Consider the following 288358-nt stretch of genomic DNA (forward strand, 5'->3'; position numbering starts at 1 on the left):
AATAATCCAGATAATAGATGTTTCATGCAAATGTATATTTAATTTAAACAAACTAAAAATATCAAAAGGCTTAAATGATTAACTTTCCTTCGGCTTAGTCACTTATTTATCAGGGATCTCCAAAGTGTAATGAACCGCCAACTATTCTGGCATATGTTTATATGCCCTTCCAGCCGCAACCCATTAATGGGAAACACCCATACACTCTCATCCACACAAACCCATACACTACGGCCAATTTAGTTAATCCAAATCACCTTTACTGTATGTCTTTGGACTGTGGGGGAAATTGGAGAGGAAACCCATGTGAACACGGGGAGAACATGCAAACTCCACACAGAAATGCCAACTGGCCCAGACGGGACTTGAAAAAGCAACCATCTTGCTGTGAGGCAACAGTGCTAACCACTGAACCACCATGCCACCAAAAAGACTTAATTATTTCATGATAATTGAATGTGGAGACAATGAAAATCTTATTTTTTAGAGAAAACTTGATATAATTTTTGTTACTTTTTGAAAAATTTTCATTAACTTTTGCATTGTTTTGTTTTTCATCTTGGAAATGCAAAGTATAACTGCAGTTTTAGAAATCCCCCATTTGTAAGTTATATTAATAATGACACATACATGATTATTATATTTCACCTTATTGGTAATATTTTGCCAATAGTTATCTTGATATATTCCATTTATTTTAAACAACTACATATGTGGCAAAAAAAAAAATCTTTGCAAAAATATTGTTTGATCTATAATAATGATGGATATTCACACCTGAGCCAGTGTACTTCTACATTCTTCTTTCTTTACTTTTTAAAGGTTATTGAAACATTGCAGATTCTAATATAAAGCACGTATCCTAGTAAGGCTAAAAAACCAGCAATGGTTTTTATTTTAGATGATTAAAACTGCACACCTGAAATTGAACTATTAAAAAAATCCCAACAGGATCTCAGTGATACTGAAATACCACCGCCTTATAGGCCTGCTTTGGCTCTGTGCTTAACCAGTAATGGTCAGCAGTCTTATAACTCAGTTTATAGCATATTTCAGCTTGAATACTAGTACTGAGTGATGCTAACCAGAGCTGAGCACTACAGCAGTATGATGCCTTAAGCAAGCTATCATACTTAATATGATGTGCCAGTAAGCTGTGAGAGCCCTCTTTTTGAATAATAGCATCAGGCAGGGTTATCAGCTTTCACCAGTAGACCTACCATTACATGCACTGACATTGCTCTACAACACTTGAGTCTGATATGTCTCTTTCAGCTGGGTTTAGTGGCTTTCTTAAGATGAAATGCTGGATTTGTGCACGCTCAGTCAAATCACTCGTTCAGAGGATGACAGCCAGACAGGACAAGATCAGTGTTACTTATACAATTTGAAAAGAAAAATCACCTTTTTTTTTACTGAAGTGTTGTTTTTCCTTTCAGAAAGGCTAGTATGATTGGTTTATTTTTCATATGTGGATATCTGTAGTCACTATGTGCAGTCTTAAAAAATTCAAGGACATTAAAACATAATAACAATGATTAAAACATGATGCAAGAGAAGAATTGAAATATTAAAAGCTACTGTAGACAATACCATCAGTTGAGGGAAAAACTGTTTGCACAAAGTGAGTATTTTTGGGTCACTTCAAGTCTTGGATGGTTGAAACATGACTGCTTTAGTGGAATATGCTTTTTTAATATCACTGGTTGGAGCTATTAAATAAATGTGGGAATGAAAATTAATTAACCGGAATATCTTGTTCATGAAAAAAATTAATAAGTAAACAGACCAGTTATGATGACATAAGAAAGTCATTTGTCATTTTTGGAGTTTCATTTGACTGAATGTTGTTTTTATAAACCAAAAATATAAAAAAAGATTACAAAAAACATTTAAAGACTGAAATAAGAATCGGAAAAACTGAGTTCATTACTTTTGAATTAAAGTTATTTAATATTTAATGAATAAAATCTATTATCATTTATTTTAAATAAATTAACAATTTTTTTACTGAAATTATTTAAATGAAAATCTACTGAACTAATGACAACATGCAAAAATTATTCGTTCATTTTCTTTTCGAATTAGTCCCTTTATTAATCTGGGAATGAACCGCCAACTTATCCAGCATATCTTTTACGCAGCGGATGCCCTTCAAGCTGCAACTCATACACACTCATTCACAAACATACACTAGAGACAATTTTTAGCTAACCCAATTTACCTATAAAACATGATTTTGGTAACCCATGTGAACATGGAGAGAACATGCAAACTCCACAAAGAAATGCCGACTGACTTAGCCGGGGCTCGAACCGGCAACCTTCTTGCTGTGAGGCGATCGTGCTACCCACTACGCCACCGTGCTGTCCCAAAAATAATCAACATTATGAACATTACATAAATAATTGACATAAAGGCTTGTTCACTGTGTCAGTTGTGCCATTTAAAGTGCCCCTATTATGTAATAAAAAGGTCATATCTTGGTTTTGGGGGTCTCCCAAAACATAATACAAGTGCATATCACTTGTATTATCCTATAATGTGCATTCATTTTTACCTAATTATCCCAACGACTCCCATATGATTCATTTAGAGATTAATTTGTTCCCAAACCCCTCCTTAGAACGATGCTAATCTGTGCTGATTGGTCCAATGACCCAGTCTGTTGTTATTAGTCGACTGCATCAGAGAGAAATGCCCAGCACGGCTTATCAACAAGTAGTCAGAGGGCAGAGTGTATGTGTGAGCCCAGTGCAGGAGTGCATTAAAGCAATGCAGTTAAACACCATGCTGGTGCTCTATTGATCATAAGTAAAAAACAGTGACACATATTCAGTATTAATCCACACAGTGGCAAAAGCTGAATTATTTTAAAACTTGACTGCCGCACACAAGGCCGGAGTGGGACTACTTTTCAGCCCTGGAGTTTCAAGCCTTAGACCGGCCCACCTCAGTTCACGACTGACTTTATTAAAATAACGTAATTTCCAATTCAGTTTCTAATGACACTATCACGTCTTTTTCAAGAAAACAGCTGCTTTAGAACTTCAAATGTTCAACAACCCTAACAGTATTATATGTCTTAACAATAAAAAACATGCTGACCACTGGACCACAACGGCGCTATTTCATATTTCTTTCTTAATTTTTTTTCCCCTTTTAGATTTCTGATCAAGTTTATTAACCTAGTGAATCATCTGATTTTTATTGAGCAGGTGTAATATTGATTAGTATTAATTATTCAAATTCTTATTTTTTTTCCTAAGGTGCCGCTATTTGAGGTTGAATGATAGTTACATAATCAATAACCTGCAGGCTGCATTTTGCTCACGGGGCTGCGAGAAAATTAATAAAAAGAACAGAGTTGCAGCAAAATAATGAATAAAAAGTGTGAGGCTATGGTCAAATAAATAAATAAATGTAAAAAAGTGTGACGCAGTGGCGCAGTAGGTAGTGCAGTCGCCTCACAGCAAGAAGGTTGCTGGATCGCTGGTTCGAGCCTCGGCTCAGTTGCTGTTTCTGTGTGGAGTTTGCATGCTCTCCCTGTGTTGCGTTTCATCCAGGTGAGGAAATTAGGCTAAATTGTCTGTAATGTATGAGTGTGTATGTGAATGATAGTGTGTGGTTGTTTCCCAGAGATGGGTTATGGCTGGCAGGGCATCCGCCTCGTAAAAATGTGCTGGATAAGTTGGCGGTTCATTCTGCTGTGGCGACCCAGGATTATTAAAGAGAGTAAGCCGACAAGAAAATACTGCTAGACAGTGCAAGCACCAAAGAACGTGGCCAAAAAACTCTTTCAGGTCCTCCCTGTCCTCCCGATTAGCCAATCTGTGCATGGCCACACATGTGTAGGAACAGCTGATGGTGGCCATAGCAACGACAAACGGCAGTGGATCGTGAGCTCACAAAAGCATTTAAATCTGTAAGCAAAGCAGCACGCATCACATTTTTAACATGGCTTTAAACACGGTATGAGAAATATGAAGAGTTAACCAGATACAGTACAAGCGGTTACAAGTAACAAAACACAATTAAATACATAATTTGCAAGCTAGAGAAAACAAGGAGGCAACCATTTCAATCACACTTACTTACACTTGTGAAATGGAGGAAGAAACTTGTCCATGAACTGTGGTAAAGTTCCTGTCAAGCTCTGACAAAGTCCCATACATTTATTGTCTTTTCTGATACTTACTTCTGAACAACATGGACAGCATGCAGCAAGCAGGAATTAAAGCTCACAATACACTAGCCGTTTTCATCAAACAATTTTTAAAATATATTATATTATTAAAATATAGCATCAAGAAATGCTTAAAGTAAACCCCAAGATGCACATCAACTTTAAAAATGCACACTAAAACACAAGCTGAGTAAGATAAACAATTTATCTGATAAGAAAAAATGTGCATAAACTACAGTGGAAACACATTTACTAAATAAATTCCAGCATGCATATCAAAAAAGCAGATTTGTTTTAACAGATCATGTGATATTGTTAAAAATAGGCACAATGGGATGGCATTAATGGAAAAACCAGTGGGCCGACCACATTGTAAAACATCTGAAATGCAATTTTGGTCGCTCTAAAATAGCTATCATTAAGTGTCCATCATCAAGTTTCAGTATTTTTATTTTCAGAAATGTTTTGAGCGGCAGAACTCCCGAAGATCTCATATTTTTCAGACTTATTTCTTTATATATTTGTTTTTGTACATTAAATTACTTCAAAACTACCAAAATGTCAATAAAGGTCCCTTTGCTAAACTGTAGAGTTTAATTTTTAACATCAAAGTTCAACAGAGCAGAGATAAAGAAGCAATAATACAATTCACAACCATAAATAAATTGAAAACAATTGTGAATCTCAAAATACAGAAACTGTTAATATTTTACAGTGTGGATGGAAACTGTTTTATAATGTGATATTCCAGTTTTTCACATAAATCTAATTCACATCTTTGGATGGAAACATGGCTAATAGCATTGGCTATGTGCAGGGGATGCGCTAAGGGGGAAAAAATGTGATTTTGTTAGAATCACACCAGTTTGTTCATCAAATAAAATATATTAAGACCTTAAAATATGCAAGATCTAAAAGTTAAATCAGTTGAGTAATTGATTCAATGACACAATAAAAAAAAGTGACCTGAAAAAATGGTTACTGAATGAATCTGTGAACAAATCTTTTTGCTGAATGAATTCAAAAAAAAAAATCACTGAGATGAATCAAAATCCACCAAAGCACCAAAACAGAACATTCTCAATCTAGATTTATCTGATATCCATTACTGATGATTTCTTTTACCCCCACGGCCCTCATTTGCTGGGATGTTGGGTTGGTATAGTTGAATCGTTTTAGTGATTAGTCCGTCAGCTTAATCACAGTTCATCATTACTGAAGCTCTGGGGAGCAGGCTTATGCCAATGCCGTGGTTTTAGTACAATGACCTGTTGCCAGAGTTCAGCTCTTCTACTACATTACCCACGGACTAGTGCATCGCATCGCCATCTAGAAAAGACTCCCTGCACTGGCATGGCAAATGGCCAGAGGATAACAGATGGTGAGAGCGTGTGCTCGGTGGCAGTGAAAGAGGGAGTGCTGATAGTAAAGGGTAGAAAGTGGGTCAGGATCAGCCACAGCAGGACCAGACAACAACGCTTAACACTAGACAGGCCCCACACACACACACACACACACACACACACACACACACACACACACACACACACACACACACACACACACACACACACACACACACACACATACACACACTCAAATATAATGCTCTTTAATAATTCTGCCTAATTAGAACTGCAAATGGAGGGCTGCATTCATATTTTACCTGAGTTTAAAATATGCAACTTCTTTTTTCTCTATAGAAATTTTCTACTCAGCATATATATTTCATTATGCTACATGTTTATAGCATGGAATAAAAAAGTAAAAAGCTAAAGTAATTGCAGATTCTCTGATCTCACAAACAATCTAAACTGTACAAAAGGGTTTAAAAAGTAAGAAGTAAATATTAAGTAGACCTGCCCTTTAAGGTTCAAGACACCCTGGATTACTTTTTCTGGGGCGGGATCAAAATCAGTGACATATCCTTAATCTGCTAGTGAAGTATAGACGCGTCAGTTTTTTATTACTATTCATAGCTGAGTTTTCATATCTTATGAGAAGACACTGCTTCTTAATTATTCATGAGAGTATGCGCTTTCCCAAGGCAAGGCAGACCTGCCAAACTGTGAGACAGAGTCTGCGCATGGCAAACGGTATTTAGCCATTCATGAAGGATCATAACGTTATGTGTTTGTTTCCATGATTCACAGGGTTTGTTGCATGTTTATCCCCACAATGCTTGCTGTCAGGGTCAAAACAGCAAAGCTGTTGGTTTGCAGCAAGCATTTTTGTTGGGAGAGCTGTATGAGAATTGGAGGATGGTGGTTGTCTTTTATCAGTAGAGTTTGTTACTATTCAGACACATCGCCTATATCTGTGCTGCTGTGTTTGCCAATTTTTAAAATGCTCCAGATTACCGGCAGGGATCATTTTTCAAATAGACAGGACAAGAGACCTGGGGCCTCATGTATCAACGCTGCGTACGCACAAAAACTTTGCGTACGCCAGGTTTCACGCTCAGAATCGCTCACGTTTGGATTTACTAACAATGAACTGAACGTGGGAATGTGCGCAGCTTCACGGCAGCTTTCTAGCAGGCGTACGCACATTTTTTGTGCGTGTCTATTTTATTTCCATTGGCGACTCCTAGAGGCAGTTGTGTTAAATTCCTCTCTACAAAGTGTCTGAGCCTTGCAATGGCAGCTGTATGAGATGGGTTCAGCAGGTATATAAGATTTCCATACCATACATTTGACCAGCTAAACATTAAAGCACAATTTGCAGCAGTCGCCTGTTTTCAATGTAATCTGAGCTATCTACTGCACGCACATTGCTATAAAGACACTATCTGAAGATGAATTTGCATGCGTGAATCAGAAACATTTCCATTCAATAAATGTGCAAATAAAATATGATGCTTATTGATATGAACTTATTGATGATTCCTACTTGTCTTTCTCGTGATAAATAGTTGGCAAAATCTGATATCTAGCGGGGGTAAAAACAAGAAAGAATTCATCAGACGCTGGATTCGAGCCGAGTTCAGGCTCGAACGTGTCAATTCATGATCACCTGCGTCTTACGAGTAGCGCCACTGAGACTGAAAAGCGTCCTGCAACATTTTACAGATATAAACCACACTATTTCTTTTTTTTAATTCACTCAGTGCGATGTTCAGACCCAACTGTGTTAACCGCATCAGCTAAACTCTCCCACTCTATTTTTTTCCTTTGTTGTTAATTCCGGAGAACAAACTTGCAAATAACACCGCTTTTCTCCGGTCTACCTCCGAAAGCAGCACCTCCATTTCACATTCTGTTCAAAGTTTCTCTTTTTGCTTGCTTTTGACATTGCTTTTTCGTTGGGTTTTGCCATTAGCATAGTCATTAGCATATTCATACGGGGGAGGAGGCAGGGAGGAGTTTTGTGCTCGTGCATGTTGCGCTCAGTTTCACGTTCATTCAGATGTACAAAAGAATATGCGTGAGATTCGGCGTACGCAGTGTTTCATACATCTGAATTTTTTTCTGCGTACGCACGTTTACAGCTTTGTGCGTACGCAATGTTTTAGTAAGATTTCCACGCAAGTCTTCGTACATGAGGCCCCTGCACTGCTATTCACTGTGTCTGCATTCAGACCCTGGGCTTTAGGAGGAGAGAAGTCATGATTATCTAATGATATAACAAAGTGTGGTTATGTGTATATGAAAGTATGAATAACAAATGTAGCAGGACATTAAATAATTTACTGTTTATTTCTTTGCATTCTAACTTTAAACTATAAAATCTTGGGTCTCCTCACAGTTTGTGTCTCATTTTGTGAGCCAACTGACAGCAGTTGCTCGCTCCCCTCTTTCTCCGCCTGCTCTGCTGGCCATGCCCACTCTTCCCTCTGCTCACAGCGCTCTACGCTCACCATGTAGCATTTTTTTAAATAAGTCTGAGGTACACTTAAACCAAAAAATGGGGGGTTTCAAGCCCATTTAAACATAACCATCACTGAGATATTCATTCATTATTTTTTTTCAGCTTAGTCCCTTTATTAATCTGGGGTTGCCACAGTGGAATGAACCGCAAACTTATCCAGCATATGTTTTACACAGCGGACGTCCTTCCGGCTGCAACTTATTTCTGGGAAACATCCATACACACTCTTTCACACTCATACACTACGGACAATTTTACCATATAGCTCAGAATTGCATGATGTAAAGTAAATAAATAAAGTTGCTTTTATCAGACTATTCTCCATTTATGACTTCCTATTCTGACTTTATATTTCTCAATTTTTAGGGGTAAAAATCTAAATTGTAAGGCATTAACTTAAAAACAATTTAAAAGATTTGTTTTCCATTTTCCATCACCAGCTCCATTACTTCCTGCTGTTTCCTTGGCTGTGCATCTTTCAAGATCAAGTTGACATGAAATTTTACAAAATTTCTGTGGGAGTTACTGTCAACAGCTCCGCAATTATGCTCAACTTTCACCTCGAGTGACGTTAAAGTTTGAGATAACCACAAGAAGAAAAAAAATAAGAAAAAGACTAAATAAGACAGCTTGATCCAAAACAATTTGTGTAAAAAAAAACTAACTAAAAAAACACAGACAACATCAATCTAACAACATCTGCACAACCAATATTTAGTTGTGAAACTTAATATAATGTATAGTAAAATAATAATATGTTCAATTATGCACAAAATGTCTAAAAAAAAATAAGCAAAACTACACTACCTGACAAAAGTTTTGTCGCCGATCCAAGTTATAGGATAACAAATAATAACTTGACTTCTAGTTGATCATTTGGTCTCAGAAGTGGCTTTTATAAAAAAGCAAAAGCCTCTAGATTACGCTTATTTTACCAAAATAAAATATGATTATGCCTTGATTTTTAATTATTTAATCAGGACAGTAAGGTCTGACTTTGCTTAGACAAAAAGTCTTGTCATTTAACAGAAATAATGTACAATATAGAATATAAAGTCATGACGTAGTGGGAAAAAAATAATATTGTGTATGACTCCCATGAGCTTGGAGGACTCCATCCATACATCTCTGCAATGACTCAAATAACTTATTAATAAAGTCATCTGGAATGGCAAAGAAAGCATTCTTGCAGGACTCCCAGAGCTCATCAAGATTCTTTGGACTCATCTTCATGTTACCCCAGACATACTCAATAATGATGTCTGGTGATTAGGATGGCCAATCCTGGAGCACCTTGACCTTCTTTACTTTCAGGAACTTTGATGTGGAGGCTGAAGTATGAGGAGCACTATCCTGCTGAAGAATCTGCCCTCTCCTGTAATTTGTAATGTAATCGGCAGCACAAAAGTCTTGATACCTCAGGCTGTTGATGTTGCCATCCACAGATCTCCTGCACATACTGAATGTAAGCCCAAACCATGATTTTTCCTTCACTAAACTTGACTGAATACTTTGACAATCTTCGGTCCATGTGGGTTCCAATAGGCCTTTTGCAGTATTTGTGATGATTGGGATGCAGTTCAACAGATGATTCATCTGAAAAATCTACCTTCTGCCACTTTTCCAAATGATCAACTAGAAGTCAAGTTATTATTTGCTCGTACAACTAGAATCGACGACAAGACTTTTGTCAGGTAGTGTAGTGTATTTGGTCACATTTAAACAATAATATAATATAATATAATATAATATAATATAATATAATATAATATAATATAATATAATATAATATAATATAACCGCTAGGTCTAAGGTAAAGATACTTGTAATATTTCACTATAGTGCTGATATATACATCAACAGTGGAGTACAAACAGAACATGGAAAATAATGCTGCAAATCCCACAATACAGACAAATCCAGTACGCTGCACATGTGACTGCTTGAGCTGTTGATTTATTCCCCAACACAATCGGATTGCTTTCTTCGCGAAAAAAACAATCACAATTGACCAGATGTTTCTTAAGAGTGGCGCTTAAGAAATCGCAGAAAGGCCATGAGTTAAAAAGGCAGACTCCTGCAGCCCTTCACTCTTACATCACCAGCTGACATTCAGATACTACATGCATTGGTGACTCTAGCTCAGTATAACAGCACGTTTAGCGGCAGAACGGATGCAATTATGGCGATTCATGCTCAACCAGACTCTTGTCTCGCATGAATTAGGATTATATTTCAATTCTGAAAGCTAAAAGCTGTAAAGATAAAGAGAATTATACAGTTTGAAATACTTTTGAACTTTTAAGAGCAACCCTTTGACATATTTGACGCTTCATTGTGCTCTTTTCTGAAGGATTACTGTAAAGCCACACTGATATTTTACTGATATGGAACTTGTCATCGGTGTATGATGTCATCTGGAATATTCTACAGCATATAACAGTGTGTGTGTGATTTTTAATTAATATAGTGTTGAAAGCAGAGATGAAAATGGATTCTGAATTAAGAGTATTATAGCACAAATAACTGGTAATCATCAGAAAAACAACAATACTGATCAATATAAAGACTAAACTAGAGGTGCCCAATCTAGAGTTGGCCCATGGTAACCTTTGATTTGGCCCGCCATCCCATCAGAGAAGAAAGGAAGAATGATATGGATGGATTAGAGACTGTCACTTCTAATTTAATGTAACATTTTGTTTGTTTGTTTTATTGATAAGCTACAAAAAGTGAACTAAAATGAAATGTTTCAATTAAATGTTGTAAAGGAATCAGATTTTTTTAAAATACATATTGTCAGTCAGCAGACAGGACAATGCAATGCAAATGTGATGTTTATGTACTTATCATAATATATTATAATTTAAAAATTATACTGCATTAGTTATCAAAAAGTATTTTACTATTATATTTTAATATTATGAAGTAACTTTAATGTAATAATAATAATAATAATAATGTAATATAATTTACCTTCAGCCCATGGCTCTCAAAGATATTTGGTACTTGGCCCTTCATACGAAAAAGTCTGGGCACCCATGATCTAAACAAATAGTTATATCAGGGTTTCCATCTTTTAGATGCAACAGAGAGCCAAATATGGCACCTATCTAAAAATGCTAAAAGCAACTGCATATTTTCTTTAAAACATATATTTTTTTCTTTGTAAACAAATCATGTAATACATGAGAAATATTTAAAATTTGGAAAATAATATCTTTCTGTTCAGTTACAGATTTACTCATTAGTACTGTATCCTATTTATTGATTTACTTTTATTAATAATTTTTGTGAGTTTATTTTTTTGTAAATTTGCAATTACTGGCTTAATTTAAATTTTAAGCATTCATTTTCATCAATTTTAGATAATTGGTTTATTTAAACAATCATATTCTAAACATACATATTACATAATCATTTTTTATTGTTTATTTTAATGCTAATGTGTGTTTGTTTATTAATCCTAAGAACATTTTGCAAATTTAAATAAAGTATATGTATACATTTGAACATTTTTAATTATTTTTTGTATTGTGTAATTTTTACTATGATTATTTTAATGCTTTTCTCCAAATATTATCATAGCCCACATAGTACTTCCTTGCGGGGTCCGGGGAATCAGGTACAAATAAAGGAGTAATAGAGGCTCTACTCATAATTTTGAAGAAAAAAAATAATATTTTATATTAAAAAAACGATCTTTAAGTTTTTTTTTTAGCAACTCTAAGATTGATTTATTAATCATTACTATCATATTAACAACACTTGAACATATTATTATTGTTATTTAAATAGTTATTATTACCATGACTACTCTACTACTAACAATAAACAATAATATTTCATGCTTTAAATCTTTTTTTTTTTTTTTTTTTTTTTTTTTTTTACAAATATAGGCTTATTTCTAAAGTGAATTTTGGACTTTCAGAAGCAATTTTGGGCAATACCACGATGGACAATGTAATGAGAAATAAAACAGCCAACCATTAAGAAGAAAGAGTCACGCATGTGATAAGGCAGATACTCTCTTACCTATCAAAAAGACGCACATCAGCCGTAGAAGCAAATTTATAAACATCATGGTCCTGTTCAAGATGCAGTGAATTCAACAGAAGTGATGCGATGTGAGATTAACAGAGAACGCAATCCATAAGAGAACAATAGCCCAGTATTCCCATTCGCAGAGCTGTGACAGGAAAGAGGAAGGTGATCGGATGTTCACTAGTTAATCTGAAGTTTGGACGGACACCGCGCTCTGGACCGAACCCTTCCACACTCAGGGTCCGCGAAGCAGTTACGCGCATTGAGGCGCGCTTTGAAGTGCGCGCGTGGGCAGCGGATCGAACCGAAATCAGCTTAAAGCCCTGAGATTAAAGAAGAATGAACAACATAAACCTAAGGTCTCTGTCCACTTGCTCTCCAGACTAGAGAGGGCGAACGGATTTTGTGCGCTCAGTTGTTGCTCTGAGGTCCTGGGGCGATTTTCCTCATCCGTGCGCCTTTGATTAAAGTCTCTGAAAGCATCGTCTGTCAGCGAAAACTCGTCGTATAACTTTACCAAACAGAAAAGTCTAGTCCTGGCTAAAGAGTATCTAGAAAACGTCTGTTGATCAGCAAGTGATTCAAAGTTGCGCTCGACTCGTCTGATTCGTCCGGTGATTAAGGACAATACGATTAATGGATCACAGCTCCTGGCGGAGTTCGACTGCACACAGGAGAACAAAGTAAACACAAGTGCGGGCTTGGCAATAGTTCTTTGCGTTTCATCAGTGCTGTCTATTACTGATCAGCTTTTATGCCTGATTACTTATCAAAGTCTGACTAGTTAAGTGTTTAGGAATATACATTTAAAGGACTCCGATCGAGCGCGTGCCAAACGTAAACAGTCCAACATCTCCCTCTGGTGTTTATTAATGGACATGCAGTTCAGATTTGCACTGCACACTCAGAAATAAAGGTACGAGAGCTGTCACTGGGGTGGTACCTTTTTTAAAGCTACACATTTGTACCTAAAGGGTCCAACAAATGTGTATCTTCTGGAAAAGTACCACCCCAGTGACAGCTCACGTACCTTTATTTCTGAGAGTGCAGTGTACAATGTTTAAACGATAATATGTCTGTGCTTTTATAATGAATATGGAATATATCGACCCGGGATAAACCAAACTAAGATAAGTGGGGAAAAACATAAAGATGTAAAAACTAAGTAAAGTCATTTAAAATGCTTTAAAGTAATTTAACAGAAACTAAATGTAAAGTTCAGATGCAAAAACCTCCAAATGCCATCTAAAATTTTCTTATAAAACGTGATTTTTATCAGACTCCTATGTGTAGGTTCAGTAATTTCACTTTTATGGCAAAAAACAAGTTATTTTCATGCCTTCAAAGTAAAAAAACTCAACATAAACAAAGAAGGCTGAGAAAAATTTAAATTTTTGACTGAAATTTCAGAAGACACTGAGAGGTTTTAGCATCTGAACTCAAATCAGATGCAAATCTATTACATTAACTTACTTGTTTTCAGAAATGTATGTTGATTGAACATAAAACAATTAAGTTGTCCCAAAAAGATCTTAAGAATTGTGGTGTATTAGCTCATTTTAAATAAGTAGTTTGAACAAAAGCAGCAAAAATCTTTTTTAAATGTAATTCATTTATTCATTTTCTTTTCGGCTTAATCCCTTTAATAATCAGGGGTCACCACAGCAGAATGAACCGCCAACTTATCCAGCATCTGTTTTAAGCAGGGGATGCCCTTCCAGCAGCAACCTAACACTGGGAAACACCCCCACACACTTATTCACACATAAACACTATGGATAATTTAGCCTATACCCAATTCACCTGTAGTTCATGTCTTTGAACTTGTGGGGGAAACCGGAGCACCCAACTTTTTAAAATGTATATTATTATATTGTAAATGCAATTATAACTATGAAGAAAGCAGCTGACAGTAGAGTCAGATTCCTATTTTTTCTAAAATTCATATTGTGATACTTTATGTAAAATTATTGTGAAACAGCTCTGTTGTATTGTCCGTTTCTGTGTGTCATTTTAGTAATTATATGGGATTTTCATCTTAATTTGTAGGCAGTCCCAAGCAATAAATTAATGAGCAACGTTTGTATGGTTACCGCTGAATTAATGTCTTCATTTGATGTGAAGGGCAGGTTTTCATGGCTTATTTTGAAATCCTTTCAAATGTAAAACATCCTCCTCATACTCCACAAGCATTGTTATCAACCGAGGCGGATTAACAATTCAAAATGAAGCAGTGGAATTAATTCTCAACTTCAGCAATGAGCTGTCACAGCTTTTCAAAAAGCACACCTTGTCACCTGAGGAAACACTGGAGATGTCACTCTCTGAAAGTAATCATTCATCCCCATGGAAGGAAGAGCAACAATAAACACTGTCATGTGTGATATTCGCCTGTCTAGAAACAGCATTTGAGATGCGTCAGTCTTCTTCTGATTGACTGAAATCTTTGCAGTCCCGAATGTGTCTGCATATATCTTACGAATTGACAATAAAGGCCTTTTACATGCTAATTTGTCCTCCAATTAAAATGCGTAAAGTAACAAAGTAAAAGTTCACTACAGCACACAATGTTTACTTAAAAATGTAACGCAAGGGGGCCAAGTGACTGAAAGCTGTCAGGGACCAACAAATCTGAATGTGGCATTTAAACGATGCTCAGCTGGTTCTAAAAGATCCTCCACACCAATGCACCACTAGGCAGGATGAGCCATTGAATAAAAAAGCAGGATGGATTCAGGCTTTCATGTTGTTTATGACAAATTTTGCCATCTAAATGTAGCTGCAGAAACTGAGATACAGTCTTGGTATGCCTGTATGAACCGTAGCCTCAGTTTTCTGTTCATATCTGACAGGAGTGGCAGCAGCGTGCTCATCTGCTTTGAGCTTTGACGTGTTGAGCATTCAGAGATGCTATTCTGCAGATCTGGGTTGTAGCAAGTGATAATTTGAGTCACTGTCTATCTGAGCCAGTCTTGTCATTCTCCTCTGACCTCTGGCATTAAAAAGGCATTTCCACACACAGGACTGGATATTTTTTCATTTCAGCCCACTGTCTGAAAACCCTAGAGATGGCTGTGTGAAAATCCCAGTAGATCAGCAGTTTCTGAAATACTTAGGCCAGCCTGTCTGGCACCAACAACTATGCCACATTCAAAGTCTCTTAAAACAACTCTCTTCTGCATTCTGATGCTCAGTTTGCACTTCAGCGGATAGTTTTGACCAGGTTTACATGGATAAATGCACTGATGTCATGTGATTGGCTGACTATTAAAAAGCAGTTAAAGAACATACCTAACCAGCAATGCTTTGCAGATATATAATAGACATCTAAACATAGTCGTCTTGGCTAAAACAAGGCTAAACTTGGGCTGTCAGTGAAAATCTAATAGACATCTGAACAGGCCAAAACTAGACTAGTCATTAAATAAACAGAAATGAATGACTACACATATAAAGTCTGTCTAATGTGTCTACTTGACGACGAGTCTAGTTTGGGGCTATTCTTAGACGTCTATTAGATTTTCACTGACAGACCAAGTTTAGCCTTGTTTTAAGCTGTCTATGTTTAGATGTCTATTAGACGTCTATTAAACACAAAATTGTTTGCCGAGTAATAAAGTTTGTATGATGTATATACAAATGGTAACACTTAACAATGAGCTTTTACAGCTTAACAGTACACTGTGTTTACAGGGTTGACTTCACTTTAAAAAAGCAAGTAAACCCATTGCCTTAACATTATTAAGAAAATAACCTATGTACGTAAATGGACCAATATGAGACTCTGACGGTATGGTAACCTTGGTTAAAAATATCACAGTTTCACGGTATAGTAATTACTGCTCTATAATATAATCTTTTTTAATTGTCTGGGTTAAAAAAACAACAATTTTCCCTTCAAAATTTCAAAACATAAAGAATATTTTGGAACAGTAAACATGTCATAGACAGTAAATTTGTGCCATTAACATACAGTATTTTTAATTAGCTGTAAATCAAGATACAGTAAAAAGAAAAAAGCGCGAAACATGACCAATCACAGAAAGAGAACTTTTTTCTGCCTGTGCTTTTAAAAGGCTAAAAATCTAAATGAAGTGGTTGTTAAAAAATGTAAAAAAAAAAAAAAAAAAAAAAAAACTTAAATATACAGTATAGGAACGGTATGACAAAAAATGTTGCCGGTTTTAAAACCTTGATTTTTCTGAATCGTGGTACACCTTGAAAGCGGTTATTGTCCCATGCCTAGTACGTAATTCTAAACAATTAAGGTAAGTGAACTTAACAGTTGTAAGATACAACATAATTACTTACAGTACACTTTTTAAAGTAAAATTAACTTGTCACTTTTAAGGCAATGGATTTAAGTAGTCACTTTTTACAGAGTAGTTTATACCTTTATTTTAGAGCTTGGCAATATGGCAAAATGCAATCTGGACTAATTTTTTTCCATATTAAACAATAACTATATACACTAAGGTGATAAGTTTGGGGTCAGTTTTTTTCATGTGGTTTTTATTATTCTGTTCATCAAAGCGACATTTATTAAATGTATAAACAATTTTTTTTATTGTGAAATACTTATATATTAAATATTTATTTATTACTTATTGTACGTAGTTTCAAATGTAATTATCACTCCAGTCATGCTTTTATTACTATTACCATTATTATTATTATTATTATTATTATTATTATTGATATTAGAGGGATTTCTGCAGATCATGTGACTCTGAAGACTGAAGTAATGAAGCTGAACATTCATCATTAAAATCACTGGAATAAATGATTTAATTAAATTATGAACTACTTTTGAACAATTATTTTATTGTGCAAAAACATTTCACTATTTTACAATTTGTACTGTATTTTTGATTAAATAAATGCAGCCTTGGTGAGCAGGATAAGCTTATTTGAAAACATTTTTAAAATACTGACCCCAAACTTTTGACCGCTAGTGTATATTGTGATATCAATTGTTAATGCATCCAGATTTAAAAGACTATCCCAACAATGACTGAAGCCACAAATTAGAGTGTCCAATAAATAGCATAACCTATTTTTGGTAGCTGAAAATTCGGTGCATGTTTAATATCCACACTTCTAGATTCTCATTGTTTTATGTTTCTGTTGTGTGACTGGCTCTATAAATATAAAGTAAAAAAGTCCAGTGCTTATTATTGTTACTGACAAAGTTTATCACGATTCAATATAACATCGTTTATCAGCCCAGCCCTAATTTATTCATAAACTAACCAGGAGCAATCATTAATTATTTTGACTTTTTTTTTTTAAATACAATTGATGGTTCATAATTAATGCTGTAAAGCAGGGATGTCAAACTTAATTCCTGGAGGGCTGCAGTCCTGTACAGTTTAGTTCCAGCCCTAATTAAACACACCTGATCAAACTAATTGAGTCCTTCAGGCTTGTTTGAAACTTTCAGGTAAGTGTGTTGAAGGAGGGTTGGAACTAAACTGTGCAGGACTGCGGCCCTCCAAGAATTGAGTTTGACATCCCTGCTGTAAAGTGATGTTTGTTGAATTATGTGATAAACACTGTGCAAATTACTGAAGAAAACTACTGTACAATGAAAGGTTGTGCATGTGATCTTTAAATAAATGAATGATATAATTTATTTAAAAATACATTAAAGTGTAATAAAGAAATTTGTAATGTTACAAAATCTGACTTATTTAAGCAAATGCTGATCTTTTGAACTTTCAAATGCTCTACATTTCTAAGTATATAGGAACTCTATGGTGAATGTTGGCAAAATAGCATTTTCTAGTACTTTCAAAAGGGGGAGACAAACCGTTTTCCGTCTCTCCTACCAGACATCCTCTCTCCCCTCCACTCTTCACACGGCTAAAGCTTTATACATCACCGGAAAGGGTCTTCATGCCAAAGGAAAAGCATCACAGCCTGGGATTAAAACAGCACAACCATAAAGGTAAACATCTGATGTCAAAAGATGATGTCATGCTTGCTCGGGCAACAAAAGAATACTATCACAGGATTTCATAATACGATTTGGCCTGTTACTGAGGATTACACAGAGATCAGCTTTTATAATATGAAAAATAAGGTACATCCTGTCAGAGTACTGCATGCCAAATGTTGCATGCTGTCGATTTAGCCTTAAAGAAAGACTTTGGGTTCATGAAGGCCATAGAAGGTCTTTGTGATTCTCATTGGGGTATTTTATTTTTTTGTGGGTAGGTGAATGGACAATTATTAGACAAACATGGGTATATCTGGTGTGCTTCTATGTTTTGGTCTGAAACACTGCATGAGCGCAGCACAGATGGGAGGGGTTGCTGCATTTCACTGCAGTGGTGAAGTGCTGTGTGGGACAGTTAGGTGGAGCTACAGCACTGTTGCTATCTGCAGAACACAGTCTGATGGATGGTCAACATGGAGAAGTCTAAACATTTTAAAATACAGGTCTGTTTAACAGTCGGTTTACTTCTCAGTCATTTTATTCTGTATCTGAATTTAGATTTTGTAGATTAGATATTTATTGCAAAGCTGACAGTTTAAGGAGCACTGCTTTAAACAGGAAGGTTATATAGACCTTCACATGATCTGGCATCCTCTTAATTATTTTGGTTATTTTAACACAACAGTGCTATAATGTAGTGAAATAATACAATTGAAATGTAATAAAAATACATGTGCTTATATGTTTTGACCATGTTCTTTCTTTTTCTACTTAGAGTTTTGTGATGAACACATCTTACTCTATGTTTATGTGGATTCTTGTCCTGGGAGGTAAGATGATGATTAATATGTTTTATATATATTGCTTATAAGAAACCATCTTAACATTTAACAATTCATGAATTTTTTTTCTCTATACTGCCATATGTGATGGTTTTATTTTAAACTCTAATGTAAATTATCAGATAATAGCATAAAATATAGAATTAACATAACTCAGATTAGATTCTACTTTATTTTCATTACACATGTAAAAGTACAAGGCAGCAATTAATATGTACAGTGAGAAAATAAGTATTGAACATGTCATGTTTTTTCCTGGGAATGATATTTCTAAAGGAGCTGTTGACATGGAATTGAACCAGATTTTGGTAAAAATCCAAACAATACAATCATAAAAATAAAACAAAACTGAAAAAATGTGGAAAAATAGTTATGTGCAATAACAATGAAATGACACAAAGAGAATGTATTGAACTACTGAAATGCATTTAATACTTTACATAAAAGTTTTTTTTTGGTGCTGGCAGCTTAAAGACGCCTCATATAGAGAATGAAGTCACATGAATTGCTCAGCTGTGAGTTTTTCACAGACTTCAACAGAATGTAAATTCTTGAGGTCTCGTCTATCAAATCTGATCTATATTTTGTAATTTCTATTGGATTCAAGTCAGGTGATCATCCTGATAACGTAGATGTTAGACTGAAGCAGCTAATATTAATTTACAATAAGGAAGGGCAGAGGGTTGCTGAAGAACTACTGAGAAATTTCAGCGGCTTTCTGGGCTTTCACTGACTTTCTACACCTTCCTTTCTTCATGTTTTCAATACTTTTTCCCTGCCTCATTTCGTCTTATTACACATAACTTAATTTGTAAACTAATATTTGTTTTCTTTGCATATATGGATTTCTATGGTTGTAACCAACATCTGGGGAAAATTTCAAATCAACGGCACCTTCAGAAATATGTTTTCTGAGAAAAGTTTTTCTGTGTTCAATACTTATTTTCCTCCCCTGTATTTATGTATTCTATAAATAAAACTGTATATTTTTTAAATAATTGTTTCTAGTTCTATGAATAAAAACACAATAAATATATAGGTTTAAGATGAGATGTCCCATTTAATTTGCTACATTAATTTCTTTAAATAATTTTATATGAGAAGAGAGCATATTCTTTTTAAAAATAAAATGTCAAAATATGTGGGAAATAACAAATAAGGTAATGCTGTCATTCAGTGTTACAGATACATATTCATGTAAAAATGAAAAGACATATTAGTCTGAACTGTATTAAAATATATAAATAAAATGAGAATATTATTTTTTGCACTATATTTTGAATGCTTAAAAATGTCTCTAAAAGGGTCTACTGCATTACTGACACTTGGTCAATCCTGCTGATTGTAAGTATAAAGATTTGGAATAAAAATTATTCGCATTTTCGGCTGATGATGCCTAGATAGTCTTTTAATATGTCATCAATTTATTTATTAAGATTTTTAGGAATAAAAAGTTTATCGTTTGTAAAATCTATATACTATAAGAATACTTTGATTTTAAAAGCTATATGCTATTGTTTTGTTGTGTGCAAACTCATCTTTTTTATCTTTGAACCTATTTTCCATTTAACATGTTTTTTTTATTATTTTTTATAAATCTTTTGGTTATATCGAATACAAGTCATTAGTCAATAACTCACCCTTTTTTATCACAAAAATAGTCACACTGTTAACTTACTGTTTTTGTAAATTAAAAAAGTATTTAACTGTAAGGTGAACTGTTTTGTTGTATGACAATTTTATGTATTTTAATGTTGAATTGTTTAAATTGCTGTATATTCTACAGTAAAGATACATACTATTCTGTAAAAACTGTGTTGAGCAAGATAAACAATACTGTAAATGTAAATACAGTATTGTAGCTGTAATGGATTTACAGTAAGTTGCTGGGAACTTCTGCCAGGAATTTGTTAACAGGGCAGGTTTGTTATGGCACAGGACTTAGTAAATGATGACACAATAGCATTTTTGGGAAACTTTTCTTTTGAAGAACCTTTTTAAAAGTATCAGCCAGACACATCAACTATCTAAATAACAGACTCCTTTATATCTCATCTTCAGTTCTGATGACCCCAGCGCTGTGTCAGGATGACGAGAGCATCATGACAGTCTGTCAAGAGGAGGATAATGACCTCAGAGTGGACTGCCCTCTGGAGCCCAAACACAGCTTCCACACGGACTTTGAGTTCTCCATGTCCAAAGGCCAAAAGGAGATCATCATAAATACCAACATTTCTGGAATCATGCCTGAACCCAGATTTCGGCACAACACCTTTGTGACAGAACTTGAACCATACGGCTTCAGGCTCACCATTATGAGCTTCACCATCGCTGAGAATACAACGTTCATTTGCAAAGTAACTAAGGTCCAGAGGACGCTATTTGTCGAATTAGGTACAGCAGCTGAGATCAATCCTTACAGCATCACTATATAAATCTTGAATTAAAATATTCTCTGTCTAACCCTGAATTTGTTTTTGATTTCCAGGCAGTATCGAGCCCTGCTCTGCCATCAGCGTGTTTCTGCTGGGTTATCCTTGGCTCAGTCTTCTGCTCCCTGTGTGCATCATACAACTATGGGAAGCTTTTTAATACACAATCTGTTGCAGTATATACAGCAGAGTGTTACTTTAGATTTCTCAGCATATTTGAGTACTTTTAGAACTGCTTTTCGATCTACGTGCTCTGCCTTTACTATAAAGTAAGTACCAGTTGCTGCCTCTATGATGGTATTGATTACTTTACACCTTTTTCGTGTCTAGCCAAGCACATGTCGAGTGTGCATTAAGTTAAAGAGTTTTTTAGGTTCTTGACTGATACAAACAGTGTTGAAAAAGGCTAAAGTTGTCAAACATATGTATTGCTACTTAGAAAAATTACCAAACAGCCTTTTTTGACAATAATGTTAATAATGTGACTGTGCCATCAGTGCATTCAGTGAAACGCATAATACAATTTTTTTTGTCATTACTCTGTATAAGCATTTGTATGTAAAGTAATCAAGTAAATCAATTCCATAATGTATTTGCACAGTTATATTTTTTCCAGCACACACAAAATGCTTATAAATGTTTTAGTCTGTTTACCTAGTACATTATTTAATGCGTGTGTGAAAACAAAAATACATTAGCTTGCGAAATAGTTCCATTTTGATCAGTTGTTTTGAAAAGGTATCGATGCCATCTTCTGAATGCCATCAGAAAATGTATCTTTAATCATGTCTGTCACTGTTGTTTCTGCCCTTGTTTCATTCATGGAATAAAATAAACCAACATATTAAACAACAGAATTTGTTGTTTTTGGTCAGTAATCAGATAATGACAAAAACAGCTAGCGATAAGTTAACAAGACTACAATGTAGTTTGAGAAAGATCATTTTACTTTAAACTAATGTTGACATCTGTTATAGTTGAAATAAATGAACTGTGGTTGAATATTTTACGCCAATCAGATGGCTATTTCCTCAGCAACAAAAAAGCGAGCCACCTTATGTTTAAATAAAAATGCAAAAAAGTCTAGACTAGAGCAGTGTCCAAAATCACAAATGTTCCTAATATATAGAGGGCAAAAACATAAATATGGGAAAAATTAAGAACAATTGACATTTCACCACAAGATCATGGCGAAGCAGTAGTCACTTATTGACAACATGCTGACTTTTATACACGGAGATTATTACATTAATACTAAAGGGGCAATGTGGCCTAATGGTTAGAATTAGACTTGAATTTGTTTACAGTTTAAGGAAAGTTACTAACGTTACAATAATTTTAGCTGAGCATCTTGTGTGGATTTAAAGTGGTTGCAAACTAAAGTAACGTTAGGAGGCCTTCATAGTCAATGAATCTGATTTCAGACGCAGGTGAGGCAACTTAGTGGCTAGTTTACAGATAAAGAAGGACTAAACTTGATTGACTAATTAATTAATTCTTCGTACCAACATTACCTGTGAAGCAGGTACTCAACGTCTATTTTCAAGCAGAGGTTTTCCTGTTCTGTTTCAGTTGCTCCCATGTTCAGCCCAGAGACTGTAAAATGTTCAACCTCGTCTTTTTTTTCCCCCGCAGCTGTTGCATTTTGGTCTCTGCATCTTTATGGTTCGCGCTTAAGGCTTCCGGCTGCCCATTTTTGGACTTACTTAGGCGGGTGGATAAATGATTGACAGGCAGAAAGCTTCTCAAAAGCCCTCCGATTGGCCAGCCAAAGCACCTGATCGCGATTCACGCCCACTTTTACACGACTGACTGACGTCCCAGTGTGTTTACAATTATCTCAATGTTCGGGGACTTGTAGGACAATATAGGTAACATTTATTCATCGCTTAAAGCACCTTTAGAATGTCGAAAAATTACAACTTTATACAAGAAGCCTGTTTGGTATAATATGATATGCATATATCCACAATGTGATTAAAATGAAAGCGAAAGTGTTTTGTGTTACGTCATCAAGGAAGTAAAAGTGGCGTTCTCTGTTTAAGTTTAGGTACAGTGACAACACAAAGGTTGGTGGATTTTTTTTATCTTAATTTAATATAAATATGCTGCAGCTAAAACATGGTATAAATGGTAATGCTGGTTTTGTAAAACTACAATTTTAAACGGAAGTGTAGATTCGTGTTATATCAGCTCGGCGTCTTCCGAGATACTGAGCATTATTGTTTTTGCTGCCAATAAAACTGATGATCTTAATAAACTGACATGGCAGAAATATTTATTTTCAGTAATAAAAGACTGAGAACATAATCGTGGTTGAGCAGTGTGGGAATTATCTCTTCTCGTCTAACTGAAGCTTTTAAGGTTATTTTGAGGTTTTATACTCGACAGTTAGATTTTTATTCAACACTTATTTTATAAAACACTTTAGAACAAATAATTCCCAACTATTTTGGGAATGTTCCTTCAAGTTTTTCTGGTCTGATGTGAATACTCTAATTGTCTAAGATGTTTGTGGTGATTTTTCTTTCAGCTGTAGACATATTATTTTGAAGTTTTACATTAAAGAAAAACAATTCCTTAATTAAAGTAACCTCATTTTATTTATTGGAAGTTTTTTTTTTATACATAAGTATAAATATACTCCACGTAAACCAAATGTATTTTTTAAACGAGAATTGGAACTATACTTGAAAACCATTACAGAGTCTGATAACAAGAACGCAGTTAAAATGTATAAAACATTTGCTTCGTTTAATATTCTGCATTAATTTGTAATATTTTTCATATGCTCTCTCTTACTTTTTTAAATTGTCATATTTCTCTTGTTGCAAAAATGTAGTATCTGTATTGTTTGTGCTGTCCTTCCATCTGTTTGTATTTCTATCTGTTGTACTTGCCTGTTGTTATTGCTCTAAAATAATCCCAACTTTATCATAAAGCAACTTCATTATAACTCATGGACAACAGCTCAATGCATTTTTACTTTTAATTTGACTGTAAATCCAGTAATGTTTTGTGTTGTGTAGGAACCGCAGTCTCTAAACGGAGCATCCAAAGGTTACTGGTTTCATAAATTGTCGGACAATTGCAAAAATGCCGGTGGAATTCAGTGGATGGGAGGCATATTGTGATAAATCAAAGCACCTTAAGCCAGGTCAAGAACCCAAAAAGAATCATGGCTACATTATGTACCACGGGACTCTCAAAAGCAATGCCCCAGCTATCATTACAACAGGGTTTCGTCCCTCTTCTGGTGGAACTCTGGGCCCCGGAGTCTACTGTAGTAGAGACATCAACAAAGCAATGGGTTACCCAGCATGTGCTCCCAATGACCAAGTCGTGTTAAAGCTGCGAGTGAGAGTTGGTAAAGTGAAGAGGATTGACAGCCAAAGTCTTAACATGAGGACATCATGGCATCAGAACGGATATGATACGGCCTGGTTACCTGCCACTGGCTCTTTTGTGGCACTTGAGGAAGATTGTGTTTGGGACCCAAACAGAATTACTGTGACTGGTATAGCCCATTGCACAGACCCCAGTACTAAGGCTTCCCTGGAGAGTCTCATAAAGCAGAAAAGCCAATCGCAGGACCCGAATGAGAAAGATGTGAAGCTGTGTAAGGGCTGTGGGATGCAAACACCGGATAAGCACAAGATGGAGAAATGCTGGTCCTGTAGGGCATCCGTTTGCCCCTTCATGAAAAAACATGGTTGCCAAAGAAATAGGAAGTAACAGGTGCTCATATTTCCAAACTACTTAATTGATTATATCTGTGAGGTGATGCTGAGAAATTATTTTAGGATATATATATTTTTTTAAACTCGGCAGTGCAGAAATGTATGTCAATTAGATTGTTGTCATTAAATTTGCACATGATCTTTCAAAACTACTTTCTTTTCTTTCTTTTTTTTACTGTTTTTTTTTATTTGAGGGTGGGGGGTGGGCTAATGTTGATTTAATTTTTTTAAAATTGTTTTTATTGGAAGGAAAAACAAGGTGAATTATTACATATAAAGATTTGACAAGACTTTTTCTTTTTTTGTTACATTTTTCCCCTCATGAACAACCTCCATCCCCTTGAAAGAGAAAAATAAAATAAATAAACAAAAATAAAAATATTAAAAAATAAAAAATAATAACAAAAAATATTTATAAATTAAAAAAATAATTAATTAAAATAATACTAAATTAAATTAAATATTTACATAGCCACAGAGATTTATTTTTACAATTAGGAGATATTTAACAGTAATGTTTGCCCATTGAGTTTAATTGCATTATCCTTATAAGCATATACATTTTAAATTACCTTTTAGTTTGGGGGAAGTGTTTGGCCTTTTTCAGAGTATGAGTTCATTGGATTCCATACTGTATAAAAACGTTTAGTAGATCCTCTTAGAGAGTATTTAATTTTCTCCAATCTTAAAAACCGCATCATATAACTAAACCAGAGTGAAAATAAAGGTGGATTACTTGATTTCCAATCAGGCAATATTCTTATCCGAGCCATAAGACACGTGAAGGCATAAGCGTCTTGATAATTATTGGACATGACTGTATCTTGTTCAAGTACTCCAAAAATAGCCATTTCAAAGCTAGGCCTAATGTCTTTATTATATGCTTTGGACAGAATTTTAAAAATAGTTGTCCAATAATCGAACAGTCTAGAGCAGGGGTGGCCAACCCTGTTCCTGGAGAGCCACGTTCCTGCAGATTTTAGTTGCTACCCATATCAAACACACCTGAACCAATTAATTAGGACCTGAACATCACGTGATAATTACAGGCAGGTGTGTTTGATATGGGTTGCAACTGAAATCAGCTGGAACGTGGCTCTCCAGGAACAGGGTTGGCCACCCCTGGTCTAGAGCATGCCCAAAACATATGAGCCAAATCTGCTTTAGCAGAATGGCATCGCTCGCATGTGTCACTTACATTTCTGTATATCTTGGAAAGTCTTGCCTTAAAATTACTTTTTCCTTGGTGTTTATATACCTTAAATATTTTTTGTGATGAACCTGTCTGTCAGAGGTTAATGCTTGGACGTCAAAGAACTTTTTTTTTTTAACTAAATGAGAAGAAGACTGAGGCAATTGTCTTTGAACCATCAGCTGGCTCAAATGTATTACAATGGTTTGTTCTGTAGACTATTGGGAAAAAAAATTGCTTAAAGGGGCTGATAATATTGACCTTAAAATGGTGTTAAAAAATTACGAACTGCTTTTATTCTAGTCGAAATAAAACAAATAAGACTTTCTCCAGAAGAAGAAATATTATCAGAGATACTGTGAAAATGTCATTGCTCTGTTAAACATCATTTGGGAAATATAAAAAAAAGAAAACAAAATTCAGAGGGGGCTAAAAATTCTGACTTCAACTGTATATCTGTTTCAGCCTGTGTCCATTCTGTCAAAGTAGGTTGGCAGGTCTTCATCCAGTTCACTGTAATTATCTTCCTCGCTGTTATTAATAATATATGTAGTGCAAAAAGGTGTGACTTACTGAATTGATCAGGGGGAAAGCCATCAAGCAAAAAGAATATTGGGTGCATTGGTATGTCGTATCCTAAAACTTTACTAATCTCCCTGTTAACCTCCTGCCAATACACTTGTATTTTGGGAAATTCCCAAATATGTGAACATAGTCTCCCACTTCTCCACAATCTCTCCAGCATTGTTCTATTTGTATAGAACTATTGAATTTGGCGACCACTAATGGAACTCTGAAAAACCTAATTTTCATCTTCCAGTCAAACTCCTTCCATATTTTACAGCTAAAATTCCTATGACATTTTGTACATATTTGTTTCATCTACTGTAACTCAATTTATATAGGTTATATAATTGCCTACAAGTGGTAGAAAATGCAGCCGTTAAGCTTCTTACTGGCTCCCGTAAATTTGAACACATTACCCCCATCCTGTGCTCCCTAAAATGGTTGCCAATATGTTTTAGTATGAAATTAGCATAGAATTTTCATTCATTAATTTTCTTTTCGGCTTAGTCCCTTTGTTAATCAGGGGTCTCCACAGCAGAATAAACTGCCAACTTATTTAGCATATGTTTTACGCAGCGGAAACCCTTCCAGCTGCAACCCATCTCTGGGAAACATCCATATACACTAATTCACACTCACACACTACGGACAATTTAGCCTACCCAATTCACCTTTACCGCATGTCTTTGGACTGTGGGGGAAACCGGAGCACCTGGAGGAGAACGTGCAAACTCCACACAGAAATGGCAATTGACCCAGCCGAGGCTTGAACCAGTGACCTTTTTGCCTTGAGGTGACAGCGCTACCTACTGCACCACTGCGTCGCCCTCAATAGAACATTTTACTTTGTTTTTAAGGAATTGAATGGTCAGTCACCGCCTTATCTTTCTAATCTTATTACTGTTAAAATATCTGGCAGATGTTTAAGGTCGTCGAACCAGAAAATGTTAAAAGTCCCCAGATCCAAGTTAAGAAAAAAGAAGATCAGGCCTTTTCCTGTAGGTCCTAAAAAGTGGAATAGGCCCCTATATGTATTAGAGCATTCTCTAATGAGTCCTTGTTCAAAGAGGAACTCAAGCAACATCTCTGAGAAAAAGCTTTTAAATTGAAATGACACTGATCTGATTCTGCCTATCTTTGTTTCTGCTGTATGCATTCAATGTTTTTTGTGTTATGTTGGTTGTACTGTATGCTGTTTTATATCTTGTCTATTTTTTTGGTAATTTTTTAACCTAAGGTACAGTTGAAGTCAGAATTACTAGGCCCCCTTTGAGTTTTTTTTCTTTTTTAAATATTTTCCAGATGATGTTTAACAGAGCAAGGACATTTTCACAGTATGTCTGATAATATTTTTTTCTTTTGAAGAAAGTCCTATTTGTTTTACTTCAGCTAGAGTAAAAGCAGTTTTTCTTTTTTTTTTTTGCACCATTTTAAGGTCATTATTATTAACCCCTTTGATCTATATTTTTTTCGATAGTCTACAGAACAAACCACTGTTATACAATAACTTGCCTAATTACCCTAATTAACCTAGTTAAGCCTTTAAATGTCACTTCAAGCTGTATAGAATTGTCTTGAAAAATATCTAGTCAAATATTATTTACTGTCATCATGGCAAAGATAAAATAAATCAGTTATTAGAGATGAGTTATTAAAACTGTTATATTTAGAAATGTGTTAAAAATGTGCTCTCTGTTTAACAGAAAACGGGAAAAAATTAAACTGGGTTAATAATTCAGGGGGGCTTATAATTCTAACTTCAACTGTATGTACAGCATATTGGTCTACACCTGTTGTTTTATTGCGCTTTATAAATAAAGTAAAAGTGAAAAGTAAAGAATCTGCAATTTACAAATGTAGTGAAACTCTGCTAACTGCATCACTAAAATAAAAGACATTACAGTGAATGTAATCTTTTGTTTTAATTTGTTCTCATTAACAGTGTTAAATTAATAATAACTGCTCTTTAATTGAATAAGATTGTAAGTTGTTTTAACGTTGGTGCAATTAAGAAAAAGTATAATCTTATAAATACATGAGAAACAATAAATAAATAAAGGCACTTCATACCTATTAAACTGCACGTATTTTTCTTTTCTAATCTGTTCATTGTCAAATTATTGTCATTTATTTTTCTTGTAATTCTTGTAATTTAAGGTCAGAAACATTAATTTATTAATTGATTTAGTCTCTATTAATATTTTGCCATAGCGGAATGAACCGCCAACTTATCCAGCATACTGTTTGTTTTACGCGGTGAATGCCCTTCCAGCCCTAACACTGTGAAACACCCATACACACTTTTTCTCACTCACACACACACACAAACTATGGACAATTTAGCTTGCCCAATTTACCTGTACCTTGTCTTTGAACTGTTGGGGAAACCGAAGCACCCAGAGGAAACCCACTCGAACATGCAAACTCCACACAGAAATGGCAACTGACCCAGCCAGGACTCGAACCAGCGATCTTCTTGCTGTGAGGAGATTGTGCCACCTACTGCGCCACTGTGACGCCCAGGACAAAAACATACTATAGAATATATTTTAAACTATTATGTTGTTATTTTCCTGCAATTTACATTTCATTTTATTAACTTTTTGTGTGAATTTTTATTAACACTTCTGTGAATAATACAGTTCCTTAATTCCTATACAAAATATGTTTATATTTTTTTTTTCTATTGTACAATCCCTAGATTCTGTCAATAATAATGAACAGGGTGAATTTTAGGGAATTTGAACATATTGTTGGTCTTTTAGGAGATTTTCAGGCTATAATTGGTGTAACAGGAAAAACATTTTTGTGTTTTTTTATATATTTTCAATATCTTCCTGCACATATGTTAAAAGTAATGATCCAAGAACTGATCTTATTAGTACTCTGGTATGAATCTGTGATCGATATGATACTCCTTCACTCACTTCTACAAACTGATCAGTCAGATAGGTGTGATTTGGACCATGACAATGCAACGTCCTAGTAATGCCAAACCAATTGTCAAGCCTATCCTGGAGAATGTTGTAACTATCAAATGCAGCACTGAGATTCAATAATACTAGTAGAGAAGGTCATTTGTACGCCTGATGAGGGCCATTTTTGTGCTTTGAAAGTTAGTGCTTATATAGAACCATTCTTGTTAAAAACAAAACAAAACAAAAATGGCCCTATAACACAATATATATTCATTAACTTAACAATATGGACTACTCCATAAACATCATCTCTTATAATAGATTAAAAGGAAAAATGTATATGATGTAGCATATGATATGCTGTTGATTTGTAAGTCTTAACCTATTGATTTAAACAGTTCTTCCTCCCCTAAAAAAGGGCTGAAGTGTTTTCTTTAGATACTACAGTACACTAATTACCACAATGATGTTGCAGATGGTTGGTACTGATTTTGTCTCTAATATTATCAGTCTTGCAAGCAAAGAAATTTATAATGTCATTACCTTTGTGTTGCTGAGAAATCCATACCAAATAAAAACGTAAGATGGTGTCCGTTTTGATCTAAAAACATTTAAAGTAAGCAGATATTGCACAATTTATAATTAATTTTTTTCATGCTAGATGTAATACCTTTTGTCTTCTTCCAACTGTGCAACTGGAGTAAATTATTCTTCATTCTTTTATTACAATGATTAAAATTTAAAATCACATGACAATTTAACATGCAACATTTTCAAAAAAAAAATGTAATGAAAACAATTCAATTAAAGACTTTGTCAAAATCTTTTAGGTGAATCAACATTAAATGCTCTAGTGATCTTGGGCGTATTTCATAAATGACTGTGATTCGTTTTGGATCCCAAACACAATCTTCTTCAAGACCACTTGGCACCATGCCACAGTTTGGAGGGCACCAGGCAGTGTCATACCCATGATCATGCCAGGTTTTCTGCAGTGGATGACGTTGGCGGTCAATCCTCTTCACTCTCCCAACATTGACTTTAACCATCAGAATAACTCGGTCTTTCTCAGGTACGTTCAGAGGGTATCTGGAGGCCTTCTCTAGATCTCGGCTGAGGTAGACACCAGGTCCAAGCATGCCATCAGAGGATGGACGAAAACCCTCTGTTTTTATTTTTTCAGCAGCTTCTTTGGTAGTGCCGTGATACATTCTGTAGATACTGTCGTTAGTTGGTTGTCTGTGACTCTCAAGACATGGTGGAGCAGCAGGACCCATGTCATATTCAGCCCACATGTTTGCACCTGAACAAATCAAATTTTTAAATAACAGAAACTCAAAACTTGACTAGCAGACTGACTTTCAAAGGGCATAATGACACTTAAAATGGCATTAACTTTTTAGGCTTTATCAACCTTAAGACAAAAGTACCAAACAAGCTGAAGTCACAACTTACCTTTCTGATGTCTCCTTTAATCTAAATCTGATTTCTTCCTCCTGAGAGCAGATATAAATGCACATCTGGGTGTGTCCATGACGTAAACTGCTCAAATGAATTTCGGTTTCTTTTCATTTTTTGTTACCTGGTATTTCTGCAATAAACTTTCACATACAACATTTCTGGAATGTGATCATAAAGAAATCTTTTTAGACTGATTAAAAGACTTTTTGGCAGAACCCTGGTATTCTGGTTTTCTCCAGCATCTAAAAGTAACAACCTTTATACTTTAAATTTCCACTCACATCCAATATTGATAAGTTGTAGGTGAACATTATTGTGTAATCTTTGTCAAACTATTATAAAGAAAGCTGGTGCTGCACTGCTCTCTGTTTTATTAAATAAAAAATATTATTGATAATTGATAGGTTCTGCCTAATTAAACATTCTCTACCAACCATTTTCATTTTAAACTAATTTCCAGTGTAAGTTTCATTTGAGCTGTAGAAGACAGTTGCTGGTTTCCTGTAAATGCCTCTCCTTTTAGTAAAGTATCTGCATGCTTAAGATGCCTGAATAAACCAATGAACAATTAGTAAAACACAATGGATTTGATGTGCTCAGAGAGATCAGATCAGTTCATTATAAAACATTTGCTTTAATGTGAATTAAAATAAGAAAGACTTACTGCGAACATCCTAGTTACTAAGTTAAAAAATCTTTTTAGAGCCGTAAATAAAGTTTATTTGACCATTTTATGATCATTTTGTGATAACTGAAAAATTGCATGAATGTTTGTAATTCTATAGTTAACCAAGATATAAGATGTGATGTGTCTTCTGTTATGATCTTGATCGGTCATATTCAGGCAGTCATATGATTTTAAGTATTGAGTCGTTCGTATCTTTCTAAGTTTGTTTCTTTCTTCATTACCAACAACATATATTGAATTCATATGATTGTTTAAAAAAACACTGAAAGAAGGGATTATCCACACACACACACACACACACACACAAAGTTTTATGACCAGCTGAACAATAATACGTTGTTCTTCTTTTGAATATGAGTGTAAAGTTTATTTTTACAAGTGTTCAGATAGTTTAGGTGTGAGCTGTTTTTTATTTATTTGTACTGTCTTTTGCACAAAACATGCACCTGCCCAACATCACCCTATAATGTACACAAGGAGTTCCTGGAATATCTGGCATAGGGCAGGCATTTATCAACAATAGTTTCATTATTAATAAAAATGAACGAAATGTGCTATATGTATAAGTTTCTTATCAAATGAATTCATTCATTTTTTTCAAGACTGGCAGAGTATAGTTGGGATAAAAAAGAATTTGCATCATATATTTATATACATATACCCCTTTAGTCTTTCTATATCAGATTTAATTCAATTGGACTTGATGAGTTTTTACACCAATCTATATCAGACTTGAAAACTGATAATGAATAGAAGATCTATAGGAAAAGGGGAAGAAAAGAGGATCGATACAGAACCTGTTTTACTTCAGTTTTCCATTCATTTTATTTTACAGTATAGGTTTCATCACCTTAGAATTATAAGGTTCTATCTGACATTTTTGTCAAAATTGAGTTATTGACATACAGTTAAAGTCAGAATTATTAGCCCCCCTAAATTATTTCCCCCGTTTATTTTTTTCCCCAATTTCTGTTTAATGGAGAGATCATGAGAAATGTTTTTTCAACACATTTCTAAACATAATAGTTTTAATAACTCATCTCTAATAACTGATTTATTTTAGCTTTGCCATGATGACATAAAGCATTATTTTACTAGATCTTTGTCAAGACACTTCTATACAGCTTAAAGTGACATTTAAAGGCTTAACTAGGTCAATGAGGTTAACTAGGCAGGTTAGGGTAATTATGCAACTTATTGTAAAATGATGTTTGTTCTGTAGACTATTGAAAAAAAAACTAATAATTTTGTCCTTAAAATAGATTTTTTTTAAAATAAAAACTTTTATTATAGCCAAAATAAAACAAATAAGACTTTCTTCTGAAGGAAAAATATTATTAGACATACTGTGAAAATGTATTTGCTCTGTTAAACATCATTAGGGAAATATTGAAAAAAGAAAAAAAAAATCTAAGGGGTGCTAATAATTTTGACTTCAACCATATTTGATTAAATGACAACTTATTTACATTATGTGATGTTTTTTATAAGCTGTTAACATTTTAATACTTTTTATTGTAAAAACAAATGTTATACACGTACTGTTTGCTATATGGAATGCAAAAACTTTGAAGCTCAATATCTCAAAATCATTCTGAACGCTGCTAGAACCTTATAATTTCAAGGTGATGGATTGTGTATTGTGATTAATGTGTTTCTATTCATTTTATTTCATGAAAATACATTTTTTTTAAATAATTAACTCAAAGATATTTGCGTGAAGATATGTTTAATACATTCATTGTTTATATTTGTATTACAATCAGGATTATTTTATTTATATTCATCTTCAACAGCTGGTAAAATGTTTTCAAACAACATTGTAGAACATTTTATTAAGGTTCACTTATAAGGGTCACCAGAGCCACAATACGTCTTTTGTGGGCGGATTTCATCAATGAACTGGATACGTTTTGGATCCCAAACACAATCTTCTTCAAGACCGCTTCGCACCATGCCACAGTTTGGAGGGCACCAGGCAGTGTCATACACCAACCCATACTTTTGATCATGCCAGTTTTTCTGCCGTGGATGATGTTGATGGTTAATCACTATCACTTTGCCAACATTCACCCTCACTCTCAACACCACTCTCTGCTCCTCAGGCAGATTCAGAGGGTATTTGGAGGCCTTCTGTAGATCTCGGCTGAGGTAGACGCCGCGTCCAAGCATACCATCCTTAGACTGGCAAAACCCCTGTTTTTTTATTTGGTCTGCAGCCGCCCTGGTAGTGCCGTGATACATGATGTAGACATTGCCATCTGCTGGTTGGCTGTGACTCTCAAGACATGGTGGAGCACCAGCACCCAAGTCATCTTCAGCCCACCTGAACATGTTTGCACCTGAACAATTCCCAGAAATTACTAATTTAATCAAACAGCCTAATCAGAAACAAAGACATGCAAAGGAGAATAGAAAATACATAATGACAAATACAAATACACTTCTATTGGCATTAAAAATCAGTAGGCCTACTTTACAAAATTTGTGGGGATGTTTTATAAAAGACCAAACACATTTTCAACAGGTAAAAGTTGTGCCTTACCTCTGATGTCTTTTCTAAAACTGATTTCTTCTTCCTGAATGCAGGTATAAATACATGTCCGTCAGGGTGTGTCCATGACTTAAGGACGAGTTTCAGTTTCTTTTCACTTTTAAACGTTGCATGAAACTTTACATGCAATTGGTTTGTTGTTTTTAATATAAAACTAAAACGGCAATATCTCAAAAACTTCAGTACATTGAAAAGTCTGAAATAAACAGCTTATGAAATGACCTAATACAAACAGTTATAAAATATTTTGGTGCAATACAAATTTCTATCCCAACTTCTAAAACGTGAACTTTTAAGTGTTAGAATCTGCCCTATAAACATGCTTCATCGATGTAAAAAATATTATAATAATGTAATACTTAAATAAGTTCCCGTGTAAGTTTTGTTTTTGCCGTAGAGGACTGTTTTCCTGTAAATGCCACACCTATTCAAAAACAGTTTGCATAAATCTTTGAAAAGCACACTAACATAATAGATCTGATGTATTCAGACAGATGAGGTAAACACTTTGAATTATTGCTTTCATGTGACATCAAACTAACAAAAACAAACCTTAAAAAGGTGTGGCAGTCCTGGATACAAATAAAATGGGTAAGTGCGACAATTAGAGGAAGTCAACGCTTTCTTTTGCAATCCACAAAGTACCGCGTAAGTACAGTGAAATAACAGTGTACGTTTCTGTCAAGTGTGCCGCAAGCCTACGTTTGAGTGAAGGTTTCGGCTGTTAGATCGCCCCCTGGGGGCTGGCTGCAGTACAAGTCATAAAGCCCGCCTCCTCCGTGTTAATGAAGGAGACTTGAGCCCAAAGAAAAAAAATTATTACACTTGCAATAAAATGTCCCGAAAGATAGTTCTGGTCGATTAAGGCACTGGTTATTGTGCTGAAATAGGTGCAGATCTTCATTTTTGTAAACAGTTTGTTTTTAGCAGTAATTTAATGCTGGGCGTGTCATCGTGATTGACAGCTGTGATTGACAGTTTCTCAAAGCGCGGCGTTTGAGCTTCGGCAGGAGACTGAAGTAGACTGAAATGTTATTATTCGATTTCTGTGTTATTTTACCATGACAAAATGAGTTCAGCAGTAAACTATAGTTTCTGACATACATGATCCTGGTGGAACACTGTTTATTCGCTAAGTTCAGGGCTTTTTTCGGGCTTTATTAGTTTGCTGATACACGCCTAGCCACCCAGATAGCAAAGACTTATCTCTTATCTCTTAGAGCTCAGACTGACTAATGTTACCTCTGCTGGACCTACTCCGGATGCCTGGACTCACTACCCAATTCCAGCCCAAGTCAATCGAGCCAGATGCGGCGGCCGAGTGAGCAGGCGCTGCCGCATGCGAGCCGGAATCAGCCCGCGACGCCGCGAGTAAGTTATGCGCTGCGGCCTGGAGCTGGCGCGATTGAATATATAAAACCCTCATATTTGTTAACGTTATTACATCCATTTGTGTTGATATGACAGCAAACGCATGCTGAGAAGTTCGGGGGGCGTAGTTGATTTTACATAAAGCGTTTGATTGGAAGCTCGACTCTGCTCATTTTCGCGGCTCCTCCTCTGGCTCCATCAGACAATCCTTCTGCGCATGTCTGGCTCCAATTTCAGCAGTCTTCTGCGACAGTTTGTGCCCGTCAAGCAGGCGTTTTGCCCTCAAGGCGTTCAATGGGAAAAAGGGCTGTCGCGTCGTCCATATTTTTTACAGTCATTGGTTTCTGTACGTATAATGTAAGTAGGCCTATAATGAACGTATGTGTGGGTATAAGGAAACAAACCGTAATGCTTGGGTAATAAGGGGGTAACAACCAGACATTCAGAAATTTCAAGTACATGGTTATTTCACTGTACTTATGCGGTAATTTTCGTGTTGAATATGGGTGTTACCCCCTTATTACCCAGTTTGTTCCCTAATACCTACACGTTCAATATATACAATACGTACAGAAAAGTACACCGTTATTTCACTGTACTTACGCGGTACTTTGCGGATTGTAACACAAAGGCGCAGGTTTGCTCTTGACACTGGTGGGGACCTGTGATCTTCCATGCTCACTTGCGTGTCACCCACCTCACACACCTTATCTTTGCTTAAGAAAATTCCCCTGCGCAGTTTTGGCGCTGAACGCAGCTACAGCCTCTCACATGACAGCAGGGAAAGGGTCAGCCAATCACAATGATCATGTGTTTTGGGGATGGTATATGACTAGAGTATCGAATGGGATTTAACCCCTTCTGCATGTATAGGTTAATGTTGACAGCAGGATTTTTTTAAGTGAATTAAATTATTGGTGGGGACATTGCAGTAGTTGGTGGATATTGGTGAAGAAACGTCACCTTCATCCATGCTAAATCTGAGCCCCTGTAATAACAGAATTTATAATGCAACCAACCCTCCCCACCTCCTGCATCACCCCAAGTGTGGTAACAGATCACACCTGTTAAATCTCTTAACTGAAGTCACTATTTTAGGAATATAATAGAAACACATTTTCACCACACATTTGAGGATTGTTTGAATTCTGAGTGATTATTACTTTATTAATAATTTTAAAATATTAGTAGGAACTAGAAAGCTCAAATTCAATGATTTAATACAATAATATTCCACTGATATGACCTTCATACTCAATTATGTTCTTTTTTGAGTTTTTGTACTTTAAATTATTTTTCTGATCATTGATCTGTAAAATAACATTTTTTAAAATAATTTTATGTTTTTTAAAGAGCTGTTTTATAAAACTGTAGCCTAATGGATTTATTGTTTAAGCATATTAAAAAAGAACTTTTTTAAGAAGTTTATTGATTGCACAGTTTTATTATTTTATATTTTATTGTATTTAAAATAGCCTGCATTCTAAATGTAATGTTTTCAATTGCAATATAATTTCTATTTATTAACACAATTGATTTGTTTTACATGTGGCAGAGTAATTGCCAATTAATTTCACTGAGGCAAGGCTTGGTAAGAAGGTAGCAAGCTGAGTGAGTGAGTAAGCGAGGGAATATATATATATATATATAATACTATAAATCATATTTTTGTTTTTGTGTTGTATTTAAATCTTATTATTAATATAAAGTGATTAGGTTGCAGCATACTAGTTTTGATCTGACTTTATAGCCTAATTAGTGTAATATTAACTCAAGTGTTTTAGTTTATTGAACATTAACAGGTAGACATTTCAAAATATATGAAGATTAAGGTGCTCAGTCTGCAAACAGGCCAAAACACCTACTTCACTGCAGTTTTGCCGCAAAGTCATCGGCTACCACAAGGTACAAGAGCTGTCACTGGGGCACTACTTTTTTTAAAAGGTACATATTTGTACCTGAAGAGTCCATATTGGTACCTCAAAGGTACATTTTAGGTGCATTTGGGTACTGATATATACCTTTTTAGGTACCACTAATATACAAATATGTACCTTTTGAAAAGGTACTGCCCCAGTGACAGCTTTTGTACCTTTATTACTGAGAGTGTATATATCTTTCCTGACTGATTTAAACCCAGAGTATGGCAAACCAGCTTGAGGGGAAGAATCTAGCCATGAAGCACCCAAATGTCACGGTTGAGGTGGGGAAAAGGAGCGAGGACTCAAGTGCAAAGAAACAATGGGTATTTATTAATAATAAAATAAAAATAAAAAGCAAAACAAAAACTACCCCGAGGGGGAAAACATTAACAAAACACACAAACTTGGCTCAACAAGAACAAGGCAAGACTGGAGCAGGACCACGGGGAGTGTAGACAACGAACTGGCAAAGGACTGAAAACATGAGGGGGATATAAAGCAAAAAAGTAAATTGACACACAGGTGAACACAATTAACTAATAATGGGTTGACAAGGAGGGTGGGACTAGACAATAGACGGGAGAGCGCATGACACAGAGAGACAATACAAGCCATGCGCTCGCATAACACAACACTGAAGCACACGACAAAAGCACGTGACCACAATGTAAACACCGAGCCACGTGCTTTGACAAAAGACGCAAGACACGAGCACACGATAGATAAACACCTTACCGTGTGCTCACACATAAGCAATGCGCATGCTTCATCTCAGCGCCAACCAAAACTGAAACCAACTAGACGGAGGCGCCGAGAATAAAGCAGCGCGCTGCTGACAGAACAAACACAAACACTAGTACAAGAGCGTGCGCGTCTGAGGGACGCAGAGCGTGCGCGGCCACATCATGTGGCAGCGCGCACACTCTGCGTACACCCACGACGGCGCGCGCGCACACAGAGACAGAAACAGGACCAGACATTGAGTAGTGTTAGAGCTCTGCCACCAAAACAAGAATTTACAAGACCAAAGTGGCAGAACCCTGACACTAGCCCCCCCCAAAAGGGACGCCACCTGGCGTCCCTAAAGGGAACATCCAACAAGGTACGAGACAGACAAGAAACACTAGAAGACAACAAAACAGGCAACATCAACAGACACAAGACAGGGGGGTGAACAGGCAAGACAACATGAAGGGAGGGAGGGAGGGAAGCCAAGCCAGACCCAACAAGACAAACAAGGGAGGGATGGGAGGGCAAGACCAGGGAGGATCAGGAGGGACAGTCCAGGGTGGATTCAGTGGGTCGGGGGCCCCGGCAGGGAGCCAGGGTGGAGCCGGAGGGTCCGTCCAGGGTGCAGAGAGGGAACACCAGGGAGGAGCAGGAGGGACGACCCAGGGAGAGTCTATCAGGGGAGACAAGGCAGGAGGTCGGTGGGGAGCTGGCTGGGCTGGAGGCCTGTGGGAAGCCGGCAGGGCTGGAGACCAGAGGGGAGCCGGCAGGGCTGGAGACCAGAGGGGAGCCGGCAGGGCTGGAGACCAGAGGGGAGCCGGCAGGGCAGGAGACCAGAGGGGAGCCGGCAGGGCAGGAGACCAGAGGGGAGCCGGCAGGGCAGGAGACCAGAGGGGAGCCGGCAGGGCAGGAGACCAGAGGGGAGCCGGCAGGGCAGGAGACCAGAGGGGAGCCGGCAGGGCAGGAGACCAGAGGGGGGCCGGCAGGGCAGGAGACCAGAGGGGGGCCGGCAGGGCAAGGCGCCGGGCTGGGACCGGCAGGACGAGACGTCTGGGTGGGGCCGGCAGGGCAGGGCGCCGAGCTGGGGCCGGCTGGGCGAGACGTCTGGGTGGCGCCGGCTGGGCGAGACGTCTGGGTGGCGCCGGCAGGGCGAGACGTCTGGGTGGCGCCGGCAGGGCGAGACGTCTGGGTGGCGCCGGCAGGGCGAGACGTCTGGGTGGCGCCGGCAGGGCGAGACGTCTGGGTGGCGCCGGCAGGGCGAGACGTCTGGGTGGCGCCGGCAGGGCGAGACGTCTGGGTGGCGCCGGCAGGGCGAGACGTCTGGGTGGCGCCGGCAGGGCAAGGAGCCGGGCTGGGGCCGGCTGGGCAAGACGTCTGGGTGGCGCCGGCAGGGCAAGACGTCTGGGTGGCGCCGGCAGGGCAAGACGTCTGGGTGGCGCCGGCAGGGCAAGACGTCTGGGTGGCGCCGGCAGGGCAAGGAGCCGGGCTGGAGCCGGCTGGGCAAGACGTCTGGGTGGCGCCGGCAGGGCAAGGCGTCTGGGAGGCGCCGGCTGGGCAAGGCGTCTGGAAGGCGCCGGCTGGGCAAGGCGTCTGGGTGGTGCCGGCAGGGCAAGGAGCCGGGTTGATGCCGGCAGGGCAAGACGTCTGGGTGGTGCCGGCAGGGCAAGGAGCCGGGTTGATGCCGGCAGGGCAAGACGTCTGGTTGGGGCCGGCAGGGCAAGACGTCTGGTTGGGGCCGGCTGGGCAAGACGTCTGGGTGGCGCCGGCAGGGCAAGGAGCCGGGCTGGGGCCGGCAGGGCAAGGAGCCGGGCTGGGGCCGGCAGGGCAAGGAGCCGGGCTGGGGCCGGCAGGGCAAGGAGCCGGGCTGGGGCCGGCAGGGCAAGGAGCCGGGCTGGGGCCGGCAGGGCAAGGAGCCGGGCTGGGGCCGGCACTGAGCTGCGCTCTGGGGCTGGAGCCGACACTGGAGGGCGCTCAGGGGCTGGAGCCGACACTGGAGGGCGCTCAGGGGCTGGAGCCGACACTGGAGGGCGCTCAGGGGCTGGAGCCGACACTGGAGGGCGCTCAGGGGCTGGAGCCGACACTGGAGGGCGCTCAGGGGCTGGAGCCGACACTGGAGGGCGCTCAGGGGCTGGAGCCGACACTGGAGGGCGCTCAGGGGCTGGAGCCGACACTGGAGGGCGCTCAGGGGCTGGAGCCGACACTGGAGGGCGCTCAGGGGCTGGAGCCGACACTGGAGGGCGCTCAGGGGCTGGAGCCGACACTGGAGGGCGCTCAGGGGCTGGAGCCGACACTGGAGGGCGCTCAGGGGCTGGAGCCGACACTGGAGGGCGCTCAGGGGCTGGAGCCGACACTGGAGGGCGCTCAGGGGCTGGAGCCGACACTGGAGGGCGCTCAGGGGCTGGAGCCGACACTGGAGGGCGCTCAGGGGCTGGAGCCGACACTGGAGGGCGCTCAGGGGCTGGAGCCGTTGTGGTGGAGGAGCCCTTTCTCCTCCGACGCTTCCTTGGTCTGGTTGGCGGGAAGCTGGCCACCTCTTTAGACACTGCAGTATACTCCACTGCCTGCAGGACTGGTGCAGTGTCTGTTGCGGGTGCCTCAGTAAGAGATGCTGCAGCCAGGATGGTAACTGAAAGGGCTGCAGCAGGTTCGGTCACCTCTGGGTGGGCGAAAGGTAAGGCAGACCCGGTCTTCCTCCTCCTTCGCCGTTTCTGGGTCATTGGAGGACTGGGGCCCCCACTGACTGCAGATGGATATGTCAAGCAGTCAGTGGGCTGGCGCTTTGTGCGGAGTTGGTGGAGCTTAAACACAAAGCGCCAAAATGGCAGGTACTCCAGCCTCTCCATCTCCACAGGGCTGAGGGGCTCCGTTAGGCAGATGTTAAATGCCTCCTTGAGGTCCAGGTTATCCTCATACTCAAGGCCATCCACTACAGCAAGGAAGTCGTGGGCGAAATTTCTGATGTCCACCTCTCCCTGCTGCAGGGAGATTTCCTGCATGGACAACCTGAAGCAGCTGGTGTTTGACAGAGCCCCCAAGAAAAGGAGATGGAAAGAGGAAGCTACCCATTTTTCTGCGGAGTCCTCTTTATGGCCAGTTCGTACTGTCACGGTTGTGGTGGGGAAAAGGAGCGAGGACTCAAGTGCAAAGAAACAATGGGTATTTATTAATAATAAAATAAAAATAAAAAGCAAAACAAAACTAACCCGAGGGGGAAAACATTAACAAAACACACAAACTTGGCTCAACAAGAACAAGGCAAGACTGGAGCAGGACCACGGGGAGTGTAGACAACGAACTGGCAAAGGACTGAAAACATGAGGGGGATATAAAGCAAAAAAGTAAATTGACACACAGGTGAACACAATTAACTAATAATGGGTTGACAAGGAGGGTGGGACTAGACAATAGACGGGAGAGCGCATGACACAGAGAGACAATACAAGCCATGCGCTCACATAACACAACACTGAAGCACACGACAAAAGCACGTGACCACAATGTAAACACCGAGCCACGTGCTTTGACAAAAGACGCAAGACACGAGCACACGATAGATAAACACCTTACCGTGTGCTCACACATAAGCAACGCGCATGCTTCATCTCAGCGCCAACCAAAACTGAAACCAACTAGACGGAGGCGCCGAGAATAAAGCAGCGCGCTGCTGACAGAACAAACACAAACACTAGTACAAGAGCGCGCGCGTCTGAGGGACGCAGAGCGTGCGCGGCCACATCATGTGGCAGCGCGCACACTCTGCGTACACCCACGACGGCGCGCGCGCACACAGAGACAGAAACAGGACCAGACATTGAGTAGTGTTAGAGCTCTGCCACCAAAACAAGAATTTACAAGACCAAAGTGGCAGAACCCTGACACCAAATGTATTTTGGTAACTCCCAGGCTGTAGCTGTAAAAGGATGTTTGACGTTTTTCCTGAGGAAATTGCTTCATTTTGATTACAATGGAAATGACCAGAGCCTTACCTATAATACATTACTAACCTAGCTAGTCATACCACTTAGAATTTTAACAAACAACATTGTAAAAAATTCAAAATGTGTAGTATTTTGAGATTCATGTGAGTTTTTGGTTACCATTCTCAGAACAAAGGTCTATATGGATCCCAAAAAATAACCAAATTGGAAACCACGTGGGAACATTTTGTGTTTTGCTGGGCAGATATCCCCCAAACTACTAGTTTTACTTATTTGTTTAAAACAGGTCAGTATCATCTATATATGTCAATAATAAACCTTTTCAGGTAACCAAGTAAGTTTAATTTACCAAGTCATTTTTGTTCACAGATTTACCTATACTGTCATTGTAGATGTTTGATCCTGAGTGTTTTGATATTACCAAAAAAATCATTAAATAAATAAAAAAGAATTCCCAAAATCACACCAACTTTTGTTTGTTCTCGAGGCTTTTTTTTTCTTCACTTTCGTCAATTGGTGAAGTTTGTTCCTCACTACTGTCGCTACTCTGTTGCATGGTTCGGGACTTGTAGAGCTGCACACCGATGGATTTGCTCTTCAGTGTTTGGACTTTCAGCTGAGAAAATTAAACCACACGGAACTGAATTAAACTCAACTTAAACTTTAAAACTGGACTGAATTTATTGTCATTTTCAATGTTAAGCTGCTTTGACACAATCTACATTGTAAAAGTGCTATAGAAGTAAATATAAATTGAATTGAATTTGATTGAACATTTATTTACATGCCCATCCATCTTTAGCATCAGAACAAATAGTACATGTGATTTCACAGCACACCCGATGTAAAACAGACTGCAATCAAAGAGAGTAGCAGAATAATTATGATTTAATCTGGTCAAAAGATTCTGCAATCCTCCTTTGGTTCTGGATAAATTAAATCAATGACAGTGATTTGTCTCGGATCCCGAACACAGTCTTCTTCAAGACCACTTTCTACCATCCCGCATTCAGGAGGGCACCAGGCAGTGTCATAACGTCGCTGCCAGGTTTTCTGCATTGGATGGCCTTGGTGGTCGATCCTCTTCACTCTCCCAACATTGACCTTCACTCTGATAATCACTCTCTGGTTTTCAGGCAGATTCAGAGGGTATCTGGAGGCCTTCTCTAAATCTCGGCTGAGGTAGACGCCACGTCCAAGCATGCCTCTAGTAGATGGACGAAAACCCTCTCTAAGAATTCTTTCTGCAGCCGCCCTGGATGTGCCGTGATACATAATGTATTCCTTGCCATTCGCTGGTTGTCTGATTTATACTTCTGCGTCAGGTGACCGGCGTAACCCACGGCGCAGGCAACGCGCGTGGCTGTGCATTTATACTTCTGCGCGCTGTCTCTGCCGGTCTGCATTAACACTTCCGAAACGCTAGTTGGCAGTGAGGTGTAAATGTTCCTCTGTGTCAAGTTTCTTCGCTACTTTTTTGCATTTCCTGAACACTTCCGGGATGTACAAGTGGCTCAAACTCGCTCATTTTGAGGCAGGAACCGGCGGACGTGCAACAACTTTAACTATGAGGTAAACACAAAACAAAACTTTCCATCCGGAGCTCCTTCACGGGACTCCACACTAGTAAACAATCGCTCGCGCGGCGTCGCGCCATTCGCGCGCCTCTCGGTCCCGCCCAGACTCGTCAGCGCTACCAAGCCGACCAATCACAGAGCTTATGCTACGCGTCGTTGCGACGTGTAGTTACATTTTTTGAGAGGTGCACGTCAGTGACGGCGATGGCCACGGCGAAGGGCTATGCGTCAGCGCCGTAGCATACGCCGGTGTTTGACGCAGAAGTATAAATCAGGCTTAACTCTCAAGACATGGTGGAGCAGCAGGACCCAAGTCATCTTCAGCCCACATGTTTGCAGTTGGAACGCAAATAATCTTAGCTGTATCTACATTGAAAATAAAAACAATATCGAGGCGTTAATGAGTTGTGAAGAATGTTAATAAAAATGTGACCATCCAAGTAAAGTCATGACATAATGGCATATTAACAGGTCATGAGTTCATGTTGGTCAAGTTGGACTTTTAATTAATATTCTTTCACATAGAGCGAGATACATTTAGCTTAAGCCCTTAACTGTCACCATCCTGCCACCCGGACACTTCAGTAAAAGTGAGGTGAAAGTTTTGACATGGCCAAGAACCTGAAATTTGTGCTCTGCATTTAACCCATCATTTTAAAACTTAAAATTTCTAGTTTCCATATCTGGTGACTAATTTTTGATCGATTTTACTGAGCAACAGTTATTTCTTATTTTGCTACAAGGATGCTCATCAGAATTGTAAAGCAGTACTTTGCAACAACAATCCACATGTTTACATTTTTAATGGTTAAATCAAATGCCACCAAACTGCCCATTCTGACATTTGTCTTCTATAAAATGAGACCAAGCTTAAATCTAAGCACCAAAGCATTGAAGATCTCTTTTAGGACAATCATTTAAGTTGAACACGTTATTTTCACATCTATGTTCAAAATGTGGGAATGTTAACAGGTAAAACAAAAGTGTTAATTAATACAATTATTAACAAACATGTACTAACAAGTAATCAAGGTAGCCAATGTGACTCATAATTAAATAATTATTATACATAATTATTGATTAGCTCATGTTTTAACTCAGCATTAATTCATACTAAAATGATGTTTAGTATGCATAATAGTACAGTGTTACTTATGACTGTAATAGTAAAGTGTTATCAAATTTATCTACTCAGGTTAAGTCAATTTTAATGTATGAAAGTAATTTAAAGTTTACTTCACGATACTCTAGTCCAAGTACATTTTACAGTGTAGCCCTAAATTAAGCCATGCTTTCATGTTTGAAAACATTTAAGTGATCAATGCAGTCAATTTCATGTTACTGTTAATAACACATCTAATATATAAACAGAGACCTTAATACTTAGTCCATAATACATGATGACATTATAAATCCAAGTATAATAATTATATATATCATAAATTATATTTAATTATAAGTCCAAGTAAAATATTCTACGAAGTTCTTAGAAGTCTATTTCTATAAGCTATAATTTAATACAGAATTTACATTTTAATTTGTATTCTTGCTTGAGCTAAATTGATTTATATAAATAAATATCAGGGATCACCACAGCTATAAAAACACTATATATATTTTAATATAAATAAAGTGTGACTTACAGTATCACTGCCGTTGCTTCTATCACTGATTCCAGACCTTCTGGAAATGGTTCTATGAACACATCCTTATAGGGTGTGTCCAAAAAGGAAATAGGAAATATTACATGGGGCAGCGTGGTGGCGTGGTGGGTCGTGCTGTCGCAAACAGAAAGAATGATGCTGGTTTTAGCCTCAACTGGGTCAGTTGGCATTTCTGTGTGGAGTTTGCATGTTCTCTCCGTGTTCACATGGGTTTCCTCTCGGTGCTCCGTTTTCCCCTACAGTCCAAACACATGTAAATTGGGTAAACTAAATTGTTCGAAGTCTATGTGTGTGAATAAGAGTGTATGGGATATGCAAAAAAGGGCTGTGTGGTCCTCAGAGTACAGTTTATTGATACGTCTAAAATAAACAGGAATAAATTGCTTCTATGTTAGTTATACGGCTTATAGACTGCACTGTTAATTTTGAATTGACATGGATTTGTGCATTTCAATGCATATGAGACACAAACATATTCAATAGTCAAAAGACTAAAAAATATTTAGATATGGACTTTAAGTGGTAATAAATAAAATAACTAAAACATTTGTTGAATGATTTGCACAGTTAATAAAAAAGACATAGTATCAAAACACTGAAATATTCAGTAAAAAGTTATATTATTCCATTTTTCTTAAAGTGAAATAATAACCCACATAGCAAAATTTCTCTGGCCCAGATCTGGCCTACACAGTCAGCTTTTGCTTGGCCACATGCTGCAGTGACTTACAGTACATGATTGGACCATGTCTTGCTTTCAGGCAAGGGCCAAACATGGACCATATATATGGGACAACTCTCAGCCAAGTTAACAATCCATGACTGGGCCTGAACTGGGCCATATATGTTGGTGTGTCACGTCTGCAATGAATTTGATAAACCTATGAAGCATTTCACTTTATAGCCATGCTTTTTTCTTGAAGCAACCTAATTGGTAAATTTATTTCTTTACTTAAAAATAATTTAAATGTATTTTAAATGTGGGTCAAGATAGGCCAAACTTCTGTGGCCCACATATACATTTTTAACATTTGGGCCAAACACTACATTTGACATCTGGCCCAATGTGCCACCTCTGTGAAACCTGGGCCATGTTTGGCCCACATGCTGTATGTCAGTGCCGGATGAATGCCTGCTGTGCCAGCTTTATGCCAGAATATGCACGTGTTTAAAACAATAATGATTTGAATACATTAAAAAAACTTTTGATCTTTACGGATCACAGTGCACCCTAAAATAAACTGGTATCTTATATCTGTACACTTTAATAAGATGTAGGATCCTCAGTTATTCTTAAATAGGCTATTTAGTTCAGATGTTATTTTATCCACTACACTGTATCTACTTAATTCATTTCTAGAAAGTGTGTTTGAACAACACACAGATTTGTTTTTCATGCTGACATTGTAAATGTATGCTTTCATCCATATTATAACTTAAAGACAACTGAAATAAGTGTACAAAAAAACATAATCACCTTAATATTGATATTTATTAACATGTCCATTCTTAGAATCAGAAATACAAATAACTATATTGGTATAATCTGTTCAGCCTCTTCAGAAAAGTCTGCAACCATTTTCCTCTTCTTCGTTTTGTTCTGGATGAATTAAATCAATGACTGTGATTCGTTCTGGATCCCAAACACAATCTTCTTCAAGACCGCTTGGCACCATTCCACAGTCTGGAGGGCACCAAGCAGTGTCGTACCCATGATCATGCCAGGTTTTCTGCATTGGATGGCCTTGGTAATCAATCTTCTTCACTTTCCCAACATCAACCATCACTCTAACAATCACTCTCTGGTCTTCAGGCAGATTCAGAGGGTATCTGGAGGCCTTTTCTAGATCTCGGCTCAGGTAGACGCCACGTCCGAGCATGCCTTTAGAGGACTGAATAAAACCCTCTTCAGCAATTTGTTCAGCAGCCACCTCGGATGTGCCGTGATACATGATGTAGACTTTGCCTTCTACTGGGGCTGAATAGCTCTCAAGACACGGTGGAGCACCAGGGCCCAAGTCATCTTCAGCCCACATGTTTGCACCAGGCTGGAACACAAAAAATATACATAAAACGAAAGAGGGCTATTGATCTAGAGAGCATGCATAATGAAGCTGAAAGCACGAGGTAAACATGACAAAACCCATGTCATGAGATGTCACTTTTTACTTCGGTAAAAGTAGGCTACACTTAATGCCGAATTTGAAAGTGAAAGAAAAATGTTATGTCATGCTATACATCATTGTTGCAATGCATGCTCAACATTTAATGATGATTATTATCTTAAAATCACAGCAGTGCTGCACTTCAATAAATATTTTAGGTCAGGTTAAAACAAAAACTGTTTAATTTAAACAGTGTGGCTTACCTCTGCTGTTGCTGCTACAACTGAATGTAAAACCTCTGAGAGCAGTTTTTCAGCAGTTCATTCAGGGTGTGCCCACAACGGATACAGGAAGTATTACTTTAGCAAAAGCTTTCAGTTTCTGTTTTTATGTAAATGTTTAAAATGATTACACAGAAAATATTTTTGTCTATTTACAGTATGTCATTCTAAAAGTACAGTATATCTGTGGGTGAAATAAATGATTTGTGTTTACCATGTTAACATTTTTTGAACAAAACAAGCAAATACAGCTTTGCAAAAACAGACAAAAAATTGAAAAAGGCAGTTTTCCTGGAAAAACATAACCAGAAAATACTAGTGGTGATTGAGGATGTTCATTCATTTTCTTGTCGGCTTAGTCCCTTTATTAATCTGGGGCTGCCACAGCGGAATGAACCGCTAACTTATCCAGCAAGTTTTTACGCAGCAGATGCCCTGCCAGGCGCAACCCATCTCTGGGAAACATCCACACATACACTCATACACTACGGACAATTTAGCCTACCCAATTTACCTGTACCACGTCTTTGGACTGTGGGGGAAAACCGGAGCACCCGGAGGAAACCCACGCAAACGCAGGGAGAACATGCAAACCCCACACAGAAACGCCAACTGAGCAGAGGATCGACAGCGACCCAGCTACCTTCTTGCTGTGAGGCGAACGTGCTACCCACTGTGCCACTGTGTCGCCTGAGGATGTTCTTTCATGTAAAAATAATACTGAAAATATACACCTACTTGTGGATGCAAATAACACTAAAATAACACAATAACACTTTTTACACAGATTATTATTCCCCCTGAGAATTAAAAGATCTCTTCTGATCCATATTTAATTAAAAGTCCAATTTTTGTGATATGTTAAGCTTGCTGTATAATTTTGTATATCAGAATTTAAAAAAGAAAAAAAGATAGAGGCAGCTTCATGCTTATGGATATTTGAACATGCCTGATATTTTTCATTAACAGAAAGTTAAACAAGAAAAATATCTTACCAGTATCAAAGTTTCCATATTGGAAACTCGTTCAGTAATTATAATATTTTTATTGATTATTATCTTTGTGTATTATGCGATGTGTGTGTGTTGAGCTTTTTCTTTCACATTACTATTTGGTCAATGGGTGCACAATAACACAATGCTGCCAAGGATGCTTTTGCCTTTTTTTAAGTTTATGATGCTTTAAAGTGACGAAGAGACACTAGAACTAAGAAGCTTTTTTTGTTTGAAACTCATTTAAAAGTTTATTTGGATATTATAATTTGCTAAAATAATGAATATAGTATGAGTCACTTGCTGAGCCATTTCGTACACTACTGTTGAGTACATTTAAATTGGGTTTTATTAAATTTTTCAGTACAATAGAAAAGTTTAAGTATCTATATTTAAAACAGAACAAAAGTTCAGAAGTTCACAGTCCAGAAGATAAAGGTTTATGCTGGCTCCTGTTATTGGTTAACTTATCCTGATAAGTATGGGTGGATTTGTATTTAAACACATGTTCATGTTGTAACTGTAGTGTTTTTTTTTATTAAGAGTGAATGACATTTTAAAATCTGAGTAACTTTCAAATACAGAAAGGGTCAAATAAACATGTTCAAACTACATTAATCATATTCATTTATGTGTCTAGGGATCAGAACATACATTTTAATTTCATAGCACTATCTTGTTTTATTTTCAACAGGATTTAACAGCTTAGAGGATGACACAAGTCTGATCCAACTCCTTTGAAAGAATCATATCGACGACTGTGATTTGTTTCGGATCCCAAACACAGTCTTCTTCAAGACCGCTGGACACCATGCCACAGTTTGGAGGGCACCAGGCAGTGTCGTACCCATGATCATGCCAGGTTTTCTTCAGGGTATGATCTTGGTGATCAACAATCTTCACTCTCCCAACATTAACCTTCACTTTCAGAACCACTCTCTCTTTCTCAGGCAGATCCAGAGGGTATCTGGAAGCCTTCTGCAGGTCCCGGCTGAGGTAGACGCCACATCCAAGCATGCCATCTTCAGACTGAAGGAAACCCTCTGAAAAAATGTTCATGGCAGCTTTAATGGAAGTGCCATGGTACATGATGTAGTCTTTTCCTTCTTCTGGTGCCGTACAGCTCTCAAGACATGGTGGAACAGCCGGACCCGAGTCTGTTTCAGTTGTCATGTTTGCACCTGAATCACAATTAATCTTAGCATATTAATGAATATTAATGAGGGTTATATAATGATAAACAAATCAAGTTATGAAGATGTATTTTAAAAACGTATAATGGACAAAAATTTGCTTTAAAAAAAATAGGTGATTTGCCTCAGATGTTGCTTTTATTGCTGTTGAAAGACGTCTAAAAAAATTTTTACTTAATCAGAAAGTGCTCAATAAACTTTCAGTATTTTACACAAAAAGCATCTACAGGTATATTTTGTAAACTTCTTTTACTTCTTGAAATACTTTAAGTTTTACTTAAATATACTTGAGAAAAGTTTAGGTATATTATATTTGTTTTTTAGTATTTTGATTACTTCAAATATTCATTTTTTAGGTCAGGTTAAAACAAAAACTGTTTAATATAAACAGTGTGGCTTACCTCTGCTGTTGCTGCTACAACTGAATGTAAAACCTCTGAGAGCAGTTTTTCAGCAGTTCATTCAGGGTGTGCCCACAACGGATACAGGAAGTATTACTTTAGCAAAAGCTTTCAGTTTCTGTTTTTATGTAAATGTTTAAAATGATTACACAGAAAATATGTTTGTCTATTTACAGTATGTCATTCTAAAAGTACAGTATATCTGTGGGTGAAATAAATGATTTGTGTTTACCATGTTAACATTTTTTGAACAAAACAAGCAAATACAGCTTTGCAAAAACAGACAAAAAATTTAAAAAGGCAGTTTTCCTGGAAAAACATAACCAGAAAATACCAGTGGTGATTGAGGATGTTCATTCATTTTCTTGTCGGCTTAGTCCCTTTATTAATCTGGGGCTGCCACAGCGGAATGAACCGCTAACTTATCCAGCAAGTTTTTACGCAGCAGATGCCCTGCCAGGCGCAACCCATCTCTGGGAAACATCCACACATACACTACGGACGATTTAGCCTACCCAATTCACCTGTACCACGTCTTTGGACTGTGGGGGGAAACCGGAGCACCCGGAGGAAACCCATGTAAACGCAGGGAGAACATGCAAACCCCACACAGAAATGCCAACTGAGCCGAGGATCGACAGCGACAAGGCTACCTTCTTGCTGTGAGGCGAACGTGCTACCCACTGTGCCACTGTGTCGCCTGAGTATGTTCTTTCATGTAAAAATAATACTGAAAATATACACCTACTTGTGGATGCAAATAACACTAAAATAACACAATAACACTTTTTACACAGATTATTATTCCCCCTGAAACTCATTTGAAAGTTTATTTGGATATTATAATTTGCTAAAATAATGAATATTGTATGAGTCACTTGCTGAGCCATTTCACACACTACTGTTGAGTACACTCTAAAATCTGAGTAACTTTCAAATACAGAAAGGGTCAAATAAACATGTTCAAACTACATTAATCATATCAATTTATGTGTCTAAGGATCAGAACATACATTTTAATTTCATTGCATCTTGTTTTATTTTCAACAGGATTTAACAGCTTAGAGGATGACACAAGTCTGATCCAACTCCTTTGAAAGAATCATATCGACGACTGTGATTTGTTTCGGATCCCAAACACAGTCTTCTTCAAGACCGCTGGACACCATGCCACAGTTTGGAGGGCACCAGGCAGTGTCGTACCCATGATCATGCCAGGTTTTCTTCAGGGTATGATCTTGGTGATCAACAATCTTCACTCTCCCAACATTAACCTTCACTTTCAGAACCACTCTCTCTTTCTCAGGCAGATCCAGAGGGTATCTGGAAGCCTTCTGCAGGTCCCGGCTGAGGTAGACGCCACGTCCAAGCATGCCATCTTCAGACTGAAGGAAACCCTCTGAAAAAATGTTCATGGCAGCTTTAATGGAAGTGCCATGGTACATGATGTAGTCTTTTCCTTCTTCTGGTGCCGTACAGCTCTCAAGACATGGTGGAACAGCCGGACCCGAGTCTGTTTCAGTTGTCATGTTTGCACCTGAATCACAATTAATCTTAGCATATTAATGAATATTAATGAGGGTTATATAATGATAAACAAATCAAGTTATGAAGATGTATTTTAAAAACGTATAATGGACAAAAATTTGCTTTAAAAAAAATAGGTGATTTGCCTCAGATGTTGCTTTTATTGCTGTTGAAAGACGTCTAAAAAATTTTTTAACTTAATCAGAAAGTGCTCAATAAACTTTCAGTATTTTACACAAAAAGCATCTACAGGTATATTTTGTAAACTTCTTTTACTTCTTGAAATACTTTAAGTTTTACTTAAATATACTTGAGAAAAGTTTAGGTATATGTTGTATATTGAGTTAGTAACAAATTGATTGTTCAGTTACAACGCACTCTAGTGGTGTGTGTGTGTATGTGGTTGTTGCAATAGTGAAGTAAAGACGTGTTCAGAGCAGCTCCGGTGTGATTGTCTTAATTACTGTTATGTAAGTGTACAAACATAACAGTATATTATATTTGTTTTTCAGTATTTTGATTACTTCAAATATTCATTATTATTTTCATTTAACAATTGCTGCAGGCATTTTGCTAATAAACCATCTGACTTAAATACCTATAGACTGCAAAAAGCTGTGTTACGCTTTAATACCTTTAGAAATATGTTACTCTTATGTTGCACTGGTATAGTTTTTGGCAATAACCCAAAATACATTGTATTGGTCAAAATGATGAGTGTCTTGTTCCATGCAGACATTTTGTAACTTTCATACTGTACATATATTTTGTAATAAATTGCAATACTTCATTGAACTAAATTTAGACAACTTAAAAGACAGTTTTCTTAATGTTTAGATTTTTTAGTAATTCCAGATTTGAGATTTTCAATAGTTGTATCATGATCAAATGTTGCCCTATAATGAACCATACATAATTGGAAAGTTTGATTCATTATGACTGAGTTTGTGGTCCAGGGTGACATATTGGCTGAACTGAAAAGTGGTCCAGTCAGTTCAAACCAATAGTTTGAAACAATAGTTAGCCCTATTCACGTTATTGGCTCTTTGATATAAAATTGTTTTGAGCTAAAAATGTTTGTTAAATGAATAAATGCAAATTGTCTGGTAAAACGTGTTTGTTTCTCGACAAGCCAAAAGTGTGCCAACAGGCGTAAAAGTTTATTAGAGTGCATAAACAATATTAATTCAATAATAGTTTTTCCAAGTAAAAAAAATTACATATTTTGTCTTGTAAGCAAGAGTATAGCATTAACAAAATGGTGACTTACCTCTAATGAGCTTTCCACTGAATGCAGTTTGAAGACAAAGCATGTTATTCATCCAAGTGATGCTCACTGCAGAGCCATTAGGGCAGAGCTGAGCTCCAGCAAGGGGGAGCTTGAGCTCCAGCTCCTCCTTCCTTGCACTTCTTCTACAAGTGATGTCACTGGGGGTTGAGGTTAGGGGTGGGGGTGGGGTGAATGTACGCATTAAATCAGCTTATAGGAGGAGGAGTTGGAGCTCAAGCTCCCCCTTTATTGAAGCCCAAGTGGCTCTGCAGCGAGCAGTGTCTTCAGGAAGCGCCCTCATGTTGAACTGTCTGTTTCTCTTTATTAACCGTTATCATGTGTTTATGGGTGTGTTGTAAAGGATATTGTAAAAGCGGGGGTTTCCTTACTGTAACTGTAAGCTTTATTGTTCTCTTTTGGGGCGATTTGTACTGCCACGTAATAGATTTACGATATATATATATATATACAACATATAAGACAAACAATAAACAACATTGATAGTAGTAAAAACAGCAACTAGCCTTCTCTCATTAAAATTAAAATGTAAATCTGTTGGTCCTTGCTAAAGGGACCCTATACTGATATCCTGAGGGAAGGGGTAGCAATGAATAAAAAGAGGATGGTTTTCACTTTTAACATACTATGACTACAAGCCAGTCTGAAGCAAAAGAAGCCTATGATTTGTGAACGTGATGAAACTGATGGTGCACTATTCAAATTTCTTTCACTTTAGACCTATGTTCAAATATAAAGATTATTTACTAAATGGGGCTCTTATTTTATTTTACATTTCATTCAGATAAAAAAAAAGTAAAATGTTGTTTCTTTTTTACAATATTATCTTTGCAAACAATGCACCACACTATATCAGAAACGCATCTGTGACTGCTGGAGTCTAAAATGGTGACGGTGACCTGAACACACAAGCATGAGCAATTGGTTGACTGTCTGCTTAATATCTGTTGATATGCTCATTCAACTGACATTTAACTGATTATAAGAAACTTTGAAAGGACATGTCAACATATCTAGCCCTAACCCCAACCTAACAGTTTATAATCTAATAGGAATTAGTTGGCATGTACAGTTTAAGTCAGAAGTATGAGACCCCGGAATTATTAGCCCTGTTTATTTTCCCCCAACTTCTGTTTGAGAAATAAGATTTTTTAAATACATTTTAATCATAGTAGTTTTATTAACTCATTTCTAATAACTGATTTATCTTTGCCATGATGACAGTAAATAATATTTGACTAGATATTTTCAAGACACTTTTTTACAGCTTAAAGTGATTTAATAATAAAATAATTTAAAGGCTTAGCTACTATAATTAGGTTAACTAGGCAGGTTAGGGTAATTAGGCAGGTTATTGTATAACGATGGTTTGTTCTGTAGACTATTGAAAAAATATATAGCTTGAAGGGGCTAATAATTTTGACCTTAAAATGGTGTTTAGAAAATTAAAAACTGCTTTTTTTTTGTATCCAAAATAAAACAAATAAGACTTTCTCCAGAAGAAAAAAACTATTATTAGACATACTATGAAAATTTTCTTGATCTGTTCAACATCATTTAGGAAATATTTAAAAAGGGAAAAAAATAAATCAAAGGGGGGCTTATAATTCTGATTTCAACTGTAGATGCAATGTAATTAAATTCAACAAACAGACCATCAAAATAAAGTGTGACTGAGCAATTTGAAATTTTTATATTGTTACTTTTATATATTCTAAAATTGTATATTTTCAATTTCCACAGCAAAGATTGATAAAATGAGTTGTGCATTAATCATGGTTGAGTTTAATATTATTTTTAATTTAAATATAGTCCTATTTAACATATTAAACATTAGTACAAATCAACAAATAAAGTCCATGTGTGGAAAAAAATATATATATACTAAAAAATACAAACAAAATAAGTTAAATGTTTTCATCAAATTGACAGCAGATATTTAAGTTAGTTAAAACACCCCAAAGCTCAAGGAAAGAGGATACTTTCTCTTTACAAATTTAATACACAAAACAACACTGATCATGAGCAATATTTTTTTCTGAACAAAACAATTTGGTTACATCATCCAGTAACCTTTATAATGTGGTTTTTATGTCAGTATTTCGATTAGGAATAGTAACAAAATGAAAAGCAACGGTAAAACAAACTCTAAAAATGGGTAGATAATTTCAATGACCTGGATACGTTTTGGATCCCAAACACAATCTTCTTCAAGGCCGCTTGGCACCATGCCACAGTTTGGAGGGCACCAGGCAGTGTCGTACCCTTGATCATGCCAGGGTGTCTGCAAAGGATGACCTTGGAGGTTAATCCTCTTTACTTTCCCAACATTGACCTTCACTTTCAGAACCACTTTCTGGAATGCTTGCAGATTCAGTGGGTATCTGGAGGCCTTCTCTAGATCTCGGCTAAGTTAGACGCCACGTCCAAGCATGCCTTGAGAAGACTGCTGAAAACCGTTTACTTTGATTTTCTTTGCAGCCTCCATGGATGTGCCATGGTACATTGTGTAGACCTCACCTGATTTTAGATCTGTGTTGATTTGGAGGAAAGTTGACCCATCTCCACCAGACATGTTTTCAGCTGCACATCACAAATAAAATCAGAACATTTTTAAAATAAACACAGAAACAGGTACCAAGATAAGAAAATGCCCAGCATAACTGTATACAATGTATTTATTTTTCAGTGAATATACACTATATATGTATATTTAATATACATTTGTGTGTGTGTGTGTGTGTGTGTGTGTGTGTGTGTGTGTGTGTGTGTGTTTAACAGTTTTATTAAATGTTTATAGTTATTAGTGTAATAATTTGTGCACTAAACATCATTAGGATAAGAAAAATTACATTTTACTTCAAGTTAAAAAATAAAAATTAAAATAATAACAATAACATTAATGTTATGTGCGAACAATTGTAATGGGCAATGTATAATCTAATCATTGTAAGTAAAATTAAAAATCACTTACCAGACCTCAAATATAAGCTAAATTGACACGCTGTTGGTGACTTTTTCAAGGGAAATGACTAGTCCAGCTGTTTTTAATTACAAAAACCTTAAAACACTGTAACTGTGAGCATTCACAAAAACACGTCGAGCTGGTATTTGACTAATGTTCTCTTCAAAACAATACTTTTGGAAAAATCTCAAAAAACCTCAAGGTATTGCAGTGTATAACCGGGAGATTAAACCCAACCAAAACGTTCGTTTTATCGGAGCATATCAAATTCCAGCCAATCACATCTTCTGTTTTTAGCTCGGCCGTAATCAAACAATCGACGTGCGGAAGAAGCTAGACTTATAACGTTTAAAACATTCTTCTCTGCGTGAACTAAAGGTATTTGTTGATTGAAACACAACATAAGCTATCGCACATTGTGAAATAGCTTGACTGTTCCATTGTGAATGTGCCTTTCACTTTCTTGGATTAATTGCCATTGGTCGTCCAAAATGTCAATCAGGCGACATCACTTTTCGGTTTAATTTAGAGGAAGGGTAAAATAGGGTCTACATCTATGGTCTACATCTGCACTGGATTATTTTATGTTGCTATTTAATTTATGTATTGGACTTTTGAAATAGAGCACATTTCTCTTGCACCGTTTGTTTTTTCAACACCATCTATAAAAGTCAACTATTGAATAGTTTCCATGTGAGGAAACATATGGAATAGACTTCATTCATCCATCCATACACACTCTTTAACATACAAATACACCATGGCTATATTAATTCAATTCACCTATAGCACATGTCTTTGGGCTCTGGGGGAAACCCACACAAACACGGGGAAAACATGCAAAATCCACACAGAAATGCCAGCAGACCCAGCAGGGACTCAAACCAGCAACCTTCTCGCTGTGAGACACAGAGCTAACCACTGAGCCACCATTTCACCCCACAAGTAACAGTATTGGAAGTAAAACAACACTACTGTTTCTGTTATGATTTCTTTATTTATATAATAAATACCCTTTCCAAAACAGTTTTTCTGTATGTTTACATTGCTTCAAGAATATTCTTCCTTTAAAAAAAAGAGTAAACCTTACTGCAAAGTGTTACCAATGAAATGTAGGTAAGGATGTTTTTGCTCAGCTTATAACAGACATTTCAGACTATTCATACTGGACGAATTACATCAATGACAATGATTCGACTTGGATCCCTAACACAGTCTTTCTCAAGACCATTACACACTATGCCACAGTGTGGAGGGCACCAGGCAGTGTCGTACCCTTGTAAAAACCAGGTTTTCTGCAGTGGATGACCGTGGCGGTCAATCTTTATCACTCTCCCCACATTGACCTTTACTCTCAGGACAGTTCTCTGATGTTTAGTCACATGCGTAGGGGTGTTAAAGGCTTTTTCCGGGTCTCGACTGAGGTAAACTCCACGCCCAAGTTTGCCTCGTTTTGACCGGCTAAATCCATGGGCTTTGATTTTCTCTGCATTCTCCTTTGAAGTGCCATAAAACATTGTGTATTCTTTTCCTTCAACTGGATCTTCTGGAATAACGTTTTGAAGGCTTGGAGGAATTATATCAATAACTGTGATTCGTTCTGGATCCCAAACACAATCTTCCTCAAGGCCGCTGGTGACCATGCCACAGTTTGGAGGGCACCAGGCAGTGTCGTACCCTTCAGCATTCCAGGATTTCTGCAGTGGATGACCTTGATAGTCAATCTTCTTCACTTTCCCAACATTGACCTTCACTCTAATAACAACTCTCTCTTTGGGATTATCAAGAGGGTATCTGCTGGCCTTGTTGAGATCTCGACTGAGGTAGACACCACGTCCAAACATGCCGTTTGTTGATGGCTGGAACCCATGGATTCTGATCTGTTCTGCTGCTGTTTTAGTGGTTCCATGATACATTCGGTATACTTTACCATCCTCAGGCTCTGTACTGCTTTGGAGACACGGCACCCCTGGATCCAAGTCACTCTCTGTCCACATGGTTAAACCTAAAAATACAAACACTTTTCATGTTCAAGTCAGCAAAAATTCACTGACGTGAGAAACTTTGAATCACTTAACCCTTAAAGACCGAGACAGCCGCCCGCGGCTAAAAATAAGTATTGCTCTTAAATGTTTAATAACTTTTGATCCGCTAATCCGATTCATACAATTCAAAGATTGGCATAAAGAAGAGAATCTCAGCTTTCCAGCGCTGTAACATAGTACATTCGCGGACTTTCAGAGGCTCCGGAATCAGTGCGGTTACGTCATCAAAATTTGACAACGCTGATTTGACAAAGAAACGCTCGTCACTGTGTCTCCGGACAAACCAGACATGAAACATTGATGCATTGTCCCTCCTTCATGCCCAGATTGGTTCAAACTCACAATCTCTCAACCAATAAGCATAGGTTTCGCTTTCTGGACCAACAATGAGCTTTTTGAACAACACGGAATGAGAGATAGGCTGTACATTTACGCGCGGCTAAATAAAACGCAAAAAAAAAAGTTTTGCATGAAATAATTCTCATACTAAGTACTTTTGCATGCACATCTGCACAGAAACATGACAAAACAGTGACACAGCAAAGACGAAGTGCTGCTCTTGCCGTTTTCAAAAGACGCAAATGAAGGTGCGGCTGTTTGTCTGCATTGCAGACAGCCATATCCATATCCATAGACAATCATGTCCATGCTGGCACATAAAACCTAAGGATGGTCCATATTGAATCTAGTTTAGTTATGTAACTATTTATAGTATAGTAAATATTTATATCCATTTTTTACTGAGGATTTGCACCATGTTTATTTGGACTTTGACGCATTATTTATTATTTTCTTATTTTTTTATTTGTTCATTGTAAGTGGTGTTGTTTATAGTAACTGAGAATATATTATTTGGAAAAAGTCAAAATTGCTTCACTGTTCTGTTATTTTGTAACATTTTTTTTTCTGTTTAGTTCATTCCCAAAACTTTTGGGCAAATACATTGTCAGTAAATAAATGCATTTTTTCCCCCATTGAAAAACGCCTTGGAATAACATTGAAATAAATTGCTATAACTTGCTCAGGGAATGGTGGATGTAGACAAAATTTATTTTGGAAGTATAAAACATCATAGCATGTATTTCTAAAGAAAGAAAAACAAACTTCATAAGGTTTTGTTTGTAACAACTAGAAAATGCCACTTTTTTAAAAATCGTTTCTGGAAAATTCTGGAATATTTTCTGTCTGTTCATATGTTTTTGGACCAAAAAATTTTTTAGACTGGACCTTTAAATGATACAGATTAAAACTTCAGGTTCTCCTGTTTAAAATGATATATGACACTTGAGGCTGACTGCTAAAATAAAAATAAAAACTGCTTTTAAAAAAATAATAATATAGGCCTATTAGGTGCCCACAAAATACCTCTAGGTCTTTAAGGGTTAATAAAATTATTCACTGTTTTAAAGCACTCAATACATCACACCCTGATAAAAATCACTGGTAAAAACTGTTTAAATACAAATAAAAAGCTCAGGGCAAATTTAAAACATCTTTTACAAACCTTAACCATAATTAAAACTTTTATTAAAGGTACAATAAAATGTTATATTAAGTGATTATTAAATACACCTTATCATCTACTACGAATACTCACAACACACTTGAATATAAAAATATGCTACATATATTCACAACACAACTAAATACAGAAACACACTGCAAATATTCACAACACAACCTGTCAGGATTCTTGAGAAAAATAAATAAATAAAAATACTATTCCTCCTTATAATTTCCAAATAATAAAAATAATAAAAACAAATATTTAATAATTAATAAAATAAACAAACTTATGCAAATAAATACAACTAAGTATGGAGTTTTCAGACTAAAGATGTTTATAAATAGGATTCCCAACCCAAAACAACTTGCTTAATAAACAAAACTGTGCCATTACATCACCATGACTACAATAACAGAGGGATCATCTGAAAATATATACATTTAAATAAATTGGCTATGCAAATTAAACAAATTTACATCTCATTCAAACCAAAATAAACAAAATACCATTTAAAAATCATATTCACCTAAACAAAACATATCATGAAAATATATCCAATAACAAGTTTGATTCTGATTGTTGTTACACCTTTCAATCACCAGCATGGATTTTAACCTATAGAAAATACTTTGGAGCTTGCCTGCTGTCCTTTCATAAGTCAACACATACTCTCTTACTTAGAGCATAAATATTTCAAGAAATTAACAAAAGAAAACATACAAAAACAACTCCACAAATTTACAAAAGATGAAAAAGATGCACATCAAAACAAATATTTTAAATAACAATAAGTACACCAAAACAGACATTTGTTGTTTATTTTAGGGTTCATATAGCATAATTGATAGGTATTTAAAAGTTTTGTCTAAATAATCTGTTGAAATACAGGCTATATTACCTGGAATTACTCTTTTTACTGTAAGTACAGTAAGTAATAAGGAACACAAAGCATAGTGACATAATTTGATTGCATTGTGAATATTTGAAGAATTTTACTGCATTCGATTGCATTAAGAAAATTTGGATTGTGAATTATAAAAGTTTGATATGTGATCCATAAATCTAGACGTGTTTGAAATTGCATGCAAACTGTAAGTGACCCAAGACATATGTTTGAATTCATATTTGTACCTGCATTCTTTTTGGATGTGCCATAAAACTTTGCGTAGGCTTTGCCTCCAACTGGATCCTTTGAGATAATGTTTTGAAAACTTGGACTGATTACATCAATGACAGTGATTCGACTTGGATCCCTAACACAGTCTTTCTCAAGACCATTACACACTATGCCACAGTGTGGAGGGCACCAGGCAGTGTCGTACCCTTGTAAAAACCAGGTTTTCTGCAGTGGATGACCGTGGCGGTCAATCTTTATCACTCTCCCCACATTGACCTTTACTCTCAGGACAGTTCTCTGATGTACAGTTACATGCGTAGGGGTGTTAAAGGCCTTTTCTGGGTCTCGACTGAGGTAAACTCCACACCCAAGTTTGCCTCGTTTTGACCGGCTAAATCCATGGGCTTTGATTTTCTCTGCATTCTCCTTTGAAGTGCCATGAAACATTGTGTATTCTTTTCCTTCAACTGGATCTTCTGGAATAACGTTTTGAAGGCTTGGAGGAATTATATCAATAACTGTGATTCGTTCTGGATCCCAAACACAATCTTCCTCAAGGCCGCTGGTGACCATGCCACAGTTTGGAGGGCACCAGGCAGTGTCGTACCCTTCAGCGTGCCAGGTTTTCTGCAGTGGATGACCTTGATAGTCAATCTTCTTCACTTTCCCAACATTGACCTTCACTCTAATAACAACTCTCTCTTTGGGATTATCAAGAGGGTATCTGCTGGCCTTGTTGAGATCTCGACTGAGGTAGACACCACGTCCAAACATGCCGTTTGTTGATGGCTGGAACCCATGGATTCTGATCTGTTCTGCTGCTGTTTTAGTGGTTCCATGATACATTCGGTATACTTTACCATCCTCAGGCTCTGTACTGCTTTGGAGACACGGCACCCCTGGATCCAAGTCACTCTCTGTCCACATGGTTAAACCTAATGACAAAAATATTTATACATATAAATTTGGCAAGAGAAGAAATTGAAAGGAGAACTGGTTTGTAGCTGGTTTGTTGACAACCTTTGTATAATTCTTCTGCAAATATATCTTCACTGTACCTCTAAGATGACAATTTCAGCTATGAACAAATATCTTAAACAACGTTCAACCAATTATTTTAAGAGATAAAAAAGAAGCACATGAGTGAGTAAAATACACATTAGTTTTTTTTTATCTGATGACATTTATATACTTAATTTAACACACTGTCAGTATTAATGCTCAGAGGTGGAGGTTTATTAACAAAAATAAGTAAACATTTGAGCGATCTTTATTAAATGTCAGGGGTAAAAATCCTGAGACTAAACAGTTTTGAAGAGAAAGATTTTTAAATAAGATCTGCTTTTGCATGCAAGATTAGCAGCATGCATCGTAATCCAGAAACCGGCACAGAAGGATTTTAAGACAACTTACAAATAATGGGCTTTAAACATTTAATTTTTTTTGTCTTTGTTTTTTGACTAATAGCTCTTTTACTTTCATGAAACTGTATTGGTGATTTTCTTTAAAAAGGCTTTTTCTGTGGTCAAGAAGACAAATTCTTACCCAATATGTCTTTCAAGGTTTTTATTCTTTGCAAAGAAGGTCACACAATCATACATCAACACCAGTTTCTGCAAAGTGAGACACAGAAGCAGAGTGTGTTCTCTTTGTATCTAGTTTGTAATGCCCACAATGTTACTAGTGAATCACAGTTATCCTAACACTCATATTTTACTTTTAAACGATTATATTTCACCCTCCATGCAAGGATTGCAATCTTGTCTGATGATAAACAGGCACTAAAGTGGTCATGTATAGCCTATATCTCTATGTAGGCTATACGTAATGTATACAGAAAGATGAAAAATAAACAGTCGTTAAAGTAGTCACGCATGGTCTAACTAAATGACATAGAAAAACGGAAAGAAGAACAGACTTTATAATGTATATAAATAGATATAAATTAATTTCCACCAAAAAACACATATCAACTTTAGTAATATTAGTATAACAGTACAACCATTTCATTAATTATTATAGGATTTTTTAACAGTTTATAAATGACTAAAAAAGACAAGATTTGGACCAAGCAAAAGCCTTACCTCTGATGTTGCTTCTAAAGCTGTGTGCTTTCTTGTGAGAGCTGAAATAAATACGCATCTGTTAGGGTGGGGCCATGACTAAAGTTTCTCTACAGAGTTAGGTTTCATTTCCTGATAAATGGACTCATTGTTTGAAGTCTTCATTTGCATGACAGATAATAATTTTTTATTATTTGTAATAAATCATACATTTTTATCGTGCAAGGAAGTGTTCATTTGAAAAAAACAAACTAACATGATGTATAAAAAAAGTTTACAAAAATGCAGTTATTTATTTTACAAATCAACTTTTTATTAATTTCCTAAAAATATAAACATAAAAAGACGATCATAGACTATAAATCCTGGTTTGTTGCAACATTTGTCAAAGTTAAAAACCAGAGAGAATTGTTTTAAACTTGATTGTACATAAACTGTAAATATTGGATTGCTAAGTGATACATTTCTAATAGTTTCAGCTAATGTAATCATTCAATAAACCGCCAACTTATCCAGCACATGTTTTATACAGCAGATGCCCTTCCAGCTGCAACCCATCTCTGGGAAACATCCATATACACTCATTCACACACATATTTGAGCCTACCCAATTTATCTGTACCGCATGTCTTTGGAATGTGGGGGAAACCGGAGTACCCGGAGGAAACCCATGCAAACGCAGGCAGAACATGCTAAATTCACACAGAAACACCAACTGACCCAGCCGAGGCTCGAACCAGCAACCTTCTTGCTGTAAGGCAACAGCACTACCTACTGCGCCACTGCTCACCCTAATAAAATCAGTATAATATTAATTAGTTGTTTTAATTTAGATTATGTTCAGTCAATGGTGAGGTCAAAATAGTCGCATTTCAGTTTTTGTTTCTGGTTTACAGGACTGTTTCACTGGAAATTCTTCATTTGCCTAAACAGCTGTGACTTAGGATGTTTGAACATGTCAGGGTAATGATCAATAAATACAGCTTGCCTGATATGATTCGAACAGATACAGTCAATACAGGAAAACCACCGATATAAAACATTCCTTATTGTTATCTTTGTTGGGCTTACTCAGTTTACATGGTTTCAGCATTGCATTTAGTGCCGGAAATATTTGGATGTCAGAAATTTGCATTACCGAGCAGTTGCACAGGTGTACCTAATAAAGTGTCTGTTGTAAGTATTGGCAAAATGATTGCATGGTATCAGGCAGTGTGCGCTTAAGTCATGTAATGTTAGCATCAAATTGTCAATGTATATTGTAAAATAATGCTAAAAATATCTGAATGTGAGCATATCTGAGGCACAACCAGACTTCATAAATTAAGTTTCATTTCTCAGCCAGCCCATGGCATTCTTGTGATAAGAAATCAAACTTTATCATTCTTATAACTGCTTAGACATGGGGTTCAAAGGTTTCCAGGTGTGTCCTAAAGTTGCCCTGCTGTGAAGTTAAGTAAATAAAGTTTGCATCAATGTTACTGGTTATGAAAGCCCTTTCGTATTGGTGGACAGAACAGTCATTAATGTTTAATAAGGGTGGAGCTATAAAAAAGAGAGAGACAAAATCCTACAGATCAGCAGGATTTAGAAACAAAAGAATACATTCATAGTTTTTAAATAGTTGCATTTTTTAATAATATATTTTTATTTAGCTTTTTCAAAAGTTACCAATACAGAACATCGAAACGAAGCAGCAAACAAACTAAAGTAAAACATACACACACACACAGTAAATAAAAATAAATAATAAAATAAAATAAATAAATAAAAGGGAAGAGAGACAGTATAAACCAATGGAGAAAGACTATTTTGTCAAATCAAATCATGTGGTAGCCTACTGTTTTAATATAATTCAAAAATGGATTCCAAATATTTTTAAATAATTAAAATTTTCCTCTCAAAGAATATGTGATCTTATGCAATGGTTTACAGTTGCAAACCTCTGAGATCCACAGTCCATGTCTGTTTTCCATTTTAATGCAATACATGTTTTAGCTATTGTCAGTAACATTTCAGTAAGCTTATTGGCATGATTATGCTGGAGATTAGAATTTGTAAAATTGCCCAAAAACATTTCTCTGGATCCAATGGAAAATCAATTTCATGAATCAGTGATATGATATTGCATACCAGTAACCACAACACTTTCACTTTAGGGCACAGCCATGTAGAATACAAACATATACCTACTTCTATACCACATCTGAAGCAGAGAAGTGAAATACTGTCTGCATTTTAATGAGAAACAAAAGCAAATTATAAAGTATAATAAATACATTAGATTTTTTGCACATACACCTATGAAAAACTAAGAGACCAGAGACCACTCATATTGTTAATTTTATTTTAATATAAATTATTAAATTTAATAGTTTGAAATTAATTTAAATTGTTTGAATTGAATGCTTAAAAAGTATGGTGGCTGAGGGAGCTTAATGTGTGGAAACCTTAATTGGAAACACCTTATTGACACTACATGTGTTGCAAATACGCTGCAAATCCTCATAACACATGCATTCATTCATTTTTTTGTTGGCTTAGTCCCTTTATTAATCCGGGGTCGCCACAGCGGAATGAACCGCCAACTTATCCAGCAAGTTTTTACGCAGCGGATGCCCTTCCAGCCGTAGCCCATCTCTGGGAAACATCCACACACACACTCATACACTACGGACAATTTAGCCTACCCAATTCACCTGTACCGCATGTCTTTGGACTGTGGGGGAAACCGGAGCACCCGGAGGAAACCCACGCGAAGGCAGGGAGAACATGCAAACTCCACACAGAAACGGCAACTGAGCAGAGGTTCGAACCAGCGACCCAGCGACCTTCTTGTTGTGAGACGATTAACACAGGCACATCAATGCAAATGTTACAAAGGGATGAACTGAAAAAATATCAGACCCAGCTGGCATCTACTTATTGTGCAGTGACTATTGGTCAGTAAAGGTGACCTGAAAGAGTACTGCGTCAGGTGTTTCTACTGTTTCTGCCCTATGTTCCTTTTCAACATAAACCTGACAACCATAGATCTTACCCAAGCCCCCTACACATATAGCCTATTTAGGTGAACCCTTAGAATTACACATCACAAAACCTTTTAAGGTGAATCCTTAGGATAGGACAAGGACCAGATAGTCATGCACAGGAATGTGGATGTATAGTAAAATGTACACGTAGCCCTTTAAGGTGAAAATCAGTACAAGTGACTTTTCCATTGAAATCACACGTCTAAAAATGAGTCGTAAACAAGTTTCCACTACACATGCTCATCTAAAAATGAATTTCCATTACAAGAGTGAGGAATAAAATAAGATTTTATTATATTATTGCAACATCTGATAAAAGTAATGAGGACGAGGCAGAAAATCTGTTTTAAACTTTAATGTAAGCCAAACAATAGATTTACAGAAAACTATTTTAATGAGTCAACATTGATAAGAAGACCCAAATCTTGCCTCTTTTCCAAAGAACTGGTATATTAGCACCTGTCCCCCTTTTTTTAATAATAAGCCGCCGCATGCTGCACTTTTGGGTAAATGACATCAATGATCTGAATCCGACGGGGATCCCAAACACAATCTTCCTCAAGGCCGCTGGACACCATGCCACAGTTTGGAGGACACCAGGCAGTGTCATACCCATGATCATGCCAGGTTTTCTGCATCGGATGACGTTGATGGTCAATTTTTTTTACTCTTCCAACATTGACATGTACTCTAACAACAACCTTATCATGCACAGGCCAGTTAATAGGGTATCTGCTGGCTTTGTTAAGATCCCGGCTGAGATAAACGCCACGTCCAAGCATCCCGTCTGCAGATGGCTGAAAGCCATAGTTGATAATCTGCTGCAAGGCATTTCGAGTGGTCCCGTGATACATTAAATATGTTTTACCAGCCAAAGGCTCCGAGTAGCTTTCAAGACAGGGTACAGCTGGGTGCAAATCATTCTCTGCCCACATGTTTAAATCTAGAGAAAAGGAACAGAAGTTTTGCATAAAGCAGATACATTTTGTTCGATTTTGATAGTTAGTGTGAAGAAATGCGATGCTTACCTCTTGGAAGACAGACTCAGACTGTGGAAATAGCTGTTTTAGAGGTGGAGAACATTTAAAAGCCACACCTTCAACGGAAATCCCCTAAACTTTCATTTCTTATGAACAAAAATTGTCCCAATTTAGAAACAGCTTTAAAATCTCATACACAGAGCTTGTGTTGGCAGGAAAGTTGCATCTAATGAAAATCTTTTTATATATAATGCCAAAAAAGTACATAGATGATGTCCTCAAATAAAGTAAGAAAGTACATTAATTTGACCTGATTCTGACATTGTTATCACTGCAGGTATTTGTAATGGATTTACAGTAAAATGTTTTAATGCACAATTCAGAGCTGTGTTATTACAGAGCCTTAACAAAAGTGTGTTTCCTAATAGCTTGTTTGTTTCACTAATATTATTCAATTATTACCAGCTGAATAGTGGAGTGGAAATTCATTTACATTGCGAGGTCTATTTTTTCTTTACACATTACTCAAGCCACATGGGCTACTTTGACATCTGTTTATCATCTGACCTTCTGTATGCATTATCCAGTTAAGCTATTTGTGGCTGGCAACTAAACTGCATATATATGTATATGTATGTATGTATATATATATATATATATATATATATATATACATCGAAATGAGAAAAGAGAAAGTACGGAGAAATGAGCGTTATGTAAAGTGTTTTTCCCCATGAGAAGCTGCGCAGCCGCAGATCGAAGGAAGTGATTCAATCCATTTCCTGGAAAATATCCTGTGCATGTGAATATGACCACAATTTTTGTGTTTTAGAGCCAACAGAGGTTATTTCTTAGATCCTCTTCAGTACACACTTTAAACATGAATTTGATTCTGTTACTGACTGCATCTGAAACCATTTGAATCACAGAGGAACAAATGTTAATGTAATTAACGTATGTCTCATAAAATCATTAATTCTCCTTTGGTTTAGTCTCTTATTTATCAGGGGTCGCCTCAGCGGAATGAACAGCCAACTATTCTGGCATATGTTTTAACAGCAGATGCCCTTCCAGCCAAAACTCAGTACTGGGAAACACCCTACACTATCACATTCATACAGGCACTCATAAACCATATGGCCAATTTGTTAACCCGATTCACTTATAGGAGATCCATGTGGACAAAGAGAGAACATACTCCTACAGAAACACCGACTGGCTCAGCCGTGACTCGAACCAGCAACCTTCTTGCTGTGGGACGACAGTGCTAACCACTGAACCACCATGCCACCCACATCATGTTGATCACAAAGGTGTTTCACATAGTTTGTATTTTACTGATTATTGAGATTTTTATTCTTGTTCTTTTCGGCTTAGTCCCTTCATTAATCTGGGGTCGCCACAGCGTAAATGAACCACCGACTTCTTCATCATATGGATGGCCAGTGGATGCCCTCCCAGCTGCAACCCATCACTGGGATCTGACACACTCTCATACACACACATACACTACAGACAATTTAGCTTACCCAATTCAGCTATAGTGCATTTGGGAACCAGAGCACCGGGAGGAAACCTAAGCGAACACGGGGAGAACATGCAAACTCCACACAGAAACGTATAGGCTCGAACCAGGAATCTTTTTGCTGTGAGGCTCTTGTGCTACCCACTGCGCCACTTATTAATTATACTTTTTAAATTTAACTTACCATAAGTTAGTTTTAGTTCTCTGCTGATTGTTTTTGCACAGATTTTTGCAAAGAGCAAGAGTAAAAAGTCATTAATATCATTATGAATATGAACACAAAATAAAATAACAATAAAATTATTTAAGCCAAAGGATAATGAAGATATATTTCACAGGCATGCAAATTCGATTTCAAAATCAAATCAAATTGTTTATTGGACATAAAAATAAGGTGTTTTCATTAATTCATTTTCTTGTCGGCTTAGTCCCTTTAACTATCCGGGATCGCCACAGCGGAATGAACCGCCAACTCATCCAGCTAGTTTTTAAGCAGTGGATGCCCTTCCAGCCGCAACCCATCTCTGGGAAACATCCACACACACTCACACTACGGACATTTTAGCCTACCCAATTCACCTGTACCACATGTATTTGCACTGCAGGGAGAACATGCAAACTCCACACAGAAACAGCAACTGAGCCGAGGCTTGAACCAGCGACCCAGCGACCTTCTTGATGTGAGGCGACAGCACTACCTACTGCGCCACTGCTTCGCCCGTGTTTCACATTTATTTACATTTCACATTTATTTTCAATTTATATTGAAATTATTTGTTATTCCACATATATTAAATAGTATATTACTGTGTTATATTTAACATTCCAAAGTAATTTTTGTGTTACTGTGTACATTATTTACATTCATGTAAAATTATTAATAAAAAAAAAATAATACTCACTTTCCTTCAGCTTTAGTCCCTACTTCATCAGAGGCCACAGTGTAATGAACCGCTATTTACTCTAACGCATTTTTTTACACAAGCAGATGCCCTTCCAGCACTGAAAGAGTACACTAACTTGTGAATAGCAATCCAAAACCTTTTACAGTAAGCTATTTTTAATAAAGTTAATAAAGTGATGAAAACTGACCAACTTCGTGAAACTGTTAAACTTCTGGCAGTTATGAATAAACAGGCAAGATAATACATGGATGGGCTACGTGTGTTTCCATGTCGCGTAATTCATTATATCAAGCAGGCAAGCGAGTTCTGTTTGCGTTGTACTTTTTGTCCCTTAGCAGCCTACGTACTGTGACGCCATAAATAAACAAGATGGCTGCTTCCACTGGCATTAGCAAAGGTGCTGCGCTCAGTAAAGCAGATTATCTTAAACGTTATTTATCAAATGATGAAGCCGATAAAAAATCTAAAGAAAAGAAGGTTAAGAAGAAGCGACCAAAACCTTCTGGAAAAGGGTAAGTGTGACCGAACACACTCCACAGAAATGCAGAATTTAATTCGCAACAATCATTGAACATAATGCAATTATGACTGACTGATTCTCAAAGAACATACACAGTTGCTTACAAACAGTATTTTAAAAATTGGCAATAAGCAGCCAATTGAAAATTTCTTAAGCAGCTGATTTCTGAGTTTAATTCATAATAAACTAATGTTACAGGATGAAAATTGTGGATGATGATATTGACTGGAGGCAACTGGCGGCTCGCGAAGAAGAAAATAAAGAAGATGAAGAAGAAGATGAGGCGCCTGTGGTGTGTACAACTACCTTACCTTAGTGTGAACCTACCTTTTTGGATGTAACATTCCGTGACTCATTCAAAGCTAAATCCATTTATGAAAAATGGCCGTCGTTGTTTTAACAAGTGGTTGATGTCCTGAGACCAGTGTTGTTGTTTTGTATTATTTACTTAGGACCACTTTCTCAGCCAATCTAGTTTTTTATACCCATGCAAACTAATTTTACCTTAATTCTGAAAAGTAAAAATGTTATACCATAAAGGAAATGTGCTTTTTATTATCATCACTAATAAAACCATAGTAATATGAAATATGTATTTCTTGTAAAGTGTAGGGATGTAATCCTTGGCAAATTCCCTTCATCGGCCATATCCGATCATGGCCTTCTAATCATCTCCATCTATTGAATTGGCTCTATCACTGTCTTTCCACTCCACCTATAGCTGGTATATAGTGAGCGCACTTGCACTGTTTCCGTGTGGCTGCTGTCGCATCATCAAAGTGGATTCTGCACACTGGTGGTGGTGTGGAGAGACCCCCCATGATTGTAAAGTGCTTTGGGTGTATGGCCGTACACAAAAAATGCGCTATATGAATACACATTACATTACATAACAGACTTGCCAGATTTTTCCATCAAAACTAACCCAATGCCTTAAAAATATCTAAAAATAAAAAATAACCCCAGATTTTACAAATCTGAAGTAAACATCTATGAAACTAATCAACTTGTAAATCGGTGGACTTTCTTCTGTAGATTTAATAACTTTTGCAGTCCTGTCAATCATTTGTCACAGAAACAGCATCACAATGTGTTGCACACTCCTCCAGGGCACCCTTCTTTTTAGCCTACTTGGTATCTTAATCCTAGCACCATTTTTATCATTTGTAAAATATAAACTTGGTAAAGTAAATTATTGTTTCAGTCAAACCATATAAATATAAGAGATGCAATATGTCAAACCTTTAACCTGCAGAATAAAAAAAGAACCTCAGTGTGGTTAAATGTAACCAAATTCTGTGGGAAAACCATGAACTTGGCAACTCTGTGAAACGGACTACCAAAAATGTATCAGAAAATTTTAAATCATACAAAGTCTTTTATGGTAACTTTTGACATCTTGTTGCGGGGTTGTTCTGATTGCGTCATAAAATGTTTTAGTTTAAGGACATCATCCATTAAACATCAGGATGTACCTGACAGGATGTACTGTCAAAACAGGTTTACTTGTTTTGGGTTTTGAACATGTTTTGCAGCAGTGTTAAATGTCTCCTTTTCTTTTTTTAAGGTCGCAGAAGTGATTGATGAACGCCCTGATGAGATTAAGCAGTTTGAGGCGTTCAAAACCAGCAAGTGGAGAGTGATGGGTGGTAAGACGTGTATAAGTTTCTACTCTGTAATGTTTTTATGAATTGTCGTGTTTGAATATTTGGGTCTATAAAGGATGACACTTCTGAGAAACTTATGGCAAAACCTAGAAATGAATGATTTAACCTATTGGAAGTCAAACTTGGTATGCTCCATAAGATGATGGACATATGCAATTTAATTTTAATGGAACAAAATATTTATATACAAAAACATTTTGTATATAAATAACATTTATATACAAAAACATTTTCTCAAGCTGGGGTTTGACTATTACTGGGGTCCGTTCTATGTACCTCGATTTAATTATCTAAGATGATTTGGATATGTTTTTTTTGCAATTAAATACATTTAACGGCACATTCTGATTTACAACAAATTAGGTAAATAGCACAATTTTTTTGTCTTGAGGTTTAAAATCTCTAATTGTCCCTCATATATAAATTTGTAGCAACAGGGGAAGATCTTCAGGAAACTGAGGACTCTACATTCAATAGAAGGTAACTTTCCTCTTTTATTCCTATTTTAATTTTTTTTTTTTTTTTGTTGTGTGGATCGTGCAATGAATATTCTTTTTTCTTTTAAGCTCAGACACTGATAAAGGTCATAGACTGCGACATGATTCACCAGAGGGATCTCCTGTCCGAAAAGTGCGTCACGATTCCCCTGACCTCTCACCCAAAAGGGCTCGCCACGACTCTCCTGACCTTTCACCTCCAAAAAGAGGTCGTCACGACTCCCCTGACCTCTCACCTCAAAGACACAAAACAGAGAACAAAAACAGGCGGCACGACTCCTTGTCACCTTCTCCTCCAAGACTAAGCCACAAAAGCTCACCCTCCAGAACTCAAAGGCATCATGACAAAGGTACAAACATCCATCCATCCGTCCATAAAAAAACATTTACACTATGAATCTGATCCAAATTGTTATACCAATCTCTTCTTTCAGGGTCCACACATAGAAAAAAGATGAAAGGCTCTTCTTCAGGTGATCTTTCGCCGCCCAGGAGACGAGACCTGACGGGCAAAGGCTCAGACTCAGATCAGTCCCCACCGCGCAGGCGTCCTCATGGGCGACGAGATTTAGACTCCGATCTATCTCCACCCAGAAAGAGGGGCCAGGGTGGTGGAGGTTCAGATTCAGATCTCTCACCTCCCAGGAAGAGGGCACAGGGGGGACGGGGATCAGATTCAGATCTGTCTCCACCACGGAGGACACGCTCTCCTGATGGACAAGCTGTAAGTTCAGGCTTATGTTCCAATATCTTTTATATCACTAGCTACATTTCCATTCACCTATTTTTATACAAATTTTGGATATCTGGATAAAAAATCGATTTATAGATACGCCAAGATGCACATAAATGAAAAAATAAGTAGGTCAAACTTTTTATTCAATAAGAAAAGGTGTGCATAATCTACGATGGAAACACTTTTACTGAACAAATTCCAGTATGTGCATTTAAAGTCATGTGATTTTGTTATAAGAGGTGTGGTGATAAAAATGTTTGAATGGACAAACCAGCACGCTGAGCACACTGTTAAACATCTGAAATATTGTTTTGGTTATTCTAAAACGCAGTAACCATTTCAGTATTAGTGTTATTATATTATTAATGACCTTCAGAACTGTCAAGAGCATCTGCTGTCTGTATCTCATGGCTTCAAATGCCACCACGCGTTCATTGCTCGTCGGCATTTGTCTTCTGGGGTGCAAGTAGTTTATTAAATGAAGAAAAGATTCACTGCAGCAAATTCCGTTTTTACTGTTGATATTTGGCGCCAATTTATCAGGAAGTGATGATTTTTTTCTATTTGACTTATTGGATGAACACGCTGCTTTATTCAAATGTCTTTCATGCAATATTCCAGTTTTGCGCATAAATTTTATTTGTGTTTTGAATGGAAACATAGCTAGTGGTAATACCTGTTTTTTAAATATTAAAAATAAATCTAAATTAAAATGCTGAAATGCATAAAAAAAAAATACAATGTACTTACTGTGTTCATAATGTATTTGAGAACACTTGTGGTGCTCTTGAGTTGGCATAGGGGTTGGGTTATGGACAGGTTTGCTGGTATGGGTAGGTTTAAAGGTGGGTTAAGGTGTAAGGGATGGTCAACAGTGTATTTACAAATGTAATTACAGAAGTTAATTAAAGATTTTTTTACAGAATTACACAATATATACATGTATTTACACAATAAGTACATTGTAAAAAACTATTAATTCCTGTGTAAGTACATAATAGTTAAGGCCACTTAATACAAAGTGGGACCCAGTTTTAATATATTTAAATAATTTTTTCTGATATTCACTGATGCAATTATGTTAGTCCATAATTGTTTGACCCTTTTTTTCCACACTCTTTCTGACTTTTAAAATTGTATCTTTTTTGCTTTGTCTTTTCAAATAATGCCTTCTTTGTGCATTAAAGTCCCTTTGCAGTCATCACTTTTACACATGAAAAAGCATCTTTGAATGAAACCTAAAATTGGTCATTTAGTAATTTCTTATCTATGAATATGGATATGAACTGAAGTAGTAAATGCTACACTATCATCAGAGTTTTGAGTTTGACATTGTTCAAATTAAAAAAGTTCAAATTAGAGTGTTCAAACAATATTCCCTTATAATCCCAAAAATATGTAGTTCATGACATTTACACTTTGTTAAAATAAGAGCATTTACGAGTGTATAGAACGCTGCACAGAGTAAAACTTTGGCATAATGAGCAAAATGACTTAACAGAAAGTGGAGATAATGATATGAAAGTCCTACCACACAAGCTATTGTTTGTTTTAGTTGTTTTGTTTTCTGGCTAAATCACATTTTAGATCATCCAATATTGTTCTTTCAGTAATTTCTAAAAACATTTTCATAAAATGGTTTCAAGAATTCATTTAATGATCTTCTAATGGGCTGTTTTGTAACATCATAAACCCTAAAAAACAAAAAAATAAAAAGAATACATTTCTGAAAGTCTGTGGCTGAATTATCCATTCATTGTAGTTCTTGAAGAGATTTTTTGAAAAGGAAATATCTCAACACAACACACTGACTAACATTCAAAAAGAGAGAAAAAAAATCATTAGGACCCCTTTTAAATATTCAGAATATTTTTGTATGCACACTCTGAGATCACCGTTGTTATGTTGTTGTAATGAAGATGTTGACATTTTTTATTGTCTTTCTTTTTGCTTTCAGGCTCCTCGAATGCTGTCTGGTGGTGCTGCAGGTCTCGTCTCTGTGGACATTTTAAGGAAAGAACAGGAAGAAATTCGTAGAAGGGAAAAGCGCAACCAGCCTCTAGAAGGTCACTCGAAAAGCACCATTTTTATTGTGTATTAAATAGCATCACATCGCATTAACAATGGGGTTTTATTTTGCTCTGCCAGAGGCATCCAGAAATGCAGAGACAATATTTCGAGACAAGTCCGGTCGGAAACGTAACCTTGAGTCAGAAAAGGCTGAGCTTAGTCAGAAAGCTTCAGAGAAGGCTGAGAAGGATGAAAAATATGCACAGTGGGGAAAAGGGTGAGCTCCATTTAGTGATCTTCAAATGCAGATTTTTTTTACAGATATTGTGATTTGTTGTTACCATCTTTGACCCCTGTACTGTCCTTTTTCAGTCTCGCTCAGGGTGAAATGCAGGAGCAGAATGTGATCGATGCCATACGGGAAGCCGAGAAGCCATTAGCGAGACACATTGACGATGAAGACCTCGATCGCATGCTAAGAGAGCAAGAGAGAGAAGGAGACCCAATGGCGGCAATGCTTCGCAAGAAGAAAGACAAAACTGCTAAATTAAAAGGAGTCAAAGGTAAAATAGTGGAATCATGTCTTCAAGGAACAATCTTTTTTTTTTGGCTCATTTCATAAATTGTTCTCAGGGTCTGGCGAGAGCTCTTTCATTTTAGCATAAATAACTGAATCGGATTAGACCATTAGCATCTTGCTTGTATTTAAAAAAAAAAAAAAGAGTTTTTTTCCTATTTTTTCCTAAATGTTTTTATTTAAAGCTTCACACTTCTGTGGTCACATTGTGCACTAATACTAAAGGAAAATTAAAAGCTGCAGGCTTTGGCTAGGAACTGCTGTGCTGTACCCATGCTGTTGTCTAGTTGTATTTTCAGGCACTGCGTGATATAATTGTGCTTGCTGTAGCCATAGTACAGCTACAAAGTTCATTGATTATTAAGCCAAGAATGAGAGTATACTTCCTAGCCATGTCAATCTAGAAAATAGCTACTTTTCATTTTCCATCGGTCTTAGTACATGATGTAACTACAGAAGATCAAGCTTTAAATGTGAAAATTGTCCAAAAAATGTTTGTTTGGGTGAGATGCTTATGGTCTAATCCGATTTATTTATCTATGCTAAGCTAAGCTATGCTTAAAGTGTTGCCGCCAGACCTGGGGCCTCATGTATCAACACTGCGTACGCACAAAAACTACCCCAGGTTTCACGCTCAGAATCCCTCACGTTTAGATTTACTAACGATGAACTGAACGTGGGAATGTGCGCAGCTCCACGCCAGCTTTATGGCTGGTGTACGCACATTTTTTGTGCGTGTCTGTTTTATTTCCATTGGCGACTCCTAGAGGTAGTTGTGTTAAATTCCTCTCTACAAAGTGTCTGAGCCTTGCAATGGCAGCTGTATGAGACGGGTTCATCTAGCAGGTATACAAGGTTTCCATACCATACATTTGACCAGCTAAACATTAAAGCACAATTTGCAGCGGTCGCCTGTTTTCCCAATGTAATCTGAGCTATCTACTGCACGCACATTGCTATAAAGACACTATCTGAAGATGAATTTGCATACGTGAATCAGAAACATTTCCATTCAATAAATGTGCAAATAAAATATGATGCACAAACTTATTGATGATTCCTACTTGTCTTTCTCATGATAAATAGTAGGCAAAATCTGATATGTAGCGGGGGAAAAAAGAAGAAAGAGTTCATCAGACGCTGGATTCGAACCGAGTTCATGCTCGCGTCTTACAAGTTGCGCCACTGAGACTGTTAAGAGTACAGCAACATTTTACACCTATAAATCACACTTTCTTTTTTAATTCACTCAGTGCGATGTTCAGACCCAACTGTGTTAACCTCATCAGCTAAACTCTCCTACTCTATTTTTTTCTTTTGTTGTTTATTCCGGAGAACAAACTTGCAAATAACACCGCTTTTCTCCGGTCTACCTCCGAAAGCAGCACCTCCAATTCACATTCTGTTCAAAGTTTCTCTTTTTGCTTGCTTTTGCCATTGCTTTTTCGTTTGGTTTTGCCAAAGTAGAGTCATTAGCATATTCATACGGGGGAGGAGGCAGGGAGGAGTTTTGTGCTCGTGCATGTTGCGCTGTTTTACGTTCATTCGGATGTACAAAAGAATATGCGTGAGATTCGGTGTACGCAGTGTTTCATACATCTGAATTTTTTTCTGCGTACGCACATTTACAGCTTTGTGCGTACGCAATGTTTTAGTAAGATTTCCACGCAAGTCTTCGTACATGAGGCCCCTGGAGATCGGCTGAACGGATTCCAAAATGGTTAAATTTAGGGTTTAACTCAGTAGGTGACCTGTAACATGAGCCTTTTTCCAAAAAAAGTGGAGTGTTCCTGTAATTACTTGTAGTGATCCTTGCTTCTAATTGTTAGTGTTGATGTTTTGTTTGGTTGATAACGTTTTTAACAAAGCCAAGTAAAAATAATTATCCTCATCATTTACATTACATTTTTTTTTTTCCACAGAAAAACCTCGTTACAAGGGTCCACCCCCACCTCCAAACCGTTTTAACATTATGCCAGGGTATCGGTGGGATGGAGTTGATAGGTAAGAGGTTTAGATGGTTGAATTGCAGCTGGTTTAGACATTCTTGTACATCATGTTAACTTGTAACGTTCTTGTCGGCATGTTAACTTCAGAATGACTTTTTTATATGATGCTTTAGGTCCAACGGTTTTGAGCAGAAGCGATACTCCAGAATGGCCGATAACAAAGCTGTCCAAGAGATGGCGTACAAGTGGAGTGTTGAAGACATGTAGATATTCCTAAAGATGCAGATTTGTGTACAGAGAATTTAAATGCTGACATTCGTACGGTTCCCGCTGCACCTGCTCATGCTGCAAAGTGGAAGTTGTTTGTGTGCCATCAAAAACTGGGACGTTAGATCAAAAAGCAACATTTTGTTCAAGTTTATCAATCCTACAAGAAACATACCTTCCTTATTAAATGCTACTTTTTTAACAAATCTTTTTTTGTCTTAAATATCTTCTGTCATTTCAATTCAAAAGTTATTTAGGGTGTAGTTCAGTACTCTTGATCTATTATATACATCATATTTTTTTTCAGTTAGAACATGAATGATTCATAAAATGTCAGTCAAAACAGCAGTAGGAATTCCTCTAAAGATCTGCTGTAAGCTTACCAAGCTGTAATGAGCAACAATGCTTCAATTCTGTCATATTTTGGTTTCACCTAGTGACTTTGTGTCAGGTTTTTGGTTTGCTTAAATGGCTTTGGTCATTTGGTCATGGCTTTTGGTGTAAGATTCATATTTGAGTCTTTTTTTTTTTTTTTTTTTTCCTGAACACACCAATGTTTAGATTTCAGTGATCACTCTTACACAAATGAATTGTGCTAAAAGAGCAATGGCACATGCCAAGTGTAAACACTGTTAATTAACCAGTTTTGGCAAAATAGAATATTTGAAATCAATGGAAAATTTTTTATTTTTTTTTTACAAAATACATTTATTTACTGTCACTTAATTGAATACACCCTTGTTGAATAAAGTATTAAAGATATAAAATACAAGCAAGAATACTTTTTACATATATTGTAAAATAAAAAAAAATGTCTTGATCTCTAATGTACTAGAGGAAATATACTACAGTAATTTAAAAGGTAAATGTAGTGTTACCCATACTACAGTTAGGTGTATTATAGTATATAGTATTTAAAACTTTTTGTTAATAAATGCTAAAACATTGCTTTAACTATAGTAAACTGATAAACTGCTGAATGCATAATAACGACTACAGCAAATTCCTGAATTGTCGTACTATATACTTTACATTTAGAATATTTAGTTTAGTAGCTGCTAATTAGATTTTTGTTGTTTTTTTTTTTGTATCAGAGCAACTATATAATTACCCAAAACAGATTAATTCAAGTACTATTATTTGCTATAAATGACTATAATGTTTGTACATGTGGGAATATATGAAAGCAAGTGTTTCTAATGTAAAAACATGATTTAAAGACATTTTAAAAAAGATTATTTACATATAAATTCACTTGATACTCTCTGGTCTTCATCCGTCAGCGACAGCAGTGTCTTTGATTCGCGCAGGTTCTGGACGCGCGTGCACACACACATCCCAGCCTGGAAAAGCCTCCTGCTGTACAGTCCTGTATTCAGCTCTACAAGAACGCAGGTTACGTTTTATTAACGATATTTTACTTTCATATTTCGAGTAAAACTTAAGTTCGAGTTCAGTGTACACTTGCCTCAGTGAAGTGTTAATTGCCAGGTTGTCAGGATGCGGTAAGACCTGATTTCTCCTCACATAGACTCTCTTGGGTGCAGGAAAGTCCTGCTGGTACAGAGAACATCTCTGCTCTTTGCCAGTCTTGTTTTCTCTGGCAGGAAACTTTCCATAGCACACTCCTGGAGCGCCATCTGGGCTGTAGGAAGGGTAATCCTCCCTGTTTGATGTAACGAAGCTCCTGTCGCCTGTAATTATGTTGAAAGAGCTCACGTCTGCTTCATAGAAGTTCCAAAATCAATTAAAAAGGTTTACAGAATACGGTTTATAGCTTTTAATTAACACTTTGAAAGTTTTACCAAATTACAAAGGTTTACACACATCTACAGAGTGTGTTGTCTAATTAGAACTTAATTCTAATTAGGTAAAGTCGAGTTTTCAGCATAACAAATCCAGTCCTCATATCTCACAAAGCATTGTAATATGTTGTATTTTGTTTTTAGGTGATAGCTATTTCTTATTATTATGATTGGGGAAAACAGCAAACTTGCAAAAGCCAGAAAAAGGGCAAAACAAATGTTACAGCAGGGGTCACCAACCTCTTTGAAACTGAAAGCTACTTCTTGGGTAGATAAATTTAAAGGGCTACCAGTTTGGTACACACTTCTTAAATAACAAATTTCCTCAATTTACTTTTAATTATATGTTATTATTAATAATTAATGATACTCATCTATGTAAAGACACTGATCATGTTAATGATTTTTCACAATAGTTGTCAATAACGATATAACGAGGTAGGAAACAGATAAATATCAATATGCTTCATTTGTCTGAAATGGTTTTTTTAAGTTTGTCATATATCGTATAACTTAATGTCATTTTCAGTTTTACACCAATGTAGGTGTGATTTAAAAAGAATAGCTACAAAATATTAGATGCAGCTTACTGATAGGTGATGCTTTAGTGAGCTATTTTTAGAAAAGGCAGAGCAACTCATGTGATCCTTGAACCATGTTGGTGACCCCTGTGGTACAGTATACAGTGGTTGACACTTCAAAATGACTAACGTTTTTAGATGTAACAGCAGTTTGCAACAATGGTGGTAGAGGACAAAAAGGCACATGAATGCGAATGAACAGAAATATACAGCAGCTGTAAATACCCTTCTACTTGTTAATGATTAAATAATGAAACAAAGCATTATAATTCCTCCATAAATAAAAAGAAAACTTGTTAACAAACTCTATTATCGTTGTAAACGTGTTAAGTGCAAGGAGGATTCATTTTGGAAATTAAAACTTAAGAAATAAAAGACAACTAAAATGAAACTACAAACATACATGGCCTACATAAATAACTAAAGCTGTGTTTAGCCTAAATAGAGAGAGACGTACTATGTTTGCTATTTGAAAGTGACTAAGACAGTCAATAAATAAATAATGAACTTTTTCATTTATGTTTTCTTTTTTGTTGTTGTTGTTGATTATATTTTACTTTGTTATTTATGCCTTAAAGGGCCATGAAACCCCCTCGTTTCAGCAGGGTGTTTTCACACCTCCACTTTGGAAAAAGTCAGAAAAGTGGGCGTGTCCAGCTCTGTTTAGGGGGGAGTGTCGGAGGAACTAAAGTGGGAGGGTGTGGGAGTGTCTATTTGGGCACGCGCGAGTTTCAGTCAAAATACACACACAGGAGAAAGAGATGGTGTTTAACCTACATGGACATCTGTAGTGGAATTATTTGCCAAATTATTAACTGGTGGACTTTAACTGCAGTTTGGCTCTTTCATTCAGGGAATTCATTCATGTCCCTCGCGACAAACACGATATTTGATTCGAGGATCTGCTCTAAGCGTGTATTTTTCATGCAATGTTTGATACCGCACGGCGAATGACAGAAAAAAAACTCCGCATTTCCCGGAAACTTAGACGCACACGGCAGGTAACGTCAGAAAGCCGCGTGTGTTATTCCGGTCACAAAATGAGGTGCTAACATGTTTGCCCTCAGTGCAATAGTTAACTTAATTCGATACGAACAAACTGAATAAACAAAGAGCACTGGTCGCTCACTTACCAAATCTGTAGAGACAGAACAATCACCAGCAACTAGAGCCGCGTCTGAAGAGAAGACTACATCCGGAATCCGGATCTCAGCGTTTGCAGATGAGAACAGCTCTCAGGTAAACAATAATCCCCCTTAGACACGTAAGTTATTGTTGTCGCGCGTCGCGTACACTGTTAATCCACACGTGAGTCTGAGCTCTCACAGAGAGAAAATGAAAACGAAACTTAACTGCAGCAAAATTTAAAAGCAACACTTCACGCTTGTTTTGCCAACACAACGTGGCGTCTCTGTGGTGTAAAGACGGTGACACTAATGAATATTAATGAAGTTGCACAATAGAGCGCGCTGATTGGTTTGAACCAAGGCTTACTCATGCATTAATGCATCACACTGTAAGACGTAATAAGGCACACTCTGGCACAGACGCCCAGTCTGCACGCTGGAATACACGCTATTATGTCATGACCGTGACGCAGCTTCAAAAATTCGTTTCAAACAGGAAGTACGAATTTGCTTGAAATAACGCAAAAACAACCAATTTACACTTTTTAGTGAAATATAGGTGTCCTAATAGTGTTTTTAGCAGTGTGGGACACATATACGACTGTCAATAGCTCAAAAAATGTGTTTTGGTGTTTCGTGACCCTTTAATTATTGTACATAAATGATAAATGTAATAGGCCTTAATAATTATTTATTTAAAGCTATAACCAGCGAAACACAGAGAAACAGTCCAGCACATGGTCTAAAGGGCTCTGAAGTTGAATGCTACTTCATCAAAAGCATAAAAATAAATTGACCTACCTCAAGCAGATCACTAAAATTATAATAAAAATGATTTTGCTGAAGGGCATAAATTAACTCTTGCAAGTTTATTTTTAATAATATAGTTTCAGTTCAAAACATCAATGTTCTTCTTTAAATTATTGTTTTGTTTTTGTTTTTAAAAACTGTGTCTTTATGCTATTTAAGGTACTAATGTAGCGTTTAAATTGTATACATGTAATTTTTAATCTTCACCTGGGGTACTGCAAGTGACAGCTCTGTAACATTTTTTTTTTCTGAGAGCTGTTCTAATTGGTACAAATGTATTTATTTTTCCAAATTTCAATGATTTCCATACCATGAAGAGTTAGGTTGCACTGTTGGATCTTTTTTGGTTCCATTTTTGGGCAGATTTTTGGTCCAAATTCAGCTTCTGTTGTGGTTACCATCTTTTCCCGCTTGTCAGGGTAGAGGAGCAAGCCTGAAGAGAAGATATGTCAGCTTTTGTTGTTTCTCCTGTTTATTTGCCTAGCATCTGAACACTATATGCAATGTTCTGAAGAAACAAGTCACATATCTGTGGAAACTTTGAGGTAAAAAGCAAAAAAAAGTCTCATTGTTCAGCTGGTTACCTGCCAATGAAGGAAGTTCTCCCAGCATCGGGAAAGCTTGTGGGGGTTTCGATGTCATTTCACCATTTTTGTGGAGCAGTAAATCTACTCTATGTCGATGACTGAATGGGACTCGTAGAGATGGTTTCTGCCGCTTTGAGAATGCCTTCACATGAGTGGTCATTTTTGAGTTACTGTTGAGACTAAAAATATTCAATCTATTTAAACATTGCAAAATATATAAAAAGTAAATATATTAAACGAAAAAAAGTGCTTTATTTTTAAATCAAACTCTTTTAGTCTTGCTTTAATTGCACATATTTGTTTACTGTGACTGATTGATTTTAAGCCCAGGTTTTAAAACAGTGTATGCTAGTGCACTATATTAACCGATTTCAAAATGATTAGATAATAGTGATTTGAGACTCACCTCAAGCATTTCACGTTTTTTCCCTGTAAATCTGCTTCCAGTTCAGGTAGCTGCTGATTTTTGTCACATTCTTGCAGCGTAGTGGCAGTTTGGAAAGCGCTGTTATACTCAGTTAGTGGTGGTTTCCATGGCTGCTCTATTCTTTATTGAAAGCCTGACGGGTGATGGAGTCGGCTTAAGAACAATGAGTGTTCTGTAATAAATACCTCAGAGCGATGTGACGCTGTGCTTGTGCTCAGCATGAGATTCTTAGTTTAATCTTGCCTAAATAAACCCTGGTAGTTTCTGTGTTTTTATATTTGTGCTTCAATCTGCTCAATTTCCCAACTGATGAAACAAATGTATTAATTATGTGTAACCATAGGAAGGTTCTGTTTGTTGGAATAATGTCTTTGAAAGTTTTAAAATACAGAAAACGAGGTAATCCCAAACTGTTAGTTAAAAGTTTTTTTTTTTTTTTTTTACATCATACATATGTTTTATTTTTAAATAACCATGGACCTACATTCTGAAAACCTGGTCAGTATATTGGTCAGCAAGTGTGCTTTATTCATGATAAAGTACAAAATGTCTCTTAATGGACATGTATTCATTTATTTTTCTTCGGCTTAGTCCCTTTATTCATCAGGGGTCACCACAGCGGAATGAACCGCCAACTTATCCAGCATATGTTTACACAGCAGATACCCTTCCAGCTGCAATACTCAGAAATTCTTTGATACATTCTGCAAACTACTGCCAATTCAGTTTATTCAATTCACCTTTACCACATGTCTTTGGACTTGTGGGGGAAACCGGAGCACCCGGAAGAAACCAACGCAAACATGGGTAGAACATGCAAACTGCACATAGAAATGTCAACTGACACAACCGGGAATTGAACCAGTGACCTTCTTGCTGTTATGTGATAGTGTTAACCACGGAGCCACTTTGTCGCCCTACTTAAAAAACACCCTTAGCAAACAAAACACAACAAAAAAATCAATACAACAAATAAATATTTTTATTGTGTGCCATTTCATAAAATGCCAAAAGGTACTTGATGTGTGCTATTTTAGGAATAGTTTACTCTTTTTTTTTTTTTACCTTTTTGCAGTGATCCCTACCTTTTTCCAGGAATCCCCTATTAATGTTCAATATCCTTTACAACCCCTCACTGTTTTAAAGCCTTAAAGCAGACAAAAATGTAAAAATCGGTATAAATTCAGGTTAATAAATGCAATAAGAAGGTCGCTGGTTTGAGCTTCAGCTGGGTCAGTTGGCATTTCTGTGTGGAGTTTGCATGTTCATGTTGCATGCTATAGGTAAATTGGGTGAGCTAAATTGCCCGTGATGGGTTGCAGCTGGAAGGGTGTACGATGCGAGAAACATATGCTGGATAAGTTGGTGGTTCCTTCCGCTGTAGCAACCCCTAATTAATAGGGAGTAAGCCAAGAAGAAAATGAATAAAAGAACAAAATCCAATAATTGTATGAAGATTAGAATAATTATATAAACAATAATGACCAGATTTTTTGGTTAGTTGACTCAGAAATCACTTTTTACCATGTCTACACTATGTTTTGTAATAGTGCATTATGCATACTGTATATATATATATATATATATATATATATATATATATATATATATATAAAGCCCAGCGTAACTTTTGCTTTTGTCCAATCCGGTCTATGGTCTGATCAAAAACTGCATTATGAATGAAAATATAAATCCACTTTCTGACAATAGGTAGTACTTAAAGAAAGACAGAAATGCTGGAGGAAATCTGTTAAATCCTCAAAGGTAATTTCCTCAGCTTTTTCAAATAGCTACATTTAAATAAAGATGATTAAATTGTAACTGTAAAGTAGGGATGCACCGATACCAGTATCGAGTATCGGGTCAATACTTGGCTAAAATACTCGTACTTATATCGTACTTGAAATGCCGATACCACACACCGATACCACTCAACAGTCATCACTACGTGAATGTGATTTGTTTTCCTACCTGACTTCAATGTCGTAATGTATTAATTAATGCATTATATATTAATAGCTTAGTCCTTATAAACAATCCATTTAAAATACATTATTATCAAATCGACACTGAAGTATAAACCAAATATGCAATATGATCCTGTGAGAGTATTTGTAGCAGTATGTCAAGATAAAGTCGCTTAAAACATCTTAATATTTTAGAGAAAGTAGTCAAAGTTTGCATAATTATTAACTATTGATATCCAACTGTTAGCCAACCATTATGTAGCCTACTTTTTGATTACTTGATCCACAGATTAATGGCAGGACTCGAAAATATAACTGCACATAACAGTGTTTCATGCGTCCCTAATATGCAATGTCAAGAGAGTGACACTATAAGGTAATGTACACTGCACACACTTGATTATGTAATGAAGTCGTGGATGCGTGTCAGTGCGTCCTTTAAAAGTCCATGCTTAATCGGTAATCGATAAGGTCTATAGATATACACACAGCAAAAAAATGAGTGTACATTTAACTCAATTTGAGTTTAATTTAACACTCCTTGGGTGTACATATGACTCCCTCCATTTTGGAGTTAAAATAACACTTTCTAAAGTGTAAAATTTGTACATTACTCAAAGAGTTTATTTTAACACCATAAGAGTTTATTCTAACATCAAACCGGAGTGGTTGTTACCCTCCAAAGTGTTAATATGTAAAATTTGTACATTACTCAGTGTTCATTTTAACACCGTTAGAGTTTATTCTAACATCAAACTAGAGTGTTTGCTACCCTTCAAAGTGTTAATATATAAAATGTGTACATTACTCAGTGTTCATTTTAACACTGTAAGAGTTTATTTTTACATCAAACTGGAGTGCGTGGTACCCTTCAAAGTGTCAATATATAACCTTTATTTCCTAATTATCAATTGGTGGGTGTGAAAGATAACAGTGATCAAATATGTTGAAAATTGTTTATTAAAATGTTCATTAAACTTTTTAGAAATATTTTCAATACATTCAACTTCAATGTTTTTTAACAAACTTTAGAAAATCTGTTTCCACAAGTGCAAGAAAATAGAATTAACACCTGCGCAATAAAAAAGACCATTGTTTACATTGTTAAAACTCCTTGTTTTGCAAGTCATAGAAATATCATATAACTCATTTTGTAACTCATAGAAATATCATAACTCGTTTTTTGTAACTCATAGAAATATCATATAACTTGTTGTTTTGTAACTCATAGAAAACTCATAAACCTGAGGTTACCTGAAACAACATATACTTATTTCATAAAGTGCAAACATGAAAGTGTCCATAGAAGCAACTAAGCTCATTTCTGCCACAAAAAAAGGAACAAGCTAAAAACTCACAATTCTGACTTCAATATAAAATCTGTAAATACATTCAGCTTATGTGCTAAACAATCAGAAATTAGTGCAAGCTAATTAAATATTTTTGTGCACAAAACAATGCACTGGAACAATGTACAAATATGGTTCTTCAAATCCATATGATGCCTGTAAGTCAAATGGTCTGAAAAAAGGAAGATCCTCAACTCTTGAAAAACCAAAAGTGTTATTTTCTCTTACATGGTATGCATGAAGATGCTCAACAAATCCAAGCGTTTCAAAGTCTTTAGTTACCAAAAGGTTTTGGTCCTCTATGAGAATAATTTCACATATTTTACTGAAAATTGGTAAGTCCTTCTACATTTTACTGAACACCAGTAGATCATGACGATATTCCGTTCCTGAATATTTCAGCCATGAAGTTACTGTGATCTCACGGTCCAAAAAATGTGGATACATTTTAAGAATAATGTCACGATATGGCAAATCATCAAGGTCTAGAGTTTTTAAAGGTCCATATTCAACATTTTTAACGGGTAAACTTTCCCAATGATACGCAATTGCATATTGGTATTTTCTAGCTAAAGACTTGAAGTTTTTAAAATTTTTATACTGTTTTTAAAAAACTTGTTTCGCTTCACAACGCATCGACCATACATGTACTAATGGACCAATTTTGCGTATACAATGTGGAAAATGTAGCATAAAATGATGCTTGGGAATCAAAGACTTTTGTGGATATAGCTCTTTAAAAAGACTATGATGTTCTAAAATTAGATGTTTCAGATAGTAGGTCATGCCTTCTGTTATCACAGGAGAAAACACTATGTTGATGATCTGTAACAACAATAGTAATAAACGCCAGTAATTATTTTCCTCTTCAATGAGGTCTCCAAATATCAGAGGAATGTTCCGTATTAAACAGAATGTCTAGATTTAATCTAGTGGGTCGGTTTTTTCTTTCAAGAAAGCCATAATTGAAAGAATAGATTCTGTTACATACGTCTTGTCTTGTATAATGCCAGAAAGATAATCAAGAAGTAACTTCATTTCATACTGACCAACACCCTCGAGGATGTCGTGCATTATATCAGGGGAGTAGTTGTCACAAATATGAAAGTATTTTAAGTCATTAAATAGACATGTACGCTTAACCCCAAAAGATGAAGTAATGCTAGGGTCAGCTACCAAATCTGCATAGTGCTGTTCTTGTAACGCTTTGTTTCTTAATGTAATATTAGTGTCGTCTTCACTGAAAACAGACTGAGATGTTTTTTTGTCTACTAAACAGAACCGACAAAAGTAAAGGGCACTAAAAGATTCCATAAAACCAAGAATTGTGTGCATTCCCAAGTTGTCGCCAGTAACCTGTGCAATAGTGCCAAACAAGGGATCTTTGGAAAAAGGAACTGGAATGCCAGAACTTTCAAGGACTTTTAAATCTTCAACAAGGGGCCGCAAAATTGCATCAAATCCATAGTTCTTAATATCCTGTGCATAGAATAATGACAATAAATGTATGTTCATTAAACTTGAATTCATTTTGGGTGGAAAGTTCCTTAGAATAAAGTAAATTACTCCAATTTTATGAATGCCTTGCTTCGAGCCCAGCGGATTAGCAGATTCAAAATCATCATAGTATAACTGTATCTGAAGTGCATTTTTATGTTTACTGTAAAGTGGGTGTTTTAAAATAATCCCCATCACAAAAATCTTTATAGACAGATGTACTCGCACTTGGACTTGTCATATGTTTACATATATCCGAATTCCTAAATATAAACTGCAATGTGTTCAGAAGGGGAATGTAAATGAACTTGTCGGTTACAGGAACTTGATCATAAGTCCTTGTCACTCGATTCAATCTACTGTCAAATCGTACACCTAGCTTTATCTCAGTAGGATCGACAACAGCCCATTTGTCTTTGAAATATTTTTTCCATTTGTGTTCTGTTTAGATTTGTGAATGGATTATTCAGACTACTAAAACAGTCATCTACCTGGGATGCTGTTGCAAAATCCTTTGCTGGAAGTAAATTCATTACTTTACTTTTAATATCAGAATGTATTTCATGGACCAGTTCCTCCATGTCCGATATTACAGAAGTTACAACACTGGTTGCTACTCCACTATTTTGCAATCTAGCAACAATAGATGCACACATTTCTTGAGTGTCAATCACCCTCCTTTTATCACCGAGTGGTGTCTCAGGTTGTTGTTCATTATGATTATTTAAATGTGACGGTTTAGTATCTTCAGTCTGATTTTCAGTCTCTGCTTGGTCTAGAAATTCATGTCTATGAACACTACTCAAGTGTTTTCGAAATCCGGCATAAGTCATGAAGCTATGCTTGCAATTGTTCTGTGCACATTTCAAGTTCAATTTTTTCCCAGGATAATAAGCATGAATGAGTTTTAGATGACGAATGAGGTCATTAATTGTTAAAATGTACCGCTTTACAAGCAAAACAGCGGAACATTTTCAGTCAGTCAAGAGAGCTAATTCAGAAGTTTGGCTCGTAGGTCCTTTACCCTTGGGGTTTCACGAACTGTGCCACAGCCAATCTTGTAGATTGTTGTCTGAACAAATGTAAACATTGCATTTAAGGAGTGGGGGTATGACACACTAAAAACAAAATACGCTTTAAACAGTTCGTCAAAAGCAGAAAGGGATGGCTTTGCCTGACATGGTAGAAGTTTTCCATCCAGAACAATGTAGAACTCATGAATGGCATTCTTTGCAGAGCCAACTGCAAGGAGATGTGGTTGCAGGCCTTCAGTCTTCTCAACATATTCAGTTAGACTGCAACAAGCCTGAAACAGGTGAAAAACAGATTTTCTTACAAACAAGTAACCTACAATACAGCTCACTAATGTTTCCATGCAAACCTTGTGAAACTGCACAACATGATCCATTGCCTCCTTAATGCTGATCTTTGTTGAATTGTTTCTACCACCTGCTGAAGGTGGCAAAAGGAAAGCCAGTAGTAAAAGACAGGACATGTCACTGTCCCATCCTGCAAGCAATAACAAAGAGAGCATGTAGATCAACAACAAATACAATAACCAAAAACTTACAAATAACAAACCATTTAATACCTTGCCATTCACATTCCAGGTTCTGTCCAGTGCCAGCTGCAAGCAGGCTGTTTAGGTACAAGTTTGAATTAAGCGTTTTCGCCTCTGCGATGATCTTTGGCTTGAAAGTGTCCCATTGTTCTAGTAGTCTGGAAGCGGTTTCAGTTCCAAATTTGATGTCAAAGTCTTGAAGAACCTGTAAAACAATTACAAACATAAAAAAATTCACACCATGCTTTTTGCATATTACCTAATTTTATCTCAACAAAATACTATTATCTGTCTCTTTCTCTTACCAATCCCTTTGTGTCGAGAAATCTTGGAAAAACTGAAAGAGCTGTGCTGGACTTCTCTGCATCATGAATAAGCTGCTGTCTGTGCTTGAATGTTAATTTCATCTTCTCAAAAATCTGGTCCTTGTCAGCACAATGACTCATAAATGATATGGCTTCTTTGCATTGGTCGCCATCGAGCTGCTTTTCCAAATAGTTCCAGTTGGCTCTGTTAGCTGTTGGTCCTCCGTTGCCTTCATCATCCGATGCTGCACTTGACCTGGCATTTCTTGTGCTCTGGCTTTTGCTTCGGCGTGAAACTGTTTTCAGACGCCATGAAATGTATCCTTGATTGCTCTTGGGGTCATAGAAATGTTCCTTAAATAAAAACAAAATGACTGCTGATAAGATCAAATGCAAACATTTAAAATTTCTGATCATGTCACTACACTAGACTAAAAAAATACTGATGAAGAATACAACAAAATTTATTCAATTCAATTAGGGGAACTAGAAATGTGACATGGTTCCACAAAATCTAAAATATGTTTCTATAAGGTACAGTAGAATAATAATAAGTTTTAAATTCTTACATATCCAGTTCTTGAGTATGGATCCTTCAGTGATGGGCAAAGAGTTACAATTCCCAAGGCACAGCGTGTTTTTGTTTCTTTGGAAGGGACACGACTATAAGAGCAAGAAAAATAAGTTAAAACACTAAAACAGTTTGATTACAAAAATTGTATCAATGATTGTTAGATTGAAACCTACCCTTCTTTTTCAGTTATGTATGCAACAACGATGTTGACTAACTGTCGCCGGGTTGAATCTGTGAGTTTTCCATGTTCATTATATTCGGCCAAAACGGCAAGTCCACCTGCCTTTTCTTTCAAAATTTCACTGACAAACTACAATAAAAACAAAGTAATAAAATGTCCGCATAATAAAAAAATGTGAAAAAAACTTCCAAACACTTGAACTAGTACATCATGAAATTTAAAAATTACCTGCTTAGCCTCAAAAGCTTCATCAAAACGAGGTCTCTTCATGCTTGGCCCAGCACGGTCATCAGTTTCAGGGTGGTTTGGGGTGAGAACTAGTGTGTCTGAGTGGGAGCTACAAGAATCGAGACTGTGCATTCTGAAAGTAATAATAATAATAATAATATTAAAAAGCATGTTATATGTACTGCATTCTAGTGATGTGCCAAGCAATTTTAAAATTAGATTTGCCCTAAGCCAAACTTCTTAATGTTTAACATCACAAAACCAAAAGGTATGTCAGAGATTTTCAGCATACAACTTTGCATCACATAAAACATGGAATTGGTCTTTCAAACTTGCGAATATAGTAGGCTATCAGTTGTTTTTGACTCAAGAGAGAGCAAAAACAGTATTTAAGATGCTGCTCGCTCCCTCAGTCACAAGTGCAGTCGCCAGTTCACTTACAAAACTGATGAAATAAGGCTTCACAATGTAGGAAAAACCCAGAAGATTAATTTGAAAAAGATACATTAATTTGATTTTAGTAATAGGATTTACTTTTAAATATTAAATTTAGTAGTACATTTCAGTCATGAATGGTTGAATAACTAAGCATTTACACATTTTTAGATAAAACAATTTCACAATTTAAGCACAAGTTATCTGACATATCGTTTTAATGGAACTGTAGCTTGTCGCCACATATGAGGCCAGTTTAAATAATTATAACAGGGCTCGAAATTGCGACCATTTTGGTCGCATATGCGGCCTAAATTTTATCTATGCAACCTTAAAATATATTTGGGAGGATTTCTACGAGTGCTTAAAATTGTTGTGTGCGACCAGTTTTTACTGCAAAATGTTCACCACATGCGCGGATTCGGGAGACATTCACGCAGAATGCATCTTTAAGCTCTTTGTCTGCACTTGAAACGCAGCACACAGAAATGGTTTAAAACAATTGTCATGTCAACTTGCTGCAGTAAACATAGCCAAGTCCGTAATGCTTGCCCCACCTTAACGCTCTTCTTATTGGCCCACCACTGCTCTAGCACAATGCGAATGATTGGTTAATATCAGCTGTCAATCACTCAGTCAGCGCCATGCCTTCTGGCGTCAGATGAGAGAGCTACTACCGTGAAAAACTATAAAGCGCTGAAGATGAGAATGAAGATAACACTGGCAGATTTTGTTTTAGAAACCATGGCATCTAAAGTTATAAATGACACATCTTACTAGTGACTATGTGCTGAATGTTAATCCACCATCTACACTTTTCCAAGAGTAGAAGACTTCCATTGGCTTCAAGTCCGCTATGAAAAGTCTGTGGGATGGAGTTTTCAGGTAACTGTTTGCCACATCTAGCACGACAGCTTCTGTTTAATCCTTCATATAAATCGCCAGATAGCTGCCCCTTGCATGGCGGACAGCATATGTCAAATTTAACACCACGTACACCATCGCAAACGGGCTTGCACTGATATAAACTGCAGGGCCAGTGATCGCTCCGTGTATGCTTTTGGTCACTCAGTTATGTTATAAAAATGTATTTTCTTGTGATAACTGGATTTCGTTGAGACATATTTTCCTTACGCTTGCATATTTATTAATTTTTTTTTTTTGCTTGTTAGTTTGATTAGTGTTGATTTCAAATGCAATAAATATGTTTGTAAAAAACTTGTAGTAACGGTGCTCATAATTGGTGGGTGCGACTAAATTTTGGCTGATGCGCCTAAATTAGTAGCACCGGTGCGACCAAGCAAAAAGGTTAATTTCGAGCCCTGTTATAAAGTTAGAAAAAAAGGCAAACAGATGTGGTTTATTAAACATTGAATGCATGGGACCAGAAAGCCCTGCATACAGAAACTTGCCTGAATCTTGGTCAATGACTCTCCAAAGTATATCACGCGATCTCTTCTCCAGCACGTCAGTGAAAACATCTTCATCTACCTCCACACCGGTGTCATCTTGCAGAACCAGATCCTTTTGCTCGATGGAAAATTTCTTCTTGACTTGACGTATTAAAAGAAATAACATTAATTGAAAAAAGACATTCCACCTGCAGCAAGTCAAAACAAAAATGGAGTCAATAATTTAAGAACTTACCTTCTTTTATTAGACTGCTGTAATCAACTTCATCTACCTTAATCACCTTTTTTTTGCCTCCATAAATGACTTTGAAGAGCATTGTAGCTAAAGAAAAAAAAACAAGTTTTCGTTTGATTAGGCTTACAGTGTGATTCAAAAGAACACATATTGATAAACCGGTGTTGTGCCGAAATCTGTGACTTGTTGAAAACTGTGACCCGGGTGTGACGTTTAGTAAAATTTTCACTCGGCAAAGTGCATGACGTTCATGCATGTGACTGTGAAAGCGCAGACAAAAAAATTGAGCAAATAGCGTCGAGCGGTGCTGTAAAAAATGTTTCAAATCCTGGGATTCAGAAAACAGGTTCATGGAAGAATTTTAATGTAGTCGTGATATTTTGTTGTTGTCTGCAGGTAGACTGCTAAAACTAAACATTTAGTTGTGAGATTGAGTTGGAAAAAAAAACAGTTCATTACAAAAGCTAATTACTGAGTGTCACATTTTGTATTAGTAAAATGAATCACCTTTTTAATGACATTCTAATCAATTGACATCCAACTGTATAAAGATATCTGGTCATCAATGTTTTAGAAAACAAATAAATTTGACACAAAATGTCAATTTATTAAACATTATAGTAAGTTTATACAGGGAAAACACTTCTATCTTAATCCTACCTGTATCACATGTAATTTGAACTCAGTAATTGGCATTTGTAATGAACTATAGGATTTTTTCGACTCATGTTTAGTTATAGCAATCTACCAGCAGACAACAACAAAATATCACGACATTAAAGTTCTTCCATAAACCCGTTTTCTGAATCCCAGAATTTAAAATATCCTTTACAGCACAGCTCGATGCTATTTGCTTGGTTTAGACGTCTGCGCGTTCACAGTCACGTGCATAAGACAAGCACGTTCCCGAGTGAAAATGTTACTGAAGAGCGCGACCTTGTCAAAATTTTCGACGAGTCACATATTTCATCATAACGCCGGACATCACTAACTTAACGTTATATGGGTTATTCAGTTGAACGGATCGTTAGAGAAAAGGAAAAAAGCTGTAATTCGCCGTTTAAAACGAAGTGCGACCAAAGTGTAACATTAAAGGACGCGCATTTTCAAAATGCAGCTGCCTCAGGGGCAGTCAACGGCGGGAAACCCCGCAGTGATAGTCACAAACTAATTTTTAAAACACATAACGTTAAATATTTCGTCGCGAGAGGATTAAAACTGTATTAATCTGAAATCATAGCCATTTAACTTATCTTTTCGATATGTTTAGGGTCCACGTGCGAAATAAGCCAATGGCCTTACAACATGCTCAAATGAATTAACGTTAGCTTCGACGCCGTGCGACACTTCTCACAAACATTTACAAATATTTAAACTATTTGCTAAATGTAATTATAACGTTAGAGTATTTAATATCGTTGTATCAAACATTTCTTTAGAAAAAACAGCTAAAACTTACCACTGAACTCGGAGCCTCCAAGCCAACCTCCGTGGGATCTCCAACTGAAAAGACAGCGGCGGAGCTGAGCCTCGTGGGAAATTGTGATGACCGATTCGCGAACGAATCATTCAATTTACCTGGATCGTCCTAGTGAATCAGTTCACCATGTCCAACTGAATCGTTTGAAACTGTTCACAGTCTCCATTAATCACTAATCGCAAATTACTTCAAAATCCTTGCTTTTTAACCGTGCCTGGCACTTTCTCTGATTAAAAAATAAATAAGTTAAATTATTTAGTTACTCGAACAGCGTATGAACGTGCTTCACTTCATCGGCTTAAAAAATCCTAAAGAAACAGGTTCTCGTTCAGTGTACTGATGGTTCTAAAACAGCTGCAACGGTTCTCGAACCTCGTTCTCGAGTTAAGAACCGGTTGCAGCTGTTTTGGATCACAAGTACACTGAACCGAGAGCTACGTGAACGAAATGCGGTTTCTTTCGGACCCGTCCGCTTTAAGAACCTAAGAGCTAAAACTGTGCGCATGCGTGAAGTGCTGTGACTCCTGAAGCGGCCGAACACATTCAAGCTCATGACCGTTGTCTGAACCAAACTAATTATTTGGACTATTTTGGGCTAATGCTATTATCATCTTATGAAACATTGATTTATTAAAATAAGATTATTTAATAACAATTTAATATTATTAGAATATGCATGTGCATATAGTTCACTGCTTCTGGTGAGAATTAATTTATTATATCATATAATTGATTATATCATCAAGACTTGTAAAACATACTGGTTTGATCACTGTTTGTCCTAAAGAACCGGTTCAAGTAAAAAAAAATGGACTTCCCATCACTAATGAGAAATACACTGCATATTGGGTTAAAAGTTTAACACTGGAAAAAAAACTCTTAAATATACGCGTTTTCACACTCGTGGATTAAAATGTACTCCAGTTTTAACACTGAACAACACCAAAAAAATCACACTGTATATTTAACACTGGAATTTTTGCTGTGGCAGGGTTATCAGCAATGTGTGTATATTTTTGGCTTGGCAGAGCCTTCTGTTAAAGATTTTGCTATACAGACAAAAAATTAAACCTCCTTTCAAATTAATTGTACTTTCATTGAAACCAGATCTAAGAAGTATAGAAATTGGTACTCAGTATCTGTGAGTACACATATTAAAATAATCATACTCGTATCGGTTTGTAAAAAAAGTGGTATCGCTTAGTTTATGCCTACTGTAAAAAAATTGTTTATCCAATTAAGTGGTATCCAATTAAGCTTTACTTGTGTTACCCTCAAACTACAGAGACCCTAACCACTTGCTTACATGCATGTATGCTGTTTAAACTTGAATTTATAATAGATGTTAAAATATTTTTTTATTGTGATTTTTCTTTTATATTTGCAGTCTTAAGTCTTCCATGCATTCAAAAAAATTAACTTAATTACGTTGGCAATGAAATAAGTTGAAAAGAAACAACATTGTCTGATTGTGTGGTTTTAATCAAAAGCAAAATTGGATATTCTCAAGCAGTGATTGCTAATTACAATCTGAAAGTGGGTAAATACAACAGAGTGACAGTTCAAAATCATACTATCATTTAACTGGGAAGAGCATGAAGCCTGTAAAAGTGCAGTCAGTGTCTCTACTAAACACAGTACTTTCCCCAGTGCTCTGCACAGACACTTTATCCCCTTTGTTCAATTTTAAAACCACAGACGCTGCAGTCCCTGATATCAATTTAGGTGAATCGCAGAACTTGACCTTCTCTTCTGCCCCTACCTGAATCTTTAGACAGGCAGACTGTTGGAACGAAATTTGGTAGCTGATGTAATACATGCCAGTTATTGTCACATCAAAGTAACCGTCACCATCTAAAACACCATCTATCCCAGAGATCAATGGGACGTCAAAGACAACTAATTTGTCCTGAAGAATCTTCTCTAATTTAGGACTTTTTTTGTAAGAGAAAACAAAATACTGGTCTGGAGCAACTTTTCCTGATAAAACTCCCCTCTCTCCCTTTGGTCCCGGTGGCCCCGGTGGACCCTGTGGTCCCTCTGGTCCCTTCACACCTGGCCTGCCTGGGAGTCCAGGTTTTCCAGGGTCTCCTTTTGGCCCAGTCATCAGCACTGCATTCTCACCTGTAAACAGTATAAAGAGAGTTTGTAAGCAAACCTTTTATTTTATTTATCTGGAAGCTAGTCTGCTTTAACACATTACTAATAACATAGCATGTTGTTAGCTAGTCTTTCAAATAGTTTAACCAATTGGCTTACTTGTTTTAGTATGTTGTTGGTATCAGTTAACGGGTTTCTAGCATGCTTCATCATGAGGCCTGCATTTCGCCATGTTGCTAACATGAATTAGCATGTTGCTAGAATGTTTTCAGGACTTCCCCAGTGTTTGTCATGGTGCTATCATGCCCCACAACAGGGTCAGTTTTGTTAGCTAGCATTTGTGCCGTTAATGTGTTGGTGGCTTGTAGTGAGATGTAACACTATGCTTTATTGTTAAAACAACATGTGAATTAGCATGTCAATAGTATGTTTTAGCACACAACCTTTAACATGTTGCTAATATGTTTCCAGCATGAATGATTATCATAAATAAAAAAAAATTAACATGTGGCTAACATGTTTTAGCATGATTTAAACTAGCATGTTGGTAACATGTTCTAACTGTTTCAATTTTTTGCTGGCATAAATCATAATTATATAACATGATGGAGTAGCGAGATTCTTGCATTTATAGCACTTGGGTAACACAATCTGACATTTGCTAACATGTTGCAACACATCAATACCATTATTTAGCATATTGCTATTATTTTGAGGAATTGTAATTACAGTATATGCTCTAAATGACACCATTTTATTTTAAATAGGAAAGAATGCATCAGTAGTTTGCAAAACTAAGTAAAAAAAAAAAAAGTTTTTACTCATAATTATAAATCATAAATCTGTAAATCCAATCCAGTCAAAATTATTTTCTATTAATCTATTATTACTAATTGTAAAAAAAAATACTATATTATTCTTCATTAATATTAATTTATTTAAAATGTACATTTCCTGCACCCAGAAAATTAATTTTGCTGCTTGTTCAATTACTTACTTAAAATTAATTAAAATAACACAGTTCTAAAGGGTTTTTGGGGACAAATTGATTGTTTTATGTTAAATCCAGCCTGATCTCACGAGGAAATGCAAGTATTTTACATTTTGTCAGTTTAGTGGCTAATTCGTACGAATTCGTATGAGTTCAGTCGTACAAATATGTACGATTTTAAAAAGGAGGCATGACAGCCAACCCCACCCCTAACCCCAACCGTCATTGGATGATAGGCAAATCGTACTGAATTGTATGAATTAGATCATACAAATTCATACGAATTAGCCACTAAACCAAAAAGTTACGAATTGCCGTGAGATTGTGTTGGTTAAATCAAATTAAATCTGTAAAAATGTTTAAGTTAACAATCGATTTTGCGAAACAAATGCTGTAAAATATATGTATTACCTTATTCAAACTGAGATTTTTCCTGTGGTCTTATAACTTTATCTATAGTAAATTATGACGATAGTTAGGATGCCCATTTTTTACTTTTAGTAATATTGCAATATTAGGATTAAATGGTTTATTAAAGGTTAAAAAATTAAGATGTTTTTTTTTTTTAATTATACAATGATGGCCATGTTATTTTATATTTGAATGTTCAATTTCTGTACTTGAATACGGTTAGATTCTCCAGAACAGCATAAAGCACTGTTTATTTATTTATTTTTGCTTGTAGTTTATTATAATTTATGCAGATGCACTGCAAAGAAAAAGACTTGATCATCCCAGTTCATTTTTGCAAATCGAGCTATTCCAATCATTTGCTAAAATTATATTCATAGCACAATATTTTGCGGCAAAACAAAACATCGCAATGTCAGATTTTTCCAATATCGTGTAGCCCTAGTCTGAATACCTGGATCTCCTTTTTCTCCTTTAGCACCATCCTTCCCATCAGTACCAGGAACGCCAGGAATACCTGGTGTTCCAGGAAAACCCTTGTTACCAGCACATGTTTCTGACATAGACGAAGTCACCAGCAACAGCATAATAGCAAGCTGTGGCACCACATGTGCAGACATGAGGGCAAACAGCTGAATAAAGATGAAGAAAACATCAATTAAACGCATGTAAACTGCTGATTGAAAGCTGTAATGTCCATTTCCTTAATTGAAACATGCATACACACATACATACATACATACATACATACATACATACATACATACATACAAAGTGTGCCTTTAAATCAAACCAAGCCTGCAAACTAAAATTAAATTGCAAACTGCAGATTTACTCCATTAAGATTTATAATTAGAATACTTTTATCTTACCATCTTTCCAAGAAGGCTGTTGGAAAACAGATGGTGGCCTTAAAGTGTGGCGTTACATGAAATGTTTTTCTTGCGTCTGTATGATGAAGCTCAGTTTCAGAGGAGAAGAGCAGTGTTGCACAACAAAGGGAAGTAACAAACATGTATTCAGCAACATTTTGATTTTGATTAACCTTGGATTACAGCAGTTTTTTTTTTTGACATTTTATTTATTGTTAAAGTTTGCAAGTTGCATATCCCTTTTCTGAGAAATTAAAAAGGAAGGAAATAAAAGAAATAAAAAAGACAGATCAACACTCGGGGTTAACATTGAGCAACTGTGATTTTATACAGTGTATGAATATATCTGCAATAAAATACAAGTGAGTTTACTAAACTAACACACCTTTAAATAACATAATTATTATATTAAAAACAAATGATGAGTAAAAAATCATCCTATTGTTTACTTTATTTAAAACTTTTCATATTCATATTTTAGAAAACAAGCCTAAACCCACCTCATGCCAGCAAATACAAAATGCAAAAATAAACAGTGTAAGTAAATGCAACTGTATACCCCCACATGTACATAAACTATTGAACATAGCACTTGAATGTGGCATGTATGTAGGTAGGCATCTATGTGGCATCTATGTAGGGCTGGGCAATAAAACTAATGATAATTATCACAATTCATTCATTCATTTTCCTTCAGCATAGTCCCTTTATTCAGTAGGGGTTGCCACAGCAGAATGAACCGTCAACTTATCCAGCAAACTGGAACAATAATAATAAAAATAGCTAACACCGCTGTTTGGATATATTTGGAATAAATGCTGCCTTTTACATGAACATAAAAAGCAATAATTGCATGATTATGCACAAAAACAATTGTGGGTTGTTTAAACCCAAATTTGAGTAAGATATGTACAAACACAGCTACTGGGGTAAATATTTCAATTAAATTCAATTTTTACCACAATGGTCGGGGGTTTGTACATATTTGACCTTTTTTGTTTTAGCAAACAGCTACAAAATGCATTCATTAATATTTAAAGCATATTTGCTAAAATTGGACAATTAGTATTTGTTCATATATATATATATAGCCGTGAGCCGTGAAAGTAATATCAGCACTCATACAGCCTCTTCACCCTTGTGTATTACTCCGCCCACACAAGTGGCAAGCAGAGGACTACAGTAAATTTTGCTGCTGTTTGACAACATAATGTACTTTTGAGGCTTTTTTAGCAGAGAATAGTTGTTTAGATTGCAACTTTGAGGTTATTTATAGGACAGTGCCTATTTTAAATATTCATAATTTTGTCCGTGTAGTGGAGTTCAGTCGTACGAAAATGTACGATTTTAAAAAGAAGGCGTGGCACCCAACCGCACCCCTAACCCCAACCCTTATTGGGTGATGAGCAAATCGTACAAAATTGTACAAATTAGATTGCATGAATTCATACGAATTAGCCAGTGTTGGTCATACTAGGCAGAGCAATAATGGTTGACGTTCTTCCACAAGATGGCAACAGAGACAGCATAGTAAGTTCTCATAGATATGTACACTAGATGTCGCCTGGCCTATTGTTGTCTATTGGAAGGAATGCGTCAATAGCGCCGCCATCTTGCTACAGGGTAGCGCTCCTTTGAAATGAATGCGGGACCAAGGTACAGTGAAGGACTGTGGCCATCCAAAGCTAGAGATATACACATATACACATATATCTATGATCGGGAGTTTTCCTGGATGTTAGTATGTAATTTTTTTTCTAATTACGAAAATTATAATTTTACATCACTTTTCTACATTGATGGATCAGTGACCACACGGGCATTCCTGACAAAAGCTTGTGTTTGTGTGTACAGAAATGTACTATTCACCCTCCCTGTTAAATTTAATCTAATCCGTGTCCTGAAACACACCTCCTCTCCTGTTTTCACTTCTCATACTGACGGAGAGAGCGATTCGTTTGTGAATGAATCCCCGGAACAACTCTTTCACTAACGTTAGCAGACAATAATACAAGTTTCTCGCAGCGCAGCATCTCGTTGTCATATTTCTCTTGCATTGTTTGCTGATTTTATTCAACAAATCTAGCATAAGCCGAGTGTTTGGTGCAAGTTGGAGCTGCTTTGCCGTATGGTGAATGCAGTAAGTGACTGTTATCATCAATAACGTTACCTGATTAGCACAAAAGTTCAGAACATACAAAAACAGAAAAAAAAACTTAATATTACTTATAAAATGTTCTGCCTTTGTTATTTGTTTTCTTTCTTTGCTCGTTACTACACATGTAGACAGCGCTAAAGTCCCGCATCTTCACGTAATAACACTGTCTTGACTAGTGCGGTTGAATGACATTTGTCCTGGGAGCACTGTACCAATGTGGCGGCGCTATTGACGCATGCTCAGGGTCCCTATGCGATATCTAGTGTATATATCTATGGTAAGTCCTTAGGGCGAAAACACTATTTTTTGCATACGTTTCAAACTACAGCCGAACAAATCATTACAGAACAGGTAAGTGACATTCTAAGTTGATATCTATTTCTTGTATTTTGTAGAGCTGTATTTATACCACAGAAACTGGTAGTGTTTGCTTTGCTCTGGCTTTTTCGGGGTTAATTATTGTGATATGCCGATTGCAACAGAGAAATTCTGAGAAATCTCTGTAGATTGATGGCATTTCATGCTGTTCAGCCTTATAATCTTAAAATGTGAGCAAAAGCACCTGTTTTGTCATCACTTCCATAGCCATATCACCCTGCAGCCCAAGACTGGTAACTCACTGGTCTGTACCTGGATGGAAGACCACTAGGGAACACTAAGTTGCTGTTGGAAGTGGTGTTAGTGAGGCCAACAGGGGGCGCTCAACCTGTGGTCTGTGTGAGTCCTAATGCCCCAGTAAAAGTGAAGGGGACACTACACTGTCAGTGGGCACTGTCTTTTGGATGAGACTTTAAACCGAGGTACTGACACTCTGTGGTTATTAAAAATCCCATGGCACTTCTCGTGAAAAAGCAAGGGTGTAACCCAGTGTCCTGGCCAAAGTCCCTCTATCAGCCCTTACGATCATGGCCTCCCAATCATCCCCTTCCACCGAATTGGCTCTATCACTGTCTCTCCACTCCACCAATAGCTGGTGTGTGGTGAGCACACTGGCGCCGTTGTGCTGTGGCTGCCATCGCATCATCCAAGTGGATGCTGCACACTGGTGGTGGTGTGGAGAGACCCCCCTCATGATTGTGAAGCGCTTTGGGTGTATGGCCATACACAATAAATGCGCTATATAAATACACATTACAATACATTATACTTCAGACATTATGCTGGAAAATCATTCAAATGGTAATTCTAATGTGATTTAGTGGTGAATTTGTAACAGTTTCTGCTGTTCTGACATCAGCTGCAGATGTGAATGAATGGCGAAAGAAAGTAGTTCTTCTTACAAAAGGGTTTTTAGACTCTCACACAATTGTGCCTTCATACTGTTGTTATGGCTGTATTCATAAAACTTGAGACAAACATTTTATTCAAGCAATATTTTATTCGATTTGGTAGTGGCTTTTCAAAACACAACAGTTTAATAATCCTGTCTTATCACTCAGTATTGAAGTATATAGTTCAAAACAGTGCAACAATCAGTGTGCATGAATCAGGAAACCTGAGAAAACACTGTCTGCCCTGTCTGCTGTTGCATACATGCCATTTAGGGCATTTGTCATCAGCCAGACTTTCTCATTCTCCTTCAAATAGAGGGACAGTCCACCAGAGCTCACCTGCTGGCTGCCCCTCTGTGTGTGATCACAGAAACTCACTAGATTCTTATCATCATGCACTAGGATAACACACAGCTTTTTATCATGAGACGATGCATGAAACACAAAATAATAAGTGCCAGGAATTTTGCAAACAAATTTGCTCTCATCGGTACTGAAGTGGCCTTGAGGATTGGTGATAACCTTGCTGAAGCGTATCACCTTATTGGCATCAGGAGGAATTCTTGTGTGACGGGACACACTGAATGCAGACTGCAGTTGAGATCCGGATACATCTACAAGGCCTGCTTCGCCGGGCTCCCCTGGAGGGCCTGGTGGTCCCATTATGCCAGGATCTCCATGGGGACCTCTCTTTCCAGGTGGTCCTTTCAGACCAAATGCCCCCCTTTCTCCTTTTTTAACGGTGTCACCGGGCTTGATAGGAATTCCTGTTGAGACACATTGATTGCTTTAAAACTGCGCTTCATTTTTTAAAATTAAATGAAGTGAAAGGTATGGTTAAGTTCAAAATACACATTTGAAGAAGAGATTACATCTTCTTGCAGGGATAATCACCCCATTCATACATAGAAAATATATATTAATTACATTTAAATTGCTGCAAGAGTTTCCACAAACTCATGCTATTCAATATGCTAATGACTTTTGAAGGTATAATAAAGATTATAATCAGACAATCTTGTTTGGCCTGTGAATGTTATTTTCACTGTCAAAGAAGTCACAATTATAGCCTTGTTTTTTATAATCACTGACCACAAACACACACATACTGATGAATGATAGCCTGATAATGATAATGAAAAAAACAATTTTTATTTGATATTTAAATTCTCAATAATGTGAAGCTGAAAACAAATAAACAAAAATAGTTATATCTATAAATTGTATTCTTGAAATATAAACAAATTTTGATTTCAATGACTGCAACTCTGCAAATAAAGTTAGGGCAGAGGCAAAATAAACTTGAAAAGGTCATAAATATCCCAATTAAACAATTTTGAAGCAGTCTGTAATAAGCTTGTGGATTGGTGATGATAAATAAAGACTTTATGTTTCATATGCTCAATAATGTGTGTCATTCATGTGAGAAGTAAAGAAAATATGGCTAATAATGCAAATCAAATTAGAGCAACTTGTTTCTGTAGATATCATAGTGATAAACAGGGGTGATTTAAGTGATTTTGGGGCCCTATGCAATTCCAGCCATGGGGTCCAAAAATTCTAAAATGCACCCTTTGTACTTTATTTATTATTATTATTATTATTATTATTATACAGTTTTTTTTCTTGTATCATTCGATCTCCTTTTCTACATTTTCTTAATGCAAAAATATAAATTATCATAGCAACATAAAGCATCTTGTAAAACATTTAAAACTATTTGTTTTGTTAAAATGAATTCATCGCTAAAAATAATAAATTAACTATCTCATTTTAAAAACAAAATCTTTATTTGACTCCTAGACTGGTCCATGATTGAAGGTGGGGCACACATTTGCGCAGATGTAATAATTACGTTCAATTTAAATAAAAAAATTAAATTACACACTCATCATACAAAATATGATAAAAACAATGTTATTAATATGTATGTGCTTCTATTTGGGGGCCCTCATGTTTTCTGGGGCCCTAAGCGGCTGCTTGCCTTGTTTATTGGTTAAATCCGCCCCTGGTGATAACGTCTTTTATTTAATTATTTTTACTACCAACAAATAAAACTGATATTGTTCACTGTGCCAAAACAACTCATCAGCAGAATCATTCTGTGCATTTGTTTATTTATTTGTATTATTTGTCTCTATGTATGTAATTGTATTTGATCGACCTCTTTAATAAAAAAAAAAAAAAACAGCAAAAAAAAAAAAAAAAAAGAGATGAGCTGTACACGACTCACTGAAAGAGTCTATTCATAAGAGTCATTTGCCCATAACACGCGAGACGCTGAATTCTAAACATTGAACAGCTTCATAACTAGAAAGTCTCGGTTTCCACAATTTAAAGCACTCGTAATCCCTTATTTTAAAAACCTTACCAAGATCTCCTTTCTCTCCCTTCATTCCTTGCCTTCCATCGCGTCCGGGAAATCCAGGAATACCGGGCAGACCAGGCATCGCTCCGGCAGGACAGGTGTCAGCAGAGGCCAGACAGAGGCAGAGAGAAGCCGACAAAAGGCTTACTAAAATGAGGTGAACGCCAAACATGTTTGCTTTCGAGCGACGGTAAAAGCAGAGCCACTCAATCCTTAAGACACCGAGCTCTGAAATCTTACACACAAGAACAAGTAAATCACAGTCACGCTTCCTCTTTTTCTTTGCGTGTGTTGCACTTATCTTATATAAAACTGCGTTCTAACAAAACTCTTCATTTCATATAAAGTTTACAGCAGGTCCTGTTGACAACTACACCAGAAATTGGTCTATTTGTCAATGATGTGGACCTAAACAAAGATTATTTTCATTAATCAAATAATATTTCACATTAGCATATAAGTGCTGTTACATTTTTTTATCTGGTTATGTCTGTGTTTCTGTTTTCATCTCATGTTAAGATAAGAGAATCAAAAGTCTGGGTTATTACATCAATTTCAGATTTAAAAAGTTTTTTGAAGTCAAAACGTTAATTTAACAGTATGTTCTTTACAAATGAATGAACGTATGCTTGATAATTGTTCTTGTTTTTAATATTTGTTTTATTGCATTTTATGTGAAAAATATTATCTAAATGCAGGGTGGGATTTAACCAACTAAGCAAGGTAAGCGGCCACTGAGGACCCCAGGAAATCTGGGGGTCCCCAATAAATATCTAGAAGTATAAATTATACCTATAAATAAGTAACATAATTTTCTATAATATTTTGTATTGTGAGAGAATTTTTTACATAATTAAATATCATTTAATAAACACTAATATTATAATAATATTGTTATTTAATAATAATATTATCAAATAAAATATCCACCACCCCAATCATGGAGCCGTCCAGCAGTCAAATTCATAAATAAATATACATATTTACTTTTTTTATTGTAAATTAATTTTAAGTAAACTATAATCATTCAAAATGTAAAGACTGCATTAAGATAAGAACATAAAAAAGAAGATTTAGTAATATAAAAAAAAAACACCAAAATAAATAATAATTAAATAAAAGCAGAAAGGGTGCATCAGGACTGGGGCCCCATGGCTGGAGTTGCCTAGGGCCCCAAATTTGCTAAATCCCCCCCTGTCTATATGATAACATTTTTCAGATTTGGAAGAAATGTCATTGGTAGTTTCAAGAATAAAAGAAAAAATATGCTTTACTCAAACATTTAACTATAAAAATCAAGCTAAGAAAATAGCTAGAAAATAGATTTTTTAAAATTCTTTTCCATTCCATTCCATGTTTTTGATTTACCAAAAGCTGCATAAATTATATTAAAGCGGTGGCTCGGAGAATTACTACATTTTGTACAGGAATAATTGCGCAATCTGTGCATTAGAATAAGATTTTTATTTACTTTGGCGAATGGTAATAGCGAATGAAGATAAGAATTTGTTCAAAGGTTTACGAGGACTAAAAGGCTACAGTGCTTTACATTTTATTTGTGAATTTCCGACTTAAAGGTGGATTGGTTCATTTGTTGATCAGTATGTCATGTAGCGTGCTGTCAGTATTTAGGTTATCATTGTTTAACAAGGTAATGTAGTGATATAAATGAGGTGATTCAGGTATGGATATTATATATTTTCCTCTACTTGCCATCTAATTACAAAATATAATTGGAGCTATTTTGACAAAATTCTGACAGAATTCATTTTGCTTGGATTACATTTTTTAGACATATATTTAACATCAGACAACAAAAAACTGAATCTTTGTGTACTGGCACGTTCATATGCTTTTATTTGGGATTTGAAATTGAAGACATTCAACAAAAACAACAATACTGTTTTAATACACAATGATACACAAATACAAGACTTTTTAATACAGCATACAGCAGAGCAATTAGAATTTCATTGATTATTTAAGTTCCAAGTATCTCTGCTACAGTAAAATCGAAAATAAAATATATCTCTGCAACCATCAGCAGGGTCCAGTCACCATTCGGCTATATTCTTCCTATTAATTGCTTTACTCTGCATTGCGATAGATTAAAAACCCATTGAACACTGCATACAAGCGTTTGGGCATTTGTCCAACACCACCATCCCCAGCGAAAGGCTCAATCCAGACTTTATCACCTTTTAAAAGTGTAAGCACTGCTCCACCGGACACAACAAGAGAGACAGATTTTGAGTTAAAGTCACAGAAACTCAGGCTTACTGGAGGCGCACTTGTGCTCTTAAGTCTGAGACATAATCGACCCTCAGATGACGCATGAAACACAAAATAATACACCCCAGGAACCTTGCAAGTAAAATAACCAGTTTTAATTTGGAAATCATCATTGGCATCGCTAAGCTTATCATTAAAGGTGACAGGTTGTTTATATTGAGCCAGGCTTGCTTCATTTCGCAGTACAGAGAATGCAGGTTTCTCACTGGCTTTGGCTCCATCAGCACCAACACTGGATCCTCTTGGACCCGCAGGACCAAGCGGCCCCCGTGGGCCTATAGCTCCCATTAAACCCTCTAGACCAGGTTCTCCTGGAGGGCCGCGGACCCCCATGTCTCCTTTCAGCTCCTCGAGGGCAATGCTGCTCAGCTTAACCTGCAAAGCTGAGAGAAAGCACTTCGGTCAAAAATATGGGATTGGTACACTTTAAAACCCAACAGTCAATTTTATCAAATGAAATGAGTGTCGTTAACTCAAAATTGACTGAAAGTTAATTCTACTCATTTGAAAAGAGTTTTGAACTCAGTGTTCAGGGTAATGCGTTTACAGTACAGATTAAGTTCACAGCACTCATTATGATTAGTTTTTGAACTTAAATAATTTGTTGCAATCGGTTTCCTCAAATAGTTTGAGTTACCCTCTCTTAACCTTTTGGGTTTTACAGTGTAAGTTTTTTAAATGTTTTCAAAAGAAGTCTACTCTTACCAAGGCTTTTCTTTATTTGATCTAAAATACAGTAACAAAAAATTATATTAGATTTTAAAGTAAGGGCTTCTTTTTGTACTTAGTTTAAAATTCAAGGTATTTCTGTGATTTATTTTCTGAATATTTTTCAGCATCTTTACTCCAGTCTTCAGTGTCATCATTTGGAAATAATTTTATTATGCTGATTTGTTGGTCTATTGATAACAATTGTTATTGGAACTAAATCAGCATAAGCAATAATGATTTGTGTAATTATCACTTTTAAAAATTCTGTTTTATACTTTAGTGTGTTAAGCATTTAATTTTTTTAGGATTCTTTGATGAATAGAAAGTGCAAAATGACAGCACTTACATGAAGCTAAATCTTTTTTTTACATCTGTCTTAAAATTGATGAATAAATAGACTTTTAACTTTTGAGGGTACTGAATCACAGTTTGTGCAAAAATGTGACAGTTCAACAGTGTATTACACTGATAACAATAATAATAATAGTAATAATAATAATAATAATAATAATAATAATATTCATTCATTCATTAATTTTCTTATCGGCTTAGTCCCTTTATTAATCCGGGGTCACCACAGCGGAATGAACCGCCAACTTATCCAGCAAGTTTTTATGCAGCGGATGCCCTTCCAGCTGCAACCCATCTCTGAAAAACATCCACACACACATTCACACACACACTCATACACTACGGACAATTTAGCATACCCAATTCACCTGTATCGCATGTCTTTGGACTGTGGGGGAAACCCACGCGAAGGCAGGGAGAACATGCAAACTCCACACAGAAACGCCAACTGAGCCGAGGTTCGAACCTGCGACCCAGCGACCTTCTTGCTGTGAGGTGACAGCACTACCTACTGTGCCACTGCCTCGCCTTATAATAAATAAATAAATAAATAAATAAATAAATAAATAAATAAATAAATAAATAAATAAATAAATAATAATAATTCTTACTCCCTGGGCCATTTATATCAAAGATGATTTTTAGCCACGCCATATTGGTGTTTCGAAACATCTAGTTTTTATGAGGTGGGTTGATGTCCAATGCTCAATCCCCAACCTGGAGGACCAGGACATACATTATGGAAAATTTAACTTACCCAATTCACCCACAGCGCATGTCTTTGGACTGTGGGAGAAACCAGAACACTTGAAGGAAACGCCAACACAGGGAGAACATGCAAACTCCACACAGAAATACCAACTGACCCAGCCAGGGCTCGAATCAGTGGCCTTCTTGCTGTGAGGCACCCCGGTGTTGCCAAATAATAATAATAATGATAACAATAACAAATGTTTCTTGAGCAGTAGATCATATAATAATTTCAGAAAGATCATTTAATGCTGAAGACTTGAGTAATGATGCTAAAAACTCAGCTTTAAATCATGGGAAATTTGGAATATGTTACATTTTAAATTTCATTGAAAAAGAAAACATTTTACATTGTAACACTATTTCAGTTTTTCTGAAAATGTATGAATAAAGACTTTTTTAAAAACATTAAAGAATCTTACTGATGCTAAACTTTTGACAGGCAGTGTATATTTTTCCTTTGATATATTCCTTTGAGATTACGTTCCTACCTGGCTCTCCTTTCTCTCCTTTTGGTCCTGGCAGGCCATCTCTCCCATTTGGTCCATCCGCGCCATTTCTTCCATGCTTCACACATTCATCCTGACAGAAGGAAAAGGGAAGCAGAGCACCGGCCCAAAGAAAAGCAAAGAAAGCTGATGGCTGCATCCTAAAACATCTAAGACGATTCAGAAAGAATAGATCACATTTTAGGTATGTAAACAAACAAACAAACATAATGGACTATTAAAACACAACTAAAAGGTCATGTAAAATTGTATAATTATAATTCAAAAACCATTTAATCATTAACAGAAGTGTCTTACCAGTGTCTCGCTGTCAATTTTGTGCTTCTTTTTCTGATTCTGGGCAGTAAAATTGAGGAAAGAAATAACGCTGCTGAGAAAAAAACTGCAATTGTTTCATTTCTGCAAAATGTGAACTAAATTGAACGCATTCTGAACTTGTCAACGCATGCATTTTCTTCTTCCTCATTCTTCATCAACATTTTGATGGATAATAGAAAGTCAAGCGTTTATTTTCATGATAAAAGGTCAAATTTGTCTTTAATTAATAAAGCTAAAAGTTTAAAAATATGAAAATCTGCATGCAGCTTTAAAACAACCTCCATGATTTAGTCTTTATTATTATAATAAATATTGTCTCACAAAATAGAAAGCGAAATCAAATAAATGTTTAATATCCATGGAACCTTTTTATTCCGCAAGAGATATTTATGTTTTTCATTATAATAAAAATATTTCTTTTTAGAATCGTTTTTTTATGCAGTATCATGCTAGCTGCAAAGCTGTAATGAGAAAGTCAAGCAATTATTGTCATAAATCAGCTTAATTTCTATTTCTCAAAAATCAGTGTTTTGAAAAAAATGTTTAAATCCATGTGCAGTTGCGAAACAACCTTTGTGCAACATACACAATAGATAGAATAGAATAGAATCATTAAACAGAATAAAATAAATATAAAATCTGTCCTAAAATTGGAACTCAATGTGTTTGTGTGTGTGTGTGTGTGTGTGTGTGTGTGTGTGTGTGTGTATGTGTGTGCGTGTGTGTGTGTGTGCATGTGTGGGTGTGTGGGTGTGCGCGCAGTGGTGTAAAGTAACTAATTACAAATACTCAAGTTACTGTAATTGTGTATTTTTTCTCAGGAATGGTAATTTACTGAGTAGTTTTAAAAATGCGTACTTTTACTCTCACTTGAGTAAATTTTTTTGTGCTGTATCTGTACTTTTACTCCACTATTTTCCTTCAACCTGCAGTCACTACTTTATTTTTTCTTGTCTATGGGGATTAGAAAGTTCAGTCCTGTGATTCCTGTCCAATCAGATCGCACATAGAAGGTAAATCGCATCATAATGACCTACCTCAAGACATGGGCGCTTTATAAATGCAGCAAACTGTTTGGAAGCATTAAATGTGTCCAAGAAGATGTGCAAAATCTTTATAAGCATTGACCCAGAGATTGTTTAGATGCATGTCACTGATGAGAAGATAACAGATGTTTGCTGTATGATAACAGCCAGCAAGCACAAGACGTCAACATGACGTCAAATTGACATTGTACCCTAATGTCATGGGGACATTGCATTTTGTTTGAAAATGAAAATCATATTGACGTCAGAACTTAACGTCAGGCCAATGTCCAACCTAAAACCAACCAAATATCAATGTCTAATGATGTCACAGCTTGACGTTGTGTTGAAGTTACCACTATGTCTATCCCATGTTGGATTTTGGTTGCCATACTTGACGAATAAATGTCAGTATTTGACATAAATATGACGTTGGTTTAAGATGTTGGCTCAACGTTGGATTTTGGTCACTTGACATCACAACCTAAATCTAACTTAATAATAACATCTTATGTTGTGTACCTGCTGGGCAATAACTAAATGCACTACAGAATGCTACGTTTACACACATCCACAAATTACATGTAAATGCATCAGTTTTTCACAGCGTAATACTCACTACTCACTACTCTTGAGTACTTTTGAAAGGGCTACTTTTTACTCGTACTTTGAGTAATTTTTACAACAGATACTTTTACTGTACTTCACTACATTTTTAGGCAAGTAATGGTACTTTTACCTGAGTATGATTTTTCAGTACTCTTTCCATCACTTTGTGTGTGTGTGTGTGTGTATGTGTGTGAGACAGAGAGTGAAAGAACAGGGTATAAACCCAACACAAGAACACAATCCTGAAAGCTTAAACTGTATTTTTTTATTGTATTTATTCTAAAATAGCACAGAATATCTTTAAAGAAGGTAAATATAAATAAATGTCTGTCACAATATAGGATCAACTGATAATTGTAAAAATACAAATGCTACTTATTTTGGATGAACATGGAGACTAGACTTTGGTTCCTGTTTGCTCTCTTCTCAAGGCACTCTTGAACACCAGTTAAAGGCACAGGTTCTGTCTTGCTCTCCTTCTGGTAGTATGGACAAACCTTTAGATGCTCAGAAATCGGAGCCACTTTGTCAAATCTCCAGCTCTCCACAGTGGAGAACAGGTTACTGAACTGCCAAACCTGGGGGAGTGTAGACAATGTTAAAGTTAATTCTTCTGTACCTACCCACCTAATGTAATATTTTCCATTACATTTTAAAAAGAAATGTATAATTTAATTAAAACAACATGTTCTTAGATATATTTCTAATACCTTTCACAATAAACAAAAATATGTGTATAGTTTGTAGAAAACATATTTATGTAAATGTATATTTTAAATCAGTGTTTCTCAAACTTTTTTCACCAAGTACCACCTCAGGTACCACCATAATGACTGGTATTGAAATCATAGTAGGCCTAATTAAGTGGCTACAGCTCTGCACAGTTCACAAACGTGGCAGATTAATTCCTATTAACGCGACTACACAACAATGATAAGTGATTCAAAAATATATGTTTTGGCAGGCCAAATCTTGTTAAATTTTTGATGTCAGTTGCGGCCGGAGGGAGGAGGAGGGCGGGCCGTGAATGGTCTATGGGCCAGCAGTTTGAGACCCCTGTTCTAATGGAAGCCATGATCAAACCATGTTCCGTTTTATTGTGATTTGTCAAACACATTAAAGAGCACCAATTACTGATTTAATTTCATACTACATCTGAAGCTAAGACTTTGTTTTAAGACTTTTGACTTTTGTTTTTGTCTTGTTCAGTTTATTTTTACGATTATGTAATTTTCCCCTTATGACTTTACAGTTCAAAATTATATTCATTTAAAAAAAATCTATTCAGCATTGTATAAACTCACCCTCTTTTTGGCTCTCCAGCACCATCCACCATGAGAGTAGACCTTCTTCTCCCACTTGAGTGAGACCATCCCTCTGTCATGAAGAAGACTGCTACAAACCTCCCTCATGAGACGAGACACCAGAGCCAGCTGGGACAGGGTGAAGCTGTCCAGAAACCCAGCCATGTGAACCAGAACCTCAAAAGGTAACCTGCTCAGAGCATCTGTATTGCGTGCTCGCTTCCTTTCCACAGTCACAGTTTGTACACCTTCATACAGAGTGTCTGAAACCTCTGGTCGGAGACAGAACGTGCTGAGGTCTTTGTCGTAGAAAACCTTCGCTTTATAAGAGCTGGGCTGAAACCTTCTCTGAATGAAAGTGCAGCCAAGGTAAGAAAGAGGACATCGCTGTTCAAACCATCCACTGATGCAGCTCTGGATGTCAGCATGGGTGTTTTTGTAGTGAGAAGGAAACTCGTCCCGTCTGAAGATGTGGTTGCACAGGTATGTGAACGCAGAGCTGGATTTGTTGTGTCTTCTGGTGGCACTTTCAGCCTGAATGTGGACGTGAAGTTTTAACGGCCGGTCAGCAGTGATATCAGCCAGCGACGCCTCTGCTTTGAAGGGTGCCGTGTAGAAATCATACGTCTGAGTTCCTGTGTCCATTATCAGGGCGTCTGTGGATCCTGATTTGGCTATAAGGTGACCCCGTAATTCCTTCTCCAGAGAGCACAAGAGAGTCGCTTGAACTTCGTCCCATTTTGGCATGTCATCCATTTCGACTCCCAGATCGGATGTGTCCAGGCTTACGCTCACCTTCTTGTTATGCGAGGGATTTCGAATGCGACTTTGTCTGGCTTTAAAGCTGGTGGGGACTTTGAAAGTGCGGACCGTTTTAATCTTCATTGGCACCAAATGTTTATAAATGAACTTCTTGGGTCTCGTGTCACACGCAAACAGGGACGAAGCGATTAGGAATTTCTCATCATCCGTTTCATAAGCGTTGTATTGAGGAACATCGGTAGGATTGATATTTTGTTCTGGCTCTTCCTGTAAGACTTCCAATCCTCTCGGATTGACTTGAGGCTTTATCTCACCACCTTTAGACGTTTCGGGAGTCTGCCCCAAAGATTTAATTGTATGCTTGCAACCACTCAATTCCATGCTGAACATCTTTTCCCAGATATTATAACTTTCGAGATCCACCACATTGGGATTCCTGGCCAACTCTTCCCGTTCCTCCTGAGTCAGTCCTCCTTCCTCCATTTCCAAGCTTGAAGATGCACATGCTTCATCGAATCCATTCTGTAATGGTATCCCTCCTACAGCCCCCTCCAGCTCGGCAACCAAAGGCTCCTCAGCCACCTTTTCGATAAGTTCAGGAAAGAGAGTCTTCATTTTGAGAGAATGAAAGAGGTGATGCTGGTCCCTCAAAGCCATGGAGAGATCCAGAGGTTCCTGAGTGTAGTTCTCCTTTAAAATGTTCTCGTAGAGCTCAGGAGTCTCAGACTCTTCAACTGGCCATCGGTTCCACTCCATGGAGCAGGAGACGATGCTGGCGGGACACACCACCAAATGCTTGGCCAGGTTGGAGCGGCACATGGTGAACGGGCAGCCGTATTCAACATTGAGACAGGGCACCCTTTCATTGGGGCACAAAAACATGTGTTCTTCTTCCTTGCATAGGTGAAATACAGCGCCACATAGTAAACGGCAGCTAATAATCGCACAGGACACTGAGATCTCAATCGGTGTCTTGCAGCGCCGGCTGTGGCAGCTTTCGCAGTGTCGGTGAAGCTTTGACGTTTGGGTTTTTTGTCTGCCCTGTGAAGAAATACAAGATAGCATTCTCAGTCAATCCTTCTTTATTCATTTCCTGAAGGCAATTTGGTTGTATAGCATGCAATAAAACACACATAAAATGTATTGTACAATACAAATCTACATTAAATTTAAAAACTTTACTGCTGTGTTTTATACTAGGGCGGTGTAACCCGCCAGTCCTACACTGATGTTTACAGCACTTCACTCTCTGACCTCTGTTACATTCACCCCCTTAAACCTCACTCCCATCCGGTTCACGGCACCAATCTAACCAGCTGGTCCTACACCACTCAGCTGCGCTGATCTGGGATCGAACTGGCAATATTTTGTATAGGAGTTGGTTGCTCTAACAAGGAAGCTAAAGACCATGGCCTCTAGCATCTGTCATTAAAGGACCTTTCGGGTTCAAAGGAGGAAGGTTTACCTGCACAGCACTTCACTAGCTAGCTTCTGTTACAGCTACACAATAAATGATTTTAATATCACCATCACATTGCGTCACAATAGTCACATCACATGATGAGCAATTTTGAATGACGCAATTGTAAAGTTCAAGCATAATAGAGTGAAAGTTTATCATTTTATGTGCAGAGGAAATTATAGCATTCACATTTTTAACAAAGACTAATTCTGTTAAATTATTTTTTGGTGAAGAGTATACAGTGTTATTTCATTATTACATTTATGTTCTTGAATACTGTTTTTTTGTCCCCCCCAAAAAAACATAAAGCACTGTTTATATTATTTGTATCTTTGCTCTATTGTGTTTATCTATGCTTGTAAATTGTTATATTTTATGTTGATGCACTAGTCTACGCAATCATTTCAATTAGTCTAAAACTATGACTCTAAAACTACCCCCCAGTGAAATTGTATTCGCATTGCAATATATACACAGAAAAACAAACTATTGCAATGTCAGTTTTACATGCAGCCCTACTTTAGGACTTAAGAACATGATGCAGTTGCAACAATATGCATGTTCATTATTTGCATATTTCACAATGTGGTAAAAATTCGAATGCTTTTTTAAAAATATAGTCAATCCCCCAATCTAATGCTAAAACCTTAAATGTTTCTTGGAGAAATCTCTTGAGATCAATCAAATCTAGCATTTGGCAGTTGACCAAACAGATTTAAAGGTTGACCAAACAATAACTGACCTACCATGTTTTTACTGCGAGCTCCTCAGTGGTGTTCTGCTTGGTCACTGAAGTTTGAGGGGGCAAATATCTGTGCCTGGCTGTTAGTTAAAAATAGACACTTACATGGAGTGTTACTAGGCCTTTGGCATACAAGAGTCAAATTACATGTTCTGTAAACTTAGTATTCATGGTATACAATCTCAGCTTCAGTTCACAGCACACAGAATGCATTTTGCTGCTCTGCATTTCAATTGTTTTTGTAAACGTGCTAAGCTGAAATCTTATCCATCTCGCACATGAATGACACATTTTTTTTAAAGATGGTGTGTCAATTCAATGACCTTTCTTTAGCTCGTCTTTCCCAAAGTTCTGCGCCTGGCTGTTTGAATACAGGAATGAAGTCAGGCACAGAAGGTTTTTATTATATTAACATTTTATTATATTAACTAAGGCAAAGTTTGTAAAGTAATGTAATTTATTACATTAACATTTGTATTTATACCATGTTTTTTTAAAATCATACAGTTGTTACATTATAGATTTTTCTCTGTATGGTTAGCGTTCACATCCAATTATGTAAATTTATATGTAGGTTTTACAAAGAAGACATATAACAGCATTCAAACAAGAGGATTAAGACCAGAAAGCCTGGCATTCAAAATAACATTTTTATCTACAATTGAAATTATTAATGATTGGCTCAACTTCAGTATTAACCGAAGTGTAATTAACCAAAAATAGATGTAATTGTCTGTCTAGACTACTAATGAAACAAGCACAAACATATCTGTGACAGTAAACATGTGCAAGCACAATGGATTCTTTTAATCATCTTCAATATTACTGGATAACATGTTCATGATTCATGCAGCTTGAGTTTTGCTATCATTAACACGAAAACATAACCAATGCTCAAAGTCCAATATTGATTATATTATTTTCAAACAAAATAATAGTAAAGTAACTTTCTCCGGTGGACATTAGAACCACATTAAATACATCAGTCAATAAATATATAAAATTCAGTCGCTGCTATCATTTGTGTCCCATAAACAAAGAAACCAAATTGTTTCCCCCCTTTCCTTTGATATCAGACATATTGGTCAGGGTAAAAGGCTCAGTTTTCAGTTCAGTTTGGTAGAACGGACAGTTTTGAAGATGCTCAGCCATTGATGGTGTGTCGCCAATGCACCAGTTCTCCACTTTACTAAAAAGAGTACTGAACTCCCAGACCTAGGAAAGCGATACAGAGAAATATGAGAGAGTATAAAGTTAAAGTCAAACTTTTCCTTGAAAACTGATACACAATTTGTTCTAAAGCAATAACTTGCTTATTGCAGTTTACTTAGCGACCACTAGTGTTGCTGATATCAAGACATTTGCTATACTACAAATAGCCCCTTTAAAGGGTTGGAAACGAAATAGAAAATTTGGTTAATTATTACTCACTATCATGTTGTTCCAATCTCCAGAGACTTTCATCAGAACACAAATTAAGACATTTCAAGTCAATTCCTGCAGTTTAGTTCCAGCCCTATTTCAACACACTTTGTGTAGGTATCAAACACGCCTAAAGCACTCAATTAGTTTGATCAGGTGTGTTTAATTAGGGTTGGAACTAAATTGTGCAGAGCTCCGGCCCTCCAGGAACTGGCTTTGAAATGTGATATATAAGCTGCGTCCCAAATGGCACATTATACACTATGCACTCATGCACTATGTACTTATGCACTTACACACTCAACAGGAAAGTATATGTATGTAGTGTTGTCCCAAATGGCACACTAATGTTTTTTTACTAAGCGGAAATTCAAACCGTTTCCCTGATGGCGTTTGACGGTTGCCAAATCATTGAAATAAATGACCAAACTATCAAATAAAACCTGCCGTGAGAATTGCCGCATTCACCATCGGGAGGCGCTATAATCACTCTCGTAGGAGAATTTTGCTTTCACCATCCAAAATAAATAAAGTTATTCAACATGTGCGTACGATAGCTCCGCCCCTTCCGCTACGTAAGCAAACCTGCGGTCGTTGAGTGCGTGAAGTGTCCATCATTCCACACTTCATTTTAGCGGCTGAATGAGTGCATCATCCGGGTAATTGAAGTGCTCTTATTATTTTTAGTGTTTTCAGTGTGAACGCACTACTTACACTATTTATACTACAAAATGGCGTCGAATAGTGCATAAGTATGCGATTTGGGACGCAGCTATAGTAATGCTCCTGAGAAAAAGAACCAAAAACATTGGCTAAACATTTCCTTCAACTGTAATCACATGAAGTTCCAAGAACAATTTTGTGTGAAAAAAAATGAAATGTTTTCCACATCATATCAGGGTGTGCTTTTACCACAGCAATACAATGCTTTTATGTTGCACTGTTGACCTTAATGGTAACAAATGTGCACCCTGACTATTTGACGAGGAAGAGAAGTTAAAGGCAGTCAAAGTCGTTTTAGGTTTTGGTGCACAAAATTGTTCTTGGAGCTTCACTGAAGTCCACATCTTGACACATTTTGTCAATGTTTTTTGTTCCTTTTCTACACTTTGAACTTCTTTGGACTGTTGCTGTCTATGGAGGGTAAAAGAGTGCTCAGATTTCATCTAAAATATCCTAATTTGAGTTTCAAAGACAAACAAAGTTTTTAAGAGTTTCTAACTACATGATGGTGAGTAAGTAACAACAGACTTTTAATTACTAGGTAAACTAACCCTTTAAACAAATACTGAAAATCCTTACTATGGTAGGTTTCCATCGGGCTCCTCCGAGAGAGTTTGACTTCTTACGCCACTTAAAAGCCACCATTCCTCTCTCCTGCAGAAGCGTGGCACATATATCCCTGAACAATCGTGAGACCAGAGCTAGCTGGGACAAGGTGAAACTGTCCAGGTAAGAAGCGATGTGGTGAAGGACCTCAAAGGGAAGGTTACTGAGAGAGTCTTCATATTTGACATGTGCCTTTTCTGAAAGGTTTGGCGAATTGTTCTGGAGACACGCAGGAACCTCAGGTGTGAGAGTGAAGATACTGAGGTCCCGGTTATAGAAGACTTTGGCCCTTTGTGTGGCAGGTTGTAATCTTTTTTGGCTGAAGGTACAACCAAGGTAAGCCAGTGGGCATCTCTGCTCAAACCAACCACCCATACAAGACTGAATATCCAAGTGCACGTTCTTAAAGTGTGAGGCAAACTCATCCCGCCGGAAGAAATGGCCACACATGAATGAGAAAGCTGAGGTGAATTTGTTGTGCCTGAGGGTAGCCGTTTCTGTATCAAGTTCAAGGTGAAGTTTCAAATCCATGTCTGCTGTTACTTCAGTCAGAGATGCGTTGTATTTAAAGGGAGCTGTTGCAAAATTATATGTCTGCGTTGCGATATCAACATAAAGCCCATCTGTTGGCACCATTTCACTTATTTTATGACCCCTAATCTCAGACTCTGCGTAACAGAGTAGGGTTGCAAACATCTCATCCATCTCCCAGCCATCTTTATTCTCAGATACAGTTGACTCATCCGATGTACCAACACACTTGTGCTCGGTCATTACTCTCGCTTTGAATTCTCTAAGTTGAATGCGTTTTTGTTTGTAACTAGTGGGAACCTTGAAGGAGCGTAGAGTCTGGACTGGTATTGGCTCCAAGCTCCCATAAACAAAATCTCTCTCCCTAGGTGTGCAAGCATCCATCTGACCAAAGGAGATCAGCATGCGCCCATGATGCACTATGTACATGTTGAATTCTCTTGGTTTTACCTCCTGCCCGAGTCTCTCCAGGACACCATCCTGCCAAGGTGCCAGTCCACATTTGGAGACATCCACACTGGGTGCATTGGTTTCCTCATTCTTAGGCTCTATAAAAGCGTCTTGTGGTTTTGTGACAGAAGGAGCCTTTTGTCCTTTCTTTTCTTCTGTTTTTGATGCCTCTGCCTGCTTGCAACCTCCCTTTTCCATGGAGAACATCTTCTCAAATAGATTGTACTTCTCCTTGTCAATGTCACCATTGAGAACCACGTTTTCATTCATAGCTTTCTCACAAGATTTAGATGGTCCATTTAATAAAACTGACCCCTCATGTTCATTGATGGAAATTCCATTAGGCACAGCCTCTCTTCCTGCTGCTGCCTCTTCATCTTCCTCCTCCTCCACTGGAGTTGGTTCCTCTTCTCGTTCCTCCATCAACTCTGGAAAGCAGTTCCTCATTTTCAACCTCGCACATAGATGTTTCTGGTCTCTTAGTGCCATGGAAAGATCTAGTGACTCCTGCTCATGGAGCTCTTTCAGAAGGTTTGGGTACAAAGGAGCATCTGGGTTCTGGACGGGCCAGCGGTTCCATTCCATCGAGCAGCAGACGATGCTCGCAGGGCAAACCTCAAGATGTTTGGCCAGACGAGAGCGACACATGGTGAAAGGGCAGCCATAGTGAGCATTAATGCAGGGCACCTTCTCATTGGGACACAGCAGAGAGTGTTCATCCTCTTTACATAAGTGAAAGGAGGCTCCACAGAGCAAGCGGCAGTTGATGACCATGCAGGACACAGAGACCTCTATGGAGGCTTTACAGCGGCGATTATAACAGGTCTCGCAATGCCTGTGCAGCCTTGGACCTGATTTTCTATAGCGACTCTGTAGGGGGAAACACAACAAGGAGACTTGCACTGTTTCTAAACTAGAAAATCATGAATCAGGAAGCAAATAATTAATTCTTTATTGATGTATTTTTTATTGAAATAAGATGGATGGAAACTTCTCCCATTTTTTTTTATATTGACAGTATTTATTAGCTCTGTGGTGAACAACTGTTCAAGAAATCAATTCTGCATTTATTCAGAAATTTCAGAAAATAATAATTCTTAAATCGATTCTGTGCTTAGCTTTTAACAAGCAATGGCACTCTATGCTAGTGACGCTCAATCCTCAAATCCTTGTGAGAAAGAGAACTTGTGTGTTCAGCTGAGTCATGTAAGGTGGCTTGTATGTCACAAAATTAATGTGAACACAACTCAGTATGAACATAATGAAGTTTGCAATGCATTAAAACATTGTTTTCCAGCTGTAGCTGTGCTTCATTCTCAAGATGTATAGTTTGTCTAAAGTGACATATACAAAATATATAGTATACTATGAGCAGGGATACAATCAGCCAGCGCAGTCGTCCATCTATAGTAAAAAAACATTTTGTGTCTGCTGGTTTGTTTACCTGTGGGAGTTCCATTGGCATTTTCCCGCACGTTAATTCTGACCAATCAAAAAGCAGTTTAGGAAATACGTTCAATAACATCTGGCCACTAAGTGATGTGGATTTTGGTTGATTTTGCATCTTGGTTCTTTTTAACTGGTTCGGACCAAAGCAATCGGTGTGGAGTGAACAGGACCCAACAAGGCAAAAAAATGCTACAATGTATAGTTTGTTGCCCTTGGTTCAGACCAAATAAACCGAACCACAGTCTGAAAGCACCCTTTATTTGAATTGAATTGAGAGAAGAGTGGTGCATTTTGAAAATCTCAGGGTTCTTTTACACCTAGACTCTTGTTTCGGAACCTGGCGTGTTTCCCCAGTTAGTGCGGTTTGGTTGGCTTATGTGAATTCTGCAATCGTGCTCTGATCTGCACCAAAACAGTTGGTCCGTGATCACCTGAATGAGGTAGTCTCGGCTCGATTGAAACAAACTCTGGAGTGGATCGATTGTAGTGAGAAAGCAATACGATCTGAACCAGGCTATATCACAGAGTATTATAGATATTTAGGCATATTTACGGTTATATGAAGAGAAAATTATGAGTAGGGCGGGATGTCATCATTCCTACCAGTAAATGTGCATTTCATGTCAAATATGAAAGTGAAAACATGTCAACTTTTACCGAGAGCTGTTTATCCGGTAGGAAAATAAATGGACTGAACTGCAGTCTTGGTTTATCTGTTATTTCTCTCTATAATGTAAAGCCTATAATGCATAAACCAACTGCTATGAGAGAGTCTTACCTCTGATTTATATTTGGTGACAATGTTTGTGGGTGTCACCAATTTAAAATTAAAGCGCAGCTTTATGCTTATAATGTCTTATTGCTCATTGCCATAAACAAAAAAAAGACAGCTGAGCGGGACTCTGCAAAATAAACTGTGAAACTCTGACCAACGTGAGGGGAGTTACACACAAGTGGCTCGTTTTAGCACTTTTGGTCCGTTTAGAAATGTTACCATGTGAATGCAAACTGCACCAAAAACAAAAAAGAACATTGTAACAATTTTAATTCCTGTTTCAGAACAAAATAATCGATCCACGTGTGTGAAAGCACCCTCAGAATCGATGCAGAATCAATTTCTCAAATTATTTTTCATTTTTTTAAATTGTAAAATTTATTGGGTCATTCTCACTAAAAAGCAGATCTGATTGGACAAAAGTTTGGACGTGACCGTGAGTGCAGGATGAGTCATCAATACTTCTGGTACAATTAACAGAAGAAATAGACTGAGTTTAGACCAAATGGTTTTGAATCAACTTTTATGAATATAGTTAACAGTCTTACATGTTACTACTTTATTGAAACTAGTATGTTAATTTTTATTTGTTTTTCCTCATTTCATTATAATGATAACTGCATTTCGGTTTCCAATCCATCATAATACAACTGTGTAATTGAAATTTACACATATACTTTTACCAATATTTAAGTAATGAAAAAATAAATTGAACATACCATTATTATCTGAAGCAGTGAACAACAACAGTTTCTGAAAAAAAGAGTAGTATCTAATTCATTAAAATGTCAGTACACATGCATTGATAAACTATAGCACAGTTTCCCTTAATGCATTAGTAAATTATTTAACATTTTACCTGTTTTAATAAGACCTTGCAGTACAGCTAAGGGTAAGCATTTGCAGACAGCACTGACAAAAACAACGTTATATAAACAGTTACCAAACAGCTTACCTAAAGGGCGAACCATGTCTCAAGAAGTTCCCCGGCTTGTTCCAAGAGACCTTTCTAAAGAACAGGATTGTGGGTCATGTTAAAAATAGTAGCCTCAACTGCCAGTAGCAAATTACATGACCTGTAGATATACTGTATAAAAACAGACAATCATTTTCTTCAAATAAAAGGCTATCTGTTTTGTCTATCTTACTCTAATTAAAATCACCATGCTGAGGTCAAACAGAGGACAGCAGATTAGCAGAATGAGTTTTTCCAAAGAAAAAAAAAATTGTAATGTTTCATGAGTGGGTCACCAGATGGCAGTCATTCCCTTTGGATTGGAGGACTGGGCTTCACATGCACATGTTATTTATTTAGGTAACAGTTTTGATAGCTGGACAAAAAATGTGTTCTTTATCATACTTTTGATATTGACCTTTTTTTATGTTTTGTTAATAATGTTTTTGTCATGTGATGCTCATAATGTTACTTTGACTTCATCTCAAGGTTTAGGGATGTCCAAATATACATCCTTTTATCAAACTGCCTATCCTATAAGGGGCTGTAGGGTTGGTCCAGGACTAACATGCGACATATAATACAAAATGATCTGCCTTGTTTTTAGCCATACTTTGATTGCACAGAAAATAGATGTGCAGTTTGGCCAAATATTAAAACAAAATAATTATTTATTTTGAACAATCTAGAATTAGCAATGAATTTTATTGAACCTAAAATATATTTTCAAATATATTTATCACATATTCAAAATTAATTTTAGAGGGAATAATATATATATATATATATATATATATATATATATATATATATATATATATATATATATATATATATATATATATATATATTTAAATATATTTCAGGGCGGCACGGTGGCTCAGTGGTTAGACTGTCGGGTCACAGCAAGAAGGTCGCTAGTTTGAGTCCCGACTGGGTCAGTTGGCATTTATGTGTGCTATTTGCATGTTCTCCCCGTATTCGCATGGGTTTCCTCCAGGTACTCTGGTCTTCCTCACAGTCCAAAGACGTGCTATAGGTGAAATGAATAAACTAAATTGGCCAACGTGTATTTGTGTGAATGGGTGTGTATGGGTATGGCTGCTTAAAACATATGCTGGATAAGTTGGCGATTCATTCCACTGTGGCGACCCCTGTTAAATAAAGGTACTAAGCTGAAGGAAAATGAATGAATGAATGATTTCAAAATATATAAAACATCTAAAATATATATAATTTAAAAAATATGTTTTTAAATAATATATTTATGTAAATAATATTTGTAATATTCTAATAATGTGTCAATATTATTTGGTAATTTTTGGATATTCTTATATATTTTAAAAAGATATTAAACACATTTCAAAACATATTTGCCCATATATATTTAAATAAGAAAATAGGATTCTAGCTTTATTTTTATGCCTAAACCATCTAAAGTAATAATAAGTTATAATATAATAAATATAATATAATAAATATAATATAATATAATATAATAAATATAATATAATATAATATAATATAATATAATATAATATAATATAATATAATATAATATAATATAATATAAAAAAATCAAGAGTTTTGAACCTCAGTTACAAAATAGGCTATATGTATTTCATAGTACACAGGCTCATACAACTTCTACAAAGTGACCCCAGGAGGGTGTAGTAGCCTAAAAAGTAAACCCAGCAGCAGCAGCTCAGTGGTGTAATCATGTCCTGATGTCGTCCTGTAGGTGAGCGGGATCAGACCAGTAGGAGTCACCGCGAGCCTCCCTTTCTCCCTCTGCTCTGCTCAATCTCTCCGTGATCCAGCAGGGAAACAGAATGCCGGAAGTGGGGTTTCGGGATACAGAGTTTCGGGACTCGTAACCGTTGAAAGTTCACACTATCAAGAAACCTACTTTCCCCGAGAATCAAAGCTTTTCCGGTAGCTTGTGTTCGTCAGCCTTTGTTTCACCGTTTCATTCATCCGGACGTTTACAATGGGGCTCCCGGCGCTGGAATTCAGCGACTCTTTTCTGGACAGTCCTGACTTCAGAGAGCGACTCAAATGCCACGAAATTGAACTGGATCGTACCAATAAATTCATCAAGGAACTAATCAAAGATGGAAATATGCTTATCAGTGCGCTTAAAAGTAAGTTACAGGTCGTGTATGTGTGTTTTGAAAAGTAAGTGATGTATTGAGATTTAACTCACACGTGATCTGACTTTAATTCTTTTTTCTCTAGTTATTGTTGTTACATTATTTGAACTATTTTTGCTAGTTTTTATTTACTTTAACCGTGTGAGGGGAAAAGTGAGAATTCAAAGCACTGATGTAGATTAGATAGAGCAGTGTAGTTGAATGGGTTTGTGTTTTCTAAAAAGAAAGGAACTTTTGTAGTGCCTGACCTTTTGCCCTGTTAAACACCTACTGTAGATATTTCATCAAAATTAGTGAAACTACAGATTTAGAAAAGTGTGTAAATGAGCCTTCTCTGTCTTACACTTTGCTTTTAATTAACCTGTGTTTATCAACTCTAATATCTAGCAGGTTTTAGAAGTGAGCATGTTCAGGCCGGGGTTGTGGTGTGTGTGCATGTTTCATCATCAAACGCCTGGTTATTCACCCAGCTGGGATCTGATATGATATCAAGAAGAAGACGAGTCTCTACTAGATATGCTGTTATCAGCCACTTCGCTAACATGGCTCCTCCTTGCCTCCCTCTAGATATGTTTTTTTTTTGCACTAGTCTTAGTCTTTGAACTTCTCAAGTCCATTCAGCACTGACTATTTTTTGTTAGTTTCAACAGTGTTCTCTTTCACAACTTTATCCTTTATTCTCTGCCACAAAGCAGTCCAGCTGAAGGCTCCTTCTGGCTTTTGTGCCAAACAAAAGGCAGTGAATGTCTTCCCAAAAAAGGACTTTGAACTAAGTCTTTAATTGAGTATTTGTGAGGTCATGTCCTTCCCGTTTGACCAAACAAATTGTTAGTAATGAGTAAGTTGATGTAAATATGCTGAAATTGCAGTAAAGCTCCATCACATAACTCTGTTGTCTTCTGAACAGGTCTTTCTGCAGCTGTGCAGAAATTCTCCCAGTCGCTTCAGGATTTCCAGTTTGAATGCATTGGAGATGCTGAGACCGATGATGAGATTAACATTGGTAAGTAATTAGCAAGTAACCAAGATGTTAATTATATGTGCATTTGATGTAGTTTATCCAGGTTTATTCATGCATCTCAAATTGTGAAGTTTTGCAAAATGTTTGAGCTGCTCTCACAATGAAAGTTGGTTGGCAGTAAACGTTGTCAGACCTAAAAAAAGCAGGATCCTAACTCCCATAGACATCTAGAAAATACACATAGACACATGGAGAATTAAGTTGTCTTAATTACTATGTACTTACATTTTAATTAATAATTTGGTACAATGCATTTATTACGAAAATGTTTAGGAATTGTATTTATGTTATAAAGTTATTTACAGGCCTGTAATAAATTTTTGTAAATACTTTTATCATTATGCTGTTGACCCATTACACCTTAACCCACCCTCATACCACAAAACCTGTCCCTAACCTAATATCACATCCCACCTCAGTAGCACCAGTGTTCTGCAATACAATATGAACACAATAAGTATATTAGTGTAAAGTCAAATCTTTAGGCTATTCCTCTGCCATTTTTACCCCGTATAGACCATTTCAATGGGATGTTGCCATTGGCCCACGAACATTCGCTGCTTGTTATCAAGCTATTTCATAACTGTAACAAGATGCAATTAAATCATTACTTAGCATTTAAATAGCTATCATAACATTATTTATCAATATGTGGACCTTTTTGGATTCTTGTAAGCTGAAGAAGTAAAAAATGTAAAACAGTAAATAGATTAGGACCATTGTTATTGTTTACATCCCTCAAAAAGGTCTATAAAAGGGTTGTTATTAAAATACAGCACTATAATTCCTGTGCAAAGTGTCAGATTAAAGGCATTTATCACACTGTAATTAAACGGCACAAATGTATGATGCAGACTCGCTTAAACGGAGAGGTTTTTTTGTCATGTGTTGATTTTATATTTGTTATACAGTTTGTTGGGGATTTGCTTTATATTATCATGTCACACTTGATGTTAAAGGGCCTGAATGCTGAAAGAGAGCAAGCTAAAACTCGCAGGGCCCTATCATACACCCGGCGCAAGGCGTGACGCAATTGTTGTTTGCTAGTTTCAGCTCGGCGCAAGAGTCGTTTTGACGTTTTGCAAATGCACGTAATGCATTTGCGCTCATACGTGCGCCCATAGGCGTTCTGGTCTACAAAAGGAGGTGTGTTAAGGCGCGTTGCTATTTTGAGAAACTTAAATAGACTGTTCAGTAGACCAGATCAAAGCAGGTCAATAGTCCAGCTCAGAGCACATTATTTGTGCGCCTCGCTTGCACATAGTTTAATACACACAGGATGTACAACAATACGCAAACGTCTTTACAAAAATAGAAATAAAGGATTAAAATATTACAAAAATGATTGTTTTCTAGCCTACATGAATATACAAACCACCGCCTCCATGCCTTCTTCATCTCGTGGGGCTTTTTCAGTTAATTCATGATAACTTGCTTTTGTATAATGTTATTATTATTAACAATAATATTTATTATATCCATATTTATATTTGTTTTAATAAAAACAAGCTTAGATTTGCCCATCTTTCAGGATTCAGACCATATGGGGCATAGCATGTGTATTTGGAGATAACCTTGTTTTTTGACCACACTTCGTTATTATTGTTCAATTATGTATAGGCTAATGGATGTCTGTGCGTACAACACGTTTCCCTATCCATGAGAGTTAAAGTGAAAGTAAAGAATGAGGAGGCTCATCTCTTTTTCTCGCGCTGTAGATACTCTGTTTAACTGTTTTTTCGCTAGTGAAGGGTTAAGTTTTTCCACTTACAAAGTCCGCCATGTAAATAGCAAACGCGCTATGGCAACTGGTTATTAAAGGGAATGGGAGATGAGACTCTGATTGGTTTATTCTCAAAACACACCTATAACTCATTAAGAGAATAAGCTCAACCCTGTTAGACAATGCGTCATTGCACAAAGCGGATTTTTCCATCCTTAAAAAAGCAAAAGTGGATTCAGACAAGCCCTTAATCTTTTTGCACCATGCGCTTTGCACTTTGCGCATAGATCATCAAAATAAAGCCCACAAAGTTTAATAGACCATAAAACTTCTGTAACAGTCCCTTTTAAAAAATTAAGCAGGGTAAGCTATAAACAAAACCCTACTACTTGTCCATCAGCTCTCTTGTTCAATAGTCAGGGCACTTCAAGGGGTCAAAAATTTTAAGTGCTGTCTCAATCGCAAAATTCTTTCAGTGCACTGAATTGTTACACAATGTGTACACAATGCACTGTGAATATCAGGGAGCATCGATGCTCAGTATCAGCTGCTTCCTTTGAGTAGCTCTCATTCCTCTGCATTGATCCCTTCAAAGTTTTTACCCTCTGGGGTTACATCTTCGAACAAATTAGGGCATAGAGATGAGCCCTTCTAAATATAACACAGTGTGAAACAATGCAGCTTCCCTGGGCAAAAGATCATGAAACGTCCATCAGTTGTCCCCTTCGAAATCCTTCATTCCGAAGGGCCCTTCGAAATGGCCAGTTTTGAGCACATTGGTTTGGAATTCATTCGTTTTCTTTTCTTAGTCCTTTTATTAATTCGGGGTCGCCACAGCGAAATGAACCATCAACTTATCCAGGATATGTTTCACGCATCGGATTCCCTTCCAGCTGCAACCCATCACTGGGAAACACGCTTACACACTCATTTACACATACACTACGGACAAATTAGCATACCCAACTCTACTATACCACATGTTTTTGGACTTGTGGGGGAAACTGGAGCACATTGGTTTGGAATGACAATTCAATATGGCGGTCATGATTGTTTCCACTCCACAATTTCCTTCAGAGGGAGATGAACCTGTTACCTGTTTGGAACGCTCTGTATGTTCCCTGTATGTTCTAAAGCACGAAACATGAATTACATTCACAGTACTCGTATAGATTCATTTTTGAACTTAAATGGTTTGTTGCAATCGGTTTTCTCAAATGGTTTAATTTACCTTCACTTTTTAGGTTTTACAGTGTAGTGAACCAGTGCTCGAGTTGTATGCCACTTATTGATTCATGACTTTGGGAGCTAGGTACTGATTGAGACACAATCATGGTTATGACTAACACTGGTAAACACAGACTAAGCATGGTTTTGCAATAATTATCACACTTTAACCTTGGTTATATAAATGGTAATCAATCCACCAAAATGCATAATTAATGCATTTTTTTACTGTAATAAAAACATTTATATTTTCCTGAGTGACATGACAACACTTCAAAGTCTTCTCTCTCAATTATAAAACTCTTTATGTCTTTCACAGAATAAAGTTATACCGGTTTGGTATGACTTGAAGGCGTGTAAATAATGAGAGAATGTTCATTTGTTAAACCATGCCTTTAAGCTGTAAACTGTGAAACGGCCTCTTAAACATCCACTCCTCTGTAAGCTTTTTATTTGCAGCTGTCGTCCTCAGTCACCCACAGTAACAAATAATGTGTAATAAAGCTGAAAACAGTGGATTTCTGTACTACCACAGGCTATAGTGTGACTATTCTTTATCAGACGGAGACGACTACTGCCTGGCATTAAGAAAACCATGAACCCAAACAACCATCTGAAAAAACGTTCAAGCAGTCAGAACGTTCCTTTCTGGCCCTGGCTCTCCATACTAGTCACAATAGTGTTAGATATTTAGACTAAGCTTAGTAATTTGTAGTTTAGTCACTCATTCATTTTCTTGTTGGCTTAGTCCCTTTATTAATCCGGGGTCGCCACAAGACTCATTTTATCAATTTATCCAGCACATTTTTGCGCAGAGGATACCCTTCCAGCCGCAATCTATCTCTGGGAAACATCCACACACATACACTTCGGACAATTTAGTCTTCCCAATTCACCTGTACCACATGTCTTTGGACTGTGGGGGAAACCGGAGCACCAGGAGGAAACCCAGGGAGAACATGAAAACTCCACAAAGAAACATCAACTGAGCTGAGGTTCGAACCAGCAACTCAGCGAACATCTTGCTGTGAGGCAACAGCACTACCTACTGCGCCACTGCGTCACCTAGTTTATCATGTTTAACAATAATAATGATTGTGTTAAAATTGATGTAATGTACAAAAATCTTTTATTAGTTATCTGTAATTAGAATTAATATTAGAATTGGCCGAACTGCTGTTATTTGTTCAAAAGTTTGTGGTTAGTAAAAAAATTCATAACCCCAAACTTTCAAACAAACAACACCAGAAATATTTTTATTAAATTCAATGCTAAATTGTTATATTAAAGAATATTGTCAAGTGTATCCTGTTTTATATAAAAATAAGCAGCACACTTTTTATCAAGACGTGTCTCATATAAACCAGGGGTGCCCAAACTTTTTGGTATGAAGGGCCAAAAACCAAATATCCTTGATAGATGTGGGCCGAAGAGAAATATACCAAACGTATATAACAATCTAATTCATATATATTTTTTATAATATTAAAAAATACATTTAAACTTTACTTTGAATCATATTAACAAATGCAGTATAACTTTTTAAATTATAACTTATTTCAATAAAAACATAAACAATCATATTTATAACACAGTGGAGCTTATAGCAATAACAATTAACAGTAAAAAAAAGCAACAACACGCAAATGGCTACAACAAGAGCAACCAACCTACACTATCAAGCACTGTGTGCTAATAAATGATTTTAAAAACCAGGGAAACTTCACAATCCTCAAAGAATAAATTACCCTAAATTGTATAAATCTTAAACATTACACTGTAAAAAATAAAAAAAAAGCTAAGTTAACTTCAAATTTTAAAGCAACCAGCTGCAAATAAATTTTGATTTTATTAAGCTTCAGTGGTTGAAGTTGTGCCAAAGTATTTTTAAGGTGACTAAAAGGGCTGGTTTAAATCGAGTATAATTTACAAAATAATTTGGCACAACTTCAAGTGAAGAAATCAAAATTCAAAGTCTCCTTAACTGAATTTTTTACTTTCATTGAACAAACAGTTCCAAACATGCAGCTAAATCGTTTTCTTGAGTAAATTCAACTCTATGCTCAAAATATGTCCACCTAACTTGCAAATTCTTCAAGTTAACAAGTTGTGATTAGATTTTTACAGTGTTGTAATAGTTAGTAATAGGGCCAGACAGAATCTGCTGACATTTTTTGCTATTTCTGCTCAAAATATTGTAAAAAATCTGTAGATTTATACTGAATAATTTCAGGAGTAGCATAACTAAAAAATTAATAAATGAAATAAAATTCGTAACTTTTATTTACTGATTACATTGCAAATCCATCTTGAATTCACTTATTTTGTAAACAAAGCAAGCCTCTCATATAATATATCTACTAAAAGACTGAAAATATTAGTGCCAATCATCATATGAGTCATGAACATTTTTATATTTGTAAATAATATTTCTGAAATGTATTTAAAACTGAATAAATATAAATTTACACACATTTACACAAGTAAATAAATAGACTCGGCGGATTTCTGTGCGTTCAGATTCCGTGTGGGCCTAGTAATAACATAAGAATAAATACAAATGATACAAATAAATTTTACATTAAAATATCAAAGATTGAGGTCTTAGATGTTTTAATATAAATATGTATCAGTAAATGTACACAAATAGAAGACTGTGTATTAAATAAAATAAAAAATAAAATTATAATAAAATAAAATTTAATATTTTTAAATGTTATTGTTTTGTACTGTATTTCGGGCATGTAAATATAGTCTGTGAGCAAATGTAGAGACTTTCAAACAAAACGAAACTTTCAAACAACAAAATGAATCTTACCAGCCACACAACATTGCACGGTATACTACAGTACTGCAACAAATTGTAAATATGCCAGAAAGTGAGAGCTTGTTCAAATGTGATATGGATATCTCTGCAGGATAACTATTGTTTCATGGATACCTGGATTTATGCTTCTCTCGCCATGCATCAAAGCAGATTTGTCTTGCCGCAACAAGATTTTTAAATGGCCTAGAAGAGCGTGTTTATCTGTAGGCTGAGTGCTCCTTATAGAAAGAAGTTAAAAGTAGTTCTTATCCGAGTTCCTAATTGTAAATCTTTGGGGGAGTTAAGTCTCTGGAGAATGACGAGGTGGGACCCTTTCTTATCACCAAAGAGAAAAATGCTGTAAATCCCAGGACAGGAAGTGATGTGGCCAAAATGTCCTTTGTTTAAATACAGAAGCACTGGGAATCGTTAAATAACACAACATCATGTGCTCTTTGTAGTGTCGTCAGTTGGTTATTTATATGGTATTTTTAGATTGCAGTGCTTTCTCTGACATTTCTGTTTATATCAAAACATAGCATACATCTGGATTATATTTTAAGTATCGTCTCATGCAAGCATCAAAACAAGGAATAGTCAGTAAGGACATTAATTGTCGCACTGTCACCAATGAAATAGATCTCTGTAAAACATGCAAGTTTTATCCTAATATTTTTCTATTTTGTACACATTTCCCAGCTCAAACAGGAAACGTGTTTTTTGTTACTCTCACATTTCTACATCTTGAATGTGTTGGTATGCCGTTTCTTGAATACCCCTTTGTGCATAGTTGTGGGTGGCCATGCTATTTTTCTTGCATAGCTAATATTATGTGCAGGTTTTCTTTATACAGTCGAAGTGAGAATTATTAGCCCCCCTTTGATTTTTTTTTTTCTTTTTTAAATATTTCCCAAATGATGTTTAACAGAGCAAGGAAATTTTCACAGTATGTCTGATAATATTTTTTCTTCTCGAGAAAGTCTTATTTGTTTTATTTCGGCTAGAATAAAAGTAATTTTTAATTTTTAAAAAAACCTTTTAAGGTTAAAATTATTCGCTCCTTTAAGCAATATATTTTTGATAGTCTACAGAACAAACCATAATTCGATAACTTTCCTAATTACCCATGCTTAGTTAACCTAATTAACCAAGTTAAGCCTTTAAATGCCCCTTTAAGCTGTATAGAAGTGTAAAATAAAATAAATCAGTTATTAGAGATGAGTTGTTAAAACTATTATGTTTAGAAATGTGTTGAAAAAAAATCTTCTCTCTGTTAAACAGACATTGGGAAATAAAATTAACAGGGCGGCTAATAATTCTGACTTCAACTGTATATACTTTGTCAGGGCAAAATCAGATGCTGATAGAGTTATTACAGATCTAGAGTCAACGGATTCATGATTGGCAATCTTTTCTCTTATCACAGCGCAGTCATTCAAGGAATTCTCCCAGCTGCTGAACACGGTTGAGGAGGAAAGACGGCGGCTTGTAAGTTTGCTTTGTTTTTTGTTCTTTTGTTATTGTTCAGAGAGATTGATGTCGGTTCATGTGAACTCTTATTCTCTCCATGGCTGCATGTATTTGGGCAGAAATAATTTGAAATGGTGTTACAATTTAAAATAACCGTTTGCCATGTTGCTAAATTTTAAATCAATATTTAATGCTTTGATTCACAACTGAGTTTTTTGGGTTATTGCTACAGTCTTCAGTAGGGCTGGGCGATATTGCAAAAATGCATTCTCAATGATTATTTTTTGTACTCAACGATAAATGCATTTTGATATAAGTTGTTAATGCCTCCACTTTTAAAAGAGTATCCCGACCATGACTGAATGCAGATACTGCTGGTGGGAAAGTGAAACGAGTGCGGTAAACAATACTGGGTGACGCAGCATGACCTATTTTCAGTCGATAATTTTCAGTGACCAAAAATTCGGTCGATCTCTAAAATCAACGCAAAATGTTGTTGCATATTTCTGCTGTGTGATTGGCTTTTAGGATCAATAGTAAGTAACAATGTCCAGAGCTTTATCATCGTTATCTACATGAATTTAATTGCGATTTTATATGATGTTGTTTATCGGCCCAGCCCTAGTCATCAGTGTCACATGATCCTTTAGAAATTAGGGATGCACCGAATATTCGGCAACCGAAATTATTCGGCCGAAAATAGTCAAAAAAGCCCTTTCGGTGTTCGGCCGAATAAGTAAAAAGGCCGAATAAATTTTGCCGAACAATGACGTTTTTAATGCCGTGATCAAAAAGTAACCCGCGTAGAGTGAGAGGCGCGCGCTTTATGCAGCAAACATGTCAGCAGTGTGGAAGCGCTTTAAAGTGTAAGAGAAAGAGGCAAAAACGGCCGTTTGCAGACACTGTTCTGCTGAATTTTCCAGAGGAACGTTCTCTCTCTTCTCGCCCCCTTTAAGCAGATAACAAGAGAGATAAGCTCATCTGTGGCAGACGTCATACATTTACTTGCAGCACTAAAGTGTCTTTTAAACAAAGAGGCTGAAACAGACCACGGAGTGAAAACAGCTAAAAGTGCGCTCTTAGAAGCTGTCAGCGCACTATTTAGTCAGGCGGACTCAGAACACCTTTACTTCTTTCGCCATATAAAATATCATTACTTGGATATGGGGAAAAAGCTGCGCACACGAGAAATGATCCAGGCCCAGTTGGACTTGGGAAAGCCGCTAGGTATTGGAGACGGACGGTCAGGTGATGCACAGCGCAGGAGATGAAAACAGTGCAGAGAGTAAACGGGCTCGTACTACAGATGAGCCGCGACTGTTTAGTGCTGCATCTCATGTCATCGATGAGAAGAGGAACCGACTTTCATGCGAGACAGCAGAGAAGCTACTTTTTATAAAGAAGAACCTGCCACTTTTCCTGAAGAAGTAGGCTAAGTAGGCTTATGTCTAGGACAGTTATTCATTTGTTGTCATCCACATTTTTTGCACTATTCAATGCACATTTGTTGTTGTAGACATAGTTACATTCTTTCAGCAGTCAGTTATAGGCATAACATAGGCTATTCAAGAAGGGGGGCTTCAAAGATGGCCAAATAAAAAAAAAAATTTATTTTACTAATTTATTTATTTTAAGTTATATTGTGCTTTGTTTGTATATTATCTGCTGGAATGTTAAAAAATGTTCAGTGTTAAATAAATATTTTTGAAATTGTATTTTTGTTATTTGATTTATTTCTCTGAAAAGCAACACAAAATAGTAAAAAGCAAATTTTTACTATTTAATTATTGTAATGGTGAAAAAATTGGCAAACTAAATGGAAAAAAATGCAAAACACCGCATTCGGTATTCGGCCTTCGGCCAAGAATTTCATTATTATTCGGCTTCGGCTTCGGCCAAGAATTTCATTTCGGTGCATCCCTATTAGAAATCATTATAATATGATGATCTGATACTTCAGAAACATTTTATGTGTTTATCAATCGAAAATAACAGCATTTGTGCAAATTTGTATATTTTAAGTAGGGGTTTAATGGTCCATAAAATGCATAGTTCAGCTTGATTCGCAAAGTATTGTCATGTTTAATATTTTTTCAATATAGCAATTGAAAAAGAATGAGATAAATAGAAAAATGTTGTATCTTTGCTGAAAAAATATAAATCTAAATGCAAATATAAATACACCCGTGAGAAGTTCTCCAACCTGTTACGCAATTGCAATTCAGGCGTCCTGAGTTTGAGTCCCAATTCATTTTAAGTTGATTTGTATAGTGCTTTTTACAACAATTATTGTTTCAAAGCAGCTTTTCCCATACCTTTTTGCGATGTTCTCCTCTCTGCTTCTCTCTCCAACTTTGCTTTTAGTCCAGCTACTGTCCTATCTGATTAAAGACTAAAAAATGCTTAAATTGAATAAAAAAAGTGCACTGAATTAGTCTGAATGATTCAGTTGCAAAACTCATTCACACGAATAAACCGTTCGTTCTTCAAAACATCTTATTCGGTTTTCCCACAAAAGCAAAGCTAATCAAACTGTGATGTAATTGTTCATTTATGTATGGGTTACACAAGTTTAATATCTCAGTGATGGTTGTAAACACTCCACATGATGTGGTCTAGTTCAAAAGTGCCACAGATGTTGGTAATGAAGTAGCCATGGCGGTTGTTTGCTTTTGTAGCCGTTTTCTTTTTATTTTTTCTTAGATGTGGTTTTGTTCACACATACTTAAAGCTTCTAGATTAGTGGTTTAGCACTCTAAGAGCTATTTTGAGTAAGCGGTTTATTCATTATGAGAAACAGGCTGTCTACCGAAAGGTGCTTTCTGTAGACCACCACACTTTTTAGAGGAAAGCAAATGAGATCAGAAAATGCTAATGAAATATCACTCAATCTGCTCCTATGAAATATCAATGGCAGCAGAAGAGCATCTTCATTGGCATCAGCTACAGTTGTAATAGGCAGTTTTATTGGCGATATGCGCAAGGCAGTGTGTTGCCAGGGAATATTCCTGGCATTCGCTGCTGCAGCTGGTGGATCATTAGTCATAATACAGCAGTGAAAGACCTCACTGGACAAACAAAGCTCCTCTGTGCTTCTGCCCACATGTCAACAAACACTGACTTGTGTTTCTTTTAGAGATGCAGCGGTGTGTCAGCCACTTAGTTATAGCTGCAGACTTTTTGATCAAATTGAAAAAAATAAATAAATACAACATGCTTCATGTAAAAGGCACTGAATTGTATAATCCAGCCTTTTTCTCTGGGTCACATTATAAAATTTCTGCCAGATCACAATTAAATCTGTGCAAAACATTATTATATTATATTATATTATATTATATTATATTATATTATATTATATTATATTATATTATATTATATTATATTATATTATTATATTATATTATATTATATTATATTATATTATATTATGTTAAATTATATTATATTATATTATATTATATTATATTATATTATATTAGGAAAATGTACAATATTTTGTAACAGTAAACATGTCAGGCTAAATAATTCAAATAAATCATTGACTTCTGCTGTCATTATTAGTTTCAAAAGCACATATTTCTTTACAACACATAAAAAGACATTAATAAAACTTAAATGTACCACAGTATAACAGAAAATATTTTAAAACCTTGACTTTTTCAACTACTTATCCCATGCCTAATCCAATCCATGTTCACTGAAGATGTTTTGTCAATTGTTTAAATAAGAGACATTTTTATAACTATCAGTCTTGGAATCAAAATTCTACCTGTTCTTTCCTAGTTTCTTTGTTTGATATAAAATATTTATCCCGAATTATTCTATGAACAGAAGTTTCATATTTATAACTGCTGCTTTTATATGATATAGAAATATTTTATGAAATCATAAATAGGTTTACTGTCATTTGATAAATGTAATGCATCTTTGCTGAATAAAGCTAATAATTCCTTCTTATTGACTCAAACTCTTCAATACTACTTTACATATTTGTATCTGTTTTTGGCTGCAATCAGCCATAAATGATATTTAAATACATACAAATAATGTCGAGTTGTCTTATAATTAGGGATGTCCGGTTATGTGGAAAAAAAAAGGTATTATTTGAAAGGAAATATCAGTGTCATTATCAAAACATTTTCCATAAACAAGAAAAGACAATTGCTGTTTTAATTAAAAGCAATTCCATGCAAAGTCAACCTTGCCATGAAAAAAAAACATCACACCAAAATAGCGAAATCTTTTCAGGTTTTTTGTATCTGCTTTTATTTTACAGTACTGTAAAAATACTCAAAAATGTTTCTGTCAGTGTTTTTAAACATTTATATTTGATTAACTTTTTTAAGTCACAAAAGTGCTAATTTCACATCTGTCACTTTTTTTGGTCACATAAATAGCAAATGTTTATTTATTTAACTCATTTAAAATATAAAAAAATGTTTACAGATTGATATTTTTCTGATTCTGTAAAACTGGGGTTAGTAGTTTGTGAAAATATAAACAAATGTTTCGATATAATGTACTTTCTCTGTGTATTGTTTCACATGTTACGGCAAATGTCACTGCTGGAATTGCTCATAAATATTTAAAAGATTCCAAGATTTCAAAGAAAATTCACAATTCTCAACACCAAAGCAAAATGGGACAAATTATAAAAAAAAAACATTTCTGGCCTTTATGGAAAATAATAAAAATAAATACAAATGAAATAAACAAGCTTCACTAAATTAAACTTGATTCAGTTCCAATTAAAGCTGTAAAGTCATTCAGTCAAGAACACTGTGCGATTTTCTCCTGGTCTTTTGTTGTTTGATTAATAATGACAACACACTGTCCCTTTAAGAGCTGCGTGTTTCTGATTTACGGTTACACTACTTTTTATTCTTAACCTGTTATGTTCATTTATAAAAACATTTACAAAACAAACAACACTGTAAAAATGCAGGGTTCCACACAATTCATTCATGTTGACCCACCACAACTGGATTAAATTAGCTAAACACTTTTAACAAATTTATGTGGATTGAACATAAAAAAATTAAGTTGTCCCAATGAAATCTCAAGAATTGTGTTGTTTTAGCTCATTTTAAATTAGTAGTTTAAACAACCAAAAAGGTTTATGTAAATCATCACTAAGCACTATGTTTTGACACATTTTTACATGTATTTGAGCATTTAGGTGCCGTTTAAGCTGAAAGATGACCTAACATGTCAGTGTTCTGCTTGTTTCTGAGGCTGGCCGCATGCATAGAACAGCACACACGTTCTCTTTCGTGTTTTAAATAACGTGATTGAAACTAAAGCGAGCACGTCTGATGCTGCGAGTCACGTTACATGATGTGAAACTCAGCTTTGCAGATAAAAGAATGCAGACTGCTGAAAAGAGGGCGGTTTATGACACTAATATAACTGTTAAATCTTGATTAATGTTTATTTTTCATAATCATTGGTAGCCAAAAGATTGCAGTTTAGTCATGTTTAATGTTAAAATTTATGTAATTACTCATAATGTACTAAAACCTAGCCCTAGCCTTAGTTATTATAATAATTATAAATCATCATTTTAGTCCTAATCTAAAACTAAAGTCTTATAAAAGTGAAACCTAGCTATTAACTGTGACTGTAAGACAGCAGCCTCTATTGTAGCAGAGACAATCAGTTCTATTGTGTCTTCTGGGCTTGTGTCTGAATGTCTAATAAAAACGCTGAGGTCAAACCTTAGGTCATCCACACATGACACATTGTGTTGTTTGGCTCATACCTTCTTGTGATTGCTTTTCCAGTCCCCAGATCACAACATTGTTTCCTTTCTCAGCGCGAGACCTGAGTAATGCATCCTTGCGCAATAAGTGTCATGGTGACTCAGTCCAGCTTTATACATTCATGTCCTCAGCTTAAGCTTAAAAACAGGTATTTTTGCTTTACAACACAATCCAGTCGAATTTTAAGGCCGGATTTAGTTTCTTAAATTTTATGTTTGTTCTAAGAGTTTCTTTGTTTTTGCTGTTGCATAAATAGCTTGATTGTTTTCACACATTATTAAACTCCGATTACAGCAGATGGACAAATGATGGACAAATGTAAATTATTTTTAAAGTCCTCTTTTAAAAAAAATGCACTTTTACTAGACAAGATGAGATTAAATTGTCAAGACCTGCTTGTAATATTCCTTTTACCATCAAAATTAGATATTTAATTAATGGCATAATCTACCAGGAAGTGACATCATGGGCAAACAACAAAAGCAAACATTCTTTTGTTGTGTTTGTTGGTTGGATTTATTGTACAATAAGCCGTCACGTTATAGAAACCTAAACTGTAAAAGATGCTGGGTTCCACACAATTCCTTCATGTTGTTTCAACACAAATTGATTGTTAACTTATTAATTTTTATGAATTTAAGTGGATTGAATGTAATGCAGTGAAGTTGGTTTTATTATTTTGTTCATTTATTGTGTTCATCCAGTTTGATAAAATCAATAGAGATGTCCTAATCAGGTTTTTCGCCCTCGAGTCCAAATCCAAGTCCTTTGATTTTGAGTATCTGCCGATAAAGAAACCCGAGAAATTACTTCTAATACATAAAATAAGAATTCAGAATAATGAAAAACAGATCAGGATGTTTCTTATTTTTTATTCAATTCACCTTATTTTAACATTCAACAACTCTGTTAACAAACAGAGCTCCTCTGTGAGGTAGCTTGAACAATCAAGTAATAAATAACATCAATTCTTTACTTTTGCACTTTAGTGCAACATTAAATATAAAAAAACTAATATAAAAACAAATAGCACCTCAACTTAAATTACCTGCCCGGCAATCCCAAGTTTTCATGGCAATTTACAGGAATGTTGTCGTCATTAACTTTATAATACCTCCAGACCACAGACATACTCGTGCTTTCTGCTTCAAGCTGTTTCTGTCTTCTACTTTGCTGGCATTTAACCAATAGCGTCTCTGCAACAAAGTGATGTCACGCCGCACATGTTGCAGTTTCTGTGTGAAGTCAAGAACTAGGTCTAACTTTGTGCCACTGCATAATAGTATATGTTCGAGTCCTGATCGGGAGGTAACGTCCGTTTTCAATCAAGTCTGAAACCATGTGATCAGGTCCGATTTACGATCACTTGATCGGATCTGGAAATCACAAAAAATTACTGAAATTTGGAATTACTTACAATTGGAAAGAAGTTTGATGTTGTTGAACAAGTGATCAGTATCTAAGTTTCTATACCTATTTTTATGCTAATTCAGGAATATGGAAGAAAAGAAAAATACTTAATATGATCTCAAAGATGTGTATACATATATATGTTTTTGTTCAGTTTAATTTTATTCCATAAGAAAAATGTGCAAAAACTATGATTGATTCACATTTAATTTAAGTTCCAGAATTCAAATGGGCAAGATGGGATACATTGATGGACAAACCAGTAGACCTGCTACATTGCACAACATCTGAAATGTTGCTTTGGCCATTTCTAAAATCCCTTCAGCATTATTACCTTCCAGAACTTCAGTGTGTTTATTCAACACTCTTGAGCAGCTGCACTTCCAAATATCAGTATTTTTTGCTTTTCTTCTTCTGATGCATAAAAAAGTAGTTTATTATAAAAGAAGGCAGGCTCACAATGACTTCTCCTAACACAACAAATTCCATTTTTCTTGATTTAAAATATTTGCTACCAGTTTATCAGGAAGTGATGGTTTGTTCTCTTTTATTCATCGAATCGAAACTTTATTCGAAAATCTTTCATACGATATTTCAGTTTTGTGCATAAATTTAATTAGCATCTTTTGATGGAAACATAGCTAATGAGATTTCACACTATATTTCAGTTATGTTAGTTGTCCTGATCTTGGTTTATATGATTTATTCATCAATAGTCCATCTAGTTTAAGAAAAGTATAAAAACCTGTCATTTATTATCAAAATGTCATAATATGGTTGAATAAATGAAACAATATGGGTTCTATATTAATGATCTATTCTAGGTACGGCACATGGTGCAAAAGCATTAAGGCCATGTCCGAATACACTTTTGCTATTTTAAGGATGGAAATATAAGATTTGCATCCCAGCGCAGGGTCTAACAGGGATGTGCTTATTCTCTTAAAATTAAGCACAAGTTTACCTTGTTTTGTACATTGGATTCCACTTTAATGAAAATATATTGAACAAACTAGGTTATTGTAACCATTAGGAAGAAAACAACATGTTTTACTATAGATTTTAGAACTAGGGCGCCGCCATCTTGGAATGTCGCTGTGTCTGACGTCATGGGCTCTAGCACCAGATCTGTGATGCTCGTCCACAACTTTCTGCATTGTGTTAAATCAGGCTGTCCAGTCTCTGTGTTCAGTCCGTTACACTCACAGACAGGCAGTCTGGCAACATAGTACAGAGAGTGAATCAAAGCGCATCAAATGATCGGTACTTAAAAGGGAAAAAAGAAAAATAGAATAAATATATATACTCTTATATTAGACACACATCTGATGCTTGTATTTCCAGCAGCTCCACACCCACAACTTCAATCATTGGATTAAATTAGACTTTACAGTCTCCTTTACTTCCACTGTATTTGTTTAGTGGAGGGAACTAAACCAACCCTGTGACACAACAACATTTGTTTAATATATTTTCATTAAAGTGGAATCCAATGTACAAAATAAGGTAAACTTGACTGAGTGCTTCATTTCCCCTTTAATGGGTTATGGGTGTGTTTTGGGCATAACCTGCATTAACAGGGTGTTCGCAGGGTCTTAAAGTACTATTAAATCATAAATAGTATTTTACTTGGTATTAAATTTAGTATAATTTTCAATTATGTATAGTTTTATGCTGAAGTTTTTCTGAATTTAATCTGTGAATATTGGTGAGCTGTGTAGTTTACCAAATCGATAAAATCTTGCTGTTTTGTCTACTGCTGTAACCAAGGCAAGACCTTTATTCCTGCCGGTCTATAGACGTGCCCTTGTGGAAGATTGTCAATTACCATTTTTATTAATTATGTCAGTTTAGACGAAGGCATGCTTTATGTAGCATATTTTCACAAAAACAGATCATTTTTACATCATAATATTTCATTATCAGCATGGTATAGAGCACATAGACTTTTTTTTGCTTTCTAATTTTCTAAAATATGGACTTGGAAAATCGCAGTCGGCCATGAAAAATGAAGATCAGTGTCCTTATAAGTGATTTTTACAATCTGTATTTGGTAAATATACATGTTCCAAAACAATGTTACCGTTTGAAAACTGAAGTGGCATTAATGTCTTTAAATGTATGCAAAGAGACTTAAAAAAGAGCTTAAAAGGTATTGAATTTCACTCTCTGATTACTTCATATGCCCTGATTAAACCTATCAGACTCTCATTTCCCATTCCCTAAGAGTCAGTTGCATCGCACCATGGCACATTTGCTATTTACATAGTGAACTTTGTAAGTGAAAAAACTGAGAGAACAGTTAAACAGATCATCTGCAGTGTGAGAATAAAGAACAAGCCTCCTCCATTCGGCCTCTTTACTTTCCCCTTACTTTTTACTCCTTTACTTTCGTGGAGTAAGGAAACGATGCAATTTACTCCTCTGAAGACATCTATTAGCCTACATATTTCATTTTGTTTGTGAAGCGCAAGGAAAACGGTTTCAAAACTGTTCCTAAATTGAGTTCTAATCTCCATCAAATGAGTAAACAATAATAACGAAATTTAGTTTAAATAAAAATTATATTAAAAATTAATTATATTTACTTAATTATATTCAAACACACGTCCTATTCTTATGCACCATATTGTGATGCATACTGTACGTCTCTAAAACCCGACAGGTGGACAAATCTAAACTTGTTTTAATTCAAGCAAACAATAATATGGATATAATAAATAACACTACTAATAATAACATCATACACATGCAAATTGTCATAAATAAACTGAAAAAAGCCCCTTAAGGTCAAGAAGGCATGGAAATTAACTAAAAATTACTGTTGCGCTGGTCTGAAAACAGCACCAAATCACGCCATACATGTCTTGCGCCTTATTGCACCGGGTGTATGATTGGGTCCTATGTTTCAAATGGTTAATCAAACTTTTTATTTTCATACTGTAAGTATAGCATTCTTTTGATAATCAAATTATAACTAATAAAGGTTTGAGTTGTAACCTTTTCTGTAAACACCCCCAGCGTGTTCTCTTCAGAGATACAAAGTTCAAAATCTGCATAACTAGAAGCAACCCATAAGTGGATTACACTCATAATGTGTCAAAACCCAAAGGAAAGACTATTAACTTCAACATGGAAACACTTGATTTGCTCAAGAGGATATTAAATATGTTGCATTGGCTTCCAGATCCTGCATCCAGACTTCAGTTTGAGTCGCGTCTATTGTTCATTGAAGAAAGCGGAGCGGGTCAGCAGAGCTGTGTGAAGACCCTCAGGGGGAGAATTAGCCAGCAACCTCCTACAGTTTCTTTACTTCCTGCAGACCGTGGCCGTGTTACGCTTCAGTCTCACAGGCTCCTGCGCTGGGCCTCTCAGGATGACAAACACCTCCGTCAAGCTGAGAAAGTCCCCGAGGGCCTTTTCATTCACAGACGTACAATAACAGAGCCGAGGGGTGAATAACTCCCAGTAAATGCATTGCCCTCCCACAGGGCCGCAGATGGGAAGTGCTGTGTGTTACTGGAGCATCATGGCGAGACAGTGAGGTTTAAAGTCTGTGGCTCACGTAACGGTGAATCACTGAATAAACACAACTGGCGTGTTTTATTAAACGTCTGCCATTGCATTCTGCCAGATCAGTAGACTGTCTCGTATCCAGTGGTACTTTCATCTTAGGCCCTCTGCCAGTGCGATCTGCTTTAAGTGGGAGGCATTTTCCCACATGATGGATTGGACTGATGTAAGAAGCGAGTTTCCTCTTTGGCTAAAAAAAGGCCATGGGAAGTTTTGACGGGAGAAACTCTTGAGCAAATAGAGTGTCTGTCTGCACCCAGCAGAGTTATCTGAAGTGCTGAAAAGTGTTTTGCTTTAATCAGTGCTTTTTTGTGCTTGTGTTAAGTTATATGGGGCTTTTTTGTTGTTGGTTCATATAGAAGTACATAAAAAATACAGTGCATCTGGAAAGTATTCATAGTGCTTTACTTTTCCCACTTTTTTATGTTACAGCCTTATTCCAAAATTCCAAAATGTTTAAAATTCCAAAAATCCATGATGACAATGTAAAAAATATATATATTTTTTGAAATTGTTGCAAATTTATTAAAAATAAAAACCTGAAAAATCCCCTGTACATAAGCCTTTGCTCAATATTTTGTTGATACACCTTTTGGCAGCAATTACAGCCTCAAGTCATTTTGAATATGATGCCAAAAGCTTGATACACCTGTCTTTAGGAATTTTTGCCCATTTCTCTTTGCTGTACCTCTCAAGCTCTATCAGGTTGGATGGGAAGCGACAGTGTACAGCCATTTTCAGATCAATAGGATTTAGGTCTGGGCTCTGACTGGGTCACTCAAGGACATTCACAGAGTTGTTGTGAAACCACTCCATTGATTTTTTGGTGGGGGCTTTGGGTCATTGTCCTGCTGGAAGATGAGCCTTCGCCCCAGTCTGAGGTCAAGAGCACTCTGAAGCAGGTTTTCATTCAGGATGTCTCTGCGCATTGCTGCATTCATCTTTCCCTCTGTTCTGACTAGTCTTCAAGTTCCTGCTGCTGAAAAACCAAACAAAATCCCCACTGGATGATGCTGCCACCACCATGCTTTACTGTAGGGATGTTATTAGCCTGGTGATGAGCGGTGCCAGGTTTTCTCCAAACGTAACGCCTGGCATTCACTCCAAAGAGTTCAATATTAGTCTCACCAGACTAGAGAATTTAGTTACTTGTGGTCTGAGAGTCCTCCAGATGCCTTTTGTTAAATTCCAGACGGGGAGTGGCTTCCATCTGGCCACTCCACCATACAGGCCTGATTTGGTGGATTGCTATGTACCTGAGCTCAATTTAGAGCTTCATGGCAAAGGTTCATGGCTTATGTAGATGTGATTTTTTTTCAGGTTTTTAATTTTTAATAAATTTGCATTAATTAAAAGAAAATTACATTGTCATTATGGGGTATTGTGTGTAGAATATTGAGGAAATAAATGAATTTAAGCCACTTTGAACAAAGACTACAACATAAAAAAATATGGAAAAAGTGATGTGAATACCCGTATATTAGTGCTGTGGTTTGGGGAACTATACATTGTGAGTGATGCAATTAAAGTCATTGCTGTTCTCTAATATGTTTGAATTCACTTTTAATAATTAATATTTAAGACAAGAGAATAAAATGGGAAATTTTAATTAATAGATTGTGTTGAGACTAGAGCTGCAACTAACTTTTGTTTTGACAATCCATTTGTTGAGTGATTATTGTTCGAATTTAAATAGCTGTGTAAATCACATTAATCAGATAAACCGGATTTTAAAATCTAGGCTTATTTATGTGACATTTTGCTTATAACTATATAAAACCATAATTTAGCACATGTATAAAAGTATACTTTTAAAAAAACGCAAAAGCAACCTACCGAGTTTAATTTTGACATTTAAAAACTTAAATGAAAAACAAAGATGGTTTTGAATGGAAGTGAATGAGACGGAAGTCTTAAGCCAAAAAAAATTTGCCCACTCATACGTGAAGAATAAGGTCAATGGTATACAAATTGGGACGCAGAAATTGACTTCCATAGTCATTTGTTTTGCTATTATTAAAGCCGATGGGTCCCAGCAACCAGCGTTCATCAAAATATCTTATGTGTTCAACAGAAGAAAGAAACTCATAAAGGTTTAAAACCACACGAGGCAGAGTAAACGATGAGGTAATTTTCAGTTTTGGGTGTACTATCCCTTTAATGTGGCCACTTATAAGTCACGTGCAGCTCATCTGTCTTATGCTTATAAGCCTGTCATGTATGTTTGCGTAAGACAAGCTTGTTTGACTTGCTCCGTGCATTGCAATAACAATGTTACAGTTTAAAATGACAGTCCAACCTTTAACATGTATCATAGATGCAGTAAACCAAGCTGGAGTTTAGTCTAAATATGCTGTTGGTTTACGCTATACAGCAAGACTCAGCTGTGCACCATGAGCTCAACAGGAAATGCACTCATATCATAAAAATGAAGTTGTCACTCACACCCTTTCAAAGCCTGCAGTGTACATCTGGACCTGCTCGGAGTCGGTACATTTCTATTATTTGGAAGTGCAAATTCCATTAATGTTGATGTGGGTGGAAGGAGCTCATAGAGACAAACGGTGAGCGCAGGCAAACATGTGGAACTGATTTTGCCTAATTCTCCAGCGAGACATGAAGTCCTCCACGCTGCGCCTGGGAAAGTGTATAAAAGGAACTAGTGTATGTAATTGTGTGTTTTTCCAATATGAGTGCCTACATGAAAATGGTACTAATTATAGCGCCGTTATTTTACAGTAAATAAAAGTAATTCCCTTGGATGGCGTTCATGCTCTGTTCACCGGCTGTTAGCTATTAGCACAAATGCACTGATGTCGATGAGTTCACACATTGAGCTCCACAGTATTGAGTGTTGTTTTAACACTAGGGGTGGGAAAAGTGGGTTAATTGTAAATAAATTGATTCACTCAACTTTTTCAATATCTCTTTTTGAGATTTTTACAATGCAGATTGTATCAAAACATCTTAACACAGAAGTTCTAGTAAACTAAAACTGTGTCAGTCCTGTTTTCAGAGTTGAAGTTCAGTTATTTCAATTCAGTGTGGTTTAATTTTTACTGCTTTAAGTCAAAACACTGAAGAGCAAATCCTTTGATGCGCAGCTCCACAAGTCCCAAACCAAGCAAGATGGTGGTGGAAGTGAGGAGGAACAAACTTTACCAATTGTTGAAAGTGAAGGAAAAAACCTTGAGAGAAACCTGACTCAGTTGGGCACAACCATTTCTCCTCTGGCTTAATTTGTTTTTGAAATTATTGATATTATTGATTATAAATGTACTTCAAAACAATATTAATGGGACAGTTCGCTCAAAAATGAAAATTCTGTCATCGTGCCTTCACTTGTTAACTTGTATTTGAGTGTCTTTACCCTGTTGAATACAAAAACAGTTAGTACTTTAGCACTCCATTTGTAAATTTAATCGAATTCACGTCCAGTATGCTATGCATTGTGGGCAATATTAGCCGTTGAAGTATTTACTTTGAATTTTGATTGAAATGGTCTCGATAAAGTCTCTAACTTTGGAATACTTGTTTCAACTATGACTTTGATATGATTCGTAGTAAATATTTATATTGTACTTCTTTTTGACAGAAACAAGGTATTTAATTAACTGTCTATTGGTGAATGTTAATATTTGTATTTGCAGCAGAGGTTTGATATTACTGGAATGAAAGATGTAGGACTGTTGTGCATTTTATTTTAATTTAATATCAGTTTTGGCCTCCAATTAAAAATAATGAAAGGAAAATAATTGAGATAAAGCAATTATTGCATCATATCTCATCCCTTTACATTTTTTTTAACCGTACATCATAGTCTCTTTGATTTATTCTAATCAGTTGGTCTTAAAATGACTTAAAAAGTCTTAAATTTCCAAAACGTGGATCAGGGTGGGGCCAAGTCGGAGCATTCACTCTGATCCCCCAGGCTCTGTGTTACTTGGAGACATTTCAAATTGAACCAAAACAAACGATTACAGTTGGCTTAAGATTGGCAATGAAAATTTAGGAAATGCAACGTGCAGAACCTGGCAATTAAAAAAAAATTCCAAAGTGAAATTTTAGGTCTAAAAAAGTCCTAAATTCACTGAAATATTGTGATGTTGGTCTTAAATCATTTTAAACAGGTCTTAATTTTGCTTTACTCAAGTAAAGCTACTCAGTCAGGCCGGCATCCATCTAGTGACCAACAATAGATATTTTTTATATTTTAGGTCTTTGTTGCAAAGTGATACAATTCACAAGAGCTGTTAGACATTTTTACAACAAATTCCCAAATTAAATTCCCTAATCTGGAAAATCAATGACAAAAACAATTCCTGTGTTTCTCATTATAATACTGGGCCATTGGAAAAAATCCTTAGTCTTTAACCCTGTAAAAGTCTAAAATTTAATACCTAAACTCTTTGAGTGTGACTCAGAATTGATTAAAAGTAATATTGAAAGACTTGATTAAACCTGCAGGAAACCTGTTCTTAAGTATTTGAAACAATATAAAAAGTCAGTATCACACTCAATTCTGACATCTTTTTATTTTAATATGCTTTTAACTTCTTTTTCAGTGCAACTTTGTTCATCTTTTATGTCCTGTTTTATTAGCTTTATATTGAAAGATTCAAGCTGTCAAGTTTTTTTTCAAGTTTTTTTTTTTTGTATAAAGTAACAGTTGTGGTTTTAAAATGTGTGTACTTGTGTAGTTTTTTTTTATTTCAGATGATTTAAGGAATCATTATTTTGGTAGAATTATTTGCTCATTTTAACTCCATAATAATGATTTGATACCATAAGTTGATACCATATACATCCAGTATATTCAAGGAAACTGTGAATGTTCAAGTGTTTTCCACAACTATTTTTTCTCAAGTTGGTTTTAGTATTAGTTTAAATACAACAACCCTCTTTCAGTCCATTTAATGCTAAGCAAACATTTCTCTCAAGCACTATTGACTATTCTGCAATGATTTATTACACAGCTAAAGCTTTTCAGTAGATAATTCATTGGTAATACGTCATACATGACTGATGGGAGGCTTTTCTGCTGCCTTTTCAGATACAGAACGCCGATGATGTCTTGATCACACCGCTGGAGAAGTTTCGCAAAGAGCAGATCGGAGCGGCCAAAGTAAGTTCTTAGAGGCCCATTGTGAGTTAATGTTGTACGTGTCAGCGGAAAGTAATTTTTACCTACGCCACGACAGGATCCTATACGGTCGGTATAGGTCTCTGAAACCCTGCAGGAAAGGGGGGAAATTGCAAACACCTGTTGAAGACGAGAGCAGCCAAATTATAGCCAGATACTGTAATGGGACATTTAACAACATGAAACGATCAGAGGGCACGTTTTAAGCAGACTCTGGTTAAAGCTTGACTCTTTCGAGGAGATTAGCTTGTTGTGCTGCTGATCTGTGAATGTGACCCTTCAGCTGGAGCTCTGCCTGTTGAGCTCAAACATTCAGAGCAAGAAAAGAAAGAAAAAAAAACAGTCCATGCCTTATTTGGGTGTATTGGCCCAATGCTTTTTAGAAGGAACTCGCTCAACTTAGACATTGAGACGTGATGGAGGCCAAAGGGAATGGCAGTCCGGCTGTTCAACCTCCTGCAGATGTGTGCATGCGTGTTCAAAGCAAAACACTCAACGTCTCAGTCTCACGGTCAATTTCAAATTTGGAATTGTTAGAAATGAAAAAAAAAAATTTGTATATTATAAATGTTTGTAATGTTTCATAGTTTGTTTTTGATAAAAGGATCTCTCCAAGGCTGAATTTTTTTGAATAAATGGACACTATGGCCCCATTTACACTAATGCATTTTCGTTTTAAAACGCATAAGTCTTGCTACGGTTACGCCCTCCGTCCACACTACGCCGGAGTTTTCGAGCGACGAAAACGGAGCATTTTGGAAACGCTGAAGAGCTCGTTTTCATTCTAAAATGCTGCTGCTCCATCTCAGTGTGGATGGGGAAAACTGAGACATCTGAAAATGAAGACGGGACTGCAGACATTCACCTCTCTGATTGGGACTTTTCCTCAATATTAAGTAGCCTACACACACAGTTCAGTCCTGCATCCTCTCTTTGTAAGTTCAGACTTTGCAAGTTTGATATGGACTCCCGAGGACATGTCGGTAAATCTCCAAAGGTAACAGTGTACTTTATAACCTCATTCACATCATCCTGGATACGTACGTTGTTTCACTATCTTAACAATCAAATTAAAACATGATATAAGGAACTGCTATTTTCATTTTGATGTTAGCAATTTAACAGACAGCAGAAATGTTGAGGCGTCGTGTTGCATATATGAGCGTCACCTTTCATTTTCATTAAAAATACAAAGCATGCCCTCTCTTTTGCTGAATATCAGTTTTAATAATCAATAATGGTCATTTTAACACTATAACGTACAATAAGTTTATACATTATAGGAAATAAAGCCAAACAATCGATCAATATACAGAATGTACAAGGTTACATTAATTAACTTATCTTCGCGCTCAGCCAAAACACAATACCTTAGAACAAGTAATAGATGCGAAAGACCAAAGTCGGGAATATGTCGTTAGATATAGACAACAAGAAGAATTAAATATCATGTTTAACAAATATAATGAGCTTGTATCCAGCGGTAGATCCTTAATGAGTAGTTTGTCGAACACAGCTCTCATCTGGCTAGATATGCTGCAGCGCATGCCAGAGTGTGTGTGTGTGGTCACGTGATGTGCGTTTCCAGCAGTGTAATGTGGACGGAGAGTTGTTCAAAAACTCTAGTGTGGACACGGACCGTTTTCATTCTAAAACACCATTTTAAAACTAAAACCCACTAGTGTAAACGGGGCCTATGTAATAGGTAGGGATGTCCAGATCCATTTACTTGATCAGAAATCGGGCCCGATCAAGCGGTTTCAGACTCGATTGGAATCGGACGTAACCACCCAATCAGACCTCAAATAAATATATATACCGTATGTACTCTGGTTAAATTAATTAAATTTTACACATCTATCATTATGCGGTAGCACAGAGTTAGACCTCTTTCTTGACATCACTTTGTTGCAGAGATGCTGTTGGTTAAATGCTGGCAAAGTATAACAAAGAAGCAGGTTGAAGCAGAGAGCGCGAGTATGTCTCTGGTCTGGAGGTCTTATAAAGTTGATGACGACAACATTGCCATAGCAAACTGTGAGATATGTAAACTTGGGATTACCTGGCAGGTAATTTAAGTTGAGGTGCTATTTGTAATGATATTAGATTTTTATATGTACTGTTGCTCTAAAGGTTGCTTTAAAGAGTTAATGTTATTCATTACTTGATTGTTTAAGTTACCTCACAAAAGAGCTCTGTTTGTTAACAGAGTTGTTAAAGGTTAAAATAAGGTGAATTAAATAAAAAATAATGAACATCCTGATCTGTTCTTCATTTTTATTTTTTTATGTATTGTAGAAGTATCGGATCAGGTTTAATATTTTTGTTTAATTGGTGGTATTTTTTCAAGATTCTTTAATGAATGATATAGTTCAAAAGAATACAAATTATAACTGTTTGTAAAGGCCTTTGTCACATTTAATTAATTTTAGGTTTTGAATAAATATTTAAAATTTAATATGAAATGCTGAATGGTTATATATATTATTTATTTACTTATTACATATTTTCTGTTTAAAGGGGTGGTCCAGAGTGTATTTTTAAGGCTTGGCTGTATTTATAAGATGCAAAGCAATTTGTACTCATGCTTCACTTGTAAAAAATCATGTGTAGATAAGCATGTGTAAGCAATATAAAGCGTTCACATATCTTTTCCAAGTTTGTAATCTGACATGTAGAACTCAGGGAAAGCATAGAGAGACACTGCATGCACTGCTGAAAATTGTGGGTGTTTACAGCGTTTTGACTGATAAATATGAATTTGTAGCTAAATTGTTAATGGTGCCAAACAGCATTTCCTGTTGTTTACATACTTGTTTATATCCTCGCTACAACATACCGCTAATGCTAGAAACTGTGCACGTAATAGACCAATTTTAACAAATAAAAACTCTTACAGATTGTAGCTCAAAATCCACAGCTTCTGCTAATATGGTTGGAGGACTTTTAACTGAATCCAGCACGGAACTAAGAGAGATTCTGGAAGCTGTCCTTTCAAATGCTTGCTATATATATATTTTTTGAATTCTCTGGAAAATAATTTAAAAAATAATTGTAAGCACTTTTTTCTTTGTGTTGTGTCCTTAAAAGCCAAAATAGAGAAACAGAACAAGCTCTGTGGTAAAAGCAGCGTTTGGACGGCATTTTAGTTTTCTCTGCTATAACATTACATCTTCGCTGCACAGGGTGTATGCTCATGGGGAATGCTGTAACCGGAAGCCATTGTGATCTCACTAGCCGGGATGTATGTTTTGTAGTCTCCAAACTTCGTTCGCTGTAGGCTTTGCTAAGCTAATTCTGTAAAAGCCAAGGACAAGGTCTCTCTTTGCATTGAACTTTGAGCATCTTACACTCAGGGCTGCTGTTTATGTTCACACAGCTACATTACACATCAACTAAGTTTAAAATGTGATATCGTAGTGGACCACCCCTTTAATGTATTATTTATCATATAAATACGTAATCACTACAAATATTATCCCAATTCACTCCTTTTGGATACGAAACAGTAAATCACTGTAAACAATCTTAACCCAATGCAGCAGAAAAATCTAGTCTAATTTATTGAGATGCACCTATATATTATATAATTTTGTAAATTATTTTTGTATTTGCATATTTGGTGTACTTTATGAATGTATTTTTAGTCTCAGCATGACTGGAAAAGCACATTTTATGTCTCAAAGCAAGCAAAAGATTATTACATATACAGTACAGTGGTTACACGATTACAGAAATATGTACTCATGTTCATCTTTTAAAGTGTTTAATAAATGTGATTAAAAACAGTGCCATTAATACAGTATAATAAACATTTGTTTCACCATATTCATAAAGATTTATTTACAATTTAGATGCTGTCAGTACATCAATATTGTATATGTTCAGTGTCTTGGAAATCATAAGTAAATGTGCATTTACTAGAACCACACTCTTTAACATCACTGTTGCACAATATATCATTAATCTATATCTGCCGACTGCCGTTGTCGTTCAAAGATATTTTCCCCAGTAGGTGACTGTATATCCATCTTTTTAAGAGCCCTGAACAGAATAAGCACACATTCCTCGAGAGAATGATGTCATCTCCAGCCTGCAGATGTACACAGAAACTGGACTAAGCATGGCAGAATGAGATTCCTCCAGTTTGTTGTTTGGCGAGCTCAGTCTGCGGTTCAGACGTGGTGTCCATTAGAGGGTCATGGGAAAGGTTGAGCTGATGTCAAACAGGAAAAACAAACAGCTTCAAACTGGTTTCATTTGCAGTCTCCAGAAAGCCATTCTCAGTGCTGGAGGTCTGCAGCACAAAATAGTAAATGGCTGCCGTAAATGTGGCCACAGGAAGTGAGGGTTTGTCTACTGTAAACATCTTTTCTCAGCCTCATTTAGAGCCATAGGATGTTTCGCAGAATTGGAAAACGTTTAATGTTTGTTGTTTTGTCTTTATCTGTGGTTACATGGGTGCTCGGAGTCATAATCTTTATCACGCTCAGGGATGATGGTACTGCGGTGACTAATGAAGTGTGTAAATCTCACGTGGGTCTCACAATGCTCATGTCATGTTCTGTTGTGCTTTAAGTAGCTGATTAGTCTTTTGGTTCCTTTTTGCCTGATTTTGCTGGTTCATTTTAGATGGTCAGATTATGATGAATGTAGTGTTTTTTATGTTTTTAAGATTGAAAGATTGTAAACAACAATAAAGCTCCAAAGAAAATGTTTCAAATTTTTAGGTTAGGTAAAACTAAAACATCTGATAACATTATTTAAAAATTATATTACTTTTATTCTAGTAAAAAAATGTATTATAAAATATTGTTAATACTACTACTACTACTACTAATAATAATAATAATAATAATAATGACATTTGAAATTTTACATTTTCTCTGGATTATGATTTGTAGTTTTGTTTGAATAGGAAAACTGTTCTGTAAACTACTGATGAAATATCTTTAAATAAATTTAAAAAAATAGCCAGTTTCAGCATAAAAAAATACTTTATCAGAGATAATAAATTGGTCAAAAACATTTGTTGTTCAACCCCCAAAATACATGTCTACATGACATTTTTATTTGATATTTGGAAGAAAGGCTATCAGACCTTTATATAGTAATATAATAAATAAACAAATAAATATTATAAACAAATCTTAACATTGGCTTCAAATCCAGACCTCCTAAACAGTGTTGGGGAAAGTTACTTTTGAAAGTAATTCATTACATTATTGAGTTACTCCTCAAAAAAGTAACTAGTTGTGTTACTTTTTATAGTAAGTACTGCATTATGTTACTTTTGAGTTACTTTTTATTACCTGGCTAAGGCTGAACTTTTATCAACGCACTGTAAAATGTACACATACATTAAAAAAACACCTCAAAAATAATATTTTAGGATAACGTTATCGGAGAACTTCCTGACCCCCAGAGCTATACATGCTGTATAAACAGATTATTGAAGGTTGAAAGCAATATGTTTGCTACTTTTGTATAATTTGTCTTTAAGTAAAATCAGTTTCCATTGAGACAATCCACTTTTTCTTTTGTTCAATGCGTTCAAAATACTGAACATGTTCTCTCATTGACTGTGTGGTTTATTGTGACTTCTTTCATTTTAATTCAGAATTTATTTATTTTTAAAGCAAATTAATTAAACTAAAAAGTAACTTAAATTTATATTACTTATTTTTTAGTAATACATTACTATACTCGTTACTTAGAAAATTAATATTATTACATAACTTGCGTATTGCGGTACCCCAACGCTGCTAGTAAATATGAAGAAGCTGAAAACTTTCAGGTCTCTATTATTTTTATTTAGAAAAAAAATATATACATAACTGGTCATGTAAATTACAGTTAAAAAAATAATTTTTAGAGCTTTTAGCAAAAAACTTTACAGTCATGTGTGTTTAATAAAATAAAATGTTATTCTGTAAACTACGATTGACATCTCTTCAATTTTAAAAATTGTAATTTCAACCATTTTATTTGAACTTACACTTGGTGGAATTATCGTGATTTTCAAAAATTATTATTATTATTTTTACCAATTGTCATTTCCAAACAAACAAACAAAAAATCTTTACATGACAGTTATTTTTATTTAAATTTTGGAATAAAAAAAGATAATAAATTGGTCCAAAAAATATCATTCATCCCTCAAAATACAACTCTACATGACATTTTTATTGGACAATTGAAGGAAAAGCTATCAGACCTTTATAATATAATATAATAGATAAATAAATAAATTATATAATACAAATATTAAGACTTTACTCAAATTCAGACCTAGTCAACACAGAGAAGTTGAAAACTAGAAAGCTAAAAGCTAGTCGGCTCGGCAGCCGCTGAAGAACTTTATAGAATAAAACCAGTATTAACAATTTATTCAAACCCATACCTAATAAATCCAGACAGAAACTTTAAAATTGTTTAATATTTTTTTATATTAAAGATTATGCATGATACAGATATTACATAATACAATAAAATTAACCATGTGTGGCTTTTTAGCACTGCAAATACAGATTCTCTGGCAGTCGAAATATCACTTTAATTCTGCTGCCTTGAGTCAAATATGAGCCTGCCATCTACTGGTTATTACATTTCACTGTTTGTTTTTGTCCTATCAAATGAAAATAAACAAATTAAAGCTCTGCTGACGTTTCCATGAGACTCTCGCGTGGTGTTTGTTTACAAATCTAGCATTTTACATAACGTCTTATCTCTGCAGAAGCCATTTATCACAATAATTACAGTACAGGAAATTCCAACTCATGTCACCTTCTTTTTTCTTTTTATTTAAAGGAAGGGAAGAAGAAATTTGACAAGGAGACAGAGAAGTATTACACCGTTTTGGAGAAGCACTTAAGCCTGTCTTCAAGAAAGAAAGAATCACTTTTGCAAGAGGTAACATGAATGGTCATTTATTGCTACACAATATTAACAAACACTCAGAGTATAACACTGTTTTTGAATGATTTTGTAGGCAGACACACAGATCAGTAAGGAGAGACAGGTCTTCTATGACGCCTCTCTCGAATATGTTTTCAAAATCCAAGAAGTACAAGAGAGGAAAAAGTTTGAGTTTGTTGAGCCGGTAAGATGCGCTTATTTATGATGAAATCAGATATACAATGAAAGCTTGCTTATACTAAGAGAGAATTACTACTTCACTTTTTTTTTCCTTTTAATCTAATGGTACATCTTGTAACATCAGCGATGTTGTTTCTCTAGAGAACATATAACGATTTAAAAAAAAAAATGATGATAACAGCCACATCCTGCAGCTCCGTCTAGATGACATTGCTTTTATATTAGAGCTGCACGGTTCTGGATACAATGAGAATCACTATTTTCTTGTTTGGACTAGGAATCATGATTCTAACACAAACTGTAAATAGCTCGTTGAACAAAATAACACACAAAAATGTGAAAAAAATGTATCTGCTGAGCTCTATTTTACAAAAAAATTATAGTTGTATAAAATATATGACACATAAAATAAATCACTCATAAAGACTTCTTTCATTACTGAATGCATTTTTGAATAAACTCTTAAATCTGTGGTCCTCAACCACCAGGCCAATTGGTACCAGGCCGCAGAAGAAATCATCAATTATTTCCGTTTTATTTATTGTCTGAACAATCTTTTATTTTGAAAAATCTTTTATTTTGAAAAAGGACCATATGTTCTCGGTTACATCTCAGTCACTTGAGCGCCCACATTTAACCCACAAGCAGCAAAATAAGTAAGAAACAGACATTTTTGGAAAGTGTATTTGCTAAGGGGAAGGGCCCAAGAACTGCTAAGGAATAAATACACAACCCATTCGTGTCCCAAGACCCATTTTGTGTCTTTTGTAGTTTTTGTGCAAGTTCGTTATTTCCAATGGAGGTGCGAGACTTGCAAATAGAGTGGCATGATGCGCTAGCGTCTTCCAGACGCACACAGTTAAATGAATCCCGTGATCAGCTTCAGCTTGTATGGAATATACACATTTCGGTAAGACTAATTAGCACCCAAACAGTGCAGTGCTTTGTCAGTTTCTTAAAAAATAAACTTATATCAATGTTTTAGTGACAGCAATGTTTTGTTAGCTTGTCATCCTCAGCGTTGACTGGTCCGTAGTGATAAAAAGGTTGAGGACCACTGTCTTAAATGATTCAATGACATACATTTTTAATGGTTACTTGTCGCCATCTACTGGCGTAATGATGTAATTGGTGCAATCTTTTTTAAAATTAATTTCCAAAATTACAAAATTAAACTCGATTTCAAAAATATCAAAAATCTGTATTAAGTTCTGAATTTTTCAGCACTGTAAATTCATATTGAAGTTTTATAAATGACACAAAATTGTTAAATTCTTTTATAAGAGATCTTCTGGCTTTTAGATAAAAAAAAACATAAACAAATGACCAATGACAAAATTTAAATCCCACTTAAACTGAAGGCTGCTGCAGACTTTCATGTCACTATGATGACGTATTTCCAACAGAGACTGAATATTAAGTAGGGTTTTTTTTTTTTTTGCACTCTTCCTCTCATTTAAAAAAAAAAAATTGAAGCAAACTAACTTAACACCCCAGACCATCATCACAAAAGGACTTCCTTTCCAGAGCAGAAGTAGAGGATCAGATTTTGACAGAGGATTACCAATACAAACAGTTTTATAATTGGATTAACAGCACAAATTAATTGTTTGTCTTATGACTAAAAATGTGCACTAGTAAAATTAAAAGTATATATTTCATGCAGACTTTAAGGGCTGTTAGTTGCTTTCACTGTGTGATTTTAATCTTTACCACAAACGTCAGTGTTTATGTATATACCCAAACTACAAACATTTATACCAGTAGTCATTTAAGTTATAATGCAAAACGAATAATACTGGTTAAACGATTAAAGACATAAGCTGTTCTATAATCATGCATGCCGATTGCTCTCACTGGGTCAAATACATGTTTGTTTACCACGGTAACATGTTAATGTACCGCTGTATGTACCGCTTTGAAATAAATGGGAACACTTTAGTTTAAATACTAATTCTCACTATTAACAAGTATCTTATTACCTGGCAGTTATTAAGATATTGGCTGTTTTAAAGTACATATTTTGCAATCTCTTATTCTACGTTCCTAATTCTACCTATTACCTAAACCTACTACCTTAATAACTATTATTAAGCAACAAATTAGGAGTTTGAGGCAAATGTCATAATTAGTGGTTTATTAATAGCAAGAATTATACTTCAAAATAAAGCGTGACCAAATAAACATCCAAATTATTTATAATTAAGGTTAAATTGAGATCACAGTCTTTTAACGATTATTAAGGTGGCTCTATTTTCTACGACTCTTCAACCGGCCTGTGTGTTTCTCTCAGCTGCTGGCCTTTCTCCAGGGGCTGTTCACTTTCTACCATGAGGGTTACGAGCTGGCCCACGAGTTTGAGCCGTACAAGCAACAGCTCCAGTTCAACCTCCAGAATGTAAGAGCCGTCAGATGACGTGGGTCTGTATGAGCCGTGTTTGTATTCGGCTGTTGAGTGAACATGTAAAACTGGTGATGATAATGAGAATCAGTCATGTGGTATTTGTTGGAAGTGTTTATTGTTGCATGTGGAAGAAGCAAATGTCCCTGTTGAACCATGAGAATGTTGTTTTGATGTTCTATCCAAAGACGAGAAATAACTTTGAGAGCACAAGACAGGAAGTGGAGAATCTGATGAGAAGGATAAGATCAGCAGAGCAGGACTTTAAAGCTCCGGGACAGTGGACGATGGAGGGCTTTCTCTATGTACAGGAGAAACGTGAGTGACTTCCTGTGTCAGAGCATCTATAAATAGTCTGTGTGTTTATTATTTAGATATATAAGTTTATATTATATTTATAAATATTTTATTTGAATAAAAATAGAGGTAAATATTTGTGCAAATATTTTTTTGGAAATATTTAATGAAAAATACATTTATATTATGTTATATTATATTATATTATATTATATTATATTATATTATATTATTTATTGATTCATTTTCTTTTCGACTTAGTCCCTTTATTTATCCTGGGTCGCCACAGCGGAATAATCCGCCAACTTATCCAGCATATGTTTTACACAGCGGATGCCTTTCCAGCTGCAACACATCATTGGGAAACATCCATATACACTCAATCACACTCATTCACTGCAGACAATTTAGCTTACCCAATTCACCTATAGCGCATGTTTTTGGATTTGTGGGGGAAACTGGAGCACCCGAAGGAAACCCACGCAAACACAGGGAGAATATCCACACAGAAATGTCAATTGACCCAGCTGAAGCTCGAACCAGTGACCTTCTTGCTGTGAGGCGATCAATATTAAATGAGGATATGCTGTGAGGATTATATTATATTATATTATATTATATTATATTATATTATATTATATTATATTATATTATATTATATTATATTGAATTATATTATATTATATTGAATTATATTATATTATATTATATTATATTGAATTATATTATATTATATTGAATTATATTATATTATATTATATTATATTGAATTATATTATATTATATTATATTATAATATATTATATTATATTATATTATATTATATTATATTATATTATATTATATTGAATTATATTATATTATATTATATTGAATTATATTATATTATATTATATTATATTATATTATATTATATTATATTATATTATATTATATTATATTATATTATATTAGTCAAGTTAAATTCTATTCCCTATTAAATTAAGCACTTAGCATTAGTATTGGAAAAAGTTATTATTATAAGTATGAATAAATATGCTGATTTTGGTGCTTAAGAAACTTTTATTATTATACATTCTGAATTAACTTGTGCTGCTTAATATATTTGCATATGTGGGGAAAAAACAAAGAAATAGAACATTTTATGGATAATTATAGATAATTTCATTGTAACAAGACTTTACTTTTAATTTTAATCTGTTTAAAATCATGTTTTTGTCAGTATTAACTAATAAAAGTCTTTCTGACCCAAAACATTTTAAAGAATGTTTATATTGAGATTATTTGTTTGAAATAGATTTGCCATATATTAGTTCTAGTTCACTGTACATGTGCACTAATGAACATCTGTTTTCTGTTGAAGGACCTTTGGGTTGCACATGGACTCGTCATTACTGCACATATGAGAAAGGCACCAAGATGTTTACCATGAGCAACTCTGAGCTCAAGACTGGAGGCAAACAGGTATTTTCAATGTTCTGCATTTACATGTGAAGCAATTTTCTCATCATTAGCATACTGAGCTATAGCTTGTGTTCTGTTCGCAGAATGGACTGATCATGAGCCCCCCTGAGATGTTTAAGCTAAAGTCCTGCATTAGACGCAGGACTGACTCTATTGACAAGCGCTTCTGCTTTGACATCGAGGTGGTGGAAAGGTGTGTTGTTTTTTCACCTCATTGAAAGAAATGCTGGAGTTTGATTTGTGTCTTTTGCTCTTTTCAGCCTGTCATTTTCAACGCTCTTGTCTTCTTTCCTGTAATCTCCTCTTTTCTCTTCTCATAACTGTAGAGGTAACCCCTCTGAAGGGCCTCTGTTCAGTTATCTCCAATGTTTCTATAAAGCTCATCGGTATGTTACGCTTTTATCCAGAAGTGCTAACCTTTTCTGAGAGTATCACTTTTAATTCATAACGCCTTTTTGTGCCGTGTTTTAGTAACATTTTAATGCTTTGTAGCAGTTCCCTAAACAAACTAAACAAAAAGTTCTCGGTTTGTAATATTTAAATTACTAATAAATAAAAAAACTACTGATTTGTCATGCTTATTTACTGACTGAATGTTTCTACAGGTGGTTTGTCAAGCCCTCTAACCTGTTTGAAGCGCACTTCATAAATACACAGTGTTATTTACTTATTTATTTTAGATATGGAGTGATTGTAAGAAAGTGACTGGTGCAAGTGTCAGAGGGTGTTTTCTACAGGTGGTTTGTCAAGCCCACTCACCTGTGTGAGGCACACTCAGAACTAGGGTTGGGTTGATAGATGATGCCATTGTCCATCGCAGATGGCCGATAGACATCACAATGCTAAGCCCCATTGTGATCCTCTGCCCCACCCCTGTCACAGCAGCAACACTCTCGCGAAAAATAACCACTCAGGCCCCGTTTACACTAATACATCTTAGTTTTAAAATGGCATTTTAGAACAAAAGCCATCCACCTCGACACTGGCATTTCATCTAGCATTTGTGAACAGCCCTCCTTCCAGACTATACCACTGAAAACGCACATCATGTGACCACACATACACACACAAACACTCTGTCATGCGCTGCAGGGTACACGTGCGTCTGAGCTCCAGCAGTCGGCCTGTGCTTTGAGCACAAAACAGAGAGCATTGCGTGTCGGACAGTTTATCAAGGATAAACTGCTGGATCGTGCCTCACTATAGTTGTTAAACGTGATATTTAATTAATCATGTCTTTAATTAACGACTCCTCTGTCTTTTAAATCTATCAGGTACCGTGTCGCAGCGTCAGTACACTGCTTTAATCCTTCGCTTTCACGCTTGTACCTAGTAAATTTAGTAAAAATCTTAGACACTGTTGGTTGGTTGCTGTTGGTTGTGCACCTTTTTTACCAACCAAGTTTGTCGACACCATTATAACGACACAGATCACTCTGCCTATTTATGCCAGAGTCCTGCAGAAAAAGTGATTGACAGGTGGTAATTTGTGTGTAACTTATCTTTATTTATTTATGATTTGGTTATGGGTAAAACAAAGACAATGCGGGTCAGGTAGTTGAAACGGTAGGCTACAAATAATTAATTCATTATAAATTAATTATTCATAAATAATTAATTCACTGCTGCTTACGATGACAATGCCATTGTCCATCACGATGTTTTACATTAGACATTATACAATGCCAAATTGGTCGACATCACCCTATCCTCCTCAGAATTGTATAATGTTTTAAGGTTGTTGTGTGGTGTGCTGGGACATTCAGTAAAATATCTTAACATTTAATACAAAAGCCCTGAACCAGACACAATGCAACCTGTTTTACAGAATACAGAAGTCTTTAGCACATAACGCTCATTTATTTTTTTCTGCTGTGATGGAGATGATGAATAATGAATAAATAAGCGCTACATAGTTTGACTAGTTCTATTGCTTGCATGAATCTGTTTCCTGTCTGCTTCAATGCAGCATCTGGATTCAGTTTGCAGGCTTTGGAAGCATCTCATGTTTGTTTGAGTTGGATGTTTTTAAAAAGATGCTTTTATTAATTAGGGTGGGGTAATGTCGACCAATTTGGCATCATACGAGGTCTAATGTGAAACATCACGTTGGACAACGATATCGTCCAACACGATCGTCCAAGTATTCATAAATTAATTATTTACGAATACTTAATTCATTCATAACTAATTAATTATTTGTAGCCTACTGTTTCAACTACCTGACCTGCATGCTCTTTGTTATACCCATATCCCAATCATAAATAAATAAAGATAAGTTACACACAATTTACCACCTATTAATTACTTTTGCCGCGGGACTCTGGCATGAATTGGCAAAGTGATCTGTGTTGCTATAATGGTGTCGACAAACTTGGTTGGTAAAAAACGTGCACAACCAACAATTACTAAGTACAAGCGTGAAAGCAAAAGAGCAGTGTACTGATGCTGTGACACGTTAAAAAGACAGAAGAGTCGATGGATAGAGACAAGATTAATTAAATATCACGTTTAACAACTATAGTGAGACATGATCCAGCAGTACATCCTTGATAAACTGTCCGACGTGCACTGCTCTCTGAGATTTTGTGCTCAAAGCACCCGCTAACTGCCTAGAGCTCAGACGTGCACATATGCTATAACGCATGCCAGAAGGTGTGTGTGCGTGTGTGTGTGCGTGTGTGGGTGCGTGCGTGCGTGCGTGTGCGTGTGTGTGTGTGTGTGGTCACGTGATGTGCATTTTAAGCTGTTTAGTGTGGACTGAGATCTTTTCAGAAATGCTTGATGAAAAGCCAGTGTGGACGTGGATCGTTTTCGTTCTAATGATAGAAATCGGGATTTCTATTGGCCATTGGCGATGGACGATGGCATCGTCTATTGACCCAACCCTATTATTAATAAACATATAAATACACTTGCATCTTATTTTGACACTTTACAGCAGTAGTTAAAAATTAAAGGCATAGTTCAACCCAAATTTCTGTCCTCATTCATAATTAGTCATTTGGCAGAAATCAACTTTGTCCAAATTAACTTACAATTGAAAAGACATACAGCATTCAGAGACATTTTTATGTACTCATCCTCCAACCTGTTTGACTTTTTTTCTACTGATGAAAACAACAAAAATAAAGATATATTAATGAGTGTTTAAAAAAAAGCCATTTACTTTAATAGTATTTCTTGTTCTTGATGTCAGTGGCTGTTGCTTTCCAACATTCTTTGGAATATCCAAATTTTAGATCCACTTGAGCATGAAAATTTATAAGGGTAGTTTTATTTTTATTGTGCAAATTGTGCCTTTAATATTCACCAATCTGTCTTGCAGGCATGGCATCATCACCCTTCAGTCTCTTTCTGAATCCAACAGACGGTTGTGGATGGAGGCTATGGATGGAAAAGAGCCGGTAAGAACATTCTGACTCTGATCCTGCTTTAATAAACACATGGCAGTTCATAGTGCAAAACCTTCACTCTAAAGAAAGACTTCTTGAAATCCTGATAAGATATTGGTTAAATAAATACTGATTAGTTGAACTAATAGCATAGGCCAGGGTGTAACTGTTCCGCTGACTGATGACAGACAGGGAAACCCATTTGAATGGTCATCATTTTTCTTTTTATTCTTTAGACTTTGGTCTCACTAACTCCCCTTTCCCCTTTTAGACGTGTAATTGTTAGTATAGAGGCTCTTTGAACTCCAGGCAGTGGAGATCATACACATGGACAGGAAAAAGATGACAGCTGAGAATTTGCACGTCTCTAATGACTCTTTGTTTTGACTCTCGTGCTGTCAGCTGAAGTTGATTGGCTTCAACTCGTTTGACCTTCATCCCACTGTTACTATTTAGCCGACTTCGTCAATTCTTATATACAAAGGATTATCGGTGCGTGTATGTTTATAGCCTGAAACTATAAATCGTGTTTTGTGTACTCGGGGCATTAATTTATTTCCGTCAGATGTGGATTATGCAATGTGTATATGCTTTAAAAGGCATACATCTTTGGTGTGCTATAAACACTTGCTGGTTTCTTCTAGATTTACACCCTTCCAGCACTTCTGAGCAAGAAAGAGGAAAGTGAGTTCAGGCCTCTCATTTGTCTAATTGTCTTTTAGGTGTACATACTGTACTGTAGGCTCATGTTTAAAATATTGAAACGCTCTGTGTCCACAGCATTCCTGAACGAAGCAGGTTTTAACTTTGTGAGGAAGTGTATTGAGTCTGTGGAAGCCAGAGGTGAGTCTCTGTATACTTTTTCATTTCATTTTACTCACTTGTTAATCTCACTGTTCGTTCACTTTGTGTCTGAGATTTTGCAGTTTAGGACTGTTTATTGTTAATGATTGTAACACATTTTCTTCACAAAATATTTAGAAACTTTCCATTTTAATAAAGGTATCAATACTTGCAATCTTGGCCTTGATCGTAGTCGATTGAAGAGAAAGTAAGCAGCCAGCCATTAATAGCTATTTACTAATATTCAGTTGTTTGGGTCAAGATTTTTTAAAATGTATTTATTATTATTATTATTATTATTATTGTTATTATTATTTATTTTTAATTGATACCATTATTCATCATCGGGACAGCGTAAATGCTAAAACAAATGATCTTGGTTTTTCAAAAAATATTAAACAACACAATCGGTTGCTCTGATCGATCGGCTGGAGATCGGTATCGGCCAATAATCACATTTCATGACTCAATCGGCATTCTGCCGATCTCATTCTGTTTGAATGGGATAACATAAAATTCTTCAAAACTACTAGCCAAGCTTACGATTAAATTCCATCTCACGAATAACCAATAAAATTAAACAGCAACTGTCTCTTTTAGTTTCATTTCTAAATGTTTTTTTACACAAAATCTGCAGAAAGTCTGGTCAGAGCCCCTCCCCCGGAGAATTGTCATTCTATAACGATCTCTGATTGGCTCCTGTACTAGAAGGCGGGCTTTATTCGCCATATAGCAAGTAACTGCTGATTGGCTCTTGTACTAGAAGGTGGGGCTTCATTCACTATATTGACAGTTACACTTTTCCCCATTCAAACGTATAAGATTGAGTCGGCACAATAGCCTAGTGGTTAGCGCGTCGGCATATGGTGCAGTAGAACGTCAGGGCGTCCTGAGATCGAATCCCGGCTCGAGGACCCTACACCTTCTCTCTATCCAACTTCCCTTCCTGTCTAAATACTGTCCTATCTAATAAAGGCAAAAAAGGCCAAAAATAAATCTTTTTAAAAAAAAAAAAGTATATGATTGACTTGTCTTGTGTATTCTATAGTCTTTGGTAAGATGCACATGCTGCTCATCAGTAGTGTTACAACACCTGCAGAGATAAATGATGTGTGGAGACATGAGTGATCACTGTGCTCATGCCACAGCAGCTAAAATATACAGTTTATGTAGTCTATTGGCATGACTCGATGATCTCTTTGTTGCAAGTGCAACCATTCCAGTGTTTTGAGCTGCTGTGACACAAGCAGAGGGATCACCACTATCTAGTGTCTCACCCGACCTTTTGGCCTCTTCCAGAAGCTCTGCTAGTTATAATTTTTAATCAATTCTTAAATTAATGCAGCCTAAGCGAAGCAAAAAAGACAACGTAAAAAAATACTTTTTTCAAAAACCAATTTTAAGTTCATATAAGTTGTGTTATATGTATTAAATTAAATGTTGTGTAGTTTCACTGCTTTAACTATAAGGATAAATTCATTGCTGGAATTTGTTAAAAGATTTACTTATTGAACAATTTTTTTTGTTTACTGACAATATTGAAATTTTTATCACATTTAATTTTTTATAATATAAAAATATATTTTCTTTTTCATGTCTAGGTATCAACACATTGGGGCTGTACAGGATAGGTGGAGTAAACTCTAAAGTCCAGCGGCTGATGACCTCAGTCTTTGGTAAAGTATCCTTCTTTTTTATGTAAAAGACATTTTTACATTGTTAGTAAACTTTAAGGGTGTTTTCCCACTTGAAGTTTGGTTCTCTTGGTTCTTTTGAATTTAAATAAATTTAATTTAAATAAAATCTAAATGTACAATGTTTATTTTGCTAGTGCATATTCTTATTCTTTAGGTGAACAATTATTTCATGCAGGGTAATCTACTGAAAAGATTTGTTTTAGTAAACTTTAATGGAATTGTTCCTTTAGTAAATGGATTGGCACCTCAGTCAGACTGAAAAGCATTTATGTAAACCTTTTTCAATCCAATTAAGTACCAAATAATTTTTTTTAAGAGGAATTTCTGTGTTGTACACAAATGAAGATGTGCTGCAAATATATGAATTTCTGATGCCTGTATGGGCAACATTATACATCAGCAACATTTTGCGTGACTACGAAAAGAAAAAACAGCATCCTGTTCTTATTGTGGTCTCATCTTGTGCCATCATATCCTGCTTTTGGTTAAGGTATTGTTCATGTTTCAGTTGTACCAGAAAACAGCTAGTTTAAAAACATATTTTCAGTAATCTCCAGTGTACACTAAGGTTAAGATGGCACATTAGTCGCATTAGCTTCAACCAAACAAAATTGCCAAGTGTGAACACATCCAAAAAATAGACGTCTACTAAAAGCACACATTATTAGCATTACAGGGTCCCCGCAGGGTCTTAAAAAGTATTAAAAAGTCTTAAATTAAAAAATAGAAATTTATGGCTTTAAAAAGTCTTAAATTTGCTGTTCTAGGTCTTAAATATTTTTGCACAGGTCTTATTTTTGCGATGTCCATGTAACGCTACATCTAACGCTCATTTAAATTCTTTTTGTTGTTGTTGCTAGGTTTTTGGGGTGTTGTAGTTCTTTATTTCTCTAGTCCAATTGTAATTTGCGGTATTACAACTACAAAAAAGTCAACTTGCAATAGCCAGTCAGTTTTCTGATATTAAACTCGCGCGGCGAATGTGACATCATTTCGGCTAGCAGAGTATGCCGTTATTTCACTGACAAATGTCGCAAGCGCAGTTTTATAAGTCGGGAGCGCTTTAATACGAGAGAGCGAATCTCTGCTCACGCACCGGTTTCCTTTGTTCATGGACAAAACTGCTTTCAAGCTCTCAAAACACTGGCTGCTCACATGCGAATGATCTGCTCTCGCTCCGTCGGACTCCTTTCGTGCTTTTCCAGAGATGCTTTTGCATACTGTAGTATTAAGAATAGTGAACTGATAAAATGAAATACAGTGTAGTTTTACTACAGTAAAGTGTGTTGAATTGTAGAAAAATATACCCTATATTGTAAAAAAAAAATAAAGCACTGGGTAGTTTGTTTTTAATACACCTGTTGTGTTACCATAGCAACTATAGTCTTACCACAACAGAGTAATTGAAGTACTTTACTGTACTTCACAAAACACTGTACAGCAGACACTAGTTCACTTTATTTTAGTGACAAAATGGGATTGATAGTGGGATTTATTTGAAGAGTGAATAGTACAGTAAGCTATAATACCTAATCAAGTTTTTACCTATTTTCTATCACAGTTACATTTCTGCTTGCCAGAATGACCAATAATTATTGGCTAGAAATTGCAACAGCCATGGGAAAGGAGGAAAAACTTTTGAAAAACCTGAGGGATAAGTTTGTTAAAACAAAAAAGAGGCCCCCAAAACATCTTCAATGATAATGATTATCTTTTTATTCTTCTGATTTTACTTTCTGTTTTTTTGGACCGCCCCCTGTCATTTAGAAAAAAAAATCTCAATGGTGAACGTGTCCAGTATAAAAGCCTTAATCCGTTTCGTGAGTTGTGCGATGCAGTGCCAGGTGAAAGTATAAATCTGCATTAAGATGTTTGTTTTTTCTGTAGTTCAATGGTGCATTTAACCTGACTTTAGTACTGTTCAATTTAAATAACTTTATTTTACCCCTAATTTTGTGCTTTTACATTTTCTCTCGCGTGTTTTTGATATTGCGATATAGGTCTTAAATTTAATGCTTAATGGTCTTAAAAAGGTCTTAAAAGGTCTTAAATTTGACATCTGCAGAGAACCTGCATTAACCTTGAAGGGCTAGCTCATCCAAAAATAAACTTTGTCAAATAATTATATTTTCCAAAATGTTGATGATCGCCATTAAATTCCATAGTAGAAATAACTGCTGTGGAAGACAATGGTTTCCATCAACTGTTTCGTAATTCTTTCAGCAGAAGAGAAAAGCTCATACAGGGGATGAGTAATCAATTATGTTATTTTTGGGTAAAACCATGCTTTTTACAGACTTTTTAAAGTTAAATTCCATTTAAAATAAGTTCACTTGACCCTTCTAGCGGCCAAAGCTCCTGCAGACTTGGACCTTGATCCAGATACCTGGGATAACAAGACCATCACCAGTGGCTTGAAGAACTACCTCAGGTTTTCAGCTAATCCTCAAACTCTTTACCTTTTAATAACAACACATTATCATTAGAAGAATGTACTGTAACTTATTCTGCTTCCTCCAGATGTCTGGCAGAACCTCTTATGACCTACAGACTCCATAAAGACTTCATCATGGCAGTCAGTGAGTTCTAGCATTGTCGCCGCTCAGTTTACTCTTCATCACATCCATCTGCGTCTTCTCTATTTAACATTTAAATGCTCTTTTTGTATTTCTAGAATCTGATGATCAGAATTACAGGGTCTGTGCTGTTCATGCGCTCGTTTACAAACTTCCTGACAAGAATAAAGAGATGCTGAATCTTCTGATCAAACATCTACACGTGTATGTAGCTTTACTTCTTGAACATTGATCTAGAAATCTGTTTACACCTGGAATCAACGTGCGTTTTTGTTTGCCAACCTGATTTTACTAAGTAGGACATGTAGCTGGATTAACATCTGTTGATCCTGGACCAACATCCCATTCAGCCAATCAGAATTAAGGGATATGTTTACATTTTAAGGCTTGTGGTTAGGTTTATGCATTTCTACATGATCGTTGGGTTTAGGTATAGGAAATAGATATGGATTAAATTCTTTTAACAAAAATGATTTAAATGTTAATCCAGGATCACATCGTACTTGGCAAAATCATGAAGTACCATTTTTGGTAATCCTCATATCTGATTTTAATATTAAAATCATTCAAATCAAATATCTGATTTTGATGCCTGTTCTGTTTTACATCTGATTTTCAATAATTGGTTTACTTTTAAAAAACACTCTTTGGCATAGAATAAAATGCTATCGGAATAAAAGTGAACAGTGAATTTTTGTTGTTTTAACATGGTATAACAGGTGTAAATAGTGAGTGCTCTTTAAATTCCACAAGAGTGTGCAAACTATGGTTTTCAAGGCTCTGTTTTGCTGTTTTTGACAGGGTTTCTACACATAGTCAGAAGAATCTGATGACCGTGTCTAACCTGGGTGTGATTTTTGGACCAACGCTCATGCGCTCTCAGGAGGAGACGGTCGCTGCCATGATGAACATCAAGTTCCAGAATATTGTGGTGGAGATCCTCATTGAAAACTACGACAAGGTGATTGTTTAAATACATATCATATAATAGAGTGCAAGGTGGAGCAATTTATTAAATATAGGGTTAGTATTGTTTACCTACTGTAGCTGCAAGGTTTACCATTTACAGGGCTTTTAAATGGTACCGATGTTGGTATTCTGACCCAGAACTCAGTTATGTTACAGGCAAAAGCCACTTATCATCATTATTCTAATAAAAAGATTTATATTCAAAAGAATATATATTGCATTGCATAATAGTTTCCACAAAAGTATTAAGTAGCAGTTTTCTACATTTATGATAGCAACAAATATCAAATTAGATTAATTTCTGAATGATCATGTGACAGAAGACTAGAGTAAAGATGCTGACAATCTTGTGTTAAATGACAGTTATAAATTTCACATTACAATTATATGGTAACAGAAGACTTTACTCTATTAATAAAGTAAATGTTAATTTAAGTGATTTAAGTGTAATATTTTATGCTATTCTGTCTTAAGGTTATTGCACACTGAATCTAAAATTTTTGCATGTTAAAAAATAAATTAGTATTCACGTTGTGTGAATCGTATTGACACACTGCCTTTGAAACTTTCATCTGTCATAAAAAAATCCAAAAAATCGTTTTGAGATCGTTTATATTTCTCTGAAAAATGTTTCAGCAAGGCCAGCAAACAAGTGTCTGCTATATTAACTCTGTCAGATAAATAATGATCTAATAATGAAATAAGGATCATCTATGATGACTGATAAAAAACTGTTCAGTTTATTCTATTGATTGGCGATCGAAACCTATTATCCCATCTCGATCGCCATATTTGTGAAATAGTACACACTATTGTTTATTGTGTACACTATTTATTAACAATATATAAAAAATATCTGAGAAAATGTCTGAGAAGATGTTAATAACATTATAATCTGTTATATCCATTTATCAGGTGTATCCATTTATTTTAGGCCTTAAAAAGTCTTAAGTCCACTAAAATATTGTGTTTTAGGTCCTAAATAATTTTAAATGGGTCTTAATTTTCCTATGTCCGTGTGAAGCTATACCAAATTGGGCCAACACCCATCCAATCAATAGTAATAAATTTCAATAAAGCTTTTAAGAAATGTTTATTTATTAACTCTATTCACTTGTTCATATGATTATTGTTTCTTCTGTACAAACACAGTAGTTTTTTTTAAGGTTTAACATTGCCATTTTAAAAAATCTTAAGCGTTTAGCCTTGTGTAAGTCTGAAATTTCCTCCTTTATGGTCTTAAAAAGTCCTACATTTGACTTGATAAAACCTGTGGAAACCCTGATATAGGGTTCGTCTAGATTGTTTGTGTTGGATTGTGTGTGCCTTTAATGTGTGTGGGTTAGCTGGATATTATACTTTCGGTCTGTTACTTCGACACGTCAATGTGGCTGCCATCTATTATAATGTCTATAGGTACTGCCAGCCTCTGTTCAGAATTTGTTTACGTCTGTGAATGTGTGAAGTATCACAAGCAATGTATCAAATCTCCACTGATTTCCTGAAATAAACTTTGCATTTTGGGATAATCGTAGCGCAGCTCTTTGAAAAGGAGAACTCTCCTTCCTCTCTACAGGCTAGTATTAAATGAACATAATATGTAACCCATTCCACTTTCGTTTTCTACTTTGGAGAATAAAGAGGAGAACAAAGCATCCCAGCTTGAACTGATTCAGAAATGTTATGCATTTTTTTGTAATGGATTTATTAAAACGCATCAGATTTGTGTACCTGATGAATGTTTCGCATATGAATACGAAAATTACACATACGAAAATATCGGACTTCAGTGTGCAGAGATCTTTAGTGCAGAGAAATAAATAAATCCGCACCATGTTTAAACATTTTAATGTTCGTAAATATCCTGCAACAACCAGATAATCAAAAGATTTTTTGTTTATTTGTCACCTATTATTATTGTTCATTCATTGCATATGTCCTTTGATTCGATCAGAACGCTCATATTATCTTTTTTCTTTCTTAGATATTTCATCAGGCTCCAGATCCTAACGTCCCCCTGCCACATCCTCAGTCTCACTCTCAGTCTCGTGGCGGTGCCAGACGCAGCAAAGCCATCTGTCTGTCGTCCGGCTCCCGCAAATCCAGAGGCCTGTACCCTCCTGCCCTGTGCCTGGCTGATGCTGACAGTGAGTGTCTCTTAAACCACACACACACATGCATCTGAAGTCATACATCAGAGTTTCTGTATCCAAGCACTCCTATCAGAAACCAAAGTTGAACAACAATAATGTGAAAATATGCTCACAGTGTGCTTTATTACTAATCTCAGGAAGTCAGTGATTCGTCTTTTATAAATCATTAAAATATTGATGTCTGGGATGTGACGAGACTGTAGTGAACTCTGATTTTATCAAAAAAGGCATCAGTGAGCAAATCAAGGCAAAAACTAGTGTAACTCCACTGTGTTATAAATGAGATTGTTTTTTTTGTTTTTTTACTGTATTAAGTTCATTATAAAATGTACAAAAAAAAAAAAAAAAAAATATATATATATATATATATATATATATATATATATATATATATATATATATATATAAACAGTTCTGTCTGATTCTCGAATCTGATTGGCTGTTAGCCGTGATATATATGTAAGTAATATCAGCACCCGTACAGCCTCTTAACCCTTTGTGTATTATTCCGCCCACATACAGGCAGCTGTTTAACTGTCAGCTTATGATTTGAATCCAACGCAAAAGAAAGTAGTTCCTCATACAAAAGGGTTTTTGAGACTCTCCATGTTTGATTTTGTTTTTATATACACAATTATGCCATCAAACTGTTGTATAAACGCAATATCACACTCGTAGCAGTGCGATATGGCTGTATATACCTCGTGCCAATGCATGCCTCTCACCAGTACCGATATACAGCAATATCGCACTGCTCCTCGTGTGATATTGCTCATGTATTAGTTGATATAAAGCAATGTATTCTAGTTATTTTTACATTTTATAAACTTAAACTAATTTAGAAAATATTCATTTATTCATTTATTTTCTTTTGTGCTTAGTCCCTTTATTAATCAGCGGTATCAGCATGTGTTTTATGCAGCGAATTCCCTTTCAGCTGCAATACATCAATGAGAAACATCAATGCAAACTGATTCACACACATAAGCCCTTTTCACACATAAAGACCTTTCTGGAAAATTACCGGCAATTTTCCGGAAAGGTTGTATGTGTGAACAGGTCCTTTTTGAAAATACCGGTAAATTCGTTCTGGCTATTTTCCGGAAAGAGAAGTTGTAACATTACCGGCAATTTGCCGGAATGCTGCGCTGTGTGAATGCAGAAGGAAGATTTCCGGAATAAGCCCGTGCACGTCTAGAACGTGCTGACGTAAGACTTCTGCTTTAGCCAATCACAACAGTCAGACGCATTTACGTCCGCGCGGTTTGTGAGAATAAAAGCCTTTGAATATTTTTCCAGACACATTTAGCTGCTAGAAGTTAGTCAGATCACGTTTATATGTTCTTCTTAATGCCAACTGTGCAAATAATCATCGATAAGATGCTTATGATAAGCTGTTGTTTGTTTACCTTCAAGCTTTGCGTGTGCCCATGAAACAGCCTGTGAGCGCCAGCACACGCACATATTATGAACATCTCGACATGCGAATATGATCCTGTGAAAGTTGTTCACAATATTGATCATCCACAGAGTTTGTAATTTAGTCAAATGTTTACAAATACAAGCGCAGCCGTTTAAAGCTCATTTGTGGTGAATGATGTCAGAATTTACCGGTATTTTGGAATGGATGTGTGAATGCTCTTTTCCGGAAAAATTCCGTAACATCCTCGCCTGTGTGAACAGCGCTTTTTTGTATATACCGGTAAAGTCGTTCCGTAAATTTTCCGGATATTTACCGGTATCACTGTGTGAAAGGGGCTATACACTACGGACAATTTTCTTCCAAATTCACTTGTACCGCATGTCTTTGGACTTGTGGGGGAAACCTGAGTACCCGGAGGAAACCCATGCAAACATGGGGAGAACATGCAAACTACACACAGAAAAGCCAACTGACCCAGCCGAGGCTCGAACTAGAGACCTTCTTTCTGTGAGACGATCGTGCTACCCACTGCGCCACCGTGATGCCCTAAATCTGGAAATTACCTATGGCAATTATATATCTAGCCTCAATCAAGTTTGGTTTTTGGCTTTTTATAACGAAAGGTTTGGGCACTCCTGGTCTAGAGCATCTGCTGTTAAAAACTACTCTCAAAATCAGTTCAAGAGAAAATAGTGGTGTTTTGAAAATCGCTGGATTTATTTCCTGGACTATTTTTGAAACAGCTCTACACATTTTCACATTTCTGCATCTACATCTTTACACATTTCTGTTTTTCAAATGTACATCACAGATATTAAATAAAATATGCAAGTCTCTTAGTCATTACCCAGTACTTGTACTTTGTTGTTTACAACCCCCTGTTGTTAAAAATTGTCCTGGTAAAACCAGTAAAAAAAAACAGGAAAGTTATGCCTATAAGTGCCAACAGGTCAGATTTATTAATTAGATTTCTTAATTTTCCAACTCATTTTTCCTGCCACTGATGTTTTAGCATTCACTGTTGCTTGACAACATTGTTCACCCATTGAAACTGCTGAAACTTGAACTGTTTTAGTCACAGTAGATAAAAGTAAGTAATTTAATGATGCCAAACAGGTTCCAGGGCAATAAATGCCATGAGTGATGGCAAGTCTGATTAATGGTTATATGACATCATGGTTTAATGTTTCTTAGTCGAGGCAGGATCACAGTTGATGACTAAAAATAACCATTTCATGACAGTGTCATAAAAAGTGACGTATTATGTTTTAAGATAAACCAAAAGTCATGTGCATGGGAGCATTAACCCACTGGCAGTTTTAGGTATACAATGATCCCTCATTAATCGCGGGAATTATGTTTTAAAAATAACCCACAATAGGCGCAATCCACGAAGTAGTCCGCTTAATTTTTTTGCAATTATTATAGATGTTTTAAGACTGTAAAACCCCTCACTACATACTTTATACACTTATTCAGACAGGCATTAACATTTTCACACTTTTCTCTCTTGCTTAAAAACTCTCCAAAGTTCAAACCTTAGTAGGAAAATAAGTCCAGTATTATAGAATAAAACCATAGATCAAAACTATTTGATCTTCATTTATTTATTTCATAATGGCACCCTACAGCCACATAACGTCTACCTTCTTTTTAGCATGTTCAGAAGTTAAACTTTTTGTGTGACGGTTAGCATCTTCCTCTGCCTTTTTGGTACTACTGCAGGTGCATTTGATGGTGCAGAACGTTTCGTCGACGTTGTGGGAAGAAAACTTACAGGACAGCACTTCAGAATCGTATTGTTAGTGATCGAAGATTTATGTAAATTTAGCAAAAGAGATTGATTTACATCAGTCTACAGCCAATCAGGATGCAGAACACAATGCGCTAATCAGGTCGTCAAATTGCGAAAAAAAAAATTTTTTAAATCTGCAAAACCGTGAGGCTGCGAAAAGTGAACCGCATTATAGCGAGGGATCACTGTACAACGCTTCTAGTGTATCTGTGTAATATGACTAAACAGCGCTCTTAAATGGCTACCGAGATAGTTTTCTCAATTACAGATGATTAGAGGCTTAGATCCAGAAACGATATCCATACAGTACAACATAACTGAATTATATATGTCAGTTTAACCCTTTCTCTCCATCAGGCGACACGTTCAGCAGCAGTCCAAGCAGCACCCCTATGGGCAGCATGGAGTCTCTCTCATCCCACTCTTCAGAGCAGAACAGTTGCTCCAAAACAGGCTCTCCGTCTCGGAACAAACACAAGGCCTCGGGGAGTCTGTGCTGGACCACTCCATCTCCCTCCACGAATGGGCCAAAAAGCCCCGCTTGCACCACCAGCCCCGATTCCAGCTCTAAGGAGGACGCCAACAAGACGGATGGAGAATGGGAAGAAGCGCTGAGTACAAGCCCAGGCGATCGAAGCTCTCCAGCCTCAGAGCTTCTGCACAGGACTCTGGGAGAGACAGCGGAGGATCAGCGCAGTCTGTCCTCCTGTTCCTCTCTTACGTCACTGCACATCTCTGAAGGTAAGAATGAGTACATTTTGAGTGATGAAGGGGAAAATTTACTAGGAATTTAAACCCTTTAAATTAAACTATGTAATGTTTTCTTAAGTTTGTTTATTTAGTTCATTATTTGATTATTAGAGTCAGGGCGTTCTCACACTAGGTACATTTGCCTTGAAATGTATCGAAGCGCTATTGTCCCCCCACCTCTCTCCCCTAATGGCCTGCACTCACACTGCATTTTGCCTTTTGAACCGAAACACTCTTACGTCATCAATGATGCGACTGTTAGTTTAACAGAAGATAAGCGCTCTCGCTCAGCACAGTGGACATTGCTTTAGTTATATTGTTTTGTATTATTTTTAGTTGTTTGGGATGCAGTGATACGCAAACATTTTGCCGAACAGATCCACAACTTTTGACGCTGATAAATTATCATAAAAGTCCTCGTGCTTCAGGAATTAGGAGGTTTGCCGAGGGTGCAGCTGTCGTGCAGTGATGGGTTTGCATCTCTAATGAACTATGACAGTTTGCGTTCATTGAACTGTAAGAATGATTAATAAATCCATTTGAAACAGTCCCTCAAAAGTGACGTCAGGTCTTCAGTTTCGGGCACAGGCACGCTTTGCACTCACACTACAAGCGCACAGCACCAATGCCCAACCGAATCGCACTCTGGCACAGCACTTTCAACTGGGCCAGGGCCAACTGAACTGTGCCTGGGCCTGATTCTAAGCACTCACACTTGCCAAACGAACTGGGAAACGTGCCTGGACGCGGTTCAGATAGCATAGTGTGAGTGCATTTTGATGCATTATTATGTTTTGTGCAGTGTCAGATTAAAAAAGCAAAGCTACCTCTTTTAAACTTGTGTGATTTTAATTAATTTAGCCTGTAGTGCTAAAAAGCAGAAAACTGGAAAAGCACCAGAGTGTCCGCAGGGTCTTAAAGTGTCTTAAATGTCAAAAACTTATTTTTAGGCCTTAAATTCTGTTAAATTAAAGACTTAAATTCACTAAAATTTGATGTTGTAGGTCCTAAACCATTTTAAACAGGTCTTAATTTTACTTAATGTAAAGCTAAGCAATCAATCAGACACACATTCAATCACCAACAATACCTCTCAGTAAAACTTTTGGCAAAACGCTATGGAAATATCATGTTATAACAGTCTGTTTTGCAAACACTTAGTTTATTAAAGTTTGTAAAGAGCTTTCTTAAGTTATGTTAAAAAAAAATTTAATGTATACAACCAGGGTTTGCTTTTTTGACCCTATTTATAATATGTGGCTAAGAAATAACTAATTAGGGTTAGTCTGTTGATGGGGCAGGTAAATGTTTTTTCCTGCTGGGCCATTTTTTTATTATTAGTTTTAGGCCCAATAGCCAAATTTGCTACAATAGCCAAAACTTTTTTATTATTATTATAAAAATAAATAAATAATAATAATTCTTGCACTGGCATTAAATTTAGCAATTTAATTGGGTCAACATTTATTTTAATTCCAAGTAAAATGACATCTTTTTTAATGAGTTTTATTTTAGCCAATTATAATAAAACTCCATCCTAGTATCTCCCAAAGCCTGTTGGCCTTGACACTGAAATGTTTAACAGTTTCTTGCAACATTTGGCTACAAAAAAGTCAGGCTACATTTGATGCATAACCAAAGAAACAATGTAAAAAAAACACTTCCCAAGACATATCGACTCTCGTGTTTGTTGTATTCCTCAGGTTTCAGGAGCTGTCATGGCTCTATCCAGAGTCTGGTGTCCCGCAGTCAGAGAGACAGTCTCAAATCTCTCCATATGCCGGATCTTCCTCCCAAAGACGGCATGAGATTCAGAGACGATTCCTCCGCCAGCAATGGCTACCAGAGACCGGGATCTGTGTAAGCAAGAGCCTTCCCAGAAATTCTCTCTCGTACTGTAAAATTTGTGTTACACTGATTCATATATCAAATGTGCCATGTTCTTTTCTTTTCTTTCCTCCAGTGTGGCCTGCCGAGCAGCAATTTTTGAGTGTCCTGTGATTTCTCAGCCTACAACAGGAAGGTAATGAGCCAGACTAAGTGCAGTATAAAGTTTTATTTATGATTATTAGTATTATTTTTTATATACAGGTCTAAACGGAATCTGCAGAACGGAATCTGTGTTTTTACAGTGTTTGGTCTTAACATTCAGGTTCACACTTTATTTTGATGGTCCATTTGTTGATTATAAGTTACATTGCATCTACATCCCATTTAATTCTCATTTGATTATAATTAGACTGTTTTAGAATTTTTTGGAACTTAGAATTTTCACCAGATGTTGGTAACAACTAAAAAAAATCCATATATGCAAAGAAAACCTTAATTAAATTAATATTATACTAATATATGAACAATAACAACAACAATAACTGTTTTTTAAGGTTTACTGCGGTTTGGAAAAGTCAAGGTTTTAAAACCGGCAAAATATTGTGCTATACCATTCCTAAGGTATATGTAAGATTTTTTATAATTTTTTTTTTGTTTGTTTTTAGGACAACAGTATCTCCAAAAATGCTACATAATTAGACTGTTTTAGAATTTTTTGGAACTTAGAATTTTCACCAGATGTTGGTAACAACTAAAAAAAATCCATATATGCAAAGAAAACTTTAATTAAATTAATATTATACTAATATTAATTAGTTTACAAATTAAGTTGTGTATATAAAATTAAATGACAAATAAAAAAGTATTGAACACACGAAGAAAGGGAGGTGTTGAAAGGCAGTGAAAGCCCAGACAGCAGCTGAAATCTCTCAGTGGTTATTCAGCAACCCTCTGTAAAGTAATATCAGCTGATTCAGTCCAACATCTACATTACCCGGATGATAAAGATAAAATCAGAGTGGACATTTCAGCAAGACAATGATCTAAAACACAAACAATAAAACTCTCAAAGGTTTTTGAAAAAAAGAAAGAAAGTCAAGCTGTAGAATGGCCTAGTCATTCACCTGACTTGAATGCAATAGAAAATACAAATTTAAGATCAGATTTGGTAAACGAGACCCAAAGAACAATCAAGATTTTTATACTATGTTGAAAATCTTTTTTTTTTCTTCAGGGGACTTTTTTCTTAAGCTGCCATCGCCAAAAAAGCCTTTTATATAAAGTATTAAATACATTTCAGTAGTTACATATAGTACAATATCCTTGTGTCATTCCTTTAATACACATTATTCAGATTTTTGTTTTGTTTTGTTGTATTTTTATGTTTGTATTGTTTGGGTTTTTACCTAAATCTGGTTAAATTCCATGTCAACAGCTCCTTTAAAAAATATATTTCCAGGAAACCAGAAATACTTTTCCCCCCCACTTTATACGTTTGTGTACTTATGTTTTTTTATGTGTTTATGTTTTGTGTAATGCTTGACTAAACTTTCTATAAAGTACCATTAAACAATCTGAAGACAACACAGGGTTAACACATGCTGTCTAAATTTGTTTACCTGGTCCATTATCTGCATATTAACTTATATAAACTTTATAAATAACATTTATATAATTATATTTCCAAATAAGGTCAAATTCATCACATTATATAAGAACAAATTAGTCAAAATCACAATCTTCTGAAACATTGACTATCATAAGTCATAAAAATGCAGTCTGGTCTAAAACCCTTCATTTCTCTTCATGTTTAAAACTTAGTTAGATAATGAGATATGCTCTGATTATTGTGTGTGGAATGTTTTTTGATATATTTCTTCAATATTTATTGATATTGCCCAACAGCTCTGAAAGATAAGTGTGTGTTTGTCGTCTGTGGTCAGTGATGTTAGGTGGTTTCCTCAGTGACTGACTCCCCCTGGTGTTTTTTTTACAGAGACGCAAAAGCCTTATATTCCTGTCAAGCGGAGCACAGTCATGAGCTGAGTTTCCCCCAGGGGGCGCACTTCTCCAACGGTAAAAACTCACTCTTCACCCGAAATAAACACTTTCTCCAAACCATTCCTTAAAACCATTTAGTCACTCAGTTGGTTCTAAACTTATGACCGTCTTTCTTCTGTTGTTGAACACAACACAAAATATTCTGAACAACGCTGCCATAGACATCCATAGTAAGTATTAGACAGGAAATACTATAAAGTCTATGGCTGCTGCTTTCCAAAAATCTTTGAAATATCTTCTTTGTGCTCAACACAAGAAAGATAGCAGAGGTTGGATGAAGTAGTGGTTGAGTGAACAATAACAACAACAATAACTGTTTTTTAAGGTTTACCACGGTTTGAAAAAGTCAAGGTTTTAAAACCGGCAAAATATTCTGCTATACCATTCCTAAGGTATATGTAAGATTTTTTATAAATTTTTTTGTTTGTTTTTAGGACAACAGTATCTCCAAAAATGCTGTTTTAAATTATAAAGAAATCTCTGTTTTTAAAACTAATGAAGACAGCAGAAGTTAGCCTGACATTCTTTCTTAAAATGAAATATATTGTGATCAAATGGGCGGAAAAGTTTTAGTTTTTTACCCAGACATTTAAAAAGAATATATTTTAGAGCAGTAATCACGATAACAAACTGTGATCTTTTTATCCAAGGTTATCATACTGTCAGAATCTAGGCCCATGTCTACAACTTATACACATTCACATCCAAAATAAAAATGTAGAAATATGCAACTTGCTAATGCTATTGTCTTTAAACATCAACATTATTTTCATTTAATAGTCTAATACTCATAGGGATGGTGAATCTAGCATAACATGTTCTCCTTGTTTTGTGTCAATGTCAATGTCAATTTTATTTATATAGCACTATTAAGCACAGCCAAAGGTTGACCAATGTGCTGAACAATAAATCACAAAGTGTACACTTTTTCTGTGTAACGTTCAATCCCTTTGCTTCCTAAGAAGCAGACCAATTCATCAATAATCTTTCTGTGTAACATTTTCCATTCATTTATGACTCCTTAATAGTCATCATTCAACACTCATTATAATATCTCATTTATCTACAATTGCTAATGACTAGGCCCACATGTAATCTGCGTGCGCAGAATACAGTAAATTTTCCTCAGATTTCCACAGATTTTTAGCCCATCATTTATTCTGTTTATTTCCTTGAGTAAATGTGTGTAAATCAATATTTATTCAGTTTTTAAATTAATTTCAGTAATATTATTGACTAATATGAAAATGTTCATCAGGTTTATGTACAGTGCAGTTTGTACAGTAATATTTTCTGTCTTTTAGTAGATTTATTATATGAGAGACTTGCTTTGTTTACCAAATAAAGGGAATGTAATTGGATTTGCATTTTAACATTAAATAAAAGTTTAAAAGATTTTTTATTTTCACATATTAGGCTTTTAGTTATCATACTCTCAAAATAATTCAGCAGAAAGCCGCAGATTTTTTACAAAATTCTCTGCTGAAATAGCAAAAAACATCCACAGATTCCATTTGGCCCTACTAATGACACAGTTTAGCATGTAATTGTATGCAAACACATGAAAGGCACATATTGTGCACTCATATTTGCTGCATTTAACACTTGGTGTGTATGTCTGTGCAGTTTATCCTTCAGTTGAACCTGGATGGCTCCAAGCTACATTTGACGGCAAAACGGGACTCATCCCAGAGAATTATGTGGAGTATCTCTGACGGGTTTGAAAAAGTCAAAAACAAAGTCCATGGTATCCATGGTGTTCATTTCAGCACAAAAAGGGACCATTAATATGTACAGCCTTACTGTATGTAAATAGTGCGTAGCATTATAACCATATCATTAACCGCTGCATATAATTTAAGTTAATTCAGGATGTAAAAATATCACCTTATGCATTGTAGATTGTATTACCATACTAGGTACATGCGGACTGAAGACTGTATTGACTGTATTTATGCACACCCCATTATGCGGATAGGTGTGATGCTTTTAAACTGTAGACATGAGCTCATAACACTCTCATCAGTGTTGCGGTACGGCTCTGAAGGAAACTGTGGGTTTTTATTATATTTAGAGGGAGAATTATATATGTACCTTATGCGTTAATTAGCCACCATATTAAGTAGCAGAAGATACTGGACTTCCCAGTGAGATGTTTGTGAAATGTTTTGGTAGTGTTTTAGGGACTTTCTTTAGTGATGCTCGAAGATCAGCTATGTTTGGTAGATGCAGGTCATCTTTCATTCTAGTAATCGGTGAGTGTTTTTGGTCAAATCATTTCATACGAGTTGGCATACTTTCAAAACATTTATTGGTACCTCTGAACCTTTTTCTGTCCTTAACGTTTTTTAATCGACTGACCTTATGAGCCAAATGTGTCTTATATGCTTCTGAATGTTGTTTGAATTATACTAATATACTGTCAGTTTGTGGCGTTTGGTAAAACAGTGTAACAAAAAAAGTGTTATTTGTGAAGTTTTTAGCTTATGAGTATTTTTGTTGTGTGTAATATAGTGGATTTTGTAATGAAGTACAATCAAGAAATGAGAAAATACTTCTGACAGTGTTTAATTCTGTAGTTTTTAGTGGTTATTTGTTATAGTTTGTGCTCACGAAAATGCAGTTGTTAAAGTATAGTTCTGCTGTATTTTATTTTACACTGGTTTAGCATTTCTGTATGTTGAAATGAAAAAAACATTTATTAATGTCATTCACAGATTAACTTAATGTTTCATAAACATTTTAACTATTAAAATGTCATTGTTTATTTACTGAAACTTTGGTTGGGTTATTTTTGTTGAGTTTCTAACTTGATTGAATCTGCCTTTACTTACTCTGCCTTTTTCAGGTATTTTATATATCAACTAATCAAAGATTTCCTGCAGACTGTTTTTTTTTAATGATTATTTTGTTCTTTTTTGAGTAAGTTTGATCATGAACATATACTTCAAAAGCATTTTTCCAGAATAGTAATGTACTTCAGCTGCAAAAATGTTAATAAGTGTGATGATTATTTTAAAAACATTCCCTGTTCACACATCATAAACAACCACTGATGTATATGGAATGATAATATCTTTTATAAATGGGTGAAAACAGCCCAAAAAAACGATATTATTTATGTTGTTAGTGATGCCACTTCGTAAAGAAACTCCATTTTCAAATAAAGAGACTTTTTTTTTTTTTGCATTTTTAGCCATTAATTTACTTGAAAACTGTGTTATTGTGTTATTTTTTGTCTTAGGCTGTTAACATTTGTATTTTGTTAAGGTGTCAGTGTCAATTTTACATAATAATTTTATGGTGTAATGTTTACACCATAGGATTCTCAAACAGATGCTGTAAACTGATTTTTCAAAATTCTGAGTTTTTTTAGATAACCGCTATCAGGTTGAAAAGATGAGCGAGTAGTGCATTGTGTTATTTCTATAGCTGGATAAATTGTAATGAGCAAGAGTTAAAACTTCATATACAGGAAGAGTTGGGCTAGAACTGGCAAGCTTTCATTTATACATTTTCTGCTGCTTTTCCGGGGCCGGGTAGCAGTCTTAGGAGAGAACCCCAGACTTCCCTCTCCCCAGACACTTCCTCCAGCTCCTCCGGGGGGGATCCTGAGGCGTTCCTAGGCCAGCCGAGAGACATAGTCCCTCCAGCGTGTCCTGGGTCTTCCCCAAGGCCACCTCCTGATGGGACATGCCTGGATCACCTCCCTAGCCATCCAGGAGGCATCCAAAACAGATGCCCGAACTACCTCAGCTGACTTCTCTCGATGTGGAGGAGCAGCGGCTCTACTCTTAGCTCTTCATGAGAGTCAGAGCTCCTCACCCTATCCATTAGAGTGTGCCCTGGCACCCTGCTTTTTCTGGAAAAAGCGGTGGGGACAAATTTAAAGAGATTTTTTTTATGTAAAGAGCACTTTTTTTTTACTTTCAATTAAGAATTTGTATATATCATGGTATAATGGGCGACGCAGTGGTGCAGAAGGAAGTGCTGTCATCTCAAGAAGGTTGCTGGTTCGAGCCTCGGCTGGGTCAGTTGGCATTTCTGTGTGGAGTTTGCATGTTCTTCCCACTTTCGCGTGGGTTTCCTCCGGGTGCTCCAGTTTCCCCCTCGGTCCAAAGACATTCGCTATAGGTAAATTGGGTAGGCTAAATTGTCTGTGAGTGTGAATGGATGTTATCCAGAGATGGGTTGCAGCTGGAAGGGCATCTGCTGCGTAAAACATGTGCTGGATAAGTTGGCGGTTCATTACGCTGTGGCGACCCCAGATAATAAATAAAATTAGTCAAAAAGAAAATGAATCATAGTATAATGATTGATATGTGGGGCATTGAACTGCAACGTCACAGACAGTACATGTCACGTTGGGGTAATCAAGAACAGGAACAAAAACAGCGGGTATAGAATCCAAGTGCAGTTTTAATTGATGTATAGTGCAGAGAAAATGACAAGAATTACAAAAATTCAAAGTAACAAACAAACCAGGAACTCAAACAGATGAAACTCGAACTAGACTTTAACAAGAATAACAGGATACAGACTGGAATCAGGAACAAACATACCGATATAGATGACAACGACCAACAGAGGATGAATGACTGAATATATAGTTCAGGTAATCAACGGAGAACGGAGACAGCTGTGGTTGTAAACCAGTGTAGATGACAGACCGGGTGTGTGCGCAAAAGAATGTATGGAAATGTAGTTCTAAAGCCACTGTAGTTCGCTGGGGGTTGCTGGCGAACTACAGTGGCATCTGGTGGACAAACACAGTCATGACAGAACAAAGAATGCACTTTCAGGTCTGAAAATCAGCATCAAATAAAAGTGCACAGCTCATTTGTTACCACTGAAACTGCTGTGTCTAAGAACTGACACGAGTGAGTCAGAAGTTGTATCTAAATTGCATGTAAGCACTATCCTGCACCATTTTGAAGTGTAGAAAAAAGAATAGGCTTAGTGCACTTTAGTGAATGTTGAGCTCTTCATGCACTCATCTGTTATCTCATTTTTTTAGTTTAATAGTTTATACAACTAATTTGTGACCTGTTAAATGTCATCTTGAAAACATTTTATTTCCAGTTAATAGACAAAAGAACTTTAGTGCTCCATGTGGGACGACACTAAACTCTAAACCAGTGTTTCTCAACCATGTTTCAGGAGGACCACCAACACTGCATGTTTTGGATGTCTTCGTTGTCTGTCACAGCCATGACAGGTCTTTCAGTCTCTGCTAATGAGCTGATGATCTGAATCAGGTGTGTTTGGTTAAGGAGATATGGAAAATGTGCAGAGCTAGTGGTCTTCCAGGAACTTAGTTAAGAAACACTGCACTTAACTATACTATGAGGGCTTAGTTTGTCATCTAGGAAACAACTAGAAACTTTTTTCAAGCTATATAGGTAAAAATGAGAGGCAAAATAGAAACACATAAAAAATAAAAGTAGCTTTTATTTTTAAATGGCCTCAAAAAAACATTAACTAAAAAGTGCTTTGTGTGGTTGGTTAATTCTGTTTGAGCTGGAAATACGTCATAATAGTGAAAAATGCTTTCCTTATAGTAGGCCAAATAATGTGCACTTTGCTTTTAAATTTACTAAGCGTCAACAGTTAGTCCGACATATGACTCAACGCATTATCTACTGTAGCTTGAATTTCCTGAAATGTTGTAACCAAAATTCCCCCTTGTGGTATGATTAAAATATCAACGAGGACATTTTGATCTATAGTATGTGGTTATCGCTAACATCATCATCTTCCTACTAAACTTTACTGTCTATACTGAAAGTCCAAGAAAAACAAGTAGAGATTTCCAAAACTGATGTACAATAACAGGTCATGACATTACAACAGAAGGTCATAAAAAACCCTTTAGGTGTAGCAACATATTAGCTTTTATAATCTTCCCAGGATTGAGAGACGAGTTTTGTATTTTATTTAGACCGGGACAGGCACCATCAAAAGGATTGTGTTTGTTATACAATTTTTTGCCAGCTCAGCAGCACGTGTTATTGAGCAGCAAAATCAAACCAAGCACTCCTTTGACTGTGGAAGAGCTCTGCGTTCTTCTGTTTTATGTTCTCTCCAGAGCGTTTCCTGATTTTAAGCAGTTGTGTGATGTTTTAAATCTGTATGACGTCAATACTCCTCACAAGGTCAGCTTCATCGTGACCTTTTAAAAGGAACTTCTCATGTTACACAAACGAAGAATACAGCATATTACATAAAATGGTGGATTAAGAGTCACTGTGGAGGCAATAAATTACCCAATACAGCTTCTGTAAAAAAAACTGAGTGATGTTTATATATAAAATATACACTCACCGGCCACTTTATTGGGTACACCTTACTAGTACCAGGTTGGACCCCTTTTGTCTTCAGAACTGCCTTAATTCTTCATGGCATAGATTCAAACAAGGTACTGGGAATATTCTTCAGAGAATTTGGTCCATACTATCATGATAGCATCACGTAGTTGCTGCAGATTTGTCAGCTACACATCCATGATGTGAATGTCTCATTCCATCACATCCCAAAGGTGCTTTATTGGATTGAGCTCTGGTGACTGTGGAGGCCATTTGAGTACAGTGAACTCATTGTCATGTTCAAGAAAATTGTCTGAGATTATTCACACTTTATGACATAATGCATTATCCAGCTGGAAGTAGGCATCAGAAAATGGGTACACTGTGGTCATAAAGGGATGGACATGGTTAGCAATAATACTTAGGTAGGCTGTGGCGTTGACACGATGCTCAAACAGTAGTGCTGGCCCCAAAGTGTGCCTAGAAAATATCCCCCACACCATTACACAAGACAGGATGAATACATGCTTTCATGTTGTTGATGTCAATTCTGACCCTACCATTCGAATATTGCAGCAGAAATCGAGACTCATCAGACCAGGCAACGCTTTTTCAATCTTGTATTGTCCAATTTTGGGGTTTCTATGCTAATTATTTGAGTTACTGTTGGCTTTCTATCAACTCCAACCAGTCTGGCCATTCTCCTCTGGCCTCTGGCATCAGCAAAGCATTTGCGCCCACAGAACTGCCGCTTACTGGGTATTTTCTCTTTTTCAGGCCATTCTCTGTAAATCCTAGAGATGGTTGTGCATGAAAATACCAGTAGATCAGCAGTTTCTGAAATACTCTGACCAGCCTGTCTGGCACCAACAACCATACCACATTCAAAGTCACTGAAATAACGTTTCTTCTTCATTCTGATGCTCGGTTTAAACTGCAGCAGATCGTCTTGACTATGTCGACATGCCCAAATGCATACAGTTGCTGCCATGTGATTGGCTGATTGAAAGTGTCTTGTTTTGACTTTCATACATTTTTTACAACAATTCAGACAAAAAAACACTAAAAATGCCATTCAGTGTAACAATAATGTTGTTACATATTTACATAAATATATCAGTCACACAGCAAGTAAATATTAAAATAGTATTTCACCCATATTTTGAACATTTATTATAAGTTATTTAAAACATTAAAGCAGACACTTGTACACAATGCATTAATGTAGATGTAGATAAAGTCAGAAAAGTCATTTGTTGCGTTCACCTTATTTGAGACTCATGAAATACTCATTTAGTCAAAAAAGAATAAGTGCATAATTACATTTATACAACTGTATAATTAACATATAATAAAATATATGAGTAATATGTAATATTTTAACAAATGATTTTACAGTTATCATTTTATTTATTTTTTATTACTCTGCTGTGAATTTCATCTATTTGGTAACTGACATTTTAATATGTGAATTAGATACTGGAAATTCAACAGTTAACTGCATATGTGTTATATAAATAACCTTTGTTCAATAATGTTTCACCATTTCACAGTCATGAAAGCTCACTAGTTTGTTCAGTCAAACCAGCAGGCCAAGGCAGAGAATCATGTGAAGCCACATAGTCTTTGTGCAAAATATCTTGCTTGATAAATAGTTGATTCTATGCCTCATAGAATCAAAACACAGCTGTCTGACTTTCTCAGTGAGACTTCATAACCAAGCAGTCCTGAGAGAGGTTTTTTTCAAGTGTCCTGACTAGCTTCGCCAGCTCCTCCATGTTGTGTGACTTTTCCTCCAGCAGTTCATAGCGAAGGCTTGAAATGTCCTGTTTGATCTCCTTCAGTTCACCTGCAACAAGTATTGTGAAATATTTACATTATGTTAACAGAGAAATTTCCCCTAAGAATCCTTTTGCTGCTGATCCTCTTTGGGATTTTGATTCAGTGGGATACATAAATAGGAATAATATATTTTATATTGCTCTATCTATTGATGGCTGTCGTTATAGAACGTGTGTAAAATTTGTGAATTATTCCTCAAATTCAGACACTCACCCTCGTTGACTTCATCACATTCCTTGTCATTTTGAGCCTTGATGATGTATCGCTTCACAAGACGCTTCATAATTTTCTGTACAGATTACAAACTGACTTCAAATTCAAATAGGAAATATGAACCATATTCACATCTATTAAATATATGCAGTGTAGCAAATTAAAACGGAAATAAACATGCCTGATATCGACTGGAACGTGGAAGAGTCTTGGCCTGGCAAGTTTTGCTCTGTCCCAACTGAATTGTAAACAAATGACCCAACAAACCACAGGACACATATGAATGGGTTAGTTTATTGTGATCGTAAATGAATTAATTACTTTAACTTCCACATTAACTTCCAAGCTGCAACAGTTTTTTTTCCTATTGTGACGCAGTTCCTAGAGAAACGGCATATTAAATGAGAAAACAGTAGACGTGACTTTTTTTTTACTATGAACTGATTGAATGTAGTACAGTAGGCATTGCATACTCTTGTTTCATGCGGCCGCCATTATAAAACACGAAAGCGAGGCTGCGGTGGGAAGAAACCCAGAAGGATAGGATCAGCACTGTAAACATTGCAACAACATGCTGTGGACTACAAACTTTCAGCTGTTGCCGCGATGTCAAAATGCAGATATGGTGTAAACCTCAATTTAATATCACTCAGTAAGTTTAATTTAAACAATTAAAAGCATATTAGGCATCAAACAACATCACAATCTCTTTAAGAGCATCCTCCTAGGCTTCAGTTCATGGCACCAGGTAAACACTGTGGGGGCTTCCCTGCTTCAGCCTATGTGACCCGGTGAGCAATAAAACAATACAATCATGTTGTCCCGGTACTAAAGTTTTAAAAACGTTTATTTCCCGCTAACATTTAAGCTCCGATGAGCGCACTCTTAAACAAATGATTTGCCATGGTTTTCACCAGTGTCAACAGAAATGACTGTGATTGGTCATGAAGGTCATCAGTTCACCGCTCTCCACTGAGTGCAAAAACAGATACACAAACACTGGAGCATTTAAAAGCATGATGACCTTCACGGCCAATCACGGTCATTTCTGTTGAGCACCGGTGAATACTATGGCAAATCAGCGGTGTTGTGTTCAACAGTGCTTAAATATTAGTGGGAAATTGACGGTTTTCATAAATTTCAGTAGCAAATTTCAGTATGGTGACAGGTCTAATATAGTTAAAGATTCAGTAAATTAACTTGAGTTTGATAAAATGGCATCTAAACCATGTGTTTGGGAAAGAAAACGTTTGCTATCTAGTGCTCTTTTCCTTAGCTGAACATGAGGTCTGATGTTTATTTCCCTTTCCATTCAGAACAGATCTTCGGGTCACTCGGAAGATGGTGAAATGATAAATTTGTGTTGCTTTCTCTTCGCTGATAAGATATACAACCAGGTATACAACATTCCTGAGTGACTCAGGCGATACTTCCGGGTTTCTTCCCACCGCAGTCTTGATTTCGGTTTTTAAATCGCGGCTGCGTGAAATCAGTCTGTTCAGAAAGATCGGGAAATGGGTTTTAAAAGAATGATTACAACCTAACACACACCTCCTCCTCATGCTTTCTGTTTGTTGTCAAAACTGACAGTTGGAAGGGAGTGGGTAAGTATGTTAACCACTTCCCACACCTCAGAAGTGCATTTTTAGATTTCAATTATAGATGGCAAAAAAAAAATTCTTACTGTCATGCACAGATGACATGTTCACCACAAAACTAGCAATGTGAGCTAACAAAATCATATGGTTAGTTTTGATTTCATGTGTACTTTAAATGTTTGGTGACATTTACCATCACTGACAAAAATTGTGGGTGAAAACCACTAAACTTCATGATTGGCAGCTTTGCAAGTGTGTGAAACTCAGTCATTTTGAAATGGGTCTACGCCCATAAATCTACCACATTTGCGGCATTGACTCATGTGTGGGCTGTACTACATATATATGCAGGCTATTGACATGATTGGACAATACAGATCTTTTTATCGCTGCAGTTTTGCTAATACAATCTTGTCTAGTCTAGTCATATTTTGACCTTTTCCACGTTCAACAACTTGCAGAGGTAATCGAAAATGGGATTGTTATGGTGTGTGTTGCGGGAAATGGGACTAAAACAAGCTGTTTATACTTTGTCCATTGTACCAAAGGAAAGCTGCTTGTTATGAAAGTGATTTCTGTGTGTGCTTCATACATCTCTGCTTTAATATGGCTAATGTCACTATAACTTAATGTAAAAGAGTGGATTTGCCTCACCTCACTGAGTTCAGACCCCTTCATAATGGCTTTTTGCCTGACAGAAAGCTCTCGCAGGAGACCCTTGACCCCCATAACCAGACTAAGTACTGATTTGGGACTGGGAATCAGGTTAAAAGGCACAGGGAGAGTCCTGCCCTCCTCAAAGTAGGTGAACCAGAGCTTGGCACGGGCAAACTTCCACTCCACATCTGCGTCATCCTGGAAAATGATAGAAAGTGCTGATGCTTTAAATTTATAAAGCAACAACTTAATCAGTAAAAAGATGATTTGAAACTTGCTAAGCAGTCAAACTAATTATCCCATTTTGAAGAGATAAGGTTGTTTTTTTGTAGTCTGCAAAAACCACTACAATAGGGTGCTTCATCAGCACAAAGACTCACTAAACCCTCAAGATTTATCATGTCAGCAGTTCTCAGAGAGAAATCTAAAGAAATGAAACTGAGATGAACCTCAATCTCCTGAAATGAGTTGTTGATCATGGCAATGAGCATGTTGAGTAGGACGATGACCACTGTGACATTGTAAACTCCATAGAGAACATATCCAATGTTCTCGATGAACTTGTGTCCATTGTTCACCACGACTGATTTGACCTCAGAAAGGCCAAATATTGCCCAAAACAATGTTTTGAAGCTTTCTTCCACACTGCGGAGATAGAGAGGAAAGATATGAGTATTTTAGCTGAGCTCATTTCCTGTTCTCAAAAGTGGTGAGTAAGGAGCGGATCACACCGAACGCGCTTTTTGCATTGAAAGGCTTTTTGCATTTACTAAAACGACCCACGCGAGCATTTTGTGCTGCTTATGCGCCCTGCCACTCACAAATCTTGAATTTCACAATATTATTAGGTATTAAAGTGCCCATATTATGCATTTTTTGTCAATTCCCCTCCATGTAGTGTGTAACACAGCTCTAAGTGAAGTGAAGTATCCAGCTAAGGCTTAAATCTGTAAGAGTACAGTGTTTAAAACAGTTGATTCATCTAAAAAAGAGTCGACTCATAGTGCTTCAAACGAGTCGCCTTGATACCGAGTCATTGGGTGTTTCGCCATGATGTACGAACGAAACCAAGTTATTCACGTGCACGCGCAAATCCGGGAGATTTCAAACCTGAGGCCCCGCCCTCTGACGCAGAAACCCAGACACACACACACACACACACACACAAACACACGCACACAAACATGCCGGTCGATTGAAGTCACACTGCAGATGGATATTATATCGAGTCTCTACCCAAAGATGAAACCTCAGCATTATAACCAAGCAGTTGGAAACTACTGGAAACTTCTGGAAACTACATGCCACAAAGAATACTTCATCTGCGTTTGTTAAAGGAAGGATCAGTAAAGAGTAACTTACTGCTGGACGTCAGGATGGGTTTCTTCCTCCATTTCTCAAGTGTAAGTACGAGCGATTAAAGTTGTTGCCTCGTTGACTCTAGCTTGCAAATGTATTTAGTTGTGATTTGTTACTTGTAACCGCGTGTACTGTATCAGGTTAACTGGCTATATTCTCTTATCGCGTGCAAAGTCACGTTAAAAACGCGACACGTGCTGCTTTGTTTACGGAGCTCCGTGGACGAGGGTAGTGTGTGTGTGCGCCTGCGCTGTCGTCCGGAGGTATGTGTGTGTGTTTGTGTGTGTGCGCGCACGCGTTGTCGTCCGGAGGTGTGTGTGTGTGTTTTTGTGTGTGCGCTCGCGCGCAAGGACGAGGGCTGTGTGTGTGTGTGTGTGTGTGTGTGTGTGTGTGTGTGTCTGTGTCTGTGTCTGTGTCTGTGAAAAGAGCAGAGTGAGACAAGCTATGTGATCTCCTCGACAGTTTTTGGAGTTTTTGCTCAATAAAATAGTTAATCGTCTGAATTTTCAAGTCCATTGACTGTATTTACATTGACCCACTGGCAGCTAAACTCCACGCCTACACTATCGAGCGTGTATAAACTGTGATTACTTTTATATTGCTGATTAGCTGTTTGGCATTTCACTCTCTGACTGAAGGCAGTCGTCCAATCGCAACAGGCTGTCATTCGTCCAATCAGCGCAGATTAGCTTCGCGCTAAGGAGGTTTGGGAACAAATGAATCACTGGACGATTCATACAGGAGTCGCTGGGATAATTAGGTAAAAATAAATGCAGATTATAAGACCATGAAAGTGTTTTTTGACCTTGCATGGATATTAGACTGTTGTTGGAGACCCTTACAACCAAGATATGACCCTATTTCATGTATAATTATATGGGCTCTTTAAAATGATACCAATATCAAAAGCAACACTATTGCACGATACCCAGCTGATTTAGTCATTGTTTAGCGACATAAAAAAGTGCACTGCGTTTAATTTTCTCTTGTCAACAAAAAAGCAGTGTGGTGTGCCTCTTGTTTTTAAAACAGAAAAGCATATTCGGTGTGAACGGCCGTTACATGTCATCCAGATACTTACCGACTTTTTAAAATACTGTAAATTTGTACATACTGCTTGGCTGGCATACTGTATTTTAAATACTATATAGCAGGGGTTTTCAAAGTGTGAGGCGCGCCTCCCCTGGGGGGCGCCAGAGCATGTCAGGGGAGGCGCGGGAAAAATTATTTAGAATCATTATTATATAAAATTTTTAAGTTTAATTATTGTATGTATTTTTTATTATTTTTAGACGTTTTAATTAAACAAAGCTAAAATAAATAATACGTCAAAAATAAGAAAACCTTTTTTACCCAGAAGGCCATGGCTGTGAATTCACTTCTGTTTGGCAAGCCCGCCAATACAGGTATATTCCTGCTAATCATGCTGCTAATACAATGAATCGGTTTCTGAGACCCCCCCGATTCAAAGCCTTCAAGTTCAGGGCTTAAACCCAAAAGACGACGATATAATGATCAGTATTTGAGTTTAGGATTTACGTGGACAGGACCAGCTGATGAACCACGACCTTTATGTGTGGTTTGTCAAGATATTTTATCTAATGACAGCATGAGACCCGCTAAACTTCGGCGACACCTTGAAACCAAGCATGATGAGGTAGCAGGAAAACCTCCAGCATTTTGTGTGTGTGTGTGTGTGTGTGTGTGTGTGTGTGTGTGTGTGTGTGTGTGTGTGTGTGTGTGTGCGTTCGTGTGTGCGTGCGTGTTTGGGAGGAGGGGGGCGCCAATGGATAAGTTGTGTCAAAAGGGAGGCCCACTGTCTTAGACTTTGAAAAACCCTGCTATATAGTATGGAATTATATGTTGTTACATTGTGTTTGGGTTATATTATATAAGTTATAGTAGGAAATAGCTACTTAAGACCTATATAACCTATTTAAGAATTTACTTCCAATATGTAATACCAATGGGATTATCTGTTGTATTTGATGCTAATCATGTCACAATTTCAAGTAAAAAAAAATCCAAAAACAATCGGCACACTGCCACTTTTGCTCTCAAACAAATCTTTAAGGTCAAAGTCACAACGTTTTAACCGACATGGTCCTCATCAGGTAAAGAAACTTTTTACCTGATGAGGACCATGTTGGTCGAAACGTTGTGACTTTGACATTAAAGATTTGTTTGAGAGCTAAAGTGGCAGTGTGCTGATTTTCTTTGGATCTTTTGCTACTAATGTTTGTTTTTTGATCGAGCACCTGCCTTCAACATTTTCTAGATGTGTGCACATTTCTGTTTTTGCAACATTTTCAAGTAAAGCCACACATTTTATTTAACTTTAGGCACATGTTTCTGCCTTATATTTTTCTCTTTCAACAAAAAAAAAAACTCAGCAAAACCACTTCTAGCTAAATTTAGTAAAATAATGTTCTGTAGATTCAGATCAAGTACTAAGGTCTACCCTGTTTCACCAAGGTCCACTCACCTTCTTTACCCTTGCCACTATAGACACTTCTAATAGATCATAATTTCAACTCACGTTGTGAAAGCTTCATTCTGTTTTGCACCCCGATAATATGAGTAGAGGTTGAACATTCCAATCATGAAGGCCAGAAAGACTAGGATGAAGATAACCATGAACTTGAAGATGTCCTTCACAGTTCGTCCCAAAGATATTTGCAGTGGTCCAAAGCTCTCATTAGCTGGCAGAATATAGGCAATTCGAGAAAAACTCAGCACCACTGCAATGGCATACAAGCCCTCTGAGACTAACTGAGGATCTGATGGAAGCCAGTCAATCCGAGCTGGAACAAAAATAAAAAAAAATATTTTGCTTTGTTGTTGATTTGGAGTGTGATTTGTGACTTGTCAGGACATTCACTCACCCCGCTGGAAGTATCCCACCTCAAAAGGTAATACTACATTGGTTAGATCTGTGTAATGCTCATCAACATAGCGTTGTGCTGAACTTGCATGCCAGAAAGCCATTATCCTTGAGATGAAGGATGCCACAAAAATGGCCAACATTCCAAAGTCTAGCAAGTTCCAAGGCTCAAGCAGATATTCTCTTGGTCCTTGGGACCAGATCTCCTTGCACTCTGCCCAAATCATCCCTGAGAGAGAGATTGACATGAAAACAAATACATGAATGTTGCATCAGGACATGCAAATGAACTGCACACTTTGTTCTGTGAATACAGACTGTAGTTAAGTAGTAATCTTTAACAAGTAAGAAACAAACCTATGACCCAGGAAATGATGAGCATTTCCATCCACGTGAAGGGAGTTGTTTTCATACGAAACAGCTGTGTCGGATAGTCATGGATGGTCATATTTGGAAGAAGCTTTGTCCCATCAAAGCGGTCGGCAGCGTTCATGACCAAAAGGCCAAGGAAAATAGTAAAGGAGGCCGCATGTGCCACAAACTTAAGGAAAGGGCCACGCATGATCTTTCCCATCTGTTGGTAACAGCATTTTAGACTGATTGTGGTGTGATTAACAAAATACTGCATTCTTCTATTGTGTATTCGTACATTATCAGCCTGATATGTTTATCAACATTATTATGACTCATATGATACGGTGGATATTTTAAGCACTGCTATAATTTACAACCATGGGAACAGTCTAACTGAGCTAAGACTTCAGTAGATGATTGATGTTAAAGTCATTGCTTGATTGTTTAGCCATGTACTGTATGTTCGCTATGCAATATATCTGGTTTTTGCAGGTGTTACAAAGTAAACTGCATACATACCTTGCTGCATGGTGCCACCCAATACACCATTGCTAGAAAAGGAAGTCCCATCGCAACACCTAAAACTACTAGGAACTTAATAGCTGTTGTCTGCTGCCTGAGTTCGGGTAAGTGTTCGTACCATATTGACAAGAGCTGTTGTTGACAGTTAGGATGGGCCACAAACTGTTTGGGACAAATACAATAAAATGAGTGTATTATAACAGAATTAGTATGCAGGCTGGGAGATTTCTGTTGAGATTTACCTTTTTAAGTTCATACTTTATTGCCAGTTTTAAGCGAATGAGGCTCGGTCGGCCAGGTAATTCCAAAGTGTCATCCTCTTCTCCATTCAAAATGGCTTCCACTTCCTCAGTGCTCCGACACAGGTCCAGAAGACCCACCACAAAGTCTTTGCATTGCATAGAAAGTTTCCTGTATTCATTCTGAAGAAAACAGCCATTACAAAGAAGTCATTACAAATAAAATACAATCTGTTAATTTAATTGTTTTAGGTGGTATTCAAAAAAGAGAAATGCCGATGAATGTAATGTAATGTGTGTATTTATATAGCGCATTTATTGTGTATGGCCATACACCCAAAGCGCTTCACAATCATGAGGGGGGTCTCTCCACACCACCACCAGTGTGCAGCATCCACTTGGATGATGCGACAGCAGCCACAGGACAACGGTGCCAGTGCGCTCACCACAAACCAGCTATTAGTGGAGTGGAGAGACAGTGATAGAGCCAATTTGGTGGAATAGGATGATTGGGAGGCCATGATCATATGGGCCGATAGAGGGACTTTGGCCTGGACACCGAGGTTACACCCCTGCTCTTTCACGAGAAGTGCCATGGGATTTTTAATGACCACAGAGAGTCAGGACATCGGTTTAACGTCTCATCCGAAAGACGGCGCCCACTGACAGTGTAGTGTCCCCTTCATTTTTACTGGGGCATTAGGACTCACATAGACCTCAGGTTGAGCGCCCCCTGCTGGCCTCACTTACAACACTTCCAACAGCAACCTGGTGTTCCCTAGTGGTCTTCCATCCAGGTACTAACCAGTCTCAGCCCTGCTTAGCTTCAGTGAGTAATCGGTCTTGGGCTGCAGGGTGATATGGCTGTGGCTATATCACCCTGCAATGGCCATCGTAGAAAATAAAATGAAAAACAAAAGTTCAGCCATAAGTTCTATACAGTATGTCAAGATCTATAAGTCAGCTTATGTATGTTTAAACACATTACATGTTCCCTCAAGTAAGGAGAACATTGCTCTGATTCTCTCTTTTAGGTTCTCTTTCAGTTACAGCCTTTCAGCCAAACAACCCTTTAGAGACTTTGAAAGTTTTAGAGGAAACTCTGTGTTTGCTGAAGATGAGCAAGTAACCACGAGAGTTAAATTTTTAGTAAAATAAGTGCTTGCTGGTATACCTTAAATTCCTTTTCAATATTGGCCAAGGATGCGAGCTCATTGCTGAGCTCCAGGGCCGCCAACACTGGATCCTCATTGGACAGAGAGAGGTAAGCCGGACTGGCCAATCCTCTGTAAGCGTTGATCCTCGAGCGGGAGTGACAGAAGGAATCGTACTTTTGATGATAATTACAGGTGTCGCAGGTACAGAAGTAATCATGAGGCTGCTCAATGCGCGCACCCTTTCCCAAAAGTATGTGCACGATCTCGTACTCGTGACAGTGAGAGGCTAGAATGACTGGAGTGACGTCATGAGAAAAGCGCGTGCCATCTTCGTCGTAGGCGAAGAAGTCATCGTGCATCGGGGCCTGGCTGGGGCTCGCGGTGAGTCTCCTTGAGTCCGCGAAAGCTTTGTGGCTTAAAATGGCTTCCACAATCCTGGTGTAACCTTTGCTGATGGCCAACAAAAGAGCATCCCCGATACGTGACAGGTTGTCTTTTTTTAACAAGAGCTCTGTCACCTCCAGGTGCTCGTTGGCCACCGCGAGCTGCAGTGCATTCTGGCCCATGTAGTCCACACAGTTGACGTCCAGCTCCGGCAGCTCCTCCAGCATCCTACGCACCACTGGGATGTTCCCATACTCAGCAGCATCGAGGAAGCGCTCCTCCAGCGGGGTCAAGCTATTGGGATGGCCGTTGAACATGTAAGCCGCTCCTCGCACCGCCTGCCTGCGGCTCTTGGGCAGCACCTGACGGGCCACGTTCTCACTGCGAATAAAAACACATGAGCACATGTACTTTTGGCCACCATTGCTTAAAAATATTAGACTCAGATCAGGCCCGTGCAGAGAGTGTCCAAAGGGCATGTGCAGGAAAAATGTTTTGAAGAGCGTGAGGGGGGGGTGATGTTGTTGTCGTACTGAAGAGCGGTGTTGTCGCGAGTGTTCTGATCAGCGGTGTTGTCGCGCGCCTACTAAAGGGCCGTGGGGGGCGGAGGGTCGCGGGGGCACTTTTGATCATTTTGGAAGGGCACTTTCTATCCAAGACTAAAAAGGGCATGTGCGCTGCACAGGTTGAGCCCTATGTGTGCACGTGCCTGACTCAGATCAGTTATCGAAAATAACTACATCTCTTATTATTTCCATTTTTAAATGTTTAAATATTAAATAATAGTGGCTGTCATAAAATATTGGCATAAATATTATTAAGTATTACATTAAAATATCCAATCACTGTAATTATTAAAAATAATATTTTAAAGTATTAAAAATATATCGTTTACTTACAGAAAAAAAATATAAGGAAACATTTTATAATAAATATTTTAGTCATAAATTATTAACTAATGATTATGAACTATTGCTGTATAAAGTATTAGTTTTAGTCTATATTTTTTTTAATATACATAATAAAATATAACTATAATATATTGTGGGATACATCATAGCATCATACATTATAATTATGGTCTATATAATCTGCATTATATCATTATACAGGCATTATGTAATTATTATCTAAAAATAAAGAAAATGAGTGCTATTTACAGCATTTAGTAATGCAAATAATTTCAAACATTGCTATATTGCCATTTAGTTGGATTAAACAACTAAAATGAGTTATTTAAATATATTAATGCTATTGACTTATGCATGATAACTTTTTTAACAGGCATTGCTGGTTTCTAATGCTCTGTAAATCACTGACATTTTAATGAGCAAATCAGTTCACAAATATTCATCCAACACTGAGTGACAGTTTCAGGTCAAGGCATTGAACTTCAGATCATCTCATGAAGTCCTGTGAACTAAACACACAGTACACACAGAACCTCGAGCAACTCACCCATGGTAGTTTCCATAACTGCCATAACAGTCCTCGCCAAAGTGTTCGTTCATCAGTAGATTGTCCTTACTTCTGTTCCTCTTTTCGATAGAGTGATACTTTGATTGATTTTTATCCTCAAGAACAGCTCTTCTTTGATTCATCCTTTCAGCTGAGGCCGTTCACGTCCGAAATGTGAATCCGCCAAAGCTTAACACGTCCTGTTATCCAAACATCCAGCTGTGAGTGATTGAGTGCGCTCTACACACTGGCAAGTCACCATCTTCTACGATGCTTTGTTATGTTCCCGTTTTAAGTCTTGAGATTGTGCAGAGCACCGAGGAATTCTGACTGTTCTTTTCCACTCATTGCCTATAAATGAGGAATACAACAATCTTCATGCTCACAAAAGCTTAAAATCTGTAGTTTTGTTTCTCCACTCACTTGTTTAAACTGTTAAGACGCTGCAAACATTTAGTCCTCGTTTCAGCATCAGACAGATAAAGCAATCCATTAATACTCTGGATTAGTAACATTTTCATCAAGATTATTTCCCCATGAAGTCTCTCACCTTTCAAAACAAGTCTTTCACTGGATATTCCGGTTTTTATATGAGGAACGTTGATTAAAATCTGCTTCCAGAAATTAAGAGTCAAGTCCCGGAGTGCAGATGTAGAATCCCTTTGGGTGTATTTCAGCATTCCCAATAAACCTCTACATCCTGTGTGTTCACTGCAATCGTCCAGCTTTCTGTAAACTGTGGGAAACAGCTTCAATGGAATTCCAGACTGACCAATGGTCATGTACATTAAGCCGCAACATCACACTTTTGATTCTCATTTATTTTGCCTCTCTCTGGCATTCTTGCTCCCACAGTTTCACATCTGTGTGTGTGTGTGTGTTTGTACGGAATACCACATGACTACATGTGTACGTGCTGCAGTGGTCAAGATACTGCCCACAAAAATCTAACTGAGTACGTGAGCCAAACTGATGGGTCAAAAGGTAACCCACACAGTGGGTCATGGGAAGCCACTGTCTTGTTCCTATTCTCATGTTGATAGAGTCTGATACTGACGACTATTATTAGACTTTTTTATTATTTCTAGGCACATGCTAACTAACTGCCCCAGGCTTGCTGCGATGCAATATTAAAAATCGTTGAAACATTTGTCCTCTAATGGGTGGTTGAGATTCCCTTTGGTTATTAATTAAAATACATGTATTTTCTATTAATTTCCGTACCACAATATTTTACCCGTTGGTTGGCAAGTTTAAAATAATAAAAAATATAATAAAATATAGTAGGGGTGGCACAGACCATAATGGTTAGTAATGTTCGAGTCATGTCTGGGTAAGTTGGCATCTCTGTGTGGAGTTTGCATGTTCTCCCCGTGTTTGTGTGGGTTTCTTACAGGTGCTCCGGTTTCCTCCACACGTCCAAAGACATGTGCTATAGGTGAATTGAATAAACTAAATTGGCTGTTGTGTATGAGTATAAATGTAAGAGTGGATGAGTGTTTTCCAGTGCTGGGATGCAGCTGGAAGGGCATCCACTGTGTAAAACATATGCTGGATAAGTTGGCCATTCATTCTGCTGTGGCGAATCCTGATGAATAAAGGGACTAAGCTGAAGGAAAATGGATGAATGAATAAATATAGTATGACCACTTACATTTTTCTTTTAATTTTGAGGTATTGCTTAGTCCTATTTAAAGTTACGCAAAGGGTTGTAAAAAGCAGTTTTTGGGCATACTTCATGAGTTTCTTATTTGAAAGCAGAAAACAAAATTGAGAACACTTTTAGATTCAAGTTATTTGCGTTAATCTGGAACTTGTTTCTAGTTTGCTTAATTATCTGGTAAACCTTGTTTAAATATCAGCCGAACCTTCAGGTTTTCACTGACTTTACATGATGGAGCTGTGTGAGACATGTAATGTGTTGTGTAAAACTAAAGAAGTGTAATGAATTACAAATCTCGCTGTTCAAATCACATTTCTTTTTTGAGTCACAGTTTGGTACCATTTTTCAGATCAGCCAAAAAGGGAAGGTGGCAAATGTAATTCACTTTCCAGTTGTCATAAAAACAGTACTGGAAGAAACTTTTGGTTTTAACAAACATAACTTAGAAGCTGTAACTATCAAAAAACTTCTTCTGTCATCATTAAATTTGACAGGAAAGCCTAAATCAGGGATGTCCAACCCTATTCCTGGAGATCTACCTTCCTGCAGACTTCAGTTGCAACCCATATCAAACACTACTGCCTGCAATTAGCAAGTACTGGTCAGGTCCTAATTAATTGGTGCAGGTGTGTTTGATTAGAGTTGAAGCTAAACTAGGCAGGTAGATCTCCAGGAACAGGGTTGAACACCCCTGGCCTAAATACTTTCATACTTGCGATTTAAATGCACGGAGGTGAACTCTCTGCAATCATTACAAATTTATGATGAATCTACAAATAAAAAAAGTTATTAATCCACAGTCACATGTGTTCCGAACCATGGGTTGTGATCTGTTGCACCCCTATAAACTAGTGATGTCCTGTGAGAGACTAGTGATTTCCTGTGAGATACTAGTGGTCTGTGAGACACTAGTGATGTCTGCCAGAGACTAGTGATGCCCTATGAGAGACTGGTGATGTCCCTGTGAGATTTCAAATGCAGCATTTTCAGTGTATTTAAAATCCAAAATTGTATTTGAAGCAAAAAGGGGACAAGGGATGATATACAAGCTGTATTTGCTACTGTGACTTTTTGAAATCTATACATAAATGATCTCTGTTATGATTGGCAAACCGCCATGTATTCACAGTGTTCACATTGTCATCCATCAGTGTGGCCGAATACATTAATAGACCACATTAATAGACGTTAATGTATTAATGTGGACACAGGTTATTAATGTCATACCCATTCAAAATAAGCAAAGTGAATGCTAGATGGTAACTTCAACACATCAAGAAGTGTTTTGTTAAGTAACATTCATTCATTCATTTTCTTCTTTTGGCTTAGTCCCTTATTTATCAGGGGTTGCCACAGCAGAATGAACCACCAACAATTCCAGCATATGTTTTACACAGCGGATGCCCTTCCAGCTGTAACCCAGTACTAGAAAACACCAATACACACTCTTACATTCACTCACACAATTATACATGAAGGCCAATTTTGTTTTCGCAATTCATCTATAGCACATGTTTTTGGGGGAAACCAGAGCATGCGGAGGAAACCCACGCTAACACAGCGAGAGCATGCGAACACACAGAAATGGTTTGGAATTCGAACCAGCAACCTTCTTGCTGTAAGGCGACTCTGCTAAACACTGAGCCACCGAGCCACCCCTTCTTGAGCAGAAGAAATCAATATATCAGTATTCTAATCAGTATATTAGAAAGGTCACTGAATGCTCATGCCACATCGAGTCAAAATTCAGCTTTGTTATTACAGGAATAAACTTACAAAGTCATTCATTCATTTTCTTTTTGACTAAGTCCCTTTATTAATCCGGGGTCACCACAGCTAAATGAACTGGCAATTATCCAGCACATGTTCTACGCAATGAATGCCCTTCCAGCTGCAACCCATCTCTGGGAAACAAACATACGCACTCATTCACTATGGACAATTTTAGCCTACCCATTTCACCTGTACAGCAGTCTTTGGACTGTGGGGGAAACCGGAGTACCCAGAGGAAACCCATGCGAATGCAGGGAGAACATGCAAACTCCTCACAGAAATGCCAACTGACTCAGTCAAGGCTCAGACCAACAACCTTCTTGCTGTGAGGCAACAGCACTACCTACTGCGCCACTGCGTCACCCAACTTACAATGTAATAATGTATAATGTAATATATTTGATAAACATAAAAAACTACTTATTTTCATATTTTATAACATTACAGATTTACTGTTTTCATCAAATAAATATATCTAAAGTAAGTTCGAAACTTAAAAACCTTAATTTTTGTAAAACATAAACAAACTCAACCACTGGAAGAATTTAAATAAAAAAATATGATTCAAGTTGTATTTTTAACCAAATCCTTCAGTTTGTCCATATTTTACAACATATTGTTTGCATATATGTTTTCGATGTTTCAAAAACATATATAAAAAGAATAAAGGACAAATGACTTATTCACTTGCCGCATTAAAACAGAAATTTCACACTTTCCGTAAATCTTTTTACTTTCAATTTCTTTCAAATGAAAATCTTGATATCATGCTAACTCAAAAATATATGATTAATCTTACAAACTTACACCCACATTGGGCGGCGCAGGGGCTTAGGGGTTAGCATTGTCGCCTCACAATTTCTGTGTAGATTTTGCTTGTAGTTTGCTTGTGCTTAGAGTGTATGGGTGTTTCCCAGTACTGGATTGTGGCTGGAAGGGAATGCGATGTGTAAAACATATTCCGGAATAGTTAGCAATTAATTTCTCTGTAGCTGTCACTAATAAATAAGGGACTAAGCCAAAGGGAATTAAAGAGTCATTTTAACTTAAAGGACACCTATTTGACCCCTTTTTTAAGATTTAAGATAAGTCTTTTGTGTCTCCAGAATGTTTTTGTAAAGTTTCAGCTAAAACCCATCAGATTATTTATTAAACCTTTAAAAATGTTGGAGTTTTGTGCTCTGAACACAGTGAAGCAGTTTTTGTTGCCTGTGCCTTTAATGCTAGTTCTCCCTGTCCACCATTCCCATGTGCCTGTCAGAGTTTGCCTCAATCTCCGCCACAGCTATGTCAGATTATCGGCACAGTGACAGACATGAAGCAGTCATGTAATGTTTGTGAGAAATTCTACAGCAAGAACTTTATCAATGAGTAATATATGATATATTTGTTGTGGAGTTAATTCAAACCCTTCTGCAACGGTGAGTCACATACAATGTCGTTACAAAACAGAGATTTCACACTTTCCGTAAACATTTTTACTTTCACTTACTTTTAAATGAAAGTCTTGTCATCAAGCAAACTGAAAATTAAATGACTAATCTAACAAACTTACACCCACATAGAGTGGCACGGGGTTAGGGATTAGCACTGTCGCCTCACAGCAATTTCTGTATAGAGTTTGCATGTTCTCCTCGTGTTCACATGGTTTTCCTCCGGGTGCTGTAGTTTCCCCCACAGTAAAGAAATGCAATAAAAGTGACACAAAATTGGCCTTTGTGTATGGGTATGTATGTGTGTGTAAATGTGAAAGTATATGGGTGTTTCCCAGTAGTGGGTTGTGGCAGGAAGGCCATCCGTTGTGTAAAACATATGCCGGAATAGTTGGTGGTTCATTTTGCTGTGGCTAACCCTAATGAATAAGGGACTAAGCCTAAGGAAAATGAAAGGATGGACTTCACACAAGTTATGTTTTTGCAATCTCTATTTTTTTTTTTTTTTTTGCTTATAAAAAGAGTGAGTCAAAATACCAAGTAGATGAGGCCTTGTATAAATAGGAAGGTGTTTCGACATGATTCCTTCAAAATAAGCCATTTTTTTCCATACAGTTTTGATAAATGCATCATTGTAGAGTAGGCAGGAAACTTTGCCTTCTGAGAGCTTTATGTGTGAGTAAGCCATTTCAAATATTAATCTCAATTGTGCTGTAAATACCAGATTCTTGAAGTCATATCCTTGTGTTCAATGTTATCTGTTTCCTTCTACTCTCTCACGGTGACTCCCACATTGGTATAAGGGCAAAACGAACCCCTTCAGCACAACTGGACTTTTTGTTTAGTCTTTGGCAAGACAAAATTTGGCAGGATTCTTTGCTGTAAATAGACATAGTACAGATGGTTTAACATATACACAAACATAACGTCTGACATATTTACCAAAGGACAGCGGTGCTAATAGCAGGGCCACACACTACGCAGCTTATTTTAGGCGTGTTAATTATCTCTGTCCTGCCAATGAATCAGGATAAACAACTGGCCACCCACGTCAATGGCGACCGAGCTATTTGCCCTTATTTCAAAATGCCTGGTCACTTAAAAGCCTTTCATTGTCAGGACGTCATAAAACCTTCTTCATTAAACGTAATGCATGAAGTCTACAAAGTGCGCCCATGACAGTAAATACATCACATAGAATACATAGGAGTTCATCTTCTGTCTTTAGGCTATTAGTCTATTATCATGATTTGTGTGTCTACTGCAGAGCCAATGGTGTAAACTGTGCCTTTGTTTCTGTCATTTTAAACATCTCTAAAGCTGGCTTTATATGCTGCAACGCAAGTTCATACTTTGAATTGCAACTTCATTGCTTTTTCAAACTTTGATTGCAAGAAAGTATTTCACTGTAAAAAATTACTTTTTAATTGAAACAAATCAGTCTGATGAGTCATTTTAACCTTAGTGTGTAAATGTGAGAGTGTATGGCTGTTTCCCAGTACTGGGTTATGGCTGAAAGGGCATCTACTGCATAAAACATGCCTTAATAGTTGGCGGTTCAATCAACTGTGGTGACCCCTGATAAATAAGGGACTAAGCCAAAGGAAATTAATGAGTCATTTTAACTTAAAGGGCACCTATTTTACCCCTTTTTCAAGATTTAAGATAAGTTTTTTGTCTCAAAAATGTGTCTGTAAAGTTCAGCTCAAAACATCCATCAGATTATTTATTAGACCTTTACAAATATTGGAGTTTTCTGCTCTGAACACAGTGTAGCTGTTTTTGTTGCCTGTGTTTGTTGTGGAGTTAATTAATGCCCTTCTGCAACGATGAATCAAACACAATGTTGTTACAAAGTTCACACACAACTCTACACTGTTTTTGCAAGGTGAATGTGACAGTATACACAATAATATCTACTGCTGCATGGACATCCGTTATGTTAATGTACAAAATAAACCTGATTTAACGTCCACAAACTGGGATTGAAGCGTTTTGTTTTTTTATAATTGTACTGATATGCCCCTATGGTGATAAAGACGGTAAAATCTCTGTAATTCATTACAAGCATGCACTGTTTTAATCTTGTTAACTCATTCTTGATCATATGTGATGATGACTGATGATCACAGAGAGCCGAACAGCTCTTTTAACCCCAGTTGCTTTGCGCATGTCTTGTCTTGTTGATATGATTATACGCGTTTCTACAGAGACATGTTAATACGCGGTTGTCATTCAATTTGGTGGGCGGGGAAACCGCACTCCTATGTCAAGTTGCGGTGGGCCTCAAAATGGGAGGGATTTGGATCCTATTTTACATTAGGAAATTAAAAATAGAGACTTATTGTCTTTTATATGACCCCAATATGACTGTGGACACACTATACCTAAACGGAGTTCTGTCCAAACAGCTTACAAAAGATGATTTTCATCATAGGTGCCCTATGTAATCTATATTAAACTGACTTAAAATTAAGTTAGTAAACATGATTTACTTAGTTATAATTGACATAACATAAGTTATATGAGTTACTTATCATTAACATAAGTTGTATTTAACATTAAAAGTGCTGTTGTCATGACTTATTGATGATATAATATTTACATGTGCCGCTGACCATGTGAAAGAAACAAGATCTTATTATATTGTACTTCAAACTTTATCTGACTACTGTTTTGGCTTCTAGTGTTTTGAATAAAATCTACTGTCTTAGGCAAACTAAGTCCAACAGTCAACTGATAAAGTGCTTCTGAGAATTTCAAGAGCTTGTCAGTTGCTTTCAGACTGAATTATTTGGTTTAATCTAGCAGCGTTCCATGTAAACAAAACATGTTAGTAATGACACATTTCCTTTTATTCATAACAATCGAAAGATTAGTCTGTATATTTTGGACCGTGACCCAGGATTAAAAAGCATGGTGGACTAAATCACAATCCCAAAAGGTTTATTCTCATCTTTTGTTTTTAAACCTCAAAAATGCATAAATGTTTCATAAACCATTTGTTGACCTGGGGTGTATATCTTTCAGGGATTTAACCTTAAACAGCTGGATAAAACTGTGAATTTATTATATTAATAATAATAAGTAATAAAACAAAGCACATTTTGTAATTGTTTGGAACCTAGAGGTGGTTTAAAACGCCATAATAACTTACAATCTGATATACATTAAAGATGTTTTTACATTTGTGATGTTGTTTCCTTGTTTTTTTTTTGGGGGGGGGGCCAAAAAAAGATTTTTACTTTTAATCCTGATTCCCTTAGAAATTACTGAATAACTGTCATTTTTTAAATATAGTATCTATATACACACTCAAATAATACTTTTATGAACAACTTGTATCACTGAAAAAAAAAGATTCAAAGTTGATTCCTTGGATTTGCTAAAAAAAAAAAATAAGGGGTTGTAAACAATTTATTTGGGCTGAATTTAAACAAACAAGTTCAGTTGAACATTACTAAATTTAATTTGTTTAAAATCAACCCATACAAGTTGTTTGCAACAATTTTGCAGAAATCTTTTTTTTTCAGTGTACTGAGCATTCAAAAACATGCTATGTGCTGGGCTAAATGTGCCTATCATTATGTGTGCATGTGACAACGTTATATATATATATATATATATATATATATATATATATATATATATATATATATATATATATATATATATATATATATATATATATATATATATATATATGTATGTATGTGGATCAAGGTTAAGATGCCAACATTCACAATTATTCACATAAACTGCACTAACAAATCAATTGCTCCAGAGCTTGTTTTAAACATTTATTCAATTTCTTTTAGCTTAGTCCCTTTATTTTTCAGTGTTCACCACAGCTTAATTAACTGCCAGTTTATCCAGCATATGTTTTACACAGTGGATGCCCTTCCAATGTGGATGCAATATCTCTGTCATACTATGTCATATATTCATAGTTCATAATGATGAACAGAGGCTTACAAAGAAGCTGGAGGTTTACGCCTTGGATTGAATGAGGATGAAGTTATTGGATGATGCCCTTAGTCATGTTTCAAAAAAGGAAAAAAAATAAAAATAAAAACATAGGGTGCAAGTTCTATAGTTCAAAAAACAACTTGTTCCATTTCAGTGCATCATTTACAGATGCTTATTTTAAATTCGGGATCTCAACTCTTCTGATCTTCATAGTCACTGATTTGATTTGGACAAGTGTGCCATTTTTGGTCCAGGTGTCCCAGTGGATATCTGAGTGGGTGGAAAAGTCCTGTTCCATTGGCGAGCCATTCAAATTTGCCGTTCCACACTGGTTAAACCACCATCCGGTGTTGTTCTGGTTCACACTGCAGCTCTCAACAGCTTTATCCCCAAAAGTGCAGAATGGAGAACAGCCATCGTTGTCCACATCAGTGGTACTGAAAGGGGCAGTGTCTTGATTCTGCTCTTGGTCATACCCACGGAATGCATCTCCTGCAAAAAGAGAAACCGGTTCGAATTTCAGTAGGCTTCTAGACAGTGCCACCTATAAATTTCTCCTCAGCAGACATAGAAGGAATTTGTGGACGTTGCATTTTCCATGCTGATTTAATGGAAAAAGCAGCGTAGTATTTGCAATTGGCTGACCTGCACTACCAGCGTATCTGCCAAGGTGAATTGCGAAGAATTTGGTTTCGTCTTCAATCCAGAAACTATCATATGAAGCATAGGCCGTGGATTCATCTTGTGAGATCAGAGACACGTGCAGCTGGAAACGTGTGTTTCTTTGATTCACAATACTGAAGATCTTCCTCAAACCCAACCAGTGTTCACCTGCAACATTTTAATGAGAAAGTAAACAACACGTAATTTGTATACTGAAAGACAGTTCTGAACTGCTAAAGCAAGTCATCAGCAATTGCAGATTTGCGTCACTTCTGATATCATGCAGCCAATGGAGTTTCAGGTTGATAGACCATTTCTTCTAGTGTATCACCATTCAAATAAATTCTGTCATAACTCTCCTTGAGTGTTTACTAAGGGTGCTTTTACATTTGGTTCAGTTGCCTAGACCGTAGCCAAGATTGTTCCCGTTTGGCACCTTCTCGGTACACGCTGTCTTTTTTATTTTGAACTTCCGGTAAACTTGCATCATCAAGCTGCTGTTGTGTGTACTGCTAGGTGACGTACACTAATTCAAAGCGGCAAAATGGAAAGACGAACGTACATTGCAGTCATTCTGTTTTTACTGATTCTTTTGCTTTTGGACATACAGAAAGCGACTCGTGTCCATTTGCTGTAAAACTATTATGAACATTCAGAACAAATCGCGACGTCTGCAGAAGCTGTTTTTGGAGGAGACAAGCAGAAATTAGTATGTGATACACAGACACACACTAAAGAACGTTATGAAAATGATAGTTTGTTGTACAGTTGGCGGTTCACTTCAATTATTTGGTACAATTGCATTCATATAAGAAGTGAATTGGACCAGAGTTTGCGTGAACTGTACCCCTTACCACCTCTTTCAGGCAGACTCGATTACGTTTCAGGGGTGCCCACCTAACCCTTAGGGTGCTTTCACACTAGCACATTTGTCCACACGTTTAGCTAGTGTGAACGTGTCTTCTGGACTTTACCCGTACCCAAGTCTGCCTGAAAGAGGTGGTCTAGGGTACCATTCATGCGAACTCTGGTCTGGTTCACTTTTGGTATGAATGCAATCATACCAAATATTGGAAGTGAACCACCGGCTATTCAACTATTACAAACTATTGTTTTCATAACGTTCATTCGTCTGTGTGTCTGTGTATCACGTACTGTACCTTGGTGACAAGCAGGACTAAGCCAGGGCAAACACAGTGATAATGTCCTCAGCGCCATAGCCATATCACCCTGCAGACCAAGACTCACTGAAGCTAAGCAGGGCTGAGCCTGGTCTGTACCTGGATGGGAGACCACATGGGAAATTTGGTTGCTGTTGGAAGTGGAAACCTGCCGTTTGTGTGGGTCCTAATGCCCCAGTAAAAGGGATGGAGACACCAAATTGTCAGTGGACGCCGTCTTTCGGATGAGACATTAAACCAGAGTCCTGACTCTCTGTGGTCATTAAAAATCCTATGGCACTTCTTGTAAAGAGTAGGGCTGTAACCTGGTGTCCTGACCAAATTGCCTCCATTGACCCTCACGATTATGGCCTCCTAATCATCCCCATCCACCAAATTGGCTTCATCGCTGTCTCTCCACCTTACCTATAGCTAGTGTGTGGTGTGTGCAGCCAGCGTTGTCCTGTGGCTGCTTTCGGATCATCCAAGTGAAGTGTGGAGAGACCCCCTCATGATTGTGAATTTCTTTGGGTGTATGGCCACACAATAAATGCGCTATATAAAATCCACATTACTTACTTAATGTCTGCTTGTCTCCTCCAAAAACAGCTTCTGCAGACATTGGGTTATGTTCTGAATGTTTATAATATTATTACAGCAGATGGACGCGAGTCACTTTCTTTATGTCCAAAATCAAAAGAATCAGTAAAAGCTGTTGTGCGTATGTCTTTTCATTTTGGCAAATTGCTCTAGTGTAAGTCACCTAGCAACAGCCGTACACACAACAGTAGCTTGATGACACAAGTTTTCCGGGGTTCGGAAGGAAAAAAGACAATGTGAACACAAACCAACCGAAAATGTGACAAGGGGGACAATCGAACTTGGGTACAGTCCAGGCAATTGAACCAAGCATAAAAGCACCCTAACTGTGAACTAAAAAAAAACTTTGAAAGTTAAAAATCTTAATGCGTAATCAGTGTTTTAACCAATCACAACAGACTGGGCCATCTGACCAATCAGAGCAGAATAGGCTCCTGGAAATGAGAGCCTAGAAGTGACAATGGAGGTGATTTGATGCATCAAATTACAAAAATCGAATTACCACTTACATGAGGTGTTTCTAATGCTGAGTCTATGAGGCAGAACAGTAAATTTGAAATTTTTCTGGCTGCCGTCGGTCTCACGCTATTCTTTTTCTGCAAGTCTTGATAATGCCTTCATGGAGTTTTTCTTTTATTATTTTAGCTAATAGAATTGTTTGTTGTACTCTGCCATTCACTGCGCTTTACTCAAGTTTATCCAACTATGAAGACTTCCTCTACTGAGAAATCCAGAAATGTGAAAAGGGTCCATCGTAGAACCTTTGACCTATTGATTTTGGATACTGCACCTGGTAAGTGTCCAAATCCATCCAAGTACTGTGACCACATTCGTTTAAAGTCAGTGAGACCGTCTGTCCGCCTTTGTATCACTGTCCATCCTCCCTCCATGTCGTCCATCTCACAAAACACCTATTAAACAGCCAGTTCAACACACTTCATTTTTCATCTGTAATTTGCTGTTAGATTAAAATAACCGTGGTTGGAAATTTCTAAACAAAATAAAAGGAGGTACTTTCCTCAAACGAAACATCTGTGTTTTCTGGCTGAATTATGTAAATTCCACTTGGGATTTTTGGGGAAACGGCACCTAGTGTTTCTTTTATGTCACTGCAGTCTTTCCCTGTGAAACGAGAGGGAATTCACTAAGATAATAAACATTTTGAGGAACGTTTGGCAGCATGTTAATCATCTTACCGTGGGACTCCATGGGCTTTACAGAAAAGATGTCACTGTTGCTTCTCTGCACATCTGAACTGAGCGTATTCACTTTGGCCATGAGATCAATTATCTAATCAAATTGAAATGTTTAGACTGCAGAAGTAAAACTGGTTTGAAAGTTTGGAATATTTTACAGTATTTCTTCACCTGGCTTGATAGGAATTCCAAAGCCTTCTGCTGTTCCTCAATGAGATCTCTAATCAGCTTCCTTGTGTTTCTTGTATATGACACCATGGTATGCTGGAGGTTTGCTAGGAGTTGTATAGAGAACAGAACGGGTCAAATCTACGGATTATTAAGCAGAAGTACAAGCAGAATCTGTAACTTATTAAAAACATGCAAACACCAACTGCACAAGGAGTGTTTCTCATCACGCATTAGCTTTGCAGTCATTTCACATGGCATGGTGCATTTGTCTTTGCTTGGTTCTTTGTGATAATATAGTTTTTGCTCTTGGGGAGAAACATCCTCTAACTCTTCAGTTAATGTAGCCACTGTGTTGCCATTCTGTTGAAAAAAAGAAAGTACACCACATTATAACATTTAGGGGACAAATGCATCCAATGAGACCAGTGGTAAATTGTAAATTATTACATCTAATCTAGAATATAAGGTTCCAAAAATGCAGATAATTTACATTTAAAATGCATATATTATTTAAAATTCATTTGTTCTCTGTAATACTTCATTTTTTTCTCTTTTATATTTTCATTTCTAAAGGAATACCCTTTTTCTTTGGACCATGTCATTTTTGTTTTCATTTTTGTTAATGTTTGTTTGTGTGATGCTGGGATTCCCAAACATTTTAGTCAGTAAAACAACTTACCCTGAAATTATAAAAAAATTCAGAAGTTCAAGTGTCTGATTTTGTTTTAAGTCATTCATTAATTTATTCATTCATTCATTTCCCTTAGGATCAGTCCCTTATTTATCAGGGGTCGCCACAGTGGAATGAACCGCCAACTATTCCAGCATATGTTTTACGCAGCGGATGCCCTTCCAGTTGCAAACCAGTACTGGGAAACTCAAATTCACCTATACTGCATGTTTTTGAACTGTGGGGGAAACCGGAGCACCCGGAGGAAACCCACACGAACAGAGAGAACACAAAAGCTCCATATGGAAATGCCAACTGACCCAGCCGGAACTTGAACCAGTGACCTTCTTTCTGTGACGTGACAGTGATATCCACTAAGCCTCTGTGCAGCCCTAATTTTTGTTTTTATTATTCATTTCAATTGTAGCCTATTTGTGGCGACAGTGGCGCAGTAGGTAGTGCTGTTGCCTCACAGCAAGAAGGTCACTGGTTCGAGCCTTGGCTTGGTCAGTTGGCGTTTCTGTGTGGAGTTTGCATGTTCTCCCCACATTCGCGTGGGTTTCCTCTAGGTGCTCCGGTTTCCCCCCACAGTCCAAAGACATGCTGTACAGGTGAATTAGGTAGGCTAAATTGTCCATAGTGTATGAGTGTGTATGGATGTTTTCCAGAGATAGGTTGCAGCTGGAAGGGCATTTGCTGTGTAAAACATGTGCTGGATAAGTTGGCTATTCATTCCGCTTTAGCGACCCCAGATTAATAAATGTACTAAGCCGAGAAGAAAATGAATGAATGAATGTAGCCTATTTGTAATACTTTTAATTAAACACTCTTCATGAAGCTGTCAATCATTTGCTTTTCATCAGCTCATAAAAGACTTGCAATTCTTTTACATCAGTTTCAAAAAACTCAGATGTAATGTTTAATTCATTTTATAATTTAATTTTTGTGTTGATGACAAAAAATTATATACAGTTGAAGTCAGAATTATTAGCCCCTCCTTGAATGTTTTCTTCTTTTTAAAATATTTCCCCAAATGATGTTTAACAGAGCAAAGAAATTTTCACAGTTTGTCTGATAATATTTTTTTCTTCGGGAGAAAATCTTATTTGTTATATTTTGGCAGTAAAAGCAGTTTTTAATTTTCAAAAGCCATTTTAAGGTCCATATTATTAGACACTTTAAGCTAAATATTTTTCGATAGGCTACAAAACAAATAATCATTATACAATAACTTGCCTAATTACCCTAACCTGCCTAGTTACCCTAATTAACCTAGTAAAGCCTTTAAATGTCACTTTAAGCTGTATAGTCTTGAAAATATCTAAAATATTATGTACTGTCATCATGGCAAAGATAAAATAAATGAGTTATTAGAAATGAGTTTTTAAAACGATTATGTTTAGAAATGTGTTGAAAAATCAGCTCTCCCTTAAGCAGGGGGGATAATATTTCAGGGGGGTGGGGGTGGGGGTATTTTATTCTAATTTAAACAAATTAGAACAAAAATATTCTAAAGTAATCCAAAAGTAGTGAGAATGCACTAAAGTAGATTGCAATTTTCATCACTGTCATCAGGTATGAGCTTCTTTTGTAATCCAGCATGCATACAACAAAATATCGATTTGCACACTGTTAATTTGTACTGTTATAATAAAAATAATAAAATATACATTGAACATAGTGTTATTTTACAGGAAACTGATAAATTGTTTTATTTCTTTTTTTACCAGCTAGAGTTATATAAGTACCAGTTATGTAAGCACCCTTACCATTTTGTTTTTTAAATCAATTTTCATGCAATATGTATTTGATTTAAATATAAAAGACATGATCAGATATTGCAAGCATATCTCATTTAATGACTAAAATAATCAAGATGTTAAGACAATGAATCAATTAATTAACTAATTACACTCGACAGGAAACATTTATAGCACTCACCACAGTTAATGATGCAAGAAGAGGCAGAAATAAAGTGATCCAGATCATCCTGGTGTATGTAGCAGTCCCACATGTGACAGTGTGCAGACGTGCACTTTCCAAAGAGATGGACATCGTCTTCTGTGTTGTCTTGTGGGCTGGTCTGCCTGGACAGAAAAAAAAGAAAAAAAATTAAACCTCACAAAAAAAGACAAACAACAGTTCTCACCTGAACAAAAAGTGTCCAGACTAATTCTGTCTCATTTCTAAACTACTGTTACTTTATTGCATTTCAACAACATCCTGTATTGGCTATGAAAACCAGATGCTGAAATGTGACACTGCTTTTGGTTGAGGTGGGAATCAACAGGACCCAAAGCAGCATACGTAAATGAAATTCCTTCCAGAAACACAGTCGATCCTGGACCTGACAGCAGGAAAACTAAGATGGATTACCTTCACAACACTAGGACTGGCAAAATACGTTCTTGTTTGTAATGAGCCATTTGTCCAATTCGCTCCCTGTAGCTTAGCTTGTAAAGAATGGCACTAGCAAAGCCTTATGAGTATGATTCCCATCATTCAAACAGTTAAAAAGTAGGCTACTATAAAGCACTGCAAGCTGCATAGGTAATCTCAAATGTATAGCCATAAGTGATTTGCACCATACATATAGCATGCTTTGCAGAATTTTTGGTCATGGTGAAAAGGGATTCAATGTCCTTCAGCTCTCCTCAAGAACACATCTGTTAGATATTAGACAGTTCTGTTGAGTATGCAATATGCCCATTATAAAACACTGGATGACCAAAACATATGACTGCTTGCTGTATTGCACAGGTAACGTAAAGAGATAAGCCAGCATGGGTGTTGTTCATATTCATTTCTAATTTCACTTCTTTTTTATAGATATGAAAAAAAGATATGACTCTTTTATGTCTATTTTTTTAATGCAATACGTCTACAAAACTTTTTGAAATGAAATCATAAACACCTACGACTATGAGTAATTCTAAAATTATCACAACGTAAAAGTAACCAAATGAGAGGTGCTATTGCAACTCTATAAATAGTGTTATTGATAGCGTCTAGAAATATGACTTATCAGTATCTGACTCATAAAATCCCAAACGTAATTTTTGTTGGACTTACTGAGAAGTCAAATGTCACTTCACAGGCACAAGCATCGCTCTAAAGCCTAAAACGTTTGCTTGATGGACCTTTTTTCTCCCCCAGACGAGAGACTCTTTTTTAGTTGTCATGGTAACAACAACAATAGGCATCATGGCGGAGGAGAAACTTTCATTTGAACAAACGTTTAACTTTAATCTGCTTTCCACGAAAAGCTTTAATTTTCAGGAAGACCCTAAAACATCGCGACTTCTGATGAAATGGTAAGTGTGTGATGTGTTTGTACGGTTTAACTAAATTCACTCGACAACAGACGTTTAATTGTGTGTCTGTAAACATGTTTGCTAAAAATATAATTTTTGGCGTCCCAGTTCATCTTAATATTTTTAAACTTAGATTAAATATATTATCAGTGCCAAATTTACACTTTATTAATGGGCAGGACATTTAGTAAGATTTATAAAACGACATATGTTCATCCGTTACAAAAGCGAAAACTGTGCAACTTATCTCAGAATGAGCCTTTAGTGACTTAATTAAATAAAACACATTTGCCCTCCCACAAACGATGATTCTAGCCTATTTATAAAAAATATAGTCATATAATATAGTTTTACTTTCACAGTTTACTACTGTACAGAAAAAAGCTTATTTTATTTTATTTTTTTGCTTCAAATAAATACACTTATAAGCATTGTTCACGTAATTAGTCCATGAAATGTGCTTAACATAACACATATGTTGTCCTAAAGTTGGTGTAGGTGTTTTGAGTCATCAAATTTGTAAGGTACTTTCCTGTGTTTTTTTTTTTAAATGTCAATTAGGTTAACTAAAATTTTGTTTGCTATTACAGGTAATTTACTTACCCACATTAGGCCATCCAAGATTCGAGTGTTGCTGTTTTCTTTCTTTAGTAGAGTATTAAAAGAAGATTAAAAAGATTTACAAAATAGGTCAATGGTTATAGGGCATTAAGGATCAAAATCCTATACAGACGAAACAGCATTAATTCCCTTGACTCCTGAAATGAGTTTCAGATTAAATTCATCTTAATGTTCTACTTTTAAAATAAATTCTTTAAATTTAAATGCTGCTGAAGTGTTTTATCAGCATTTGGATATCTTGCAGAAACTGCAATAACACTGAAAAAAGGTTTCTCTTATGAAATGGTCAATGACAAATTCTAAAAGAAGATCTTACCCATCTTTTTGTGATGTTGCATTTTTTGTTAATTATGTTTCCAATTGTCTTTTAGGTCCATGCTGGGTCGAATTACAGCACAAGCCTTCAACTTTGATCAATCTTTCCAGCCTTATAGAAGCAATGACTTTGCCTGGGTAAATAGTTACACAAAAAAAGGATAGTTCACTTAAAAATATACAGTTTCTCACCCTCGATTCCTTGAATGGTTTTTATTGTCTATTATTCGCAAAATATATTTTTAGAAAATGTAAAAAACCTGTAACCATTGACTTCTATAGCAGTAAAAACAAATACTATGAAAGTCAGTGGTTTTTCAGAATTTTTCAAAATATCATCTTTTATGTTCAACACACAAACAGGTAAATGATGGGAATTTGTAATTTTTGGTGAACTATCTCGTTAATTTCGCCATTTAGTGTCACCGCAGCATTGAATAGCACATGTGTACATTATTTCTTTTAGAATTTCTTTCAAGATCCATGCGTGAAGCACAATTTAAATGTCCTTGATCCCACCGGATCATGGACACGGCTGGGTATGTTATTACGTATTTCTGATAAAGTATACTCACAGTGGAATTTATTTTCAATGTTTTATGTTAACTTCTTATACACTTCAATAAAGCCTATTATTGTCTTTTTACCCATTTACAGGAGACATAACACATGTAAATGTTGAAGTTGTCCCATGTACAAAAGTTTCAGTGGATATATTCGATCCAATTTACTCAAATGGAATTTTGCGTCCCTCCGGACACATTGTCAAATGTTACCATGAAATATATCCTGACTTTGATGAGCTACGGATGGTATGAATTATTTTATCTTCAAATATTTTTATAGATGCTATCCAAGGGTATTATTTAAGGAAATGTTTCAAGAGGACCCTAAAACTTGACGGACCTAGCTATTTAGGTATTAGAGAATTACATGTTGATGGTTGTTATAGTCTGCTCCTTTTCTAGGGCTTCAGAGAGAAGGTAACAAAATAAAAACTATGAAATTAAATTTGTAAGATTAAAAAGTAATAATAATAATAATGAACTAATATTTCATAAAGTGCACTGAGAAATCTCCTTTTCCTTTATCCCAGCCTCACAACATCTTTCTCTTAAAAAATATAAGGGAAAAAACAGAGAAATTGAGATAAAGATTTCAGAAAAATGTAGCTTTTATTTATGGCTTAGCAAAGCCAGTCTTTTTAAATATTAAAAGAGTTTAAACAATACTTAAATAGCCAAATCATCCGGAGAGAGTAAGGCCAAAATTCATTCATTTATTCACTTTCTTTTCGGCTTAGTCTTTTTAATAATTTGGGGTCGCCAAAGCAGAATGAACCGCCAACTTATCCAGAACATGTTTTATGCAGCGGATGCCCTTCCAGCTGCAACCCATCACTGGGAAACATCCATACAAACTCACTTACACACATGGTCAGTTTTAACTGCCAATTCACCTGTACCGCATGTCTTTGGACTTGTGTGGGAAACCGGAGCACCCAGAGGAAACCCACACGAACATGTGGAGAACATGCAAACTCCACACAGAAATGCCAACTGACTCAGCCAAGGCTCGAACCAGTGACCTTCTTGCTGTGACGCGAATGTGCTACCCACTGCGCCACCGCATCACCCCGTAAGGCCTAAATAACAAACAAAATTTGTAAATTCCCAATTACAAAATAAAAAGACGTCTTACCACACTCCCTGACTAAAAGCAAAACTGTAGAAAACATGAAAGGGGATAAACCCAAAATAAGTTACTCTTACACATAAAGTTACACGTCTTTCCTGTCAACTCTTCAATGTCACAATTTCACATATTTAGGTAGCTTTTACAGACACAAATTTCTTTATTGGCCATAATTCTAGAAAATGTAACTATGTTTAACTTCATACATGATATTTAATATAAAGACATTTGTCTGAATTTTACATCATTTTTACTTTTATTTTTATTATTAAGTTGCAATTGTGTGGTTTTGCATTTAATGTCTGATCAAACTATTATTTTTACTATTATTATTCAAAGGTTTAAACAAGAGTTCATTTAAACTGAACAAACACTAAACTTAGCTGTTTTTTGGCCTGGTTTTTGCAGCTTTTGCTTGAAGCAGACTCTGAATATCATCATATAATCAGCCCCAGTGATCGTCAGGAGTTTTTGTTCCGGCTGTTCAAACATATGGTATTGGGTGGTGAACTTTGCCAATATGAAGATGTCATCGATCCTTACATTGAGACCGTGAAAATAATGTACAAAGACTTGGTCAGGTGAAAAACTGATGTTGCATTTTTGTAGTTTATAATAATGTGTTTCTAAAATAAATAAAAAACTAAATATTACTCAAATATATAAGCAAACTACTTATAGTGTTATTTAAGTGATATTTTGGTCATGCATGATACCTTATCAGTATTTAATGATTATCTGATTTGTGTCTTCCAGTGTTCAGAAGGATACTGATACAAAAGAGATCAATGTGGTCACAACAGTTTTAAAAGTTTCAGCTTATGTATGTACCTTAATTCTTTTCTTGTGCACGGTTAACTCTAAAGATGCAGTCAGCATTTTTTTCTTCTATTAATGATATCTTTTTTGTAGGATCACAGTGGATTGTGCTACCCATCTGCTACAGAAAACAAGCAGACATTTGCTTACCTCTGTATTGATCCTTGTAAAAGGCATGTGTATGTTTTGTTCCATTCATTTGGTATAGGGGATTTTTCAGGGAATTGAGCGCTCTCAATCTAGATCTATATAAAACACTGACATTAAAATTAGACAGTACGCTTTTTCCACCTACGCGTATCAACCAGGTGAGGAGAACATTTATTAAAAATCAATTGTTCAAATCAAAATTAAAATTTGGTCAGCATCATCATATTGTTTCTAGAATAAGAATATAATTTAGCAAGCTCAGTTTTGTTTTGTTTAATGTGCTTGAAACAATAAAGTGTTCAATTCTTTTCAAGTGGTTAATTTAGTCTCCGTTTTTGTGACCGATGGGTCAAAGATGAAAAAAAGTGGAAGACATTTTGATTGTTCATCTCTGTCTATATATGTCCTGTGTGATTTGACTTGATTTTTGTATAAATTTTTTGTACCATAATTTACAGGAGACACTAAAATGTATTTAACAACAATTTGTAAACCAAAACTTTCAGGCATATTTAGAACAAGAATTATTTGATTTTCTGTTTATTTACTTAAATGAATGTGTGTAAATCTATATTTATTCTGTTTTTTTTTTTATTAATGTCAGTAATATTATTGACTAATGTGAAAATGTTCATCTGATTTATGTACAATGCAGTTTATATTTTATGCAGTAAGATTTTCTGTCTTTTAGTAGATATATTATATGACAAACTTATTTACCAAATAAAGTGAATCTAATTGGATTTGCATTTTAAACATTAAATAAAAGTTTAAAAGATAATATTTTTATTTCATATATTAAGGTTTAGTTATAATACTCCCAAAATAATTCCGCAGAAATTCGCAGATTTATACCAAAATTCTCCGCAGAAATAGCAAAAAACGTCCGCAGATTCCGTCTGGCCCTACTAATTGGTAATCAAAAATGTATTAACTGTATATTATCACTTATTGATGCCTTTTATGAGTCAGAATAAAGGTTTTCATTTTTACATAAATGTCTCACTGACATTTTGTGACATATTTTCCCACACACTTTGAGATTTTAACAAAGGATATTTAAAGGCACGTTACTTGCCTAAGTATGACACACATACAAACTTGACACAGAAATGCTTGTTCAGGTGTGGCGGGTCTAGATCGAATACGGCGCCGGCCGGAATTAAGTGCTATATGCACACAAATATAGCAGCATTTTTTACAGTACTGTGACGATAAGGGTGGGGGTAGGCGTTAAAAATACAATTTATTAGTTAATTTAATAGATAGCATAAATAATACTCGGTACTACAACTACTGTTTTTACGTTACTGTGACGGTTGGGTTTTGGGTAGGGGAAGACGTTAATAAAATACAACAAATGGTAAATATACTAGAAAATATAAATAATTCTCGTTAACCTCCGGCCGCAACCATATCCGATAAATTTTCAATGGAATTTCCTCATCACTACAACTACATTTCCCAGTTTCCCACGAGTCATTGCGGAAGTACGTCACGCTGGAAAGTACCAGATACTCCACATCGTTTAAAGCTTACGAAAATAACGCCTTCTGGTTAGATTAAAGAAACATTGGTGATTCTGCCTTACATTTGAAGGATTTTCTACCTTCATCTTTACCGGTGAGTCAAAAAAAATACTATTCATTTTAGACTTTTTTTCTTAATAGGAGGCACTGTCCATAACATACTGGAGCTTTAGGCAAACAGTAATGTATACCAAACACAACTTAAATAACTTAAATAAGTGTTAAGTGGCAACTTTTACAAATTTTTGTTTGTTGTCACTGGTTATGATCACAGAAGTGGGACAAACAAGACAACTACTAAGACAAGAGGAGGTCGTTTTTCATTTATATTTAATTTAATCATGTACCTTAAACCTTATTTTAGTTCTTTATGTAGGTTAGTTCTTTATGCTGTGGTGTTTCCTTAAAACTGGTAGGTCATTTAAATGAAATAGAAAATACACACTGAAAGTACATTTTATTGTATGGAATTATTTCACAATTTAAAAATTATGTGGTAAAATCTCATCTTTTTTTCTACATACTATTTAATGAAAGCAAGAGCCTTTCAAATTCATAGATTGCTAAATATTTTGGAGGGTATGTGAAAACAGCATTTAAAAATACTATTTTTATTACTAATTTATAAACATAAATGTGTTTTTTAATATATATATTTTTTAAACTAGTAGTAATTCTCATCACACACACACACACACACACACACAGAGAGAGAGAGATCTGGAATACATCACATCCGGTCATACTTGTAAGAATCAGCTCTTTGGTTTAAATCATGTTTAAACTTTGGGGATTCGAATCAAAGATTCGAACATGATTCACATAGAATTATTTAAAGCTTACACTTAACTTTAGTATTTTTCCAGCAAATAGAACGTTTAGTGTAAAGCAATTCTGTATTATATTATTACGTGGCCAACAATAACAATATAAAAACAGTATCTAATTATTTAATGAGCAAGGTAGCAGTATCTGAAGCTGAGGCATTAACTTATAAAGCACACAACACACCAACACGGATCTTAAAACGAAACAAAAGTTTATTGCTACTCTATAACACAAAAGTACTAATCTACGTAAAACAAACAAACGCACATACATACACACACGCACAAACAGTTTGAGGAGAGTTTTGACTGAGTGGATTCAACTTCTAGCCTTTTCTATGTTCTTAGCATTGCAACCTGAGAGAAACCATAAAAGCAGAGAATTTTGCTATTCTTTACTAAAACATAATTCACACCAGTGTCAGCAATGGATAGAAACCTCGTTTGTGCTACTTGGGTTCTGATGGAATTTTGGTTTCCTCAACTGGTCCAAAGGGAAATCCCGGCGAAGCTGATTGGTCAGCGTAGCAACTTCAGTGACGTGATGGAATTCCCTTGTCGGTGAAGAGGGGTTTCTTTAGTCGGTTGCTAGGGATACGGATGTTGGACAAGGCGGCGTTCGAAGTCCTTCCTGGGTTTCTGTAGTTACGATGAGTTTCAGAGTTTGAATGTGTTGACCCGATGGCTTGTTGTTGAAGCGGTTGCACAAGCAGATCGGGGGTCAAGCCGGCAGCAACAGAAGGTTGCGGTCTACTCCGTGATATAACGAGGCTTCCGGCGAGGCGATGTAACGGCCACAGCACGAGAAGAGCGACGTCCGGGCAGCGACGGCGGTGACGACTGGCAAAGATGACCGGCAAAAGACGACGATGAAATTCCTTTGTTCAAAGTTTTATAAGCTTTGGTAGAGGCTGGGTCTACACAATACTTGTCCAATCAGATAAGGTGCGGGGTGGAGTCACACCCCAATTCTGCCCTCTAGGAGGCCGGGTTGACACCTGGTGTGGGTGCTGCTTTGATAGCATAGTGGTTAAAATAAAGTCTTATAACATCGACACTTCATAGTATGGTTTCTTCATATAAACCAATGCATTTGAAATGTTCCTAGCTTTCAATCGATACCAAACATGAAGTATTTCACAAACATTCTGTAGATTTCATTTGTCGCTGAGGGCTATTACTCAGTAGCCCCTTTCACACAGTGATACCGGTAAATATCCGGAAAATTTCCGGAACGACTTTACCTGTATATTCAAAAAAGCGCTGTTCACACAGGCGAGGACGTTACGGAAATTTTCCGGAAAAGAGCATTCACACATCCATTCCAAAATACCGGTAAATTCTGACATCATTCACTACAAATGAGCTTTAAACGGCTGCGCTTGTATTTGTAAACATTTGACTAAATTACAAACTCTTTTGATGATCAATATTGTAAACAACTTTCACTGGATCATATTCGCATGTCGAGATGTTCATAATATGTGTGTGTGCTGACGCTCACAGGCTGTTTCATGGGCACACGCAAAGCTTGAAGGTAAACAAACAACGGCTTATCATAAGCATCTTATCGATGATTATTTGCACAGTTGGCATTAAGAAGAACATATAAACGTTATCTGACTAACTTCTAGCAGCTAAATGTGTCTGGAAAAATATTCAAAGGCTTTTATTCTCACAAACCGCGCGGACGTAAATGCGTCTGACTGTTGTGATTGGCTAAAGCAGAAGTCTTACGTCAGCACGTTCTAGACGTGCACGAGCTTATTCCGGAAATCTTCCTTCTGCGTTCACACAGCGCAGCATTCCGGCAAATTGCCGGTAATGTTACAACTTCTCTTTCCGGAAAATAGCCAGAACGAATTTACCGGTATTTTCAAAAAGGACCTGTTCACACATACAACCTTTCCGGAAAATTGCCGGTAATTTTCCGGAAAGGTCTGTATGTGTGAAAGGGGCTAATAACTATCCATAACAGTTTTGTTAAACACATGGAACATGTACACACAAAAACCTACAGAAACATAAAGCAAACGTACATTACTCAAATAAACTGTTTTACTTAAATGTCCATTAAACTTTGGAAGTGTTTCTGATCGCTTCTGTGTTTGCCTGAGAATGTGTATTCCTTGCAGACGCCAAAGGACACGCAAACCAAAAGGTACTTCTCAAAAAACGGTTTGGTGGGTTTTTGATTGTAGAGCCTCTTATTGTTTTAAGGTGTAAAGTTAATTAACACGCAACTGTGATGTTGACTGGCTAGTCATCCTGTGGATTGCCTTTTGCTGGGTGACTGTGGATTGCTTTGAAAATGAAATCAAAGCTCAGACATGTAGGCACCAACCAATCTTTTAAGAAAAATATAGTCTGTGACTTGTTCGGTTCTGGAACGATCCGTTGACTCCCTACATACTGTCACATATGGTCTAGTCGCAGAAATTCAAATATTTTAACAGATCCGCAGCTCAAATTTTCCACATAGCCTACGAAGATCAGAACTCCATGCAGCTTCTGGTATACTCTTCAATGGAAATGAATGAATTCTGGACTATCACTTGTCGTGTGCAGTGCAAAGGTGGATTTAGAAGATTAATCGGTCTGATTTGTATGAAATTCATTGATTATGAAATTGGTGTAACTGGCGCATGTGCAGCCACTTTTCCAATTAGGAGTATATAAGACTTGTGTCCAAAATCGGCAACTACTATTTGAATTTACTACTCGGCCATTAGAAAAGTACATCCTATACAGTATAAATGTGAGTAGTATGAATGGAACTCACGTGACCTACCTGTGTCAGTTGTGTCACTTTGCTCCCATTAATAAATTCTCAAGCGTGGCATCATGGGGTAATGTAGCGTCCATCAGATGTGCACTTCATAATCTCAATGGAAGTAATCCGGGTACTTCTCACATGTGAATTTGGACATATTACTCAGCTTGCATACTGTTTTTTGCGTACTATATAGTATGGAAGTATGCAATTTCAGACGCAGCCATACTTGCAAGGTAGCTGTCACCAACCCTGATGCGCACCTCTCAAAAAAATGTAACCACACGTCCCAACGACCCAAGCTTTGTGATTGGTTGGCTTGGTAGCATTGATGAGTGTGGGTGGAACCAAGAGACGCGGGAGAGGAGTGAGCCTGTTGGTGCTAGTGTTTCAACAAGTGTGAAGTCCTGTTGAGGAGCTCCAAATGGATACTTTTGTTTTTTGATTATTTCATGAATAAAGTTGTAACATGTCCACCGGGGGCAGGGCAGCACTTGCCTTACAGCAAGAAGGATGCTGGTTTGAGCCTCGGCTGGGTCAGTTGGCATTTCTGTGTGGAGTTTGCATGTTCTCCCCATGTTGGCGTTGGTTTCCTCAGGGTATTTCCGGTATAATGAAGAAATAACCCTCCGGTATAACCCATGAAGAAATTTGATAAAGAGGAACATGAACTCAGTCTCATTTCAGGTGCTGCATCCTCCGAAGGATGCAGACTTCAAAGGTGAATCCTTCGAAGTCCACACAGGTCGAACCAAGCATTTTGAAATGAGACGATCTAGCCTACAGAGGACAGATCTCGTCACCTGACAACCGTAATGCTGTGATATTTGCGCGTAAATTGCCGCGTGAACATTTGAGTTTACTCGCTTCATTCGCGTGTCAAACCCCCCTTCATTCGCGAGTCAAATCCGCTTCATTCGTGCGAATTATTCATTTCATTTCGTCAAATTAACTTCAGAACAGAAGCGGATTCGCGTGAAGGGCAGGGCTTCTGTCTACCCGGTGACTCTAGTTTTGCTGCTAAATAGCTAACATGGATTTTAATGAGAAAATAACTGTGTTTATGTGCTTTATGAAGGCTGAAAAACAGCGTTGAGATCCCTTCAGAGGTGCTTCTAGCTTCATGAGCTCATAAACTTCTCCAGAAACTTAACCTGGATTATGGAGGATGATGGGCTTCTGACTGAGCCAGGCCCAGTTTGATGCACTATTGTCGATGTCAGCTGGAGAATTTTCCCCTGGACACCAAAAACAGGCTCAACGTCACAATCACGCCCTCACAAGAGCAAACTCCTGATTGGTTAATGCTGCGCGAATGTGTGCTTAAGTTCAGATTTTTTTTTACATTTGAGCGATTCGCGCGATATGCTCAATTTCGTGCCGTGCCATTCGCTCCGCGCAATTCGCGTCATTCGCGCGTATCGTGCCGCAGGATGTCTATTCGCGTGTTTGCATTTACCTAACATGTAAATCTCTCGCGCTTGATGCGCCTTCCGCATCTGGTGTGAACACAGCATTACAGCTCCTGTAATAAGCGGTAATAAAAAAATTCATGACTTTTTCAAAGTGATTTTAAAACTTTATTTTAAGCAATCTAAAGGCAAAGCAAGGTTTATAAAAGCTGGAAATACATTTCCTTTGATCCATACATGTACACATAAACATGTAAACTGTCTATAAAATCACTCTTTCATAAGACATGTCAAACTCCCTTTCTGTTTTTTTAAACATCTGTTTACATATCCACGTGAAATAAACCTAATTCATACATTTAAACCAGAGTTTTCTTTTAAAAACGTCCTGCCATTATTAGCGCACAATGAATCTTGGGACATTCTAGGCCGCAAAGGATCCACCGGTTCTGTCCTTCATTACCTGGGAAACAAAGGACGCATTTGGAGGCTACGTTTGTAGAAGGCTTTGATTTTTTTTTAAAATGAAGACGCAGCGCACTTCGAATGCATCCTTCGGAGCTATAGAAACTTCACTGCCTGCTAGCGTTTTGGAAGTGTTATTGTCAGAGCAACACAAACCGAACACAGAAGTATAAATGCACTGCTACGTGCAGGGCTTGCAGTGTGTGTTATGGCTATCAATTGATGTAGAAATAAAAATTAGCCTTGAGAGGTGAAGAAAGAGACGTCTCAGCGGTGTAAAAGCCAATTCAGAAAGCACAGACAAACAACAACAAACACAGTTGGATTTAATTTAGAATGCTGTGAAAAAACAGTGACAAACAATGTCACACAATAATTACAGCAGTTAATTAATTAGTTGGGTGAAAACAATCTGTGACTAAAAGCAACCGATGATGACAGAAGTAAGAAACTGACCCAACAGTTTGCCTGTACGGTGCAGTGGCAATGCTACATAAAGTTAAGGACTACTCCCCTTTGACTAAAGGCTGATCCACCCAGACAAAAATATGGAAAAGCAGACAAATTCTTCATCGATAGTAAAGAGTATAAGGTGGATTATGAATGTAATATGATGTTCAAGATTAACAGCTCACTTTAGTCATCGTGGGTTTTTTCCACCTCCACTGCTCAAAAATGGAAAAGTACAATTTTTGCTCCACTTTGTGCTGAGAGCTTTTTTTCCTTCTTTCCTTATTTGACTCCATTTTGCAGCAGCTCTGAAGATGATAATAAAGCAGTGCTCAACAGCTGACTATTCTGATTTTCTTCTTCCTCTCAGAGGTGCATAAGGAGGTCACACAGGCATGGAAGGCACCTTTTACTCCCCGAACCTCAAGCTCCTCTTCCCCACCGTCCTCGAGGATAGGCAGCCATCCCGGAGTAGCAGGACTACTGTCCACAGAGCATCTCCACCTGAGGACTTTGCCCAGGAGTTCTCAGTAATACAGAAGCAGTCTAGGAGGTGGAACTCATCAACCAGGCCTGAAAAGTACTGCTAAGCCACACATTGGCAGGTTGCTCCCCATTAAAGGTGTCCAATTTTGGTGTCTACACATGCATTGTCATCGGCCCACTTGCCATTTGGAGCTCGCCTCATGAAAGTGCTGTCACTCCGGCTTGCTGCCCCACCACTGTGTCAGTGATCACTTCACTGGATCAACCTTTATGTGCTCTGTCAACTTGGTTAGTGCTGCTTAGCACATCTCACTGGCCTACACTGACAATTACAACTCTGATTTGCAGTGTATATTGCCAGACGAGTTTTCAATTTTAAGGGTGTGTATTTTTACTGTGCTAATTAAAGCTGGCCCTGTCTTGCAAGAGGAGATTGCTATTCCTCCGGCGAAGAAAGCAATTGAGCCAGTCCCATATTCTAGTAATTGAGGCGTTGGATGGTTACAAATTTGGTGGTGCTTACACTCTGCTTGGTATACATTGCCCTAAATGCATAACACTGGGCTGTCAAACTCAGTTGCTGGACTCAACTTAGCCCTGGCTTCAACATACCAGTAGGTTTCAAACAAGCTTAAAGGACGCCACTTCATCAGGTGTGTTTAAAATAGCGTTAAAGCTGTGCAGGGCTGTGGCCACACTCATATAATCCTGCAGTTGAAGACCAGTTGCTCTCTGAAGCTAAACAGGGCTGAGCCTGGTCAGTTCCTGTATGGGAGACCAGGTGGGAACTAGGTTGTTGTTGAAAGTGGTGTTAGTGAGGTCAGCATGGGGTGCTCACTCTGTGCTCTGTGTGGGTCCTAATGTCTCAGTATAGTAATGGGGACACTGACACTATGGTGTCAGTAAGCACCGTCTTTCGGATGAGACGTTAAACGAAGGTGCTAATTCTCTGTGGTCATTAAATATGCCATGAGGCTACTTGTAAATTCCTGGCTGAATTCCATCCCTCAGCCCTTAACATTCATTCATTCATTCATTCATCAGCGTAGTCCCTTTATTAATCTGGGGTCGCCACAGCAGAATAAATCGTCAACTTATCCAGCATATTTTTTTATGCAGCTGATGCCCTTCCAGCTGCAACCCATTACTGGGAAACATTTACACACATACACTACAGACAAATTAGCCTACCCAATTCACCTATACCACACGTCTTTGGACTTGTGGGGGAAACCGGAGCACCCAGAGGAAACCCACGCGAAACCAGGGAGAACATGCAAACTCCTCACAGAAACGGCAACTGACCCGGCGACCTTCTTGCTGTGAGGCGAACGTGCTACCCACTGTGCCAGCATGCAGCCCGGCCCTTACCATCATGGCCTCTCAATCATCCCCATTCACTGAACTGGCTCCATCATTGTCTGTCCTTTTCGCCTGCAGCTGGTGTGTGGTTAGCGCACTGATGCCATTGTCCTCTGGCTGCCGTTGCATCATTCAGGTGGATGCTGTACACTGGTGGTGGTGTGAAATGATTTTAAAGTGCTTTGGGTGCAAATTAATACACAATAAATGCATTATATGAATGCACATTACTTGCTTGTAATTACAGATTCACCAATTTCACAGGCTTTTTATTGGCCCGTTGTTATACAAATCGGAGTGATTGGTCTTCTAAGCCAGGAGTTTTCAACCTTTTTCACTGCGGGGCCCACTTCTTTCTCTGATCAATTCCGATCAAGATCCACATGTCTGACATTTTCTCTAAAATCTTTGTATGAAAAGCTTGTTTAAACCTTTATTTATTAACAAATATTATATTATGGTATATTATATTATAATAACAAATATATATTATACATTTGTTGTGCCTTCTTTTATTTTCTATTATCAGCATTTTATGAAATATAATTTTTAAACATGCACAGATTCAAAGAGAATCACAGGTCAACAGGGAGATTGCAAAAGACCAGCTTCTGCTTGAAACTGGACTGACTGAATATCTACTATTAAATATCTACCATTTAAAAATATACAGCCAAATGTAAAATAAAATCCACTAAACGTTGTAATGGGTCGATCTGATGGCAGCTGGATATTATTGGAAGTTGGCAGACAGGAGTGAACAGCTCCACCTGCGCGTGTCCTAAGCTCATACGCAAGTTTATTTTACATTCTATGACAAACACCATTAGGCCTTGCTTGGTGCTCGTCCTTTATAAAACATTTACAGGACATTAATTTGGACAATTATGCGGATATAATTAATAGTTTACACAAAAATACACAAAGAGACACTTTCACTTCATGCATAATATTATTTTGTGAATGAACAGACTTATGTGTGCTAGTTGCAGAAGCGATTCATGAGGCTGTTTGGCGCCGAGTTTGAAGTAATCAATCAGAGAACAGGAGTAAGTGCATTACCTTGATCATTTTAATATAGCATATTAATAATGAAATCCAAAAATTATAGTATAATATTGAGAGTTAATTTTAATCTTGCGGCCCAACTGCAGGATCACTGAGGCCCACTGGTGGGCCGTGGCCCACTGGTTGAGAATCCCTGTTCTAAGCAAATGCCCTAATAACTAATTTGTCACAAGCAGAAAAACAAAGTTTGAGTTGATTGTAGCCTAATTACAAGCTTTCTTATTTAATCTCAGTGCATCATACTTTGAGTGCCACATTCAAAAACGTGTAGGTATCCATATTTTAAAAGATGTCAGTGTATTTCTACTATAAATTAGGGCTGAATGATAAATTGCGTGTGATTGTCATGCACGTTATTCTATAAAGCCAGCTCTTTAATCAGCTGTGATGCCCCAGCACCTGTGTTCAGCTAGAGTTTACTGTACAAAACCATAGTCCTCTGCCAAACTACTGCATGTGATATTATCTTGGGCTAGTCAAATAGCAAATAATCATTCTGCGTTATAGTTTGCATAGCTTTTCGGTGAACTACGGCCTTTTAAAGTAAATGTTGCACATGATAAACCTAAAAGCATGTGCAAATACCACATACATTACCATTATACCACTTTTTCAGTCATGTTTGTAAAATGTGCTTTGTGAAATGATATGGCTTCTTCTGCTGTGTTCACACTAGACGCGTAACGAGTGAATAAATTGCGTTATTCACACGTAAATAGATGCATGAACATTTTGAGTTTACTCACTTCATTCGCGTGTCAAATTCACTTTACAATATAAGCGGATTCGTGTCATGGGCAGAGCTTTTGTCTGCCCTGTGACTCTAGCTTTGATGCTAAATGGCTAACATAGATTTTATTGAGAGAATAGCTGTGTGTGTGCAAACAGCGTCGATTTGTTTGGTGCCGTGTCTGAGTCCACTGGATCCATTCTGAGGTACACCCAGCTCTTACAAGGGTTTTCCATTTCAGTCATTATTTCATTATTAACATCTGTGCAGTTTAGATACTTAAATTATGTAATTAAAAACAATTAGTTAAAACGCTTATTACTTTATTCAGGTATCCACATACACAAAGAAAACATAATAGACTGTCTAATTGCAGGATTAAGTGTAATAAACTAAGGCTGTGAAATCGCCTAATACTCAGTAGGTACTGTATTTGAATTTAAACATACTACTCAGCCGTTAGAAAATTACGTTCTATACAGTATGAAGCATTATGAGCATTATGAATGGAATTTGAATGTGCTACATCCACCATTTTGTCTTGGTGACGTGACCTACCTGCCTCAGTTGCATCACTTCACTCCCATTTATGAATTCTATGGTGGGGCATCATAGGATAGTGCAGCGTGCTTGGAATACACACTTCAGAATCTCGCTGGAAGTAGTAGGTCATCTGGGTACTTCTCGCATACTGATTTTCAAATTCTGTGAATTTGTACATTCTACTGGGCTCGCATACTGATTTTAGCGTACTATATAGAATGGAAGTTTGTGGTTTCGGACGCAGCCTAATTTAGAATCTTAATGTTGTCATACTTAATGTCGTTTTGTTATAAAATATAAAAAATAAACTATAATGTGTTACATTAAAATAAATTACTATAGTTAATGATATAAAATGAATACAGTAAAAAATGATAAACTATCTTTTACTAAACTGTATCAAATGTTATATATATGTGTGTGTGTGTGTGTATGTATGTATGTATCTGTATGTATATATATATATATATATATATATGTGTGTGTGTGTGTGTTTGTGTGTATTTAAATTAATTATTAAAAGTTAATTTGTCTGTATTGCTATATTTGTTGCTACCATAATTACCACAAATTACCATATACCATGTGGTTCAAAAACTATATATTACTTTCTATAAATTACTATGGTATTTAATGTGGAAAAACATGAATAAAAAAAGTTAACACTATTGTCTATTGTGTACACTATTTATTAAAAATATAACTTTTATATAAAAATATATTGATGACGAGGTCCGAGAGATGACGTTAATAACATTAATATCTGTCGTAACCATATATGGTTCGCCCATGCAGTGAGTACTTGGGGGGACATTTCCGGGGCTTTGTTTCGTTCTCACCCGCAAAAAAACAAAAACAAAACAAAAAAAAAAACACAGGCAAACCTAAGATTTAATCTTTTTGGGGTATTTCCCCCTTTAGAAAATAAAATAAAATAGAAATAAATTAATTTCCCCCATTATAATCAGATTTTAACCTTGTAAACCGAATCTCTTAAGAGAGAAAAAAGTCACTTCCTCTGTATTCAAATCATTAATCAAGTTCTCTGTTGTGGTTTTTTCCTCTATAAATTGTATCTCGTACATAAATTCCAGTTTATTGCCATGAACATTTCTATCAGTAATTTATCTCTTGTTGTTTTAGTTGAAATCGAGCTATGGACAGTTGCATTGGTCTACTTCACCCACAATAAAATACAATAAATATATATGTTTACATTTAAAAACAAGCTAATAAAAGAATGGCATATGACATCATTTCCGTTTCACCAGCCGTACTGGATCGAACAGAAGAAAGGACATTTTGTGCTGTTGAACAAAATGCGTTTTTATTCTTAGCGTAGGTGAGTCGATCGTTTTGTAACCATTCTGCTGTCAGATGGCACTGTTTAATGGCAGTTGCGGGATTGTAGGTCTTGCTATTTGACATCTAACTTTAACGTTAAACAGAAGAACTCGCTGTCTGATGCAACACCCAAAGTCCTCGGTAGAAAATGGCAGTGCTTACTGTCTGTTGACCGCAAATAGGGGATTTTACCAGTGGTTCCGACTCATTGGCCAAACTCGTGGTCTGCATGCAGACGGAATGACTCATATCGAGCAGTTTCTTATTCGACATGTAGAATTATGTAAATAGACAGAACATACCAGAACAAGAGTTGGAAACTTAAGCTTGTCATTTGAATAATCGTCATCATCATTTAGCGGAAATGCGTTACGTTGTTGTTTTTTTGCATTATCCATAAAATATTGATGTAAATAACTTTGGTCTACTTCGGTTGTAACAAGGTGCTATAAATAAAGGTTGAAGTATAAACAGGTCAATGTTTTAAATGTTGTCTGGCTTCCGGGATTGAAATTGCATAGGTAAACCTAAGTTACGTGTTAAATAATTCGTTGAAGGAATGAGGAAGTGAGACTTAAAACACGGAAAAATAATCAAAACTTTTAAGAGTTGAAAGGGTAACAGCAATATATATATAGTTATAAGAGTTATAAGAGTTGAGAGGGTAACACCAATATATATATATATATATATATATATATATATATATATATATATATATATATATATATATATATATATATATATATATATGTATGTATGTACACATATGCCATTATCAGTCATAATTAAACAAAATTGTATGTATGTGTATATATATATATATATATATATATATATATATATATATATATATATATATATATGCATACATACAATTTTGTTTAATTATGACTGATAATGGGATATGTGTACATTAAATAATTTTTGTCATTGTAATTATGTAGAGTGATACTAAAAGTTAACCTGAATGATTTGAAGAATAAATCACAGCCTTGTCGAAATTCAAGTTGATAATTATTATGAAAATATTCTAGTGTTTATTGTAAATTGTTTATCAAACCCCATCATTTAAAAAAGATATATACCTTTTGTAATTTTTAATCTCTCCCTTGCAGCAAACCACTAATCTAATCTAAATACACTTACTTCAAGTGAGTTCTGTCCTTGTAAAAATATATTTTACAACAGGGAAAATGGTTGCGAAATCCTATTCATAAAAGTATTTATTATACTAAGTATTTTCAGTAATAATTCACCGCATCTTGTTGACTGAAGTTTAACTATTACCTTTCATCTTTAACTCAAACAGGACATCAGTTAAGGTCTGTGTATTTAACAAAAAATCTCTTTGTTTTTTCCAGATTCCTGCATCATAGGAGAAGGAAGCACATACATCCCACGTCAGCATTCTGTTTGTTCAAGATTTAATAAATTTTTTTAATAAGGTCATGTATTCTACCATGGACGACTAGACCCCATTCAGGGGATGTCCAGCAGAGAGAAAGATTTGAATGGATACACCCTGTGGTCACATTTTAGTGTTTGTATGTTAGATTTCTTACTAATATGTTACACTTCAAAGAAGGCACTTCTTCACTTTTAAAAATGTGTTTTGGTTTGTGTAATAGTGGTGTATTTCTCATTGATAAAGGTTGAGCTTCCAGAGTCTCTAGAATGATCATCTAAACGTTAAGTTGTGCATCACATTATGTTCATGCAGTTTTAGTTCAGGGCACATGTCACCGGTTCTGTGATGAAACCCAGTTGAGTAACCCACTGTTTTGTAATCCAGGCGTGTTGTAAGGACATAAAGAGGAGTCTTTTTTTTTTTTTTATAAATGTTTTCAAAGGTTGTGTAATCTAGTTTGTCTTACTCGCATAGTTCATCATTAACATCTACATGCGTGCGCACACACACAGGGTATGACAATCAAGCCTTTCTCTCTGCTGGCTATCCCCTTCCCCATTTCTCTTTCTCAAATGGAAATATTACAAAACAGTGCTTTCTTAAGAGGTTTGTGTCGTACCAGTGGTCCTGCGGATTTACAGTATGATAACTCCTCTGAACTCTTTCGAATTTCAACATATGCCAAGTTCCCCACCACCGCAGCGGTGACTGAAAGAAGTCTTGCACGAGCTGGCTTTTATTACACTGGACTGGGTGATCGTGTCCAGTGTTTCCGCTGCAATGTGACTGCTGACAACTGGCAGTCTGGTGACTGTCCCGCAGAGCGCCACAAACAGCTATCCCCCAACTGCAGCTTCATCCAGAGCTTACCTGCCACCGCAAACCTCCTGTCCTCCTCTCACTCTGCTTTTTCCCCACTTCGCAATGTAGCTGTCCTGCAGCTGTCCGCCCCTGCGACTGCAGCCCCGTCAACCACTGCCCCGTCAACTTCTGGACAAACAGAGGAGCAAGTGGGTTACCTGAACATGGGATTCACCAACCTGGCTCCCTCCAGTCCCATTTCATCTCGTGGAGTGGAGGATATGTCCCACCAGCGACCGCCTGCTTGTCACAATCCTGGTATGCGTCGGGAACAGGAACGCCTTGACACTTTTCAGAATTGGACCCTTGCTACAGTTACACCAGCCGAGCTTGCCAAAGCTGGTTTGTACTACCTTGGCCAGGGTGACAGGGTGGCGTGCTTCAGTTGTGGTGGCCAGCTTGGCAGTTGGGAACCAGGAGATCGAGCGGTATCTGAGCATCAGAGACATTACCCCAACTGCCGATTCGTACGAGGTGATCGTGCTGATAACATCCCTTTATCTGGTGGCGGACTTTCAAATGTTTCCAACTCGGCCATGCAACAGTGTGAAGAAAGGCTACTCACATTTGTAAACTGGCCTTCCAGAATACCTGTTCGACCAGATCAGTTGGCTAAAGCTGGTTTTTACTATGTTGGTAAGGGTCTCGGACACATCATGTTACTCTGAAGTCTAAAGTTTGTTAATGCTCATGAGTATTTAATTCTGTTTTGGTAGGTCGTAATGATGACGTGAAGTGTTTTTGTTGTGATGGTGGACTCAGATGTTGGGAGTCTGGTGATGATCCATGGGTCGAACATGCCAAGTGGTTTCCAAGGTAATTAAGTGAGGTTTTGAGTCATTTGATCATTTTATTTGATGACATTGTGTGAACATGCATTTATTTTTTACTAGATGTGAATACCTGTTGCAAGAAAAGGGCCAAGAGTTTGTTCACCAGATTCAAGCAAGATTTCCAAGACTGTTTGAACAGGTATGTTAAAAATAGGGATGCACTGATAAGCATGATACTGATTGACAGAAGCCGGTAACTTTGTAGATTTAGAGGCTGATATATTAGCTGAAAAATATATATTTTTCTTTATGACTGCAAAAACTAAAGACAGTTAATAGCACTGATTTTAACTTAAGAAAAGTTTGAACTGATCTCTGAACTTTTGTTCTATGGCCAACTTGTGTAAAATCTACTGCCTGACAAAATAAAAATCAACCGAGTCGCTAAACATTACCCAAAGCCAAAATACTAGTAAATAATAAAACAGTTGGATGCAGCAAAATTCTGACAGTATAATAACCTTGGATAAAAATATTATGGCTTCACATTATTATGATTACTGCTCTAAAATATATTCTTTTTAAATGTCTGGGTAAAAAACTAAAACTTTCCCCATTGAACACAATACATTTCATTTTGAGAAACTTTTACAATATTTTGGAACAGGAGCTTTTGATGTAGAGCATCATTTTTGGCTGGAGATGCTGTTGCCCTAAAAAAAACTAAATAAAATAGTTAAAAAAAGAGAAGAGAGAGAGACAGAATAATGAGGATGTTTCTAGATTGTCAAATCAAATTGAATGAAACCCTTTGTTTTATTGTTAAAAGCGATCTAAAAATGAAATGCTTCAATTAAATGGCGTAAATCAATCTGATTTCGCTTAAATGTACTGTTACCCTGCAGTGCAGAAACTTTGGTGAGCAAATCAAGACAAAGGCAGATTCTGCTTGACTAGAATGTAATGTAGTTTTGTATATTTACCTTCGGCCCAGGGATCATAATGATGTTTGATTTTTGACCTTTGATACGAAAAGGTTTGGGCACCCCTGACATAAAGGAACAATATAACAAAGTTTTGCCGGTTTTAAAACCTTGACTTTTCCAAACCGCGGTAAACCTTGAAAGCAGTTATTGTCCCATGCCTAGAGGTGGTTCAGCCTTTGGATATAATACAGAATTTATCAGCTTAAAGATATTAGCCTTATTTTGGTATTAGACAGCTAATGACAACATATGGCCACTGATCCATTGTGTGTCCCCAATTAAAAACATTGTTATCAGTTGTTTTAAAAACACTGTGATCGACATCTCACTACTTTTACCTATCTTACAGCTCTTAACAAATGGAGACAGCAACTCTAGAGAATTTGTTGATCCACCTGGTAAGTCGTTTTCCACTGAGTCAATCTACATATCTAAAAGAATCTGTTCATCCCAATTAAATATGTTAACTTACTATTTAGTTGTACACCTGGGTCCTGGAGAAGACCGTTCAGAAGATGCTGTGATGATGAACAATCCGGTGGTGAAGTCTGCTTTAGAGATGGGATTTGAACGTGGCCTGGTGAAGCAGACTGTGCAGAGCAAAATCCTTACAAGTGGAGAGAATTACAAAACTGTTCAGGAACTGGTGTCTGATTTGCTAAGCGCAGAAGATGAGAAGAGAGAGGAGGAGAGAGAGCTGCTTGCTGAAGAAATGGCTTCAGGTATTCTTCCAAATAAATACCCCAGCACTTAACTCAAACGTTTAACTTGAATAAATCTAACTTGCGTTTCTTTACAGATGGTTTTACTTTCCTTAAGAAACATCATGCTGCTTTGAGTCAGCGGCTAAAAAGTGTGCAGAGCTTGATGGATCATCTTCTAGAGGAGAATGTCATCTCACAGAAGGAATATGACAGTATTCGCAACTGCACTTCAGTCAAGCAGCAAACAGGCCAGCTTATTGATTTAGTGCTTTCAAAAGGAAACGCAGCAGCTGAGGTTTTCCGCAACTGGATCAAGAAGAACGATGTGTACCTGCTGAGAGAACTGATGGGTATGTTATATGTGAGAGAAAATGTCTGTACATTTTCAGTGTTACATGTTGTTAGTCTGTGTCAGTGTTAAGTTACAAGGCCAGTAGCTAGGAAGACTTGAATCACTTAAAACAAGGTGATGCCTTTTATGAACGCCCTGAAATCAGCAGGGAGAACTCCACAACAAACCTAAATCACAACATATAATTTTTACTTTTTGTTCTTACTGCAATTTCAGCCCAGACAAATGAAGCTGCATCACCGAGTCAAGATCTTTCAGGTATATTCAACTCGAGAAAAGGTTTTCTTTTGATTTTGCCCCTTTTTTATCTCTAGCCATCACACTAAGGGAATCAGTTAGATCCCACTCTGGAGGCGAGAGTTTGTATCAAGTGACCGATGGTGTTCATTGTGTTCACAGATTTGCCTATGGAGGAACAGTTGAGAAGACTTCAAGAGGAGCGCACATGCAAAGTGTGCATGGACAAGGAGGTCAACATTGTCTTCATCCCTTGTGGTCACCTAGTGGTATGCAAAGAGTGTGCACCTTCTCTGCGCAAGTGCCCCATATGTAGAGGAATGGTCAAAGGCACTGTCCGTACTTTCCTCTCTTAAAATAATTAAAGAAATTCTGAGAAAATGTCTAATGTTTGATCTTTTTAATTCATAAACATCTTTTTTTGGATAAAATACAAAACTATTTAGCACTTTACACATTGCACTTAAATTGTAGAGTTTCATTTCAGATTAAAAACATGATTATAAATAAAACATTTAGTGTTTGAGTTCATTACTGTAAACCATGATTGCTAATTGATGTGTAAACAGCAGAAGAGTCAGAGCAACGTTTATATGTCCAGGTCTTGAAGGTTACCCCAGCTTGGCCCTACTTTAACTTTTACTCTGAGCTTCACGTATAATTTAACAACAGACTCCATTTCTCGCTTCACAATTTGTGCAACCTGTGGAAATGATCAAATTTCATTTGTCACTGCTGTACTTATATTCTCTGCTAAAAGTAGCAATCAGAATGAAATTTCTTCCCAATTACCTGAATGACATCTTCCTCTGCGACCTCGTAGATGAGTTCATCATGCAGTTGAAGTATAAAGTAGCCTCCTCGAAGGGGTCTAAACTGATTTCGGTGTCGACCACCTGAACAAAACATATCACAGATGTCAAACTACTAAAGCTGCGTCCCAAATGGCACACTATACATGCTCTTATCCACTTATGCACTTACACACTCAACAGTAATAGTATATGTAGTGTCGTTCCAAATTGAATGATAATATTTTTTTACATAGCAGAAATTCAAACCAATTCCCAGATGTCTGATGGTTGCCAAATTACCGAAATGTCCAAACTACTAAAAATACCTCCCATGAGTATACCCCATTCACTGTCGGGAGGGACTATAATCACTCTTGTAAAAGAATTGTGCTTTCCCAATCCAAAATAAATAAGGTAATCCAACATGAGCACTTGTTAGCTCTGCCCCTTCTGCTACGAGCAAAGCAGTGGTCGTGAAGTGTCCATCACTCCACAATTTAGAGTGAATCCGCTACTTACACTCTTTATACTACAAAATGGTGGAGTAGTGCATAAGTATGCAAATTGGGACGTACCTACAGTTAAAGCTGCGGTCACACTGCACTTTTCTCCACATAGACTTCCATTCATTTGCACGCAAAATCGTCAGACCGGAAACAAGCTTGTGTGACAAGTTTCGCAGTTTGCTGCATTGCAAAGTTCATGCTTGGTGAACTCTGACGAAATCGCATCACTTGATTGTGTGAGACCAATCGAAGATCAAAACATGACATCTCTGGACAGAAATTTGAAACATGGACCAATCGCTCGCTTTTTAAAATGTCTAATCATCTTGTTTAATCCCGCCCCTTTTCGCAGTGGTGTACTACAGAATATTACAAGCGCAAACTCTAGTGTGACCGCAGCTTAAGTGTGTTGGAACACACTTATCCTTTATTCAAAAATTTAAATCTTGAAATAGTGTCATACCCAATCTGATTGAAGGGTGTTGGTGTGATGTGGGCACTCCAGGAAACGCTTCTTCTATTCTGCGCTGGATGTTGATGGTTGCTAATTTCACAATGTCAGCAGCAGAGCCCTGAACAGTTGTGTTTACTGCCTGTCTCTCTGCCTAAAAAATAGAAAAAGATTAAATTAAACTCGTATTCCACACCAGATATATATATTTTTTTTTTATGGAGGGCTCATATAGACTTACGTGAGACTTGATGTACACATTTGAGTCTTTAATTCCAGGCAAGAAACGCTTCCTGCCGAGTAATGTCTTTACATAACCGTTTTTCCCACACTTTTGCACAGTTTCACGCAGAAAGTTCTGTATGCCTTAATGAACAAAACAATCAACAATGTAATGTCAATAATTATGATAAATTATGAATTTTGATTTTGTTATCTCACATTGCTAGTGTTGTGGTGAATAATTCACCCGTTGTCAAAAATCAGGCTTGCCATTGTAGTCTTTAATTAAAATCCGAAAACGCACTACCTGTTGGTTTTAAGTTAAATTCTCAGATGAAATCTTTTAGGCATAGTTACGCCCCTCCAACTGTCAGTTTTTACAGCACATAGATAGCAAACAGAAATGGTGAGGAGGAGGTGTCTGTTAGGTTGTGATAAGCTATTTCCCAATCTTTCTGAATGAAATGCCTACTTTACTACTAATAGAAAAAACAAGCCGTGCCCACTGTTTTCTCATTTAATATTCTGTTTCTTCAGGAACTGTGTCACAAAACAGCAAAAGCTTCAGGTTGATGCAAACTTTATATGTAAAGTGCCACTTACCATTGTATCTGGATTTAAATGTCTCAATGTAACAGGCAGCATCATTCTCCTCAATGCCCATTTGCTCTCCGAGTGACTTTGCACCCATACCGTAGATTATTCCATAACAAATCTGTTAACACAAGTGCAAAGATTTACAAAAAATAAATATCAAAAAATCACGAAGTATATGCAAGTGATGCTAACAATATCTAATATTTCACACAAATTGTGCTTTAAAAAAATCGACTAGTTTAAAATCTATGAACATCAACAGCCAGTTTTCCATCATAACATGAAGGGAATACTTTCAAAGTTTAAAAAGAAATGCAAATCCCAAATGCAAATTAGCTGCATTTCCATCAAGTTGTTATAGAGGCTGACTTAAGCTAGTAAGCAACAGCAAACAAGGCAAGCATGATGTAAACAGCCGAATAGTCACGTAGGTTGATCCTTTTATTATAGTAACCTTACTTTGCACAAGTCCAAAAACCACTTGCAGCAACTGTAAAAAAAATTGTGTGAATTTAGCGATTTTTTCATTTGAAATTTGGAATTCTTATGCAATACTTCAAATGCATAGTAACTGATGGAAGCCCAGGTATTGTGAAAACAATAACTATTAATATAGTTATTTTGATGAGTTGGAGGAGACCCATGGCAGTGAGCGACACCTGTGCCACACATTAACACTTTTCATGGAGGAGTTACGAAGGATAGAAGTAGGAGTAATGACAGTGGAAGAAGAGAGAGGAACAGGCCTGGGAGATTTTTAAGGTACAGTTTAAGGGTGCTTTCACACCTGTGAATCGATTCAGTTGTTCCGAAACAGAGATTACAATTGTTACATTGTTGCTCTTTGCTCTTGGAGTGGTTGGCTTTCACACTGCAAAGTTTCTAATCGGACCAAAAGAGCTAAAACAAGTCACGTGCGAGTAAACTCTCCTCACATTGGTCAGAGTGTCAGGGTTTATTTTGCAGTGTCCCGCTAAGCTGTCAGGAGAGGTGGTGGTTTGGTGGTGATTGACAGGGTGCACGTGCGCGACGTGTTTGAGGAGAGATGCGGTGGGGAGGGGTGAGAAGGGTGCGCGACGATGCCTATTTGAGGACCAGGAGGGAGATGCGAGATTACCGGGAGATCATCACTCGTTTGCGGGCATCCGAAGACTCGCGAAACTTCCCGCCCTACTCATAATTCTCTCTTCATATAGCCGTAAGCCTATTACATATCCATAAAACACTGTGATATAACCGCGCTCGGATCGGATCGCTTTCTCACTGCAATCGAACCGCTCCAGGGTTCGTTTCAATCGAGCCGAGACCACCTCATTCAAGCGATCTCGGAGCGATTACTTTGGCGCGGAACAGAGCACGATTGCCCTGTTCACATATGCCAATCGAACCGCGCTAACTGGGCAAACGAGATATGTTCCGAAACAAAAGTGTAGGTGTGAAAGCACCCTAAATTTTGTTTTTGCTCCAGGTCTTGAGCCATCCACGGGAACTGCCTTTTCTAATCACTTAAACTTTACGTTGATCATTTGCTTCGTCTTGCCTCCTCTTTCCACTGTTATTACTCATTGTTTTATCCCTCTGGAGATGCTGTGTGGCACAGGTCGCTCATTAACATTTGCTCCACCAGCCTCCCACAGGTCTCAGCTCTACACCGCATGTTCAAATATAGCAAACCTGTTTGGCCTGCTGCCTCATGTTATCATCAACTGAAGCAGGGTCCACCATTTTCCACTCAGCTGCTATGCTTTTAAACACATCTGCACCACTGTTGAGCACATGGAGGAGTCTTCTGTCCCGGGAGAGATGAGCTAAGATGCGGAGCTCCAGTTGTGAGTAGTCAACAGCTAATATCAGACCTCCTGGGTGATGAGATTGAAAAAGAGGGAAGTTAATGTTGCGTAAATAATGTTTAAATAGATCCAGATAACTCAATGTTGAAGTTTCATACCTGAAAAGGGAACAAAAGCATGCCTCATGCTGACAGAGAATTGCATCCCTTTGTCTGGTGATTTGTCTGAAACTTTTAAAAGTGGTGCCAACAGTCGGTTTATCTTTGTTCGTTTACACCTGAAATAAACATAATTGTGTTTATATATTTTCTTATTTTGTTAGAATAAAAAGGGGAAAAACGATGCAGAAATGTACCACATCTTGCTTCCACCATTCTGTGACGTTTGACTTTCTTCTATAAGTGTTGGCATCTGAATTTCAAAATCTTTTGGCACATTTTGAATGTTTGGTTCAGTGAAGCTCACACGTCCTACATGAGGAAAAACATCACAACATAAAAAATATCAAGATAATCCTGACGTAAAACGTAAAGGATTTTCATTATGCTCCGCACCTGTGGCAGTGTGCGACTGTGAGATTGGATGTATTCTGTCCATCTTCAGGTGTGAGTGCCACTTTTTCTCTCGTTGCAGGGGGAAAACCACTTTTGTCAACGCATTTGTGATTCTTCTCCACTCAAGAATAACACCTGGTAAAGGATGTAATGGCTTGAGCTTCTCTAAAACATCCTGATGAAACAACCAAAGAGTGCATTTAAAAAGTGCATGCCATAAATTTTTATGAAAATGCAAAGACTGGAACATACCTTGGTTGTGCTGAACTGTTTAGAAAGTTTTATACGAGCTCCTGCTCTCCTAGTGTAGCCCAGCGTCTTCTTATTCTTCAGACCATTTAAATCTCCATTTGGAGGCAGCTTCAACTCAAGAAACAACACCTGTGATTGTTGAAATTATAGGATTTTAGGAATAATGAATTTCTGTCAGGAGGCCATCATTATTTGGAGTAATTTAAGTATACCTCTGCTACATCCTCTGGACTGGTCAATGAGAAGCTGTGTCCTGCTAGCTGATAAGCTTGGGATTCAAGAGCACTTAGTTTGGCTTGCATGACATGTTTTTGAGCCTCACATTCGGCAATGCTAAAGCCAATTCCATTCAGCTCTAACAATGCCAGGCAGTACTGAGTTGGCATCTCTACTTTCTTGAATACATCTAGAAAAAAAGGATGAAATTAATAAACTGCTCCATGTTCAATCCTGCTCATTAAGGACCCATATACTGTTTAGTTCAGCTCAAATAAAACACTTTTCAGGACTACCAAAATCTGGTAGCACAAAGACGCAGAGCTATTACTTTTTCAGTCGGGCTACCAAAATCTATCTATATCAGAATTTGGTAGCCTGACTGAAAAAAAATATATATATACCCGGGACTTCAGGTTACCAGATTTTGCGAGCCTTGCGTTTAAACCAGCAAATCTAAGTTCTTGGAATGTGCAGGCAAGTGTAGTTGGGCTGGTTTGAACTAAACTCTGCAGGACACTGGCCCTTTATGAGCAGGATTGTACACTGGTATGGTCAAGAGGTATAATGATATTTGCTACCTAAGAAACCATCCTTTTCTAGTAGACAGTTGAGTTGGGTCATGACCCTGAAGACCAGAACAGACTCAATAGCAGCTCTGTAGCGTCCAGGTTGACTGGCTTCTCCATAGATTCCTAAACTCTGCACACCCTGCCCCGCACTAATTCCCTCCAACATTGGGAGGTCCTCAGTTGCGAAACTGGTCACCATGTTGTGGAGTGTACGCTCTTTGGAGCTTGAATCCAAAAGCCAACATGCAATCTATAGAAGAACAAAGAACTGAATGAAGTTGGACATCATACCTCATCAAATTCCTGATGGAAAGGATTTCTATCAAACCTTTGGGTCTTCAAATGTGCCACGCACGGCAAGTTCACATGCCAGCAGAAGTATTTTGTAAAGATGAATGAAGTCATAGGTGACTGTGACACTTGAGTCTTTTTGCAAGCAGGACTGAATCTGCTTCAGCCGCTCTTCAACCGTAAGCGTATCATCAAGAGGCGGTGGCGCTAAACTGGCACTTATATCTGTATGTGGAAAGAAAAACTTTTGTTGAATTCATTCAATTGAACAGGAGGTCAAAAGGTGTTCCATTTGATCAATGTTATTATATTTAGTCCTCAATCAAGAATTTAACAGTAGCTTTGTTTCCATTCACCAATTTTACCTGCATTTTACAATGTCACATAAAACAAATACTTCATGAAAATAGTAAGAAAAATGTGCATGATGGACCTGCATTATTGGACTAACCGGCGAATTGACCACATAGTAAAACATCTGTAATGTTTTGTTCACTCTAAAATGCCCAAGCCAAAGTCCATCATCAAAGTGGTTCTGTATTATTATCTCCCAAAACTGTCTTGAGCATCTGTGCTCCCGAAGAGTGGTCTTACGCCTCTAAAGCCACGGGTTCTGTCTTGATTTTTTAATAAAGTAATTGCAAAGTGCTAGTCATGCATTATATTTTAAAAGGCCCACAGTGGCGTCTCCTGCCACAGTAAAATCTATTTTTCTTTTTGATATTTGGCACCAGTTTAAAAGGGAGTGTAGATTTTGTTTACTTTGACTCATTGGAAGGAAGCAGTGCTTTTTCCGCAAATGTTTCATGCAACATTCAAGTTTTGTGAATATGTCTAATTGGCATCTTTGGATGGAAACATTGCTAGTGTCAAATTTCCTACCTGTGTCTACAAGCTCCTGTTGTAGAGATACAAAATAAGCATCTTTTGCTCCCCAGCTTACAGATATGCCAATAACCACAAGATCCTCATATCCCTTCAGAAGGAAGCCATCTTTTCTTTTGTTCCTCATTGGGGTAGTAGCTTCAAAAAGAGTATTACATCTAATTAATAAGGTAGATGATAACTGAAACATACAGTATATTACAGAGAAAGTGTATAGGAAAAAATGTCTTACGTTTTTTGAATTTTCCACCTATGACAGTCTCAGGTTGCACTGAGGTGCTGTCTGTCTTCTCACAGGCAACAGCAAGAGAAAATCTCTCTTTTGTTTTCCATTCGTTTACAAATGTTTCAAAAAGCCTTCTGTCGCTTGCCACATCAATTATGGAAAACGTTTCTGGACTGCAGGAGTTAGAAGCAGGAAGTGAAGGACACTGAGAAAGTCTCGTTAAGCCCTCGTCAGCCAGAGGTGCGCCTAACACTGATGTTGAGTTTGTCCTCAGACAAGGTTGATGATATCTCTGTGTACATGATTTGATATTTGGATCTAGTTCAGACCTTTGCTTTGTAACATTTTTAGGTGATTGTATAGCAGAAGTGGTCATTTTGACTCGTGGTGTGACTGGTTCTAAAACTTGTGTGGGAGGAACAAGGTCACTAGGAGTCACTTTCTTAGCCTGGACTGTTACAAAGTCTTCAGATCTTGAAACTTCTGGACCTTCCTTCTCAATCTCTTTGGTTTTTGTTAGGGAAACAGCTTCTTCAAGGACAACAGCATTTGGTTCCACTAATGAATTTGAGTGAGCTGTTGCATCAGGTACAGTTGAAAACTGATCAGACCATTTATCAAACAAGTCCTGCATTCCTGGACTGATATGAAACGATGAGCTATTTAATCGATGCCTTTCAACTTTTTGCTGATATTCATTGCTTTGTGACACATTCAGTTCAGACACTATGTCATCTGTATAACTTGGCTTCTCTGCACCCAATCTTGGGCCATCACAAGCCTTGCTTATTTTTTCAAGGTACTGCTCACCAATGATTAGTGAATCTCCCCATTCTGAAAGGTTGAAAGATGATTCCCCCCATTGGATTGCTTCCTGGTCATCTGTTGGCAAAGCCTCTCTCCTCTCTGGAATGAGTTCTGGAGAAGAGCCATTTGAATTAACTTTCACTTCAGCCTCCTGATCTCCCTTGTTGTCTTGATCTATTGCTGCCTCCTCCATGGCATCCAAGATGGAGTTGTCATAGAGACTGTCAAACAGAAAGCTGCTGCTCCGATTGAAACTGTTGTCAGTAACATGATCTGAAGACTCATTATTTTCCCTTTGCTCAGCAGGTTTATTCGCACATTGTTCTTCTTCAGGAACTTGATTACTGTAATTTAAAATGTTCTCTAACTGGCTGTCAGTAAGTGAAATGTTGTATTTTGGTTTGGCTTCGGTGGGCCAGCCATTATCATGGAGAGATAAACTTTCAAATGGGCCTTTGTTTTGCTCTTTAGATACTCGATTCTCCTTTTCCAGGAAAGATGACTGTTTGACAACTTTCTCACTTGTAGAATCAACTTGGTTATCCTGTTTATTTTCTCTGACAACGTTTAATTCAACATTCCTATGTGAAAAATCATGCCCGTGAAGCATTTTCTCAGTCTGTGTATCAAGCTGAAAACTATCACCAAACTCTTCTAGTCCATTTGTGTACAAGTCAGGAGAGCTAAGCTTCTCAGAATTACATACTAAATCATTCTTTACTCTGGTGTTTACATGCAAGTCCCCTTCGTTCTGATCTCTGTTGCTAAATTTCCCATAAATTTCTGCAACCATTTCTTCTTTTTCAGTTTGGGTTTCATGATTAATGTCTGCATTTATATTTAAATGTTTCATTTTTGATGTGCGCTTTTTCCCCTTACCAGAGGAAACCACACAGACATTTGTGACTTCCTCATTTGGGAGTGGAGTACATGAGCGAGAGTCTTTTTTTAACCCTGTGTCTTTGTTCAGTTTCATCTTGACTTGATCTATTCTACAAAGCTCTTCAGGTTTTGGCATTTCCTTACGGTCTGTTGCAAGTCCATTTGCAATTCTCATCTTCACTCCAGTGACTGTGGGTCCCTCTTCATCACCTGCAGCATCCATCCTTCTGCGTTTTGAAACTGGACTAACACAGTGTTGGTCATTGCCAGAGATGCAGGTATTAAGACATGAATTTCGCCTCTGAAGTGATTCAGATGATGATTCAACTGTCTGGTTATTATCACAGCCCTTGTCTTTTGCATTGATAGATTTGAGAACTTTATGAAGTACACTTGATTGCAGTTCACATTTCTTATCAGGTTGGCATTCAGCAGATGATACACCCGAGTCAACGTCCATGGTTTTTTCTAAATTGGTAGTGGATTCTAATGGCCTCAAAGGGGGGTGTGAATTATTGTTAGAATTATTTTCCAGCAGTAACTTCTCTTCAGTCACATTTAACATTAAGTCTTGGCCCCCTTCATGTTCTGTGCCTCCTGACATGGACCGTGGTTCTGTGTTTGAACTGTTATCTGGCTGAGTCTTTGCTGGGAGGCAAGCTGGGTTCCACTCCACCCCTAGAAGAGCCAGATCTTTCTGGAGGAGCAGCTGGGCTTCAGCCACGATCTGCTGGGCAGCTTCTCTTTCAGTCAATGCCTTTTTCCCACTGACCCAGATACAGCGCATACTCTTGCGTTCTTGAGCCTCCACCTCGCTCTCATCTACTGCCTGTCTGGAGCTGCAAGATTGAAATGATCAATGAATGACTTGATGTAATCTATTAATGAATCAATATTAAAACTACACTTTAGGCAATAATCTGATGAATAATGATATTTTAAAATTCTATAATTTTAGCAGTCTTGCACCCTTAAATGCATATATTTTGCAACAAATAAAGGCAATTCAAACATTAAAATATCATCAAGTAACCCTTTTCATTACCTTTTAAAAGGAATAGCTTTCCTTAAGGCCTTCTCCACCTCTGTAACATCAGCTCTGGCCAACTCTGCTACCGTGACAAACCCAGAGCTGTAAAGTGTTCGTGCTCTCTGGGCAGTTAGTAAAGAGATTCGAACTAGATCACACAACTCCCTCTGGACTCCAAAACTGAGACGACTCTGGAACTGGGAGAGAAGCAGCTCTAGGTTGTGCCATCCAAGCCGATTACAGAAAACCGTAACCATACCTGAAAACAAAAGTATATACAATATACATGCATACATACATAAATACATGCATAACACAAATAAGTACACCCCCTACAGATCTCTCTTTAAATTAATATTTTCTACAGGATACTATACAATAAGATATTTGTGTTTATACATAGGATTAGTCCGTACTAAGCTAATTTAATAAATTAATAAATAAGATTACAGTAGGGCTGGGCAATATTAGCCTAAAATCTAAATTTCGATTAATTAAATATTTGAACTCAATTACAATTAATAGGTGAATATTTTATTTATTTTATGTTTTTGCCCTCACAGTTCATTGACAAGTTTTGTACAGTAAATATGCTCACATATTACAAGTGAGAGTTTTTTTGAATGAAGGAAGCATTACTAGGTTTGAAAAGAATTGAAGGAAACACATGCTATTATTACTATTAAATTAAAACATTGCCTAAAACGCAACTCTCCTCGCCACCCACCCACATCACCAATTCCACACCAACCATTGTGCTACGTGTCGTTGAGATGTGCACCTAAATTCTTTTGAGAGATGTGCAGTTATGCGAAGGCTGTGCCAGACCGTCAATAAGTGTAAATCATATTATAATAAGTATAAATTAGCCTTAACCTCTTTAGACCTGAATTATGTTCCAAATTTTAGAAAAATGGGATGTCATGTGATGTCCATTGTAATGGACGCAGGGTCTGAAGGTGTTAAAGTGGGCTCACAAGACTCCACACACGGTAGGGAAAGTAATTGAAAAATTTTACCTGGAAAAATTTGATCGATAGATTCTAAATGTCGATTTCAATTACTTTTTAATTAATTGCCCAGCCCTAGAATACAGTGCAAAAATTTGTACACCCTGATGAATAGGTTAGATAAAATACAATTTTGATAAGAGATTATATTCACTGCAAAAGATATATAAATATACATTTTAATGGGGTTGTACTCATTTATGCACTGCACTGTATGTATATATGTGTACGTATTATTTTATCTTATGTAAATAGCTTTTTACAATCCAAGTGAGAAACAAGTTTCATTAGATGCATGACGAGATATCAGTGTACCTGCATAAGTGGAAGCAGACTGCTGAAGTGACTGAAGCTGTCCTCGGCTACAGCCATACTTCTTTGCAACAGCTCCAAGAGGCTCTTCGCTTACCAAGTCAAGAAGAACTAACGTTGTGAAAAAGCTTCAGGATGAAAAAAGATACACATCAACAAGCTGCTACTTGAAAGCAAATTAAAAGAAGCATTCTAAATAACTAACACACTGTACCGTTTGTGAATGGCCATCTGCCTACGTTGCTTCTCGGTTTTTGCAATTAATTTGCCACCAACAGAACGAGCCAGGAAACCTTCCTGTATGCCGACCATCTCAGCCACCCGCTTCATTGCCGATGGTAGTTGCTCCCAAAGACAGAAAAACTGATACCAGTCTATTGTCGTCCAGTCCACATACACAGGGGTTATCTTAAATATGTGACATGACTGTTAAAAACCCATATATGAAAACAAAAAAAAACACATTTAAAATTGATTAACAGTTTGTTCTGTCTACCTGGTAAAGGATATGGAGATCATTTTCCAGCACAAATCCTTTCATTGCTCTCTGAAGATCTGCAAAAATCCCCAATGCTTCCGGAGGTGATAAAGAGGAAGACAACGTCGCAGAACCCAAATGTGTAGGACAGTACCTCTCCACTAATAGACACACAATTATCAAAATGTTATCATCACGTCACAGAAGATGACTGCTACTGTAGGTTTTTACTGCTATATATTTGTCTTTTGGCATCTTACCATCTCCTTCTTTCTGTATATGGATGAACTCATTGTCCATCAGCCACTCGATGCAGGCTTCAATAGCACCTTTATTTCGAGCTTCTGACTCGCTTCCATCCTGATGAACTTCTTCAGCTGCTATACTGGCCGCCAGCAGAGTGCAAGCTGCATACATTCTCACATCCTGTGGTGAGCTGGCAACTCCTCCAACAATGATCTTGAATGACATAAAATGTTGAACATACTCCCCCAATACACTATCATACAACAGATTTTTTACAGCAAGACATTTATACCTCCAGGATGGCCCTTAGCATGCTGGTAGTAACGCCCTCTCCTTCCCGCTTCACCAGGCAGCTGCTGATAGGCTTAAGCGATCCCTGGATGAGGCTCATCCCCTTCGCACGTTCAGCCTCTTTACAGACCAACACACTCTCACCTGATTATTAAATGCACAGATTATTACATCACTGGAAAAAAAAAATATTATTTAACATAACACATTGTGCAAGTATATGTCATACATACTGTCATAAATTTTAGGTTTGTATTCACCACACACAGTACCCTTCCAGTATTTTAACCTTAAGTTGGGAAGACAAGGGGTTCAAAATGACAAAATGAGTCTGTGACAATTAAATTAATTTATTAATTTAATTCATTTTCAACCGCTTTTCCGGGGCCAGGTCGCAGGGGCAGCAGTATTAGGAGAGAACCCCCGGCTGGCAATCCCAGGCCAGCCAAGAGACATAGTCCCTCCAGCGTTTCCTGGGTCTTCCTCAAGGCCTCCACTCGGTGGAACATGCCTGAAACACCTCCCTAGGTAGGCATCCAGGAGGCATCCGAAACAGATGCCCTAGCCACCTCAGCTGACGTCTCTCGATGTGCTTTTGGAGGTGAACTTGGAGGTGCTGATTTTTATCCCAGCCGCATCACACTCGGCAGCAAACTGCCCCAGTATTGAAATATTTAGTGTTTACAGAAGCAGAGGGCAGATAAGATGGAAGTAGCAAGACAATAACCTCCTAGGACTGAAGTGTCCACATATGTGGAAAGCACATTTTAGCTCTTAACTGGCTATTTAAAATACTTTGTTTTACATTTTGTTACAGGCATACAGTGTCATCCTGCAACTTTTTTGCAGCATATGAAATCTCTCTAACACTATTTGTAACTGTCCAAAATGAGGGAAAAAAAGTTTTTACTGTCCGTAAGTCAAAGCAAGTTTAAAAGAAAATTTTGTATGTTATATATGCATAAAAACAGTCAGGATAAATTGTTTTATGCACATACGGACCACAAGTCCACATAAATGGACATCATTTTTCATGTCAAAGATGATACTTAGGTACTTAGATATCAAAAGATGATACTTAGGCTTTTATTTTTTTATTAGGTTCCAATAAGCCCCAATAGCAAAGACAATTAAAAAATGCATGTAAAAAAACACCTTGGGGCTTAAGAGGTTTAATCTATGACAACTGTAAAGAAGTAACTAAAATATCCACTAATGCATGCTTTTTTTTCAAATATTTTAGATTAAATATGGTAATGTTTATGGGAATCATGTAATTCTTGACTAATTGTAAAAGAAATGTTAAAACGAGTGACAAGTTTAATAAGGTTAATTTGAAATTATTATTCTTATTTATTTTATTATTAAAAATAATTAATTATAATTTAGTTTTATATAATATTTATTCCATATTAACAACTTATGCTAGAGCAAAGCCTCTTTTTGTATTATATAACTATAAGTGTTATTAAAAGCATGAAATAACATTTTTGCAACAAGACAAGGACAGTCATTTTGAAGCTGAATTTACTGGTATTTTACGCAATTATGTAACATTCAAAAAACTTTTTTTCATCTTCTTTGTTGCTTGCCACAGCTGCAATAATTGAATGCAGTGTAGAAAGGAAGGTGGTAGAAGGAAAATAATATTCCTCACTTGTGTTTATTTTATTGGTAGGGTCAAACAAAGTTGTTATTTTTTTCTAACATGTCAATTACCAAGCCATATGACTTTTAATTTGCATTGTCCTGGCAAGATTGTATTCGCTTTTAAGTAAATGAGCCCCTGCATTGGTCTTCTTTAGTTTGTGCATTGTCAAAATATCAACCGCAAAAAATTCCACTCCATTACTGCTTTTATAAGATCAAACTCTCATGCTAATTCACATACTTTAATACATCTGGGCCAAAAGTAGCCATAACATGCTTTCAAAACATGGAGCACTCACCTATTGTGTCCACGCCTTTACGGCCTGCCCGTCCCACCATCTGCTTATAGGTCAGGATGTCCAACAAATGACCATTAAAAACAGGAGTTCTGATAATCACACGTCGAGCGGGCAGATTTACACCAGAAGACAAGGTGGAGGTGGCAGCTAACACCCTAATGTAGCCTTGACGGAAAGCACCTTCAAGAATATCCCGCTCATCGAACGTCAAACCTGAAACCAGATTTCCAAAAATGTTTATGTATTGGATAATTGTTTTTAACAGTTAATAAAGATTTATAAATAGGTAATCAATATGAAATCAAGAATTTAACAACAAAAGGCATGTACCTGCATGATGGAAGGCAACACCCCAAGGAACAGTCCTCTGAAGCACATGGTCCAAACCTGCGGGTGTACGTTTCAGCTGAGCTAATACATCTAGGAGACCTTCCTGATTAAGAGATATACTCTGCCCTCCAGAGCCTGACTGCATTTCTGTAAGAACAAGTAATGTTTGAGACATCTGGATTGTACAAATACTGAAATAATTGGGTAACACTTTTATTTTACTTTTAGGCCACAATTCATGCTATAAACTACTGGCTTATTACCTGTTCATTAGTAGTGATAAAGCTTGATCTTATTCTGCATCCCTAATTCTAATCAAAACCTAAACCCAACTTCTATCTTACTAACTACTAATAAACAGCTAATTAGTAATTTATTAAGCTAGTTAATGTTTTATTAATACCTTGAATTGTGACCTATACTAAAGTGTTACCAATAATTGTAAAGTTAAACCTTTGTGATGAAGATTGTAAAACTCTCTTCCAATGCTATCTGCTAGTTTCTCACACCAGTTCTTCGAAGGGCAAAACAGCAGTGCAGAGTGTCCGTCCTGTACGGTCTCAAAGCAGAGGCTGACAATGTGATCATCGTCTCCCTAAAGGAAATTGGATATGTAAACATTAGCAAGTTTAGTATGTCATGGGGAATTTTTTTTTTTATTTAATTAACCAAAAAATATGTCTCAGACCTTAATGGGAAGAGCTGGAGTGAACTGTCTGACCAAATTCAGAGATCCGTCATAAATATTTGTGCCAATCTTGACCCACTCCATCAGTGGCACTGGGCGATAGTTCGTACTATACAGCTCAGCACTCAACCAGCGGGCAAGAAGATCCAAGTTTGGCAGCGTGGCACTCATACCAATAATCTGCACACCAGTAGAGGTACTCTGACCAGAGTTTCTTTAAATAGAAAAGATGTTCACTTCCACCATGCATAATAAACATAATTTATTTTAAAATTCCATTTTAACATACCGTGTTGCAGTTTTTTGGGCAATGTATCGTATTTTAGTAAGCAAAAGCTCTAACAGATATCCACGACCAGAGTCCCCAACCATGTGCAGCTCATCAACTACAACAGTTCCTGCAGTTTGAGAGAGAATTTAGTTTTTTAAACGTACCTGTCACAACATTATAAGAGGCCAAATATTTTTTGTTATTTTTACCAAGTAAATCCAGTTTATCTTCTTCAATGAGTCTGTTGACGAGTCCGTTAGCTTTCTCTATTGTGCAAACAGCGACATCTAGTGCTGAAAACCCACCAGCTGCTGAAGTGCTCCCCATATATCCCTCCACCCTGATCCCTGCCTCCTGAAATACATTCTGAGTAAAAAATAGTAAGTATAATATATATTAGTAAAATTCCAAGATGTGTATTGACAGGTGTTTTACCTTAAATATTTTTTATTTTTTAAGATTTTTAAGGTAAATTTTTGTGTTTATGTATAATTGTTGTATAATAACCAACCTGTAGATAAAACATCTTCTCTCTCGCCACAGACACGAACGGAAGAATGAACATGGCTTTCTGTCTTGTTTCCAGCACTCTCTTCAAGATCAGCAACTCAGAAACCAATGTTTTTCCTGCACTGGTTGGAGCTAAAAGAGAAAACGTTACCTTTAAAGGGACCTATTATGCAAAAAATCCCTTTTATAAACACAGTTGTGTGGCAACAGTATGTGAATATAGCCAGCCTATAATGGTATAAGTTGACTCTATTTTCTTTAATAAAAAAATGTCAATCAATTCTCCCTTTGTACATATCATCAGGGGGAAAGCTCTACCCATTAGTGACAATCTCTCTCTCATCATCATAGACATCCCAGAGTGAGAAGCAGCCATCTACCATTAGTTTTTTCACCATAGCTGGTAAAGATAATGTCAGCGACTAATAGGATTATAAATGAGTTTTAAGATGCATAAATGAACACCGAACACCATAGTCTCCATAGACTATATTCTTCTAAGACACTTCTTATATTTAGGCACATCAGAGACTTGTTTTACATCTTATAAAAAAGTGCATAATAAGTCCCCTGTAAACTTTTTGATAACATTAAATAATTACACATATTCTAGAAACACATATTCTCTTCATATACTTTATAACATATATTTTCTTAATATTCACCAAAAAATGATCTGTTACTCAGACAAGCTTAGAAATGAACAAAATATTTGTGGTTAAAAAGAAGATAACTTTTTTTTTTTACCAGAATATACCAGGTTCTGGCCCTCCAGCACTTTGCCCAGAGTCAGACACTCAGCCTGCCACTCAAACATCCTGTGAACACCGAGACTCTGGTACTTCTCCAGAACAGGCTTAGGAAGACCCCAGCTGGAGAGCAAAAGCTTGTCTAACTGATCAGCAGGACGTCCCATGTGGATGCTTTGTGCTATTTAGGACAATAAAAAGAAACAATCAATATTTCAGCAAAAAAGAAAAAACTGATTTATCCTGCTTTAAAGTCAAAAGTCATTTAAGAGTTTTATTTTAAAAGGAAATGCTGACAAATAGCATCATATCTGCAAATTTTTAAAGAAGTAATTTCTGAATGACTTGTGACATTGAATGATGTGTCTTAAATAAATATTTTAATATTCAATCATTTATGAACTTTTTAAAATAAGTGAATAAATAGGCTTTGCATATATATATTTCGACCGCTGTGTGGTGCTTTTAACATAGACTTCTTCAGCTAAAACTTCAACACGATAGTTCAGTTTTGTCTTTTCACAATACTTGACAGGACGGTATTGTGTTTACCTTATGCAAAGTACCTTTTGTATGTGATGTGATGTGTTGAATTCAAATATTATTTTGTTTGGTGGTTTTGGTTTTCTTAATAAACATGCTTTTATACTATACTGTAATTTTTTGTTTAGAAAAGATGTCTACAATACATGGTGAGAAGCATAGCCGTAGGCTGCAAATATTAAACAAATATAAGTTTTTTAGCCTTTATAGTGCCATATTAAATCGTGTTGGGGTAAAAAGAACGTTCCATTTCTAAATCCTTTAGTTTTATTTAAAATATGAAAAAAATCACAAAATATGAAAACAAATAAATAATTTAAACCGATTGTAATGGCATTCGATAAAACAACAAAGGACAAGACACGTTTAATAAAAGCTAATCATATGACTCTTATTCTGAAAAAATAAATGCTTTCATAACGGAAAAGAGCTTTGATATGCATACAAGATTTGACCATACAAATTTTTTTTTTAAATAAATAAAATATTCAAATTGATTTAGATGTGAATAGCAATATTTCAAAATACTCAAGCGCAGACAAATCATTTTACAAGGTCTGCTATTGATCTACAAAAACAACCCTGGAGTTTTCAAGCTAGGCAAGATGCTGCAGAGATTTAAGTGTATGATAATTACGTTAAGTTTTAATGTTGTCAAAGTATGACAATATGCTGTATAGGGTGCACCTGCTTTAGGCTATATATTTAGGCTATATATATATTGTATATGGCACTTAAATTAATTTTAACGAAATACTCTGTTCATGTAAACGAAAAGTTTAGATAAAAAGACTGTGGGATTCTTGATGTGCTAATAACCCTGTGGTCTGAGCATTGACACAGAGTGCATTATAAATTATATAATATTTATAATGCACTCTGTGTCAATGCTCAGACCACAGGGTTATTAGCAGTATATATATATACTCCCACAATCACGTTATTTCAAAAATCCATTCAATATTAGGTCAGCTTTGGAACTCAAATCAGAATAGACTCATTGAATTCTGCAAGATTTATGTCTGTCCTGTAAAAATCTGTTCAGCCAATCTTTAAGACACTTTAAAACTTTTGTAAAAGCTTAAAAACAAATCCATATACATTTTGTCAGGGGAGCTTTGCTTAATGCCTGAGAACAACTGAGGTTAATTACTGTGTGCCATGCATCATGGTTAAGCATCCGTGTCCAAAGTTTGATTGTTTTAAACATCAGTTTCAGGTGAACAGAAATCTCTCAGATTTGATTAAAGATATTTTGAACTAAATTTTGGAATGACATAAGGATGAATAAATAACAGGATATTCATGTTGGGGTGAACTAACCAGCCAAGTCACTTCTTCAAATGGTGATCAAATAGCGACATCTGCATGCAACAGTAGAAAAGTTTACCTATACCTGCATCTGATAGTGTAGCATCACCGAGGACGGTAAGATCCAATCCAGGCGGAGGGGTCAACACAGACACTGATTGGTTTTTTAGAGATCTCTTCTGCTGCTGCAACACTGACCGCTCTTTAGCAGCAGCCATATGTGTTGGACTGAACAGAATGTAATCCTTGGAGTCATTAGGGCTGGTGACTTCTCTGAAATTTAACTTCTGCTTGCTCTTTGCTACTTTAGATGTTTTTTTCATGGAGTTCAGGATCTTTTGAGGGGAAGAATAATCTCTGTTCTGTTTCAAATCATGGGTCCGTCCTCCCACTTCAATCTTTTTGGTTTCGCTGAACAAAAGTTTTTGGGCCAAATCCTTCCAATCACCCTCTTTTTTGGCTTGAGTTCTGGTTCTTTTGTGCTCTGATGGACTTGAAGGGCTGATATTTTCTGCGTTTTGCTCTTTTGGAATTTCAGCATTTTTTGGAAAGTCACAGTTTTTCTTTAATGGTGCTGGTTCGGTTTGTTGAATCTTTTCAATCTTCTTGAACTTCATGACTTCTGGACCAAGTTCATCAATGGCTTGTAAGATTTCCTCATCCATAGCCAGACTGGAGTCTCCTGGCATCCACTGCTTACTCTGGATTTGCTTAAAAAAACAACAACATTTGTTTTTAGTGTAACAATGTTTACCAGTGGCTTAAAATTATATGACATACATTTTAAAAGCATACTTTTGGTGCAATAATGCTTCTGTTCTCTGATACATCTTCCTGACACAGGTTACTTAATTGTCTTTGTCCGGGCTTCTCATCTGCAAGACTTAAGCTGTACAAATGAAAAAATTGGTTACGACAACACTATTTTAATTTTTGTTCAGACATAAAACAAAGAGAAAAATGCAACACTTATAAATATCTTGGGAATAGTATAACAGAAAATTATTGCCGTTTTTAAACCTTGGAAAAGTCAAGGTTTAAAAACGGCAAGAATTTTCTGTTATACTATTCCCAAGATATTTATAAGTGTTTTTTAATATAATTATTTTTTTAGTTTTTAGTGCAACAATATCTCCAGTAGAAAATGACCCTCCACATCAGAAGCTACTGGTCAGCAAACATTTGAGAAACAAATTGCTAACAAACCAACACCCTGTGCACCTGAACAGTGCAGTGGCTTTCTTACTTTATATCCAAGGAAAAGAAAGATATTAAAAGATGCCTTTTCAAGTTGTAAAGAAATCTGTTTTGTAAACTAATAAAGACAGCAGGACAATGATTAATTTTAATTATTTAGCCTGACATATTTACTGTTTCAAAATACTTTAAAAGTTTCTTAAAATATCTTGTGTTCAATAGGAAAAAACGTTGTTGTTTTTTATACCCAGAAGAACATATTTGAAAGCAGTAACCACAATACTGTCATAACATGATATTTTTATCCAAGGTTTTCATACCATCAGAATCTGATACCGGTCCATGCCTAATATATATTATAGTTAGGATGACATATAAATATACTGTAAGTGTTAAATGAAAGAACACTTTCATATACCTTGAACATTCATTCAAATTTCTAATGATAACTCAATTATTAAGCACAAATTTTGCTAATATTAAAAGTTGAGACCAACAACAAACCACGCAACATTTTGAAGACAGAAACTGTCTTTGAATAGTAATATAATGGTGAACATACATGTACAGTTTTTGAATATCAGTGAAAATCTTTTAGAGTTAATTTATGATTGCTAATAATCAGATTTAAAGATCATCGTTTTCACTTGGACTTTACTAAAAAGCTCCATATCAACCAAGTTTGTAAACATTGGTCAAGAATTAACAGTGAAGCATTAAAGCTCCTTGTCAACCAGAGTGTGTAAACAAAACTATGGCAACGTAGACAATCAAGAGAAGCACAGCAGAGTTTCAGACCGCAGACACATCTTACCCTCTTGTCTTCACAATACGATGTTGTCCCAAATAAATCTTTCTTGTCGTTGCAGTCATCATCACACAAAGACTTTCAATTCAACTTTTCCCATACAATGCTTGATTGAGTAAAAATAAAAATAGCACAGTAAAATGTTTTTCAAGGCAGTTGTTTTGCTGCTACCTCTCGTCGCTGCGCGTCCATAAACTCATGTTAAAAGATATTAACGTTACTGACACTTTCATTCCAGCTAACTGAGTTGACATTTCAGAATAAAGCTGTTTACATTACACGATCGCAAACCCAGTGAATCATTTTACATTTCACTCGTGTAGAGTTTGTTTGTTTAAATGCATATTTACAAAAAGTTCTGCGAACTCAGACTGGGTTAAAAGAAAACAAAAAACAAATAATCAAAGAGCCCGCGGTGCTTGCATACAGTGGTCCCGGGGAAACAATGTTGATTTTGAAGGTTCCTCTTCAGTGACATTACAAACTATGCAATACTATAACATTATTCTGTGTTATAACAATTAAAATTATTTACAGGACAGTGAAATAATCTGCTTTGTTATATAAATAATAGTAAAGGACCGTGATTAAGTCGCTGATTTATTGTGTTTTAATAGCACGCAAAAATAATAATAAAACATGCTATTAATACATTTTGGACCTTCAGGACGTTTTATGAATGCAAATTCGTAAGTAAGTAACTAAACAAATCATTTTTAGAGTCATATTATTTTGTTTTCACAGTATAAAATGGTTTTTAGCACTATAATAGAGAAGCCATTCAGTGGTTTTATACAAGAAGCTTTAAATATTGCATTAAAGATTTTTAGGATGATATGTAGCTCATGGTAAGTAAGAAAAAATGATAAAGACAATAAAGAAAAAAACTTTTATGGTTTAACAGTTTAAAATAGTTTATTTTCTGAATAAAAATCCCCGCTGGTGACAAGACTCGCTCGTCAACACTGACACCTACAGTACAGTACGAACAAGGCACAAGCCTAGGGGATGGCACGATCGTTATCATTCTGGTTATCAAACACATTTGTTTTACTTATTCAAACTTTTAAGCTATAATTTTCTTATAACTTTAAACTTATTTACCCAACCATTATTTAATATAGTACCGACAGCTATCTACAAAGATCGCTGCAAATCATTTGAATTCCTGTACGGGAGGTGGCGCTGTGCTCTTTTTTTGAAAGGAGAGTGAAAACCAACGAGGAAGAAACGCATCCTTCATGTTTTGAAATTTAAAGTTTGATTGTAGCTCATTTTTCCCTGTTGTTTTGGGATGTTTATGTTCTTTAGTGTAGCCTACATTCACATATAGTCTTAAATAAAAACGTATAAAGAAAGTTTTTCATCGGGATCCTTCGAGGAGCATAATGATATTAGGGTCAGTTTTTACAAACCTTGGCACTAATGAGCAGCACACGGGCTCTGGTGAGTTGCTCAATACTTTCTCTACAAGACTCCTGTTTTGTATATCCATGCTGCAAAGACTGTCTATCCAGAGTAAGCCTGGAAAACAAACGGTATGTATGTAGTATAATTTTCAAACCATTTTTTTTCATACAGTTTCATTTAATTTCTGTTCTATTACGATTTTTATTTTTGCTCATAAGTGTTTGGTGAAAGTGTGTGTGTATTATCAAGCTATAACATAATTATAATTATCTGTATGTTCAAGTTGTTCACCAGTGCTGTGTGTGTGTGTGTGTGTGTGTGTGTGTGTGTGTGTGTATGTATATATATATATATATATATATATATATATATATATATATATATATATATATATATGTGTGTGTGTGTGTGTGTGTGTGTGTGTGTGTATGTATGTATATATGTATGTATGTATGTATGTAGAAAAGGTAATAAAAGTGTACAATAAATGAAAGAAAGAAAAAATAAGTCTACAGATAAATGAAAAATTGAATAATGGGCCGCTGGTATAAAATTCTGATGGTATGATAACCTTGGATAGAAATATCATGGTTTTATGATTACTCTAAAATATATTCTTTTTAAATGTCTGGATAAAAGCTAAAACTTTTATCCCTTTTGAAAACAATATATTTTATTTTTAATTCAATTTGTTTATTGTCATGTGCACAGTAAGGAAAACCGGTTCCCTGTACAATGAAATTCTTACTTTGCCGTCCACAGTAAAGTCATACACATAACAAACACATCATACACGACATAAACATATATACACAGAAGTAACGAAAGAATTATGAAATGTATAAATATCTATGAATAATAAATAATGTATAATATTAATTGTGGAGTAATGTAAACAATGTATAGTACTTTTTAAATTTGTGCTTATTATGCAAAAAAAGTGCCTAATGCAATCGGCTTATGTGCAAACAACAGTATAATGGCTAGAGCAGATTGCGTGCAATTAGTGCAAACTAAGATGAAGAATATAGTGTGCATTTGTGCAAACATTTAAAATATTTTGGAACCGTAAACGTGTCTGGATAAATGTAATATTGACTTCTGCTGCTCTCATTTATTTCAAAAACACAGATTGTTTTACAATTTAAAACAACATCTTTTCTGCTGGAGATACTGTTATCCTAAAAAAAAAAAACGTAATAAACAAATCATACACATACTTTAGAAACGGTATAGCAGAACATTTTGACGATTTTAAAACCTTGAAATCAGTTATCGTCCCATGACTAGTTGGGGCCGGAAGGGCATCCGCTGTGTAAAACATGATAGGATAGTTGCCGGTTCATTTCACTGTGACAACCTCTAAAAAAGAGAATAAACTGAAGGAAAATTAATGTATTGATTAAAAATGTAAGATTACAATAAATAATCAAATATTTTAGTTAATATAAATGTGTAATTGAATGAATGTATGATTGCAGTGCCCAGATGAGTAGAAAAAAGTTAATATTTTCCAAATAATTTAAAATAAAGACCCAGTCACCTCACATGAGAATGATGCATTTCAGCATCTGTGGTATCTAAATGATATAACCTTTCTGTATTAATACTCAAACATCTATAAAATGTCTAGAAACATTATGATTTACTGTATGTCTGGATTATTGTATATCTTTAGGGTTACATGTGGAAGGTGTGGATTCACATGCGACTCACAAAACGTGGACTACAGATACAGGCTGTCATTTAAAGTGTCCAGAAACCAAGATATATTTGGAGTGACTGTATTTGGTGGCTGTTTAAATCCCTTTTTTGGCATTACTGCTGGTGGCCTTCAAAGGCATGTTACTTGATTTGAGCATATTCTCAATAATTTTTTGTTGTAAATGTATTTGTATTCATTGCTGATAAAATAGTTTTTTTGTTGGTTCACAGGTATATTGAATTACAGAAATCGGATGGCAAACATACTGTTCAAGAACTACTCGTCAAAGCTCTAGAAGACTGCTTCATAGGGAGATCGGTTATTTTTGGGTTAAAGGTATGAAGCGTTTGTTCATTTAAAGAGCTTTCCTTAAAAAACACTCCACTATATTTAAAATATTTACATTTTACAACTCCTCGAGGTAAAACTGCTGAGTTTTATCATTTTAAAAAATAACATGGCTGCAGTAGGTGCAATGATATTATGCAGCACATGAAAATAGTCCCCAGCTGCTGTAAATAACTAGGTAGCAGCGCTGCGTAATATCATTGCGCCTGCTGCAGCCATGGTACGTCAGCGATGTTCCTTGATTATTACACCAGAATGAGAGTGTACTTTTCATTTTTTGTTTGTCTTAATACAAAATGTGTCTACATAAGAGTGCAGCTTTAAATAGGTTAATGATCAAACTGTTTTACAAGTTTTAAAGGAGATGCTAATGTTCTAATAGACTATTTTGAGGGATGTAAACAAAAACAATGGTCCCAACTTACTTCCTGTTTTACATTTTTAATTTCTATAGCTTCCGAGAATCCAAAAAGGGTTGTTGAATGGCTGTTTTAACATTAAGTTATGATTGAATCACCTCTTGTTACAGTTATGAAACAAGCATAACAAGCATAAGTTTGATAACAAGCATGAAATGTTCATGGGCCAATGACATGACCACATTGAAATGGTCAATACAGTGATTTATGCTAAGCTAAATGTGCTCCTGCCAGACCCAGAGATTGGCTGAATGGATTTAAAAAATAGTAAAACTGAACTGTTTAACTGTAAACAAAATTTGTAAAACAAAATTTGCCTATTGTCAAAAACGTGGAGTGTTCCTTTAATATGTGGTGGGATGTTTCGATCAGGGGTGTCAAAACTCTGTCCTGGAGGGCCGGTGTTCTGCATATTTTAGTTCCAACCCCAAGTAAACACACCTGAACCAGCTAACCAAGCTCTATCTAGGTATACTAGAAATTCCCAGGCAGGTTGAAGGAAGTTGCAGCTTAACTATGCCCTCCAGGACTGAGTTTGGACACCCCTGGTTTAGATGATTCTCTTGTTATTAACTTTACTCATTTCTTCCAAACAGGTTCCCTGTAAAAAAGCCAAGACATCTTCTCTGTCTGGACAGTTTGTGGCTTGCCAAATAGTTGCTCCATGTGAGTCCTTGATGGGATGTACAGTAATCGATTATCTTAAAACCCTCCAGCAAGCGAATTCAAATTCATGCCATTATGAATCTGCAAGCAATGTTTGTTTTTCACAACAGAAGAATTCACAGACTTCACAAAGTTTTGATTACACTCCTCCATCATGTGCACAGTTAAATTCTCTACCAAGCAGTCAAGAGTTCACAATCTCAAAGGTGTGGCAATCACCTGGATTACGCTTTCTTCCAGCAGAATTAAATAATGAGTTTTTACAGCAGTCCAGAGTTTGTGATAATATTGCTTCACCAAATATAGAGACAAGAACAAGTAAATGCAGAACAAGTGAAACAAATCAGCCGAAGCATGAAAAACTGAAGGATGAAACACAGAACAATCACAGAAATTCTTTTTCCTCAAGCTGCGATATGTTTGATTCATCAGCACATTTTAACATGTCCACTGCATGTGATGCTGTCAATCCACTGAGCACCTTTTCTAGCCAAAGAGATTATGAAGTAACTACATCCACACAGCACCTTGTAAGAACTGTACCTGTGGAAAATCTTGATGCACGTGTTGATGAGAAAGCACTTTATAGTCATTCTGGTCAAGATCTAAGTTTAAATTTAGAGGATGCACCTTTATCTGAAAGCTTGCAAGATTTTGTTGAACCTCCGATATCAGAGATCATTGAAACAAGGGAGTGCAGTGCAGGTGAAAAAGATAAAGGGATTCAAGAGCAAAACGGATGCTGTCAGATTGACAGTTCAGTGAGCATACAAATGCCAATTTGTGGAGAACATCTGACGCCACCAATGTGCAGTGTGAACATCATTGAACGAAAAGAGAGTTGTGAAAATGACTGTTTAGAAAATCCTGAAACTACACTGAACCCCTATGAAATTCCTAGGTTTCTCACAACCACTTCCTCAAGGCTAAAAGGAGAGCCTTTTAGCTCTGCAAATAACAGATTGTCATTTTCTAACAAAAAAGAACTTTGTTTAAACAGAAAAATACCCAACAGCCCCTCTGTGGCTTTTTGTTCAGTAAACCATGAAAAGGGCAAATATTTCAGGCACTGCACACAAAGTGAGCTCCATTCTGTAAACTGCAAAGTCAAGCAGGAACTGATTGTGTTTGATGACCATGAGGATAAATACAATTGCTCTGTAGACTTGTTTGCTTCTGGTCAAAGCGGTATGGACATGAACCTTTCGGATGTGACAGAGATTTCTAAAGTAAATGAACAGAGGAGTGTCAACACATTAGAGCCTGGGGTTTCTGGTCCCCTGCTTTTTTCACCATGTTTACAGTCCACCCCTGTTTCTCATTTTCAGCACTCATGTGGCCCTAAAACTGGCAGAAGCCGAAAACGTGTAGGCTCACTGTGCTCCATTAAATGTGAGTTTAAAACTAAGACTACTGATCTGTGTTTAAGTGATAAAAGACTGAAATTTGATCAGATGCCAAATGATGAATGTATTGAGAATACGAAGTGTAATTTATCTGCAACTGAGTGGTCCAGAGATCTTTTTGAAAATTCTTTTTGAATTGAAATTGAGGTTATTTATACATTTATAAATTAAGTTGGAATTTAAATATTTTTTTGCTGATTATTTTGTTAATTAACTGTATGAACATGAATTTATAATGATTTATAATACACACACACACACACACAAACACACACACACACACACGTTGCCCAGAATAAATGAGTACACCTTTTACAGATCTCTTTTTTTTTATTAATCTTTTCTATAGGATCCTATACAATAATATGTATAACAATATACATAAATCATTTGTCCTATTTTGACTGCTATGCCATAATAAATTGTGAATATAACCATAGAAGGAGGCTTTACGACAAAGCAGAATCCTCTTTTGGCTGTTGCATCAGCATGACTGAGGAAAGTTGAATGTGCTGGCGAGTTTGTGTTTGCCTAATAAATGACAATAGGCTAGTTTTTAATTTCAAACTCGAACCGTATCATTTTTTTCTTATGATATATGATGTAATGAATTTGTACTTGAAAAAAAAATATTATTCTCCTTTTTTCTTCTAAATCTTTAGGAAATATTTTTTGTACATCAAAAAGTTTAGTGATTATGCCCATCCGATAAGCTAATCCAGCAAAAAATAAATTGCACTTAAAAAGTATTTTTTTTAAAAGTATATGAGGCTAGTAACTGCAAAAAGGTCTATATTTTAAGAAAAAGGAACCACCTCTTTCACCAGGCTGGCTACAGGCGTGTTAGAAAAAAATATTAAATAGAACTTTAATAATGAGGAAAAAACAAGAGATACAAAATATGACCCCCCCCCCTCTTCAGTTTGAAGTTTTTTTCCAATACCTGGAGTCCATTTTCCAATTAGAATTTAAATGTTTTTTTTTTATTCCCAAAAAAAGATGTTAGGTGACTAAAATACACATAATTTATGGTCCTGTGTATTTATACATCATGAGTTAATAATTAAACTGTCTACATTTTAACTGTCTATTGTTATATTATGATTTAAACCCAATGAACCTCCATTCGATGCAAATTATCCAAGCGTGCTTCAGTTTCAAGGTGATGACTACATTGTACTCCCTGTTGTGATTTTGTTGATTTATGTAATTATTAAATTCTGATAGGCTGTTGTTTAAAACAGTAGTGCTCTTATGGCCAATGACATTGAGCGCAAAGTCTTCACCACCCAATCAAAATCGATCGTTTCAGAGCAGCCAATAAGAAATCAGTGACGCGCGTTCAACTATAAATACATTTCAGATGACGCGCAGTCTCTGCTAAAGTACGACGGACATTTTGCAAAGCGCAGTTGAAGCAACATCGTCAGCTACACAAAAGCAAGACGCGAGGAGATTCGGCACAGCATTCGACGCACAGAGGGAACTAAAAGGAAATACAGATGTTTAAGTGGACTGTGTTGCGAGTTATGTTTGTATAAAAGTTTAATTTGTGTGGCGACTCAACGGCTCAAAGATGTCGGACGACGGTGCGAGGGAGGACGCCTGCCGCGAGTATCAGTCCTCGCTGGAAGATCTGACTTTCAACAGCAAACCGCACATCAACATGCTCACCATTCTAGCCGAGGAAAACATCCAGTTCACCAAGGATATCGTCGCAATAATTGAAGCACAAATTGCCAAGGTTTTTATGAAAATAGATTTATTTTTTTGTTTCAGTCATCGTCTATTAGCGCGAATGTGGCCAGTTAGTTCAATGACGACATGACATGAGGCCTGTAACATGGCGGCAACACGGCTAACGTTAGTTCGCTAACCACATTGTGTAAATGGACGTAACATAAGGTTTGTCGTTGTGTTGTAGTTAATAATGATCAAATTCCGAATACACTACTTTTGTGTTTGTTATAAGGGTGTCCTATTTTTGTGACTCAAAGTAACATTTTTACAAATTAGGCCAGTTAAACCGCATGTTTATCTGTTTGTTGGGTCACAGCTGTTCACAAAGTCGGATTTTACGTTAGCGTTGACGCACAGTGAAGTTAATAATCCACGTATACATTCTCAATCAGATTATAGGATAATGATCGAAACCCAACGTTCCACGTTACGCTAATTACTGTTCACACCAATTTGATTTTAATTTTATTACTGATTATTCATTATATTATGTTATGTGTTTCTGTGTATTTATATAATTAACCGAGAATTATTAATGGTATGTATCGTTAAACGTATGGATAATGTATCAACAGTAAAACGATATGTGAAATTCCAGGATTACGTAATCAACCCAATGACTCGAATCGCCGTTTTGTTCTTTACAGTTTTGCTCGCATATTAATTTTAAATGAAATGATTACATTTGTTGGTATAAACCCACTTTTCAGCTTGCAGTCAATCAGAAAGACGTATTTGCATACTCATTGCTGTAGCTCTGTCATCTCACCAGCTGGTGCACGTGGTTTGCCGCCTATGTATACTGATGGCTGGGTGTTTTTTTGAAAAGCTAGTGAAATTTTTTTTTTACTCTTGTTTGTTTTCAATTTATTTGAAGTCCTACACTAGATAGAATAGCTGCTCCGTGAAAACGGATTTAAAGTCTTTAATTCAAATGTGCGCCATTAAAATTGCTTTGTACTTGAACTAATAAAGGGATTGGGGTGTTAGATTGCTGAGTAATTTTTCTATCCTTTGCTGCAATGTTAATAAATGGTATATAACTGTGACAATAAACCATGTGAAATGTCCTTTTGTCTTTATTTCCTAGTGTATTTTTTTCTGGTAATACATTTGCTATGTTAATTGCAGTCTGACATTAAATACAAAGACATTTGCATTGGTGCATTGTTCTTTCTGAAAACTTATCAAAAAATGAATGTGTTAAATTACTTTGAAAAAAAGAAACGAAGGAATTTTACAAAAACTGCACTGGGGCATGATCATCACAGCTTGAACTTTTTTTTTTTCTGGACTCAAACTAAAACTTTTAACATCCAATGCTGCTTTTTTCACCAATAAGAAGACTAATTTTAACTTTGGTTTAAATGGATCCTAGAGTTGGATTCATGGCCAAGAAACAAAAACACAAGTGAAATCTGAAAGGGCTTCTTTCTATAGTCAACTGAGACTTTGGTGGGTTTATAAAGTCAAAAAACAAACTGAATTGTATTGACAACCTAACAAAACATTTTCCTACTTGATGGACTGAGCTTGAAGACTGAACACAGAGGAAGATTGTCCCTTTTCCCTAATTTTCTTCCTTGGACATAGATTTTTTTTTTTTTTTTTGCATCATCTGAAAACTTTTTCTTCTCCTTTCATTTGATCTCTGAGGATTTTCAGCAAAACGATGGACTTCAGCTTGAGTTTTTTTTTGTGCCAGTATTCTTATTCCAGCCATTTTATAACCTCCACTATCTAAATCAATGTAGTTGTGTATTTTCTCCATGTTGTTTTCTAAACTTGTCAGTTTTCTATCACTTTAGGCACCTCCTGTTGAGAAGCTTCCAGTTTTGTACTTAGTGGATTCCATAGTGAAGAATGTTGGAGGGGCTTACCTTGAAGTGTTTGCTAAGAACCTAGTCAATTCCTTTATTTGTGTATTTGAAAAGGTACATAATTCTTTGAGTTTATGTCCATGGTGTAATTCCTGATTGAGCATAATGTGCTCTTTTTTTTTCCCTCATTTAAATTACTTAAAAATTTTTCACATTTGTAGTTTAATGTTAATCGTAATAACAAATGTATTTTTTCTAATCAAAGTGGTATTGTCAGTGTTTTATAAAACATGGAGTAGTCAGATATTTCCCCCCTTTTCTTTTTTTCACCTTAGGTTGATGAGGGCACTAGAAAAAGTCTCTTCAAATTGCGTTCTACATGGGATGAAATTTTCCCCTTGAAGAAACTATATGCACTTGATGTGCGTGTGAACTCTGTAGATCCTGCATGGCCCATTAAACCATTGCCACCAAATGTGAATGCCAGCATTCATGTCAACCCCAAATTTTTAAAACCGGTAAGCATTTTTAGTACTGACTATCATCCGTCATGGAAAGAGCTCCGCTGTTTTTTAAAATTTTTTTTATCTGAAATGTATACCTTTGTCTTTGCTTAGACTGAAGAAACGCCCCCGAAGCCTACACCACCACCTCCAACACCAAGCTTGACTCAAGAGCAGCTGATAAGGCAACAGTTGCTTGCAAAGCAAAAGCAGTTGTTAGAACTTCAGCAAAAGAAGATAGAGCTTGAACTTGAACAAACAAAAGCTCAGTTGGTGAGTTAAATGGCCATGTGCTTGTAACTTAATGAACTGGAAAGCACTGCATGTTCGTTTTTGCTGTTGTAGAATTGCACAATGTTTGCTGTGACTTACGTTGGTCTATTACAGTTGGGCAGAAAATCTTGATTGTGATTGATGAATGTCTAAAATACACTTTCAATATAAATGTATTTATGTATTTATTTTTGTATCCTATAGGCTGCCAGTCCATCTCTGGCTTTAAATCATCATGCCAGTGCTCCAGTCCGTTTCAATGCCTCACCAAAGGTTAATCCAACGGTTCCTGTTCCGCAGACCAAATCTTGGCCTCCTGCCCCATCAGAAAAATTGTCAACCAGAGATCCTAGATTAAACAGATCTGGTACAACAGCTGTAAATCCAAAAGAACAAGTGACGCATAAAAAGGAGAGTCCAGCTGCACCAAGCTTTCAAAATGCTCCAGAAAAAAGAGGACAAGCCTCATCTGAAAGACCGGCTAAGTTGGATAAGTTGAGAATTCCAAAAAAGGATAACTCTGCTGTTGAAGAAAAGTCTAAATCCAAGTCTATGTTGCCATCTGGAAAAGTGATGCCTGTAAGACCTAGAGGATTGGAGTCTGAACAATCTAAGTCTGCTGAAGTCAACAAAAAGGACCCAAGGCTACATAAGCAGATGCATGAAAGGATGGATTCAAAAGATGAAGATGTTCGAGAGAAGAAAAGAAGCTCAGAGAAAAAAGATAGGGATGAAGGTTCCAAAAATTTGGATCATCAGAAGTTAAGCAGCAACAGAGGCAAACTTATAAATGGCTCTGTGAACAAGCATGAAAAGCTAGAGACCTTTCTGAAACAGGAGATCAAAGTGAACAAAGCAAATGTTAGAAAAAGGTCAAGATCGCGTTCTCCACCCGTACATTCTCCTAAAAGAAAAGAGAGGCGATCGTCTCCAAAGAGAAAAACCAGGAGCATTAGTCCACCTCCCAAGTCTGGAAAGTCTAGACTCAGTAAGCATCCACATGATGATGCTTTCCCACAACCAAGTGCAAGAGATGAACGTACAAAGAAAAGTGTTCCTGATTCGAGACGACCAAAAAGGCCTCTTGAGGATAGACCTGCTGAAAAGAAAGATGGATCACTGCAAAGAATTTCTGCTGCAGAGCATAAAGATCTAAAAGATGGCAAGAGGTGGAGGAGTGGATGGGAAGAAAACAAACAGTATGTCATTTCAATTACTTGCACCTTTTGTCTTAATTATATTCAATTTGTAAACTCACTCAAATTCTCAACTTTGTTTTAGTCCTAAACACTCAGATACAGATCTGTCACATGGGCGAATGGGGATCCAGAAACACAAAACTTGGAACACTAATCAAAGACCACCCACACCTCGGACACCTAAGCAACATCGCTTAAGTGTTGATAGCAACATACAAATACCAGAAGCACTGCATTCTGCTAGTAAACGGGATCTTTTAAGAAAGGTGTGCTAACTTCCTCATGGTTTTGTAATGAATTTCTTTCTAATACATAGTTCCTTACAATATACATTTTTTATTTCAGGCTAGCAAAAGGCGTGCTGATGGCGAAATATCCAATGATGAATTTCTCAGCGTAGCTCATCAAATCAACCAACTTTTTCAATATCAAGAAGAAAGGCAACGATCAGATTCTTGGGATGAATCATGTGATGAGGGAGTGTATCCATCAAGAAAGAAACAAGAAACCATATCTGATGCTTACCTTGAGCATAAATTAAAGTTGAGAAGAACTCAGCTCCACCGTCCAGGTACAAATTTATTCACTTATAATGTTTGCATGTCCTTATCTATTGTGTAAATTGTCTGTACGTGTAAACAGGTGTTATTTTTAAGTTTCACCACTGCCAGTGATACACAAATATGCATTATGTTGTTGAAGTTGGTGTATTATAGGGGTGTAAACCTAAATTCTTTTCCTATCATGATTTGTCAATTTTCACAGTGCAAAGAGGGGGACATTTACCTTTGCATGAAATGTATCACTATCCGCCTCATCATGAAGTATCTGAACAATATAGTGAAAGCTTGGATGTGCATAAAATGTCAGGTGATCCCATAAAGCCACTCTCTGACCATGAAGATCACAGAAGAATTGACAGGCCTCCATCCTGCACAGGGTCTACTTTCAGAAATTCGCCAAGCCCAGTTGGCTTAGATGGTATCTGTGGAAAATCCACAGTACTTCCATTTGAACGGCCATCCTCACCATCTGAAATGGATCAACAACCTGAGGGAGACATCAGCCCACGTTTTGAAAGTCCCAACAGTGTGCACTCTGGCACAGGCCCAGATGATGGTCCAATTAGCGTTGAGGGTCTTCCCAGGCACGATCATTTCTTGGAACAAGGACGAAGTGGGCGAATCCATGGTGAATCACCTGGAAATACACCAAGTCACTCAGAAGGACCTACAACGCAGGTCAATGCAGCACGGCATGATGGACCAATTCATCAACGTTTTGATAGGTACAAAAATCCTCAGGCTCCCTTTGATGGACCATCTAGCCACATGAGAGAGCCAAGATTGGATGGACCTCCAAGACCATTTGTTCCACCTTCACGATATGAAAGCAATACAGGGGGATTTGATGGGTCAGGTGGACCTGTAAGGTTTTCCGGACACCGCTTTGATACCCCTCACCACTTTGAACAATTTCCCAAAGCACCTGAAAGACCTGTGAGATTTAACAACCCACAAGTTTCACATAGGCCAATGCGCTTCGTAGAGCCTCATAATGTTAGATTTGACTCCCCAACACCGGTTCATTATGATCACTCAATGCCCCAAAACAGATTTGTTAATCCACCAAGGTTCGATAACCCTCAAATGCAACAGGGCCCACCAGGATATGAGGAACCACATTTTCCAGCTAGGATAATTAATTATGATGAACAGCAGGGTCCAGTTAGATTTGATAACCCAACATGTGGGATTCGTTTTGAGAACCCTGTGCAGCCTGAACCCTTAAGGTTCGATGCACCACCTGTCATGCCAAGATATGACCCACAGGGCCCTCCAAGATACTGCGGTCCAAATATTCCAAACCAGCTAAGACCACAGGAACCAACAATGTATGATCAAACTCAAGGTCAAGGTCCAATGATAAACCCTACTGTACCCCCACCCAATTTCAACATGCCACCCATAAACTCATTTGGTGGTCCAGCCCAGCAGTTTTCCATGCAGCAAAATGTCTCGCAAACCTCCAACTTCAGTGTGCCAGTTCCTACATCATCAGATTTTCAGGGTTCATTTAGACCTCCATTCCCTGGTCCGGGTGTCGGAGGTGTTCCTCAGCCTGTAAGTACTGCCTCACTTATAAAAGTTGCAGAGTGTTTTGTATTGTTGTTTTCTAAAACAGACATTTAAAATTATATTTCAGATGATGGGTGCTCAAAACTTCATGCCCCAAAATCCAATGCCTTTTCAGCCAGGTAATAAATATCCTCTAAATCTGTTATCTGGTGATAACCTGAAAATCAATTATACACTACTGTTTGCTTCTTTGCTTTTGATTGTGAAATCTACTTTAGACCCTTAATGTATTAAGTGAATTGTTTGTTGTTTCAGTCTCCCAATTTCCACAGCCTGAGCCAGAGCCATTGAGACAAATAGATGTGAATGATCTGATGTCTAAGCTTATATCCACTGGAATTATTAAACCTGCACCTACAGACTCAACAGCTGGTATGCATACTTTGATATATTAAATGCTTTTCTGTATAAGAGTTATTGCAGTTTACTTTTATGTATCAAATAAACCAATTTCATGATTTAAAAAAATCTGTCTTAGACTCCCCATCAGCTAGTCAGACTATATCTGTGCCTGAAGAAGAGGAGGAGGAGGAGGAGCAAGAGCAAGAAGAAGATGACAGTGTCCCAGATTTGACTGGCTTTATTTTGGATGACATGAAACAGTAAGATACTCTGGAGACTTGTCAAAGCTAAGAGTAGTATATGTTATGTGAGTGTGGAAAAATTGCTGATGTTTTGAAAATTTTCTTTACCACAGGAGACACGAAAGCATTATCACTAAACTCTATACTGGAATCCAGTGCTATTCCTGTGGCATGCGTTTTACTGCATCTCAGACAGACGTGTATGCAGATCATTTGGACTGGCACTACAGACAGAACCGCTCAGAGAAAGACATCAGTAAGAAAGTCACGCATCGCCGCTGGTACTACAGTCTGACGGTAAATCGGTTTTATTTCATGTTTATCTTTTATTGGTCATAAATTGGCCTCTTGAAAATGGGGCCAGGGAACAAAGGTTTTTAACATTGGAAATTGTGTTTTAGGATTGGATTGAATTTGAGGAAATCGCTGACCTTGAAGAGAGGGCAAAAAGTCAGTTCTTTGAAAAAGTTCATGAAGAGGTTGTACAGAAAACTCAGGAGGCAGCCAAAGAAAGGGAGTTCCAGAGCGTGAAGGCTGCAGCGGATGTCGTTCATGAGGTAAGAGAACAAGCAATATGATTATTTTAAGTCTGAAAGTAAGTGCCTGTCAAATTAAAGACTTCACTCTTTCTTTACCTCAGTTGTGCGAGATTTGCCAGGAGCAGTTTGAGATGTACTGGGAGGAGGAAGAGGAAGAGTGGCACCTGAAGAATGCCATCAGAGTTGATGAAAAGGTGAGAAACACACTAATGAACAGAAAAACCCTTATTGATTTTTCTATATGATAGTATCTTAAATCTGCTTACATTCTGTTTTCTCTGCTTTTTTTAGACCTATCATCCCTCATGTTATGAAGACTACAAAAATGTAAGTCTTGATTTAAGTAGTTTGTGATGTTATGCAATTGCCTATTTTATTATACAAGTACCTACTTCAAAATTTTACCTGCACCCCAGTTCAAGTAGGAAAGTGTTCTTCATATTAAAATATTTTCTACAGTAAGGCCAAAATTTACACCTGAAGTAAAGATGCTGTTATTAATCTGATAACCACTGAAGTGGACAACTTAAAATGCATGTGAAAAATAGGATCGAAAAATTGAACTTCTCCATTTTCGAGTTCTTCCAAATGTAGTCAAAGGCTCTAATACACACTTGGTTTAAAGACTATTTTTCTTAATATAACCTCACATTAATTTATTTTTCTTAAATATTGGTGTACAACGTGTCCACCTTCAAGCACTTACAGGAGTTAAAAATGCCATTCTGTCATGTTCAAACAGACACTAAACATTACAAACTCTGCCAACTGACCTGGTTCATCAACATTTTTGCCTTCTGAAATTGCATGTTTGGTTTGGGTATTGTAAAAAGCACCACATTCTTTAACCAGTCCTTCTTTTTAACTTCAATCCACAGATTTTAGTGAAGTCTTATTTTGCAGGATTTGTTCGAAAGATCAGAAAAAATCTCTAGTGTCTGCTCATAGATTCTCCCAACACAGAAATCTAGAAAGTGGTCGAAAGTGGACAAAGTCAGATTAAAACAAATGTATTGTTGTAAAGGCATACAGATAATGATTGAAATAAAAGTTTTTATCTACATCTCACATTTTCAGGAGCTTTGTCTAGTTTACCCAACCTTTCTTTCACGTTACTGTAGAAACCCCTTTATTTACAAGTGTACGGAAATGTGTCTCATCAAAATGATAATTTTACTCACTGTGCACAAGACATTTAATAAATGTTGTTAACTAGACAGCCTAATAACCATTGACTTTCATGGAGGAGGTGAGGGGAATAAATGTTTAGAATCAGCTGTCCTGGAAATTCAGCATTTTTAAAAACAATTGTATGTGTCTTGTGTTTGTTCACCTTAAGAAAGACGCACACATAGATTTGGTACTGCATGAGTAAATGACAATTTTCGTTTAAGGGTGACATTTCTTTAATGTGCATCAATGTATAATATGAAGCTACATTTTGCTTTTGTAGAATTATGTAAAAAAAAAAATGTTGGAACATGTTTGAAATGCCTCCTTTTTTTGTTGTAGACATCCTCCTTTATGGACACCACACCCTCGCCCAATAAAATGCTTACAGAAAATCCCTTAACAGCTTTTTTGAAACAAGAGCAGGATGACGAGACGTCGTGTTCCAGTATTAAAGAAGAGCCCGCTGATGATGATACGGAGGCTCCAATGGTAAAAGAGGAGGTTCAGGTTAAGTTAGAAGGAGAATCACAAACCAGTGCAATTATTTTCTAACTATGCTGCTCTTTAGCCACTTCTTTTGGTGGTTATTTAACTGGTCCTTTGTGTTTTTGTAAAGAAGGATATTTTTATATTGCAGAGCTCTGGGGCCGGGACCTCAGCTAGTCACTTTAAATACATTTTTGTATTTGTATTTGCCTGCACATTTCAGGTATTTTTGCCATGTGAATGCCCAATGAAATGTACTGAAAAAGATGTGCGTTTGGGGTATATGTATATGTATAATTTAATTTATAAATAAAGATATTTTGGTATACTTTGTGTAGTATTGATAAAAAAAGGTTTAAAATGTTTGTTTTTGGTTCTGAATTTAAGATACTTGTTCTGATTTCTTTTGAAAATGGTCAACAGTGGTTGAATACTAATTTATGAATTACCTTCATGTCCTGTCTACAAAAAAAAAAAAAAAACGAGACTCTTTTCAGTCGTTTCTTTAATAATTCCTTAAATCCAATTTTGGGGCAGATTGTAAATTATTAATATTTGATGGTACATAGTTTACTATGAGCATTTCCCTGACCTCAGTTTGTAAATAGTTGTTAAGAGTTTACTGCTGTATTGCTTCAAAGTAATGCTTAGTTCAAAATGGAAATAAAATCAGGGTGGTTTCTTTTCTCTTTTTCGCAAAGGTTGAAAGGGCATTTTTTTTCTTTATGCAGAATATTCAATAAAAAATCTGAGTAAGAAATAGTGTCTTGTGTGAAAAGTGATTGTGTGCTTTTTGACTGATCTAAAAGTTGTCAGTTTTCTGCTGAATTTTAAATAAAGTTTCAGTTTAAATGGAAATGTTCTCTGCTTGTTTTCTGTTTTGTATTTTACATACCATAAAAATATATTTTTTTATCCTAATGAGAAATTTAATGCCTACCTCAGACTTTAAGTTCCGTGATTCAAGTTAAGTGAATTGACGACAACACAACTGATTCCGTTTCCAGATGAGGTTTAATAACCCTGTTTAAAAATACAAAATCACTTAATACTCGTGTAAAGTGGCATTCAAACATGCTCAAACTCAAAACATTTCAAGAAATGTTTTCTGAAAATTGTACAAGTATGTACTACACTTGCTTAAAAGAGGACTATTTGGACATACTTGATGTACTTTGAGCAATTGTTAGCAATAGCTTTAAAAAAATGATTATATACTCTAAAACGAGTTTGATTTTTTTGGCCCTTTAAAGTAAAATGTTTTTACACCTCAATTTTGTTGCTTACATGAAAAATGTTAACAAAAAGATAATAAAGTTACATGAGGTTTAGGTAAAACTTGAAATCTCTCCAGTTTTGTGAGCTTCATTTCCAGAAGCGATAGAATCCCAAGGCAATTGCCAAGCAGGTAAAGATGCATGCTGTGAAGCATAAAAATAAAATATCATTTAGTTAACAGATTTGTTTTTAGTACTTAATAAAATGTTAAATCAATATGTTATGAAGTTAATATTCTTATCTGAAAGAGTTTTTGAAAAGAATGGTGAGTCCATACCTGCAAGATATCTAACAGTCTCCAACTTGAGCGATTCCAGGAGTGTTTTCAAAGACGCTACTTGGATGTCTATTTTCTTTGACGTTTCAACTGCTTCACTTTCTATATCTGCATTCTGTTGAAAACGTAGGGTTAAAGTACTATTATGTTTCCATACCAATTTAAAGTAATCAAACGATTGCTTTTGTCTTACCATTTTTTGAAACTCCATTCTAACATCCATCAGTTTCTTCTCTTGTTCTGTAAACTAGAATAAAAGCCCTTTTAGTGACTGAAAGCATTATTTCCTAAACCGTTTAGAACGTTAAAATGCACTCTTACCATATCTGTAACTCTGCTTCTCTCCAGATTAATATCTAACTTTGCTTCAGCTCTTATTTTTTGGCTTTCTTCCTACAGTTTTAACAAAACATAATGATTAAATGAATCAGAAAATACTGAAATGCACACATTATCACTTTACTCACCAGCAGTCTGTTCGTTATTTGCTCCAGTTCAGTTTTCATTTTCTGAGTGTGAAATATTTGAAACATTAAATAATTAAGTTGATAAAAATGTTATGACAGTTTAATAAAATTTGGGTCTCCAAATTACAAAAAGTAGCTAGATTTTGAATGCAATACGAAAGTTAAACTAGTGTTACGTGTGAACAGGTTTCCCCCCCTCTATTTTGCATTTGTTCTAATTCTAAAACAATAAACAAATATGAAAGACAGGATTAAATGTCAATCTTACAGCATTTTCTGAACGTAAATTGGCAAATTCACTCTTCTCCAGGATAACCATGTCTTTCCTGATAGCATCGAGATGAGCCATGATTTGCTGTAAAGCGATTTCCTAACACAGAACAAATGAAGAAACCAATATCATTCAACTGGGTTCACGGAGACATTTTTGCTGACAGCAGTTTTGTTAACGCTTTACCTGATGTGCTCCAGTCACCATGTCTCTGTATACAATGTCAATATTGGCCGTAGTAAGAGTCACTAATGCTGTGACAATCAGCTCTGCTTGCCTCTTCTCGAAGCCTGGATTATGATGTTAAATAAAGGCCATTAAACATGCATTTAATTAAATATTAACTGTTTCCCTCACTGACAAAATCATTTGCTCTATTCGAGACCTAACAGCCAAGTTCTGGAGCAATGGTTTGGAAAAACCCCATTAATGTTTTTACAGTAAATTCTACAGAAATAAATTGTATATACTTGTGTTTAACTAATCCTTTTATATAAATGTTACATTTAACAACAACAAATATTTAATAAAAAAATGTACAAGAAACTATAATGGAAAAATTATATACATATACATACAAGCATGTACCATGCAAATTAGAAACATAATGGCAACAACTTTTCTTCTTCAAAGGAAGAGATGGAGATGCATGTCCAGGCTTTTATCTCTTCACGGTTGGATTTTTGTAATATTCTATTCACTTGTCTAAACAAATCTTCTATGGATCGATTGCAAGTTGTACAGAATGCAGCGGCGAGGCTTTTAACCAACACCAGTAGGAGGTCACACATTACTCCTCTGCCTAAGGCACTTCACTGGCTTCCTATTAGTTTTAGAGTAAATTATAAGATGCTGGTCATTACATACAGAGCTCTGTATGATCAAGCCCCCTACACATTTAAGATCTTTTACGTAGTCACTCATGTACCGGTCTCTGATGTGTTCTGGCAAAGACCTTTTAACCATTGATAGTACTCGCCTTTAAGACTAAAGGTGACATGCCTTCTGTGTTGTGGCCCCAAGGCTCTGGAACTCTCTCTTGGGATCAGCTTAAATTTTTAAAAAGCATTTAAAGACACATCCTTTTGGTCGAGCTTTAAATGAACAGTATTAGTGTTTCTGTACTTGAATTTTTAAATATGTTTTCTTTAATTGATGTGTTATTTTACCTGTTTCTGTTTTTTTCTTATTGTAAAGCACTTTGAGACTTAATGTCTGTAAAAGGTGCTATATAAATAAACCTTTATTTACTTTCTACTGAAAACTTCAGCCCAGTTTGCAGTAGTAATCTAACTGCTGTAGTAAACATAACTTACCGCTTGATTCCAGCTCTTTGACGAGCGCATGGGAGTCAAAGGTGAGTTTCCTTTGTTCCAGTGGTGTTAACTCCACCTTTCTCACGTCGTATGTTTTGACAGCATTTGTTTTATGCAATCCTAAAAGAAAAATACATCTCTAAACACTTAAGTGCACTATATAGATAGCGTACAGTATCCGCCGATCAACTCTTACCTCTCTGATGACACAGGGGCTGGATGTTGAGTTGATGAAGTTTTAACAGCGAGCAAAACTGCTGCTGTCTCCGCATAAAGATCCCCCAGGACGACATTGTTATATATAAAAGTTATATATTGCTACTATTTGATGTATTAGGTTATAAAATACTTGCTATGCGCCTTTAGTTTCTGTACTTTTTATCAGATTGCTCAACTAGAGTCCAGACCAGCTCTCGAGTGCGACTCTAGGGCGGATCGACCACTCCTTTCACGGTCAAATCGATTAGTTTTGTCTTAGGGTTTTTTTCTCTGTTTTTGTTCGTTTACTGTTTGGTTTCCTGTTCCAAATATGTAACTTTAGAGGATGTTTCGATAGATTGTATAGAAGGTGAGTTTTCACTGATGGACTGGTAAAGGTAACCAAAGGCAGTAGCATGATATAGTGACCCGGATGTTGTCATTGCAATGTTTACATTCCACCGAAATTTTAAGGTTAAAGGCATAATTCAAAAAAATAAAATAAATAATAATAATAATAATAAAATTTACACAGATTTTATACAAAAAAAATAAAAAATATATTTTTATTTGCCTTTCAAAAAATAAGGTAAAAATAGGCCAAACCTAATTCCGACTTAATTGAACTGACTGACATGTCAGATATACAATGAATCGAATAGAAGGCCATACAATTACACAAAACAAACAAACCAAATGTATAAAATAACTTAACAACAAAAAAAAAAAGAACAAGATATCGTGCTGACACCAAACAGAAACAAGGGGTTAAATAAAACCATATTCTTGAAACAAATCATTAGCCCTCTCACTCTTTATTATTGTAAATCCCCTACATAATTATTTTTTAAAGACAATCAACTGAGAAGCTGTTTTCAAATTTTTGCATTTACGAATGAAGAATTAAAGTAAAATAAGTAAACAATTTGCTGTTAAGTCATCATGTTGCACGTTGTTCACATGTGCTCCAAATTTGTTCCAAATAAAAGAAAACATTGAAATATATTGTTTTATAGTTTCCCACATCTTTAATGAACAAATGTCTTTACGAAACTCAAATAGGTTGATATTATTAAAAAAGTTCTGCTTATGTCTTATGTGAGCCGCCAAGCGCCCCTTAACGGAGAACAGTTTCATTGCAACACGGTAGTTCCACTCGAAGGCTGTATTTTTCCTTTCTCCAGCAGACTGTCATGGCGGCGTCCATGACTAACGACCAGAGCTGGTTTTTTGCTCTGGCACTCGGAGTTTCATTTCTGAAATGTCTCCTGATAAATGCATAGTAAGTGAAGTCATCTCACAACATGTACATTTTCTTTCATTTGATTAACACATTTAAAGTTGTGTTCAGTGTAGTAAGAATGAGGAAATAGCCAAGATTCATTCATTCTGTTCTCATTTACAGAAGTGGAAAACACTCACATAATGTAAAGCTGTTTTGTATAAAATTGTCATTTTTAAAACTTTTTTGTATTTCAGTCACTCTACGGATTTTGAAGTGCATAGGAACTGGCTCGCCCTGACTCACAGTCTGCCAGTCTCTCAGTGGTATTATGAGGTAGTCAGATTGCATGTTTTTTTTTTCTTATGCAAAATATCTTTCTTTCTTTCTACTATTAGTATTAATACTATTACGCTCACTTGCCACTTTATTAGGTACACCATGCTGTGACCAGTATGAACCATTTTGGTTTGCCTTCAGAGTTAACGTACTTTATGACGGATTTTAAGGTTCAGACAGGTGCTGGAAACATTTCCCTATGTTTACATGACAGCAACACACATATTTATCAACTTTATACTATTATTTTTTACAACAAATTCTGAACATACAAGTGAAACGTTTCTGCATAAAAAAGACTAATTTGACCATCAATTTGGTCTTTTCCCAGTCTATCATTGTTCTGTTTTAGTGAGCGCATGTAAACTGTGACCTCAGTTTATTTGTGTCCCTGCTGTGAACTTTTTCTGCTGCTGTAGCTCGTCTACTTCAAGGTTTGACATTTTGATTACAGATGCTGTTCTGCAGATGTTGGTTATTACCAGGCACTAGTGGTTTTTTGAGATACTTTTACTCTTCTGCCTGCTCGACCAATTTAGTCATTTTCCTCAAATATCTGGAGTTAATCAACATATCACACAGACACACTTTAGTTTTTTTCTATTAAGCAGTTTCTAAATACCAGCTTATCTGCATCCAACAACAATTCCCTACTCAAAACATTAGTTAAATCACAGCTCGTCTCCATTCTGATGCTCAGTTTAAAATTCAGTATATCATTTTGACCACATTTACATGCCTAAATGCATTAAATTGCTGCAATGTGATTGGCTGATATTTCGTTATATAGATATTTGTGTTGAACATAGTTGAATAGATGTACCTAATAAAGTGGCCATAAATAACAAACTAAATAAAACTAAGTCTTATTTTTGTGGTTTAATCTTTATTTTTACAGGCTACATCTGAGTGGACGTTGGATTATCCTCCTCTGTTTGCTTGGTTTGAATATGGACTTTCTCATATTGCCCGATTTTTTGATAAGGAGATGCTGGTTGTTGAAAATCTGAATTATGCAAGTCCAGCAACAGTCCTTTTTCAAAGGCTTTCAGTCATCGTGACCGATGCAGTCTTGTTTTATGCAGTTAAAGAGTATGTTCTGTCTACATGCTACACACTTAAGTATTATTACCTTTTCACAAACCACCATTTTCTTTTTTTATTAAAGGATATGGTAACATTGTAATGTAAGGTGATCTAGTTATACATGTTCCGTGCAGTTACTTTAGTAATTACAATGTATTATGCATAATTGCATGTAATTAAACCTAACCTAGATTCTAACAGCAACCATGTAGTAATTGCATGTAACTACTCAGTACTTAAATGAAAAAATAAAGTGTAACTATATCTCCTTAAATAAAGTCTAACAAAAGATTTTTTTTAAACAGACAATTTTAGAGATAGTTTACATTGAATTTTATTTGTTTTATTTTTGTAATATTTTAGATGTTGCAAATGTTTGCGAGAAGACAAAGGAAAAGACCTTCTGGGAAAGCCATCTTTCATCCTGACGGTGTTGTTGTTGTGGAACTTTGGTCTTCTAATTGTTGATCGTATCCTTTGAGACTTTGCTCATTAATGAGTTCAGTCATGCATTTCCTGCTGTGGCTCAGACCTGTCTTTTCTCTTACCTGAAATTAATTTCACTTGACTGATTTGCTGCAGATATTCATTTCCAGTATAACGGCTTCCTGTTTGGAGTTCTTCTCCTGTCAATAGCAAGGCATTTACAGGTATTGGCTGTATTTTTTTTTAATCAGTAAGCCTTCAAAATAGGAAAACTGAAGTTTGTTAAATACATTTTAAACACCATGTATTGTAATAAAACTTTATTTAAAATATTTGGAAAGTTTGCTTCAATAGGTTTTTTTTGTGTATGTTGACAGAACAGACACTTAGAGGGAGCCTTGCTGTTTTCAATACTTTTAAACTTGAAGCATATATATCTATACATTGCACCTGCATACGGTATCTTTCTGCTAAGATGTTTTTGTTTCACCCAGAGCAATCCAGGTAATTTATTTTATGCTTTTTCTCCATAATTAATAAAAGTAAATTAATAAAAAATGTTTATCATCATAAAAAAATATTTTTTTTTCCTAGATGGGTCTTTGTCATGGAGAAGTTTCAGTGTCTTGCGACTTGTAGCACTTGGAACTATTGTCTTGTCTACTTTTGCTGTGTCAATCGGACCCTTTCTTGCACTGGTTTGTTAATCACACACACACACACACACACACACACACACACACACACACACACACACACACACACACATACACACACACACACATATATATATATATATATATATATATATATATGTATATATGGGGTATAAATAATTTTGGGCTTGACTGTGTGTGTGTGTGTGGATATGAATGTATATATATATATATATTAGGGATGTAACGGTATCAGAATTTCACGGTACGGTAATACCTCGGTATCAATGTCACGGTACGGTATTTATTAAATCATTTACAGGAAAAAACAAAACTTATGAAAATACTCCAAAAAAGTGCCAAAAGTGTCAATGACATACAAATTAGCCATCTATCTGTAAGCTTTGAAACAGGAACTTCAATTTTAATAACAAAAAAAATATTAAACCATGTAAAAAAAAAATAAAGTTTTTAATTTAGTATTGTTGAAAACTCATTACATTCAACATTTAATCACTCACTCACTTAGATAGAGATGGGTTTAAAGGAAAATTATCATATAAATATAATCTGGTAAAAGCTGGTATCTGGGCATTTACAATGTCCCCTGCAACAGAAAAAAAACCCTCTCATTTGGGACTGATGTTTCTGGGACAAGAGAGATATGACTTATATGACTTATTTCTCGAGCGCCGAAAACGGAGCGTTTTGGAAACGCTGGACAGGCCGTTTCATTCTGAAACGCTGCTGCTCCGTCTCAGTGTGGATGGGGAAAGACGGAGACATCTGAAAACGTAGGCGGGGCTGCAAACGTTCGCCTATCTGATTGGGGCTTTTCCTCAATATTAAGTAGCCCACACACAGTTCAGTCTCGCATCCTCTTCTTGTAAGTTAAGACTTCGCAAGTTTGATCAAGGCTGCAGTCTCCCCCTTCTCAGTTTGATATGGAAAACATACCGAGGACACGCGTAAATCTTCAAAGGGAACAGTGTACTTTATAACTTCATTCACATCACCTTGGCTACGTTGTTTCACTTTCTCAACAATAAAATGTAAACATGATTTAAGGAACTGCCTATTTCCTTTTTAATATTAGAAAACTTAACAGACAGCAGAAATGTTGAGGCGCCGTGCTGCATATATGAGCGTCATCTTCACTGTGTGGATATTTATAACAAAACGGAGCCTATAACAACTGCCTCCTTTCAATTTCAGTGAAAATACGAAACGCACCCTCTCTTTTGCTGAATATCAGTTTTAATAATCGATAATTATAAAAGTATAGCATACAATAAGTTTATACATTGTAGGAAATAAAGGCAAGCGATCAGTCAATGTACCTGGATTAATCATTAACTTATCTTTGCGCTTAACCAAAACATGTTACCCGTGAACAAGTAACTTAATAGATTCCAATGACCAAAGTCAGGGAATTGGCCTATGTCATTAGATAAAGACAACAACATGAATGAAATATCACGTTTAGCAAATATAGTGAGATTAGATCCAGCGGGAGATGCTTGATGAGCAGTCCGACAAGCAGAGCTCTCATCTGGGTAAAAATGCTGGAGCGCTTGCCCGAGAGTGTCTGTGGTCACGTGATGTGCGTTTTCAGCGTTTTGGTGTGGACGGAGAGCTGTTCAGAAACGCTGGGAAAAACGCGAGTGTGGACGCGGATCGTTTTCATTCTACAACGCCGTTATAAAACTAAAACGCACTAGTGTAAACGGGGCCTTAGAGTTTTACAGCTCTTTTTGATCCCCGCTTCTAGCAGCACACTCCATTTCCGCATTACTGGATCTGTAGCGACAACAGACCGCAGGGGATGATGGGAATTGTAGTTTTCGCTACCTCCCGTTCGCTTCATTCGCCTGAGCAAATTTTCTCAGAAGACCTATAGTTTTACCGAGTCATGCGACTTCGGTAATATCGAAAAAAATTAATATTACGGTATTTACAATACCGTTACATCCCTAATATATATATATATATATATATATATATATATATATATGTGTATATGTGTGTGTGTGTGTTTTCCCATTTAATTATTTAGCTAGTTAATTTGTTAAAATAAAAGTTATGTATAATTACTAATTATTTTAAAAGGTATTTGAAATTGTATATTATATTATAAATGTTATTGGTTAGACTTTATTTTGATGGTCCATTTGAGTATCAGTAGACTGTCTGTTTAATACCTCCTGATACTAAGTCTTCAACAGACTTTTAACTGACTATGAGAAACTTTACACCTCCACCTAACAGTCTACTTATAATCTAGTGAGAATTAGTTGGCAATGTAACTTAAATCCAGCAAACGGACCATCAAAATAAAGTGTAACTGCGATATTTAAAAAATAATTTATAGTTACTAAACCTTTTTTTTGTGGAATAAAGGGTTCTGTGTTTGTTAATGGTTAAATTTTAATCTTTCTATTTTCTGTAATTTCTTATTAATAAAGATAGCAACTGTATAAAAAATAGCAAAAATATAAAGATGTTAATTTGCCTAGAGTGAATCTAAATAACAGTAAACATTGACACTCAGGAATAGTTTGCTTCTGTCATGACAGAAATTAATTTGAAATAATAAAACTTTTTATTTTAAATTTGTAATAAGTGACAATATCATAGAGTGTGGTGTTATTTATAATCAAACAACTAAAGCCTTGATGAGCATAAAATATTTCAGTAACGCTTTACAATAAGGTTGTATTAGTCAATGTTAGTTAATGTATTTACTAACATAAACAATTCACAATGCATTCATTACAGTATTAATTCATGTTAGATAACATTAGTTAATGAAAATGTTGTAGTTCATTGTTAGTTCCTGTTAACTCATGGGGCATTAACTAATGCTAATAAGCATGATTTGAACTATGATTAATACATGCTGTTCTTAGTAAATACATTAACTAACATTAACTAATGACATCTTATTGTAAAGTGTGACCAAGATTTCTTTCAAAATCTTATAAACCTTACAAAATCTCATCAAGTTATCAGTATTTTTAAGTTTTCTATTTGTCACAGTTACTCACTTATTCATTTTTATCTACCTAGGGTCAGCTTCCGCAGGTCCTATCAAGACTCTTCCCTTTCAAGCGCGGTCTGTGTCATGCATACTGGGCACCAAACATCTGGGCACTTTACAACATAGCAGATAAAGCTTTATCCATCCTTGGTATGTTCAGTAATTGTGGGTTTACTGTAAAACCACATAAACAGTATATAGAATCAGCTAATTGTATTACGTATTATTGTATTATTGATATGTAATATCACATATTATAAATGTCTTGCCACTTTTTTAACACTGATCAGTACTAATTCATTTATCCAGGTGTGAAATTCAAACTGCTCGACATGAACAAACTTCCTAAAGCCTCAATGACTGGTGGTTTGGTTCAGGAGTTTCAGCACTCTGTTCTTCCCTCCGTCTCTCCTTTAGCAACACTCATTTGCACATTGCTGTCAATATTGGTGAGCACTTCTGAATCTTTTATTTGATTGTCATAATTTAATATTTGCACATCTAGATTTGTGACACTTGTTGCAAAGTACAAGTATATAAAATGTTGCAGTTTTTGAGTCAGAATAATAGATTTTTATTTCATGCATGACATTTTTACAATATTAAAATCATGTTCCATGCAGATATGTTGTACATTTCCCACTGCAAATATATATCCACCGCACATACACAAGTGTAATTATGTTCATTATTATTAGCAACCTGTACATATATTCATTCATTCATTGTAAATCACTGATCATTGTTAATACAACCTGCATATAATGTTCATAGTAAATCCATCTGTAAATATTACCTAATAGTTTTTCTATAATTGCACTATATAACTTATACCCATATGCTGCATTAGCTGTTACTGCACATCTGGTTAGACCTAAACTGCATTTCAACAAACAAACTTTGCATCAGGGCCCCCGCAATCCAAAGACATGTGGTACAGGTGAATTGGGTAGGCTAAATTGTCTGTAGTGTAGGAGTGTGTGCATGTGTGTGTGTGGATGTTTCCCAGAAATGGGTTGCGGCTGGAAGGGCATCCGCTGCGTAAAAACGTGCTGGATAAGTTGGCAGTTTATTCCGCTGTGGTGACTAAAATGAATGAATGAACTTTGCATCAATGGAAAGCTTATTTATAGGTGATGTATAAATATTAATATCCAAAGATTTAATTTTACTTTTATGGTTTTGGGGTCCAATGACGGGTTGCCAGGTTTTCGACACAAAACTAACCCTAATGGTCTATCAAAAATAGCTCAATAATATCAAAACACAAAATTAATATATGCCTTACAAATGGTTTCTTTAACTAAATAACTGTTTATTCGTAATTATACAGATTCTGTTTTTGATTCCTTATATTAGCATTGTGTTTCTTAAGTCGAGTAAAAAAATTTACTCTGGCGGAAGTGAAGCACAAACTTATGAGATGTTGTAGCTATTTAAATTGCCATTTTTTTCCAAGAATGAACATAAAACATAAACATAGAATAAACATTTAAAATGTTAATAAAATTTTCAATTAATTAATTTAGATTTCATATACTTATGCAATTTATATTTAGAACAATCCTAGAAATTCCTAAATTCCTGCCTAATTGTTACCATTAAGCGAAAACAGGCACGCACACACCTTTAACACCCCTGGACCTCACAAAAGTGTGATTACGTTTTATCATCCTAGCACAGTTTTTAATCATTGGTGGAATATAAATTTGGTAATAAGAAATATTTAATTAAAATGTATCAGGACACCCATATAAATATAATTTATGCAATACATCATACATTTAAACCATGGATTAAAAAAAAAAAACACATGTCAAGTGGTAAAAAGTTGCCTATATTCGCAGAAAAATTGCATACATGGCAACCCTGATCCATGGTCACATTTGCATTCATAGACTATGATGATTGTTCAGTTTTTGACTCTTTCTCTCTCGCAGCCTGCTCTTTTCAAGTTATGGCACAGACCTAACGGAACAAGAGGATTCTTGCGCTGCCTTGTCGTCTGTGCTCTTGGATCTTTCATGTTTGGTTGGCATGTACATGAAAAAGCCATTTTGATGGTCATACTGCCCTTAAGGTGATTTAATTTTGTTTTGTCTGATGGTATTCTTACATTAGCATGTTCTGCTAGCGGCCCACTCTCAAAAATGTTTTTCTTGTTTCCTTGTTCAGTTTGCTCGCTGTGGAGAGTAGAGAAGATGCCAGGACTTTTCTAATCCTCAGTATAACGGGTCATTATTCCCTGTTTCCGCTCCTCTTCACAACTCAAGGTATGCCCTATTCAGAAATGCTCACTGTAAGCCTTTTCAAGTCACTGATTGTAACTCCTTTTCATTCTTAATTCCAGAGTTACCCATCAAACTCTTCCTCATGTTGCTGTTTACAATCTTCAGTGTCACTTCTCTGAAAATGCTCTTCAGGTCAGTATTTAAAAAGAGTTTACTGGATTTTTTTATTGGGTGTTTATTCGATTGATTGATTTTAATTTGATATTACATTCTTCATTCAATAATTCAGGAAAGGCGGTAGTTTGTTGAATCCACTGGAGTCAATGTATCTCTTGGGCCTGATTCCTCTTGAGCTTGTCTGTGAGTTTATTTACCCGCTGACGGTTTGGCAGAAGACGTTCCCCTTCCTCCCTCTGATGCTCACCTCGCTTTATTGTGCACTGGGAGTGACGTATGCCTTCATCAGACTCTATATCTCAATGCTGACAAGCTCAGACACTGCTAAAAAGGTAAAAAGTCAGTGAATCGTGTGATTTGAGGATGTACTTTCTTAGGAATTGTTTATTTCTGTTAAATCGGACAGAAATGTTTCAATGGACCAAGATGAATGATTCGTTTGTGGGATTCGAGTATGTCAGTACTCAGTTGTTTGTTACTTTATATGATGTGTAGTCTATGGATACAAATGCTTATTTTTGAAGACATTTCTATAAATTTGTTGGGTTGATAAACATGCCTATGACTTGCAATTTTATTATTATTAGGGCTGGGTGAAATGGCTAAAATAATATATTCATAATTGATCTTTTAAATATCCCAATATCCGATGATATAATCTAAATAATAAAATTACTAGTTTTTGTATATTTTAATGACTTTCTTATTCAGCGTTTTTAAACACCTTTGTAATTTTATAAATCTGTTTAGCTTTCTTTTTCTTTTAATATATTAATATTATTTATTATGAATATATTATTGACTATTATATTAGAGCACATGGCAACATTCCTTATTTCAATTGTAGGTAAAGATATAATATTTATATTTTAAGTTTCAGCTATAAAGATAGATAATTTATAAACAGGGCTCAAATGGATAATTTCATATATCGATGAAGTCACAAGTATGTCGATTACAAAATTCAGTGGTTGTTTGTATTCAGGGGATGCAAATATTAAAGTTACTAAAGTAACAACTAGATGTACGTAGATTATCAAACTTGACCAAAAACTGATATGAATAGTTTATAATAAAGCACGAAAGAAAGCTGTAGAGATGTAGAATTATAAAATCACAAAAGTGTATGAAATTAATCAGAATATATATAAATAAAAATAAATAAATATTAATTATAAAATTAGTAGATAACAAATAGTGATAATTGAATTTAAAATATCCCAATATCCAATGAAATCAACTGTGCCCCCACATCTGCATTGTTTTGTGATGGGCTGATGTTTAGGAAAGTTTAGTTTAATTTAAATAATAAAGTGTCAATTAGTATACAGTTGAAGTCAGACTTATTAGCCCCCCTTTGAGTTTATTTTTCTTTTTTAAATATTTTCCAAACG

General features: G+C 36.5%; 27 protein-coding genes and 2 long non-coding RNA genes across 61 annotated transcripts in view; 9 read left to right on the top strand and 20 right to left on the bottom strand.

Moving 5' to 3' along the window:
* The window catches only part of nectin1a (nectin cell adhesion molecule 1a), a 54884-nt gene extending 31888 nt beyond the window's left edge, over positions 1-22996 (bottom strand). For 3 of the 11 annotated variants that reach the window (XR_012396438.1, XM_073934206.1, XM_073934204.1), the window contains exons 1-2: positions 22830-22996; positions 17932-18022 (exon numbers count right to left, since the gene is read on the bottom strand). Coding sequence is in view for 4 of the 11 variants with exons in the window: in XM_073934206.1 (XP_073790307.1) it covers positions 17932-17938 (7 nt within the window). In the remaining 7 variants the exon portion in view is untranslated. 11 annotated transcript variants of the gene reach the window in all.
* LOC137488811 (uncharacterized) lies at positions 17933-22172 on the top strand. Of its 3 annotated transcripts, XM_073935346.1 has the most exons (5): positions 17933-18185; positions 18320-18544; positions 18817-18871; positions 20945-21277; positions 21372-22172. In XM_073935346.1, exons 2-5 carry the CDS (start codon positions 18506-18508, stop codon positions 21473-21475), a joined length of 531 nt encoding a protein of 176 aa, XP_073791447.1. In that variant the 5' UTR covers positions 17933-18185; positions 18320-18505; the 3' UTR covers positions 21476-22172. The 3 variants fall into 3 exon arrangements, with proteins under 3 accessions (XP_073791447.1, XP_068072145.2, XP_068072147.2); XM_068216044.2 differs by lacking the exon at positions 18320-18544; XM_068216046.2 differs by lacking the exon at positions 18320-18544 and having other exon boundaries at positions 17933-18050.
* Positions 22997-23090: 94 nt separating the features above from the next.
* Positions 23091-25207, top strand: LOC566907 (Gig2-like protein DreN). 2 transcript variants are annotated; one of them, XM_005161194.6, is made up of 2 exons: positions 23091-23186; positions 24345-25207. In XM_005161194.6, the coding sequence occupies exon 2, from the start codon at positions 24412-24414 to the stop codon at positions 25048-25050; it is 639 nt and encodes a 212-aa protein (XP_005161251.2). In that variant the 5' UTR covers positions 23091-23186; positions 24345-24411; the 3' UTR covers positions 25051-25207. The 2 variants fall into 2 exon arrangements, with proteins under 2 accessions (XP_005161251.2, XP_073791446.1); XM_073935345.1 differs by lacking the exon at positions 23091-23186 and adding an exon at positions 23322-23384.
* Positions 25208-32703: 7496 nt separating this feature from the next.
* On the bottom strand, positions 32704-34500 carry gig2l (grass carp reovirus (GCRV)-induced gene 2l). Its single transcript, XM_073935347.1, has 2 exons — positions 34427-34500; positions 32704-34223 (listed from the first exon to the last, which is right to left on the bottom strand). Exon 2 carries the CDS (start codon positions 34213-34215, stop codon positions 33724-33726), a length of 492 nt encoding a protein of 163 aa, XP_073791448.1. The 5' UTR covers positions 34216-34223; positions 34427-34500; the 3' UTR covers positions 32704-33723.
* Positions 34501-47109: 12609 nt separating this feature from the next.
* gig2i (grass carp reovirus (GCRV)-induced gene 2i) lies at positions 47110-48074 on the bottom strand. Its single transcript, NM_001258225.1, is given in 2 exon segments — positions 47110-47684; positions 48005-48074. A coding segment is annotated over 1 exon segment (477 nt). The 5' UTR covers positions 47673-47684; positions 48005-48074; the 3' UTR covers positions 47110-47195.
* A 1270-nt stretch (positions 48075-49344) lies between these two features.
* Positions 49345-50637, bottom strand: gig2h (grass carp reovirus (GCRV)-induced gene 2h). Its single transcript, NM_001278831.1, is given in 2 exon segments — positions 49345-50195; positions 50609-50637. A coding segment is annotated over 1 exon segment (468 nt). The 5' UTR covers positions 50188-50195; positions 50609-50637; the 3' UTR covers positions 49345-49719.
* Positions 50638-51524: 887 nt separating this feature from the next.
* Positions 51525-52676, bottom strand: gig2g (grass carp reovirus (GCRV)-induced gene 2g). The gene is given in 2 exon segments (NM_001245999.1): positions 51525-52466; positions 52632-52676. A coding segment is annotated over 1 exon segment (468 nt). The 5' UTR covers positions 52138-52466; positions 52632-52676; the 3' UTR covers positions 51525-51669.
* Positions 52677-54275: 1599 nt separating this feature from the next.
* gig2f (grass carp reovirus (GCRV)-induced gene 2f) lies at positions 54276-55998 on the bottom strand. Its single transcript, NM_001245984.1, is given in 3 exon segments — positions 54276-54286; positions 54288-54322; positions 55571-55998. Coding segments are annotated over 3 exon segments (474 nt in total).
* Positions 55999-66493: 10495 nt separating this feature from the next.
* Positions 66494-67216, bottom strand: gig2d (grass carp reovirus (GCRV)-induced gene 2d). Its single transcript, XM_073935348.1, has 2 exons — positions 67181-67216; positions 66494-67095 (listed from the first exon to the last, which is right to left on the bottom strand). The coding sequence occupies exon 2, from the start codon at positions 67085-67087 to the stop codon at positions 66626-66628; it is 462 nt and encodes a 153-aa protein (XP_073791449.1). The 5' UTR covers positions 67088-67095; positions 67181-67216; the 3' UTR covers positions 66494-66625.
* Positions 67217-69912: 2696 nt separating this feature from the next.
* bud13 (BUD13 homolog) lies at positions 69913-77991 on the top strand. Its single transcript, NM_001386240.1, is given in 11 exon segments — positions 69913-70074; positions 70281-70374; positions 71650-71731; positions 72181-72229; positions 72316-72596; positions 72681-72970; positions 74940-75048; positions 75131-75269; positions 75365-75555; positions 77492-77573; positions 77692-77991. Coding segments are annotated over 11 exon segments (1554 nt in total). The 5' UTR covers positions 69913-69931; the 3' UTR covers positions 77786-77991.
* si:dkeyp-69c1.9 lies at positions 75044-83218 on the bottom strand. The gene is made up of 5 exons (XM_701295.9): positions 83102-83218; positions 82693-82874; positions 82419-82541; positions 79254-79479; positions 75044-79166 (listed from the first exon to the last, which is right to left on the bottom strand). Exons 2-5 carry the CDS (start codon positions 82853-82855, stop codon positions 79058-79060), a joined length of 621 nt encoding a protein of 206 aa, XP_706387.4. The 5' UTR covers positions 82856-82874; positions 83102-83218; the 3' UTR covers positions 75044-79057.
* Positions 83219-86033: 2815 nt separating this feature from the next.
* LOC108190676 (uncharacterized) lies at positions 86034-94382 on the bottom strand. Its single transcript, XM_073935344.1, has 10 exons — positions 94326-94382; positions 92867-92953; positions 92632-92772; positions 90785-90917; positions 90549-90685; positions 90371-90464; positions 89802-90155; positions 89527-89701; positions 89317-89444; positions 86034-89241 (listed from the first exon to the last, which is right to left on the bottom strand). Exons 4-10 carry the CDS (start codon positions 90914-90916, stop codon positions 88927-88929), a joined length of 1335 nt encoding a protein of 444 aa, XP_073791445.1. The 5' UTR covers position 90917; positions 92632-92772; positions 92867-92953; positions 94326-94382; the 3' UTR covers positions 86034-88926.
* A 1428-nt stretch (positions 94383-95810) lies between these two features.
* Positions 95811-98781, bottom strand: c1qb (complement component 1, q subcomponent, B chain). Its single transcript, NM_001003482.1, is given in 3 exon segments — positions 95811-96470; positions 98303-98480; positions 98721-98781. Coding segments are annotated over 3 exon segments (729 nt in total). The 5' UTR covers positions 98724-98781; the 3' UTR covers positions 95811-95922.
* Positions 98782-102236: 3455 nt separating this feature from the next.
* On the bottom strand, positions 102237-104747 carry c1qc (complement component 1, q subcomponent, C chain). Its single transcript, NM_001005976.2, is given in 2 exon segments — positions 102237-102916; positions 104521-104747. Coding segments are annotated over 2 exon segments (735 nt in total). The 5' UTR covers positions 104690-104747; the 3' UTR covers positions 102237-102350.
* A 1598-nt stretch (positions 104748-106345) lies between these two features.
* c1qa (complement component 1, q subcomponent, A chain) lies at positions 106346-109481 on the bottom strand. Its single transcript, NM_001020527.1, is given in 3 exon segments — positions 106346-107192; positions 109113-109279; positions 109428-109481. Coding segments are annotated over 2 exon segments (744 nt in total). The 5' UTR covers positions 109270-109279; positions 109428-109481; the 3' UTR covers positions 106346-106605.
* Positions 109482-111327: 1846 nt separating this feature from the next.
* Positions 111328-115394, bottom strand: fbxo40.1 (F-box protein 40, tandem duplicate 1). 2 transcript variants are annotated; one of them, XM_073934159.1, is made up of 3 exons: positions 115353-115394; positions 112387-114189; positions 111328-111660 (listed from the first exon to the last, which is right to left on the bottom strand). In XM_073934159.1, exons 2-3 carry the CDS (start codon positions 114028-114030, stop codon positions 111454-111456), a joined length of 1851 nt encoding a protein of 616 aa, XP_073790260.1. In that variant the 5' UTR covers positions 114031-114189; positions 115353-115394; the 3' UTR covers positions 111328-111453.
* Positions 115395-116138: 744 nt separating this feature from the next.
* Positions 116139-122306, bottom strand: fbxo40.2 (F-box protein 40, tandem duplicate 2). Of its 3 annotated transcripts, none has more exons than XM_689616.9 (4): positions 122264-122306; positions 122028-122061; positions 118077-119954; positions 116139-116567 (listed from the first exon to the last, which is right to left on the bottom strand). In XM_689616.9, exons 2-4 carry the CDS (start codon positions 122028-122030, stop codon positions 116370-116372), a joined length of 2079 nt encoding a protein of 692 aa, XP_694708.4. In that variant the 5' UTR covers positions 122031-122061; positions 122264-122306; the 3' UTR covers positions 116139-116369. The 3 variants fall into 3 exon arrangements, with proteins under 3 accessions (XP_694708.4, XP_068072148.2, XP_073791431.1); XM_068216047.2 differs by having other exon boundaries at positions 122168-122306; XM_073935330.1 differs by lacking the exon at positions 122028-122061.
* Positions 122307-124010: 1704 nt separating this feature from the next.
* On the top strand, positions 124011-182083 carry arhgap42a (Rho GTPase activating protein 42a). Of its 4 annotated transcripts, none has more exons than XM_021468885.3 (25): positions 124093-124407; positions 125324-125419; positions 132620-132681; positions 148465-148536; positions 155365-155466; positions 155546-155656; positions 157946-158050; positions 158242-158371; positions 159714-159814; positions 159898-160007; positions 160141-160200; positions 163143-163221; positions 163854-163893; positions 163990-164052; positions 165654-165728; positions 168096-168180; positions 168270-168328; positions 168424-168529; positions 169127-169286; positions 171279-171441; positions 175023-175406; positions 177119-177275; positions 177379-177438; positions 179242-179321; positions 180933-182083. In XM_021468885.3, exons 1-25 carry the CDS (start codon positions 124254-124256, stop codon positions 181019-181021), a joined length of 2703 nt encoding a protein of 900 aa, XP_021324560.1. In that variant the 5' UTR covers positions 124093-124253; the 3' UTR covers positions 181022-182083.
* Positions 174621-177991, bottom strand: LOC141379865 (uncharacterized). The gene is made up of 3 exons (XR_012396782.1): positions 176797-177991; positions 175779-176701; positions 174621-175670 (listed from the first exon to the last, which is right to left on the bottom strand). It is a non-coding gene; the product is annotated as an uncharacterized lncRNA (long non-coding RNA).
* A 4604-nt stretch (positions 182084-186687) lies between the features above and the next one.
* On the bottom strand, positions 186688-199932 carry trpc6a (transient receptor potential cation channel, subfamily C, member 6a). 3 transcript variants are annotated; one of them, XM_073934846.1, is made up of 13 exons: positions 198829-199151; positions 198279-198629; positions 196454-197201; positions 195283-195462; positions 195038-195202; positions 194522-194738; positions 194166-194393; positions 193820-194084; positions 190371-190566; positions 189919-190119; positions 187848-187904; positions 187667-187742; positions 186758-187460 (listed from the first exon to the last, which is right to left on the bottom strand). In XM_073934846.1, the coding sequence occupies exons 2-13, from the start codon at positions 198419-198421 to the stop codon at positions 187312-187314; spliced, it is 2625 nt and encodes an 874-aa protein (XP_073790947.1). In that variant the 5' UTR covers positions 198422-198629; positions 198829-199151; the 3' UTR covers positions 186758-187311.
* Positions 199933-203074: 3142 nt separating this feature from the next.
* LOC141379867 (uncharacterized) lies at positions 203075-206534 on the bottom strand. The gene is made up of 2 exons (XR_012396784.1): positions 204500-206534; positions 203075-204429 (listed from the first exon to the last, which is right to left on the bottom strand). It is a non-coding gene; the product is annotated as an uncharacterized lncRNA (long non-coding RNA).
* A 392-nt stretch (positions 206535-206926) lies between these two features.
* angptl5 (angiopoietin-like 5) lies at positions 206927-215525 on the bottom strand. Its single transcript, XM_068216048.2, has 9 exons — positions 215494-215525; positions 213518-213663; positions 211110-211266; positions 210907-211010; positions 210736-210829; positions 210557-210661; positions 210330-210449; positions 207762-207947; positions 206927-207608 (listed from the first exon to the last, which is right to left on the bottom strand). Exons 2-9 carry the CDS (start codon positions 213629-213631, stop codon positions 207289-207291), a joined length of 1200 nt encoding a protein of 399 aa, XP_068072149.1. The 5' UTR covers positions 213632-213663; positions 215494-215525; the 3' UTR covers positions 206927-207288.
* cfap300 (cilia and flagella associated protein 300) lies at positions 214583-218827 on the top strand. 2 transcript variants are annotated; one of them, NM_001077345.3, is made up of 7 exons: positions 214583-214890; positions 215883-215964; positions 216293-216365; positions 216484-216638; positions 217930-218102; positions 218278-218344; positions 218434-218827. In NM_001077345.3, exons 1-7 carry the CDS (start codon positions 214757-214759, stop codon positions 218566-218568), a joined length of 819 nt encoding a protein of 272 aa, NP_001070813.3. In that variant the 5' UTR covers positions 214583-214756; the 3' UTR covers positions 218569-218827. The 2 variants fall into 2 exon arrangements, with proteins under 2 accessions (NP_001070813.3, XP_073790598.1); XM_073934497.1 differs by lacking the exons at positions 216293-216365; positions 216484-216638 and having other exon boundaries at positions 214750-214890; positions 218434-218803.
* A 1144-nt stretch (positions 218828-219971) lies between these two features.
* Positions 219972-237186, top strand: birc2 (baculoviral IAP repeat containing 2). 8 transcript variants are annotated; one of them, XM_073934331.1, is made up of 10 exons: positions 219972-220113; positions 226317-226720; positions 232844-234387; positions 234468-234567; positions 234645-234723; positions 235860-235908; positions 235990-236232; positions 236310-236564; positions 236783-236824; positions 236966-237186. In XM_073934331.1, exons 3-10 carry the CDS (start codon positions 233406-233408, stop codon positions 237157-237159), a joined length of 1944 nt encoding a protein of 647 aa, XP_073790432.1. In that variant the 5' UTR covers positions 219972-220113; positions 226317-226720; positions 232844-233405; the 3' UTR covers positions 237160-237186. The 8 variants fall into 8 exon arrangements, 7 of the variants coding, with proteins under 7 accessions (XP_073790432.1, XP_073790431.1, XP_073790434.1 ...); XM_073934330.1 differs by having other exon boundaries at positions 226317-226568; XM_073934333.1 differs by lacking the exon at positions 236783-236824 and having other exon boundaries at positions 226317-226568.
* Positions 237187-237188: 2 nt separating this feature from the next.
* Positions 237189-257998, bottom strand: polq (polymerase (DNA directed), theta). 2 transcript variants are annotated; one of them, XR_002456327.3, is made up of 32 exons: positions 257578-257998; positions 256362-256455; positions 255652-256276; positions 253711-253893; positions 252965-253095; positions 252663-252819; positions 252472-252580; positions 252183-252396; positions 251948-252089; positions 251495-251641; positions 251165-251377; positions 249217-249359; positions 248939-249137; positions 248697-248839; positions 248415-248608; positions 248204-248328; positions 246894-247137; positions 244166-246687; positions 243931-244071; positions 243086-243273; positions 242767-243007; positions 242182-242375; positions 241970-242098; positions 241718-241852; positions 241519-241633; positions 241322-241440; positions 241048-241232; positions 239380-239491; positions 238796-238920; positions 238567-238708; positions 237596-237699; positions 237189-237506 (listed from the first exon to the last, which is right to left on the bottom strand). XR_002456327.3 is itself a non-coding variant. In XM_009295407.4 (32 exons), the coding sequence occupies exons 1-32, from the start codon at positions 257637-257639 to the stop codon at positions 237393-237395; spliced, it is 7731 nt and encodes a 2576-aa protein (XP_009293682.1). In that variant the 5' UTR covers positions 257640-257998; the 3' UTR covers positions 237189-237392. The 2 variants fall into 2 exon arrangements, 1 of the variants encoding a protein (XP_009293682.1); XM_009295407.4 differs by having other exon boundaries at positions 241718-241892.
* An 805-nt stretch (positions 257999-258803) lies between these two features.
* On the top strand, positions 258804-266335 carry ddias (DNA damage-induced apoptosis suppressor). 2 transcript variants are annotated; one of them, XM_005161254.6, is made up of 4 exons: positions 258804-259109; positions 260660-260821; positions 260917-261022; positions 262050-266335. In XM_005161254.6, the coding sequence occupies exons 1-4, from the start codon at positions 258997-258999 to the stop codon at positions 263658-263660; spliced, it is 1992 nt and encodes a 663-aa protein (XP_005161311.1). In that variant the 5' UTR covers positions 258804-258996; the 3' UTR covers positions 263661-266335. The 2 variants fall into 2 exon arrangements, with proteins under 2 accessions (XP_005161311.1, XP_021324750.1); XM_021469075.3 differs by lacking the exon at positions 260660-260821.
* Positions 264921-274462, top strand: pcf11 (PCF11 cleavage and polyadenylation factor subunit). Its single transcript, NM_001007307.1, is given in 16 exon segments — positions 264921-265269; positions 267074-267199; positions 267421-267603; positions 267703-267861; positions 268066-269060; positions 269143-269326; positions 269406-269631; positions 269826-271183; positions 271266-271317; positions 271454-271570; positions 271677-271800; positions 271896-272079; positions 272184-272339; positions 272423-272515; positions 272613-272648; positions 273834-274462. Coding segments are annotated over 16 exon segments (4374 nt in total). The 5' UTR covers positions 264921-265101; the 3' UTR covers positions 274047-274462.
* A 513-nt stretch (positions 274463-274975) lies between these two features.
* ccdc90b (coiled-coil domain containing 90B) lies at positions 274976-278207 on the bottom strand. 2 transcript variants are annotated; one of them, NM_001166258.2, is made up of 9 exons: positions 277786-278207; positions 277590-277709; positions 276460-276563; positions 276271-276372; positions 276003-276044; positions 275857-275928; positions 275729-275782; positions 275536-275650; positions 274976-275401 (listed from the first exon to the last, which is right to left on the bottom strand). In NM_001166258.2, the coding sequence occupies exons 1-9, from the start codon at positions 277880-277882 to the stop codon at positions 275346-275348; spliced, it is 762 nt and encodes a 253-aa protein (NP_001159730.2). In that variant the 5' UTR covers positions 277883-278207; the 3' UTR covers positions 274976-275345. The 2 variants fall into 2 exon arrangements, with proteins under 2 accessions (NP_001159730.2, XP_068071860.1); XM_068215759.1 differs by lacking the exon at positions 276460-276563 and having other exon boundaries at positions 277786-278010.
* Positions 278208-278922: 715 nt separating this feature from the next.
* On the top strand, positions 278923-287518 carry alg8 (ALG8 alpha-1,3-glucosyltransferase). Its single transcript, NM_001017647.1, is given in 13 exon segments — positions 278923-279069; positions 279267-279345; positions 280247-280440; positions 280798-280904; positions 281017-281084; positions 281238-281364; positions 281455-281558; positions 284586-284706; positions 284866-285005; positions 286497-286636; positions 286732-286829; positions 286907-286979; positions 287077-287518. Coding segments are annotated over 13 exon segments (1575 nt in total). The 5' UTR covers positions 278923-278980; the 3' UTR covers positions 287312-287518.
* Positions 287519-288358: the final 840 nt, after the last annotated feature.

Source organism: Danio rerio, chromosome 21 (genome assembly GCF_049306965.1).
Source record: "Danio rerio strain Tuebingen ecotype United States chromosome 21, GRCz12tu, whole genome shotgun sequence".
Taxonomy (NCBI): domain Eukaryota; kingdom Metazoa; phylum Chordata; class Actinopteri; order Cypriniformes; family Danionidae; genus Danio; species Danio rerio.

Bases quoted from the DNA above. Each gene is read 5' to 3' on its own strand.
- LOC137488811 (XM_068216044.2), top strand. From the start codon at position 18,072: ATGATGTCATGCTTGCTCGGGCAACAAAAGAATACTATCACAGGATTT. The intron at 18,186-18,816 runs GTACATCCTGTC...TTTTCTACTTAG, and splicing joins TTTATAATATGAAAAATAAG to AGTTTTGTGATGAACACATC. The intron at 18,872-20,944 runs GTAAGATGATGA...TCTCATCTTCAG, and splicing joins GTGGATTCTTGTCCTGGGAG to TTCTGATGACCCCAGCGCTG.
- LOC566907 (XM_005161194.6), top strand. From the start codon at position 24,412: ATGCCGGTGGAATTCAGTGGATGGGAGGCATATTGTGATAAATCAAAG.
- gig2l (XM_073935347.1), bottom strand. From the start codon at position 34,215: ATGTTCAGGTGGGCTGAAGATGACTTGGGTGCTGGTGCTCCACCATGT.
- gig2d (XM_073935348.1), bottom strand. From the start codon at position 67,087: ATGTGGGCAGAGAATGATTTGCACCCAGCTGTACCCTGTCTTGAAAGC.
- si:dkeyp-69c1.9 (XM_701295.9), bottom strand. From the start codon at position 82,855: ATGACCACTCATGTGAAGGCATTCTCAAAGCGGCAGAAACCATCTCTA. The intron at 82,542-82,692 runs GTAACCAGCTGA...TCTTCTCTTCAG, and splicing joins AGAACTTCCTTCATTGGCAG to GCTTGCTCCTCTACCCTGAC. The intron at 79,480-82,418 runs GTATGGAAATCA...ACATAATTACAG, and splicing joins GTGCAACCTAACTCTTCATG to GCGACAGGAGCTTCGTTACA.
- LOC108190676 (XM_073935344.1), bottom strand. From the start codon at position 90,916: ATGCACAGTCTCGATTCTTGTAGCTCCCACTCAGACACACTAGTTCTC. The intron at 89,702-89,801 runs GTAAGAGAAAGA...ATTGTTTTACAG, and splicing joins TTCTCGACACAAAGGGATTG to GTTCTTCAAGACTTTGACAT. The intron at 89,242-89,316 runs GTTTGCATGGAA...CACCTGTTTCAG, and splicing joins ATGTTGTGCAGTTTCACAAG to GCTTGTTGCAGTCTAACTGA.
- fbxo40.1 (XM_073934159.1), bottom strand. From the start codon at position 114,030: ATGTTTTTGTGCCCCAATGAAAGGGTGCCCTGTCTCAATGTTGAATAC. The intron at 111,661-112,386 runs GTGAGTTTATAC...ACACTCCCCCAG, and splicing joins GCTGGAGAGCCAAAAAGAGG to GTTTGGCAGTTCAGTAACCT.
- fbxo40.2 (XM_689616.9), bottom strand. The intron at 116,568-118,076 runs GTAAGGATTTTC...TCGCTTTCCTAG, and splicing joins CCCGATGGAAACCTACCATA to GTCTGGGAGTTCAGTACTCT.
- arhgap42a (XM_021468885.3), top strand. From the start codon at position 124,254: ATGGGGCTCCCGGCGCTGGAATTCAGCGACTCTTTTCTGGACAGTCCT. The intron at 125,420-132,619 runs GTAAGTAATTAG...CTCTTATCACAG, and splicing joins CGATGATGAGATTAACATTG to CGCAGTCATTCAAGGAATTC. The intron at 175,407-177,118 runs GTAAGAATGAGT...TGTATTCCTCAG, and splicing joins GTCACTGCACATCTCTGAAG to GTTTCAGGAGCTGTCATGGC.
- trpc6a (XM_005161190.6), bottom strand. From the start codon at position 198,421: ATGAATCAAAGAAGAGCTGTTCTTGAGGATAAAAATCAATCAAAGTAT. The intron at 194,739-195,037 runs GTATGTATGCAG...TGTTACCAACAG, and splicing joins GGGTGGCACCATGCAGCAAG to ATGGGAAAGATCATGCGTGG. The intron at 194,085-194,165 runs GTGAGTGAATGT...TTTTTGTTCCAG, and splicing joins GGTGGGATACTTCCAGCGGG to CTCGGATTGACTGGCTTCCA.
- angptl5 (XM_068216048.2), bottom strand. From the start codon at position 213,631: ATGTCCATCTCTTTGGAAAGTGCACGTCTGCACACTGTCACATGTGGG. The intron at 207,948-210,329 runs GTGCAGTATCCA...AAAATGTTGCAG, and splicing joins TGGATTTGGACACTTACCAG to GTGAACACTGGTTGGGTTTG. The intron at 207,609-207,761 runs GTCAGCCAATTG...CTCTTTTTGCAG, and splicing joins CAGATACGCTGGTAGTGCAG to GAGATGCATTCCGTGGGTAT.
- cfap300 (NM_001077345.3), top strand. From the start codon at position 214,757: ATGGTAACAACAACAATAGGCATCATGGCGGAGGAGAAACTTTCATTT. The intron at 215,965-216,292 runs GTAAATAGTTAC...TATTTCTTTTAG, and splicing joins GAAGCAATGACTTTGCCTGG to AATTTCTTTCAAGATCCATG. The intron at 218,345-218,433 runs GTATGTACCTTA...TCTTTTTTGTAG, and splicing joins TTTTAAAAGTTTCAGCTTAT to GATCACAGTGGATTGTGCTA.
- birc2 (XM_073934331.1), top strand. From the start codon at position 233,406: ATGACAATCAAGCCTTTCTCTCTGCTGGCTATCCCCTTCCCCATTTCT. The intron at 234,388-234,467 runs GTAAGGGTCTCG...CTGTTTTGGTAG, and splicing joins AGCTGGTTTTTACTATGTTG to GTCGTAATGATGACGTGAAG. The intron at 236,825-236,965 runs GTATATTCAACT...TTGTGTTCACAG, and splicing joins ACCGAGTCAAGATCTTTCAG to ATTTGCCTATGGAGGAACAG.
- polq (XM_009295407.4), bottom strand. From the start codon at position 257,639: ATGATGACTGCAACGACAAGAAAGATTTATTTGGGACAACATCGTATT. The intron at 241,634-241,717 runs GTGCGGAGCATA...TTCCTCATGTAG, and splicing joins ACAGTCGCACACTGCCACAG to GACGTGTGAGCTTCACTGAA. The intron at 241,233-241,321 runs GTATGAAACTTC...CTCATCACCCAG, and splicing joins TGCTTTTGTTCCCTTTTCAG to GAGGTCTGATATTAGCTGTT.
- ddias (XM_005161254.6), top strand. From the start codon at position 258,997: ATGAGCAGCACACGGGCTCTGGTGAGTTGCTCAATACTTTCTCTACAA. The intron at 259,110-260,659 runs GTATGTATGTAG...GTATATCTTTAG, and splicing joins GTAAGCCTGGAAAACAAACG to GGTTACATGTGGAAGGTGTG. The intron at 261,023-262,049 runs GTATGAAGCGTT...TCTTCCAAACAG, and splicing joins CGGTTATTTTTGGGTTAAAG to GTTCCCTGTAAAAAAGCCAA.
- ccdc90b (NM_001166258.2), bottom strand. From the start codon at position 277,882: ATGTCGTCCTGGGGGATCTTTATGCGGAGACAGCAGCAGTTTTGCTCG. The intron at 276,564-277,589 runs GTAAGTTATGTT...ATCATAATCCAG, and splicing joins CAAAGAGCTGGAATCAAGCG to GCTTCGAGAAGAGGCAAGCA. The intron at 276,045-276,270 runs GTAAGATTGACA...TTTCACACTCAG, and splicing joins ATTTACGTTCAGAAAATGCT to AAAATGAAAACTGAACTGGA.